The sequence below is a fragment of the Brienomyrus brachyistius genome, chromosome 12 (assembly GCF_023856365.1).
Source record: "Brienomyrus brachyistius isolate T26 chromosome 12, BBRACH_0.4, whole genome shotgun sequence".
Classification (NCBI taxonomy): Eukaryota; Metazoa; Chordata; class Actinopteri; order Osteoglossiformes; family Mormyridae; genus Brienomyrus; species Brienomyrus brachyistius.
This window is the reverse complement of record NC_064544.1, coordinates 8320801-8607645: the sequence shown is the minus strand read 5'-3', so window position 1 is coordinate 8607645 and position 286845 is coordinate 8320801. Positions and strand designations below refer to the sequence as shown.

General features: G+C 43.8%; 12 protein-coding genes and 2 long non-coding RNA genes across 33 annotated transcripts; 6 read left to right on the top strand and 8 right to left on the bottom strand.

The window, feature by feature from the left end:
- Positions 1-47668: 47668 nt before the first annotated feature.
- Positions 47669-89296, bottom strand: LOC125704793 (polycomb group RING finger protein 3). 6 transcript variants are annotated; one of them, XM_048970811.1, is made up of 10 exons: positions 89157-89296; positions 70788-70889; positions 67762-67879; positions 62242-62338; positions 59003-59058; positions 58444-58554; positions 56758-56846; positions 54586-54723; positions 53363-53443; positions 47669-52883 (listed from the first exon to the last, which is right to left on the bottom strand). In XM_048970811.1, exons 2-10 carry the CDS (start codon positions 70800-70802, stop codon positions 52836-52838), a joined length of 753 nt encoding a protein of 250 aa, XP_048826768.1. In that variant the 5' UTR covers positions 70803-70889; positions 89157-89296; the 3' UTR covers positions 47669-52835. The 6 variants fall into 6 exon arrangements, with proteins under 6 accessions (XP_048826768.1, XP_048826771.1, XP_048826773.1 ...); XM_048970814.1 differs by lacking the exon at positions 89157-89296 and adding an exon at positions 85691-88386; XM_048970816.1 differs by lacking the exon at positions 89157-89296 and adding an exon at positions 77389-77465.
- A 4716-nt stretch (positions 89297-94012) lies between these two features.
- On the top strand, positions 94013-107176 carry slc49a3 (solute carrier family 49 member 3). Of its 2 annotated transcripts, none has more exons than XM_048971401.1 (10): positions 94013-94407; positions 98917-99075; positions 101321-101540; positions 101826-101902; positions 102092-102229; positions 102503-102619; positions 103294-103446; positions 103561-103718; positions 103990-104102; positions 104879-107175. In XM_048971401.1, exons 1-10 carry the CDS (start codon positions 94282-94284, stop codon positions 105049-105051), a joined length of 1434 nt encoding a protein of 477 aa, XP_048827358.1. In that variant the 5' UTR covers positions 94013-94281; the 3' UTR covers positions 105052-107175. The 2 variants fall into 2 exon arrangements, with proteins under 2 accessions (XP_048827358.1, XP_048827359.1); XM_048971402.1 differs by having other exon boundaries at positions 94301-94407; positions 98895-99075; positions 104879-107176.
- Positions 107177-112815: 5639 nt separating this feature from the next.
- LOC125704578 (nuclear cap-binding protein subunit 1) lies at positions 112816-123714 on the bottom strand. The gene is made up of 23 exons (XM_048970305.1): positions 123508-123714; positions 123091-123179; positions 122736-122836; positions 122348-122504; positions 121645-121752; positions 121409-121530; positions 120554-120623; positions 119943-120158; positions 119545-119642; positions 119208-119271; positions 118961-119071; positions 118770-118834; positions 118594-118656; positions 117976-118050; positions 117746-117843; positions 117508-117633; positions 116775-116877; positions 116455-116548; positions 116065-116168; positions 115865-115982; positions 115286-115426; positions 114902-115015; positions 112816-114209 (listed from the first exon to the last, which is right to left on the bottom strand). The coding sequence occupies exons 1-23, from the start codon at positions 123539-123541 to the stop codon at positions 114096-114098; spliced, it is 2385 nt and encodes a 794-aa protein (XP_048826262.1). The 5' UTR covers positions 123542-123714; the 3' UTR covers positions 112816-114095.
- Positions 123715-123799: 85 nt separating this feature from the next.
- Positions 123800-128741, top strand: LOC125704579 (thiosulfate sulfurtransferase/rhodanese-like domain-containing protein 2). Its single transcript, XM_048970306.1, is given in 11 exon segments — positions 123800-124306; positions 124541-124724; positions 124811-125100; positions 125220-125328; positions 126187-126309; positions 126519-126624; positions 126778-126893; positions 127165-127323; positions 127416-127554; positions 128365-128518; positions 128520-128741. Coding segments are annotated over 11 exon segments (1485 nt in total). The 5' UTR covers positions 123800-124277; the 3' UTR covers positions 128596-128741.
- A 25-nt stretch (positions 128742-128766) lies between these two features.
- On the top strand, positions 128767-146381 carry sec24b (SEC24 homolog B, COPII coat complex component). 7 transcript variants are annotated; one of them, XM_048970300.1, is made up of 24 exons: positions 129503-129823; positions 131118-131688; positions 131945-132100; positions 133555-133665; positions 135186-135263; positions 137539-137705; positions 138025-138209; positions 138637-138739; positions 138855-138978; positions 139138-139247; positions 139362-139474; positions 139822-139940; positions 140290-140345; positions 140430-140636; positions 140731-140854; positions 141374-141532; positions 141679-141852; positions 142224-142334; positions 143550-143722; positions 144051-144188; positions 144458-144562; positions 144640-144732; positions 145092-145195; positions 145537-146381. In XM_048970300.1, exons 2-24 carry the CDS (start codon positions 131319-131321, stop codon positions 145649-145651), a joined length of 3195 nt encoding a protein of 1064 aa, XP_048826257.1. In that variant the 5' UTR covers positions 129503-129823; positions 131118-131318; the 3' UTR covers positions 145652-146381. The 7 variants fall into 7 exon arrangements, with proteins under 7 accessions (XP_048826259.1, XP_048826257.1, XP_048826254.1 ...); XM_048970297.1 differs by having other exon boundaries at positions 138852-138978; XM_048970298.1 differs by lacking the exon at positions 129503-129823 and adding an exon at positions 129859-129956 and having other exon boundaries at positions 138852-138978.
- Positions 146382-153323: 6942 nt separating this feature from the next.
- Positions 153324-160308, top strand: hopx (HOP homeobox). Of its 2 annotated transcripts, none has more exons than XM_048970839.1 (3): positions 153324-153477; positions 153695-153947; positions 159816-160308. In XM_048970839.1, exons 2-3 carry the CDS (start codon positions 153783-153785, stop codon positions 159891-159893), a joined length of 243 nt encoding a protein of 80 aa, XP_048826796.1. In that variant the 5' UTR covers positions 153324-153477; positions 153695-153782; the 3' UTR covers positions 159894-160308. The 2 variants fall into 2 exon arrangements, with proteins under 2 accessions (XP_048826796.1, XP_048826797.1); XM_048970840.1 differs by having other exon boundaries at positions 153374-153477; positions 153636-153947.
- On the bottom strand, positions 155054-157728 carry LOC125704803 (uncharacterized). Its single transcript, XR_007381251.1, has 2 exons — positions 157231-157728; positions 155054-156087 (listed from the first exon to the last, which is right to left on the bottom strand). It is a non-coding gene; the product is annotated as an uncharacterized LOC125704803 (long non-coding RNA).
- Positions 160309-164024: 3716 nt separating the features above from the next.
- Positions 164025-168983, bottom strand: LOC125704801 (testicular haploid expressed gene protein-like). Of its 3 annotated transcripts, none has more exons than XM_048970835.1 (7): positions 168860-168983; positions 168485-168541; positions 168099-168233; positions 166766-166888; positions 166232-166355; positions 164871-165005; positions 164025-164477 (listed from the first exon to the last, which is right to left on the bottom strand). In XM_048970835.1, exons 1-7 carry the CDS (start codon positions 168898-168900, stop codon positions 164388-164390), a joined length of 705 nt encoding a protein of 234 aa, XP_048826792.1. In that variant the 5' UTR covers positions 168901-168983; the 3' UTR covers positions 164025-164387. The 3 variants fall into 3 exon arrangements, with proteins under 3 accessions (XP_048826792.1, XP_048826793.1, XP_048826794.1); XM_048970836.1 differs by having other exon boundaries at positions 168099-168230; XM_048970837.1 differs by lacking the exon at positions 168485-168541 and having other exon boundaries at positions 168099-168230; positions 168860-168930.
- Positions 168984-170206: 1223 nt separating this feature from the next.
- Positions 170207-175194, bottom strand: arl9 (ADP-ribosylation factor-like 9). Of its 3 annotated transcripts, none has more exons than XM_048970518.1 (5): positions 175050-175194; positions 174376-174552; positions 173216-173387; positions 172599-172774; positions 170207-171247 (listed from the first exon to the last, which is right to left on the bottom strand). In XM_048970518.1, exons 2-5 carry the CDS (start codon positions 174544-174546, stop codon positions 171068-171070), a joined length of 699 nt encoding a protein of 232 aa, XP_048826475.1. In that variant the 5' UTR covers positions 174547-174552; positions 175050-175194; the 3' UTR covers positions 170207-171067. The 3 variants fall into 3 exon arrangements, with proteins under 3 accessions (XP_048826475.1, XP_048826474.1, XP_048826473.1); XM_048970517.1 differs by lacking the exon at positions 175050-175194 and adding an exon at positions 174771-175011; XM_048970516.1 differs by lacking the exon at positions 175050-175194 and having other exon boundaries at positions 174376-175011.
- A 157-nt stretch (positions 175195-175351) lies between these two features.
- On the bottom strand, positions 175352-184448 carry srp72 (signal recognition particle 72). Its single transcript, XM_048970515.1, has 19 exons — positions 184291-184448; positions 183688-183808; positions 183416-183539; positions 182903-183046; positions 182076-182187; positions 181951-181982; positions 181578-181702; positions 181092-181149; positions 180813-180944; positions 179509-179637; positions 178975-179047; positions 178702-178766; positions 178469-178564; positions 178256-178359; positions 178023-178100; positions 177679-177816; positions 177560-177597; positions 177210-177369; positions 175352-176100 (listed from the first exon to the last, which is right to left on the bottom strand). The coding sequence occupies exons 1-19, from the start codon at positions 184388-184390 to the stop codon at positions 175935-175937; spliced, it is 1995 nt and encodes a 664-aa protein (XP_048826472.1). The 5' UTR covers positions 184391-184448; the 3' UTR covers positions 175352-175934.
- A 1005-nt stretch (positions 184449-185453) lies between these two features.
- LOC125704783 (leptin receptor overlapping transcript-like 1) lies at positions 185454-189045 on the bottom strand. The gene is made up of 4 exons (XM_048970795.1): positions 188891-189045; positions 187767-187842; positions 187278-187464; positions 185454-187114 (listed from the first exon to the last, which is right to left on the bottom strand). Exons 1-4 carry the CDS (start codon positions 188904-188906, stop codon positions 186998-187000), a joined length of 396 nt encoding a protein of 131 aa, XP_048826752.1. The 5' UTR covers positions 188907-189045; the 3' UTR covers positions 185454-186997.
- Positions 189046-189226: 181 nt separating this feature from the next.
- On the top strand, positions 189227-193127 carry saraf (store-operated calcium entry-associated regulatory factor). Its single transcript, XM_048970792.1, has 6 exons — positions 189227-189457; positions 189813-189991; positions 190261-190720; positions 191193-191370; positions 191553-191662; positions 191967-193127. The coding sequence occupies exons 1-6, from the start codon at positions 189385-189387 to the stop codon at positions 191990-191992; spliced, it is 1026 nt and encodes a 341-aa protein (XP_048826749.1). The 5' UTR covers positions 189227-189384; the 3' UTR covers positions 191993-193127.
- A 135-nt stretch (positions 193128-193262) lies between these two features.
- Positions 193263-199145, top strand: LOC125704782 (hyaluronan mediated motility receptor). 2 transcript variants are annotated; one of them, XM_048970793.1, is made up of 7 exons: positions 193263-193892; positions 194686-194843; positions 195457-195653; positions 196892-197050; positions 197484-197627; positions 198100-198202; positions 198904-199145. In XM_048970793.1, exons 1-7 carry the CDS (start codon positions 193802-193804, stop codon positions 198940-198942), a joined length of 891 nt encoding a protein of 296 aa, XP_048826750.1. In that variant the 5' UTR covers positions 193263-193801; the 3' UTR covers positions 198943-199145. The 2 variants fall into 2 exon arrangements, with proteins under 2 accessions (XP_048826750.1, XP_048826751.1); XM_048970794.1 differs by lacking the exon at positions 196892-197050.
- Positions 199146-215625: 16480 nt separating this feature from the next.
- Positions 215626-228230, bottom strand: LOC125704758 (uncharacterized). Of its 2 annotated transcripts, XR_007381232.1 has the most exons (4): positions 228103-228230; positions 217471-217582; positions 215976-217389; positions 215626-215669 (listed from the first exon to the last, which is right to left on the bottom strand). It is a non-coding gene; the product is annotated as an uncharacterized LOC125704758 (long non-coding RNA). The 2 variants fall into 2 exon arrangements; XR_007381231.1 differs by lacking the exon at positions 215626-215669 and having other exon boundaries at positions 215760-217389.
- Between the last annotated feature and the right edge of the window lie 58615 nt (positions 228231-286845).

The window sequence follows — 286845 nt, the reverse complement described above, 5'->3', positions numbered from 1 at the left end:
TCCTTTCATTTGAAACATACATATAAGGATTCCAGTATATCTGCTGTGATCGTGTAATACTGGAAAATGCTGCAGAATTTGAAAACATTATTATTATTATTATTATTATTATTATTATTATTATTATTATTATTATGTATCGTTAGTAGCAGTAGAAGTACCAATAGCAGTAGCAGTATTATAAGCACTGTTGAGGAGTAACAAGTTATATGTAATGTAATTAAATTACAAAATAAATGTAACTATATTTCATTACAGTTACAGAAAAAAATATGTAATTAAATTACAGTTACTAAGCAAAATTTTGGTGATTTCAAAGGGGTTACGTCCAAATATATCATTTTTGTTAAAAAAAAACGTAAATGTGGAATGCACGTAGATTTTGTTGCTTTGCACCTTTTCGACGTGAAGAATTACCTTCTTCTGGCATATTTCCAGACCACGGGGGGGTCAGCAAAGCTGTTCGGACTTTACAGTTCTGTTGCCCTGGGTGGGGGCTGCTTGGGCAGTCACACAGATAAGTATTATATATTTTGCATATCCATAGTTAATCATTTTCTTTTAATTCATATTACTTTACCGATATCAATCTTACAGTTTAAATACTCGTTGATATTATTTTGGTTTAATTGTTCTGTGTTATGTATCACCAGTACAGGGGGTGACCTCTGGCCACCTCAGTCTCAGCCGTGCAGAAGATTGGACCATTGGTACGTAGCGGTGCAAGAGTTGGAATTGGGATGAGGAAACCAACCCACTTCTGTTGCAGCATTGGGGCGAAGGGGATTTTGATTTTGATTTTTTTGAAGTTTTTTTTTAAGCCCTTGGTTTACCAATATGGGTCTTTTCAATTATTTTGCGATAGTTGCTTACATTTCTAACAGGGCAAATAGTAATCTGTAACCTATCACATCTGTAATATATTACATAATACATCATCAAATTCCTGCCACAGACATTTCATTACAGTTCCATTGATCTCCGTCCCCAAAAAAAACAGTATTGACTCGTGAGAAAGTCAATTTAAAACAAAAAAAAAAATCAAAGTATTATATCCAAAGGCCCTTGAGTATGAGGATTTAAGTCTTATCAGAGCCAACAGACAGAGAGAGCCTGTGCTGGGAGTGAAGGAACCGTAATGCAGTGCGATTTCAAAAGATGACAACTCCTTGCCACATTTGTTGGAACACAAGTTCAAAGGCGTAAGAGGGAGTAATGTGTGATAAGGATCCCTGTGTAATAGGGGCAGGTGTGTCGGCCATTGCTTAACAATCAATACCAGCCATGTCATCACTACCTCTCAAAATATCATTTCACAGAACGGCCCCTTTTGGGTAGAGCCGTCTGAAAAACCCTCTAAAAACATTTATTCATTCAATTTACCGCAGAACACAGAAGGATGAAAGGAGTTTTATAGGCTGTCAGTTCAGAACATTATATTTTAAATAACATCTTTCAACACATAGAATTCGTTTTGTCTTAGACATCTTAACCCATCAGACATTCAATATATTGTGTTTCACAACATTCAGGGACTGTACTGAGCGAGCAGCTGCGGTAATTGACCACCAAAGTCTATGTCCGTTTGCTATAAATGCATCTCTAATATAGTTTTTTGTGACAATAGTGCTGTACGCAGCACATATTTTTTCATTTTGGAATGTCTAGGGCAGGGGTGGGCAATCGTATCCACAAAGGGCCGGTGTGTATGCAGGTTTTTGGGATCAGCTTTAGGTCACCTGTTCAAACCCAGGTGTGTGGACTCTTCATCCAATCAGTCCTCTAATTAGTGAGCAATATAATTAGGGAGTTGCAGCAAAAACCCGCATACACACCGGCCCTTTCTGGATAACATTGGCAACCCCTGATCAAGAATCATGATAGAGTGACAAGAGACAATGCTGCTACATTTTCTACTATGTTTATAATTTAATTGTTTTTGATAGTTTTGCATGACATGCCAGTGTAAATTCCTTGTATATGCAAGTACTTTGCAATTCTGTTATTAATATTCTGATATTAATATTTAGTAAATGCTATAATGTTAACATGCCTGGGGGGGGGAGTATTTGACAGCCTTTTGGGAATTTTTGGTTCCTCTCCTTTCTTTCTTTCTTTCTTTCTTTCTTTCTTTCTTTCTTTCTTTCTTTCTTTGTGTAGCAGTTAAAATTCCTGTGTCACACTGATTTGATTGCTTTGTCTTGTCTTTTATTGTACTGCTGTCTGTCCAATTGCCCCCCCCCAGGTACCTGTCCTCTTTCCTGCACAAGAATTTCTCCATGTCCCTCTCTGTAAGTTCTATGCTTTCACAGTAATTCCCCCTCAGACGGGGTCACTGGGAATGGTGGGTACCCCCCAGTTGTGTTAATTATGTCCCAAGCGCGGAGCAGGTGTGTCTCCCGCCCACTCACCCATTCTTTACTCATCAACTGTTTGCTGTTGATCCCCCCAGACACGAACATGCCACCAATCCCCCCCCCCCCCCCACTTCCCTCCCCGCCCCCGGCACCTTGCCGACTGGGTGGCCTGCATATACTGTAGGCATTCACCATACATCAGATCTGGGCTGAATGCTGAGGAATGTAAAACTTCTCATACACAATCGCCGGCTTATCAGCTGTACGCTCCAGAGAGGTCACTTCAGAACACTGCTCAGCAAACAGAGTGACAGGCCTCTCTGATGATTAAACTGTCAAACGATGCAGTGCACTTCAGTGCTGGGGGATTGGGGGGGGGGGGGGGGGGCAACAGTTTTTAATAAGTGTGCAAATGTGTCGTGTTGTGCTTCATGAGAGCGCCTTCATTTATAGTCATAGTCAGCCGGCAGAAAGTCATGGGATTTAGGAGCTGTTTCAACCATTTTGTGGAAACGTAATGTACAGTACTGCGGATGTCTAAGCTTGAGAAATGAAAGAGAAAATGTCATTTGGCAAATGCGATGAAATACGGAGGGGATGTCAGAGGAAAAGAGAATGACATCTGTTCTCTCATTTCTTTTCTATCCCTCCATTTTCTGCACCCTCTTGTGCCATACAGGGTCTCAGGGTTGCGGAGCCGATTCCGGAATGACCAGGGAATGACCCAGGACGGGGCACCAACCTGTCACCCCATTTCTTTTTTAAATTATCCATCCATCCATTCTCTGTAACTGCTTGTCCTAATTTTTATTAATTATTCACTCAGGTTCTTCTTTGCGGAGTTATCGTTATGTAGCTTTAGTTGAAGAATTCATAAATTTCAGTGCAAAAAATATACAATTATGGAGAAAATCCAAAGGTTTTCTCTTTCATACTGAATTGTATTTTTGTCTTTCCGAGTTCGGTTTCCATAATACAGCCAGGAGCAAAACATATTCACCTCAAATTTCCAAACACTTCAAAACATTCACTTCAAGCTCAGTGCCAGCTGATGGATGGGCTTCCATGTTTCCCATTGCAATTCCCATTACATTTCCCATTGCAATTCCCATTGCATTTCCCATTACATTTCCCATTGCAATTCCCATTGCAATTCCCATTGCAATTCCCATTACATTTCCCATTGCAATTCCCATTGCAATTCCCATTACATTTCCCATTGCAATTCCCATTGCAATTCCCATTGCCATATCTGTGCAAAGCAGACATTTCATTTCTCAGAAATGCAATAACATATAAAATTCAAAGCCCCACAGACTTTACGTTCTTCTTTCTTCTGATTGTTTTATAGGGTTAGAACGATGTGGTTTTTCTGACAACTCCAAATAAATATTGCATTAGGGCCAGACTTAACAAAAGGAAAAAAACAGGTATAGGGTAGAATTATTTTAATTATATTGTACATAAAGACACAAAGATTTGAGTAATGAATAAAAACATGCAAACCATTACTTCAGGTGCACTCATAGCTATTTAAAAACTATTTTGCAGCAGGAGACTCTTAGCAATACAATCAGTTTGGATGCACCTTGAAAACAGTTGGGCACACAAATTCGAAAGGAGAATCTGAATTATTTTCTTATAGCAAATCGGGAGGGGGTTTGGGTGTTTCTGGTCAATATCAGTTAGCAAAACTCATTTGATAAACAGAAATAAAGGCAGCTTTATACATTTATAAATTCATAATTTAGAGCAGGTGATGGTAAGAAGAAAAACCTGAAACAGGAGCCGCATAAGTCTCATTAAATGTTGTTTTGACAAGAGAAAGTGATGGTGGAAAAGCGTGTCAGCGATGCTGAAGAGCATAAGCGTTTGCTGTGTCCCTCACACCCAGCTTAACTGCGAAGCACCTGTCAGAAGCACACTCTGATGGAAGTCAGCTCTGCGCGATTTCACACTTCGACATAACACGCAGGAAGCGGAGCGATGGGAAGAAAAAGGGTTCCAGCGAAGTCTACGATCAAGCAGGTAGCTTTATATAGTCACCCACCTGCTGGAGGAGGGGGGGCGGTGTAAGGGATTGATACTCAATGTCGTGCACGGGTAATGGAGGACCCATGTTATTTGTAGGGTGGTGGTTAATTAGGGACCGTCTATAAATTCCTGTCTTGAATTTTTATTGTAAACTTTAATCAGACATGTCATGATTATCCTGAAATATGGCTTGAGAACATAGGAGCAGCACAGAAAATATAGAAAGTTGTGCAAGCAACATAAAAAATTATATTGGAACAGTTACTATATTTGGGTTCCTTATACCAACATTTACTTTAGGTTTGAATTGAAACGTGAGCCAGTGCAATAGACCTCCTGTCATTCTTTCAGAACATTTCTGTCGTGGGGGCTGTATGGTGTCGTAGATGCGTTGGGTTTCTAGGCAGGCACTTGCGGTGGGATTTTAAATCCCACCGGAATCCTGTTTCAGGTGGTGCGTAGCTCCAAAGGATACGGCATCTGTGACGGATGTCTTGAAGGTCTTGGGGTCGAACGCTGTAGCTGATGCAGTGACATCATCGCTGGGTCTTTGAAGACGGCCCTTAACCTCAGCGGGGTGACCCTGCGCTCAGACCACAAACCTGCTCTCGCCTGAATGTGTGTGCCTGGGTCTCTCATGGAGACCAGAACGGGATATTCAAAAACTACCCAAATTCCTTACGGGGATGAATGAAATACCTCAGTACTATCCAACGGTGTTACCGACACTCCCTCCCCTCGGCCCCCTCCCCAAACGCAGGGCAAGTGTCAACACAGGAAATTAAAGTGCCTGATTTGTGACATTTACGGAGAATTAGCTAAATACCGCCAGGCTCATGCTCCTCCTCATTTGCATTCCACAGAGGCCCTGGAAGGATCAGTCGGCTCCAAAACAATTTTCAAATCATCACGCAGGCGATACCATATCCTTTAAATCGTGTGTCTGCTGAAAACTGTTTAATTTTCCCTCGACGCTGCAATGCAGAGTATATATCTAATTAGCCCGAAACATGTCAAAAGTGGAGAAAAAGCCAATTAACCCAATTAAACGCTAGTGAGGGTAATCAGTACGGGCAACCATGTACCTATATGCTCAACATTTTGAGTTTAAAATTATCTTGGAGATTTAGCAGAGAAATCAGTTCTGACTGAGAATTTCGGGAAACAGAAATGTGACTGACACATTGGCAAAGTTGACTTAAAAATACCGTGCTTTTCAGTGCTGTTTTCCCAACCATTTGTCATAAACCCTTACCAGTATGAAGTTCTGGGAAGTCTTGTGCCAATCCCAGGACGTCAGGGGTTCTGCTTAAGCAGGATGGCAGTCCATCACAGGTAACTCACTCACTCATAAACAATCATATACTTTGGGAAATGCAGAGCGACTAGTTCACCTAGTCACAAATTTATGGACTGTAGGAGGAAACTGTCGTAACCCCGCACAAATTCAGGAAAAACATGAAATCTCCACCCACACAGAGTGAGGACTCGAACCCCGGAGTCCTTAAGTGACAGTGATGTACAGTGAATAATCTGGAATTCTTGTTCCGACAGCCTCTCTTTGTCTTCAGTTGTGCGCAAAGCCGCAGGGCTCCAAACGGGTGTGCCTACTTACACTCAGCTACATGCCTCCACTATGACACCAGGCAGCAGGTCTGCACACTAACCTTCCTTGCAAAGCAAATTTTAATTCATAAAACTGCGTACGGCCGGCCGGTTCACTGGCTCCAGCTGCAGCACTAGGGAGAGATTTGTAGCGATTAAGTTCAGCATGTCAGGTGGATGTTTGATGCAAGAGTTCTGCCCTGCTCCCTAAAGAGTGTGGCTCTGTGCCAGTGACCCCCCCTCCCACCCCAGGCCCACGATCAGTGAATCAGATGGTCCTCGCCAAACACGACACTTGTGCACTGCCACAGTTTAGGTTCCCCTGCGCGACGCCCCAGAGAACGATGCTGTCACCCACGTCCCGTCGCTGCTTACCAGTGCAGGGTAGTGACGCATATAAAGATGCGATAAACATGATTGACTAACGAAACATCTCACGTGCGAAAGGCCCAGGAAAAAAAAATCTCAGATTGAGATAGTTATACACGTACATCAGTTTCCAATCCGGTGGCAAAGTCAATATGCCTGTTGTCGTGGATTCTGTAACCAAGGCAAGAAAATTTGAAATAAACACCTTTCGTTTATAGGGGAGATTAATACTTCAATAACTGTCATTTTAGGTACCTCACATGTGTGTAACACTGTGACATCGCGATATTATGAGCTCAGTCTATTTAGTGTCAGACAGATATTTCTCAACAGAACTGACATATCATTATCAGGCGTAACTGATACAATGGAATTTTCAAATAATCTGTGTTCCCCCCCCCCCCCCCCCCCCGCCCCCCCACAAAAACAACACAAACAGACCTTGGAATATAAGATCTTGCCTCAGATGGAAACACAGTTTAGTTTCAAAGATGCCTTTGGCTTGGGAAATGAAAGAAAGAATATAGTTATTAAATGATACCACAGCTTACTGATGTGGGAGATTCTGAGCTAATGGCTTGCATTAAATGAGAAGAAGCCTGGACCCACAGATATTGGTCCCAAGTTCAAAGAGGGGAACTAAAGGAGTTATTAAGGTTTATTATAGCTGTGATGATACCTATTCAGCTCAACCCAGCCTGTATCTCCTGCGTTACTGTGGAGACGGAGCTCGGGGAGAAATGCAGGCAGATGGCAAGCTAATTAGGTGTAATGAAATTCCATTATTAAATTGGTCGTCTCTGATTACGCCATCCCCTCCCCCAGTTACGAAATGTGTTTCCTGCGCTCTCAGAAAACCTCCACTCCGTCTCTGTCCTGCAATTGATATTCCGCAAGCAAGCCGCTGCAGCAAAATGCACTGCGCAGGTGTTGCAACACATGCAGCTCGGCGGGCTATAATTAGGAGACCATACGTGCGGAGGTGAAAAGTTCAGGTCGAAAAAGTACAAATCCAGACCAAGGTTTTGTTTCAACCAAGCAGTTGAATACTGTCATTGTGACTCTTCATGCTCAACTGGTTGGCTGAAACAAAACCCTGGTCTGGATTTTTACTTTCTGGACCTGAACTGTCCACTTCTGCATACAGGATGAACAGTGCAACACAAAGGTAAAAAAACTAGCACGAGGGGGGGACGTCTTGAAATATATTAACATTAAGTCCTTATTAAAAGTAAGGCCACCCTTTGACTTCAGAACAGCTTTTTTTTCCATTTTGAATTGTTGTCATGAACTGTGTGCATTGGGACTGTAGGCTGTTCTACCAGAAAAGCTTCCATATCTTTGGGAGAAGAAAGTTGATCATGCTCCAGAACTTTTCATGAAGGTTCTGCGATGTTCACAATTAGCGATGCCATGGTGAATTGGTGTATTCAAATCATTTGTAGGTGTGAATGCATGTGAGTGTGCCCTGTGATGGGTTGGCACCCCACCTCGGGTTATTCCCTGCCTTGCAAATGAGCTTCCAGGGTGGGCTCTGGAGCCCCCACGACACTGCGTAGGATAAGTGGGTGCAGAAGATGGATCTATGGATTGGTGAGATCATGGAAGGCATTTGGCTTCACCCACTTTTTCAGAATACTACTTTTGAATGTGTTCAGCAGTATGTAGGAGTGCATCATGATCTTGAAATATAGAAATAATTTGGCATATTTAGACTATAGAGTGCATCTGATCCTGTATCATGACATCATATTCCTTGTCCAATACACATCCAGTCCAATTTTCAGACCTAACGACTTCCATAAAATGGATGCCCAAACCAACAGAAGGCATCTGTCAGCTTTCTTGAAATTTAAACCCTCCAGATTTTGAATAGGGGGGTGAAAATGGCTCACCGGATGCCATCGTTTTCCCATCGCACAGGTTTATGCTCTTCACACCAGGTCCTTTTCACCTTGGATACAAATGGTTTTAAAAAGGCAGCCCCGCTTCGGGACGCTCGTTAGCTACAGGTTTTCTGGAGACTGGGTCACAGAGGTGCAGTTCTGCGGCCATTTTTCATGGAATATTCCGGTGGAATTTAGTAATTACCAGGGGTGGATAGTTCAGGTCCAGAAAGTAAAAATTCAAACCAACCAGCTGAGTTCTCTGTGACTGTGACTCTTCATACTGAGCTGGTTGGTTGAAACAAAACCTTGGTCTGGATTTTTACTTACTGGACCTGAACAATCTACCTCTGGTAATTACCCAGTTAAGCTTCCTTAAGCTTGAACTTCTGTGAATCACTCTTCCTTTGCTGATGCAAGCTCTTCATATTTAACGTGAGCTGTCGTGATTTATGACACTGCTCACATACAACGTATTAAATAATTTAGCCGTTTTTATTGTTACTGTGTTTCAGGCCCTGGCCAGTTTTGTCTGTTTGGAGCTCTGTTGTCTCATGTTTCCTTTCGTTTGTTTGTTTTTTTTAAACATGTGATCATAAGGCCTCGTTCACAGCTACGTTCAGACTTCTGTAGCTGCCTTCGTATCTGTCATTTACCGAGTTCACCATGTTAAAGTCCTTTTTTCATGCGATTTTCCCCTCAATTTGTCGACCCCCTGCGATTTTCACAGCCAAACAAGCAATAAACACTCAGAAAAACTTTAAAACTATATATTCCCTGACTAACTCCCCCACCCAATCAGCTACTGGATTGGAACCAGCTTATATATTCTTCACCCCTCCCACGAACGTCCCATTTTGATAAACTAAATTAAATGTTTTGGATTAAACATTTGAGTAGTCACTAAATCATTACAGTTATTCATCTAAACCTATGGATCATTTATTCACAGTACATGCATTAAGAGTTCCTGGCATCTTCTAAATTGCCCATAGTCTGCGAGTTTGTGCTTTTATCTGATGCAATTGTTGTGTACAAATCAGCGATAACTGATGCAAGCAGTGATGCAAATCAGAGAAAATCGTTTGTTAAAGTATTCCTCCGGGTTGAGAATGCTCAGAATTTGAAAAACAGCCTGATTTGGGATATTTAGTACTACTGGAGCAGTACAGCCATGGGTAAATGATCAATTTGCGTAAGAAATTTGCAGAAATGAGTAGAATTTTACTGTTCTGTTTGGATGCTAAAGGATACATATATTTGTTATGTTTAAGCTGGAATTGTATGTGTTACATAATGTCTGTGTCAATATTTTGTTTTGAATCTTATTTTTTCTCTATACTTACTGACTATCCAGTTACTGTAAATGTGATTTGGAGCCTATTCTGGGAATTATAGATCATAGGACACAGTACACAATGAATGGATTTTCAATTCACCACAGGTACCAATAAATAAATGTTGAGAAAAATATCTAGGTTTGATCTATGGATATTAAACCAGGTGCCCATGAGCAAACAGTAAAGAAACCTCCCCTCAGATGTCGAGGACGCCCACGCAAACACCGGTATGCCAGCCCCTCTCAGACATGAAGGAAGCCCACACAAGCACAGAGGGGACCTGAAGCCAGGGGATCCCACACAGCCACGGGGAGAATATGGCAGCCCCTGGCAGATTTCAACCTGCCATCCAGAAGCTGAGAACCGACAGCATTCCCGTTGACAACCACAACCGGTCTGAATAAAACACTGAATTTAAATGACTCCCATTGTTTATGGCTGTTACGAAACAGAAACATAGACCAAATGGCCAGACTGTCGATGTGTAGCAGTTGTTGCACTGCCTCAGCGTTGTATGTACAGTGTACGGTTTACACGTATGTTTTCAAGGAAAATGAGACATCTTGACGCGCTGAGGGTGTTTGACTGAACCTTCAAACAGACTTGTTCCCTGATTATCCCTTTCTTGTGCATAATTTGTGTTCAGTTTGTTAGCTTTGCCCTTTATCTTGTATTTTGATTGGGGTTGTGCTTTCTTTGCTGTGTTTAACTGCTTGACAGTCTGTCGCCTGTATCTTTGCCTACAGATGTTCAATTCAGATAAAGTAGTATCAAGCTTTTACTTATGTATCAATTAACCACAAACTGAGTCTTAGTTACGCACTGATCTCATGATCATTCACCATTAATGAATCGCGACACATCTTTCATCTCAAGCCATCACTACATTTCTTACTATATCTTCAAATTCTGTAAACTTTCATGAACTATTTAAAATGCTACTTAAGGAACAGATAAAAAATAACATATGTATAATGCTGATCTTATGTTTGTTCATTATTAATAAATCATATCCCATGCAGTTACTGTATTTGTTATTATATCTGTTACTTCTGTAAATCTTTGTAAACTACTGAAGGAAGAAGTCATGAATAGCACAAGTGAAATACTGATGTCGTGTTTGTTTATTAATAATGAATCATGACACGTCTTTAATCTCAATTAGCTACTACATTTGTTCATAATGTGTACTTCAGTAGTAACCGAGTTACTACTAAGTATTTGTGCCCCTCAAATAAAGTATTTAGGATTCGGTTATCTAGTAATTCAGCTTAGAATTACGCTTTTATTTTTCGACTCGTGCTTCCGCAGCTGCTTCCTCCCTTATCGTTAAGTTACAGGTAACAGCTCATAAAATTCATTTTCTTGGTACATTGTTTCTCATTACAGTTTAATCATATACATGTTACCCTTCAGCAGCCATTCGAAGGAAGCTAATTCAGATTATAATGGACCAATGAGACAAAACAAAATTGAGTAAATAGAATAAAATCAAACAAAACCATAACACAATGACACTAAACTGAACAAAACGCCAAATATAACTGATGACTTTAAATATACTTAAATCGCACACTTTCCATATACAAACAGTCTGTAAATTCAAGCAGAACACACTAAAGGATAGGATTATGTCGATTTGTGTAAGACTGCGGTCTGCGAGGCCCTTGGAGCCTGTGTTCGCCTGCCTGTGGTTTTGGTACGTCAACCAGGCAACAAATGAGCAATTCCAGATAACAATGGCAAACTTATTTTTGTCTACAGTGTCTCTCTAGAGTGCAGGACTTCAAACAAAGTGAACTTCCTTTGTTCCGGAACACTCTGCATATTTGCACACGGGGAAGAAAAAGTTTAAACTTGTTCTCAGGCACACAGATTGTCACAGATCACGCCGTTTAATATTTTAATGCGTGCTCCCCGTGTCAGCTGAGGCAAAAAAAATACTGCGTTTTAAACGGAGATGTTCAGGGCTGCGTGTCATTAGCTGTTTCGTTCGACTGAGCCCGTAATTGACCTTGTTAGTTAGGTCTTCTGAGATTTTCAGATTTCAAAAGAAAAAGATTTGGGGTGATATTTAGAAAAAACAAAATCACATTAGTGTCAGCTTTACTCAGAAGAGTCACTGAACAGATAATATATATAAAAATAAAATGTATATATGAAAAAAGTTTAATGGCATGTTAGAGTGATATACTCATAGCAACAACAAATCTATCTATCTATCTATCTATCTATCTATCTATCTATCTATCTATCTATCTATCTATCTGTCTGTCTGTCTGTCTATCCATCCATCCACCCATCTATCTATCTATCTATCTATCTATCTATCCATCCATCCATCCATCCATCCATCCATCTATCTATCTAATAATTGAATAGTTCCATCGTTAGGTTCTTGCACTTATGCCTAATTGGCTCCTTGACAGCTGTATGCTTGTAATGCACCATCTGCCTCATTTGTACGTCGCTGTGGACGAAAGCGTCTGTTAAATAAATACACGCAGATGAAAATGTAAAGAGGACACAGACCACGGTTTTCACCAACGCAAAATGCAAAAGTGCACATTTGAGTATGTGAGAGCGTGACCCTAGTGTGGACTTCTGAAGACAATGAGGTAAAATGGGAGTATAGTTTAGCAAGCAGTCACTGTCATGCCCACTGAGCATCTATAGTGGTAACAAGATAAAATGACCTCTGGTACTACCGGCGTGATTAACTGGAACCTAATCCAGGGTGGGAGGACCAAAATGAATGGTCTGGGGTGTCCAAAGACTGCCTGACTTGTACCAAACCACTGCCGTCCTGTTCTGTTCTTAAAGAGAAGTAAAGGTGACTCAGTGCAAATGACAAACAGTCAGAGATGAGGGGCACGTTATTAAACCTCCATTTGTCCCTAACAGAGATTGTTTTCTTTCCTTTTCTCCAGTACGTGCAGTTGTTCTAGAATGTTCTCCAGATGTCAGGGTAACCAGCATTTGTAAGGTTTTTCAGCCACCGCCGCGTGTTTTAACAGAGGCCATCCAGAGGTCTAGGTGCCTATAACCGGCTTGGTTTTGTTACATGCCCTAATCCTTGGATAAAATGCTCCGCAGTCTGCAGCAGAGCAGGTCTTGAATCAGCAAGTACCTCTGCGATTTTTCACCATGATACAATATCCCACAGATCTCATCATGCGTTTTGGAAGTCTTTGTCGGGGAGGTTGGCAAATTTCTGAATTAATTCCAAAGTTACTTCATGTTGTGGACAATTCGCTGGTGGGCTCCAGTAATTTAATTCCCTTAGCCACAGGAAGTTCCCCCGGAGATACGACATTTAATCTGATGCCAAAAGAGGAAGAGAAAAAAATCGCCAGCCTACAAACACCTAAGCATGTGTGGTTAAAAAAAGCGAGAGCAGTGTTTTTCCCTGGAGTCCACCGAATATGACTGAATTCAGCTGGTTTTCGGGCAAGTCAGCAGGTCATAAAGTCCCATTAGAATTGCATGGAATACCTGTGCTTATAAAAGTTAACTTTAGCCACGGAAAATCAGTGGCATGCAAGCTAAGGGACATCAATTCACATTCCCTTCTAAGTTAACATGAGCCATTAATCGTAGCATTTGTATTTCCCTCACGCAGGTTAAGACATTCCAACAGCACTTAACCCCACAGGTACCACTGTCCACGTACCCTCACCAATGTGCTGTGGCAGTGTCTGTCAGGAGGACGGCGGAATGTGCCGGAAGGCCGATCCGTCACCCGAAAACAGGACAGGCCCCCCTATCAGAATCGACTTTATCTTACCATTTGGTGGCCTAATGTCATATTAGTTGCTCATTTGGAAGGAAAGGTGCTACCTTTAATCTTATAAAAGTGTATTTGTATACATAGAGCATTTGACAGGCTAAACATTTAGAAGTCTCAGTGTTTTTACTCATTATAGGGTGGGTCTAAATCATTCCCTTTGATTATTATGTAATGGGAGGTTAAAATGAAGGGGTTATGCTACCCTGGGTCTGTGTGATGTGAAAATGATGTGAAATCATTGCATCCAGCCGGCATTAACCAACACAACCCAAACACAATTTGTTAAAGGCAGGTAATTACAGTGCAGGGCGTGGGAGTGAGACCTTTCTTTAAAGCAACCAGGGGGATTAGATGTTTCTCCTTCAATAGCATGTTTCCCAACCCGGTCCTTTAGGGCCCCCAGACTGTCCATGTTTTTGCTCCCTCCCAGTTCCCTACCGGGCATGGAGCTGGGAGGGAGCAAAAATTGTGAGCTGTGGGGGGGAAACATTGCACTAGGCAGCCTGTAAACACACCTTTAAAGCAAGCGCATCCAAGACAGCGTAAGGATGAAGTTGATACCCAGAGTCCGCATTTGACATTCAAAGCAAGTAACACTAACTCTTTGTTTGGCAGAATATTCCCCAGACTTTTCTGGAGTCGGCATCCATGACTCAGACAGGACTTAGCCCTTAAAAGTTTGTTATTATGCAACAGAAAAGTACAAGGACGTGGGAGTGGGGAGTGAGGGCCCAGCATGTCGGTATACAGATCTCTAAAACACAGAGAGTCATGTTCAGTCATCCATCCATGGTCCATAATCCGGGGAGCACAGGCAATCAGGCTGGGGCGACCCCGTAAAGGATTCCAGTACATCACAGGGCACGCACACACACACACACACACACACACACACACACACACACACACACACACAGACACACATGCACACTCTGGGCAATTCAGAGACACGTTTTTGGACCAGGAACAAGCCTGCACAGCCCAGGGAGAGCAAGTTTACAGCAGCGCCAAGTGAGGCAGCCAGACTCGTTGGCGAACATGCTCGTAAGTGACAAGCACTCATAAATAATACCTATTCATCTTATTCGCACAGCCTTTGTGTGGAATGTAAATGTTCTGAATTGTCGTGGGTGGTTTTTATTCGAATTAGGAGCCCCAGTCTTGCACCCTGCTAGCGTCCCCATCATCCCCCTCCCCGTGAGAAGAGAACCTGCCCCCCTGTTTCCTTATAGCTTGCAATCAAGCTAAAGGTGAGGCAGACATGAACAAAAGCTGCTGTTTATTTAATTTAGCCAGGACCGCGCTAAATATGTCTAGAAGTACATGTGTCCTTATGGTGTATTGATCCAAAGGAACATTGGAAATTACTAATCGTCAACATTTTGAAATACAAACATGAATTAAGAATGAACAATCTGCTATATAAAATCTATGCAAAATGAATTAATTTTTAACATAATATTCGTTCAGCCTTTCTATTCGTGATATGAGTGTGTTTCTGCACACACACCTCCTGCTAACTTTTGCGTTTATGTACTTCCTGCACAATGCCGTTTTCACTATGTGTATTTTTTTGCACTTCGTCATCGTTTCGTACTACGCGTTTTTATTTGTGCACTGTAGTACCTCACTGCTATACGCAAAAGAATTCCCCTCTGGCATCAATAAAGAATCATCTTATCTCATCTTCCATCGTTTCTGTTCCGTTTCTCTTAGAAAAAAAACATTGCTTGAGAAAGATGAAACTGCACATGTGTTCCTAGTTCCTTCTGAGATCTTTCACAGTGTGACAGGGTCTTCTTCAGTTCTGACCTCTTCCTCTTTAGAGGGAAATCATGGGCAGGTGACATGGGCCCCCCCTTCCTGTATTTCTGACTTTGTGTCACAGGGGTGAAGGTCTCTGGTGTTGGTGTATGAGCATAAATGCAAATTTTATAATAATTGCGTGTGTGTGTGTGTGGGGGGAGGGGGGGGTTGATTGTGACAGTGTTTACTTTTTGAGGCTTTTTGATAACCAACAATCACGCCAAGTTTATCCCAGGACCCCTCAAAAAACCAGGGCAAGGTACTGACACTAAGGACCTGAGATACATGATTCTGACCAGAGCTTTTGGTTGGTTGAACCTGGCTTTAACAAAACCTTGGTCTGGATTTATATATTTTCTGAACCTGAACTTTCCACCTCTGTGAAAGATATGGTCCTACTGCGTCGGACTGACATCCTGCCGAGGATTGTCCCTAGCCTCGTGACTTCGCTGCCGGGTAAAGGGTCCAGATTCCCCCCTGTACTGGACATGTAATTGGAGGACAGATAGGTGGGTGCATTGACATGTGGTTGTAATTTGTATGTTTTATAATCATTATGACCGCCTTCATATCCATTTTATATTAGTCATGTGTATCAGCATTTTGCCACAGAACGCACACATATAAATCACGCACATTGTCTTTTGTATATTTTAATCACACTGAAATAGAAACAAAAACAGTTTTCTATGCAAATATGGCTTTAGAGAGGGAATCGCAGAACTCTACCTGGAAGCAATCGTCAAGAAAAGTGCTCGGCATGATGGATATGTGTAATTATTCTCCTGAATTGTCAGCCATGGCATAATTTACAATCAGTGCCATTCTGCTGACAGCTTAGTTATGCCTCTACGCGTGTGACACCACAACAGTCTGCCAAAGTAAAATGTGCCTTCAAGTAGAAGGTCAAATGAATAGATTCATGTATCAAGAGAATATCCTGAAACTAAATCTAAAACAGGACCCCCCCGGTCACAAGTACTAACACAAATTCTGCCCTTAGCTCTTTCAGTTAAAAGTTTCGGTAACACTTTACCTGAAGCTCTCGTCTATAATGAGCTATATTCGTATAAAAATTAATGAAGCATTACAGCATCTTCTATTGACAGTCATAGGGCACTATAGTCTTGATAATAATACTTCATAAGCTCCAATGAAGCACGTATCTATAATACACTGCAGATACCTTCATAATGCATTATAATGGTTGATAAAATCTTTAATAAAGCATTATAGCATCTTCCATTAACAGTCATAAGGCATTATAGTGTTGATTATAATACATTATAAGCTCAAAAGAAGCTCATATCTACAATGCACTATAGATACCTTTATAATGCGTTATAATGGTTGGCATAAGCATTAAAGATGCTTTGTACTGCATTATGGAAGTATCTATAGTGCGTTATAGATGAGAGCTTTATAAGTCAACCATAATGCATAATAAACATGGCTATAATGTGTTATGCCTTTTTATAAGTCAAAGTCAAGTGAAAAGCATTTATTGTGATTTCCACCATATGTACAGAACACATGGAGGACTAAAATTACCTTTATAATTACTCTCAGACCCCATGGTGAGTGCACTAACAATAACAAGTAAGACAGACATGCAAGGTACAAAAATATAGATATAAATATTTATAGACATGTTCATAATGCTTCATAGACGCATTATAATGTGAATATAGATTCTTATAAACATGGCATTCGTAGACATTGCTAACAAAGTTTGTCTTTGGCTTAAATTGAGTTGCCTAGCAATGCAAATCCACCACAGAAGACATGCCAGGTTAAACACTAGGGCTCTAAGACACAATAGCACTGCTTTTAATATATGCCAGCTTAGTTCTCAGGCTCAGCTTGTCGGTTATGTCCTTGCAGTGTGACTTTCACCATGTCTGGAGCTCTTCTTAATGTCATGCCATGTATATCCTCCATCCTGGTTAAAAAAAAACACCTCAATGTCCTACTTCTATTCTGGTTCTTTGTAGTGCAGATGCACTGCTGGTATTTCTGCATCCACTGCACAAGGCACAGAAGTTCAGCAAGCGCTGATGCAACCCTGTCTGCGACTGGGGAGTTTTAAAACCTTGGGAGATGTTGCAGTGTATAAATATGAACATCAGGTAGCATACATCATTGTAATTGGTGGCCGGTTTGCTTAATGACTTGCTTATTGTCATCGCTGAAGCAATTTCCCTGGACTGTTTATGGTGCATAATATTAGGCTGTAGGATGGGAATGTGTCCAATGAGAATGCAGTATATCAATTTGAATTTATATAGGAATTAAAGTTTTCATAGGGCATTTGGCTTTAGCAGATCTTACCTTTGTACTCAGCCATGCATGCTTGCTTGTTGAACAGATTGATGCAGTGTGTTGACGCCATCCAGTCCTGTGACTTCTTTTTTATTAAAAATAAATCACTTTTTCTGTAACGTGTTTTTATTAGTAGCGGGACACTTTGACCCACACAGTCAAGCTGTTGAATAATGAAACTGGAGTAACGCCCACAAACCTAAAACACTGCAGGAGCGAGTGCCCCCGATGTAATATGCAGCAGCTCTACAGCGAGCCCAGAGATGTCCTGTCAAAGACAATTTCATGCTGAAGTGTGATTTGTTTCTCAGCTGTTTGTTGGTTTGTCTGGGAGTCCATCAACCCACGCTTTCTCGGGCCTTGGACTATATTTTTTTCCAAACAGATGCTTCACGACAAAGGAAAAAAAAATTCAGAAAGGATTTTTTTTGTGTCCCCTGTGCAGTATAAATATGTCCCCATCAGCAGCAGAGGAATCCACTGTATGATTTACTGGATTCTGGGAGCTTGTCAACCGGCAGACGATGTATGGCTTAGAGCAGTCCACTTCCAAAGTCCTGGTGGACACGACACTGATCTTCTTGGCACAAACACCACTGGGATGCCGGGTAAGAAAATTATAGCCAGCAGTGATGTTGGTCCCCGTGAGGCTGACCAGGATGAGCGGCTAGAAGATGCAGGAAGTTGGTACGCTGGTGAAGTGGTTCAGAACATTGGCTCTCTCAAGAGAAGGATTTGGTTTAAAAAATAGAACATATTTATTGGCTTTCACAAGTCCTAAACAGAGCCCCCCCAAACTGGGCCATCCATTCACAGCACCCACTGGTCTCAAAGCCAATTACAGCATACTCCAGGAAACAGGTAACCAATGGGACTTGGGGCTTGAACCTGCTGACTGAGTGTCTCCCGGAAGAGGTACACAAAACGGCAGACTCAAGCTCAGAGGACGAGCACTCCAAAGACAGGAAGTAAGACCCAGGAAAAAGGAAGTGAGGCTGAAACACAATCAGAGGCACGGCAACAATCGAAAAACAAAGTGTAGGTTGCCAGGCGCAATGAATAATGAGGCTCACAACTCCGGAACAAGACACTGCTTAACCAGGACCAGAACCACTGACCTGGAAAGAAAACGCCGGCACCCAAACTACAAAGCTGGTAGCAGTGTCACTGACCAAAACCCAGGAGCAAGGCACAAGCAGAGCCAAACTTAACCCCACAAGCTAGACTCTGAACCCTACACTCAAAGGGTGATGATAATAACTGAGCAGCAAGCAGGTGCTCTGCTTAAATAGGATTCAGTTACCTCTGGCTTAGAGCAAGATCACACAAACCAGGATCAATTACTGGATTATAAATACAAGACAGGTGTGACAGACTCATGCATGCATGCATATTTACATGCATACAGATTATATCAACACTACTTAATGCTATACATATAAATATGCGCATAATTCTCAGCAACACAAATTATTTACAGCATGCATAAGAAATTATTATTTTTCTTGCAGTCTGCTATAAATAGGCCTAACTAAACATTTACTGGTAGAGCGGGGACTTAAGTCCAATTATGGATTGAAAAGAGCTGGAGTCGAATACAAGAAATTCCATTTGCATTCTGATTCTGTTTTGAACTGTTTGGATCAGACATTTCAAATCCAAAATGCAATCAGAAGCTAAATATGTGACGTGTGCACCAAGCCATTCAGCCCGAAGTAAAATATCAAAGTGGAAAGTAGATTGTGATGAGGAAAGGGACTCAAAAATGAATAAATAAATAAGCTCCAATTGGACTTTGAAGTTTAAGACCTTCAGGCCAATAACTCTATCAGCTAATCAGGGGTCTCTCATCAAAGCTGGCAGGAACCTAATCAGAAGGTCCAGGCCCTGCCTCAGCAATCCATGTGGTAACTCATTGCGCAGCAACCTAAAAGTGATCTGACCCAAGTGTATCAAACAATCGCCTGATTGACCAGCCACGGGATGGCCGAATCTCCGGCAAATCCCTGGGCACCCTCCCTGCCTCTGAGAGTTGCTTGTCCAGTTCAGCAGCTTACATTAGGTCACCAGAAGGCAGCAAGATCCCTCACAATCATATTTTTTCAAGAACTAGAAGGGTGGAACGATTCTTAGGTTCCGACTACTATTCAGGAAGCTTCTTCACCACTAATATCTGCAATAATTCTAGACTAATAGTAAATCCACACTGGGTAAAGCAAACAAGTAAAGTAGAATTTACCAACAGGGGACCAAAAGGTAGGGAAGGTGCAAGAGTCAAGACAAAGGAACAAGAGTAGCATCCAGGCACTATGAAGGCTCTCCCTCGCTCCCTTAGGATTTAGTAATCGATTTGTGGTTAGTGGAGGGGTGTGTCCTATAGCTTTCCCCACCCTGTAGAACTTCCACACCTTGCCCCCATCACGCAGACCCACTACGCTTAACCAGTTGTGCCCCCAGGACTGGTAAATTGGTGGTCGGAGTGGCTGAGGTGACAAGGAATACAATGGAACTGAGCCAGGCCAAACCTGAGAGACCCAACAGCACCGGGGCGGTAGAGAGAGGCGTGAGATGCATATGGTCCTGTGTGCAAACATGTCAGAAGTGGATCTCCATGCCAGCTGGAAGCCCAAGGTAGGGTGCTGATTGCTCTAGATTTTTTTTTATTTTTTTTTTATGAAAATGTCAACTCAGTGAGAGCAAAGTGGCCATGTGCTGTGCTGCGATAATTACAGCCATTTTCATCTGCCTGACAACCAAATCTTAGAAAACAAGATGCAGGCTCAAGAGAATCCGCAGGTAGTTTGGCATCCATCAGTCTGGAAATGTTGTTTAATCGCCGCTTTTTGAGTACTTACATGGCTGAACATTTTACCGGAGGAATTAAAGTAAAGAGCTTGGGAAGGCAAATCCACAGCCCCCCTTGGGGGTTCAGACAACATCCATCAGGTCACAGGGCAGTGACTTTAGTCTCCATTCCACTCATCACTGAATCCATCCATCTTCATCCATCTACTTGTGCTATGCAGGGTCATGGGGTTTGGAACCTAGCCCAGAAGTAATGGATACAAAACAGGGAATAACGCAGGACAAGGCGTCAACCCATTGCTGGGAAGACACACGGACAATCTTTCAACTGGTAATTAACCTTAGGACATTTTTGGATGGGGCAGCATGGTGGTGCAGTGGTTAGCACTGATGTCTCTGGGACCAAGGTTCAGGTCTCCACCAAGGTTCCGTCTATGTGGAATTTGCATGTTCTCCCTGAGTCATTATGGGGTTTCCTTCTGGTACTCCAGTTTCTCCCCGCAGTCCAAAACCATGCTGAGGTTAACTGGAATTCCTAAATCGCCCGTAGGTGTGATGTGTGAGTGTGCCCTGAGATGGGTTGGCACCCAGTCCGGCATTGCACCCACAGGCTACAAACTCCCTAAACCCTTAATAGGACATAAGGTTACAGAGGATGGATGGATGGATGGATGTTTTTGGACTATAGTAGGAAATCAGAGAACCCAGAGGAAACCCCACAATCACATGCAAATTCCACACGCATGGAGCTAGCAGAGACCCAAGCCCTCAGCCCAGAGGTGTGAGGCAACAGATAAATTTAATTTAACAAAACTATTTTATTTAAAGGTATTTCACGTTTCCCCTTCAGCCCAATGTTATTTACAATAATGACATGAAAACTAATTTATTTAACAAAAAGAGCAAACATACCTTCAGCAGATTCCACATTGGTCTCCTAGTTTGTATGGTAATGTCTCAAAGAAGAAATCTGCTATATTTTGATAAATACTTTTTGCTACCAAAGTTCTCCCCAATCGTGAATAAACACTCACTAACCTTTCAAGAAGGTCTTACAGATATCTGACGTATCTTTTTGCATCCCTCTCGCCCCTGGGCCTGAAAAACAAACTAAAAAATAAAAACACAGTGAGAATATGCACAAAAAGTTAGGATCTGAACTTTGGGACTGTCTACGTCATTCCACTTTGATATGCACCACCACACTGCAAGATATTGATCAAACGTTGCAAAAAGATCAATACCAACCTTCCCCTTGCCTTTAAAAAGTCAATTCCCACACATCAAGGATATGTTACCACACTCGTCTCTGCGGGATAATACATGACTGAGAAACAGGAAGAGCAGATAGATATATACTGAAGGGAAAACGTTTTTTTGTCGGTGGTCATCCTGGCACCCTCCGCATTCACAACAAGGTAATGAATCCTTAATACATGTTCTGTCAAAGTCAGATTCACAAGTCTAAGTATCTGTTATTGTCTGCTTCAGATATATGATGGGTGGAATCGTACACTGAGCTGAAATATTGTTTGTAGTGCAAATGAAAAGCAAGTAATAAAGAGGATGCAAATACTAAGCCAAGTGAACACAACATAAATGTGACATTTAGACAGAGATAGAAAGACACAGTTGACCACTTGATTGGTGGGAAAGATGGTGCAAAGTGCTAGAGAAGTTTGACATTGAAGCAGAACGTGCAATAAATAAATAGACTTAGATACAGTGTTGTCCTGGTGTCTTGGAGTCCAGAGTTGTCAGTCCTTTCAACAGACCCAATGTATCTTGTGTTTTGTATTTATTCAGTCTGTAATTGTTAATTGTCTGCTCACATGTCTCTAAGTATACCAAGCTGCAGCAACAAAAATTTCCACCAGTCTTTGTCATGAAGCAGTAAACATTCCCATTCAGATTATTTTGATTCCTTGTGCTGATTGGATATAAGAATTGCTACATATTTATAGGCCCAGAGGTGTGGCCTACTCCGGCCAATCACCTTGCTCTCCTGATGTCTACATCACACGTCTCAGGTCACATGTTGAAGGCACACATGCTCTACATCATCTCCTGCAAGCTGCCAGCACTACGGGGTGGAAGAACATCCTGTCCCACATCTTCAACACTGGCCTTGCCTACAAGCCTCCATCCTGACAGCATTTTCAACAGCACTGGAATGAAGGATGGACCTTCCACCTGAAACAGAATCTGGCTCAAAATTCCTTTGAAACTGTTTTATGATAATAAAATAATGAAATACTACCCTTTCAAAAATAAGATTTCTTCACTCATCAAATTCTAAAACTTTCCCTCATGTAGGAGTTATTATTCATGAGTAAATGATATAAGACTCTTAAATATATAATTTGAATGTCCATTTATTACATCTATTTTACAAAATGATGTGGTTCAGAAAAGAGGGCAATTTAAAAATCTCTCTTCCCCCTTAATCTGCCAAATATTCGACATTCTATTAAGATGTGTCATGGTCTGTTATCATAATCATTAGCCTGCTTGTCTCGCATTACGGCCTCCCAGTTGAGGCTGCTGGGAAATTCGTCCCTCTAGTCCTCCCCTTTATGGAGCGTCGTTGATGGGCTCCCCAAGGGTACCCCCCCCGACACTGTCCTCTCAACGGCTGCCAAGAACAGTCAGTGATGGGCACAAGTTCCGTATCTGCCTCCGTGTAGCGCTGAGCTCAGCGTCAAATCCTTCATAAATCCCACATACGTGTCAGAGGGATAACGAGGGAAAATTCACATGAAACGTACGGAAAAACTACCAGAGCCAGACAAAAAAAGGACAGTGAATGTAAAAAAACTGGCCATTACATATAATGACTAGCAGAGTAACTGACCAAACATGTCTGTATATTATGTCATGTTTGATAGATTAGATTAGATTAGACTAGATTAGATTAGATTAGACTAGATTAGATTAGATCACACTACATTTGATTTGATTTGATTCAATGAACTTCATTGATCCCAGAAGGAAATTCTAGTCCACACAGCAACAATTATAAATAACATGTAGCAATATTTAGGCCCTATAGCTCTGGAAAATATGGAGAGGGAAATAAACACCACTATTGGTATTGTACTTATGATTGTTATTATGCACATGATTGAAATGTGTTTTAAGAAATTGCATTTAAATCACTTTGGCGACCAGATGTTGCAGCAGGCTGTAGAATTCACGTTTCAGGCCTGTAGATCCCGCTTAAAAGCCAGCCGTGGTGATCTGACCACCGCTGGCATCCTGCCCACGTTAATTACAGGTGCTGTTAACTAACGAACAGCTTAAGGCTGCCCTGAGGTATAACTGAGGCTTTCTGACTCGTGGTGAAGTGTGTGAGTCATTCTCTTGCTTTCGCACATTGGAAGCAGAGTCCACTGGCAGCTTACGGTCCATTGACTTTCAGCATTTAGTGATTACCTGTGGGGGGTCATGTCGTTATGTCAGTATAATGAAGGTGACCCATCAGACTTAGACCAACTGCGCAGCCTACAGTTCAGCGCTTCCCTCTTTTCAGGTTCGAATCCTCCCAACATCCTTCTCTTCATCACTCGGCAGGTTGTAGACCTCTCCCTCATCCCTCAGGCAAGAGATCTTCATATTAGCGAAGCAACCTTCAGCTTAGAATGACGCCCGCTTTATGAATGGCAGCAAGATAATAATAGATGTAGACAACAGCAGCTCCGGTGAGGAGAAAGAACTTGGTGAGCTTTTCTCTTTTTTCCCCATCAGAAAGTTTGAGGCGAGCTTGATGAGGCTCTCTTAACGGCTTTCGGTGTAAATAACAGTTCGTGGCAGGTCTGTGTCTGTGGAAGCAAGTCCGCCAACGCGGAGTTTCAAATAACTCGCTGGATTGCAAAGACTCAGCTTTCATCCGGATCCCTAACCTGTTAGCCGCGCGAATGCACCGGTGGGAGTATAGGTTAATTATTGAACGCCTTTGCATACGGGAAGCCAACATATAGATTAATCATCTCATCTGTGTTTAATGTCATGCATTTCTGAAGCCCGCGCTTCCAGACACTGAACAGCAGTTGCTATGGTCTTCAGGAGTAAATCTCAAATAGTCTGACAGTCTACTCTGACGCTACAAAGTTCTCCTGCACACAGACGTCACAAGTTCTTCTGAATAAGGTCAAAGTGTAAAGTCACCCCTAGGTCTTCATGCGCATGGATGATGTGAGCAAGGTAATGAAACAGGAATGTTTTGTCAAACTAGAGAGGTCTACTATGGCTTTTGTTTTTCCTCATAAATGGAAACGATCCAATCAATTATTTCATCAGAGAATAAACCTTAAGAACATTTTGTCGAAAAGAACACATAAGTGAGGTGAACTTGGGGTCCAAGAGTAAAGTCAATCAGTATGCCTGGATTTGGGGCTGAAGAGCCCATCACCAATATAATTACTCTGCTGGTCAGGTGATTTGAACCCACAACCTTTTGGATATAAACACTGACAAATAATCTGTTGGGCTAAGCATTGCCCCATAATGGTGCTAACCAAGTCGTTGGTGTGACACAATGAGACGACAGGAGAAAGGATATGATGTGATAACTAAATAGTTAACAAGCGATGGAACAAAGTGCCGGGGCGATCGTTATCAACACTCTGCGAACCCGTTATTGAATTTTTCTCAGCGACTGCAGTAAACTCCAGGGGTACGTTGATGATTTACCCGCAAGTTTTACACTTCCACCTGCTGATATTAGTTTTCCAAGCTTTCTTCTCTCTGGCTGTTTTATAAACTGTTTCCAGAACAGGAGATAATAAAATAGGAAAATTAATTCGACATGTTAAAGGGCTCATGTAGCCATTTAATCAAATGGCAGATATTAACATTCCGCAATAACTTCCTTCTCTTTTATTATGTATACCGACTCCCTGTTTCACCGTGACATTTTGCAGCCGTAATTATTTATACGGGAAGTTAAGACATCGCACATGTCCTTGTGAGCTGAAGTCAAAACTCATTAAGGCATCAGGGTTCTGCCCCTTCGGAAGCATTCCCTAACGACAAAACAGTTTAACAACTTGAAGCCAGCCCAACATAATTCTTGGCAGGTAACAATTTATCATTATGGGAGATTAGTCACCAAGGAGTCCAAACACACAGCATGCACTTTCCCATACTATACTCAAAAGTACAGAACTCTCTGCAAATCTTCCTGCTAGTTTTAGTGGGCAGGGAATATCCAAGTCTTTGTCTAACTGTCTGCTTTAACCCAAAGGGACCCAACAGAAAGTGGGTTGAAGGTTCTCAGACCAGAGTGACCAGATACTGCATATACCTGTACCCCATAAATTTCTGTCGGCCGATTTCATTCATGGGAATAGAGGCAACATTATAGGACAGAATATACTTTTCTAGCTGAAGGATTCACTGGGTTAGAGAGATGGAAGAAGAGGCAGCTTCTCGTTTCAGTCCAGAAGTTCCACGCCTTTCATTACAAGAGGCAATGTTGAGTGTCCTGCTTGAGGCTCGCTTAACTGATTTAGTTCCTGGGAGAACTGTTACCGGCCCCCTTTGAATGAGGTGCTTAACCTGAATTACACCAACAAAAGGTACAAATGGAGTGGTGTGTGGCTCTGTGGATTAGGGGTCTGAACCGGAAGGTCATTGGTTCAAATAGTAGAGTAATTACTTCACTATTAGGCCCTTGAGTAAGACCAAATACTGCTGAAAAAGTGCTGGAAAAATGACTGACCCAGCAATCTGACCTCAAGCTTTGCTCTCACCTGTATACGTGTCTCAAAGGAGAGCCGGACTGGATACGAGATTGAACAGCTGTACAATGAGAACAAAGGTATTCCATAAACGCACAAATGGGCCAAATGGATAAAAAAGCATCAGCTTTCTCACAAAATGGGAAATGCCAGCATGGAACGTAATACATGAAAATTGTCCACCACCTGCTGTGGCAAATGGTTTTAAAATAAGGCTGCTTTCATTCGCAGTCTTAGCCGATGTCGGACATTTTCATTTCACTTTCGTCCACGAGAACCCAAACTGGTTTCTTGGTTTCTATCCTCACCATCACCCGCATGCTATAAGCAACTCACTTCGCAATTAGTGGGGACATTAATCAGCGTCTGGGAGCCGTTGTTTTCAATGTCGAGAGGGGGGTGTCGGGGGCCACATTATGGAAAGCGTGGAAAGAAATGACCCGCTCTCTCCGACGAAGAAAAGCAAAAAGGCGTGACACTCATTAGCGAAATAATTACTGTAAGAGTAATATATGCAAGAAAAGCTCACCTCCCAGTTAGCCTTATAGTAGTTCCCGCGCTGTGCCCTGACAGCTACAGATGCGGTAAATATCGATCAAATTTATCATATTCCCTTCTTCCTCCCTGAAGAGAGCAGTTCATCTCCAGAAGCATTGTGTTCTTGTCTCACAGAAAGTTAATATTTGATCACAAACTAATTCAAATGAGCATCAGTGCAGAGAGCAAAAAAAGAAAATTAAAAAATCCATGGGACAAACCATTAGCGATTAATCTGTGCGGTAATGGGGAATTAGGTGCGTTCGTATGAAACTTCCCATTTAGAAATGTGTTCTTAACCCTGACCTCGTGATTTCATTCACTGCATGGTAGCTCAGAGAAAATCACCAGAAGAGTATATCAAAGGTAAATTTCCATTTGTTTGGTGGTAATGAGGACCTTGCAAGTCTAGGAGGTCACTTGAGACAGTCATCGATTCTGCTGTAATATAAGCAGGGTGAATGACATGCTGCTATCGTCACACTATCTTATCGCCCCATATAATAATCAACCACCTAACTTCTCTTATGAGGCTTTTAAATCAGAATGAATTCACTAGCATAGATAAACGCATTTCAGTAATAAAGAGGATGATGGCATATTCCAGTCTAAAGATCTGAGATATCTTCAGCCATAGGCTTTTCCTGACACTGATTCTCATTGCATTACCTACGATCTGCTTTGCATCAACAAAATAAATTAAATAACAACTGTTACATTTCTGCCCAGCAAGAGACCATTGTTCTGTTAACCTAGTTCACTGCACAGTGAATCCTAGGAGGTCTTTTATTTTTTGCTTTTTTTCTTAATCCCATTCATTTCGGTTCCTTTGCAATTACCGCGGTCTGTCTGAAGTTTTTGTTTTTCATTTCCATTCACGATGAGGCTAATTCAGGCAGCGTGTCTGCCAAAGCACGACCGGTTCAAGCCGGGTCCCATCTGCACACGGCGCCGATGCGGCTGAGGTTTGCCTAGAGCATGTTTCACCTCTGAAATTTTTTTTCATCTTTTATTGAGGTAATAATCAAGAGGCGGTGACGAGCTCGCATCTGGCTTCGTTCCTGAGATTTTGTTTGCGGTCCCCAGCAGCGGTGAAATCAGGCAACGTCTCCCAAGCGAAGCTCTGTTCTGTGCACGTAAAAACAGCGGAAGGAAAACAAATCAAATTAAAGATAAACCTTTGACAGGAAATCTTAAAAGATGTAAGAACTGGTAAGATTCTTTCTTGAAGAATCTGTGTAGAAGAGTTGCAATGACTCCCCAAACTCCCCAAATGATTCAATTACTTCATATCTTGTTGTTTTAATCCACCTTCCTCAGCTCTGCTGTGTGTCCAGGGTGTCTCCTCAGCACAGATCGATTTGCACTGCAGTGGGTCTGTGTTTTCTCCTATCGCTTTGGTTTGTTTTTCTCAAGTTTGAACCAATCAAGATGTGACTGGGGTACAATTATTGAAACAAACTTTAGTCATAAACACTAAACCTTTATTTTATCCCTGCTCTGTGTAAAACTTTATGTAAAGTGACGCACATTAGTAAACAAAGAATATTTGATGACGTTTTCCATTTACTGCACCTTGATAATGTAGGTTGACCAGATAATCCATGCCAGGCAGGACATAAATTACCATTTCAGTTAAAAAGGAGGGTGTCCCATAAAGCAGGATTTCTTTATTAGCCAGATAACTGAAGCCAAATGTAAGGATTGTCCAATAGGAATGTCAATTGCCTCTCTTCCTATTGGACAGTTTCACATTTGGCTTAAGTTATCGAGCTAACCGGCAAATCCTGCTCTGTGGAATAGCCCCCTGGATTTCACTTCAGCACTGAGTTCTTGCTGTGTGCTGATTGGTCAGTCTCCTATAATCACGCATGTGTCACTAATGTGAGAAACAGCTGGATGAGTCTGTCAGTCAAGGAAACAAACCAGCCAAAGCACAAGAAGAGCTGAACTATTTAGCTGAGCACAGGAGCCTTTCGGTTTGAAAGTAGTTTGTAAAACCCGAAGTAGCTCACAGTGTCCCCTCTGACATGGATTACGAGGTCACCCAAAAAGCGGGGCTAACCACCGAGCCACTATGGCACCTGCATTAAGGTATATTTATATGCTGCTTATAAATGTTCTGTGAATGCATAATGAATGCATTATGAAGCTGCAGCGAATGTAAAGCACTAGCAAATATTTCTAATGGTTTTGTCTCTTTATATGCAGAGCCCTCCATAATATTCGAAGGACTTTGTACTTTTGAATCAAAAAAAGATGTTCTTCAAGTGAAATGTGCCACTCAACATAGAAATCACAAGGTTGCTTTTAAGATGATTACTTAAATACACACCGATATCCCAAGTCAGGCTTCTGTTATGGTTCATAATTACGTAGATGTCCTTTCACCTCACTTGGTAATTCAACTGCCAGTCTTTGAAAAGATTGACCCTTGCTCCTGGCACGATGGACAAATCGGCAATGGTAGTGGAAAGCTCTCCCTGCTTTCCATCCAGGCCGACGAACAGCCACTTGTTTCATAATCCGCAGTCTATCTTTGGCACATTAAGCTAATTGTACGTTTTAAGAGGATTAGCTTGGGCTGACGGTTGCTTCGCCGTATGTTAATATGACATTTTATCAGGCTGATTTGTGGGGAAGTAATCGGCTGTAGGTGAGCTACAGACTGACACCTCTGCTTTGCGAAGTCTTCGCTGAACCGCTCTGTGAAGCTACTTCTTAATGAAACGCACTATAATTACCAGTCATACCTATCATTTCCAAATGTGTAGCCAGCAAAAGGAATGTGTCTCGAACCAAAACTTGAATGTTTTCACTTTTTATATACATCCATCTGTTATACTTACATTTCAACCGCTGTTCATTCATCCAATCCATGGTCAAGGTGAATACGGGGCCGATAGGGCAGTTTAAGAGTCACTGGGTGGGATGCCAGCCTATCACAGGACACACACGCACACACACACACACACACACACACACACACACACACACACACACACACACACACACACGTCAGGTAAACATATCTTTATGGGGACCGCTCATTCATTTCTACGGGATAAATGCTAATGCTATCTATGACAACCTTAATCCCTACCCAGCCCTAACCATAACCATGAGTAACTAAAGAAAATACAAGATTTTTAGTTTTTTCATTGCAGTCACAGATTTCTATTAAATTGAATTTCAGGAAACTGGTCCCCATAAGGGAAAAAAAACGGATATTCATTATGTTGTGGGAACATTGTGTCCCCATAAGGTAAGGCATACCCACTCACTCACACACACACACACACGTTTGTATTCATCTTTATGGGGACCGTCCATCCATTTCTATGGGAAAAACCCTAATCCCAGCTATAACAACCTTACCTCCTAACCAGCCATAAGCTTATTCATAAGTAACCAATCAAAATTCAATACTTTTGGTATTTTTAGTTTTTGATTGCAAAACAGGTGGTCACAAATGGTCCCCACAATGCAATATTTACATAACAGGTTTTTATTATATTGTGGGGGACATTTGGTCTACACACACACACACACACACACGCACACACACACAATCAGGAGTGGGAATCAAATCCCCAATCCCAGAGTTGTGAGGCTTCACTGCTCTTCACAAAGCCACTTAGCCTACCTTTAATTATATGCAACATTATGTCGTTCTACAGACAAATAATGACTTTCATCCATATACACCAGTGAGTGCAGCTAACATCCATCTTGACAGTTAAGTCCTCACAGAGAGAAGCATACAGCATTGTTAAACAAAGGCTATTTTTATCTCCCACAGAAATGGTATTGCATGACAATGCAGTATATAGTTCGCAGTCTTCGCAGTGGCCTTGGAATCCTTTTTTACTTGTATAAATGTCCTACTGGAATATTTATTTTTTAAACTGCTATTCTACACTGCGGTCTTGTTAGCAGGGACACTGTAAAGGGGGAAAAATCAGAACCTGACAGGGGCCCTAAAAAATCTGTAACGTAATTGAATCGGTCTGGGTTGGGGGCCCAATATGATATGCTTTCATAGGACCCAAAATCTGTAGTACCACCTCCCTGCTTGTTAGCCTTTATGAAATACCACCAGTAAGCCCTGCAAAATTTCTGCTGAAGTACAATTTCTTGTCTTTTGTTGTTGGATTGCAAGGTTATATCAATGTCAGATCAGAAATGTAATTGTGGGTTGTTTTTTCTTTTCTGAATAAGTTTAGCATATATATTTATTTATTTATATACTTCAATTTGACAACTTAAAAAAAGCTTTTGGTCCTTCTTTTGTTTGAATTGTCAGATTTCGTAATGGATTGTCACGCTCGTCACGGTTTTTACCCTTTGATTTACGATCCCAATTATTTTGCAACCAGTACCAGGACTGAAGCGCTGAATTAATGCTGGCAACCACCAGCAAATGTATTTCTGCTCAAAACAGGAGGGTCACTAGCAAAAACAGCACTTAAATTGTATCAGCAGGCCGCTGCCAGCGCTGTGGATCCTACATCCAGCTGTTTCTGCTTTTTAATAATAAAAATAATGAAAGATCTAAAATGTACATCAATCCCCTTTCCCAGAAAATAATTTTTTTTTATCAAAGAGAAAGCACTGTAACTTACATTCTATCTTCCTACACTCACAGTTTTAATCTAATTTGCATTAATTGTGCTTTATTTTTGGCCACTGAAAAGACACTACAGGTGAGTAAACGCTAGAGTCACAAGACGGCTCGGTTGAGAGACCGAATCGAGATGGTAAGATGAAAACCCAGGGAGCAGTTTCCCGGAATCGCGCTTCACCTTAATGGTGAAAATGATCGCTTCACGTTGACCATAATGAAGTGTGCACTTTATATCTATTCAGAGCGCGTGAGGGAGTCTGTGGAGGATTTTCATCTTTCATATTAAGCTCAGGAGCAGCTCCCGCTCAGGAAAAACTCCGATGGCGCCAACCTGATGGTTCCATTTTAATGTTATCGATTAAGTGTTACTCCCTGTCAAAAAGGACAGTTGAAGTAAAGCGAGAGGCACGTGACATGAGCCCAAAAGCCGGCTGCGTCCCCGGAGGACAGTTGGGGAGGAACATCACCCCACCCCCCCCTTCCCGCATTCTCTTCTAGTCACAGGTGGTCGGTGCCTCATTTTGGGAGAGGGAACATAACATGCAGAAAGAGTTAATGCCATAATTAGACTCGGCTCAGAGGAGCACAGCTACCCAGAGACACCAGGGACAGAAGGTAATTGGACAAGATGATGCAGCACACAGGATTCCTGTTCAGGTATTAGGAGACGCGGAGGGAAGCCGCATCACACTGGCATTTCACGTACTGTTTGGGTGCAAACACAACGTCAATAAATCTCGGATACGAGATACAGCAAATCTATTCTCAGTATTACTAATCACAGGTAAAAGCATGAGTCAGGTGAATACTATCACAGCTTAAATATGTCCTGCATTTATTAGTAAATAGATATGACATACATATATAATTAAATAACTGGAATGCTTTGCATTAACTGCGCCTTCATAATGCTTTTACATTGCATTCAGAAATGAATGCATGATGAATGTGCTATGAATGCATTATGAATGCATTATGAATGTGCACTTAATGTAAAGTGTTACCAAAATACGTTGCTATACTCTGTGTGTAAGCTAATGTTATAGTGTTCATACCTCACACCGGAAAAAACTGCAGCACACTGGGTCATTAAGTAATGCAGATAAGCCAACACCCCCCACCCCCACGAACAACACAGCTTGACCTGTCTAAATCAGTCACGTTTCCATGGTTATGGTCCAGGGTTCTGGGGACTCAGTGAAGACCATGGGGCTGACAACAAGCCCCTCTCCGGCTGCTGCTTCCCACAGGGGGTTAATTAGCCGTCTCCATGGACATCCTGACCCCCTACATCTTCATCAGACCTCCGCCCGACTCGGACCTGACAGAGCCATTAGCTGGAGTCACCGTCAATTAGGCAATGCCTGGCCAGCGGGCCTGTGACAGGGCATATATGCAGATTGCCATTATTGATTCTTCCTATGGATTTGTTTGACCCTCATTTCCACTCCGATAGCTGAAATATGATGCACTCTACTCTAAAGACTAAAATAAGAACTTTTAGCGTTTGCCTGCATTTTATAATTGTAAATATGTGTAAATAGTGACGCTTTACTTGAGGGGACACAGACAATATAATATTATGCTTTTATTCATGTATTAATTAACCACTTATTAAGTTTTATTACATATTAATCTCATGTTAATTCACCATTAATGAATAGTTACACGTGTTTTATCTCAAGCAGTTTCTATATTTCTTACTATATCTATTGATTCTGTAAAACTTTCTGAACAACTGAAGGAACAAGTAGTGAATGACACAAATGAAATACTGATCTCATGTTTGTTCATCATTAATGAATGATGAAGCATCTTTTGTCTCAAGTAGCTACTATATTTGTTCACGATTTGTTCTGCAATAGCAACTGAGTTACTACTAACTATTTGTGTCCTGTCAAGTGTTCCCGAGTAAATTTGATCTTCAAATTACACCTTTAGTTTTGCATTTTGCTGGGCACAAAGGTTTCCGCGTAAGACGTTTCCATCTTGACCTCAGAAAGTATGACTAAATTAAATAAACCTCCATTGTGAGGTTAATAGCATTGCTGTATGAGTGCTTCTGGCCTACCTTGGGTGTTGCAGCCATGCTGAAGGCACCATTAAAACAACATCGAAATGCTCAACCACTTAGAAACCTTTAACCTCACTTACTAATGACTAATCGCTCCTCTTAAGGGGAGTCATGTTTTATTTATGAAGAAATCCTTGTTTTTTTTTTTTTTTTGCATAGCAATTTCACTTTTAAGCGGCACAAAAATGCCGCAGGGGTCACCTTATATTATAACCTGAACAACTGATTGAGACAAAAGACCCACCCATATAATCGTCATCTTTTCCCATGTGCCTCCAAATCTGAGCAAAAATAATTTTCAATTAAATGCACAAGTAACACTGGAATGTTAAATAGCAAAAAAAAAATAAAAAATACACAGAAGACTACATACAGCAGGCTGGCTGTTTCCTCAATATGCAGCTGAACCAAACCAATTTTATTTTTTATGTAACTTTGCGTTAACTAAAAATGTAGCTGGTGTCTCACGAGTGTTTCCTGGAATTAAAATCAATATTCTACACTTCAGCGCATCCAATTCGGTTTTAAATGTAATTCTCTTAACATGAATATGTATAAAGGAGGATAAACATGAGTCAGTGTCCCAGTTGTATCTGTGGCATTCAATTCTTCCCAAACAGGAAGTGACATCATTAGAAGACTAGGATAGTGATTGGCCGTTCATTCACACAACTTCTTCATTACGTTTCAAAATGTCAGTAAATTGAAAATGTATAAGAATCTTGGCTTTTTTACTACTTTAAAAACCTGATAATTACTTCGTCCTAGTTAACTCAGTGCCCAGGAAAATTATGTGCTCAGCTCTAAGCTGGTAATTTACAATGTAAGGAGGTCAGATCAGAATACATCTGTACTCTGCCCTGAGTCTTTGTGTGGTGTCACTCGGGCCTCTAATTGATAGCAGAAGCATAAATTAAAACACGGGGTAAGATCAAAGGAAATGTATGTTTAAAATTCCCTCTCGCGCGGCCCTGTGCTGCTTCCGTAAGAGCTAAAGCGGTGATTTACGCTGGGGGTTTGTCCTTGATGGGTTTTTAAGGATGGGTCTGGCGAGGACGTGCTGGCATCTTTAAACCCCCGTCTGTGGCGGTTTGTGATCTGCTGCTAGTCCAGCTGGCACCGGAGAATTCAGCCGAGGTTTTGGATCACAAGTGACACCGAGCGGGCCTCCTGTGTCATCCCAGTCCAGGATAAGGGACATGAATGTTTAGCTGTCGCCACCATCTGTGCCATAACCTGCCCCCCCCCCCCACCAGAATTTTTCTCCAGGTTGAGTAGATTTTGGGATTTCAATGAGGGGGATGGGGGATTTGGGGGAGGGTCAGCAAATGGACTTAGGGGGTATTCAGATGTGGCACTCCAGACACTTGCCACAGATGTACCAACAGTGAGGGGGGAGTGGTATAAGTGTCATATACAGGAGTGGGGCCACAGGGGCACTGACAGCTGATTGGATCCTGGAGTGCCTCCTCCCTTGTCACTCACTGGTTCAAAACATATCATTGGCCAAAGATAAAGTTGGCCCCCTGTGTGAATTACAGAATTATGGCCCCTCTTATGCGGTTCACCTTGAAAAATCATAGAATTTATGAATTCAAAATGTCTGTAAATTATGCAAAATTATACACGTGTCATACACAGTCTTCCCCAGTGCAAACATCATAGCAAACACCGCAGATTTGTGTAGGGTGAATTACCAGTGTGCTTTGATTACAATTTTCTGCTGCAAGATTCCTCAGAGGGGCCGATAGTCAGGTTTTCTGCGTTAGCGCAACATTACAAGTTTTCTGATTTTATTTGCTTCAGTTTCAAGGGGAATATCGAGGAATCAAAACGAAGTTTCTTTTTAATAAAAATCAGATCCTGTGTTCTAAATTTAGATGGAAAAACCGGAATGTAAGGATCGCTTTTGTTAGTTTGAAATCATAAGGGCTCTGTTATTGTATTTTTAAATATGTATGGATGCATGCCATCAGACTGAAAATGATATTTCCTCATTGAAACCTCAGAATATGGTCAAATATAAAAGAAGAAAGAGGCTGTCAATAGGCATTAAAATGTTCATGTTTCTGAATTCCTTTACTGCTGGAGAAGGCAAAGGTTTGATCCACCCCCATTGCTGGGGTTCAGAGTCAAATTTGAGTGGGTGGTTGTGGAAGACCTTGACTTTTTCCTCAAATATAATGCATTCTGCGGTATGCGGTAGAAAGCATTTGACTTGATCAAATAACCACAGTGATTTTGTCATGCTTTAATATACATAGCATTAAAGAAGGTACTGAAAATTCCGGAAGAATATCTTTCCTCAGATGCCGATGGATTACAAGCACTAGGCCCTTGGGCACGACCGGGAGCTGGGAGGCAGCAAAAATGTGGACTGTCTGGGGGTCCCTGAGGACTGGGCTGGGACATTGCACTCTACTAAAACACATCATCTCTGTCACCCAGAGTATTGACTGTAAGGCAAGTCCGACTGGTTACCATGGTATTACCAGGGAGCTGAGAGCCAGGCCTGCAATACTGAAATCTTTCTGTGTGGAAAAAAAAAATTCTCATCTACGAAGTGAAATAGATTTGCATATGAAGTTGAATATATATGGCATAGTATGTGTGAGATTTGCTTGGTTTGTTATAGTTATTATGAATCACACTAAGACTATTATGGAAACACTTTACTTGAAGCTATCATCTATAATGCATTATAGATACCTTCATAATGCATTATAATGGTTGGTATAAGAATTAATGAAGCATTACAGCATCTTCTATTGACAGTCATAATGCATTATAGTGTTGATTACAATACTTCATAAGCTCCAATGAAGCTCTCATCTATAATGCACTATAGACACTACATAATCCATTATAATGGTGTGTATCAGAATTAAGAATGCTTTGTACTGTATTGTGAAGGTATCTATAGTGCATTATACATGGGAGCTTCGTAAGGAAGTCATAATGCACAATAAACATGGCTATAACAAATTGTCTTTTTTTATAAATATGTATGGCTATGTTTATAATGCTTTATGAATGCATTATAATGTGTTATGAATGTATTGATAGATTTTTATAGATATGGCATTCATAGAAAGTGTTACCACTAATATACTGCCAAAATGCTTCCTGTGGTACTTGGGTTTCCACCCACAACCCCAAAGACACGCAGTTTTTGGGATGGAGTGACTCCACATTGCCTTCAGGCAGGGGGAGCTCTGCATTATGCTGCCAGGATAGGCTCTGGATGGTCAGGACTCTGGCTGAATAAATGATTACTGAAATGACCTAACAAAATTTGCTGAGATCTCAAACAACCCAATCACGTTATCATTTGCACATGCCAGGGCAGCTGTTTTTGCAAGCTCACTCCAGTGACTCCACACGCAGAGTGCATTATTAACGTAATTCCAGATCAACAGAGCGAACCAGGCAATACCTGGAGCTGTGCTTACTGTGTGTATTGATGTGTGCACGTGTAGGAAGAGGAAAATTGGTGCAGGGAGAGTGTTGGGGTGCAGGGGCGGCTGAAGAGAGAGGAATGAAGTGAGAGAGTGTGAGAGAGAGGGACAGGGAATAGGGCACAGGTGCCAAACGGACTGCTGAATGCATTTTCAATCTTAAAATGTTGCAGTTCATGAAGGAACTTTGAGCCAGAAGCCATCTGTCAGCTCGTACTGCGTGGTCTGAGACTAATGCCGCGGCGACGGAGAGAGTGTGCGCATGCAGGAGAAAGAGAGAGAGAACAAAAAGCGAGGGAGATGGGGAATGATGGTATCACGAATGAGGTTCATTCGCCTATTCAAATCAATAAATAGGTAAATACGAGTACCTCTACAGAACAGACTAGAAGAGGTTGCATCAGATACCCTCTTTAGAAACATTTATCTGGAGAAACTGGCATTTCTCGGATGATGAAAGTCACGTGGCACAGATCCTTGCCTTTATCCTCACCTCCGGTGTTGTTTTCGCGGCTGGCGTAAGCCTAAATTCCTTTAACAAACATCATTTACACATTAAAAGACCAAAATAAAACAGCAGTATAAAACGGGCAAAAAAAAAAAAAACATTCAAATATCACGTAAATACCAAACAAGAAAAAGCAGCGGCTGTAAAAGGGATTTATGAGAAAGAAACAGCATTTATCTACAGGAAAGGATCAGCTGCAGAAAAACAGAACTGACACTCCGTTACACCTTCTGCAAGCGGATGACCAAAGGTTATGCAGCAGCCTGCCAACACAGAGTCACTTTCTTTGTTCATCCTACAATAGTGTATAATCCAAGCCCTAGATTTTTCTCAGCGGATTTCCGACAGCTCTCATGTTTTCAAGCCATGGAGGATACATCCCTCTTTCATCACAGAGACGCTCAAGAGAAATACTACATATATACCAATCAATGGGTATTGCTAGGTGATGCAAGTATTACACAAAGCAGCATCCACATAGTGCCAAATTTCACTAATAAGTATGTCTTTGAATTGCTGGTCAGTAAGATAAAATGAAATAGAAATCTGCATGGACAGCCCAGGTTTAAAAAAAAAAAAACCCATGATAGGTGACAGTCAGGTCCCCAGGATTCATAACTTCAAAGCGATGACTTTCTAGCTGCCCTCTGCATAGGGACCAGCAGATCAAAGCAGAGGGATATCCTGAATGTGCAGGACAGGTTGAACACTTCAAAGCTAACGCTGTGCTCTAAAACAGGCCGGTCAGACTTGCCAAACCTTAGCGGACAGAGATGGTTAAGTCATTAACCAACCATATGAAACAGTTACTAGTCCAACACTGAGACACTGTTCTGCTTCCCAGTTTGGGGCAGTTCACCCACAAAGAAAATATGCTATATATTCAAGTTTATTTTGCCGTTTGCAACAGTACATCGGAATTCTTTTCTTTGCCTACCCCATCATACTCTAGCTTGGGGGGGTCACGTTGCAGAGTCAGCTAACATAAAGCATTCCTAATGCTCAAGGGCTGGGTCTCAAACCAGCGATCTTCTGATCATGAGCACAGAGACCTAGCCCACTGCGCCACTTACAGCCAACAACAAGCCCTTCACAAAGCATTCATTTCAAATTCCATCTTATTTTTTCTTATTTTATCCATAATACTTGGAGGATTTATAAATTCCCAGTGTGCACGCTCCGAAACATAACAGCTTTACCGATGCATAGTACGTACGTAAAATTGGCTCGCACTGGAGATTGGTAGGCATTCAACGTTCAGGTCCTCCTGTCCATCCAGTCGGTTAAGTTGTGCTTTAGGATTGCAGTGTTTGGCTGACAGTGACAAGAAACAAAAACGATATTGTCAGAAACTGTTAATTCTACTTTTTGGAGTTCACAGGATGCAGGAGCTGATGGGAAATGCCGCAGGCGAATTCGCATTGCAGATAAAAGATCGCAATAAGGTTTAATTCCAATCTGAATGCTCTGTTAATTAATGACATAAAAGCGGGAAGCACTTTGTATTTAAATTCGACGAATGGCATGGAATGTGAAGCCCACAACCGCAGTACTGCAGACGCTTTTAAAATCCATACTGGTAATTCACACATTTCACAGAATGATCTCCTTCTGCACCGTGTTCCATCTAATGTTCTTCGCACGTGATACTACATCCTCCTAACAGGACATGTGCATAAGCTTGTGAGTTTACAGATACACTACGTAGCCAGTTTATTACGCAATCATTAATGTAAACAGCCTGCTCCCCCAAAAAGAGTCACATGGCTGCAACTGAATACACTCACAAAATCAAGGTTCAGTTCCTGTACATTAGAAAGGCTAAGATTGAAGTGATTTTGAACATTGCTGATTGCCAGAGATGTTGGTTCCGGAATTGCTGAAAAAGCCACCATCCTGTGATTTTCTCACAACTACGGTGCCTAGGATATGCAGAGAACGGTGAGAAGAAGAAAATACATTCAGCTGGGCCATTTTAATGGCCGAAAACACCTTGTGAATGAGAGAGGTCAGAGGAGATTGGCCAGAATCGTTAATGCTAACAGTAAGGTCATAAGTACAAAAATAACAGTTCAGTACAATAGAGGTGTTTAGAAAGGCTTATCTGAATGCACAATTCATCTACCTTTGAAGTGGTTCAGGAAGCAGAAGGGGACGTCTAGCTGGTACTAGCTATGTGTACCTAATAAAGTGGCCACTCAGTGTAGCTTAGGACATCTCAGTTTTTCATTGTAGATGTTATTTGTTTGGCACAGTTGTAAATGTATTCTGACCATTTTACATTAAAGGGACGTGTATTTCCTTTGTGTGTGAGTGTGTGCATATATGTGCCCTGCAACAGACTGGCATTTCATCCAGGGTGTACTCCGTTATATATTTGTATATAAATGTGCCCCTTTTCAAATGAGCCGGTATCTCCTGGGGGCGTGCTTGCCTCATCCACCCTCTCCTGCACAGAGGTTTCATAAGCACAGGATGAACCAGCAGGGGGCACCACAGTTCCCGAGCTCTTGGATCGCTGTCTGTGTCTGTCACCATGCGTGCTGACGTGCCTGCTACATCTATCACGATCCTCTCACTTTGCACTGGGTTCACCTTGTGTCACTCCTGTTAGGGAAAGCCACCCATCTTCTCTCCATCCTGCAGATTCCCACCAGCTGTTCTGGTACCACCAGCTGGCAGAAGCATCACTGCCTGTATCTTTTTTCGAGCGACAATTATGGAGAGACCACCGTTTGTGGCAAAGCCCTGTGGAGACATCTTGAAGGGTTTAATCTTCACGTGTTAACAAGAACCTCTCTTCCGGTCAAGACCCCAATACCTCGGCATCCCCCTGCTACCTTGGCCTTAGGGGATCATTGTAATCTTTAACTTCCAGGCTAAACCAAATGAAGGCTGGAACATTCTGGAGATCTGTGATTTCTGTGCTATTGAATCATGGGAACCTGAGCAAAGGGGGAGGTGGGGGGGGGGGGGGAGAGGTGATAATGACAGAGAGAATAAAACTCCCCCAATTGCCCTCATCTGTCTAAATTGGGAAGAGGAGTTAGCGTGCAGAACAGCCTGATTGGAGCACACTTGTGTTCCCATCATGTGAGGATGCGTTTAACTTCCCAGTTCAACTGCACAAGCACTAAGCTGATCTCCTGTGTTGGGCTGTTAAAATAAGACCCCCATGCTCTCTATTTGTTTCTCAGTAGGGTTTAAAGTATAAAATAATGCCCTCCATTCAGAGTGATAGCTCTTGATTTTACTGTCCTCTTATATACAATATATTTATTATCATCTTTAAGCACAAAATTCAACTTTGTATATACAGACGACCAGGGAACGGGGATATTAACCACCCATGGGTAAAATTAATGTTTACTTTCCCTCTGCTCTGGCCCCCTGTCTTGCGACAGTAGGAGATGAAATCCCTCACATCATTACATGTGGAATTTCCTGAGAAACAGCTGTGTTAAAATCTTAAATGAGCATGCCCAGTGCCCAAATGAACCGGCAAGACAGAGCTTTGGGTTCAATATTTCTAAGTACGCCGCAAAACACACCCCAGTAGAAAAGTAGCTGTTTGACACGCTATGGGTCAACCAGCAGCAGACGGCAGTGATGGTGACCTCACATTGCATCTCACAGGATGCTGCTGTAGTGTCAAATCAATATGACTATTTACCTGTGCACAAGTGAGGCTTGACTGAATCTCATTAAAATCAGCAAACAAAAAACTGAACAATACACAATCTACTTTTTTTTCCATGTAAAACGTTATTACCTCAAATATATGGCAAAAAGGCTAACTAAAGACAGACAACCTCAGCGTGAAAATGCAAATACTGCTGAATTTCTATGACCAATAGCGTGATAGCCAATCATTATGTGCTATCAAAGGAATAATCCACACTTCTGTGAATTACCTGCCATGAGTATGTAAACACAGTGGTATCGCATACACAGACACTCCTCGAGTTACAATGGTGCGTGTTATATTTCAACTTCACGATGGGTATGATGATTTTATAAATTACATGAGATATTCAACACTTTATTATAAACTAGGTTTCGTGTTAATGATTTTTCCTAACTGTGGGTGAATGTAAGTGTTCTAAGCATGTTTTTCCTTACGATATTTTCACCTTACAATAGGTTTAATCGGGATGTAACCCCATCGTAACCCGGGAAGCGTCTGTACTACTCCAGGACGCTTCACATAACCTGTTGCGTAGCATGACTGTGTGTTCAGAACCCCTGTTATGTGTCCCATGGTCTCAGCTCTAGATGAGAGTCATGGGCAGAGCAGGTGAGATCTTTCTCTCAGAGTTAGTAGCCAGCCACCTCCGTCCTGCCAACCTCATGCCCTGTTTCATTTTACCGCATCACTACTGGAGTAACCATGGGCTTAGTTGGCGTTTTACAGATATAGCGCTTTATTTAGAAAACACTGAGAAGGACCAACAAAACAGATCTGCCTCAGAGAAGGTCTCACATGGGATGTTTTTACACATTATAAACGGAAGAGGAATGGAAACAATGGGACAATAACGATAAGATTAATGGAAGAAACCTCACTCGTGAAAACATTCTGTGTCCTTTGCAGAGCCATTAAACGATTTCAAAAATACTCCAAATAGCTGTACGTTTGTTTTTTTTTTGCCTTGAAATTACAAATGCTAGCAAAATGAACAAAATCCATCTTTTAAAATATTAAATTCCAAATAACAGAAATCACATCCCTTAGCTAAGTCTTTCAAGATACAAGATTCAATTTTTTTTACATGACAGTACAACGAGATCGGGATAGTAAATTATTAAAAACATTTTCGGAAACGCCATCACAAGGACTCCATATGTTGGTACCTAGAGAAAGTCGTAAACATGAAAGAAGACGCACGGTTCCTCTGAGTTTTCTCCCCGTTATGACACATTCCTCCCTCCACTTTGAGTAATTGCAGGACTTACGGGAATCACAGCAATCGACAGGACTCAGAGTGGGGTCACAGCTGAGGCAGGACATCACATCTTCACGCAGCACTAAAAGACAAACTTACACACACTAAGAGTCACCGGTTCACCCGGCATCAACTAAGGGAAGCCAAGGAAACATGGGAAGAGCATGCAAAGTCCAACCAAAGAGGAGAATCTTAATTCTACAGCACATCTGCAGACGTGTGAACTAACAAGGCTATCTGTTGACGTACTGAAAAATGCCACCCACAAACACGCTCCTGAGAAACTGTGTTTTGGCTTTGATCTTTCAGAAACGGTAACTCATGCCACCGGTACGGCTTGGAACAAACACCGGAGATCTTATTACTCTCTTATTACTCTGCTGATCCTCCTACCTGTATTTTTCAACCAGAAAGAAAGACACAGGCTGCACAGATCACAAAGCGATGTCATCGACAAAGAGCTGTTAAGATCAGAAGATGCACCCATGAAAATCCTCATCAAGGCCTTGGGACGAACGCTACTGGGATAACCTGGATGAAGGGATTTCACAGAGGATGAGAACAGGACATAAATGGATGAATCCCATTCCAACTGATGGGAGTTACAACTCAGATCTCAGTGGTTGCACACATGGAAAAAGCCGTTTCTTCTCCATGAAACGCCACCCAGCAGGATAATGGCCGCTAAATCAAAACACCATCAGTGATTACATGAGCCTCACTCCAAGCATAACGATAGTTGACTTGTCCATCCCACAATGATAATTGTATTAATATTCCGGAAAAAACTGTAGGAGGCAGAAGGTTAATGACATTCCGAATGCTTCCCAAGAGGTGATGCACACAGGAAATATGATTATGCTAATGTGAGCCATAGAGGATTAGGCTTCGAATTATAGTTAACGCCTACGAAAAGGCTAAGATTCGTTAACGCTAATGCTATCGTGTGCTTGGCACTCGCACATGGAAGAGTCCTGGGCAAATTCTAGCGTTATACTTCAGCTAGTAAGTACAGTCTGTGAAAGAGCATTAACTGTAGGTTTGAACAGAGACTTCAGCTGCATAAATAATAAATATCTGGTTGCCGGTTCCAGACACAGGCACGCACACAGCCAGCTAACTTCCTGAAGAAGGAATTGGGGATACAGGGTTTGTGAAGCGACTGCTGGCTCACGCTCAGATATTTTTCCTTCCTGTTTATTAAAGATTTTCTACGCAAAACATGAGATTGGGACCTAGAAGAAAGAGAAAAAAGTCTGCATGGTCTCTGTTAGTCTAAAATGAGAAGTACAATAGACATTTATTGCATTGACTCACATTTCTTAGCACTTGGAGCCCTGCTCTGTTACTTCACATGGTCTGTCACTTTGTGGCCGAGTTTCTGCTGTTCTTAAATGCTTCCACTTTGAATGCCACATACAGTTGACTGTGGAATAACTAGCAGGAATGAAATTTCATAAACTGGTTTATCCTGACAGCAATACACTTGGATTCACTGGAGCCCTTCAGAACGACCCATTATTTCACAAATGTTTGTAAACCTGACTGCATGGCTGGGTGCTTGATTTTATATACCTGTGACCAGGGATGTTACTAGAAATTTTGCCCCCTGAAAGCATATTATATTGGGCTCCCCAGCACAGACAAATCCAGATATTTTCCAAATTTTCTAGGTCCCTTGTCACTCAGGGGCCCCGGGAATCGTCCTTTCTCCCGCCTTACAGCGCCCCTCCGGCAATAGGTCTGAATGAAACACCTGAACTCAATGACCAAGAGGTACGTCCCAATATTTCTGTCATTAAAATGTATCTAAGGCAAAGATCTCTTGGAATCAGATTAACAGAAGATTTCAACTGCTTCCCTTGAAGGTTTTTTTACACCGAAAAAAACCCCAAACTATTCTGAAACTTACAAACATATTTAGCATGTCCATTTTTACAAGTGATCAGTGATTAAAAAAAAAAAATGAAAGCAAATCTTTCATTTCGTATAAAATACAAGCCTGTAATGACAGGTGACACCTCTAATTTTATTTTATTTTTTTTGATCGGACTTCAGTTTGAATAAAGGCTTGTTTTGAAGATACCTATACTGAGTGCAGCTCCAACCCTGACAATAAATAATAATCGCCATTCAGGGGGTATCTGCCGGTAGATCGACTGATTCGTGTCCAGGCAACTTCTCCTTTCTTTCCACTTATGGGCGGCCAGTCCAATGGTTGTCCATATCATGGGCGTCGCCGCCATTAAATCTGAGAGGGACGTGTCCCCCTCACATTTCATAATTAGTCGTTTGGACTCCTCCGCATTTGACATAAAATAATAGTTAATATTAATTTTGCTTATCCCGCTTTATGTAATATCCCATGTACTTATTTTTCTTATAATAGATGTATACATCCAAATTTCGCAAATTCGTGTCGTTTTTTTTCGTGCCGCGTTGGGAAAATGGCCTTTACGGAACCATCTTGGACATTATTATCAGTACTATTAATATATAATAATTATTTTAGTGTTATTTTTTACACTGTGTCAGACAACAAGAATTCTTTATTGTGTGCAAAATCATATATGCCGCTCTGATTATTTTAGGTCCCTTGGACAATACTTGGGTAATTTGTTTTAGAGATTTTTTCCATAAACACGACGCAAAGTTATCCAGTGAGCCTGAGGTCCCCCGTCTTGCCATGAGGTGCATTTCATTAATCACCGTATGTTTCCCTGAACAGACTGCAGGTATCTACCGCGATGCAGCTGCGGCCGTCCGCTGCAGGGACCGTCGCTGAATGAAATATGCTGTAATTAGCTGCCGCTCGTCCAGCACATCCACGCATTTTTTTTCCAACCAAAACTCTCCAGACAAACTCTGTTCATTCAGTTCGTTTTCCCGTTTGACGCTTAAAAAAAAATCGGCGAGCTTGGATGAAATCCCAGCCAACGAGGCGTATCGCAGGTGCAAAAATGAAATCAGATCATATCAGATTCAGAGCGGAGTTTCAAGCAGAATCTGTGCATTCTGCTATGTGGCAAAGTTTATATATACATATCAACCGGAGAGGTTTTTGTCAGGGGACGACCATTAGGGTGCATTTTTAAATCAAATGAGGGAGACAGCTGCAGCACCCCTCGCTGCTACATCGCGGATATCTACGTTATTCTCTGCCTGAGTTAAGCAGTTTTGATGCCTTCTGAGTGGGCTGCCGAGATGCCCCGCTCTCTGTCTCTCTGTCATTCCGCGGTTGCATGAAACGTTTCTGCCCCAGGCTGACAACGTGGGCTGCGCCCGCCCACCCGTGCTGCCAGGGACGGGGCAGGAAACCCAACCGTTCGGTCCGCACCTTTGCTCGTGTCACATCCACTTGGAACGCAGCCCTCCCCCATGACAGATGCCTTGGCTGGTTGCTCAGGGGTAAGGGGGGGGGGGGTGGGGGGGAGTTGGCTCTGCCTGCTACCTGAGAGATGCGGTTTCCATGCAAATATCAGAGAGACACATGATAACACCACTGACTTCCGTTTTTTCCCCCCTTTGGATGGGGTGGGTAGTAGTAGGGCAGTACATTATTGAAACCTCTTCCAGGGACATTGGTTCTTCAAACTCCTCAGAGCCTGGGGGGGGGGGGGGGGGCTTTGTGCTGCAGCTCTTTTTCAGTATCCATGCATGTCACTGACACAGTATATCCCATACATGGGGAGATATATACCCACCTCAGGACTTTTCGCTGTTTCCTGTGGTCGGGGGGGGGTGGGCGCACAGATGAAGGCTTGCTCTCCTTGAAACCGGACTGAGGGCACTGAGATTAGCAGCCCCCTGCTGTAACCAAACATATGTCCTCTCCTGCAGCAGTAGCACTTCACAGAACAGTCCGAGGACCCTACCAAAATGGATTTGACCATTGTCTTCCCATCCGCGCTGCCTCGCTTTTTCAAAAGGGCTGAAGGAGGACATTATTGACAGGGGAGATTCAAAGATTTTATTTTTAAAGGTGGGGGGGGGGCATAAGAGGGGTTACAATTCATATAGAGGGGCCAGCCTTATAATTAGCCAATGATGTATTTTGAACCAGTGAGTGACAGAGGAGTGAGGACTCTGGGGGCTAATCAGCTTCCAGCTGGGGCCAATGTTCCTGTGAACCCGCCCCTGTAAACACCCCTGATTGTAAGACACATAGACAACAGGCTGTCGTAAGGGAACTGTGTGTGTGTGTGTGTGTGTGTGTGTGTGTGTGGGGGGGGGGGTGTCTTGGTGAAGGTGTCTAATGAGTACAAACAAGTTTCAGCTGGCTTTCCTGGAGTTAGAAATCTAAACCATCCCACCAAGTAACATAGCATTGGTGCCAATCAGGTGTTTTGCCAACTCGTCAAATTCCTACTAGATAAATAAGTTCAATTCAACTGCGCGTGTGGTTTTCCTTCGCCCATTGGTATTAGATACGGAACCGCTGTTCACCGGTTTTCATGGGAAGCGAATTACGAGGTTGTCAGAGAGTGCGTGAAATTAAAAAAACCACGCTATTAATACTGAAAGCCTCTTAACATGCAAAACACATCTAACATTACTAGAAGCGCTTTACACATTCCATTACTCACTCTTATTTCATTACCATACAGCATCGTTATGATTACGACGATGATGGAGATTCAATTGCAATTTGCTTTTGATGAAAATTGATTTCTAATTTATTCCGTAACTTTGGGAGGTGACGGTAGGAAATTGCAGAGTGGCTTATCTGCACGCATTCATTGGACGGCTTCAGCAAAGAAAGGTGCGATGTTCCCAATCGGACTGCGAGTTCAGTACCGCGTCTGCCTTTCGCAGGTCCAACTGTTACGCAGACAATCTCCAAGAAACACAGGGGGCTGAGGCCATGGCCAGGGGGATTCTGGGATTATTATTTTTTTAATTATTATTATTTTTACATGGGGTGTGTATGCACACAGTAGAAACCTTATCATTAGCTAAAGATATGTTTTAAGTCAGTGAGTGACCTGGGAGGAGGGGACTCAGGGGGCCAATCAGCTTTCAGATTTGGCCAGTGCCCTTGTGGCTCCACCCCTGTAAACACCCCAACTTCCAGGTCAAGTCTCAAGGCAGGCACACTGTTATATTTCAGAAAAGGATGCTACGTGAAAGAATTTAGTACTTGGTGCTGACAAATTTTTACCCAAATTTTTATCAGCTGAAACACAGCCATTATGACGGGGGAAAAAATTACTAAAATGAACTTAAAATATTTCCTTTTTTTATTAAACAAGCATATATATGCACAAAGCTTGCTTATTTGAAAGGGCTAAATCGTGTTTACTTCCCTCCCTGGGTTTCCTAGTGCAGTTCTTGTACTCCATAAAATATGGAATTGAATGGAATCACTGTGCTTTCCTGTGATAGATGAAGAGCCGTAGAAAGTGGGAAAAATAAAGTGACGAATCATATCTGATGAAGATGTGACACTGAGGCACGCTGGACTTCTTCAAAGGCATTTATTACTGAAATACACACTCTTGAAATTTTTCAACGAAATGCTTCCTTGTTTATCAGGGGGAAAAAAAACCGGACAGCCCTAGACTCGACTCAGCCTGGACTCAAAATATCATTTACGAGGGGGGGGGGGGGGGGAATTCTCTTTATCGCATGTGCAATAAATACAAGAACCACTAATGAAAAGGACACTTTCAATAAGTGCCTAAGATGTAACGACAAAACCCCACTCTCACATTGTGGTACAAAAAACCTGCAGAAATACAAGAAAAACAAACCAAAAGAAAAATAAAACATCAACGAATGGAAGTAAGCATCACACATCAGGGTGCTCTGGAATGGCCCGAGATTCCCGGTTTCCCCAGAGCACAGGAGCGGGAAGGCAGTCAGTGAGCCAAGAGAATCCGAGGAGAAAAAAAAAAAAAAAAAAAAACAAACAACCTGGAGTTTTCCAGCTGCGACCTTTGACCCCTCTGAGAACATATATTGCACATTTTATATATCTCCAGACTAAGCATACCGAACCACACCGCCGCATTAACTCTGAAGACCTTCAATCTGAGCGGAGCACATTTTGACTCTCCATCACACACAAGAGAGCAGGTCTGTGAAAAGATAACCTCTACAATGGAACAAACAGAAATAATCAACACAGGCTGATGCCTAAAAGGGAGATGCTGAAGGTTAGAATATATATATATTTAGAAGTTTCTTTGCTTCAGATACTTCACAACTCAGAGCGTTTTTGCCCTGCCAGCAGCGGTTATGGCTCTTAACCAACAGGAAATTAATCCAGAAACTGCTGTCTAGCAACAGACACTCAGGTCAGGAAGGCTATACACTGTGATTTAACTTGGGGTACAGCTGGACAGATAATTGCTTAAAAAAAATCCTCTTTTCATGGATGCTTTGCCTTTAAGGCTCATTTTGGGTCTGCCAGCACGAAGGCTGGGCAGTGTGGTTTTCTTCATCCCAAAGAACTCTCAGCAGCTCCCATTAAGTTTAGTCCATCCAGGACACTTTGGCAGACGGTAAATCAGCACCAGCCACATCACTCATCAGCCAAAAGCGCAACATGCTCCATTCAGCGACGACAGGCTCTCCAGCCACCTTACGCTCAAGCGATGCTTTGTCTGGTGTTACGTTGGCACAGTAACAGAACACCACTCGACTTACCACCAATCAAAGAAGGGGAAGAGTTTCCAAGACAGCCATAAGGCCCACAGATGCCCAGGATTAGACCGTTTAGCACAAACATTTATTCTGGTCAACGACAAGGAGGTAGTGCCCATACCAGGACATCCTCCTTGGCAAACATTATACCAGAAAACCAGTGCCCAAACATGTTGTGAAACACCAAACGAATGGCTGATTACAGAACATCACACCACTGCTTAAACCTTCAGAGTGAAAAGTCATCTACTGACACAAGGCCTGTCGTGAGGACCAGTGTTAGAAGTTACTCAAGGAGGTTTGGCAGCTAGAGATTTCACCCCGGATGTCACAGCTTTGCAAATTACTTCCAGCTAGCAATTTCTCCACTGAGCATTGCAGCCAGTTCAAAGCAATACGTAGACTGTGTCAAATGAGCAGTCAAAATACTATTTTCACTAAGGTTGCCGTCAAGCCGCCTTTCTGGGCGTTTAATTAATAGTGCTTGGTGTAAAGGCAGTGGAACTAGGACGTCGGATGAAGTAGCATATGAACACGAAAGTCCACATTACAGTCGTCTGTAGATCCAGTGAGAAAAATGAACAGGAATGAGCATACGAACAGGAGGCTGTCCTTGTCTCCAGGCAGGTGCTGCACCTGAGTTCACTCTCGCTGCTCTGTTGGACTCTGAAGCGTCTGGCAAAGCTCCCAGGCCTTTCACGCTGAGATAACCCCAGCCTTCTCCAGAGATGCCCTCTACTCTCCCAACGCCTTTCATAACTCCGGCTCCCCTGCTAGCTAATTCGGATGATGAGCATGTGCATTGCCGAGAGAAGATAGTAAGGGTCATCCCACCGGCAGGTGGAGGCCGGGCCAGGGCGCCGGGGGTAGGTGAGCTGATGACAGACCGACCGGAGATGAGGGACTGAGCTTTATCTCTAGCTCTACGCTGGAGACCCGTCAGGTTTTATACGCCATTTCCTGTGACGTTTGGACCAGCGAGCAGCTTCTGCTTCGCACAGTGGCAAAGGATAAAATGGCTTACGAAATCAAAGCATTCGCACAGAAGTGTGATACGAAGGACAACACGGTAATGAGTGCCATCGTGGTGGCACTGTGGAAGCATGAAAAATCCACGAGGAGTCCTCGCTCCCAGTGTACCGAAAAAAAAAAAAAGTGTAATAATAATAAAATTAAATAAACATAAGTTAGCACCAACCTCAGCTTGTGGCAAGGAGGAGAGAACGAAGGTTTAGGAAAAACATCACCCCTCCCAGGTCCCCCTAGCTCATTTCCTCAAAGCTGAGGGCCCCTTTATGGTATTCAGAATACCACATCTACAAGGGTGGGCAGGCCCACAAAACACAACATCATCCAGCAGCCCAGAAGTTCTTTAATACAACAGCGCAAACCTCAGGGTCTGTTAATATTTATATAAATATTAATATAAAATTTAAAAGCCATACTAGTTTTTATTTTATTTTTTTTTACATATTGCAACAAGGCAAAATGGCTGTTTCACACAAAAATTTAAGCCTCTCATAACAGCTATAAATTGTGGTAGCGGGTCAACATTTTTGTTTTTATCAATAAAACTGATGAAAGCAGATAGGAGTAAATGTATGTTTGCACAGGTATGGATATTGAGCTGTTCTCAGGGTAGGGTGACATTAAACAATAGCCACCGACTGTCTGGTTATGAAAATTCACATTCTTTCCAAAGACATTTTAGAAAATGCGTGCCGCTGAAACTACTGGTGGTTTAAGACGGCCATCCAGTTTCTGAGAGCTGTCATTGTCGGCCCCTGCTGAGGTATTCCTGTATCAAGCTACAACTTCGGCAAATATCACTAGATAATTGTTCGCTGACGATACCAACGTGACATACACTTCCAAAAAGTCACGTGCCAGGCGTTCCATCGTAGATCTCGGTACACAATAACGCCTAAGTGGCCTCGGCGACTCACGAATCATTGCACCTCTCAGGTCCACTGTGGTAAAAAACAAAGAGCATTTGGGGCCTAGCCAGGAATTTCCAAAAACGGTTCAAAGGAACAAGCAACACCAGGACTGCTCGCTTCAGCTAGGGCTGCACTATAGGAGACGAGGTCGGCGCGCAAAGGACGGATGAGCTAACGGCCGAATACGCCAGGCAGCTGAAAGGAAACGCCAGAACTACAGTCCGGAAATAAGCAGCTCGTAAGTGGTGCTGCAGGCTGTCAGCAGTCTTTCTTCAAGGTGTTCCGCAAAACACAATAAATTACAAATCAGAGCACTCAAATTTAAATATGCACCTCGATTTTGGAGGAAAAGAAATACCAGTTTTAAAGAATGACTCCGCAAACCTCTGAATTTCATTTTCTTGATAACTTAAATAAAATATATATTTTAATTATACATAGTCCAGCACTGAAGGTTGTGCCTCTGTTTCCCTTCATAAAGGGTGGCCATTTAATGCTGTATGAGAGAGTATACTGACCAATCACAGTACTCTTGATTAGTATACACGATGATCAATTTTATATCAAGTTGCGTTTTTCTAAGAACCTTCCAGAATGATTTGCTGATCTCCCGAAGCAATATAAAATCAGAAAAAAAACTGTGTATAGCATTGCAAAGGTTTTGAGCTACAAAAGAATGAAAATATGGTTTCAATCCCCATCTAGACAATTCAATAATTTAAGAGCTTTCTATATAAGGCCTTGTGATTGTTTGAGAACATAATTTCAGTGTTGACATTCAGACAGCTTCCAACCAATCACGAAGGAGGACTGTCAAGAGTATGGGCCGAGATTTTGGTAGTCGTGGGGAGAGAAAGGGAGTGGACAAGAAACGATGCTGCAAATATCAAGGGTGGTGCAGAACATCTTCTGGGAGAAGAGGACTTCTCCATTATTCTGACAGGCTGCTTGGCATGTCAAAGCATCTTATAAGAGGAGAAAGTTGAAGCACAATGAAACCCAGTATGTGAATACTAAAAACAGACGCTTGCCTTTTCAAGACATGAGGAAACCAGAGGCCAACACATACAAGAGAACACAGGTTAAAAAAAAAAAAAAAAAAAACACGACAATAATAATAATAAAATAATACACGTCAAATAGACAAAGCTAACTTTGAGCTGGGTGTTAATGCTAAGGAACAAAGTTGTTCTGGAAGCTTTCTTAGACAAAAAAAAATAGTTTATCCAAGTCGTGAAACATGAGCTGGTATACATTTCACATTAAATTTCCACAAGAACTAAAAAATAAAAAAAAATAAAAAAAACACCCCTTTCGTTCATGACATTGCCATTTGACAACGCACGCATATTTCCAATAGCACTTCTGGAAAACATACCTAAAACTCTCTGACCTCATTTTTTATGTACAATATTGGAATATAGAACATAAATTACTACTTTTTTCAAATTCATCCTATTCACAAACGGGTCAAAGCAACAACCAAAACAAACAAACAAACAAAAAAATAAAAATAAAAAAAAAAATCCTGGAGACGTTACAAAACTCCGACAGTTTAGAAATTGTTATATTTTTATATATAATTATATATACTTTCTGTGCTCCAAAGACTTGAGAAGTGTAACCTGAAGGGGCTTGTTGAAAGCTTCTCCAGCCCACGTTGTTGGTGTCAGAGCTGACATCCATGCACCGGAAAGGCAGGGAGATGGAAGGGGAGTTTGGGTATAAAAAGCGGTAACCTCCTTGCTATCTTCTCATCCGTTTGTAAACAGAATACCAGTAGTGTCTGAGCGGCTCTTCTCTCTTCTGTACAAAAGTATAAATATCTTTATTCTTCCTCATTGTTCACATAACTAGGAGGTAGAGGACGAAAATGGATGTTTTCATACCCCTCAACACTGAGGACCCCAAACCCTGGCGGGCTACCTGCCGTTGGGCTACGCTGGTGTGCCATTCAGCCTGAGTGTAGCCCCAGGACCGTAATCGTTTCAGTTCATGAAGCTTTCTCCGTCTTGGGGGGCAAAAACAACCGACCTGTCCATCTACAGCAAATCCATTTTAGGTCTGTAATGAAGCAGGAGAGGAGATTTCTGCAAGAGAGGTGAACGCAATAAGCGGGAGGGCAAGCAAGTGGCAAAGGTTTCAGTTAAAAACAGAGCAGATACTTTAACAGATACAAAAATGTAATTTACATGATGAATTAAGAGTCTTGGCCTGTAGATCATACAACTAGGATGGCTACTTTCAGCAGAGGAACACAACCAGTGGTAATTTCCAGTTTACAATCTGGCCTCATTCTCCTGAGCAGCAGCTTTATACGCACTTCACGCAACCCACCTCACCCGCTTCCGGAAATTTCCATATGCAAAGCAGAAGAATAGAACTTACACTAATGAACTCATTTCTCCAAACATATGGGACATTCCACACCATTACCGGCCCTGCATGAATCAACTCTGGAACTGAACTCCATATGGTTCTTTATGGGTTTCACTCACTCACACACACACAATGCATGCCGTTTAAATCCCTTTCAGCCATTCAAATGTTGCCGCCACGCATTCATTACCTTAAATCTCCATCTTGTCACAACTACGAATTTCAACGTGTGGTCCTTGCCCAAGATCTCCTCGTTGCATAAAATGTCCAGCTGATTGAGACAAACAAATTTAGCAAAGATGTGGCAGCTTCACGAATCGGCAAAATCTTTACAATGCAGTGAAATTAAGACTGAAGGCTTCAGACGGTTAACATTTCTGGCATGTTCTTTCCCCATGAAGATTAATTTGCTTCTATTTGTACTTCCTGAGGTCACGATGATGGTCCAACCACAGAAGTGTTGCGGTCTAGGCTCTCTATCAAAACTTCCCCTTAAAATCCTAGACACCCCCTGGTCTGGACCCCTTTTGCTGCTTACAAGTGCTGGCCAGCAATAAGCCCTCCTGTGCAGTTAACCCCTATATCATGTTTCATCACCAATGTGTAATCAATACTTTCAGTCCTCAAAGAATTTTTTTGTATGGCACTTTCACAAGATAGACAGAACGAGCTTGTTTCACAAATGTCAGGGGACAAAAGCTCATGCAAAATGAAGCAGAAGAAAGTCCTTTGAATATCAGACGGAAATACTTTAACAGTGAAAATTTAGACAGCCAACACAGTCAAATGTACAAAAAGAGCAGCCCTGAGAGATTTATTTTTGACTAATCAAGTCATAAATGAGGGGTTCGGTTTTGACCAATCAGGTTGTAAATGAGGGTTTCGATTTTAATCAATCAAGTTGGATGAAGGACCTTCACTTAGGGCTCTTACAAAAGGCAGCAAATGAATAATGGCTGTATCATCTCCCGCTTTTGTATTGTGCCTAAATCAGCTCACTTGTAACGCGCCAGACTAATGAGCGGTGTGCGTCGAGCCGGGGGCCAGCCGCCGAGCGCTCCCGAGGGAGACGCCCACGCTGTTTCTGGTGGGCGGCACAAGAAAAACGAGCAACAACAAAATGGAGATGATTCGCCGTGGCCTGCAGACGCGTGGTGATTTTCCATGCCGCCGCCTTTGACAGAAGCAGGCAGCCGGTCATTTTCCCAGAAATCGCATTGGGGAGATGAAACGTAGCTACCAGCCTAAAAGAGCAGGATCACGATGGGATTGGGGAAGCTCATCAACACCTATGATTGACAGGAGACTAGGGCCAATTGGAAAAGGGAGTCCGAAGACTCGCGCGACATGAGGAGCTGAGTTCTAACTGTAGAATAGCGAAAGCAGTGGCCAGCAAACGCGGCGAGGTGGTACCTCGTTAAAGGAGGTCAGGTTGAGCTTCTTGGCGATGAACTTCTTGAGGTGCAGCACGGTGGCCTGGGCAGAGCAGCGGATCCACTTCCTCTTCAGGCCCCGCAGCTTGCTGCTGTTGCACTCCAGGCAGATGCTGACCTGCAAGGCGGCCGGGCTGGTTAACAAGCACGGGCTCCTCCTTGCCCATTTCCATGGAAACCAGGTCACATGACTGGGTGCCACACCTTCCCGGCCAATCACAGCAAGACGGATATAGGATATACGCCTAAGTAGTGTGACATGGTTAAACACATTCCTACAAAAAAAGAAAAAAACATTCCGCTGGAGCCTCCCAAAATTATGAATAGAATTAGGGAGAGCAAGGGGGTCATTGAGTTCAGATGGTACATTTGCATCCCTTTAGGAATTAACGGCTGGAAGTGGCCACTCTCTGATACACACATGCAGTACGTCTGAGGGATGCAACGGGCCCAGCACCATTTGAATTCAAGCACACTTACAAACAGTGCGAGAAAAGGATCTGTGCAGAGTGAACTGATCTGAAGTTAATGCGGCAAGAAGTATAGGAGGATGATCGGGGCAGGGGGGGGTCAGTCAAGGGCCCCCTCTACTGTAACAGGAACCGATTATCATGGCAGCAACACAAGTCATTCTGTCTTGTGTGATTAGATTTAAAGGCTCAGAGTGATACACTAGGACAGGACACTCACTTGAAAAACGTGATTTTTTTTTCTTTTTATATGGATAGATGGATGGATGGATGGAAGGACAGACGGACACGGACCGTATATTGGGGGCCCCAGCTGAATGCTGATTGGAGTGTCCCTCCCCTGTCACTCACAGATTCGAAACCTAATAATATTTGCCTCTTTGTATGAATAACGGCCCATCGTAGGCCACTCCCATCGCCCTTAAAAAAAAAAAAAATCCTAGAATTGGCCCGATTATACATGAGAGAGAGAGAGAGAGACAAGGCAGACAAGGCAAATTTTCACATACTGTTTCTTCCAGAAAGCTAAAGGGCAAAGACTGACAATGGTGCGCAGGGAGAATAGAGGAGAGGATTTGGTTATATAATGAAGGACGGGCTGATCACGGCACTGCAGCACATCCCAGCCGGCCAGGGTGTCAAAATTACAGAACGGAGTGAAAGAACAGCGCCGTAAACAAATCCACACGCGGCTGCAGAGCACAAAGCGAAAAGCACATAAATAAAGGTCGCGTGCGGAGACGAAAGCGGGCGGCCGCGTGTCCAGGCAGCTGGGGCGTTCTTAATGAAGTACCTTAAGCAACCAGAGAGATCTGGCTGTTTTATTGGCTCCTGAGACATTGGAACCTGCATGGTTTGCTTTAAAATGACTTGGATGTTATGTGGCTTCAAATTACTCAAGTGGAATTACAGCAATAGTATATATATATATATATATATATATATATATATATATAAAGCTCATTACCTCCATTCAAATTGTGTCATCGGGAGAAAGACTCCCTGTATATTTACACTCTGCTTCAGATAGAGTTCATTAGTTATAATTAACCATGCGACTGCTCACTTATGGGCCAAAGACTGTACACCCCGCACCCACTGACTAGGCCCCACCCCCATGCGAAGCACAACATAGGCGGACCCTGACTGGCAGCATAAATAAATAAATTAATTTAATTGAATTAATTATACTCCTTTATCATTAAAGCATCAGCATTAGTGAGTAAGCTACACCTTTCACGTAATATAATCCCACTGCCGCCCGGAATGCTGCGACTGCGAGGATTAAGCCGCGTTTATTTGACAAGTCGACTACTGATACTGTTACACAGGAGAATAACAATTATATGGCAAATGAGAGGCTAAACGGTGGTTTAAGATGCTGCCTGCGTGTGGGATTATGTAAAGCAGACAAAATGTCGGGGTCTCTCGAGGTTTACAGAGTATGACACGTTGCCCTCATTTTCAGGAAAGACGTCACCATCGACGTATTGCCTTTGAAAAGCTTTTAAGAAAATCTTTGTGTAAAGCTACATGGCACATCTGTGCGTAAATAAAAACTTTGTAAATGATATGATGAAACTATTCCCCACCTTTCAGCTCCGGCATTTCAAATTGATATTGCCGTCGCGCTTTTTCCCCACAATCCACGGCCAAAACGCGGCCTCGTCGGCAGCCCCTACCTGTTCGTCGCTCCTGTGGTAGTCGTTTTCCTCCTCCTGCTTGTCCTCGCCGGGTTCCTTGTTTGCCGCGTCCTCAGTCTTCACGTCCCCTGTGCCCGTGGTACACGGATGCAAACGTTAAGCTCGTTGAGGCCCCGAATGAAGATGGGCTCATGTGACCGGAACGTACCAACATATCATAATACTGACACTGCTCCTGTGCGTGCGGTACAAACATCAGCATAACTAACTGCATATTCTAATTGAGGAGCTATGAGAATCTAGGATATTACTAATAAATACAGCTCAGTAATGCTTCTTATTTTAATCAAGGGGGTTAAATGGAGACTGGGTTTAAATACCAGTGCCCTATCCCCTCTACAGCGCCCCCTATAGCACATGAGGTGAAAACGAGAAGCAATGGTTCTGATCTGTCTTTCACCAGGGAGGTATAAGGGCTGCGATGCTCATTTCTGGCCGAGTCCCTCCCCTCACCGGAGCTGTGATTATATCATTAAGAATTACGCCCTCGCTGGCCATTAACGGAGGGGGGGGGGTGGCTGGACTTAAGCAGTATAACTGCCTAATTACCATTCACATAACTGCGAGGGAGAACACAGCACTGTTCTCCAAAGGGGAGTTATGATGATTGTGGTTTTCCTTCTCACTGAACAACAGAAGTAAAGGATTATGGGAATCGAGGCAGGCCACACCGCGACGCGACTCTAAGACGGCTTTGCTTTAACCTCCTGCATCGCGCCTGCCAGGAACCCAATAACTGCCGCACTCCCATCACTCGCCGTGGAAAAATTCCTCAATAAGCCTCCGTTGCGCTATCAATTTGCTATCTGTTGTTTTGCTGGAATCTTTCTTTGCCGCCTGTTCCTGAAATTGTAACGCAGGGACCTTATACTACACTAAACACGAAAATGAATCAAAGCTCCCACTGACTGATGGATTTGCTAATCTAATCTAAAAGACAAATTGCATTTTTTCCCCACTCCTGCGCTCACCCGTTTTAGCGCGACGCACGTTAAATTGGAGCACTTAAGCCATTAAAGCCCTATTTATCAGGATCTTGTTGATTTTTCCCAGCATGCTCTATGAACATCATCTCAGATTGTATCCACCCCGGCACAGAAGCTGCTCATACCATCCTTTCACAATTAAGTCAATTAATAATACTGCTTTGGTAGGTTTCCCTTTGGATTGAAAAAGGTTTGATCTTTGCATCAATGTAGAAATATCCTGAAGATTGCTTGTGCGACTGCCAAGAGAAATCTTACTTTGAAGTACCCCATAGCTGATCTGTAATGCAGAAATACCCGTTTATGTACCTGGATACTGACCGTTAGCCTTTTCGATTTCGGAACTGTGTTAATAAAATTCTCATCTCGGACCTCAGTCTCCAAGGCCGACATGACAGCAGTATAACCCAGCCAGGATTACAAAGAATTCACTCCCAAGCTAAAGCCTATGGGAGCAATAATACCGATTCTGGTACCGGTAGAAACCCCCCTGTTACGGAGACTGAGCAGGGAATGGGGTTTCTCGCGGACTCTCATTTCAGGGTGGCCTTGGTGGGGCGAGACTCCACTGAGAAATCTGCACTTACAATGCCGAGAACTTTTCAGACTTGGTTACGGAAATGGAAACCCAATAGGGGGAAGCCGCCGTGAGAAGGGGACGGGCGGAAGAGGGCCGTACCATTACGCTGGTCGTCGAGGGGTGGCTTCAGGCTGCACAGCTCGCCCTTGGCATCTCCCGGCACCTCCATCCCCAGCTTCTGGTAGAACTCCCTCTGCTTCTTCATCTCCGCTGTGGAAAGACAGACACGCCACATCAGAACACCTTCTCAGGCTTTCTGCTGCTCTGGCTCACCCAGTGTGGACCCCGAGAGTCAGCGTGGGACAGGCCCTCTCAGCAGATGAAACTGGGGGACTTGGTGGCAGCCATTTTGAGCAAATAAAAGCATGTTCCCATGAAACATATATGCTAAACCTGTGGTTTTTTTTAATAACTTTTATTTTGTTAAAAAAAAGCAAGGCCACTAAAAATAGCCCCAAGAGAAATAACTTATACAGAGCACATGGACTTGTGTCAAACTATCATAACAGCAGAATTAGCAAAGCTGATGGTCCATGACGGATCATGACAGATCATTATAAGAAAACCCTACAATCTGCGAAGAGATGGAACCGGTGTAAGGAATGAGATGAACAAACATGCAGCAGATGTCCAAGGTGACATCAACGCACACACTCACCTTCTTGAAGTCCAGGTACCAGTTTGTACACAATATCTTGCATCGTTCGGTCATGGCTGGAAGAGATGGGTAAAAACCTTAAATTAGGACTCCGGATCAGAACACGGTCTGTCTGCGTCCAAAATTATATTCTGCAAGCATGCATCCATCTCTCAACACTGCTCACCCAGAACTGTGTTAAAGACTGGATTATCCCCGGAAGTGGAAATGCTATCTAGGATAGGGAGCCCAGGCACCTCTTCACCTTATCACATGTTTTTTGAACTGTGGGAGGCAACTAGACTTTTCATAGGACACTGACACAGCGGGTAGAGATCATGCCACCTCCACACACACACAGGTTCAGACTGGCCAGCCTGGGGGTGCGAGGCAACAGTGCTACCTAATGAGCCACCGTGCCCCCCAGTCTGTAAACACGGGAGCGCCGAAATAAACGGAAAAACGCACGTATCCAATAACAGCCTTTTCAAAATGTCAAGTAAGAGCACACAGAAGGCAAGCAGGTACAGCAGAGCTCTGAGACTTTTCTCACCGCAATCACATCTTAAATTTGTGTACAGGCTTTCGGTCCTGTTATTGCAGTTTCTGATCCCTGTGCAATCATGACGGGGTGACCTCCGAGGGGGGTGGGAGGAAAGCTCAGGTCAAGCGAATGTTTACCTCTTCAGGCTAGACCTTCACCTCCATACCTCAAACTGGCATCTGCCCCCCTGGGTAGATTCTGCGCCCGCCCCATAGCACATCCGTCATAGGAAAAGGTGACACTGCACGTTGACGGTGTTGGGCGGACGACGCCCAGAGCGACACAGCCCCGTTTGCTGGCGTGTTTTTCTGGCATGCGTGTCGTGTATCTGCACGGGTGAACATGAAGAGGCCTCCCAGCTGGATCATTCACACCCACGTCTGCCATCCTACGGTGGTCCCCGGCTCCTTACTCTTCTCTGACAGCAAAGACAAATGGCGGGTGTTCATCCTCTCCACCCCCCGAGCAGACCAGCCTGCCCGCTGTCTATAGATGGTACCGCTGACCAGGCTCCTAAAAACAGGCCCCCGGGGTGATTTCCGAGTCCAATGTGAGTGGTTATCTGGCAAGTCACGACAGGCCTGCGCTACGCAATCCAGCCCCCCGGCCCATAAGAGCTCAGGGATACTTCACATTAGGGTTCAGTGACCCGCCCCCCCCCCCCCCCAGTAGCGATCAGAGAGCCCCCCATTAGAGTTTACCCCCACCTCCCACCCCCATTGGCTCAGGGACCTTGCTAAAAGTGCCATAAAATGTCAGGGATCCCCATAAAATGATGATCGACACGTTTCACCATTGTCACAACGCACAGGTGAACAGTTTTAAACATCCTCCACCCCAAAAAGCTCTTCAAACGCCGGTTAAAACCAGCTGCTGACCACACAGTGTAATAAACATGGCAGGTAGCAGAGTCGCTACGGCCAATCACTGTCCATCCCAGCTACTAAATACAGCAGAGATTAAACAGACGGGTGCTTACGGCTTGCCAAAGCACACACCACTGAATAACGGCGCAAAAACAAAACGAGTCTAAATAAAAACACGGCGGCAGGCCTCCAGAGCGCCTCGGGGCGGCTGGTGCCCCGGGGGCCTGCCACACAGGAAGAGGCGGCCTTTGTCTCCTGATCACGTCGCCTTTCCTTGATTAAACGAGCCTGGCGGCATCCCAGGACCTCCAGAGGAGGCATCTCTGCGAAGACGAGTCAGCGGTCGCCGTGCGGCAGGGGCACGTACAAAAATAGACCTTTCATTTATTAATTTGTGTGCAACTGTGGTTTAATTATCTCCGACGCCAGAGAAATATGCATACCGGGGGAAGTTGGGGCTCTATAAAACCACCCGCGGCACAACTTTTTGGACGGGCGCATCATCGGCGCCAAAGCCGTTAAAAGGGCACCTGGTGTGTCGTGGCCGGCTGCTGCAAACACCGGCGCATGTAATGCGGCGGAGATTCCAGAAACATGGATGGAGTAAGACCAATGGAGCGGTTTGCCCACAGGTACTGACAACGGGGCAGATCCTCTGACCCGTCTGCTATCGTCCCGCCCGCCGGACGCGCAGATCTGAAAGTTCCACTCCATCTAGGCTCGGCAGGAGAGGCTGCAGTCAGACAGGCGAGGCAGGACGGGGCAATAGGCGACGGAGGAGGAGCCAGCCGACTGACTGCTGGAAAAGACCCTGCGAGGGTCTCTGTGGGACATCCTACCTCGGGACGGGCAGGAATTACGGAAGCGGATTAAAAATAGACCGGCGTAGTGAGAGGGCGTGTGCGCATGCGTGTATGCGCATGTGAACGGAATGCGTCTCAGACGCTATGATACTTTTCATTAAAGCCCCCCCCCACCACCACCACCAGCACGCACAAATGATGCTGTCAGACAGACTACAAGCCGAGCAGGTGGCAAGGGAGCCAAAGGGCGTCATGGGGCAATCCTGCTGGGCTAGAAATGTCAGCACGAGTCCCGAGTCTAGTATGGTGCATCAGCCAGGTCCTGCAGGTGAGCTATTAGGGGGGAGGGAAAAAAACTGCTAAAACTTTTTAAAATGTTTACAGGAAAAGTCTGGATGGGGTCCAGGGCCGGCTGCCGATTGGCCAGCAGAGAACTGGCCAGCCGGTGGGGTGTCGGTGCACAGACGGCGTACTGGGAGGGTGCCGACTCCCATCAAGCTCAGCAAGAGAGTCCACCTGCCTGACAGGAGCCCCCGGTGACCAGGGGAGGGGCGCTGAGGTTAACATTCTTTAAGCTTCTAACAGAAAGAACAGTCACACCGGCAAATGGTGGGGATGCTGTCATGTTAGTGCAGCTGTATAATTTATAAACTTCACTGTCGGGGTGGGTACAAAGGTAACAAAATAATGTCTGTGATAAAGTGACAGTTCTGTGCAGGACTGGGGGAGGCATGGAGGTGTAGACAGGGACATTGCGCCCTCTTTGCTGATCGGGATGACCCAATCGTGTAACAACGACTTCTGGGTGAGGCTCCCTGAACCCGTGTGGGTCTGGGCTGCCGCAACCGCACTGCCGAAAGCCCAGAGGCCCTGGCGGAAGAACTCACCGCCTACACAGGCACTCACAAGCACACACACACACACACACACACACACACACAAACACACAGGGGTTTGCGATGCATTAATGGCGCCCTCTACTGGACATATTCTTAATGACGCCAAGCTGAAATCCCGCATTTGAGTTGCGAGTGCTGTGCCGCTTACCCGATGTACTGAAGAGGGTGGCTCTGATGGATCACAATCCTGCACGTGGGACAGGTGTTATTCTCCTCCAGGTATTTCACCAAGCAGCTCCTGCAGACTGAAGAGCAGAGAGACACTGGCTGAGATCCACATCACGCTCGGAACTCTACAAACCAATGCAGTCCCCCCTCCCCCCAGTGGCACCTCTTAGGCACTATTAGAGCCAACAATGTCATTTTAATAAGTCTGAGCGTGTCAAAGGACATCCCTTCCATTTGATCATGTACCAGGAAATGAGCTAATGAGATTACATTACGACAAAGCGTATAATGAACGTGTAATGGTCTTTGATTGAGTGCTGAGAGAGCGCCAACTGGTGTTCTACAAAGTCACCTTGTAACTGAAGATCCTCACCCATAAGCCATGGGACAGCCGTTCATTTCTGGACCGATGGCGCCATCTACTGTACTGTGAATTACTTAGGAGGGAAATGCGCCTTGGAATCCCACCGATCGTCATGCTGTTAATCACTGTCTTTGAAACAGGAACGGGCTCCACAAGCTGCTGGTGAATGGAGGAGCTCGATTCCAAGTCAGAGTCACAGAGTCACTTTAATTCGGTTGCGGTTTGTGGAGTGAAAGTGGTGATTTCCTAGCACATGAGGCAACCCTTGAACTACTAGCTGAACAGCAGGCAAACTGGACTCCGTGTCCCTAAAGCTTCAGGAAATTAGGAAGTTTCTATTCCTCAATTACCCAAGATTCCTCATCCCCATCCTCGTTCAGTGGCCATTTTATTTATGCGAGCCGGACGACGCCAAACTCGCTTCCTGCATTTTGCCGCAAGCAGAATGATTTGTGTTTCAAAGCCTGTTGGAAAAGACCAGGGTGTTCAGCATTGCCCTGGGGAGTCTAAGTGCTTAGTGGAGAGTCAAAGCCAATTTAAACTTCCTCCACCCCCAACCCCCCCGAAACAAGGTCATATATGGCTGCTGTTTAGACAGTTGCTCCACTCTGCAAGTCAATAACTTTCACACGGAGTCACAAAAAAAAATAAATCATATTTACCACAAGCTTGACATCATTTTGTAATCATTATCTCAAACATTTTGATTTAAAAAATGGTAAGTTTGAGAAGAAAATTTTGCTCTAGAAGCAGGTTTATGTCAGGGAAAGTCTGCTGTAGACAAGAGGTCACATGGACAGAGTGGCGGGGGGGGGGGGGGTCACATGGACAGAGTGGCGGGGGGGGGGTCATTTGGGCAGGGTGGCAGGAGAGTCACACCCCCCACCTCCGTGTCTATGTCACATGGACAGGGTGCCCAAAACCTTTGGCTGGATGCATGTAACCCTCGCAATAAATCCTGTTTGATCCCTGCTTGCTCGTCGCAAACTTCGTTTCCCATGCGCAGCAATCCAAAGGAAGATGCACCGAGTACCAACGCAGGAAACTGCATTAAGGTAAAATATGCAGTGAAATACAGCATTAGATACTGCAGAATGTTAGTATAGGACAGAGAAACAAAGCAAACAGCAGTGTGTGTTCTGTAACCAGGCGAATTTGCTAGCCTGCTAGTGGCTTTCTAGCTAATTTCGACATGCGTGCTCAGGCAGCGGCATCTTGTGCTCCGTTATATACACAAGACTTCATTAGCGATAAATCAGACTAGCTACGTTTGTTCCTAATCATGAAGTCAATTTCTATCAGCTACACGTAGGTGTTTTAAAAACCCCAGAGCCTGTATAAGAGGGAGAACCGACTGCCGAACATGACAACGCTAATTATACACACAGTCCCATTGTTTTTTGAGTGTAAGCAGTTTCTTCTCCGAGTTTGCGTGTATTCAGTACCAATTCGCACATTACGATAATTAAGAAAGAGTTGGTGCGCCTACTTGTGTGGGCACGTGCAAGCATCGGCACCCGTCAGCCATCGCCACAAATTCTGTGGGAAACACCGGATATAAATTACAAACGGTTACGATCTCGTGTCACGGTTCCGAAAGAGGGAACTGTGATATCGTCCCCCGCCCCCCCCAACCTCAACTCACTGCTGCAGGTGCAGCCTGTTTATCTCTCATTACGTTTTTAACGTTACAAAAATCATTTTTCATTTCACAAGTAGTATTATAATACATGTACAATCACAAAATCGTTATTATTATTTAAAGTAAGGCCACGCTGTATATTTTGTAAATATTACACATTACTCGGCTTGCAATGGTACACCTCTTGGTCGTGTACCACTACCATTTATATACTTATTAAAATACTTGTATTTTAATTAAATACATTTTCTTATTTTGTAAGGGATTATTTTATTGCGTTTAATGAGCAAGTATCTTTAATTTGTAACAAGGTACTATGAAGTATTTGTGATGTCAGTATCTCTGATCGTACCATGTCGGTTAAAAGCCCAGTAAATTTCCACTGCAGGCTTTCCCATATTTCATACGAGACGGCATGGGTCCCCCGCAGGTTCGAGTCTAGCGTGCCAAACTGTGGCATGCCCTCACTGGCTCCACCCTGTGCCTGGCATGTGGTCCGTTGCGCACGGCGCGATGCCCAAGGAATCTGCGTCAATCACCTCAGGTTTCCTTTCTCTTTTCCTGTAACACAGGGGATGCCCTGCCATACTCTACAGAATAAAAACTTAAGTTTTCAGTCTTCCAGTCCAAAAGGCTTCCACACCCCCGCGCCTCGCCCCTAACAGCCCGGAGGGCGGTGGGGTCCACCTTGGCCGGCCCCAGGCAATGTCCTTCCTCATGGGCAACCTAAGGCTTCTTCAGTGTAAAGGCTCAGACCTCCAGGGTAAGAAAATCTATCGTGTTACTTTACAGCAACCCTTTAGTGGTCATATTTAACTTGAGGGCGATTTCCCCAACTCCTCTGCTTTAGGACTCTGGAAGGTAGCCGATTTGAATCCCTGGGCTGCCACACTGATGCCACCATTTGGCCCCTGAGCAAAGCCTTAAACCCTCAATTGCTCAAGACCCCCCCCCCCCCCCAAAAGCTTGCTCTCACCTCTCTGTGTGTCTCATGGAGGGCAAGTTTAGGTAGGCAAAAAGAGAAATTCCCCAGGGGGATGAATTCAGTACTCTGATCTATAGAATTTACCCACATTTCTGATTTCGGGAGAGATAACGCAGGATTCTGCACAAACATGGTGACATTTCTGCTTCCTTCACGGTTCGCTTTTAAACCGCAGAACTTGTAGCTACGAAAGACAGCAGGCTTCCAGACAGCATCTGTAGCCCACACCCCCTTTCCCTGCAGTAGCTGCCCCCCGCCCCCCTGCCCGGCCTGGCCCCCGCCCCCGCCTGAGCAGAAACACGCTGACGAAGGCTTCTCGCTGTGACACGGTCCGTGTTTGTTTTCAACAACGGCTCAGATCTACCCCAGTGTCCCAAACAGCGCAGCTGGGCTCTGGAGAGACCCAGAGCCTGACCTAACAGGGAAGGAATCGAACAGCTCTGGAGGAGATGTGACAGGTTTACGGGGGGGGGGGGAGGGGATCATTCGGGGGGCCGTGAGGAGCAGACGACCACCTCAATCACCTCTTAAAGAGGCATGAAAACCCAGGAACCCGGCAGCTGAGGCTTCCCAATGCACCTCACGCATTTTTCTGATTTGACTGAGCCAATTCCCAGAATGCCCCATAGTACTTGGTCATTAACAAGGCCTCCCAGGTAGAATGCACTCCAAAACCCCACCACTGCCACCTCCCCCTCTTCAGACCAACTGAATGGAACTTTACAAGCTTTCAATGGTTTTAGTACTCAGCAGAGAAATTTAATTGGCTGAGGTAAGAGTGGGAGGCGGGGCCTCGAACAGCAGAACCCGCAGCCTGACTGAGTTGAGGATAAAAGTTCCCTTGACAGCTGTGCTGTGCAGTGTGGTGCCCTGCTCCCCCCCCCCCCCCCCCACCCCACTGAACTCTGGTCTTCAGAACTCAAAACGCAGGAAATTTCTGTGCTCCTTTATATTCCAGTAAAATTTGGGATTATTTTCCCCTGCGTTTTCAATTATATTCAAAGAGCATCCACCTTTCCTAATATGGAGTTTATGGAGTGTTCCGGATTTTACCAGAAAAAGGCCACCAGACACCCGGGACATCAGAACCCACCGAAGGGCAGAGTTTGGGCCAAAAATCCATTAAGGCCTCAACACAGTGAACGAGTAATGGCTTTGAAAGGAACCCCCCCCAACCCATCCTCAAATGCAAGCGTCTATGACTCATGGGAACTCCGCATTCACCAGTGATAGAATAAAACGTGAAAGCTACTGCGCCCCAGCTGAACATACTAGCCGGCAAAAAAGCAAAGGTCTCTGAACATGTTAAAAGCGGGATTTCAGTCCATCAGCAGGTCTGCAGACACTGAATTGCGCTGATAATTAATCTCCTCCTGCGCTTGGGTGACCCAGTTTGCTCTGAGCATGTGCCAGCACAAAAACACACACAAAAATCCCCAAAATAAAAGCACGATGTATTTCAGTACTTCTTGACAGCGACAACACGTTAGCATTTAACGGTCTCAGTTACAGACCATCGTCGTTAAATTCTTTCCTCCCCATCCGGAAAAGCGAGTCAATCCTGCATTATTATAAGATCCGAGTCGCTGGAAGTTATTCATGCCGTTATCATTCTTATGACAATCGGTAGTTTGCAGGTATTGGTTCACAGCTGTAACAATCCCAAATGAGGACCTAAGAATTGATTATACTGCGTTTTCAAAATACAACCACCAGGTGGAGGGATGGAGCGGGTGAGCCAAATTCACCTCAACTGAACTGCAATCACCTCAACTGAACTACTTTTTGTCTTGGGGATGGGGGGGGGTGGGATTGGAACCAGACAAGAGATTTAAAGAAAAGCCAAAGTTAAAGAAAGGTAAATAAAAAGTGTTAAATCCTTGATTTCATTGCGGACATGTAAGGTACACTGCAGTGTAATTTGTAAATGCCCTTTTGAATACATTAGATATTTTAGCTCGCTGCTTAAAAAAAAAAAACACCACCACATTAATGCTAAACCCACAGAACTGTTCCATACACATCGATTGGTTCATTAGGGGGACCACATGATCTGTCAGACCAATCACCACACTCGTGTGTCCTGCTCAGGAATTAGAGAAAATCATAATATCATAAAAAAAAACAGGCACAGCCAAAGCCTACAGAGAGAAGCCCTGTTCTAGTTCATAGACCTGAGGCCAAGTGACTGCAAGACCCAGCTCTCTAACTAGTGACTCTGCCCTAAGTTCTGAGCAAGGCTCTTTACATCATGGAATGTGAGGCAAGATCTAGCTCTGAAAGGTGTTTAGAAGGATAAATCTGCAAGTCGGTTGTCACTCCTGCCCTGGTGACTTAAGGTGGACGTTGGCTACTATTCCAACTGAACTCTTAATGCATCAACCACGACAGACAGACATGACCAGACTGAGAAGAGGCCCAAACTGCATATATCGGGAGAGGCTGGTTTTCAATGCATGAATTCTGACAGACCTGCGAACACGACAGTATCATAGTGTCAGATACTCACAGGTGTGTAAGCACTCGGTGACGGTGGTGGCATCAATCAGGTAGCCCTCACAAAGGCGACAGGTGATATGGGCGTTGATATCCCAAAGCTTGATCCTCCTGGTCAGCATCTCAGGGTTCTGGACAAGAGGCATGGGGGGAGGGGAGGTAGATGCCAATTTAGTCCGAGTGCCACTAGGGGGCAGCAGGGAGCACAGTGTTTAGAGGACTGGACAACAAGTTAGAAGGCTGTATATTTGATATCCTAATAAGACAGTAATCCCCTCAATCTGTTTCAGTAACAGTCTCCTTTTTAACCATAGTAATAAAAAAAAATCACATCATATAAAATACACGGGACAATTTTAATTGCGCAAATTAGCCTTTCTAAAAGTACGGTCATCCATCGTTTTACATTGTATCGCGTAATGCCCGACAGCAATAATGTCCCATAAGAGCCTTAATAAAATTTATCTAGAGACGTTTGAAGCAGACATAGTGGATGTTCTTGAACGTGTGTGCAAAGGAGCAAGAACCAAAACAAACCAATTGTGCTGCCACTATAGAGGTTAAGTTAAATATGTGCTACATTGTATCTTGTGTTATACAGTATATTTGATCTCTCCCCTGTAATGATTGAGATACACTGGATATCACTGGATACTTCATTCTAATCCCTAATCTCTAGGCTGGTTTCTCAACTGGCTCTTGAGCTGGACCTTCAACCCCAACTGCTCCCGGGTTTGGCTGACTCTGCTTTCTAAGATTTGCATGGATTTGGTAAAATTTTACGTTACTTTGACAAATAAATTAAATGTATAAAAACATCCTTCTATCAGTGCTTACCTAGTAAACGGGGCCAGGATGGACATACAGACGGACAGAGACGACCAGACAGACAGAGAGAGAGAGAGAGAGAGAGACAGACAGACAGAGAGAGACTGCCGAAGGCAGGAGTGAAATGCGCATCTACAGCCCTGGATAAGAATCGAGGAATTCCATTGCAGCCAAACCCCCCCCTCTGAGTAACGCCTCTTTGTCCATGGCGGGACACAAGGCTCTCGGCCCACGGCAAAGGATTAACGGGGCAGGTGGCAGGCGGCCTCCACGGCCGAAAGCCAGAGACCCTTGTGAGAATGTGCCCGGCCTTCACTGTGCCTGGTCCCGGGTGGCCCTGGACCTGGGTGACGAGTTCACAGAGCATGTAGTGTGACAGGCGAGGAGACACCCCCAAGTAGACAAGGTGGGATTGCGGGGGGGGGAGGGGGGTGCGAGCCAAAAGCTGAATAGAGGTCCAGTAAGTGAATCCAATTCGCTAAAAGCACACAGTACTTCCCCGCTCCCCAGGGATTCAAATAGCTGACTGTTCTCCTAGTGCAGGGACCTGGAGAAACGCATAACTGATTGAAAGATATACTTTACAGACAGAAGTATTGGGACACCTAGTCTTTACACCTACAGAAGCTTTTACGACATTTCATCCTAAATCCATAGGCATTAATACAGACTTTGTTCCCCCTTCGCAGCTATGACAGCTGCCATTCTTCTGGGAAGGCCTGCGACAAGTTTATGGAGCATGTCTGTGGGAATTTCTGCCTATTCATCCAGAGGAGCATTTCTGAGGTCAGGCACTGATGTCGGACATGAAGGCCTGACTCGTAATCTCCATTCTAGTTCATCTCATAGGAGTTCGATGGTGTCGAGGTCAGGGCAGTCAAATTCTTCTGCACCAGATTCACCCAACCGTGTCTTTATGGACCTTGCTTTGTGCCCTGGGACACAGTCATGCTGGAACAGAGAAGGGCCTTCAATCCCCAAACTGTTCCCACAAAGTTGGAAGCATAGAATTGTCCAAATTGTCTTGGCATGCTGAAACACTTAAGAGTTTCCTGCACTGGAACTAAGGTGCCTAGTCCAACCCCATACCATTATCCCTCCTCCACCCAACTTTACAGTTGGCACGATGCAGTGTGGCAGGTAACGTTCTCCTGGCATCTGCCGAACCCAGACTCGTCCTTCAGACTGTTAGACAGAGAAGCATGACTCGTCAGTCACAGAACATGTTTCCAACTGCTCCAGAGTCCAGTGGCAGTGTGCTTTACACCACTCCATCCGACCCTTGGGATTGCGCTTGGTGATGGGAGGCTTGCATGCAGCTCTTCGGCCATGGAAGCCCATTCCATGAAGCTCCCGGCGCACAGTTTTCATGCTGGGGTCAATGTCAGAGGGAGTTTGGAACAGTTATTGAGTCAACAGAGCGTTGGCGTCTTTTACACACTATGCGCCTCAGCACTCGGAGCCCTGCGCTGTTACTTCACATGGCTGTTGTTCCTCAAATGCTCCCACTTTCCAATAATACAACTTTTACAACAGTTAACCGTGGAATATCTAGCAGGGAACTTGCTAGCAACCAACTGACTTATTGCAGGTGGCATCCTATGAGAGTACCAGAGCGGAATTCACTCAGCTCTTCAGAATAACCCATCCTTTCACAAATATTTGGAAACCCGTCTGCATGGCGAGGTGTTTGATTTTATGCACCTGCGGCAATGGGACTGAATGAAACACCTGAACTCAATGATTACCAGGCGTGTCCCAATACTTTTGTCCATTAAGTCCATAAATATTCACGTATGATATCAGCAGTAGCTGAACCTGTTACCAACTGTGTCTTACTCTGGGGGAGCAGTGGGGGGGGGGGCACTTCATTGCGTGAAGTGTGTGACTGCCAAGGGGAAGAGCCTGGCGCCGCTCACATTTTTAGCCACTTACCGTTTGTTCCCTATTTTAGATCCTAGTTTGCTTTTTTAAGCTGGTTGGCTGTTGAAGCTTTAGCGGAAGTAAAGCTGGCCTCACCGCCAACCGCCCGCAGTTTACAGTGCAGCCGTTTCTGCCCACGACAGTTTAACGCGGCGGCTTTGATGGACAGCGTGCTTGGGGGGGAGGGGGGGGTTGAAGAAGGCAAATGTAGGCTTGCCTTGCTGAGATGTGGACCTATTCTACTTAAAGGCAGGCCTTCCTGGACCAGGAGGGAGACCCGGGTCTTACCCCTAAAGCTGCCATGTATCTTCAGCTGACGACGCGAAGACCACCTCTCTTCCGGCGGGTTAGCGGTGTTAGCTGTGCATCGCGGGAGGAGACGTCATGAGGCTGGGGAGAGACAGCGGGTTATTAGTCAATAAGTCAGGAGCTACATGCGTAATCTGTGATCTTACTCCATAAACCGGGTTAAAGATCCAACACACTAGAGGTGAAACTTCCTCACAAGTATGAAATCTGGTCTCCAATGGCCAGTCTGAGGCCTCCAACAGATCGCCAGGCTTAGAGGTAAAACTGGAAGCACAGAAATGGCCCAAGTGCAGAGCACATGGATCTACGCGTCAACTGCTCCCGCAGTCCTCCAAGACTTCTGTGGAATCAGCACCTAAGACGGATCCCCAGGCAGTGATACTGCCTCACACACGCAGCACCCAAACAGGGATACAGGGATCACTGTACATCAGGACTGAACCTCGTTCCATAACCAGCACATTAACAGGGCTCATTCATAAACCGCATTTCAACCATCATCAACCACTGAAGGGCAACGCAACACCTGCATCCGTTTCGCTGAGCTGATGAATAACGTTCACACGCCGAGATGTTTGCTTGATATATACATCTATATATTTTTAAACCCAGTTACTAATCACTTACTGTCGGGCTGCAAAAAACAAATTTGCTACTACGGTTATTTTTTTTTGTGTGGTTCTGTGGCGTGAATTTAAGATATTTCTGATCCGAAAGCCTGCCGTAGAAACCCACAGACACTATAGAGGCTAAACGGTTACCATAACAACAGGGCCCGCGAGTGAGCATGGTGTCGCGGGTGAGGAAGGGTGGAGAACTGTACACCATATGTCAACACCATAACTCAGACCTCCACATAACCCCCCCCCAGACACTCTGCCAACCTGTCGCCATGTAAGTGGTCGGGACAGCGGGGAGCACTGCGGAAGGACGCGGGCTTCGGCTCAGATGGCGGATTGTTCAGATCCCACTGGTTAGCCTGAGCTTAAAAAAGCCCCTTTGGGCTAAGAGTACAAGATAGATCTTAAAGGTAGCTGGGACCTTCGTTTTGAGACACTTCAGCCATTTCCATGGGAAATATCACCATTAGTGCGTCTATCGTGTGACAAACAGAAGCATCCAGTCGTTATAAAGCTTCCGGCTGCTACAGTAGACCAGTCCATCATCCTCAGATTGCCTACTGCAGTGTTTCCACACCTGGTCCTCAGGGCCACACAGATTCAACATTTCTGCTCCCTTCCAGCTCCCTACCAGACAGTCCACATTTTTGCTGGGAGAGAGCAAAAGACCTCAATCCTAGAAAGTCACCTTGGGACTCCCACTCCCCTTACATTATACATTCTTAAAATGCATTCAAGGGCCCCTGTAAAGTGCTGGGCCCCCTGAATCTGCCAGGGTATCCATGCCCCTACTGTGGCCCCTGTAAAGTGCTGGGCCCCCTGAACCTGCCAGGGTATCCATGCCCCTACTTTGGCCCCTGTAAAGTGCTGGGCCCCCTGAATCTGTCAGGGTATCCATGCCCCTACTGTGGCCCCTGTAAAGTGCTGGGCCCCCTGAATCTGCCAAGGTATCCATGCCCCTACTGTGGCCCCTGTAAAGTGCTGGGCCCCCTGAATCTGCCAGGGTATCCATGCCCCTACTGTGGCCCCTGTAAAGTGCTGGGCCCCCTGAATCTGCCAGGGTATCCATGCCCCTACTGTGGCCCCTGTAAAGTGCTGGCCCCCCTGAATCTGCCAGAGTATCCATGCCCTACGACAACTCTCCCTACAGGAAGAATATGAAAACTCCACACAAACACACACAGCAGAGGTGAAACGTCCTTATCCCCTCAGGTGTGAGGCAACAGCGCCACCCATCGAGCCACAGGGCCAGTGCACCACTGAACAACCCTATACAGCAGCAGATTAAACAGTTTTTATTTTAGTTTTTAATTTTGGTCTCGGGGGCGGCATGGTGGTGCAGTGGTTAGCACTGTTGCCTCACACCTCTGAGACCCGGGTTTAAGTCTCCGCCTGGGTCACATGTGTGTGGAGTTTGCATGTTCTCCCCATGTCGTCGTGGGGTTTCCTCCGGGTACTCCGGTTTCCCCCCACAGTCCAAAAACATGTTGAGGTTGATTGGACTTGCTAAATTGCCCATAGGTGTGCATGCGTGAGGGAATGATGTGTGAGTGTGCCCTGCGATGGGCTGGCCCCCCATCCTGGGTTGTTCCCTGCCTCGTGCCCATTGCTTCCGGGATAGGCTCCGGACCCCCCACGACCCAGTAGGATAAGCGGTTTAGAAAATGGATGGATGGAATTTTGGTCTCACTTTATTTCGAGGGGAAAGGTATAGGAGTTAAAGAGGAGATACTATAAATGAGTAAATGTTCTCTCATGGTCAGTCAGCAAACGCCTCAAACATCGAGGAAACATTGTTGGGGCTGCTTTAACATTCTGCAGGTGTGGAGGATAAACCAGAAGTCAACTGGACATCCGCCTGCAGGCCAGAAGAGGAGAGGTACAAGAGCGACCCCGCGGGAAAGAGCACAGACCTGCCGTGCTGACGTGGTGCCCCTTAGTGTTCGCTGCCGAGTCCGTAGTGCACCCCCTGAAATTGTCCTATCGCACTGATTTGCCCCCGCGTTCACTGGGCCTGGCAGCTGACCTTTCCAGAATCAGACCTGCTCCCTCACGGGGCCCGGTCGCCTTTCAGCCCCCGCGGTATCCAGCATGCCCCCCCCCCCATCTCTGCACGAAGGTCACCGATCTATCCAGCTGGCCGTCCTGTAAGGTAGGCCCGCAGCCTGAGAGGAAGTCACGGCATGGAATGCACTCCGCTCCATGTTCCCTTTTTATATCTGCAGCTCGTTCTCCTGCTCTGATTTAATCCCCACTCGGAGGATAAAAGTGCGCGGTCGGTATTATGGAGGTGGGGCCCCAAAAAGTCAGCCTCGTGACTCACCCAACTGCATCTGACGCACACGGATGAGCCCCTGGGGCAGCGCGCCCCCCCCATACCGCCGGCCCAGAGCGGCGTGCTAATTAAGCGGCTTTAATAAACGCCGACGCTGGCTTCCCGCCGAGGGTGGGGCCGTGTATTCCAGGAGGATCAGAGGAACGGCATCAATAAAGCAGGGTGCCACCAAACTCGATCAGCGGCATTGCTGGGGGCAGCCATCACATTCAAGTGTTTTTGGCCTTGAGGCCATCATTGGGGGGGGGGGGGGCAAAGACCACCTGGGACAGGTAATGAAGATTTAGGGTTTTGAACCTTCCTGGTCAGCAAAATATACCAAGCCTAGGGCTTGCTAACCCCTGCAGATGTCTGCGTCCCCCAAACAACACCTGCATGTCACCAGCGAGCCGAAGTCCGATTACTGGCGGCTCGGTTCTGTCGTAGACTCTCCCCTCTCAGCAGAATCACAAACTCGGAACATCCTGTCCCCAAAAAAATGATTGGTGGAAAAACACAATGAGAGCAGCATCTCCTGGGCCATCCTGGACTTCCAAGGTGGTGGGCGGGGGGCAGTTATGGGTTTGCTCCAGCTATCAACCTCCGGGCCCCTACATGGAAATGCAGCCCATCTGTGCTAAGCCTCTTACGGACACGCAGTAGGGTCTGCAGGACACGCAGTAGGGTCTGCAGGACCCGGGCGCCTCGCAGCTGCTTTGTTGCGCAAGTCTGGCAGTTATGAGGCAAGGCGCCGGGCGGACCCGCTCCGCTGGCTTGTGACGCCAGAGAGCTTCCCCTGGAAAAGCCGTCGCTTGATGGAAGCCAGACTCACGCTTCCTCAAATCGCAAAACCCTCATGGCCGGGCTGATCCTGTTTGCTTCTCTTTCTCGAAGCACATATGGCTGTGTTTTTGTGCCGACTTCCCACTCGCTCCCATTTTATTGTCATTGACACCCTTAAACCAGTGTTTCCCAATCCGGTCCTTGGGGATCCACAGTCGGTCCACGTTTTTGCTCCCTCCGGGATCCCTGCCAGACAGTCTGCATTTTTGCTCCCACCCAACTAGGAACGGGGAAGAAGCAAAAACGTGGACTGTCTGTAGGTCCCTGATGACCGAACTGGGAAACACTGCCTTAAACCACTAACAATTCACCACTAATGAAATGCTGCGGGGACACCCTAGATATTATAGTCAAAAATATCCCCATTATTATCGCTACAAGGTGCTTCAGAGCCTGAACACAAGTTCATTAGTGACCGAGATGATTAATCCACCATGTCCTTTTCCTGCCTCTCTTTACAGTTAAAATCGCTTCTCTAATTTCTGCAAGGTAGCACATACGTTTAAAGGGAATATTCCGGAATCTACCCAATAGCAGGATTTAAATGCCTCGCAAATGTCTGTGAAGGGCTCACGCAATACCAACGACCCAGAAACTTTCATAAAACGACCACAGGAGCTCTCTGCTTCAGGACCTGCATCGGCATGCCAGCTACAGACAACTGACAAGCTTGATAACATCTGCAAACTTTGGCTCCAATGTCACGAAAAAGAAAAAAGCAGGGCTGCCAGTTTATTGGCTTTTAAGTACATTAAAAATGCCACCCACCCATTTCCAGGAAAACATTATGAAAGAGGCCTGGAGGAGAACACAAAACATCTACCGTCGCCTTTCGACACATGGGTATGATCGATCAACGTCCCAAGCTCTCGACAGCCACACCCAGGGATAAGACACACTCCAGGGTACACGGCATCACCCTGGAGTGCGGGCGCGGTGAAATCCAGCTGGACTGGTAATCCAAATACGATACGTCAACAGGGTGGGACCTCGAGCCGCAATTCCAAGACGTGCCTCCAAACTACAGCCCTCTTTACCGAAGCATCAGCCTCTGAAATGAGCCGTCGCCGCTCTTCCTTTCCGCCGATTCCCGCCGCGCTGGAGTCGGACCAGTAGCAGTCTTACCCAGAACCGTCGCCACCTCCCCAGCGTCGTCCTGCGGACGGCAGCTAACCCTCACCACGTTCGCCGAGGTTCTCCCTCGCGAGTCTAGGTGTAGTGTGCAAATCCCAACTTCTTTCAGATTCTGTGGCACCAGCATGACTCACCCTCCTATTAGGCAATAACCAAACCGTCTTCTCGCTGCTCTAGACGTGGTCCTATTCAGGATGGGTCACACAGACACAAAACATGATTGGCAGTGCCACTGGCATATATCTGACGCAACTGCGGGGCCTCAGACACAAACTGAGGTTTGAGGGAGTTCTAAGGATGTGCTGACTCACACAACAGGACGCCTGGCAAGGCATGCAGGCCAGCCTCCTCGAAGAACACGCAGAACCTGGCCGTCTGGCACATTCACAACAAAAAAATAAATAAATATATGTATAGATGAATCATCATTTGTTTGAACACAAATTACTCACTGATACGTTGTACCATGTAATACTAATTAACGGAGGACGCGTGACCTTATCCAAGTAGATGCCAGTTGAGTATTTAATGCTGCACTGCAAAGTTAGAAAATAGTTTTTTTTCAGAAAAGCCCCTTTGACGCATCTGGGACTCACAACTGAAAAACGAGTCATGAAATGGTACGATAAAGGGCGACGTTCCAGCACTGAGGCGTCTGGCTGCTCATTCGCTACGGGACTCGCTCACGTGCGGCTGTAAGCTATACAGCTCGGCTAGCAGATGATTTCCCCACATCAGGCTGGAGGGGACAACATACTCCTACAGGTTATTTGAAAAAATTTTTTAATAAAAACACACAGTCCATCACCCACAGAGGACTAACATGACTAAATCCATTTTCAGCAAAATCATGTACAAAACAGTAGCTTTAAATTTTTTTTTTAATTAACAATTAAAGGCAGGAAGGTTTTGACACCGCTGAGCCTTGCGGTGGACTTCCCCCCCCCCCCCCCCATCACGAGGTATGACATTTCCACTCCTGTATTACACCAATTACTGGCAGCATGAACTCGACAGCTGAGTTTCTCACCATTACCTTCAGGCCGCCGAAGAATGATGGCCTGGCGATGCCGGTATCAACAAGCAGTCAAGACGACCACGTCGATCCACCAGATACTCATGGGGGCTTTCATGCACAATGAAACTTCCAAAATAAATGTTTCAGATCCAGCCCAGGGACTTGCAGCGTCAAACACAGACACACGCAGACAACACAAGTACAGTACCTGCCCGGAACAGGGCTGTTTACGCAGTCACGATCTTAACTTCCTGCTAAATTACGAAAAAACAGCCACGAAATATTTAATGTCTTTTATGTGAGTTTCAGCAAAACCAGGGGACTCCCCCCCCCCCCCCCCCCCCACCCAACAGATTATCACCTCCCGCCACCGTACAGTGTACATCACGTGATGATTTGCTAAGCGCGAATGTAACGCAAATTACCAGGTAGCTAAAGGGAAACCATCAATTCTCAATCAAGAGAGGAAACTACCCCCCCGGGGGAGAGGAGTTCACCATATGAGGTGGCGCCATTAACTGGACCCGTTCACCGGTGTAGCCCTGCAAGCCCAAGAGGGCAATAATGTGACTTAGCTGCAGTCAACATGACCATGACTGTCCCCGGGATGACACGATGCACGCTCACACCGCTGTCCACTGCACACGTCACCTGGAGCTTTGGGCCATCTGCGTTTGAGGAAGCAGGTCCAGAAGGCTTAGCGGGAGGTGCTGCCTCTGACAGATATCGTTTCCAAAGATCCCCCCCCCCCAAACAACTCTCATTTTAAAAGATAACGATTCCTACCCCCCTACCTCTTTTTAAAACAAAACAATAAAAGAAAGCATACCAGCGAAAAATCTTTCTTTGAGGGGCTACTGTAACAGTGTGGCTGTGTCAAAAAAAAAAATCACACCATTACAGAGGGGGGGGGGAAGCCTGAGGGGGAAAAGCTGCATTTATTCACCGTGCTGATGTTGCTCGAGACAGCCGAGCCCTAGCAGTGCAGCGGCAGACGGACCGGTACCCTCTGCCAGGGCGAAGCGTCGGCGGACACCCGCTGCCCGAGGCTCCCGTCTCGACAAGACGACGGCTTCCTGACAAAGCGCGGCGGTAACGAGAGATACGCTGTCGGGCTGTCGCTGGGCTTTCCGATCGGAAATGGCTCCGATTTCAATGCGAGGTTCGGTTCTAATGCCTGAGCGGAATCCATTCAAGGGTTGAAGCAAAAAAAAAAAAAAAAAGGGGAGAGAAGAATGTAGATCGCGAATTAAATCCGCCGATTGGTGAGTCTGCAGGCGAGGTATACTTATAACAAGAAAAAGCATATATATATGGTTATATACATGCTTTATATATTTGTATAAAAACACTTGGATAATGACTCCCCCTGCATCAATAAGGGGGAGAGGGGGCAACACAGGACAGCAGACTGACAGGAAAACCTTCTGATTATCCAGAGAAGCAACCAAGACCCAGGAATGACACTAGAACCACTGAGGAATAAAATCTCCATCCGCTGGAATCTGCCCTCGGATCAGACTGTGGCAGGGAGAGGCGGTCAGTGACAGGCCGTGTCACGAAATAAGGCACCATGGCTGATGGATCTACATGAATGCAATTTAGGGACGGGTTTTAATGTTCGGCGACGTGCCGTACAAGGACCTAACAAAACCGAGTGACGGCCGACAGCCACTGTAGGTCACCACACAAAGTAAAGAGGGTTAAGGGTTAACAGCTGAAACACCCGCAGATCTGTCTCGCCTCAGAAGCCTTGGTTAACCTTTCCAGGAAAGCCAGAGGATGATGCAAGTGCATGGAAAGCCTCTCCTCAGCAGACCCTCTGAACCCAGCAGACCCCTTGAACAACATACTCCATAAAAGGCCCAACAATGGACATTATAGAGCTACTAACCAACCGGCAACAGCAACATCATGACAGTGCGCATATAGCCTCACAGTGCCTACAGAGATAAAGAGGCTCTGGACGGTCCGGAAGACAAAATTAGTAGGTTTACACTTGTTCTTCGACAGCGTGTCACTACATGAATGGGCACTGAACCCAACATCAGGGGAGGGTCTCAGCAAAAACAGCTGGAACCTTTTCTGATAAGCATGTTCAGGGGGAGCAGCTTTGGGCTGGAAACTTTTTTTTAGACATCTGTTTGGCAACCCCCACACAACTGACAGGAAGGGTTCGATACTACAGAGCTGCGCCCACTGACGTGCTTCGGGCTTCGGGCCAGTGAAGTGAGTACAGCACCAGCAACAGTTTGGACAGGCCAAGCCACTTGAGAAAGTAGAGTGACAGAGTGTCACATGACATGACCAGGCCACCAGACCTTAAACACAGCAGAGATGGTTTGGGAGGAGTTTAACCAGAGAGTGAAGCAAAAGCGGCCAATGAGAGCTCAGCATGTATGTTGGACCTCCTTCAGGACAACGGGAAAAGCATCCCAGGAGGCCACCTCAAGAAGCTGGTGTAGAGGAGACAGTGGGGTCAGCCGGGACCCGGAGTAATTGGGGTTAAGGGCCTTGCTCAAGAGCCCAGGGATCACTCTGCCAACCTAGGGATTTGAACCAGCAACCTTCTGAGTCTCAACCCACAGAGCTGCCCCCCTGCACCCAAAACAAATTCTATATTTTTTGGTTTGACACTTTTTTCGTCAGAGCATAATTCATAAACATTACAGTTTTTTTTTTTATATATATATATATATATATATATATATATATATATATATATATAATTATTCTAAAGAAAGGTGTGTCCAAACTTCTGATTGGTACTGTACATCCCAGGAAATATAAAAGCCACATCGTCCTTATTATTCCATTGGGCTGCAGGCCACCATCACATCCAGGGAAGAATTCAGCACTAAGCAACCGGCCCAGTTACAAGGAGCAGAAAGATTCCGAGCAAGCGAGCCGCGCACAGCGACCGGCAAACATCATATGATCCCCGTCAGCAGCCATACAAGCATCTGCTGGATGCAAAAACCGAATTGCTCTGGCGGCCACAGCTACCAAAAACGGCAAAACCTCAGCTTTTCACACCTTACGAGCCAAAGAATTGCCGGTTACCGTTTGCTGCTTTGTGTCTTTTGGGTAATTACAGAAGAGACCTCACTGGGAGATCCACTACACTCATCATTCAGAACGGTGTGGAAAAGCAAGCATGGATCAGCTTAACCACAAACCAGCGGGTGCAGTGTGGGCCAGTAATGTCAAAGAACTCATTAGAAGCCATAAAAATACGCGGCAAAAAATCATAGGCTAGCCCAATTATTTCTGAAGAGAACAGACAGCGAAATTCAGTTTCATTTGCAAAGCAACATCAAAACAAATCTCTGGTTTCATGGACTCCCCAAACAAAAATGAAGAGGGTTTCACTGTACAAACAGCAGAAATGAAGACATCAAAGAGGCATGGAAGTGGGATGGACAGACAGGTGCCAAAAGCACCATGAAATGGCATCAACATGCCTCGTAAAGATCAGAAAGATGTGGGCGACAATTCAAACGCGCATCTTAAAAACACGCCGATCGCCCACTTAAGAGAACTGACACACAGAGCTGACCGACCACAAGCGTGCGCATGTCAGCCGACAGACGGACTCCTCGGATTTCCCAGTTTGTTCTACCTTGAACATAAAAAACATTTTCCAAACCTTTCCCAGTATTTATTTTAATATTATCTTTTATACAGAACATGCATTTTTAAGCTAAAGACGCAAGTGTTCAGCCGACAGAGGTTTTAAATTTTCCACAGAATGCCTCGTCTCCGGTTTGTGGTCAGTATCGAATGGATTCGAACCACGCAGTTTTCATACAAGCGGGATACAGCTGAGGAGAAGCGTGTGAGGTTATATTAATGAACGATGACGTAAGGCCGTTCTACGAAACATAACGGGGAAAAAAAAAATAAAAAAAATAAACTGGGCCAGTGTGAGACTCCAACACAAATCAGTGATCCAGTCAAATGATGCTGTCAAAAGAATAAATCAGTCAAAGCACATAACATTAAAAAAACAATAATAAAATGAGCATCCATTCATCTGAAAGCTTTCGGGGAAAGTTTATCGCTTTGAAGAACAAAGAAAACCATTTCAGCCCAAAACACACTATTTATTTTGAAGAGTCCGCGAATCTTTGTGCTTATTTACACTTTGAATAGCCCAAGTTAAGTTCACAATTAGCGAAGGTTAGCGCTGCTTCGCAGTCCAAGTTCAACCCCGCTCACAAAGAGAGGCTTATGCTGCCGGACAAGACCGGCTTTGTGGCGCGTTACAAAGCGAGAGGCTGCACAGGCCTTCTGGTACCGGCCTGGTCCCCAGACCTCCGCACTGGTGGTGGCATCAGCGGAGGCTCTGGCACCCTACCCCAGAAAAGAGCCTGCCAGGCCCGGAGGGAGAAGAGTGGGGAGGCTGGCTCCGGCCCCCACTTGCTTGATGGGTTGGCCTGGGTCAGAGAACGGTCAACGAGAACAACAACCTCCTCTCCTTTGCGCAAAGAGCCCCCTTGTGGTTGGAGGGGGTGGCTACACCGGCCAAACAGCCCTCTTTGACTGCGGGGTATCAAACCCACAAATAATAGCTCCTTCCAAAAATCACAGACCGAAAGCAGCCTGTACTTACACCTTTATTTTCAGTTTGCCAAGGCCAAATCCTGGTGCAGCTCCACGAAGCACTTTGCTCCTGCTCCAGAAGGAGGACAACTCGGTCCCTCTATTTAATTTGGCGATGCGGTAAACCATCTTGGTATAGACCATTTTAGCCGCGTACAAATAGGGCGCGAATGCAACGCAAGGACACGCGCTGCCCTGCTGAACACGGAGCTCCTCGAGAAACCACAAGAGCCACAAGCCGAACAGAATTAAACCAGTCTGGAACCTTCTGACTCAACGTTAAATTAAAAAACGCAGCCCGCTGTGGCACCAGCCCACCACCAGGGCCAAAGAGCAAGACTTAGTTACAGCAGCTTAGCAGGCAAGTGAGAGAGCAGAGGGGTGCCACTAATGCTTGGACACTTCTCACTGCGGGTGGCCTACTGGGCCCCCATGCTCACCAAGCAGCGGCACACATTACAGATTAGGGTCAGGGCGCATCTCAGAGGGCTGCGACTGGCGCCCATCATGGGCTCGACTCCCTTAACCAAATGAGCAATCTTCTGACCCTTAACCCCAACTGTTCCATTAGTGCAAGATGCTGGATGACCTCGAGTTTTCTTCACTTGTCAAACAAAAGCATCTAAATGTAATGTTGCCTCCTCCCTCCAACTGACTCGTTCGAGGACTTCAGACAAAAAAAAAATAATAATAATACATCAAGAGTTGTGCAAACCAGACCCAAAATAACCCCTGGAGTCCAGCCTCAACATCATTCTCTACGACTATTCCTAACCCAACAGCTGGAATCATCACACAACATCTCACTGATAGCAGAGAACAGGTCTGAGGGGAGGGAGAGAGGGGGGGTCAAGAGCTTCAGCCCGACTATATTATCTTGCTTAATATTCTACTGACATACCGAGGTGTGTGAAAGAGTTGGAGAAACCATTCATCTGGAGAAAAAAAAAATAGAGAGAGATCTGCAAAATTTCTTTCGAAGCATACAACTGTCCCATCCCGCTTACAAACCGTAACACGGGTTTCGAGGAGAGAACACTGTGGAGGGCCATCGACCATTAGCAGCCGTGAGTATCCACAAGGCGATTTAACGTTTTTATCAAGGCCATGTGAGAAGCTTGCAAGGCTCCACACCCTGTAACCGGCTAACTTTTTTTTTTTTCCCCCTGGCAAATAAAAATGCATCCAGGCTTCCGAGTCCGTTTAATGACCTTGGGACTGGGAGAGAAGGTTAAGCGAGTTCATCTGAGGGGAATAATCCCAGTATAATCCCGCATATATCCCAGTTGGCCAGAGGGAAATACTGGGATTCTCTATCCCACAGGATCTAGGGAAGTACAAGCAAGTAGGGGAGGAATCAGATAATTGAGACGGTGATCACTAGAGTCATTGGTCTGTCATGCATTACCCCTCCCAACCCCCCCCCCCCCCCCCCCCCCCCATCCCCCCACCCCCAACACACAGACACAGGAAACAAACTCTCTGGCGTGAGTGTTCTGTCAAAGAAGAAAAAAAAACCTAGATTTTGCAGCATAAAAAGGACTAGATCAGAACTCCGAGCTATTAGTTAAGTTCTCCCCAAACGAGCCTGATGGGCCTCCTCTCCTTCGTAAATGTCTTGTGCTCGTATGTACAACAATGAGCCGATCTAGATGGTGAGCGATCGTTAGGGCCGACCGGTGGAAGGAAGCGGCAAGTGTGCAGAACTTCAAAACACACGCGGCGAACTCTGCCAACTCTAATTATTCCGGCAGAAATGCATTAATCACGAGAGGACCAACCGCCAAAAGGCCGCGTTGCTGCTCTAGCTAAACGCAATACTTTCAACTAGACAACGTACACAGACGAAGCGCGAGCATAACTTTTGCATCAGAAATGATTGCCATTTATTATAATAATAGCTAGTGCCTAATAAAAGTCACCATTTCCAGGAATTTTCATTTAGGCAGGACAAAACTGTATTTAATCACCCTAACCTTTAAAGAGATAAATAAATTAACCCCGCACAAGACAAGCCGGTATAGAAATTAGACAGCTGAATGGATAAAATAAAACCGGCTTTTTAAATTTCCCCATGACGTACCTGGATTACCGGAGTACTGGGCTAAACAGATCACCTTTCTGTACCTCTCTCTCACATCAGATCCCACCGGTAGAAAAAGATTCCTCCTGTTTGCAGCATGGTTAGGTCATTTACCCCCAAAAGCACAGTTAACCTAAGGTCACTGCAAAGCTAGCGCTAAGCTAGCGAATGTAGCGGCATTCCCGGCCAGTAAGGACGCATTCCATGCAGTTACACGCATTACACAAGTACACCCCAGCCAACTGTGACCTCTGCAAAAGGTCATCCAGCGAACGGGGGCTTCGAGGCCCCCGGCAGGTGATTTCCTGTCGTGTGAAAACACCCCCCCACCCACCCGTGCCGCTAAGTAGCTTTCAGAAAGCAGGCCTGTCTCATTCTGCAGCCTGCCGCGTGTCCTGTTTGGTGCGGGGGCGCTCGCTGCACGCCCCCGCTCGCGGGTTCCCTCACAGGAGCGGGGGTAGACAGGACAGCCCGGGGGGGGGCTCGCCGGGAACATGGTTAAAAGAGAGTGGAGAATCAAAGAGCGTGTGGGGAGACCAGACGGGGGAGTTCTCTTGAGCAATTCTGCTCAAAATAAGTAAAAGGCAAACAGTATAAAGTTCTAACTGCATATAACACGATCTTTCCAATAAAGCATCGCAGTGAACTACAGCAAAGAGAAAACAGCGGCTGCCAGCCATTTTCCTGACCTCTGCCACCGAGCGAAACCCAGGGCATAAAAGGAAAAACGACAAGCACACGAACCACCCATTTATGTCACGCTCCCTGACTGAGACTTAAACCCCCCCAACAAAACTGTACATTTTCCCATATAATATAAAAACCCATAAAGTTTTATCATTCCAACCATTAGAGCCATATCTGTCTAAAAAGCTCAAATAAAAATAAAATAAAAATAAAAACATTTTGAGATCTACCATTTTGCAATTTGTCGCAACAGATTTTTAGCAGAAATTAACATGACCATTTAAGTAATACATGCATCACTTATACATAAAAACGAAAGGCAGATATGTGTCACTCCACACAGTGTGTGTTTCACCTGAACGTGGGAAGGCCGCTGAACGCATACGACAGGCTCCGACTAATCCGGGGTTAAACTAGGAGCGAGACGCCTGCTGAACACGCAGGTAGGACCTGAAGACCGAATTCCCTGCTGGTCGCTACATTTCTTGGCACGAAGTGGCTAGTGGCACCGGGTGGGTGAACCGTGAGTGTCCACGGCACCTCAGCCTCGCGGCATCTCAAACAGGACATTAATGAACGGAACTTAAAAAAGAGAGAGAGACAGGCCGTCCAATTACAACAGACAATGATGTCGGGGGAGGGCAGGCAGCAATGAGACCACCTCTTAGCTTCCAGGCTGTCTCTCCTCCAAGTCCCTCACAGGTGGGACATAATTAGGGGGTAATTAACCCATCTGGCACAAGCAAACACAAGGCAGCTTTAAGTATATCTGGCTATATGGCACTCAAGCAAATTTCTGACCTTTTTTTTTTTTATAGAAGGATACTTGGCAGGAGCCATTTAGGTTAGCAGCTCTGTCCAAAGGTACATCAGCAGTGTCCCTCTTGGGACTTAAATCCTGACAACCTTTGTCCACATCCTTAAGCACCAATGAGTGGCAGAGGTGCCCTTAGAAGCAACTCCAACTCACCATGCGTGTCATTGTGTGTGAAAGCTTTTGGCGGGGTAGGGAATACACTGCCCCCCCACCCCACCCCCCTGCTGAGGGATCTAGGAAGCCATGGGGTGTGTAGACGAGCCAAATCTGATATGGAATCAGGAACTCCCAACAGAGAGGGCCGAAACTCAGACGTTGGTGTCAGGGGGGGCGGCAATGAGTCAATTTGCATTTCTTTGAGGAATTAAATGCAAGTTTTCAACAAAAAAAACCAGGCCAGGCTAACTGATCATGAGTCACCCAAATATACTACAGTTCCAGGGGTGCCGACGAAGGAGCGGGGAGGGAAATAATCGGTTCAGAAATTAAACGCCGATCACACCTCAGCATTACTCACCGAAGAAACCGCAGGACACATCCAGCGCTAGACTAAACACGGCACAAAATGCAGCTTCACACCCTAAACACGACCCAGGGGACAGGATGCCGGAGCACCTGTATCTCACAGACTCCAACTGCTGGTTCACACCGGTCTCAGAGAGAAGTACCATTTAAAAAAAAAAAAGTTATCAGGTGGAAAAAAAAAACCAGAGTAGGTGTGAATCAAAAAAACACGGACTCCCAGGTTACGTGATACTTACAGATGGATTCCCCGGTACTTCGCAAGAGAGACTACAGAAAAGAGTTTTCAGACATTCAACACAGCATCCACTTCGGTCTTTGACAAAGGCAGCCAAAGCCTCAAAGAAGTGACAAAAAAAATTATAAAAAGCATGCAAATGGCTAGGAACGCTGACAGTGTAGTCCACGGCTAGAGAATTATACAGGTGAGTGGCGACAAAGGCCCCTGTTTATTACCGCTGGATGTCACTACCAAGTAGCAGGCGCCGAGAATGCTGACTGCTCGCAGAGTCGGGGCGAGTGTACCATGCGGAGCCAAACTGGAATTTCCTGGCCCTACTGGTCGAGGTGGAGACAGTTTACGATGAAAAAAATAGCGGCCCGAGCCATTTCTTTAACATCGGTTTTAAAACCGACGACTCCAGAGAAGCATCTCACAGGCGATGCAGAAAATGGAGGGAAATCCGCGTCACATGTCGATACACACACTTGACGCTTCAGCTCTGGGGCAGATAAAACAGGAAACAAAATCTCAAAAAGAGGCTTAAAAGGGGTCGTAAAATAAAAACAAAACCCACACAATGAAAATTAAGAGGGGGAAAAAAAAAGCAAGAAAGAGTCTTTGAAAGCTATGCATACATTCCATACTGAAGCACTTCGAAACAGGCCCGTAATATTCGACCGAAGCAACACATTCATCACAACCACTACATCAAGTTTTTATAGATTTCTAAAATAAATTTCTGCGAGCTAATGACAATGTCAGGAGTTCCTATGAGGGGAATACCAACGAGATAATCCCCAGCGTCGGTTGAAAACAAGCAGCCTCACCTCAAGGCAAACAAAACCAGACACCGAATTTAAACCAGTTTTCCCTGGTTCGCTTCTATATCCAGTTTAAATCTTGACCAGCAGGTAGCCCCACATTTCAGGCGAGTGCTGCTTGGATTTTTAGAGCCAGCGCACACACAACATCACGCGTGACACCGCCACAAACATAACGGTCACGGTGCATTGACATTACAAGTTATTAGAAGTCATTCGAGGGATATTTTCAGGCAACTAATTCACAGGTAACATCCGAGTACGTTATTGAAGGGTGTAGGCAAAAATATTAATCTTATATATACCACATTTTCTCTGGCAAACAAGATGCCCTGACAAAACGTCAGTGACAATCACGATAAATGCGAGGGCGACTTCCTCTCATTTGCTAGTTTTTCAGACAGCAAAGACTAGACCACCAAAACCACGGTGAGTGGGAGTCATGTCACAGACCAAGGGCCACCAGGACTGAAAAGGGAACTACTAGTGCCACAGTGATAAGAAGCCCAATTTTCTCCACTTCTCCTCTCCAACTGGGCACCCAAAAGCCACCCAAAGCTATATTCTTAATGTTCCCGAACATGCAACAATAAACCACCGGGTGCGTGTGTGTTTTGAAACGGAATCGGCGGTGCGCATCCCAAAAATCACGCCTTGTGAAATGTCAGAATCCCACTGTGACACTATTTTCAGAATCATTATTCATATTTATGTCACAGGCTATAAATAAAGATGGAGTTTGACCACACGAACAAACTGTAGCATACATTGGGGCTGACTAAATCAACTGGTGATTCACAGTTTAGTTTTGTGTGTGTGTGTGTGTGTGTGTGTGTGTGTGTTTAACAGAACACTGTCAGCAATATCACCCATGTGAATATGAATGGATCTGAGAGGCAGTATGATATTGGGAGGAACAACCTACATATTTAAATGCAAAAGTCTATTTTGTTTTTTTTTTTGGGTGGGGGGTGAAGCCAAACTAAATACTAGGGTTATTCCCCAGTTTCCTATGCTCCTGTAAATGTGTCAACAAAACATGTTACATAATGTACATATACAATAACATTCAAAGAGACCCCAGCAATTATTCATTTTAAATTCCTCCATCTTCTCTGGTTTTCTAATGCTCTGTTTCCCTGTCTCTGAAACGTGAGCAAGGAACTTTGAAAAAACAGGACTGCACAATAGCACGTCTCTTCAGTGTGTCGTCTCATTCAGATCTGCAGACTGTTTTCTGGTTGAGTAAAATTCCAAGCAAGTCCTGAACATGCAATGCGTTTCAAATGAACGACCAAACATTATAAGGGAAAACCTATGCAGGAGGTGGTAACGACGTTTGATAACTGCAAAAACGGAAACAGAACCATATACACCTTTAATCGATCGTGCGTTTTAGCTACTTACTAAGCATTCGTTTGAAGTTTTGATCGGTTTAATTGGATCTTACCCTTATACGACAATTGCAAACAGAGTGGTTCTTTAAAAACTGATTGAATACAGCTTCCCCAAATGTAACTGCATCCCAGCTTAAATGTAGCAACATACAGGTGTTAATATAAATATGCGGTTACAGGTGAAAAGTAACTATTGAGGGCAGCAAGTGTGTGGCGACTGAAATGTACGAATCCACGACGCATTAATTCAGAAAAGCTGCTTTATGTGGATTCATTTCCCACCTCCTTGTGTGATGGGTAGGATTTGATCGGAGGACTAAATACCCCCCATCAGTATCACGGATTTAACAATGTATCAGGAATTTAACAATGCATCAGGGACAATTATCTGCCATAAACAAGCCGCAAAAAAGTCCATACCATACATGTTGGGAAAAATAACATTTATGCCGGTTTCATTTTCAGAGTAAAACAGAATTCCCGGCTTCCTTGGGGCATTTAAATGTATGCCTGTCATCATCTTTTCGCCTGAATCCGAACAATTTATCCGTAGACCCCCACGTTTCCATCGTGCATTTTCATCACGTTTCAACCCAGTCGTTACACCACATTTCACGGCTACTGTTCGCTGTTAAGATGTAACTAAAGTGCGGATAACTGGCGAGCGGCGATCACTTGTAGAATCGATCTCCGTAAGTAATGGGGGCACAGCTTTGTGAGGCTGTCACGGATGGGCACGAAATCGGCTTTGCCTGGGCTTCAACTTTCTTTTGTCCTTATTAAATCGTGTGGCCTCGGCTGTAACTCCCGGACTTTGGGAGGCCGAAGGGGTTAACAGTAGGCTACGGATCGCAGGGACACTCCGGACCGATGAAAACGTGTGTGTTCCCCAGGTAGAAACAGCATGGATGCACGTCCGAAATAACACATTTAAGCGTGCACGACTACATTCCCATACTGCAGCAGAGGGCACCGCGAGTCCTTTCACCCACAACCCACCCCCCCCCCTTTCAAACTGCACTTTTCCGTGAAAAGATGACCTCCGGTGTGTAACTGCAGGCCCAGGGTCGCCATACACACACACACATACACACAGACACATACAACAACACGCACAGCATGCATACACCAGCAAGCGGAAAAAAGAAACATACAATAAGGAAAACCCATACGTAATGCAATTCCTACAAGCCGCTCAAAAAGAAGCCTTCGTCAAAAAAAAAACCCGATCAACTCGATTCATTTTAAACTTACGGCAACTGACCTGTTCGAGAGCACAACAGTCCGCTAGATATTGGGTTGAATCCGAGTTAAATGTACTTTCAGTAAAACAAAGAGGCGAAAATGTCCGGGCAATCCCGAAACAGACCGAGCAGCCACTCCGAGCGAACGGCTGCGCATGCGCATGACAAGCAGCGCGGAGGTGGGGGCGCAATTGGAGAGGAGGAGACAAGCAAGCGGCGCTGTGTCTTACAGATCCCAGCACGTTTCCAATACTGCTGATCAGGACCCCAAATCAACCGGAATACTATATTACACTTAATAGCGAAATTAAGTCTCACAGACATTTACAACCTGCATACTTTTCTACACGTGATTAATGTGTTTCTCTGCGCCATATTAATATGATAGGACTTTGAGAAGTGGACGCAAAAATATGGAATATTTTGTCGTACAATTAAATGTCACATGAATTGCTAGACCGGAAACTTCACGTTTTGATCTTTATAGTTATGTCTCTTTACAATTCTTCGTGGCTTGTATTTTAGTTTGATGAAGATTAATCAATGCAAACAATCGTCAAATGTCAAAAATCTCATTATGAGAAATAACCCTAATCCTAACCTAGATGACTAATGAGCTGAATTTAACGTCAGAGTTTTTCACAGCAGCCCCATACAAGCGTTCTAATGTATAACATAAATGTATGATTATAGGAGGATGTGAACATATTGCATATTTCTGTGTAGATATCAGGGTTAGTTTGGGATTAAAGATTGGAATTCCATTTTTTTTTTGGGGGGGGGGGGGTTGTCGGGTGGTAATCATTGGCTCACCAAGAAGATGCCCAGTGTGCCAGATGGCCAAGTCCAGTCCTGGTATATATCATATGCTGTTTTAAATGTTATTTTTAATTAACTGCTTGAGGTTATCCAATATGCAAACTAAGTGTTACTTTTTGTTAAACAGCAACTTAGTAATAAATAAAGTGTTGCATTTGAAATTTCACCTTGTGTTACATATACTTTGTTGAGTAATTTCATTGCGGGGGCAAGGTGTCACAAATTTGTTATGTGTTATTAATCAATAAGAAGTCACAAGTGACTATAGAAAGCATATCGAATTATACACGAAACCCTCCCATTTCTTTTAATATGCAAATAATTATTCAATAGTACCACATTGTGGACTGATATTGAAAAAATTGGGAAAAAATTTTAATCGGTGACAACATTCCCCAAATTAGAGACTGTGTGGATTTCAGTCAGAGCATTTCACCTTTTGTGAGATGGTCAGACATAATGTGTTTGGAGCCCACTGGGTTTTTAAAAAATATAAATAAAGTAATGTGCAATTTATCTTTGCATTTTTGGTCATTGGTAGCAAGTGGTGTACTGATTAAAGAGCATGACTTTGTCATGGAAATGCTGCTGATTTGTGTGTCGTGAGGGGCCACTGTGAGGGGCCACTGTGAGGGGCCACTGTGCCGCAGGTAGCTCATTTGAAGCTGTTTTAGCAAACATCCAGCTGTATTTATGGTGAATGTTTCTGCTGGGTAATGTGGTCTTTACCTAAACCTGCACAACTCGTTATTTTCACAATAATCCAGGTCAAGTACCGCCCTCAGGGGTCACATACCAGCTGTTAAACTTACAAACTTCAGATTAGCCCACAGTATATTTCACTGCCACACTCCCTCCAGCACTCAGTGCTGACTGTAACTCTTCTTACCTTTGATGAGATGCCTTCTAGATTGCATTATAACACTGATAACATAACCTGCATGTTTATTTGGACAGGTGAAATTCCGGCATGTTCAGGGCAGCTCAAACTCCGACTCCCCTTCTTACAGGTATTGCCATTTACTGAGATATGTAAGTTTCATAAAAAATGCATGGTGTGTGAGTGTGCCCTGTGCTGGCTTGGCGCCCCATCCTGGGTTGTTCCCTGCCTGGCAACCATTGCCTGTGGGATGGGCTCCGGACCCCCGCGACCCTAAATTGGACAAGTGGTTTCAGAAAAATGGATGGATGGATGCCGGCATTAAATTTAAGGGGGATGTGTCCCCCTCACATTTCATAATTATTCATTTGGACCCCCCATGTTTAACATAAAATATTAGTTTTATTGCCAGTGTGTTCCCCCCACATTCAAACATGTTTCTGATGCCCCTGGATGGATGGATGGATGGATGGATGGATGGATGGATGGATGGATGGATGGATGGATGGATGGAAACAGGGACGCATTACGGACCGGGCCAGCGGGGCCGCTGCCAGGGGTCCTTGGAGTGCAGGGGGGCCCGTGGGGCCCCTAGCCCAAAACAATTTGCAAAGCTTATCAACAATGTATTTTCATTTGTCTATTTTAGAGGGCCTGCATTCTTTGATCCTCTGCCTACAAGGACCCCTGACCCTATAGGGAGGGTGTTTGGCTGTCAAGGGCCCTTGAATTGTGGTGGTTGTGGTGGTGGTGCTGGTGGTGGTGGGGGGGGGGGGGGCTCGCGAACGTTTTGCCCAGGGGCCCACACAACCCATACTCCGTCCCTGGATGGATGGATGGATGGATGGATGGATATAACACCTGACTGCATGTCTTTACCAAGTGATGCAGTGTACTTTCCAAACTATTTGTGCCTACAGCTTGTCTGTATGGTGTTTGCGCTACACCATAAGTCACCAAACACTGCATATCATTTGAAATGTCATTTAAATGAATCCAATTTAACTTCTTGCCTTCATTAATGGATATGTGTTGTCTTGGTGCCCCTGTCAGAAAATCCCAGAAGTGCTTCAACTTTCAACTAAAAGTGCCAAGTAAGTGATAATTAGCGCAGAGCTTAACTGTGTTTATTTATAAGTCTAAAGGATTTATGAAAGGAGCCTGTTCCAAAAGGGTCCCATATTTCCGAGATGAATTAAATTGATTCCAATCATTGAATAAAACAATTGCGACATTTTCCTGAATGGATTTAATCACAGTGGAAGTGCAGTGAGATGCTTTGCCAAACATATGTGGGGAAGCAAATCCACAAATATTTCATTTGCAGGGAACTAGGGAAAAAAGACAACATTTATAAAGTAAACAACGGAGGATGAATTGGTTAATTATTTAATACAATATTGCAGCAGTACATGCGAACAAATAATCATGGTCTTACGTGTACAATCAAAGGTTTCTGCTCCGTTTTCATTGTGCCCACTGGAAAGGATGACAATGGAAATGTACTGTTTTGTAATCCATCCATCCATTTTCCAAACCGCTTATCCAGTGGGTCGCGGGGGGTCCGGAGCCTATCCCGGAAGCAAGTTCTGTACTCCGTTTTCAGAAAATAAGACTTTCGCGATTACTTACGAATGTACTGTAGTCCCATCGCGTTATTATTCTCAATCCAGATTCTTGCTTCACACGCCCATACACGGATCGCTACATGCACGCTGCCGTGCACGGACCCGGACCGCAAGGTGCGCGCCTCACCTTACAATCTGGGCTAAACTGAATTTCTTTGACATCAGGAAGAAATCGGTTCTTTCCCCGTTATTATCAACCGCACATGCTGCCAAATATAAGATCTCCTTCAAATTCGAACGTGAGATTTTACTAGCGCACAGCAGATCAATACTGCAGCAGGTATCCAAGTGAACGGGGTCTAGCAACGTCCATGCTTCTCCAGCTGCCCTGAGGCTGAAGGAACACAGCAGGCCACGTCTGCAGTCCATGGTACAGTCTCAGAGTCACTTCAGCCAGAAGCCTGCTTCATTAATGGTCACTGTGCAGTCACAATATGGATCCACATGCAATGACTTTTTTATCCATATATACATTTTTATACTGTTTCATACAGGAAATGATTTACATGAAATATTTCAACAAGTAATTCTGTAAGTACATCTATGAGGCCTTTTCCAGAATTCGCAGGATTCGAGACTACTAGTAGGTCTACCAGTTCTGGCTTCAGACCACTGCAGGTGATTCAAAACGTGGCAGCGCACTGGGACTCGCATGACGTTCACGTCCTTGGTTCTGGCTTACAGGCTCATTAGTGGACAGGGACCCATCTCCATCAAAAAGCTCCTCAAACCTGTGTCTCGTCATCGGTAAGAAAATCAATGGCCCCCGGAGCCCCCTCCACTGCGACAGAAGTGTCACTCCACATGGTTCTTCTACGATTACAAAGGATATGAGTCCACTTCCTGAACAATTACACCACGTTCTTGTAATATAATTTTGCATTCTGGCCAATGGTGAACACAGCACAATTATATTAAGAATATTAGATTCTTTGTGAAAGATATAGCACAGACGTGTTGGGGGGGGCAGGGCGGTAAGAGGCGTGGCCACGCCATTCAGTCTGTCACATGACTCTTGCTCGTGTGAGTCACCCGGTTCACTGCCTGTCAAAGACTGTCCTGTTCTGACAAATGGTTAAGTCTTATGAGTGGTCAGTCAACAGCAATTAAAAAATTAAAAAAAAAAAAACTATTTACCATTAATAAGAACTGTGCAAATTACGGAAATCCTACATTTTTCTCCAACAATCACATGCATTTATGATAAATGTCTGTTAAAAGTTTGAACAACATAATACAGTATTATACTTTAAAATAACAAACGCCACGCTGCTCTTTGCTCAATAATAATAAAGAATAATAATAATAATAATAATAATAAAAACGGCGAGGATCGAATTACTTCAGTTATGAACTATCCCTTGAATTATTCAAAGGCTTTGCATTGTAAGAAATAGGCCTAGTATGTTAAACGAAGGTGGAACAGCTGAACTTTAAATGAACAGCAAACTCGAAGTGGTAGAACGGTGAAGACGCTTTTCATGTAACACGACCGGCTCTATGACTGCAATCGCAATAAACTCCATGTTAGCCTAAACAAGGGAGGGGTTTATGCATTGTGCTGACGGGTGCGGCGTCCTGGCGCTCTGGGAGCGTCTGTCAGTAGCTGTCATTTTCTTCCATCCATTCTTTAAAAAAATGCCGGTATGGAGTAGCATGTGGTCGCAACCCTGAGCAATTTTATATAATGGATTGACGCTGAAAATGTTTCTTGTAGAGAAAGCAATGCTCATCGTTTGAATAGGAACGGTTTATCTTCCCATTTCTCGATGTGGTTTCTGAATTTTCATTCTGAGATAATCACGGAAGTGTCTGAGAATGGAAGACGATGCAGATTCCGACTTGGATGAAGTTGCTCAGCAGAATGGAGTGGGATTCAAAGTGTACAGGAGAAGATGGTTCATCTTGTTCGTGCTATGTCTGTTAAACTGCTCCAATGCATCGGTAAGTATTTTTCAGAAAGCCCAGTTCACTCCCTTAGGTATACCAAACCCAAATGGGGTTTTAAGTGTTATTTATATGGTGATCACGTGATTCTCTTACGCAAACTTCGCCAAGAGGTGTAATATTTGTTAAAGAAATTACAAACTGGTACTAATACAGCGGTAGTGGTATATTAAGTGTTCAGTGTTAACTAATATTTTAAGAAAAAAAATATATATAAAAGTTGAGACAATTATTACTTAATATATAATACTATTAAGATGCAATAATGATGCATATACAAATGCGTAATTCAGGTATTATGAACTGTCCTCGCCTCACCGTGGAGTCCTTGAAATATTGCCATTGCAACGGGATTACTTTCGTGCATACAAACAAATTTCGAGAGATTGACTTATTTCATTGTATTTTCCCTCTGGGGCTGTGTTAAGCTCATCTGCATTACAATAAGTGTGAGCGCGTGCGGCGCCCTTCGCTCATTAATCACTGGGAGAGGGCGAGCCACAGGTGTCTCGCGGGAGGTCCGCATCGCGCGTGCATTTGCTATCACTTACACATTAGAATTCCTCTATAACATATGCGCATCATCAACGGTAGTCTACATTACAGCTGTTAGCATTGTTTGTGTCAGAAATATGGGACTTGGAACATGAAGCTTTCGAAGAGAGTGCATTGCTGCTTCTGGAGCAGTTGGTTGTGATATAAAGAGTGATTTCTGAAGTTTTTGATGTACAGAGTGTAATTTCTGCTGTGCAGGTGCAGCACCCTTCTGTTACATCTGGTATGGTAGCATCAGGAAGACTGTTTAGTTTGCGGAGTCCAACAGCAACAAGTCGGGATTTTAGTCGTTCAGATCTGCATCTTGGTTTAGTGTTTTTCCTAAACATGTCACCATAACTTTACCTCCAGACTCCATCCAGTGCCTGCCAGGATGCCTTGGGATCAGCATGCATATACCTCCCCCCCCCCCACCCCACCCCACAGACTTGCTAAGTGGATTATCCTCTTTACACATTATAGGTCACACTCTGTCATTTCAAGGAACTGTGGGCAATCTGAGAAGCGGTACATGCGGCTCCAATAAGACGCCCCGCTTTTGTCATGAGGGGCCGAGCAGCCCGATTCGCTCTGAATAATACAGAGCTGAATAATCTCGCAGGTCTTATGGCATGATTGTCGGAGTTTGTCCAGTTTCTTAGGGCACCGGCCCTGTGGGGGAAGTATCCGGAAAGGCCCCGGGCCCCGGGTTGCGGAGTTTACGCTCCCCACCTACTTTCAGTTCCAGTTTCCCTCCCTATGAAAACCCAAACCCGATTCCTCAGTCTGTCAGTCTCCAGCAAACAATCTTAAGCACCCGATGGATCCTGAATGTCTGAGGATCCCCCCCCCCTCCACCCCCGTTTTTAAACGTAAGCGAAAGAATTTCACTGAGCGAGAGAAATCAAGGAGACAGGAGTTCAGAATGTGACTTTTCCGTGCATTTAACAGTTCTGCGGCATTGTCCGGCCTGAGCTGGGATTCTGTGTGATTCCTACAGCAAGCCGTGGATGAAATGGGCATCCCTCCCATTTGAATCTCCTGCATAAGATTGATTAACTTAAGCACAGAATATTTCAATTCACTGATTAGTTAGATGGTTCCCTTTGTCTAACAAAATGGTAGAATCTGTGATAATGGATGATGACGTTAAAACAATAAACCCAAAAATGCATAAATACTGAATTTACAGGGCAGGGAATGAAAAGGTGTGATGAATGGAGATGAGGTGGAAATGAGGTCGTCAGTGGTGTGATTCAGGAAACCACAGCACAGCACTGATATAATCGACCACATTTCTTGATTAAGTCAATGTTTCAGTATATATACATTTGTATAGAGCACTATATGCACCATGAGCTGTACCATCTAATCATATATAAATCATGTGTTATAGGGCTGCCCCAGTGTATTCTGGGTGACGGGTAGCATTAAAAATGTAGACTGTTCAGAGCTCAAATGAGGTTACTGAGAATGTGAATGAAAACCTATTACTGTCTGCAGACGGTTTGGTGGAAAGAACTGTGTACAGTGTTGATGGAGACAAACCGATAGCTGTTACCTGTTTGTCTGCCTTAAGCGTTAAAAATAATGGGGACTCTGGATGCTATCCTGTCAGTACAAGGCGGGGATAGACCTTGTATGGGATGCCAGTCCATTGCCGGCCACATAAACGCACCCAACATGTACACAACCATGCAGTGCAGGAAGCTCAGATACGCTAGTTGGCCAACTGCATGCCTTTGGACTACAAGAGGATTCCGACACATTTGGAAGAATTCTGCATGACACACAGAGAACATGCAAAGTCCATGTGTACAAAGTGGGATGTGAACTCTTGGACGTATGAGGCAACATTACTACCCGCTGGACCACCACACCAGGGATTAATTTCATATTGGAAAGTCACAAGGAAAACTGGCAACGATATTCTAGACGGTTGTTAAAAAGCGAAAGCTAAAAATGTACAGTGTTTAAGTCCTTATCTTACACCAACAATCAGCTGTGTGCTGTTTAGCCAATTGATTGACGCACTAATTAAAAAGGACTAGTGCAGTTTGTTAGCGAGTTTGTGTATAAATCAATAATTATGAAGCTTGAAGTCAGGTGCTAATGAACTGCGATTGTATTATATAAGGTTAGTCATGTTTGGTCACGAGATTTAATACGCTGTGTCAGCTGTAAAGTGACACAGCGTATTCCTTCTGCTTGCGCATGTTGGCTCGACAAGCCAAGTGGGGGGAGGGTGAACATAACCGAGGATGATCCCTGGGAGGAATTCTTTCGTATACAGCAGGAACGTAAAGTGGAACCGGTGCAAACACGCAGTGCACAGACAGTGCACATGAGGATATGGTGCAGGGAATGGAAGTAAATAACAGCTGCATTATATGCAGTTAGAACAGATGGTGCAGCACTGTCGCGGCGCAAGAGATGAAATGTTGCCCTGAAGTGTGGTGGCTGCCATGTTGGGAGGAGGCGATGTGGTGCCCCGTTGGGAGGAGGCGATGTGGTGCCCCGTTGGGAGGAGGCGATGTGGTGCCCCGTTGGGAGGAGGCGATGTGGTGCCCCTTTGGCAGCAGGCAGAAAAGTTCCCCAGCAGTCCTTCGCTCACCATGGTGCTGGAGAAGAGGCTGATACGCCGTCCTTTAAATCCAGCGTGGTGGTGACTGATTGACTGATTAAACGCACAGCTTTGGTTTGCTGTGGTGAGGCGCCGTAGGAGTCTGACAGCTGACTCGGGGGGGGGGGGGGGGGGGGCTGCGGGAAGTGTCTGTCAGTCATCAGATCAGATGACGTTTGATCACACGAAGCGAACTTTTCCATCGCCCTTACTGCGACTCTGTCACATGTGACTGAATAGCAAGGAGCCGTGAGGTAACTTTTCACATTCATTTGGATTTTGAAATCATTTTCCAGCTACCATGGATACTTCTACTGTGGGGTTTTGTGTATGTAATTTCACTGCCCTTTGACTGTTATTTCAACATGTTCTTCAATATCAGTTCTATTATGCAGTAATATGATAACTGATTGTATGAGTCATTCGTCAGATGGCTAGTAGTTTAATTGACTTGTGTTTACGTTATTAATTCTGTCACCCTTCTGCATTTTGTTCACAGATTGTTCACTAACATATGTGGACTAATGGTGTTCAGTTTCTGAAACTGAGACTGAAACTGCAATACAAACATTTACGATCTCGTGTCAGAGTTCCGGAAGACCTCAACTCACCACCGCTCAGTTATGTTACTAATGTTACAAAACTCATGATGGAGTGATCACGCCTGCAGTAGATGATAGGCCAGTGAAGCTGAGATTGCAGAGAACCTGGGCTCATTCAGGTCAGCGGTGCCGGAACATTTTGATTATCAGTTGCAGTGTAGGAATCACAATCGTGTCATAGACAAAACGTGCACAATTTGTTACAAGTATTTCACAAAACTAAGTCAGTGTGCAGGCAAGCCTTCAAATATGTAAACGCACTGCTCTACTGAAATCAATGCCAGGGTGATGTCACTGATGGAATCATGGCTGGAAAACCGAACTCTGCATTTGGGGAATTGTTACTACACCTCCGATGTGGACATTTAATATAGATAAACTTGATTCATTTGCACGGGGAAATTTAAGTAGTGGAACAGTTAGTAAGACCAATCCTCTTAGAATCAGTGTGAATTGTTTTTCAAAGAGTTGGCAGTGCGGTGAAGTGCCTTAACGTGTCGATTTGGGGGGGGGGGGGCTCTGTGGCTCAGTGGGTTAGGACCGCCATGCCTGTAATCTGATGGTTGCTGGTTCAAATCCCAGGGACAGTAGAGTGATGTAACCGTTGGCCCCCTGAACAGGGCCCATTACCCCAGTTGTTCCAGGAACTGTCTGACCCTGTATGTTGATTTGGATATAAGTGTCTGCTACTTAAATAAAATGTAAATTCTTCCTGTCTTCCTCAGTCGTCTCTGTCCGTTTCCACAGCTATGGCTGACCTTTGCCCCAGTAGCAGATCAGACGGCCCGGTACCTGGGGGTCTCCCTGGACCAAGTCAACTGGCTGTCGCTTGTCTACATGGTGGTGGCCGTTCCCCTTGGCTTCATCACCACGTGGGTGCTTGACACGTGGGGGCTGCGGGTCTCGGTAGGTGGGAGCTGAAAACAGCACAGAGAGTTGGGTAAAATAATGGGTAAAATGCACTGGTGTCATCACACTGGAATATTCCATTGAATACAGTGATGTAAAAGAAAACAAATAATGATTAAAATATTGTCGAGTTGAGGCTTTATTGTCACACTAGCCATATTCAGCACACTGCATACCGTGACGTCAAATAGCCTTCCCCATGTGTATAACATGCATGGATTGAGAGGATAAGTGTGGGGGGGCATGTATGTAACACTGACACATGATGTACACCCTTGTGTAAATTAATTGTCACAAGATATCACACAGTCATGCATGTGGCAGCCAGGGATCTGCTGGTAGAAAGTACGCTGAGTGCAAGGGTGGAGGAGGCACTGTGCCCACAGACTGGCAGGCCTGTTTGGGTGGGGTTAGAGCTCAGTGGATGGACATAGAAGGCACTGTGCCCACAGACTGGCAGGCCTGCTCAGGGGGGGTTATAGCTGGGAGGTATGACTGAGTGGATGGATATAGGAGGCACTGTGCTCACAGACTGGCAGGCCTGTTTGGGTGGGGTTAGAGCTGAGTGGATGGACAGAGGAGACACTGTGCCCACAGACTGGCAGGCCTGCTCAGGGGGGGTTATAGCTGGGAGGTATGACTGAGTGGATGGATATAGGAGGCACTGTGCTCGCAGACTGGCAGGCCTGTTTGGGTGGGGTTAGAGCTGAGTGGATGGACAGAGGAGACACTGTGCCCACAGACTGGCAGGCCTGCTCAGGGGGGGTTATAGCTGGGAGGTATGACTGAGTGGATGGATATAGGAGGCACTGTGCTCGCAGACTGGCAGGCCTGTTTGGGTGGGGTTAGAGCTGAGTGGATGGACAGAGGAGACACTGTGCCCACAGACTGGCAGGCCTGCTCGGGTGGGGTTATAGCTCAGTGGATGGACAGAGGAGACACTGTGCCCACAGACTGGCAGGCCTGCTTGGGTGGGGTTATAGCTCAGTGGATGGACAGAGGAGACACTGTGCCCACAGACTGGCAGGCCTGCTTGGGTGGGGTTATAGCTCAGTGGATGGACAGAGGAGACACTGTGCCCACAGACTGGCAGGCCTGCTCGGGTGGGGTTATAGCTCAGTGGATGGACAGAGGAGACACTGTGCCCACAGACTGGCAGGCCTGCTTGGGTGGGGTTAGAGCCGGGGGATATGACTGTGCTTCAGCCATCCATGTATGTTTCGAGTGAATTCTCTGTGGTTCTGGTGCCCCGCCCTGTCATTGTGGGGTTTCCTCTGGGCTCACTGGTTTTCCCTCACATGGCGAGTAAAAGTGGGAAGGTGGTAAAATCCCTCATAAAGATTCAGTTCATAGTTCAGATTCGCCAGATACATTATTTTTAAGGCGAATTTAGTGTAAAGTGCAAACATACTGATCCTGACTTGATTTTTGAAGCTAGAAGGTGCAGACAAGAAGACAAGGGGGGGGGGGGGGGGTCGTGCCACATGCTAGTCAAGAAATTAGCCTGATAACAGTATTCATAGAAAACATGGCATAAAACAAACAGCAGTTTTCATCTTACCTGTTCTGTTGTGAACAAGGAGTCAACGATTCTAAGAACCACATTATTATTTTTGTATTGATGTTAAAGGTCTTGAGTTTTTGAGGAGAATTAATTTCAGCAAAGGATTTTTTTATATTAAACGCAGGGGAGTGCAGTACGAGAACATGGGGAAGAAAAAATCATACGACCTATGAATCTTAGCAATAAACAGTGTGTTTACAGCTTGGTGTATGTTATACAGTAAATGTAAATGAATGTAATGCATGTTTCTCCAAGCTGTCTCCCGTCTACATAAGGAGATCCAGCGAGCATCTTTCCGTACGGACCACTTAGTACAGCCGGCGAGCTGACATTGCGTGGCTTCTGAATTTCTGCGTGGAGGGCAGGGACAACCTCCATGGCCTGCTGGTTCTCACCCCATCACATGGCTTAATTGTTTATTTAAAGTTGTCTAAAGAGCGGCAGGCCTTCATCGGTGCTCCTTGGTTTAGTTTGAGTCCCGTTGAAAGGTAGATCTAAAAATTATACGCATTGGAGCCTTTAATATCCTTCTGTGCTGACTCAAACAGCCCAGTTGGTACTGGAAGCACTACCGGAAACTGCGTTATTATTAGTATTCTTGTTGGTGACTCCTTCAGCTTAATTGAATCCTATGTCCATATCCCCCCCCCCCAAACCTTCCTCTGTCTTGTGACTCAGCTGATCCTGGGCTCCTGGCTGAACATGGTGGGCAGTCTTCTCCGCTACCTCAGTACCCTGAAGTGCCTGCCGGCCGTGCTGTGGGGCTTCCCCCTGCTGATGTGCGGCCAGACCCTGTGCGCCGCGGCCCAGCCGCTGGTCATCTTCTCTCCCACCAAGCTGGCTGCGCTCTGGTTCCCCGAGCACCAGAGGGCCACCGCCAACATGATAGCCTCCATGTGTGCGTAAATGAATCTCGTCCTCCTACATCACCATTCGTCTGCCACTCTACCCTCACAGGAGCCATTCGAAGATGTTTGAATAATTCTGCTAAGAAAACAATACGTTTAAATGAGGTGGGGCTCATTTTTTTAAGAGGTCGTCTGATTTGAGTGGTTTTGTACCTGTTTTGTCTGTTGTCTAATCCAATGCCCCCTTTTTTCGAATGAAGATAATCTGACATTTATATTAAGGTTACTGGCTGACAGACCCCCAATTGTGCTTACATACCCTTTCCGACTTTCAGCAAACCCCCTGGGTCTTCTGTTTGCCAATATATTCTCCCCCATGATTGCTGGGAGTGCTGGCAACCTTCCCTTACTGGTAAGCCTTCGAGAGAAAGACATTTCACTTTGAGCTCTTGATGGCTTTGTACTCTGCATGGCAGATTTGACTATGTTTTAATGACCCGCTTTCAGATGCCTTTCAACGTTTAGCAAAATCTGGATTAATCTACAGTGAAATGGAAAGAAACCATTCATGCTAAGTTTCTGCGTCTGTTTTCCCCTACAGCTGGGAATTTATGTTATACCAGCATCTATCGTCTGTTTCCTAGCAACACTGGGTATCCGCGGGGGTGTACCCCCATCGCCTCCATCAGCCAGTGCCGAGACTTCCAGTTCAGAGCCTTTCTTGCAGGGAATTAAACAGGTGAGGGGTCTGCAGTACCTTCACCACATGTCTAGTGGCACCGTTGTACCAATAGAGGTGTTTCCGTACAAAAGCTATAGCTCTGTCTAATTTGTGAAGCAACTGGCCAGTATTCTCACACTCAGTTGCGTTACCAAATATTGAAACAGATCTTTCAAGCACTATGACATCATTTTTTTAAGCAAGGCCATGGGTCCAGGAACGCCCATCTGTCTAACGATTCACATGCACAGATTTCCTGCATCACCGCTGGCTTCTCTCCCTGCTCCCTAGTTACTTAGGAACAAGCAGTACATGATTCTTCTGCTATTTTTCGGGACTGGGATCGGCGTCTTCACTTGCTTCTCATCCCTGTTGGAGCAGATCCTCTGTGTCAGAGGATATACGAACGTAAGCATCCCCAAACCCTCGCATTGCCTTGGCGAGAGGCACACGTGACTTGAAGGAAACGTACTAGAAATACGTTCGGCTCTGTGCTCTTTGATATACAGGCAGCTCTTGACTTGCGTTAAACCGACTTAAGTAAATCTGAACTTGCGCAAAAACATCGGAGATTCGTTACAAAAGCACAGAAAGGCAATATATGCCTGTAAGCAATTTAACTATTGAATGTGTTCCTTTCTACGTATTAGTATGTTTTTGCTGTAAAGTGCCTTCAGTGATATAGGAAGGTAATTCCGACTTACGTAAAATTTGACTTGCGTAAAGGTTTGTGGAACGGATTACTTATGTCAGTGGAAATCTGCCTGTAGAAGTATCCGGTTCCAGCTTGAACTTCCGGATACTTGTAGAGAAAAGCACACATGCAAAAAAAAGATCTACAGCCTTTATCTGTTAGCATCAACATGTATATTAAACAATAAGTATAATACCTATAAAACTCATTAGAGAAGTAGCTTCAGAAGAGCAAAATGAGCATAGCTACATGAAAGGGAAACGTACAGTTTGTTTACCGCTGATAACATGCTTATGGAGGCCGACGGCGTTCTTAGCTCTGCATGTCCATGCTGAGATGCTGGGAAGGTCAGTGACCTGTACCGTGGCCTCTCTGTCTCCCGGGGCAGGACTTTTCCGGGCTTTGCGGGGCTCTCTTCATCGTGTTTGGCATCGTGGGGGCAGCCTTTCTCGGGCTTTTCGTCGATCGGACGAAGAAGTTCATGGAAGCCGCCAAGATCAACATGAGCCTGTCGGCGCTGGCCTGCGCCGCCTTGGCGGTGGTGAGCTGGGGCTCCGGACACTCGGGATAAGGGGGGGTGACAGGGATAAGGGGGGGTGACACTGGCACCAGGTATTCACCTCCTTGATGCCGCTCGTTTTGACTGTCCTGCTAGGTGTCTCAGATGCGGAACCAGAAAGCCATGGTGGCAGCCACCTGCTCGCTCTTTGGGTTTTTTGGATTCTCTGTGTTACCGGTCGTGATGGAACTGTCGGTGGAATGTTCCTATCCTGTTGGAGAGGCGTCCTCCGCTGGCCTGATCTTCATATCTGGGTAAGTAACTGTGGGAATATTCAAGCGCTAAACAAGTGAAATATTTCCCCATGGAACTGATCAAGGCAAAAGGAGTCTTGGAGATGGGAAGGACGTGTTCCACCTAACAAGCCCGGTAGCTTGTCTACCTTCTTCCATCTGGGTTGTCACAGTTTACTGAAGTGTTTACTTTCAATGTGTCGAATTCTTTTTGCGGTATTGAAGCAGGCCTGCTCCATGACAGCGTTGTTTTTGCTTTGCTATTCCTTCTGTTTCCCTTCTATGCCATCAGACAGGTCCAGTCAATTTTATACATCGTGGTGCTTCAGGCGTTGACCCAGAAGTTGGCCGATTCTCCATTTTCTGTGTGTGCTCTGGGGGAGGATGCTGCTTTGAGTTGGAGAGGTGAGGGGAAATAAAGCAGACTGGATTTTCTTTTTCACTTTCATAATGCTTCTTGTTTAGACTCCCTACCAAAGCTATAAGCAGAAGTGGAGAGATCAGGCCCAGAAAGTACAAGTCAAGGTTTTGTTTCAACCAACTGGTTGAGTATAAAGAGTCACAGTCACAGAGAACTCATCTTGGTCTGGTTTTGTACTTACTGGACCTGAACTTTCCACCTCTGCCTAGAAGTAATATTCCCATTAGAAAATGGCATAACCAAGAATCATGACAGACAAGAAGTTTTGGGAAAAATGCTCCATGCCTGTAATTTTTAGATTTGGGTCATGTGGTAAATTGTGTACAAATATTTGTTGCGTGGCTACCGGTAGTGTTTTGTTTTCAGTGCATTTTCCCAAATCACCAGAGTAAACTCGTGCTTCCCGTGTCCAAGAACCAGACCAGCTCAATAGTTGCTAAAAATATCTCTGCACATCTGCCAGGAAGATGTTGCTTCTTGCTATCAGCAGTTTCTCACAGCAAGAACAGCAGCATTACATGCCAAGCTGTTTAATCAGTATTTTCACTTCTCCAGCCCGTTCCCGAGAAATACTTTCAGGCATGTGCCCGTAGCGCCAGCAGTAAATGAATACCAAACGCATCCGGATGGGAATAGGATCCTCTGAAATGGCGTGAAACAAGTTTTATTGCGTAATGGGCCGATACTGAGCCGTCTCGCTCCTCTCCTTGTGTCATCTCGGCCTCCATCTTCAGATGTTGTGTGTTTTGTCCTTCCTCAGTGCCGGTGCTGGTGATGGCTGGGTTGTGCTGCATGGCCTCTTGCTTCTTCGTCATCTTATTCCACACGAACTACAGGAGGCTCCAAGCCGAGAAGACGGCCGCTGAGAAAGCTGGAGAGGAGGAGGACACTCCGGGGAACGCACAAGGTGCCATGGTGGAAAATGAGGACTGATTGAGGGGAATCCCCTCCCCCCCAAGAAAAGCATGCTTTAATGTTACTGAGCTTTAATCTGTGGTAGACAATGGTGCCATTAGACTGCAATAACGCTGCTTGGTTTAATCTGGATGTGTTGCGTATTGATACACTTACTTCAGGAACATTGAGTGAAACGTTGACAGTTCATAGCAACTTTTATTGCTGACCTCAGAGTTCCTGGGCTACATTCTAAGATGGATGGATGGATGGATGGACAGATGGACGGGTGGATGGATGGACGGGTGGATGGATGGATGGATGGATGGATGGATGGACGGACGGACGGACGGACGGACGGACGGACGGGTGGATGGATGGATGGATGGATGGACGGACAGATCAATGGATGGGTTCAAACACAAGAAGAAGCCGTTGAGGATGTTTTGAATGACTGATGTATATTTCAAAAGCTGAGATAGAAATTTGATACTTGTTAAACAATGAGCACAACCAGTCTTCTCATGCTTGAAGCAAACAAGCTGTACCGAAGTCTTCCAGAGAGGAAGAAGTTTGTAATTGGAAACGATGATGGAGCGCTGTGTTTTCCTTTGAATTCTTACCGAACCCCGGATTATGCGTTTTGGCTAAAAGGGAAGGTGTACATTGAGTGTCCAGAATGTTTGCCGATCAGCATTCATTGATGCACATGTAGGGCCGAGAGTATTTGGTATGTTATCTGGGATTTATGCACTTTATGCAAATTGTGATACTGGGACATTTGTGTCAGTTTTTAACTTTATTAATTATTTAATTATGTGACAAACTGTAAAGCATTAGGTACTTAGCATATGGATAGTTTGGTGTTATACTGGAATGCTCAGGTTTTCTATATGATCTGCATATTAATCGGTATGCGGAGTCCATGCTTCAGGTTTGGAGCGGGTATCTTAAGGTACAGTTTGAGCAAATATAGACAAACCCATGTGTTTGATTTTGTAACAAGCAGTTCTAGCACCAGCGCAAATGCACCCTTGGTGCTGATCACTGTAGGTACTAAAATGAAGCTGATTTTCAAAGAAACAAGTGGACATTTCAATGTAACAAGTTTGTTATTACTGCTAATCACCGTTTAACCAAAATTACATTCTTCAAATGGGTATCAGAGATGAATGGTGCTCAGATTTGCAAAATGGTTTTTACATTCCATGTATTAAAATTGTATGCCTAAAGTGGCACTTTTAGTAATCTGTAATTGCTCTGAAACCGCTGCTGGTTCTTCAGCAAGCAGCCACCAACTAATTTTAAAGTTATGGCAAATGTATTATATTTTTCCACATCATTTCATCTGACGTACTATGCTTCCAAATCTGTAGTAGCCTTTTGGGAAACTGAAGTATATGTTTGTTACCATGATAACCATGTAAGAATGACCTTACTTATAAAAAAAAAATAAACTTTATATAAGTAAATGTTATTAACAGCGAGATAAACTGTGATGTTTTAATTTATAATCAATCTCCGATCAGTCCATAATTGCATACTTATTTCCAGGATAATGCCATATAGGTTTATCAGGCTCGATATCTTGAATAAGGTCCTTGCTGGGGAACCACTGGACGGAGCTTTAGAATATACATATATATATAATCTCGAAGCTGTTTTCTTTTAGCTCAGCAGAAGTGAAACTTACATATGCTGTCATCGCATAGCTAGAAACAGGTTTCTGGATGACAGTTAAGAGAGATGTGCAGGGAATGTGGAGTTAAAGCCAGTTTCTCCATGATAACAGTAAAGAGAGATGTGCAGGGAATGCAGAATTAAAACCAGTCTCTTCATGATGACGGTAAAGAGAGAAGTGCAGGGGATGTGGAGTTAAAGCCAGTCTCTTCATGATAACTGCAAAGAGAGATGTGCGGGGGATGTGGAGTTAAAACCACCACTCTTTTTGGAATTCATATAGATACTGAGGGCCTGTCTAAATGCCACTAACAGTGTCCAGTTAATATACCAGAGTAGCGCATTCCAGCTATGTCTGCTCTTAGCGTCAGTGAAACGCAGGAGTACCTACTGAAATTCTGAAGCACAAAACTGTTCTTAGGGTGGAGCAGGCGAAGGCGCTGATTCCAGCCACAGAAGGAGAATCATCTAGATGCTCCACAGCAAGTAGAGAGCTGGTGAGGGGCCAGCGGGTGATATGGATATACCCTGCCCCCCCACCCTCGCATATTCTCAAGTATCACATGGTTGTAAAGCCAGATATTCCGGAAACAACTTCATTACTTATTTAATTGCTTAATGTATGTCTCAAATCCCCAACGGCCCAGGCCTGTAATTGTTTGGTCAAAAAACAGGCATACTGCCTGGGCATAAACATGTCAATTTAAGTAACGATGCCAAAGGAAAAGTGCCGCTGTGAGTGTTGCAGCGAGGAACAGTCACGCTGCAACGTTATCTATTCACTGTGCTCCATTTCTTCATGTCAAAATTTAACCACCAGTGCTAACAAAAGAATGTGATTGCTTTGGGGTCCTTTTATCCTTTTGCTCGTACGGTCAGTGGGCGACTCTTTTTTTTCCCCCAGAACATCCTGCAGTCACTCTTTCAAAGTGCTCTGAATTCATTTTCAGAAAAGCGCTTCCAATGTCATCGGCAGCATGAACGTTTTTAATATATCGCAGACCTCTAATACGCTCCGAGCTCCACAAATGACTTGTATAAATGGAAACGACAAACAACATCGAGCGCTACTGAGCTGTAAGGAGTCCGCACGGCAAAGACTGATGCTATGTAATACATTGAATATTTGCTTCACAGAAACGACATCAGCGCTAATTTTAAACTGCCGGCGTCCGTGTGCGGAACGCTGTTATATTAACGCGACAAAATCCATTGGGTTGTGCCATCAGTAGCTCCCAAAATATTTATGTGCTCCTTTGGTTATGCAAATAGTTGTTTTATTTCGTATGATAAGTGAGGCCGTTTGTGAGCAATGGCTTGATGAGTAATTGCATGAAGTTTAAGTCCGGTGTTAGCCTGAGATCACTTTATACAAGGTTAATCATTTTGGTCATGAGATTTAATGCGCTGTGTCAGCTGTAAAGTGCCCCAGATACCTTCTGCTTGCTCACGTTTGATTCACTTGTCACATGGGGGAGGGTGCTGGAGAAAGGCTGATATGCCACCCTTTAAATGCAGTGCGGCGACTGATTAAATGCGCCTTAAATGGGCTGCTCTGGTGGGGCAGCGTCCGACAGCTGATGCGAGGGACCTGGGCGGCCCGTCGCTGGGAACACGGCTCTTTCACCTTTACTGGGCCAAGTTCTTGTGGAAGGAATGTATTTATTTATTTATTTAAGTTTGTAATATTATCTACATATTCGATCATTATCTGTTCTCATTAATACATATTTTTTTATTGGCTATCAGCAGGGGTGCCGTGGGGCGGGAGGATAAATTTGAAAAATAACTGGATTGGTCTGGACTGGGGGGCCCAGAATCGTTAGCAAAACCCCTGACTATGAGTTTATACTCACCAGTGGTCGCCAACGCGTCAGTGAGTACCTCGCAAATACCTTTCAGATATCAGATTGAATCTGTTAATTACGGTTTAAAATTTTTTTTTCGTCTATACACGTGTATTTTGGGGCACTACAAGGACCCCCACCCTGTACACAACATTTATTGTAACTCGCCCCCCACCCCCACCCGGTTGATGTATAATCTTGTTTGAAACACGTAGCTCCCCATTTCACTAGCTCTCACTGTAAATAAGGCTGGATAGCCCTGATCTATATCATATCATTATCCCGTGACTTTATTAGAATTACTATTAATCATCAGTCATTAATAATGAACTTTATTAATATTAGTAAAATGATTCTTTGAAAAAATATTCGTAATATGCTTCCTTATCGTCTCATTAACACCATCACGGACTGTTGGAAAAAGGTACCGTTCGGCTCAACTAATTTATTACTGGGCCTGATTCAGGTGCTCTGTGTGTACACTGTGCTGAGTCAGGTGTATGTGGCTCCCCCTTCTGGCAGAGCACTGTGTGTACACTGTGCTGAGTCAGGTGTGTGTGGCTCCCCCTGCTGGCGGACAGCCTGACCCTGAGCCCCGTACTGCTGTTGCTGAGCCCTGAAGCATGAGTGATGCAGAGAAGGGTTTTGGGAGGGCAGGGCCATGTCATTTCTTTGGACTGTCAGTCCTAAAACCTCTTTTATCCTCCGGTCATGGAGATAATGTTAAATAAATAAAAAATGAAGAATGAAATGAAAATGACGAGAGAATGTTTCACCGCAGTTAGGAATTTACGGTCTACCAGCATCTGTCATGGGTCTCCTAGCAGTGTGTGAGTGTGTGTGTGTGTGTGTGTGTGTTTGTGGGGGGGTGTACCCCCATCATCTCTATCAGCCAGTGTGGAGATTTCCAATTCAGAGCCTTTCTTGCAGGGGCCTCTACCTTCACCACACGTCTATTGGACTTGCGGTACCAACAGAGGTGTTTCCGGTGTTTCAGTGCAAAAGCTATAGCTCTGTCTAATTTGTGAAGCGACTGGCTGCTATTTTCACACGCAGCTCTGCCAACAAATATGAAAACAATCCTTTGAAGCACGATGACATCACCCTTTTCCGCCAGGCCGCAGGTGCAGCCGCGCGCCCACCGTCTAACGATTCACACACGCACTGCTTTCCTACAGACCTCTCTCTCATGTAGACCACTGGCTTCTGCCCCTGCATCCTTGGCTGCTAGTTTTTAGCATTGATATCTTGAGCTATTTAGAAGATGCTTTTGCCCTCCAAAGAGACATACAAGTGAGGTAGATAAAACATCACAAGCTTACAGTTACCCAGGAGTCAACTTAGGTGCCGGTTACTAGACTGAGCTTCTAAAGAATGATTAGTGAGAAGTAAAAGTTGGCATTAGAAAAGGAGCAATGCAGTGCACCACAGTCCATTGTAAGGACCTAAGAGAAGTGCAATTAAAATCAAAGACACCATGGGGAATAGGTTTGCACTAGACGGGCGCAAAATACGAATACATCCAGTGTTGCCAAGAGACCAGAAACAGGGGACAGGCAATGAAGACGGAGCAGGTCAGCTGCGGAATGAGCAAGTTAAGGTGTTTCCAAAAAAGATGAGTATTGGGGAAGTTCTGCAAGGCCGAGTGGGACTGTGCTGACTGGATATGGATGGGTGCCTGCTTCCTCCACTGAGGAACACGAGGTGGCATTGGGATGCGGACTGAAGACGGAATGACGCAATGTAGGTGTTTTTTTACTGACACTTCTTTGATCCCTGTGGGGAAATTCCCTTTTCGCCTTTTCGCTCTGCATGACACACGTAGGTGAGAGCGAGCTGGGGGTTAAGGGCCTTGCTGAAGGACCTGCAAACACGCGACCACTCTCCCGAAGCCAGGCTTGAACCAGTGACCTACCGATCACCGACACAAAGTGCAGGTAGGTAATGCCTGGGGATGATCCTGGATCATCCATACGTCCATCTATTTTCCATAACCACTTTTCCTATTTAGGGCTGTGGGGGAGGGGGGTCTATCCCAGTGGCTATGGGTGCAAGGCAGGGAACAACCCAGGAGTGGGGCGCCAATCTATCCTAGATCAAAAATTCCTAAATATTATAAAACGTTATCAGAAGGGCCAATATGACTCTTTTGCCCCCTCACAGCAAAAGTAAGTTTCTCATCATTGTTTCTGTCACAGAGAACTCGGCGCGCTGTCCTGGGTCACGCGCTGGCCAAACAGAGGCTCTTTGAGGCCGCTGGCCAGCACGTGTTTATGGAGAGCACTCAGCGGAGTCCAGTCGTGCAGCGACTGCGTCGGCACCGCTGCCATATTCAGTGTTTACTTTCCTCTCAATGCATCCGTGATACGGGACCGGGGTTGTTGCTGTGTGGACTATCTGCCTGCTCTTTTGTGCATTCTGTGTATTGTCAGTTGTCACGACACTAGCAGTAAAGCTCCGAACCTTCTTAACGAGCAACACTGACCTCATATTCGTACCTGGGTTTGACGCTGTCCGAGTGACTCTTCGTTAATTCATACGAAAGCAGTTCAACTGAAAACGAATACAGAATGCTGAGGAACACGACCGGCTAAAGCAGACCATTATGTTGATGATGTCACTGGTCCCTAAATAGGACAAAACAGGCCAATCAGAGGTATACAAATCCACAGAAATGCAACTGATTGGTCCTTTTGGTTGTACTATTTAGGCCTTAAGGTCCACAGGAAAAAGGAAGGAAAAAAATGTTTGTTGTAATACTGCTGTCTAGCGAAGGATATTGGGCCTTGTATTAAATCACACTTAATATAGTAACAATACGCATTAGCCTAGCATCAGCATGTTGAGCACTCCGCTTAGATCTCATCTAGTTTTGCGGTTTAATTCGCCGTCCAGCATTTGAACGACTTTCCTAGCTGCCTTTAGAGAGAGATTTCAGCCAAGCTGCTAGCTGGCATGCGTACACAGTGTGGGCACAGTCACATAATTGCTCCGAACAGCGAAATGGGAAATTACTTGTGGAGAAGAGCAGTGATGACGGAAGGAAGCAGTACATTATCTATCAGCAAGCGCTAACAAATCGAGGCCACTGATTGGCCAAAGAACAGCTATCCAGCAACACACCTGGTCCCCCAAGCTGAAACAGCTACGCAACAGACATCAAGCTCTAATCAAGCGTAATCTGCTCACAAAAGTCAGCGAGGGGGGGGGGGGGGGGGTGAGAACGCTTCAGCTGTATACTGAATCAGTTAGCTGTGCCAGATTTACAGCGATTGATTTGGAAGCATCGGATTAATTTGATGGTGCCCCTAATTTATCGCTACTAATTAGTGAAAGGGTCAAAGGTCAACCCTAGTTATGTTTGGCCAATTCCTCATTAGTGCACACATACTAAATCTACTTGCTGTGTAACCCTGGCAACAAATAAGGTCTAGAACAAATTCTGATTGACAAGCAAAGGTGTCACGTAGGAAAGCAGGAATTGGGGTTTGGGAAATGGTCGTTCTCGATGTCGCAAGTCTATCACAGAAAGATGGAGAGTAGGGCTAGGAGGAAGAAGGTTGGTGTCTGTGCGATGTTGCACAAAAGTTACCAGTGACAGCTGGTGTGAGCTTGGGCAGCCATGCGACAATGCCGCGATGGTAACTGCAGTCATCAAAGGGTAAAATCCAGTGCGATGCATAGTGGAGGATGGGGGGCATAGAAATGCAATTACTACTAGAAGACATGAGCCTGCTTGTGTGTATACATTGGGGAATGTCATTAGGATAAAGTGTTTATTTTACTGTTCTACCTTAATGTCAAACCACTGCAGGATTAGAACCACAACACTAAATCATCTTCATAATGACACGTTTCTTACAGTGCTTAGTCTGCCATGCATAGTCTTAAACACTAAGCTTCTCTGCACTGCAGTACATAAAGAAAACCTGCACTGAATACATCTGAAAAACACTCCTTAAAGGATGAAAAAGTGCAGCTTTCTGAATGTTTCACCTAGAACGTTCATTATCTCTAGATGAAAAAGTTTCTGTGTTCCAAAAGCATCCACTTGTACCCTAAATATCTGCATTGCACATGACCGACCACACAAGTAAAAGCTTGACAGTATATCTATGCTGTCATTCAGCTTTGCAAACCAAAGGCACTTAAAAATTCCTCTTAGCAGTTTTCCTTTTAATATACGAATTGGAGAACGTGCTGCAGTTAAACTGTACAGAAATGTGGAAACGTCTCTCTAGTGTCCCCTGGCATTAAAACCACACTCTAAGTTACATTTTATTTTTAAAATAGCTGTGATTTATTAAAATACAAGAGAAACACCCAAGAAAGTGTTTGAGCTTAAAATTTCACTATGCAATGTCTTAACATGGGAATACGGTACGGCAATGAAAATGCACGAATACTCAATGCCTTGGCCTAGATTAACAGACAACGTGTCAAGCTGTCTATCGTTAGGCTTAGGAAAAAAAAATAAAATAAAATTAAAAAAAAAAATCAAACCCAGCCTTGGCAACAAAGGCCCAGAACACATTCTACCCTGACAAATCCACCCTGCCTCAAACAAAAATAAAGTTTATAGCAACAAAAATTTTAAGGCTAATTCATAAACCACTTATTCAATCTAGTTACCAAGGGGCTCAAAACACCCAGAAAGGAAGGAGGGCTGTGTTCAGGATGTCACTGTCGGTCAGGGGCATTCAAACATACAAAAAACAAAGTATAATTTAGGTTCCCAGTACTGCAAGGGAAAAGTGGAGAAATGCAGGGCAAGATGGCATGACCACACAACAGATGCAGCATCAACCGAACACGAAAGAGAACCGCATGAGGCCAGCACATTCACCATATCGGTACCTGGGATTTTATTCAGCCAATCCTGGTGCTCGGACACTTCTGCTACTTGGGTGATAAAACAAAACGTGCTTATGCAGTTAAAAGACACCGTTTCTACATGACAGGGAGTGGAACTGTGCGGCAGTGTGAGCTTCAAGTCGGGCTCCAAAACAAGGACGAGAGGCAGAAGCATTATTAAAAATAACAAAAGAGAGGTTCCAGTGTTATTTCCCCGGAGTCATAAACGGGATCCATGTTTTAAGGGCTTTGCAAGAGAACGTGCGGCGCCGCAGCCAAACTAACCACGCAGGCAGAAACGCTTTAGATCGAAATAAAACGAGAACCTGGAGCATCCTGTCCAATTCGAGAAAAATCAACATCGTCTGCACATTTTTCTTTTTTTTTTAAATTAAACACACCCCGCATAGAAAAGTTCAATGTTTTATAAAATGATGGGAGATGCTTGGATCTGGTTTGGGGGGGGGGGGGGGGGACAAAAGAGATGGAATACAGTTATTGGCAAAGATTCTGCATCAAAATATGCCAATTTAACCACTTCTAATTAAGACGCATGGCACATAAAAATTAAAACTAATCATAATGTCCAGAGCAGCCATCTTGATGCAAGAAGCTCCATTTTTGTTGTGGTCTGGGCCTCGATCCCACTGGTCTCCCACCCGGCGGAGAGTAGGCTGGGCTGCCCTGCTCACTGACGGTCCATCACGCCTGCAAGCCGCAGAACTGACGGTACACCGCCAAGATGTGGTGGTCCAGCTCAGCCGTGAAGAGCAGGTCCTCCAGGGTGCCCATGTACTGCTGGATAGTCCCATGATGCTGTGAGGTGGTACAAAAACACCAGTCAGGCACATCCTGTCTCAATTTTTAAATGACATGCTCACAGGCGCCCCCTGGAGGGGAGAAGGAAGCACAGCATTCTCATGTAACACTAAATGCATGCAATAGGGCAGGGATGGCCAGTCTCGTCCAGAAAGGGCCAGTGTGTAGGCGGGTTTTTGCTGCAACTCCCCAATTTGGTCACTACTTAGAGGACTGATTGGCTGAAGAATCCTCACACCTGGGTTTGAACAGCTGACCTAAAGGTTATCCCGTAAACCTGCGTACACACCGGCCCTTTGTGAATAAAATTTGCCGCCCCTGCAACAGGCTGATTCGCCGTAGAGTCTAATGTGGAGACTAGGTTTATGAACACAAAAAACAACACACTTCTAATGCTAAATAACTGCATGAGTGAAATAACATCTAGTTTCTGCCAACGAACCACCGGCAATGTAAAATTCTGACAGGCTGAACCTTCATAAGATATATGGCAACCTTACACAGAAAGCAGAAGCACTCGGACATCTTATAAAGGAGTCTAAGCGGAACTATACACCGATCCTGGAACGCAGCCATCCCACTGACAAATGGGGGAGGCTATTTTTATCTCCCGTATATCCCAGGGGTATCCAGCCGATCCCGGCTGGGCACTTTGCCAGCTGGTCGGCGGCACGGCGGAGGAGGAGTACCATAAGGAAGATTTGCTGGAGCCTCTCAATGCAGTTCTTGTACCAGGACGTGTTGAAGTCTGTGCCGGCGGTCTCGCAGTGAGCCAGGTGCTCGGTCAGCATCATGATGAATCGCTGCAGACAGACGGGGCAGGATGACTTCGGACGACATTTAAATGCTAGTCCAGTGACGTCCAACAAGCCGCAATCGGCATGAAAATCGCGTCTGCACACTGCCCTCACGCCAGCTACGGTTCTGCCCTTTTTGCCGATCGTTTTCCTGTGACCGTGACAGGACGTTCCGCAGTTCTCTATCCCGTTTCAGCCTCGTTTGGAAGAACCTGACCTCAAACCCCCCCCCCCCCCCCCCCCCATGTAGCAGACTGGAGGTGAAGCTCCTCTGACCTGGAAAACTACGAGGAAGAGGTTCTTCTGCTCGCTCTGGGCCGACTCCACCTTCTCCTGCAGCCGGTCTATCTGCTCCTCCAGCTGTCCGTCCTCCTCGTCGCTGTTCTTCTCCATGTCCTCCTCATCCCCGCTGTCCTTCTGTAAGGCAGAAGGAGGCACGCACACACACCTTTATAACATAACTCTGGTGGTTAATACCTCCAGCAGGGACTACAGCTATGCTTGTTCTAGCAAACAGGGAAAACAAGCTTCAGTCGTTAATTTTGTGTTACAGCATCTAAAAAAAAAAAATTCACATGAATTAATACAGGTATAAAAATGACTGAATAGCACCATCACCCCACACTTTGGGGACCCTGTGTTTGTGCTGCTGGGGAGGAGGGGGTTGCTCTGGGTAAACTGGCATCATCTCTAAACTGCCCAGTTTGTACTCTGAGACAGACTGGCATTCCATCCAGGGTCTACTCTTACATTTTGCCCTTCGCTGGAAGTAACTGGTAGATGTCACCCACAGCTTCCAGCAACACACACACTGCTAGAGTTTTCCAGTATGGCTAAAACGCTGATCCTCTTTACCTTCCTGTGCTGCTGCTTCTCCAGCTTCTCCTTGGCTTCCTCCAGCTCCCTCTGGATCTTCTGAACATGCTTGTTCATCTTACGGATGGTGGAATGAAGAATCTCCCAGACGTAAAACCTGTGATGGGGAACACAAGTCAGCCTCAAACCACCGATAATGCATCACTAATGCAAGCAGGGCATTAGGAGTCCAGGCTCACCTGGTGAAGTCATGGGTCATGTCTTGAGAGAAGATCCAGTTGGCGACAGCCGCACAGTCCACGATCTGGGTCCGGATCATCTTGTCCACAAGCACGGAAATCATCTGTTTAATAAGAGCGTGTGTTACATCCACAAAACTTAAGACACCAACTCCGTACAGTGACTCCACTGAAAAACGTTATGCAACTATTGAAAAATAAAACAAGCAAATAAATTTTAAAAATAGGTTTAGAATTTTGTTGAGGACAAAAGGAAAATCTGATAAGGATGAGGGAGTTGTCGATTTCTGCCTAGTGACAGGAGGTGCTGCCAACACACAGCGTTAATCTCTGGATTACGCCCCATAATCCCGAGTTTGGCCACGATCCCACACCAAAGCAGCATCTGACCTGGGGGTGGTTCCTCCACACTTCATACACCACGCGGAGAACGTGCAGCTTCCCCTCGTCGCTGTCTGACAGGGACTTAAGCACTTCGTGAAACCTGGAGGGGCAGTGATGCTCTTACTGACGGCCAGTCACATGATCATATAGGATGGCACCTTCTTGTCATTTCTGAGGGCCAATTAAATGCACTTAAAACAAAGACGATGGCTTTGACACGGGGCTGAGTGCCCATGCACATCTCAGGCCTGCATTGAAGCCAGAGCAGGTGAAAGACATGCATGCACGGACACATGCGACGGACACGCAGCAAAGGGTTCGCTTACTTAGCCAGGGCGCTGAAAGAGTGGCTAAACGACTTCGCAGCCAGGTTGAGTAAGGTCTGCAGGAACACTTCTATCCTCAGGGGGTTGAACCCATCGCCCTCGTCTGTGAGAGCAAGGCATAAATCAGTGTGGTGAGGGTTTAACATTCTCCAAAACCAAATACAAAAAGTCCTGAACACCAGTCTATACTCAGTTTGAGTGACAGGGATAACGTGCAAGTCGTAGGAATCCAACGTACTAAGTCCATTTCCTTAAACTAGACCTCATGGGAGTTTCACTTATGCAAAAATGTTCTGAGGGAAAAAAATTATTGGTTCTCTCTCTGAACCAATCACATTGTAGATAAGGTGGGTTCAAGCAACTAGAGGAGGCAGGACCAACCAGATGTCTTGGTCCCACCTCCAATAGTTGCTTGGACCTACCTCAACTATAATCTAGTTTCCTTTTTCTTCTGCCATAAGAATATTATTGTGCAAATAATACTCCCACAAGCTAACCTACAGTTCTGCTCATGTCTAGGATTTTGTTCATATCCTAGTAACTTCCAACACTGGAACTCATCCAATACATAGTTGCAATGAGCTGGTATCTTATCCCAGGTAGCACAGGACACAAGGCAGGGGACACCCAAGACTGGAGTATGTTCTATCTTCTGTCACTGTAGCATACAGTTTTAGGTAGACGTGGTTCTACCCCCACCAAGCACAACAAGAAGAGCAAACAGTGGACCAACCGTCGTCGTCTTCCTGGTTAGGGTTGGGCACGTCCTTCAGAACTGCCAGAATCTCCTCGTTGGAGGCCCGGTTCTTGATGGCGTTGGAGACAGTGATAGACACAGGGTAGCCAGGCAGCTGTGCGTCTGTGGGAAACAGCAGAAGTTCAGCACCAAGAATACTAAAGAACTGTGACATTCTTCCTATCAATCAACGCAAAATCTGAGAAGTTAAGATCATATTTTGCTAAACACTTACTTTCTTCACCATATTTAAAAGTGAAAATAGGATTGGCTGGGATCAATGGAGAAAAATTGGCCGGGACGATGTCCACTATGCGTTGGTGATAGGAAAGCCTATGAAGAAAGTCGCATATTCAATGTGAACAAAACTCTACATAATAAGTACATGAAGCAGGAACCAAATAACTATGGCTGGAAGTACAAATCAGTCCCATGCAAAGTGGAGGTCATGAATCAGCTGCGTACCGCATGCATTTTTCCAGAACTTCCTGGACAAATTTCGGCTTTGGTTTCTCATGGTCCACCGCCAAACAGTCAACCCTAAAGCAGAGAGAAAATCTGACTGCCTCACTTGTCAAAATGAACACGGCCAACATTATGAAATATTTCCATAGCATGAAAAAGGTAAACAATATTAACTCAACAAAAAAAAACTCACGCATCGCACAGGGTGTGAGGTTGTTATCTGCGACAATCGATTAATATATCAGCGCAAATTCATGTGCATTTTCACCAATATGACAAGAAATTACCGTGCAGTTTAACCTCTATACCGCAAATGAAGTACGAATTAGCATATAAAGGTTGAAATGCACGGTAATTTCTTGTCATATCGGCGCAAATGCACATAAAATACACATGCATTCCCGCCGTTGCAACAATCGATTGTGGCACGTATTGCTTTTAAAGGCGGATGCGTACTTGCGTACCAGTTATGTCCGTCCCTGGTTATATACCAGAGGTAAGCAACCCTGATCCTGGAGAGTCAGTATCCAAGCCAGAATCTAAAGACTATTTAAAATAACTACTGAACAGAAGCACTAACAAGCTTGTTAGAAGTAGTATAGCAGTTTCAGCTATTACCAGTCATCCCAGCTCCATCTGAACTGAAAGTTGCTCAAGTGATGTGAGAACCAGCTCACAAATCTGAAGGGAAGAAACCCAAGGTTAAGAGCACTGGGACCAGTAACGTTTTTTGGTAAATACACCAACACAACCCATCAGTTCATTAAGGGTTTATAAACTGGCCGACACGTTACCGGTCAATGCAGGTAGTGTTCATAGTGTCCAGTCGCATGTACATCATCTCTGTGGCTTGAGCCAGCTAGTTGTCTTTGGTTAAGTTGAACCTTTCATGGACAGATACTGAACATTCATAGCAAAAAGAAAAACGGCAAAAGCTTGAGAGAACTGGCTCAAGGTTCGAACGGCTTTGCCGGGGGGAGGATACGACTTGGGGCAGAGAGCCCGGCTGCAGCTTGCACAGCTCGATGAGCAGAGCGGTGTACATGACGTCGATGTGGGGCGGAGACGGCAGCTGGAAGAGCTCACCGAAGATCACCTGCCCGGGGACGAGAGTGGCGGCTGTCAGCCTCATACATACCAAACCTAGGCAACCTGCTCATCGATCCTGCCATTTTTACAGACCGTTACCAGGCGGGAAGCCAACGTTTATGATGTCTGCTGGACTTGCATACCTCTACGATGTGATAATTGAGGGGAATCTTGCTCTTTCCTGGATAGCTGAGAAGCTGGGCAGCACTGTATTCAGGAGAGTAAAATAACACAAGTGAGGCATTTCCACCTTGATCTCCATTTAACATCGCATACTTTATTGTAGACCTTTGTACACCTGATGCACAGTATAGGAAATCAGTATTTCTGCAATCGGCCACTGGCAGCATTCAGTCTTTAGGTCAATGTGACCACATTAGGGACACGCTTCCACAGTATAGGAATCTCTGAAGCAGTAGCATGCCTCAGAATATGCTACGAGTCGCTTTATCTAGGCCTACTGGACACCGGGATGCTCACCACGTCTTCCTCTCCTTCCAGTGGGACTTGATGATGCAGTGGAGGTTCTCCTCAATCACAAACCTCTCTCCAGAGTGGCTACCAGGCATCACAGGGCCCTGAAAACAGGCCACAGGTCAGTTGCAGAGTCACAGGTTTTAGGCAAGGACATCTCCTACTTTATTACAAAGGTGTACAGTCTATGGTTGATAAGATACCAGGCCAGGCTGCTTTAAGTAGTGAATGCTAAGGATGCACCAAGCTCCATGCCAGACAGTCCACATTTCTGCTCCCTTTCAGTTCCCTACCGGGAGCAAAAACTTGGGACTGTCTGTGGGTCCCCGTGAACTGGATTGGGAAACACTGGCAAAGACACATCACCGCCACATCTTCTGCACTGCTTAACCCAGGGGACTGACCTCAGGGGCATCGGTGTAGTCGAACATACGAAAGATGACACGAGGCATGGGATAGACGGCGCTCTCCGAATGTGGCGGGGGGGTAAAGGGGGGCAGGTTGTGCTGCAGCGCCTCACACAGGACGCTGTCGAAGGCGATGTACGGCCGCAGGATGTGGCGTTCCTGCCAGCGGTCCTTCTTCAATTTCTGGATCTGAGCCCATAGGCAGTCCAGGTACTGCCATGACAACAAGGGTGACCAATCAACACACACACACATACAAATAAAACCAATCACCGGAAGAGCTTATTCTGCAAAAACCAGAGGGTATAAATATCACGATTCAAAGGCCACATTATTTCAAGAATTACTACCCAGAGACCAAGCACAAAGCAGCAGATTTTATGAGGATAGTCTGATGCTCTAGGCTAGTTACTTCAGCGTCCCAGGAGTCAGTGTTATATTTAAATACACACAGAGTGGAAATTCTCAGCAGGTTCTAATGTAAAATACCTCAATGAAAACAAGGGGTTAATTCCCCATTTCAGAATTTTTAAGTATGTGTCCTACTGGCGAAGAAACCGATGCAATATTACTACCCCATAAGGAGCCGACGAGAACATCTGCATTACCTCCTCTTGTGGGTGAGGCTTCTCTGCTGTCCACACCTGCAGCATAGGAACATGGGTCTTCTGCCGTCTCCTGAAATGGCAGCATAAGGATCTTACAGGACAAAGACAGGAACAGAGGAGCTCAAGGGCTCATGGGAGTTTTACACAAAAATGTTCTGAGGGCAGAAGGAAAAAAAAATTACTGAGAGACAACCAATCAGATTATAGATTAGGTGGGTTCATTAGGAAGTGTGACCAACCAGTGAGATGTCTTGGACCCACCTCCTCTACAATCTAACTGGTTCCCTCTCTGAACCAATCATTTTTTCCTTCTGCCCTCAGAACATTTTAGTGCAAGTGAAACTCCCATGAGCAGCTCAAAGGTACGAAGAAACCAACCAGGTGGCAAACAAGTGAATGTGAGGGTCCATGATGAGGTAATGATGTGTGGCTCAGCGTGTTAGGACACTGTTCCTGGGTTTGGAAGCAGGCATGTGCAAACCGAGTGTGGGGGTTGCCCGAGCACCTGGCCCTTTTGCCCGAATGAATCGAAGTACCCTCCTTTGACGCTGCACACCCCCTTTTTGAATAACTATTGATTACACAAAATCTCGCCCACTGCAAAAAGTTACCAAGGAGGACCACCCCCCAGTCAGCAAAAATCACCAGTCGGCCATCCTGTTTGAGCACCCGCCCCTTGAAAAGCCTGTGCATGTCACTGTCGGCAGAGCAATTTCACCATTGGGCCTCTAAGCAAAGCCCTTAACCCCCAACTGCTCCAGAGACTGTGTGACCCTGCCGTCTTAAAAAAAAAAAAAAAAAGTCACTTCAGACAAAAGTATCTGCTAAAAAAAAAATGACGTAAATAGCACGTACTTCAGGTAGCCATCGATCTGGCTAAGCAGGCGATCCATCTCCACGTCCTTTTTCTCGTAGAGCTCCTTGCCCACCCAGGGCAGGGAGGAGAGGACGGCGTACACATACCAGTCCGAGCGTACCTGCGAAGGACAGTCACACGCTGAAACGCCGCCCTGCCTCACAGACAGCCATGCCCATGCATACAAACGGCTGGCGGTTTTTGTGAGGACGCAGGGGTGCAGCGCAGCGATCACCTGTGCAATGTCATCCTCTTGTATTACGCACACAAAGTTCTCGAACATGGCCACCATCGAGGGGGCGGCGATCACGTGACAGTTCACCAAGTCACCCAGAAAACGGACCTGAAAGACAAGGCCGGGGGGAAATTGTGCCTCAGTCATTCAGAACCATCCTATAAAATGGGGTTACTTTGTGCATTACCAATTATATTCATTTAATAAGCTTAATTCTCTGACCTGATTGTGTAGACTAGACTAATGGAATAACACCAAAAACTTTATAAGGCAACCTATTAACTCAAACTTCTGGGATGGCACAGAGGTTCAGTGGGTAGCACCATTTCTTCACACTTCTGTGTGAATGCGTGTGCGAGTCTTGTGAGGGATTTGCATTCTGTACCCGGTGTAGTGTTACTTTATGCCCTGTGCTACCTGAGCCTGGAGCCATTGCCTGCAGAAACATCAAAATGAATGCCTACGACGAAATGATTCGGCGTACTTCCACAGTGCTGTGTGACTGGCTTAAAAATGGACTACTGTAATTCAGTGTTGCTTCCTAAAGCATTCAGAGTGTTTCTAACCCACAGGGGGAAATCTCTAAATTTAGAACATAGGCACGTCACAATATGGCGCCAACATTAAATATTGATTGCATCCAGTTGACCTGGCGCACCAGCGAAATGTTTAAGCGTCTTTACTAAACCATCGCGGCACATACCAGATGAACGGCCTCACTGAACAGGTTCGACTTCAGGGTCTCTTTCAGCTGCCGTATCATGGCCTCCACGAACTCGCCGCCGAAGTTGTAGTTCCTCGCATTCAGCAGGCCCACGAGTGTGGTGTAAATTGTTAGTTTCTCAGGCAGCATCCTTGCCCTGTCAACATCAGCGGATAAGATGTGTGAAATGCAATGCAATTACAGTAACACAGAAACAATACTAGTATTAGTTATTCTGATGCAAGTAATCAAGAGTTGTCTCATTGCCCTTAGTGCTATAGTAAAACAGAGTTGTAAAAAAGAAAGTTATTCATGAAGCAAAAGAATTTCAATGTTCCTCCAAACAGATGCGACTTGAAACTTGAACTTGAAACGTGAGATAACTTACACAGCACATAAGATGCGCAGTATTTTGTTTTTGTAATTTGGGAGGTCAGCCTCCAGTACACCTGCAAGGCCTTCCAAATTGCTCTCAAGGGAGGATGTACTCTGCAGATCAAAATGTACATACATCAAAAACCAAGTTTAAAATATAATTTTCACGTATATTATTTCACGTATAGATATTTTAATCAGATGGGGAGCACGTGAACATTGTGCAGCGCGGCACAAGAAAATACACATTTAAGTATAACTTTGTTTACCGGTTGGTGGGGGCCTAAAAAACGCATACATCGTCCATTATGAATTAGTTCTTTTTGCACAAATAATATAACAATCTTGGGGCAGATACATAAAATTACCTTTTCTCCGACTCTACATATTAATGATTCGAGGCGATCTTCAATTTCAATGGGCTCAGATGTCCTTCTCCTTTTATGAGATTGGCCCCCTAATTAAAAAAATAAAACAATAATAAGACAAAAATAAGACTGTCAAATGGCAAAGAAAGTAAAAGTTTTATTACATATCTAGATTATCTAACTGCCCCATCAACTCCAGTATCAATGCACTACCGTTATAAAAAGTTATAAGCCGTTAGCTTTTCCAGGATAACATGCTATTCGGTGTGCAGCAAGTTATTAAAATTGCTAAGAGGCAGAGAGGACACGTAAACACGACCTTGATAGTTTTAATTCAAAAAAACAGCAAAATAAAAGTGCAAAAATGCCCCCTACTCAAATGGGCAAGGATGCAGGAACACCGGGTACCATACTCACCGTCGTTATCGTCGCTATGCCGCCTCCGGGACATTATTTTAAAAACGGACTGGATGCAACCGTGCTAAAGAAACAGGAATCGTTCGAGTGTTTATATCGCGGGTTAACGCGCTTAAATAAACAATCCCGCAACGCTGCACCACGCGATATGAAAGACGCGGGGAAGGAATAAACAAAACACCACAATATGGCGGTAGAATTTAAGGTAATGACTTCCGGGTCACGGGGCGGAAGACTAGTGCTTCCGGTAGCGCGTAGCACCCTCATGATAAACACGCTCCTACAGGTCTGTTATACCGAGCGTCCCATCTGGGAAATTATTTATTTAACTTATGCACGTTACAAGCATGCACATTTAACGTATAAACTGCTTTTGTAATGATCTGGTTTGTCATGGGAAAGTTGTCGATGTAAAATGCTTCATTATGCTGCGTGCTAGAAGTGTAAGCGACATCTGTTGTCGTTTACCTTATAAGATCATTTATCCATTGGGGAGCTTAAGATTTCGCTGTAACCTTTGAATCCGAACATTTCCTTTGTCAGTTTCTTATAAAGTGTAGATTGGGAAGATAATGGAATTTATTCGAGTATTATCATAAACAGGGGTGGAACTTAGGATTTTTTGCTACTAACCGACTGGGTTCGTTCAGAAAAAAGGTTGTCTGACATTTTGTACTAGACAGGCTAGTGTTCCGTCTTCTTTACTCCCCTTTGGTCTAAATTATGTGCCTGAGTGGAGTGGGCTTAATTTCCATCTCCGACCCTAACACATGACACTGGTCCATTCACTTGTTTTCCGGTACGTTTATGGGGTACCTGTACTTTTTAGCTTGTTACCAGTTTAACCAATGATGTTACAGTTTGCGCTAGTCAACAACAAATGGTGTTATCGCGGAAGCAACTTTTTTGACTCGCATGAACTAGAGCTTCCATGTATGAAGTTGGTTTTGCAGACTTTGCTTTCATTGTCAACCATATTTGTGCGTATTTGCTTTCCTTAGCCTGCTTTTCTTTAACTTAACTTTTATTCCAGACGTCGGGTATCAGACTGCTTATACCCCATAAATATATCTGGTGATCACATGGACGAGCAGGAAAGTCTCAGTATGGAGTTGCTTGAGATGGATGTTGAGAACCTTGTCCACTGCCCCCCTAAGCATGGCAGGCCTCCTTTGTTGGCTGCATTACGAAAGCATCACACACATGTGAAGAAGAAGGTAAGTTGTGTGGATATGAAAACAAACATGCTCGCTCAAAACAGGTCAGAAACTCCAGGTGTTCAGTGCTGCCTGTTTTCTGCTAGGCCTTTGCCACATTTGTAGCCTCTAAGAAGGTTTCCGTCTACAGTGGAGTGGGTCTTGGCCAGTGGCAGTGCTGCAGGCACACCTTCAAGGAGCCAGCTTCCATTCACAGACACGTCGCCGGCACTCACAGCGCTGAAATACTTCAGCATACCAGAGGTATCTTAGAACAGATGCTAAATAGGGATGAAAGTGAAAGTCTTGAACAAAGACCACCGAGCGAAGAGGAACCTCAGGACGTGTCATTTTGGATCCCACAAAACAGCCACTTTAATGAGGATCAGCTGGTCAAGTATGGGCTTTTCATTTGTGCCGTGAAGCCGATGTATTTAATGCATGCATTAATTCGTTACCTGACAGAATATTCATACACAATAATACATGCTTTGTGTTGCCGGTTCTGGTCCCCAGCGGTCTGGGCGAAGTTCTTTTGTATTACTGCTACTGCCCTTTGGAGAACCCCCACCTCATTTGTCTGTGGCAAAAAGTGCTGTGTGAAAAATTACACCTAACTGGCAAGGTGAGCAAAAAGTTTTTAAGGGGCCTTATCAATTGTTGATAATGAACAATCAAAGGTTCTAATAGTAGCAGGGGTTGGAGAAATAAAATGTGATGTGTTATTGCTTATTTTTCTTTGTGAGTGAGAACATCATCATACCCAGAAGGCACTAATGGAACTTTCCCACTGGCCTACAGGAACCGAGCTGTACCCAAGTCGTAAAGATGGACTAGCTATGTCGTAGTTCCAGCTTGCATGACGTTGCATTACGAATCCATTCCGTAAAATTTTCAAGTTACAAGTTATCGGGAATGCATTAATACATTAGGTACGACTTTACAATGAGGTTCCTTTCTGCCACTTGCAAACGGTAGTTACGCATTCATAAAAAAGAAAACTGCAAGAATAACTTGTTTAAAATTGTCTATTAATAATTTACAAAGTGTTACAACTTAATTAATAACCAGATTATAAACTATTCATAAATCCTTTATATGGGTAGCCTCATTGTAAAATGGCACCATACAGGACGATGTGCGATAATACTAATAATAAATAATATATAGAATATGACTTTTTTTCCAGTCAGATAATCCATGCATATTGATGCAGAACGCCAGTAACTCCCTGCATTTTGATTAGTCAGATGGTGGTTTTGCAGCCAGCTTCTTTGTTCAGGCTTTCAGCCCTAATAGCAAGCAGAGCCATGTCGGTGCAGATACAGCTCAAATGAATTATAATGGAAAACCGCCAGTTCGTGGTACGGCTCGGATAATTTACAATGGAAAAGTGTCAGTTCCCGGTACTGCTCGGTTCTTGGTGTCAGTGGAAAAGCGCCAGAAGTCAGGTTTTTAAGCCTGCTGCTGTGTTTAACTGCAGATTCGCGTGGCGAAAGAGGGTATAAACGGAACCGTGGGAGGAACCAAAGTGGCCACAAGGTTATATGTCGAAGCGATGCTTTCTCATCCGATCTTCAAAATGATGGTGCAGGAGGATTTCAAGGTAAAGACGCTTTAACCTGGAAAACGTTCACATACCATCTTGCAGCACAATTAATCGTGGTTGAGGTTGCCTGCAGATTTATAACAGGATGTTTACCATTCATACTAACCAGCATGAGAATCTTCTATTAACTAAACGGATATTTTTGGAGCAGTCAGTATTTGCAAAGTTTCTATGAACAAACGACAAAACGATACTCTTCCCAACAGAGAAGTGAAGGAGGTGCAGAGTGCTTCTCTAACCTGAGGGTAGGGGTTTACGAAGAGATCGTTCCGATGGGGGTGGATCCTGAAGTTCTCTCATACAGATTGGCTGGTAAGTTGATTAGCCGTATGCATTTTGTCAAGAATGCGCAAATGAATCCAGATTTACAGCCTGAAGCAGGGTCGTCGATGGCTGATGCAGCAGGATTGCTGTCCATTGCTTTGTTGATATCGCTAAACACAATGCTTTTAATTCATTTCTCAGGCGTCCATTTGGAGCCTGAAGAATTTCACAAAGAAGTTGAAAAGCTTTTGTCAAAAGGAGATTCATGCACAGATACCGTCCTCCTGGACTGCAGAAACTTCTATGAAAGTAAAATAGTGAGTATTAAACAAATCTTAACTTCTCTTGAGTCTTATCATTCACTGCAAAGCCTGTGTCTTAATGGAATACTTTATTATGGCTCATTTAAGCCAAGTCTAAGTTGTCACGCAAAGTAATCTGGCCAATTTTTTTTTTTTATTATTTCCAACCAATTAAACGGTAAACGTATTGTTTAATTTATTCAGCACATCTCACTGGGAATAGCAGAACCATCACTATTTGAGATAACAGAAGTAAAATAATGGAATGTCAATCTTTCACTTCCAGGGACAGTTTAGTAAATGTCTTGCTCCTGACATCCGTAAGTTCAGCTACTTCCCAGACTACGTGGATAAGAACCTGGAGCTCTTTCGGGACAAGAAAGTGCTCATGTACTGCACCGGCGGCATTCGCTGCGAGCGGGGGTCTGCGTACCTACGCTCAAAGGTCAGATTGCTTTCTGTTTCGTTTCGGCATTCTGCATTTGCATGATTAGTATTAATTAGCTGAGGAAAAAGCTGTATTGTGTGTCTTTCCAGGCTGTCTGTAAGGAAGTGTATCAGCTAAAAGGAGGCATTCATAAATATCTGGAGCGATTTCCTGATGGCTTCTATCGGGGAAAACTTTTTGTGTTTGACGAGCGATATGCAATCGCCTATAATGATGACATCATCTCAGGTATATACATCTATTTCTTTTTATTTGCCATGCATTCAGCATTGCTTTGCAGGTATTTATTCTGCTTCAGACAGACTTGTTTCTGGTTGGATTCCGGTTGAAATTAAATTGAGAGATTTGTACTGTATACGTTAGTATAACATTGTTTGGAAAGGTTTATTATTTTTTTTATGAATAACTACCAATAAGTTAGCTTAACTAAGTGCAGAAGTAAACATTTCAGGTCCAGGAAATAAGAATACAGACCAAGGTTTTGTTTCAACCAACCAGTTGAATATTCTGTGACTCTTTATACTCAACTGGTTGGTTGAAACAAAATCTTGGTCTGGATTTTTACTTTCTGTACCTGGAATGTCCATCACTGACTTTGTTCTCCCCGTGTTACAAGAGTTCTTCAGACTTGTAAACTGGTGGTTATAGAAAAATAACAGATTGTGTCAATACTTAATTATTCGTGCTCAGTTAGATAAGTCGTATCTCAGCAGGTAAGAGATCTCTGCCTGTGTCTGAAAGGCCATGGGTTCGAATCTCATGGCCAGCAGAGTAGTCTGATCACCTTTGGACCCATGATCAAGCCCCTTAACCCTAATAGCACCAGAACTCTGGCAAACCCTACTCTGTGATCGCTCTGGATAAAATTATCATCTAAGTAAAGAAAATGTTTGTAATGTAACCTAAACATAATGCAATTGTTAAAACACATAATGAATATCGTTGAGCTTATTTTAAAAGTCACCAGCTGTACAGTAAGTGCTCTTAGTAAACGGACATTTCGTTAGCCCTTACACACACTTCCGCCCCCTCTTGCAGAATGCCGGTACTGCGGCACCCCATGGGACAGCTACGAGCTGTGCTCCACGCATTTCTGCTGCCAGCTGGTCCTCTCCTGCACCTCCTGCCGACAGCAGGGCCGCACCTCCTGCTGCCTAACCTGCCAGGCCAAGGGCGAGGTGTCCGACTGCAGCGGCCCCCCCCGCCGAGCTGAAGGAGGAGTGCGAGTGCACGGCCCTGAGGGTGCGAATTCCCCAGGACATGGTCTGACAGGAGTGCAGACGCTGCCACCACACAACTCAAGAGCTCCTGGGAAGATCGTGTTGACATATGACAAGAGTTTAACCATTACAGCTAAGGAAAAGAAGGCCTTTCTAGAAATTTCTGTCAACAACAGTGAACTCATTTTATTCTTGGCACCTGGCTGTTGTTTGAACCATTTTTAAGGGCCAATGATTTTTTTATGGATTCTTGAAGCCCAATGGGTTCAGACTGAAGTCCAGACCTCTTTGTCCTCTCTGCAGTTGTATATGGTGAAGAAAACTTCATGTTGCTTGATGTTCCTTTCGGAACTGAGGAAAAGGGTATTTAGAGTCATTTAGACTGACTTATTTAACCAATGAAACGTTTATTTTAATCTTATTTTATGGTACACTGATTTGAGATTGTGAATTGTGTATCAGTATTGTATTAATAATTGAAAACTTGGTTGTTTGGATAACAAGTTTTATCTTTTACCAGTGTCACAAAAGCATCTTCTCTGAGAATGGATTGTAATGTAATACTTTTAAAAAATAAAGATCCTCTGTTGTGATACGCACCTGTGGATTTAACACCTGTATTACAGTTCATATGTAATTCTGCAATAATTTACTCCAATAATTGTTTAATTTATCCTTTTAAAACATTGTTTGTACATGTACATTATATTTTCAGTCCCAGAGATCACAATTAATATGTCAGCAGAGCAAATACTTATCTTCTGGGACGGCTGGTGCAACGCGTGGAATATACCATTTCATATAATAAGTAAAAGAGAGAGTTTCCATGAATGCGGAGCATAAAAAAAGTGTGACTAAAAATCTCTTTACGCAACCATAAAGATGCATGAACGAATGTGATGAAGGCATTAGTCGAGGTTGGGCTGAGGTCATAATGGTGAATAAATGCGGTTCCCCGCAAGCGGCTCCCATCATCACTGTGTGCGTGCAGGTGGCGCCGCGGCGCCGCTCGCATCCAGCATCCAGCCGCAGAGCATCAGCTAATCCTACGTACTGGGACGGAGGGCGTCCGTCGAGCGCTCCTAACGGCGCTCTTTGCTATTAATAAGAAACACAGTGACCGAATAATTAATGGTGATTCGCCGGTTCACCGCATGAATTTATTTTTTATTAACAAGAAGAGCTGAAAGGAGAGATGTCGGCGAATTTGAACCCCTCCGCCGGGTACAACTTGAACGCGACGCAGAACGGAGGCGCAGCTCCTCCCTGCCAGAACGGTAGGACAGGCCGAGGCCTTTAAAGGCCTAGTTAGCATATCTTAGCCTAGCCTAGCTTGGTCTGGCCAACCTGGTTACCGCTGAGTCAGAGAAGGAGGGGGCGGTCGTTTCGGTCTAGTTTCTGGCCGTTGCGGTGAGTCATGTGGATAACTATCGGCCCGCCGGTGCCAGCGGAGGCTGCGGCGGAAAGTACTGGGTTGCCCATCGGTTAGGTTTAAATTCGTTAATGGTCGGGGCTGGCGAAGTGGTAAACCTGTTAGCCGCAGCCTGGGAGCGGCCTCGGTTTACACGGTAACCTGCTGGCTAGCTGGCTTAGAAAGCCACTAATTTGCAGTCGGCTGGACAGGTGTCACCAAAAAAAAAACTAATTTCCCTTCAGATAGTTAGCTTCTAGGTAGCACTAGGTCTTATGTCTGACCACAGAGACCAGCGACTTCATTAAGGCGCACGTTATAACAGGGGTCTCGACACCAGCCCCTAAATATATTTATCTAGCAGAGGTCAAAATGCAGTATATTATAGTATAGTATAGTAGGTGTGTGTGGGGGGTTTTTGTCAGTTTTGGTAGACATTTAAAATAAGTCCCGAGTATCTTTTATTTGTCCACCTCGTTCCTCTGTGCCTTTTAATTGTTAGCCAGGTAGCAAGTGTCTTCGATTCCCTGCCAGCAGCATCATGGCTGGATTAACGACACTGCCGAACGAATCGGTGCTTTATTTTTTATTTTTATACGTGCACTTAACTGCCATTATTTAAAAGCTAAATGATGCACTTAATTCAACAGTCTTTGCCTTTGCTTCGACCGAGATTTCTTAAAGTCACAGGAGCCAAAAACGTTGTTTACTTGGGCGCATTTTTTCTATCACCTTTTCTGTGGATATATAGGTGTGCATGGGCTTTTGGTCATCAGGAGGAAGCACAAAAATGACAGGAATGAGCAAAAAGACCTGTTCACTGTCACACTTTAAAATCATTGACATGTTTTTGTGCTGCTTGTGGTCATAAATGCAGTGCTGCTTGGGTTGCAGTGGGGATAGTGTGTGGGCCAAGTTGAGGAAATGAGATTCAGATATTTGTACTGCAGTTTGGTGTTTCTAATTGAACCCTGATTATCTGGGTGCTGCATGCTTTGTTTATGATTTTTCTGGTGTCCTTATTAGGATGAGTGTATGTATGCGGTGTGCATCTCTTTATTGCTGTGAAATTTTGAACCTGTTTTCAAATGCTTTCCCTATGCAGTCTAATCCCATGTGTGTTCCTGCTTATAAGTGAAAGTTTCTTGGTCTCTCTCCAGGCCCTGGGCAGACATACCCATCCATGTACCATGCTGCCGGGTACTACGGCTCCCATCCGCAGAGCTACCCTCCTGTAATGGGCCAGGGCCCCGCCCCCTCTGGCAAAGCCCCCGTCATGAACAGCCAATACCACCCCAGCTACTACCACAACAGCCACCCCCAGCCAGTTCAGCCCACTGTCACGTCCGGTCCCCCCGTGTATGATGCAGCCCAAACGCAGGCTTCTCGGTCTTACAGTGCCACTGGCGCCCCCCCCCTCCAGCGCTCACCATGCCCCCCAGCACCCACCACCATTTAAGCAGCTGACTAGCTACCCGGCCCCCTACTACGCACCTTATCCCGCCTCTCAGGGACTTGCAGCCACGGCTGCTTTGTCTGCTCCACTATACCCCTCGGCACCAGGGGCCAACCAGTATAGCACACCGCGTTCCTCGCAGGCCCCCCAGGCCCAGCTGTACCAGGGGCCCCTGGGAATTGGAGCCCCTCCCGCGGCTGTTTCAGCAGCTCCCTGCACCTATGCCACGCCCTCGAGCGGCCCCCAAGTGGCTGTCAACGGCCAGGTTAGCGCAGGTAAGCCCGTCTGGTGCCACAGTACCGTTTCAAAGCACGTCGTCGATGAGCATCTCAGCAGTTGTGGCTTAATCTTTGCACAGACATCTGCATGGCGTCCTCCCCAGAGACGTGGCTCTCCGCCATCTCCCACCTTTCTAGGGATGGTCATTAAAGACATAAGCCTTTACATTGTAATCCATGAAAGGAAGGAGATCTTTTTTCCTGCAAGAACAGCCTGAATGGGTCAAATAATAATTATTCCTTTTCTCCCCAGTTTCGCCTCCTGTTCTTCAGCACTATGACCAAACTCAGCCAGTTGTGACCCAGTCCTACAAAGCTCTCGAGCCCAACACTGGAGACTGCGCTGGGGAGAGACCACCGTCAGGAACCCCTTCAAATTCCGTGCATTCCTCCCCGGGCCATCATCCTGGTAAGACCCTGTCCCAATGAAACGTGCTTTACTCCTCAGATACTCTCTCACAACCTCTTGGTGTAGAAATAGGTCAGTATCCTTTGGTTTTAAGGAAGAAAATCCTGGTCAGTGTAGCTCCAGTGGGCTCATTTGAACTGGTAATTTTTCCAAAGTTATTGATTACTGGCAAGAACAATCAAAAATCCTTCACAGAAAAACTGTTGTGTAGTTTTCGTATTTTGCTTCTGTGTTTGGGGAAAATCCCAAACCATGCTTGGAAGGACAGGAATACAAGTACTTAATCAGTGTCCATATGATTAATTCATACTCAGATTGAAGGGTAAGATAATGTCTTGGTCAGCGAGTTCTGAAAAATTTGCATCTTGAAAAATAATTAGCATTGTCCTCAGCACTGGGTAACAAGTCCATGTCTTTAATCCCTGTGATGCCAGCCTTGCTATTTGCTGTTCTGTCCATTTGAAAAGCCAAAAGCTATTGTCCTGTTACCTGAAACTTCTTAAAGTTGGACGTGCATGATATCAAACGCAGTCAGCAGTTTCACTTCTGCCAGAATGCCTTCAAATCAGAATTTTCTTCTTGCTATGATGCAAGCCATAAGGATCAGGGGAGGTGAAAGATAAAAGGCAATATGAAAATCAAAAAACGGCGTCTTGATTTTTTTAAACGTATTTGCATTGGTTTTAATCTTCTCTACCTGCTTGGTCAGGGAAAGCGTTCTCCCTGTCTTTCCTTGATAAGTCAGCCTGTGATTTTATTCGTCTTTGTATTACTTTTTGTCAAAGTACCACTTTTGTCTTGTAATGTTCACAGGCCTTTTGATTATATTAAAAGAACTTATTTTTGCACTTTCACAGGTTTATGTTAAGTAGTTTGCTTAGTACTGTTAGCTACAACAAACATGATTGTACAGTCGTCAGACAATTCATAATATATGAGAACTGTTCCTCCCTTAACATCTCTTAAAGAATGTCCAACACTTAGCAGGGCTGTCAAAGAGAAACATGACACTGTTACAGCCTCCTGCTTCTCCTGCTTTGGAGTCTCCTGGCTTCCCAGTGGCTTCTCCTTTTGATAGGAGAGAACATCTCATGGCTAATTTAGCTTTTCTTATACAGGCTGGACATACTGACTTCTGAAATCCACAGTCAAGCCAACTCCATTTAAGCTGTGGTCGAATATGAAAGCAATTCAAATGTATGTCTTGCGTATCACGTACCTCTCGATCCCATCCTATTTTCTTGGATTGACATCTTGACCAAGACAAAGGCTGCTTTTTTCCCCCACCTGTTGGTTTGAACACATGGAGCATAAAGCGGCACAGATGAGACAGTATACAAGTCCTGGCCACGTCATGTTTGCCAGCGATTTGCCGATGGCTGTGCGGACCTTCTGACCTCTGACCCCTGACCCCATCAGCAGCTGACAGTTGTTTGTGCTTCTTCACCCCACAGGCCCGCAATACGGATATGTTGCTAATAGCGGAGTTAGGTCGTCCACAGCCGCCCCCTCGTCATCGAGCTCCGATGATGAGGACGATGAGGAGGAGGATGATGAGGAAGCAGGTCTGCTATAGCTTTTACTTGCCCACCCTGTCACGACCCCCCCCTCCCCCCGCCTTGCATTGACCATCGCTCTCACCCAGACCCGTCTCATAGCATCGCTTCCCTCCACCTTCCAGAACCCATCCTATGTGACCTCCTCTCCCCTCTACCCCCCCTCAGTCCTTGGTCTCCACACTGTCTGCCTTCACTCAGCTTGCCCCATCTTCAGTCTTTGGAGAGGAGGAAACAGAGATGTTCAAACGAGATGCTGCGACGTAGCACGTTTGTCCCTGCGGAAGGCTTAAGGCAATGGGGATGTCCTGACATCTGGATTATAAGCAACATTCACCATTTCCTCCGAAAAAACTAACAAAGAATCTCTTTCCTAACAGCTCTATGAGCCTATGAGAGCCAACAAACTATTCTGTATCTAACTGTTTTTTTGCATTCTTATTTAATAATTGGGGGTGAGTTACGCATCTGTGAAGGTCTCACAAAAATTAAACTCGGTCTGGTTTGTTGCCAGAACTTGCATAGCCGTGTGATCAGTCACTAGTTTTCAGGTTACTGTGCTTCACTTTTCTGTATTTCTGCTCTTCATGCTCAGCTAGTCCTTTTTGAGTGTTTCTTGTTTTCATTGGCGGTGCCCGACTCCGCCTCTTCTGCAGCCTCTGGTCCCACCATCTTCCCCTGTCCGAGCATTCAGTCTGAGCGGGCCACCTTTGACTCATACTTCCCTTTTGGGTGTCCATGCCCCGTGTCAAGTGATGGCTTATCCCTGCTGCCTCGTCTCTGCCCACCCCCTGTTGACACAGTTAACAAGTTTTTAAATATAGCCGTCTTGGGCTCCCCTGCCGCAGTGGCAAAGAGCAGAAGCTGCAGTGTGGCTCCGTGGGGGGGTTGAGCCACAGGCCCGTTACGGTCTCCTGCGAGCCAGGCGGGTAATTGGGTCCCCGCGCTGCACGGTACTGCAGACGATCTCATTCTTGTCTTTACTAAAGCTTTCTGGAAACATGAATGCTGTTTTCTGCAGGCCGGAAGCCTATAATCTCATCTCCTCTGAAATAGCCCTTTCGTTGGGAGGGGACACAGCCCCCCAGCTTGGCTGCTGTGTATGTGTATTTGTATGTGGGCGTGACCCATACCATCACAGGTCCACGCGCTCTCCTGCTGACCTAATCCAGCGACGCACGTCATCAGAGCTGGCGTGTTAATTTTGTAGCTTTCAGCGGTCTCCCATGCTCCCACCGGTTCTGTTGCTCTTGTAGGATGACAGATTTCATCTGGGATAATGGAGATCGCCGGGGAATCTGCATGTGCTATCTCGGTATTGGCTCTTATCTTCCACTGCCACACTGGGATTAAGTGACCCAGATTAAAACCCCCTCCCCCACTGCAAGCCCTGGCGATTGGGGAAGACCTTTTTTTTTTTTTGGTTTTCTGATGCTCTGCTGCTGGAAGCAGGCTTCTGTTCCCGTCCGGAGACCTGATGTCCCCTCCTTTACTAGCAAGCTTTGTCCTCCTCTCCCCCATCCTCCCAGGGGCTGACAGCTCCACCACAGGCAGCAGCTCCCCCGTCCCCAACAACTACGAGTCCCTGGAGGATGGAAGCTACCCAGGTAAACCCCGGCTTGGTCATGTGACCTGTGGAAGGACCCATTCAGTTTGGGTAGCTCTGCTGTAAAATGCTCAGTGTATTTCAGTAATGGTAGGATTGGAAGGTTTTATGTGGCTTACTTTAGGGCAGTTGTGTGTGTGTGTGTGTGTGTGTGTGTGTGTGAATATAAGGCTGCTATAGTAAGGGGTGTAGGAACCAGCGGGTTATGTATTCTCAATATTTAATTTGGCTTCATTCATCCACCCCCAACAAATAGATCTTTGCATTTAGTTTATTCTGGTAAAAAAATTTATTTGATCTAATACTCTCTTGTCACAAATACATTTAACGTTCAGCAGTCCTAAAATAATGCATAAGTTTTCGAGATGGATCATGGGTGTATGTATGTCGTTGTATGAACAATTCCTGAGTGCCGGTATTTTCAGCACCGCTGAAATTGTTGCACAAAAACAGATTTTAGTCTTAAATGCATTTTAAGAAAATGAGCGCAGAAATTAGAGAGACTAAGAGAGAGCATGAATTAGCCTGGGTAGAATGCATGATTGAGGCTAGCCTGTATAAATGTAGTAATAGCCATATCAGCTCTGTTTTGTTGTTTCAGTAAAATGAAAAATGCAACAAAGTAACATTTAAAAATGCTGTACCGATGCTTTGACTTGTACAGCTAGTTGTGTATTTACATGTGTCAGGTCTGTGCAGTAATATGTGCTAGCTTAATGCATGAAACGTCAGCACTAGCTGTCTGATAATCTGCTAAAGGAACGAACAACTGGAAGAGCAGAAGACTGCAGATCAGCTGAATGAGCCGACAGACAGACAGGCTGCCAGGAGAGAGAATGGATCAGTGGAACCGGCAGGCAGACTAGAAGAGAGAGAGGCTATAGATGAGCTGGAACAGCACATAGGGAGACGGGAAAAGTTCATCTGATCCAGTTGATAGGCAGGAAGAGAGACTGCAGAACATCATGTGAAAAGGTGTGCATGAGAAGTGTTTTATATGCAGGAACAAGATCAGGAAAAGACTAATTGAGGCCACAATGTTTTTGTGTTTTAGTGCCTTGCCTGCTGTAGGAGTAATGATAAGGAGACAGGGATAAAGACTCCCAAAGATGTAGATCCTGTTTACACACAGCTTTATTAGCTCCGTCTGCAGTTTACTTTTGCTAAAAGTAGCAAAGTCCTCAGATTTCAAGAAAGGTGGATTAAATCATTATGGTCCAGCTATATGGCGAGATTTGTGTTTTTTAATTGTGTGAAAGCATGTAAAGTTCCCCATTCACTTGAAAAGTTGATCCTGCATTTATTTCTGGACTCAAACTGTAACAAAAAAAACGCTATTGACAGATTTGCATTTCAGGAAAGAAGCGCAGTGCAACGCACTGCCATTTAGTGACATGTTATTGCAAAGTCGAAGCCACAGCAGTGTTTCCCAATCCGGTCCTCAGGGACCCACAGACAGTCCACAGTTTTGTTCCCTCACAACTCCCTGCTGAGAGGGAGCAAAAACATGGACTGTCTGGCAGGGAGCAAAAATGTGACCTGTCTGCGGATTCCCGAGGACCAGGAGCCTGTCCAACGAAGCGGGATTACTGGCTTATCGGGGTAACTTGTCAGTTTTAAGGTAGTCTGGGCTAAATGTAAGTGAACGAATATGAAGTCCATTTCAACTGTGGCACCTTAAATCCGATAAGTTACCCCGATAAGCCAGTAACCCTACTTCCTAGTACAGGCCACAGATTGGGAAACTACTTCAGTGACTGAAATAGCTGAGGACTTCCGGAAGAACCCAGGCCTCCATTTGGTCAAGTAGAAACCTTATTAAGGTTAATTATGGTAGTTCATTTTCCTTCCTCAGAGGCAAAAAAGTTTTAACTCCCACTGGAAATGGCTCTTGATTTGTTATGATGTATACAAGTTTTTGGATTCATTATCAGATATATATCAGATACGTTTTGTTGTTGTTGATTCCAAACATAATGTTGTTGCATATTGTCCATTGTAACAATTTCGCCCAGTGATCTCAAATCATCTTAACTGCATATATGAATGTGTCTTTAATAAGACTGGAGTTATGTCTCTTCCAGTATCAAGGTCTCTCCTACACCCTTTACTCTAGTCATGTGCTGTATTATGAGTAAAATCCATTATCAGTCTTCTTCCAAGTTTGTGGGTTTTTGCCAGTAAAATTAAAGTAGGTTAAAGTTTTGCATCTCCGGTCACTTGCCATCGCTGTGTCATCGGCTCCCTCAAATCACCGTCTCCTCCATGAAATTTAGACTCCTCCTCGCTTCCCCCACCACCGCCTTCGTCCAAAGTGGCTCCACCTTTCGGCTACAGTTACCCCAACCTCCACCCGGCCTACCAGCAGAAAGCACCCAGCAGAACAGACACCACCCCCTCTTACGGTGGATGCAACCCACCTGGATATCAGCCATTTTCGCAGGTAGGTTTTGCACGGAAATCCCTTGAAGTCAACGAGGATCTGTAAGCTTTTAGCGGCTCTCGTAACAGAATGTCATCAGAACCTGAAACTCTGAGGCACAGATGGAGTTACTCCATCTGTCTGTCCTGCAGCCACTTAACTGGTACAGATTTGTGGAATAGAGGGAGAAGTTCTCCAGCTGAAATATCAGATCTCTTTCCGTACATTTAAAAAGCAATAACTGAATTTTTAGAAATGAATGTGGGTGAAAAATGTGCATGTGTATGAGTGGGTGAGAGAGAGATGGCAGCTAATTGTACCCCGCCTCCCTTGTTTGCAGCCCTTCCCCAGCATGTCCCAGTTGTCCACCACCCTGGGGGGGCTCAGTGGCGTCCCTGAGCTGCAGGTGGAAGGGCTGAGGCCGGTGAACCTGCTGCAGGAGAGGAACATCCTGCCCCCAAGCCCCCTGCCTAACCCCGAGCCGAACCTGAGCGCCGACCTGAGGAAGGTCAACTGCAGCCCGGAGTGAGTGTCTGTGGGCTTGTATTTCCCACGTTGTGGGGGCCGTGTGGTGTTTTTTTTTTTTTTTATAACTTGTGGGGACATTTTTCAGGTCAACAAAAACCAGAATTTTAGAAAATAAGTGAATGTAATTGAAAACTAAAAAGTGCAAAAAAATTTGTTTTTTTTTTAATATGGTTACTTATAGTTAAGTTTAGGGCTGAGTAAGGGTTAGGGATTTCGTACTTACTGTAGGATTTGGGTTACGCCCATAGAAGAATGGAGTATCCCAACAATGATTGGAATATATGAAGTGTGTGTGTGTGTGTGTGTGTGTGTGTGTGTGTGTGTGTGTGTGTGTGTGTGTCAGGTTTGGCTATAGCTGTTAGCATATGACTCGGGGCTGTACTGCATAATTCACATCAGTGTCCCCCCTCCTCCACGGTCACAGCACGTTCCGATGCACCCTGACCAACATCCCCCAGACCCAGGCCCTATTGAACAAAGCCAAGCTTCCCCTGGGCCTGCTGCTGCACCCTTTCAGAGACCTAACGGTAAGGTGATGCCCCCCCCCCCCCCCTTTCCACGTCGATACTGTGCTGTGCCGCACGGCCATCCTGATGCACCATCTGTCTCCACTTCTCCGCCAACCCCTCCCCCCCGTAGCAGCTGCCGGTCATAACGTCCAACACCATCGTCCGGTGTCGGTCCTGCCGAACCTACATCAACCCGTTCGTGACGTTTCTGGACCAGAGGCGCTGGAAATGTAACCTCTGCTACAGAGTCAATGACGGTATGTGATTCTGACTCTGAGACTGCAGGAGAAGGTTCTGCTTTGGTCCATTTGCTGGCAGAGGAGACTCAAGAGATAATGAACCATTGACTCTTACTGTAAAATTACCGTTTGGCTGCACTGGTTATGTTAATATTTGTTGCGTGCGTTTCCTTTTAGTCCCTGATGAGTTTATGTACAACCCGGTGACCCGTTCCTACGGAGAACCCCACAAGAGGCCGGAGGTGCAGAATTCCACGGTGGAGTTTATCGCCTCCTCGGATTACATGGTGAGGCTTTCAGCACAGCTAGCAAGGCGGTGAAGTTCACCACGTGGTGCTTTTTGCTACTTGTACCTGACCTGATCACATTTCCAGCACTTATACCAACCTGTCTGTCTGTAGCTCCGCCCCCCTCAGCCTGCCGTCTACCTGTTTGTGCTGGACGTTTCCCACAGTGCAGTGGAGACTGGCTACCTGACCATCTTCTGCCAGTCTTTGCTAGACAACCTGGATAAGTGAGTATTCAAACAAGAGGCAGCAGTTCTGCTCTAATATACTAAATCGGAGCTAAAAGCTACCAAAGACAAACGTTTTGTTTATATGAAATGCTGAAGAATTTCTGATGCCCTTTGCCTGAGCCCCAAATGCTGTTGTGATAGCTCTGTCTTCTTGAAATGTTATACTTTTGAAGAATAATATGTTTCCATGAGTTTTAACAAATTTGCCCTTTTGGATGAATAGTTCGGACAAACCTTCAGTTTTATGTGGACCTATATATGATTGCATGGGGTGTCCTGTGTCAGGAATTTGCATTCAGAAGCCTTGTCCACATTGACCCCCCACTCCTGGTTTCCCCTTCCAGGTTGCCGGGTGACACGCGCACCCGGGTGGGCTTTGTCACCTTCGACAGCACCATCCACTTCTACAACCTGCAGGAGGGTCTGTCCCAGCCACAGATGCTGGTCGTCTCTGACATTGAAGGTGGAACCTCGCTGTTCTGCTGCTGTTAACTTTGCGATCGGGCTCACCTGTCCCCCCTTTATTTCTGTTAGATTTCCAGCTAATTGACAAAAAAATAGCAAAATGGTGATTGCAGGGTTAGTTTTTAAACAGGCAACAAATTTTCTGCGTTTAAAGGCACAGTTAGTGCAGTATTTTAAACTGGTTCGATATTGCGGCGAATAATTTCCTAGCGGATGCCTTATTTGCCATACAATGCTGTTATTTTAATGCATTAGCACCTACACTAGGGCTCCTGGATGGGATTGGACCCAGCATCCTTCAGGGTGTGAATCCATTACCTTCACTGGTTCATTCCATCTTTTTCTAGATATCTTCCTCCCCACCCCCGACAGCCTGCTGGTCAACCTGAAGGAAAGCAGAGAGGTAAGAGGTACCGCTGGTGAGTGATGGGTGTGGGTCTGTGGAGACCTCGCCCGTCGCTTTCTGATCAGGCGTCCCTGTTTGCAGCTGGTAAAAGATCTCCTGAGCTCCCTGCCTGGAATGTTCACCCACACCAGGGAGACCCACAGCTCCCTGGGCCCCGCCCTGCAGGCCGCTTTCAAGCTCATGTCCCCCACGGGCGGCCGCGTCTCCGTTTTCCAGACCCAGCTGCCCACCCTGGGGGCTGGCCTTCTGCAGTCCAGGGAAGACCCCAACCTGAGGTCCAGCACCAAGGTACATCCCCCCCCCCCCCCTTTCAGCTCCATCACTTGGGAAGACGGAATCTTTCTTTCTGCATTCCATGACGTCAACTTTCTCGTCATTGCAGGGGGTTCAACACCTAGGCCCTGCAACGGACTTCTACAAGAAACTGGCGCTGGACTGTTCCGGCCAGCAGATAGCTGTGGACCTGTTCCTGCTCACCTCCCAGTACTCAGATTTGGCCTCGTTAGGTAAGGAACGACCAGAAATTGCTGCTGCTTCTGCAATATACCTTTTAGGAGTTGAACCGCTGCAGCACATGACCACGCTCTCCAACTGAGAAATGGACCATGATTTCTACTCCATTTAAGTAGCTAGTTAATGAAGATACTGGTGGGCAGAATTGGGTAATTCAGGTCCAGAGAGTAAATGTCCAGACGGGGATTTTGTTTCAACCAGCCTGCTGAATATTCTGTGACTGTGACTTCATGCTCAACTGATTGGTTGAAACAAAATCCCGGCTTGGACTTTGACTCTCTGGAGCAGAATTACCCAACTCTGCTGGTGGGAGAATTTAGTTTAAAGCACAAGGGTAGCTTGCTTACATTTTGTGCCGGTGAATCATATTGGTGTCTGTTGTGCTAATGGTGTTTGCACCGGTTGTGTAACACGACCGGGTTGGTGTGCGTGGTAGTTCTTAGGTAAGCAGACCCACAGAAAGAGATGAATGTGTCAGTGAAATTCCCTGAGGTCGACCCATTCCTTTCCAGCATGTGTGGCCAAATATTCAGCTGGAAGTATCTATTACTACCCGTCGTTCCACCACGTCCACAACCTGCCGCAGCTGGAGAAGTTCCAGAAGGACCTGCAGAGATACCTGACCAGGAAGATCGGCTTTGAGGCAGTCATGAGGATACGCTGTACTAAAGGTCGCTCAGGCTCACTTCTGTATGTTTAAGCATAGCACTGCTAAATTCATGATGCACCAGGACCAATGTGATTTTGAAGGTGCTTTTCCATGTGTGTGCCTCCACGCCCTCCGTCACCCTGACATTAAACCTCGCTTCTTCACCAGGCTTGTCCATCCACACATTCCATGGGAATTTCTTCGTCCGTTCCACGGACCTGCTGTCTCTGGCCAACGTCAACCCCGACTCCGGCTTTGCTGTGCAGATGTCCATCGACGAGAGCCTGGCCGACACGTCGCTGGCCTGCTTCCAGGCCGCGCTCCTCTATACCTCCAGCAAAGGTCAGGCTCCGCCTGAGAAATGGTGCCGTTTTTGGGGGCAGGGCTGACCCCTCCCACTGATGACTTCTCACCGTTTAGCCTTGTGTTCTCTATTGGTTCTCTGTCATGTTCCAGGCACGGCCCCCTGCCAGAATGTCTTCATTCCAGCCCTACCATTAATCAGGCTTATGTGGTCCTTAATAGGCTAATAATGAATGTGGCAGGTTGCAAGCACTGTTGATTGGGGGGGGGAGCACCAGGGACGGAACTGAGAACTATTGTGCCGAGCCAATGAAATGCAATTACCTTCTAACCAGGTGCAATAAAATATATACAAATGCAGTAGGTTATATGTAAATGATGACAAAACATGCACCTGTCTGTCTCCGCAGGGAAGCGCAGGATCCGCGTGCACACGCTCTGTCTGCCCGTCGTGAGCCAGCTGAGCGACGTGTTCGCGGGCGCTGATATTCAGGCCGTCACGTGCCTTCTAGCTAACATGGGTGAGTGTGCCGCTCTCCCAGGCTTCGCTGTCTCATGCACGGCATCCCTCCTCGGTGCCCTATATACGACCCTTCTCGAGATGACTAAATGCGTTTGTAACTAGGGGTGGGCAGTACACCGGTGTCATAGTCATTACCGGTGCGATTGTGTACCGCGATATGATTTTTCACTATACCGTTAACACCACGATAAGTCAACAGCCTACTTATAAAAAAATAAAGCATTTTATTTTCATCAAAGCTTCAGCTGTCATCCGAATACGTGTCCTTAAACTGCTTATATAGACTGTATATCTGCATTGTGTGAATTTTCTGAATTTTTCTAGCCTAAAATTAGCTACATCAAAAGCTTTTGGTTTAGTTTGCAAACCATACGGAGTATTTACAAGGCGATATAACTGTTACATAGATGTAAATGTGTGCGCAAACTTGAAAATCTAACGCCAGCCAGCAGACCACAGATGCCAAACCCTGCGTTTTTACTCTAAATGGACTGTAAAATGTGCTGTTTTCGGCTGAAGCGGTTTGTCATAAAGAGAGTTTGCCATTAGCGAGTCAGGAGTCCGTTTGTTTGATCTCAATAGTGCAGTGGGATACACTGGTAAACAGAATTTTTGTTACTCGTGATGTGTGAATTCGGATGACGTCATCCCCCACCCCAAAATCTGACGATTTTACACTTTTACCTTTTTACTGTCTAACGCACATAATTGAAAACTTCACCATATAAAGAGGTGCAGCTAGGCTCATTCTCACCAGTCTGATTTGTGATTTTTTTTTTTCTCCAGTCCACATTGACTGATAAGCGCGTATCTTCCCGAAGTTGGACCACCCATACACAACAGTAATAGCAATTAAAGTACTTAATATATTATAAAAAAAATATTCACAAAAAGGGAGAAGACATGGTACTCTGCCCAAAACGTGGAAAAAATTTTATAATATGCAATATAATATAAAAAAGTAATATAAAAAGTAATATTTTACTATCACTGTACAAAAGGTGAATACAAAAGTGAGTACAAAATGTAAACACTAGCCTGCTACCTAGTTTAAAAAAATGCATACTGGAGTCAATTATTTGCTGAAGTAGCCCAGTTTACTATAGCAAATATTAAGTTCCACCCATGCTTGCAGCTCAAAGCATTGATTTAGCGTAAATATGTGTCACGGCTCAATATGGGTGTGTGTTCAACATGGCCTCTCTCTATACAGCCATCGACCGATCGGTGTCCTCCAGCCTATCGGATGCCAGGGACGCCCTGGTCAACGCTGTTGTGGACTCCCTGTCTGCGTACCGCGGCACCTCGAACCTGCAGCCCGCAGGATTGGTGGCCCCTAGCGCCTTGCGGCTCTTCCCCTTATACGTATTGGCGCTGCTCAAACAGGTGAGACTTTAGGGAGCCACCTAGTGGACATAGGTGGCGCTGTTAAATTGGTTGACCGCGAACTGGGTGTAGTACTGAAGGGTGGATTTGTTTGGAATGACGAGTGCAGTTGGAATTTTTTTTTTCTTTTTTTTTTATTTCTCTATCCATGAATCACCACATTCAGCCCTATTTTCCCCACTCAGCTCAGTGGACATCAGTTTATCAAACTGCACAGTGCAGAGAGGGGTAGCAAGGAAGAATGTGTTCTGCAAGCAAGGTAACATTTTTGGCTTTAAATAACTGCTGCGCTGTCCCCCCCCCCTCCCCGCCTGCCCCCCACCCTCAGAAAGCCTTGCGTACGGGCACCAGCACCCGCCTGGACGACCGCGTCTTCGCCATGTGTGAGTTCAAGAGCCAGCCGCTACAGCACGTAATGCGCTTAGTGCATCCCAACCTGTACCGTGTGGACGACCTGTCTGACCAGGTGGGTGCCCCCCAGTGGCCGGTGGGGTGCAGCGCAGCACACTGACATTCTGCTCTGATTGCGATTCAGCTGGCAGTGCGCTTTTTCCTTCTAAAAAGACTCGGACTAGGATGCTTGTTTTACAATATTAGTTTGTATAAGATATTCTGCTGACGTTTTAATAGATCTGCTCTGTACCCCGAGGCTGTTCTTCACCTTTAATTAAATTAAATAAATTACATAATCTCTTTTTTTGTGTTTATATCTGCATTCCTCTCCCCATCCTGCAGGGGGCGCTCCACCTAAATGACCGTATGGTCCCCCAGCCGCAGCTCCTCCAGCTCACAGCCGAGAAGCTGACCAGGGAGGGTGCCTTCCTGATGGACTGTGGCAACGTGAGTGTGGGCCGACCCCCGCTCGGGGCCCCTGTGTGTGGCAGTGTCTCCGCTTACTCCTCTCTTCTCCCTCCCAGCTGCTGTACCTGTGGGTGGGAAAGTCCTGCAGCGAGTCATTCATAAGAGACGTCCTTGGCTGCCCGAACCACTCATCCATCCCACAGAATATGGTGCGACTGGGACCTTAGTGCTCGTATATACTTATAACTAATAGTTCCATTATGACCTTTCAAGACATTTTATTTCAGCTTGAAATTTTAATGCATGATTATTATATGTATATTTTTTTGTCTTTACTACAGTTATAGTGGAGCTTGTAAGTTGTGAATTATCGTAGGTTTATCTGCGTGTTCAGTTTATAATGTTGGAAGTGGTCTCTAATGTTATCTTTGTGTAACACTGGGTTTGTCCAGAGCTACAGTGTCCTTGAGTCAAACTAAATGGAGGTATAAGTGGGTAAAATGAATTTGTGTCTGTTAAATAGCTAAATGATAAGCATAATGTATTTAAATTATCCTGCGTGCCCCAGTCTCAGATCCCGGAGCAGGACAATCCTCCTTCAGCGAGGATGAGAACGTTCCTCAGCTGGCTGCAGGAGTTGCGCTCCTTTTGGCCGGTTCTTCATGTAGTGAAGTAAGTCGGGTGGGCGGGGGTGAATGTTCTGTGCTCCCTGAGTACGGATGCATGACGGTCATCCAGGTGCAGCTCCCAGTCCCTGCCGCTTTGATGTCCTCACTCCCCAAGAGATCTTCTCTAACCTCCTGCCAGAAGATGTGATAATAGGTTTTCGTGTTACGAATGGCATAGACGCCCTCATATAAACAGTACCCAGCATGTTTAAGCTGGTTATATTCTTTATAGAAAAACACAGCATTTAGTAGTGTTAGTCTAAACAGAATTTGATAGCCTGCATGCTGTTAGTGTGTTTTGAATTGGACTGATGATGTAAATCGGTCGTGGTCTTGCCCTGTCAGGGATGACGCTTCCGCCAAGACCAGCTTCTTCCAACACTTGGTGGAGGACCGGACGGAGTCGGCGTTCTCCTACTACGAGTTTCTCCTCCACATCCAGCAGCAGATGTCCAAGTAGGAGGCCCTGGGCACAACAGAGCCCTTGACGCCAAGCTAGTAGCATCTTCACGGCACCTGTAGCGTGACTCATCTTTAGCGGGAAACCTCCACTTGACTTTCCTAGGGTAGAACTACAGAAGTGAGGGCACCCCGCCCTTCCCTTCCAGTCCACCAATCGGTGATGGTGAGCGTGTGGGCGGGAGGATGAGACGACGATGGTCGGGATTGGCCGCGGGTCTTGCACCGTTCTGTAGCGGCCCTGAGTGCGCGTCAAGGAGCTTGTTTACCGGTTTCCTGTCCGTGCTGCTGACCAGTTCCCTCTTGCTGGACCTGTGGACCTGAGCTGGAGCGAGAGGAGCGAAGAAACAGAGCATCGCGTCGCGTCATGCCGAGAAGAGCCCCCCCGCATGATGTCACGCTTCACCGCGTTTGTGACCTGTGTCCCCTCCCATCTTTTTTTTTTTTTATTTAATTTTTTTTTGTATTTCTTGGATATACATCATTGAACAAACACCTGGCATCTCTATACTAACCTAGAGACCCCACCCACCCCAGCAGATGCCGCTCAAGAGTAGTGGTGCCCCCTTCCTGCCCGGCGAAACCCCACCCCGCCTGCTCGGGCAAAACCAGTTCATGTAACAACCCTCTTTTTCGGGCAGTATGGGCAGTTTTTCCCCACTTTGTAATTCTCTTTTGTGTAAGATTATTTATGATCTGCTTATTAAATAAAACAAAGGTATTTTGCTTGATCCTGTTTATTCCATAAGCCTTGATGCTGAACAATGGTTGTGGGGGGGGCTAACCTCAAGCTCTAGTGATGCTTGTGTACAATGCAAGGTAAAAAAATATTTAATAATAATTGGTACTTTGATTCCTGTTGGCAAATCACACCTGTTGTAGCGGTAAGGGCCTAATTCAAGGGCCCACCGATGTGACATGGCCAGGCTTGAACTGCGGGCCCTCTAATCGCAACTACGGAGCCGCGCGTTGCTGTTACTTAAAGGGGGCACTAGATGGCTCCCTCTGAAGCAAGAGTAGCATAGAGCATCAGTATTAGAATAATGAAAGTTTTATTGTGACACGGGTGGTTGGGCGTGTTCAGACTCCTGTGCTGCAGTTTCTCTGTCAACAGATGTTCAGCCTTTAGCAGACAGGCCGTGCCTTCGATCCGATAGATGTCTAGAAGCATCGCGGGTTCGGAAATATAACATAAACACGTGCATTTACTAGACTGCTTCGTAGCACTCACACTCAAATCCGGGCTCGTATCGTGTATTCCGTTTGACGTGACACACATTTGTTCCATTTCCATTTCTCCTTGTACTTCATCCCCAGAAGCGACACACCCTGACCGCGAAATACCTTGTGACTGAAGCGAAAAGTAGCTTAGATGTAGGTCTCTGATCCTCCCATTGTTTGTTTGAAGATAAAGAATTTGAAGACTGTGAGGAAACATGCACCTTAGATAATTAATCACTCATCCTCCCCTTGTTTGTCCACCTTATTTAAAGGTCACTTTTTACGGACCACCGCTGCCGTGAAGCTGAATACAAGTGCGAACTGCTCCCTTGGGAGAGGGTGCATGGGGGGGCGGAATACATCGACCAGTGGGTGTAAAATGCTGTGTTTACAAATATATACGTGACTTAGCTTGTACTTCGACCCGCAATGGATTGATTGATACAGAATGTTATAGATGTATGATTGAAATTTGTAAAATATTTTAAGGTAAAACAAGAGCTCTTAAGCGTTTCTTTTATCAAGATTTTTTTTTTTTCTGTCGCTTTCATGCAATTTCCTCATCAGAAACGCTATTCTCACCACTCTCGATGAAGTTCCCGAAACAGTAGCACAGTCTCCCACACGAATTAGCATTTCTCATCTGACTTTGACAATTCATCAGAACAGTTCGTGCGTTCGTCACTGAGAGCTGCAGGTCTCTCGCTTACTTTGATACTGTCGCACAATGCATTAGTGCCATCAAATTATTTTAAACTTCCTTCAGGCATGTAATAAGAGGAAGGCCAATCACACACTGTCAGTGGTAACAATAAAATTGGTCTTCAGTTGAAAATAAATGGAATTACATGTTCTCAGATAAGAATCAGTTGAAACAAAGAGAAACACATGTTCACAGGTGCATATGTATCGTGGCACTAAATTGCATTCACACAAGCATATATAAATGCTCAGGTTCCACACAGTATAGTGCTGAAAATGGAGCAGGAAGTTGTGAGAGGGCGTGATGTTCAAATGGCAGGGGGGGGAGGAGCGTGCAGAGGACAAGGACAAAGAAGGGCTCAAAAAAGACAACTGAGTAGAAGAGAATCACCGCCTCATTCTGGTGGGAGAGGCGCACTTCTGTCACATGAGCAGCAGATGGCAGTTGTGGGTATGGTGAGGGAAAACAACGTCGTTAGGCTAAAAGAAAAGTAACATAATACCGCGAGGGATAATGGCATTTTTGAAAACATCACCAATGGGAGTCTCTCCACCATTGACAGAGTGCTAGAAAAGCATGCTGCTTCGAAAAAAACAGCTGTACAAGGTTCCGTTTGAGAGGAACAGAGTGAAAGAACTTAGACACCAGTATGTACGGGCAAGGATATTCATATTTGTCCTTGACAAGATTTCATGATCAACATGATCACTCATACTCTCTGTTTTGCTCTTTCTTACAGTATTTACAGTATATATGAACGTTATATATGTTTGTTTCTATTTTACAGAGGATACTTGAGTTGGAGGCCAGTGAGATCCAGCACATTTTGGTGTAAGTAGATGAAGCAGGATTTAACCTAAACAAAGTAAGGCGACGTGGCAGGAATATAATAGGTCAGAGGGCCACAGTCGATGTCCCAGGCCAACGTGGGGGCAATATCACAATCTGTGCTGCTATTGCTGATCATGGAGTCATCCACAATGCAGCCACCACTGGGCCCTGCAACACCGACTGGCTTCTTCAGTTTTTGGATGGGCTATTATTCCAGAAAATGCAAGGGGGGTTTATGAGGGCCAACATGCCATGTGTTGTGATTCGGTACAATGTACTTTTTCACTATTCAAACCACGTGAAGGAATGGTTTGAATCTCACAAACAAATGATGATGCTGTTCCTGCCGCCTTATTCACCATTCCTCAGTCCTGCTGAGGAATTCTCCTCTGCTTGGAGGTGGAAGGTGTACGACTGCAGGGCCCATGATTAAATGTCATCACACCTGAGGCTATTCGGGCCTGGGTGCAGCATGCCAAACGATTTTCCCCGCTTTGTCTCAGAAGAGAAAATATCAGGCGTGATGTCGACACAATGATGTGGCGTAACAGGGAAGAGAGACTGGATGCCCCTTGAGGAATTTCACGGCACATCTGTGCTCCCCCTACTCTAAACCAGGGGATATGTAAGACAGTAATTTGATGCAGGTTTATCCATCTATACATATCTCTGTAAATGTACTACGTACTGTAACATAATGTACTACAGTAAATGTACAATGTTCAATTCCATACTTTTGTGTATATTTTCTGTTACTTGGTTCTATGCTTTCTCAGTTACAGTAATTATCTGTACATTTACAAATGTTTCACATTACATTTTATTCTGTTTTTTTCCCTCTACATTAGAATTGAGTAATTTTTTAATAAAAAATTAAAACATTTGCTGACAAAGTCTTGATGCACTGGTGAAAGTGCTTTATTAATTTGTCATAGTGATGAAGTGATTGACTGATGATGTATGCTCTGCTCTGACACACATGCACAAAATTTTGATTGTTTTAGCTTAATTCCGCACAGGTGATTTGGTGTTGGGGGAAATGCATGGACTGTTTTGAGAACTTCATTAAGAGTGGTGAGAATGGTGTTTCTGATGAGGAAATTGCATGAAAGCGACTGAGAAAAACGGTAATTTTGATGCTGTTTTCCCTATGAAATTGTTTAGAATAAAAATTTAGAATAAAAATTATATTTTGCCTCGGATATAATTATCTTGTGTCGGGGGGAAATAAGGCAACTCTTGAAGCAGAGTGTGTCTAAGATGTTTACTCTGCTTAAAAATTATGGACCCTTCCTCAAGTATTGATGCTTTTGAGAGGCGGGCTGCACTTTGGGTTCTGTCTGCACCGGAAACGATTTCAGCCGCAGCCTTGGCCCGGTGGAACACATCTCGGGTTACTGAGGACTGAGTCGGCTTCTCTCTAGGAAAACGGTTCCTCTACAGCTCAAATACTGATGCCTCTGTGTTTATCCATCCACTTGTAAGTCACATGCATTCACGTTACGCTACACTACACTGATAACGGCTTACATTCGTAGAATGACGTTATCGGGTGGCAAATCTACAATGCGGAGTAAACTTTTAAAAATGTATGAATATGTGCCAGCTTTCTTTATGAAAACTCACTGAAAGGAGTTTATGTAATTATATAATGTTGGTTAAAATCAACTGCATTCAAGACTGACCGCGTAAAAAATCATTGGCTCATCACAGGTAAGCAACACATCTGTAAATAATGGCTTCATGCATGTGTGTATTGTTGACATGTGGCATGCTATTAATGTCATCAGCTCTTAATAGTCGATTGATGATGTGTTCCACACGAAGTTCAATATATTGTTAGGAGGTTATTAACATGACATTGAGTACAGCGTCATTTTTGCCACAATCGTTAAGCGAATGCCAGGAGTGAAAACGCGTTTGTTTTGCTCTTCGTGCATTACAGTGACAGCCAAACGAATTCGAGGCGAAATCGCTCACAGATGTTTCTCCTCCGCGCACTTTGGAAAGCAGGAACACGCACGGCGAGTCAATAGGGCGTTACGCCGCGTGGCCCCTGGCCCCCGTGAACGCCAAGCGCTTGGCTGCCCCGTCAGAGGAGCGTGTAGGGGGATTTCATGAGGCTTGCCATGGCACACAAACGCTCTACTGTGTGCTCTCCACCTCAACCTCTAGTCCCCCTCGCCGCCCCCCCCCCCCACTCTCTCCACGAATAGCATTCAGTATTTTCACTGACATGATGTCATGTCCTCTCCTGTCCTGCCCTGTGACTACATTTTCCCGTCTTCGAATCCCAGATCTTCCCCCATCCCTGCAACAATTTCCGAAAAGCATTACGTATAATGAGAGCCCACTGCTGTCTTATGCATTCTCTGTGGAAGTGTTTCACCCCATAGAGCCAGCCTGGGTCACTCTCTTCTGCCAAGTCTCTGAATCAGTTACCCTGCCAAGCTTTCTGGTCTCATGATCTCCCCATATATTAATTTTTTTTTTTTTTAAAAGTTTCCTTCTTTTCAGACAATAAAACAGCGTGCTGGATATTGGCCCAGAGACAGTGTACGTTAACGTTAATTAATTAATGCTGCGAGGTGGGTGGGGCTTCTGCTTATTGGCAGCCAGCTCCCTGGCACCCTCCTCACATCTGCTGTCTGTTAAAGGGCTCACTCTCGTTTTGAACAACATGGCCTGTTTACTCAGCACCGAACAAAGGTTGGGGGGGTTTGGGGGGGCGAGGTCAATGCAGTCTTTATTATTGCAGCACCTATTCTTACAGAACATCCTGCTTTTGAAGATGTTCATTCAGGATCCTGAGGGGAAGAGCGACAAAACGCCTGTTTATTCAGCTTTGTGGTGTCTTGACTGGGGCGGGGAGACCCTCACAGAAGGAGAAAATGGCTTCATTTCGACGAGCATCTTTTACGCTCTGAAACTGAACCGTATGCAGGTTGTCTTCAGCGGGGATTCTGCGGTTAAGCTGCCAGCAACCTTTAACATTGAGGAGCCTTATATCTATTACAGGAAGATGCCGATTCAGAGGGAAAACGTAGTTATTTCAGGGTCAATAAATGCAAGTGCACTTGGTAAAAATGGAGTTTGATTCTGAATGTTCTGAAAGTTTCTTTGAGTTTTAATGCCAAAACAATATACCGTCTGAGTCAAAAGTGGCCTGAATGTAAACATCACTAAACAGCAGTCGTTTTGTCCACTTTAACTCTCCCCCGTCGTAAGGAAACCATGCAGTAATTAGACTTTTCCTGTTTGACGTGCTTATTATGCTTTAGTGCTATTCGGTCTGTTAACCGCGATTGTGATTCCGAATGATTGTGCCTGTGCTTGGATCACACACCTTTGCCTATGATAAAAATGCAGAAATCCGTGGTTGAAAAATCTTTGTGGACACTCTTTTGGAAAAGGCACTATATTATGTAAACTGAGTTGAATTAGAGTCACATGATGGGTCAGACCTCCTAGGTCGGGGGTTTTGAATCGTGCCTTTTCTCTGCGTGTGGAGTTTTCATGTTTTCCCATTGCTGTTTATTCCAGAAACTGCCCTTATGTGCGTGTGTATACCCTGGACTGGCATCCTGTCAGAGATGCACCCCAACCTGGTGTCTTGTGTTATGCAGAATAGGCTCCAGATCAGGATTAAGATTTATAGATTTATACACTACCCCCCCCCCCCTCCAGCCATCAGCTTCTGTCAGCCCCTAAGTTCTAACCCCATGAATACAGCCCCCCTCCCTGCCCAGTTCCTCAGGCACTCACTGCTGTGCCCACTGGAAGCAGCTTTCTGTCACAATGTAAATTGAGCTTCTAACACTCATTGTCTACTTTGCTCTCTTGAGGGTAGAGCCCTCCCGACCGGAGTGGGCGGGGCTCGCTCCCGATCGCTTCGCCGCGGCACCCAGCCGACGCCGCTGCCCACGGAGCCTCGTTTCTTCTCCAGGGGCCGCGCGAGTTTCATTCCCCCCGCCAGATGTTTTCGCTTCCTGCGGCCAGGACTTATATAACATCCATGTGATCGGCTGCCTCCCAAAAATATCCCAACTCGCCCATTACTACATACATCAGATAGCAGATGTGGTGAAAGCGAAATAGGAAATCATTAGGGGTTATTATCTACTGCCCCCACGTGGTTGTGGAGATTCAAAACATGTATGCTTTAACGTGGCTAGTTATTTATATTGTTCCGCTGTCCTCAAATTATGCTCTAACAATTCAATAACATGCATCTCTGTGGAACCCAAAACACTGAATCGTTCTCAGATGCATACACAAAGTCATTGTAATTTTAAATTTATTTTAACTTTAGATGTATTGTATATGTGATATATAAAAATAGCATGTTACTTTTGGAGGCAGACAGACTTGCTGTGATGTTGTTGAATAAATGTTGAGTTTGCCAGATTCCAGTTGCTGCTGTAGCAGGGTAGTGCTGCGCATTTGGACCCAGATTTGCTGCGTGCAGCACTGCACCACCAGTGTCCGCGCGACTACCTCAGTATCGCAATAACACTGAAATATTCCGTATTCATAAACATTATGCACCAAGTTTTTTAACGGGTCCCATAAAATTAGTTAGTGACAATATCTTATTATTTGCTTATCGATAAGCATTCGCAACCATTAAAACAAACATGTAAAACGTCTAATACATCATATAATATAACTTTGTATGGTTCCCCACCCTTGGAAGCAAGGCCGTAACTTTGGGATGAACCTTGCGGGGGTTGAGCTCTCCACCCGTTTAGGGAGGGAGGGGGGTTCAAGGGCATGCATTGGGCAGTTTTTAACTGTTAATATTTAAAGATTATGTATTTTACGCCCATCCTTGTAAGTTTAATTATTCTTCCACACTTTTTTTGTTGCGTTTGTGGTTTTCATCTTGCAGCGCTACGATGAAACCACGTAGGCTACTGTACATACGTGTGCTCGTCCAACAGGTGCAGCGAGACGCTATAAACAGCATGCATTGCTGCTGACGTCACTTGGTAAACATTGCAATATTCAAAGCTCCTGTAACTCAACTGCTGCTTCTCCGAAAGGCGCAAATGCGAACGGATTACCTTCAGGTGCGGTACACAATTCTCACTTTATCCAGTCATTTATCCTGTGTGCAATTGCCTGTGCCTTCGGAAATGTTTAATTTTAATGCAGTTAAGGTTAAACGAAGTTGACATTTGAAAGGGGAGGTCCTGTTAAAGTTGCTTGTGCTTTTCTCTCTCCGCAGTTGGTCAGCGGGTCTCCATAAACCGCATTTGCTTATTCTGCTCTTACCTTATTTCCTAGCGGCCGCCAAACACGGGCGTCGTCTGTGCAAGATAGTCGACTACTGAGGAAGAATAATAAACGGAGTTCGTCTTAATCTGGGGGGGAAATGGCTTCGCATAGGAGTAACGGGGACGGCATGGAAAGCATGCAGCTGGCGGAGGATCAGATCAAAGCGCTGGAGGAGAATTTCATGAAAGTCAGCAAGCATCCGGACGAGACGACGCTCATGCTGATCGCGGCGGAGTGCGGACTGTCCGAGCGGGACGCGGCAGTGAGTCTCACGCCGTCTTAATGAAACCTGCACGACTTGAATGTGTTTTTCCAGCATGGAAGGCGCACACATGCGACATGTATTTATTTATATTCATGCCACAGCGCTATAATCAGATTTTTTTATTATTATTACAATTTGAAAAACACAGTGGGGCTAATTCGTTAATTATTAATTCGTTGACGTGTCCGATGCGATGGGTATACACACACACACAAAAGTTTTATTTGCCAGTTAAACGACCGAGTCCTAAATTGACCTTTTATTATTGCATAATTATGAGCAGAATTGTGATGGTGTTTAGTTAACTGATAAAGAGAAAATGGAAATATCTTAAACTTTGGTGGTTGTAAGCGCACTTCGGCAGTAACATACATCTAGGTACAGTACAAATCGTTATAGCTTGATGTTGTTTTTTTATATTGCTGGATGTGCACCGAAGATTTTCAAACACCCTGCTGATTTCCACGGTTTGAAGTTATTGTTTTGGGGGGTGTGGCAGTTGTAGCTATTGTCTCCTAGATTGGGGCTTTGTTTTCTTTGGATATATTAACTAATCAGATTTAGTCTTGAAAATATGACCAGCCGTCCAAACGTGATTTCCCCTGGGTACTGGTCCTGCTGATGGACCAGTGTTTGAGATCCATATTTAGAAACGTTTGCTGGACTGTTAGATTTCTGAGTTTGTTGTGGAAATAATGGCACGTACTACACCTACTTTAGAACTACACTGTAAACCCGGATAAGTTCAATCCACTTAAATCGTTTGAGGAAACCGATTCCCTTCAAATGATTTGAGTAATCAACCCAAAACCAAAAATCAACTGATTTAGTAGAGTAAACTTAAAAGTAAAATTGTCACAATGTACTATATTGAGTCATCACTACCTAAACTGTTTAAGTATTCAATATTTTAAAAATAATTTGTTTAAGTACAGTTAACTTAATACTAATAGAAAAAACTCAATTGTTTAAGTGGTGCTAATATTACAAAACTCATTTTTTTGCATATTGTTTAATTAAAAGCGTCTTTTAATTAAATGTATTATTATTACTAAAACTTAATATGTCAAGGCAAACACACTCAAAACCAAAGAACACTAAAGTGTTTTTTTTTTTTACTTTATTTATAACAAAACAAGACTTTTGTTTTCCTTTGAACAGTATTACAATTTTTACACATGGCGCTTCTAAGAAAACATTTCTTTCAGAAACATTATTTCAATATTTCAGTTATTCCAAGACACTTTTTGACAAGAACTTATTTGTGGTCTCTGAGGTAGTTTTTTTTTCACAGTAAGTGAAACAAGTGCACAATTGAACTTCATATAAAACATTTTCTTTAAAACAATCCTTTTAAACAGATAAAACTGTGTATCACAAGTAAAGAACTTTGGTGTGACACTCTGGGTAACAAGTTGTAACAGTAAAACTTATTTCCACAAATATTTTAACTTGGAAAAATAAAAACTATGGAATAAGGAATGGCCCCAGCGAGACAATGAAATTAAAGGAATAGGTCACTGATTTTACATAAGATATGTTCTTACCTTAGCTTTGACGAGTTGATGTGTACCAGTTTTGTCTTTGTGCGTGCCCTCAGTCATGCAAATGGAGCAAAGCCTCAAAGTGACACTCTTCCAAGTTTAGTTTAACTAAATTTAATGTGTGGATTTTCTAAGCCGATAAGAAGGGGTACTATATTACAAGGTGTAATAACACTGTAGGAGCACTTCTTCATCCCCCCAGTAACTCAGTCTATGCTTCAGAGTGCACTAGGGTTACTGGTATGCATCAACTCTTCAAAGCTAAGGTAAGAACATATCTCAGTATCTCACATTGAAAGCTCATTTTTTAGCCTTTGGAGTTTTGGAGGAGGATCGTTTCGTCCCAGATTCAGCATAATCTGCTGGATAAACAGGAAGGTATTCTTCATGCACTTTGGGTACTCCAAGTGGAGTGCATAAGTCAGTCCGAACAGGAGACACATTGCCAAAGGAAGACTGCAGATGGAATCCATAACCACATTGCCCTCTAGAAGGATCCCCAGTTGGGAGGGGTTCAGTTCTTGCTCTGGACTTCCGTTTTCACCATTGAAGATGATTCCTATTGGGATTTCAAGGTCACCATCAGCAGCATTCTACAGAGGGGGGAAAAACAGTGAGTTAACCTGTTGGTGGAGAGTAACACAAGTATAAAAGGTCAAAGTATTGTATTTCTATAAATGCTGTTTATTATTTAAGTACAAGTTAATTGTAAAAAAAAAAAAAAAAAAAAAAAAAAAAAAAAAACGGAAAATCTGGGGAATCTGTAAGGCTTATTGTCATTATACAACTGTATAATGAAGTTTGTCCTCTGCATTTTACATTTGAAATAAAGATGATGAGCTTCATCTAACACCGTCCATTGGTTCACTCTTCTACTCTGGTCCACTTGTAAAGGTACCCACAGACAAATAAACAAAAACCAAGGCACTCTGTCTGTTATGAAAAAGTTACAAGCCTTTATTTTATCATGGCCTTCAATTAAAAAAATTACCCAATGCATTTCAGCCAAGGTGGCTTTTATCAGAGTGCAGAAACAAAATGTTTTGTTATCTGTGGGTACCTTTACAATTTTACATTTACCAAATGGACCATCCTGTGTAATATTTTCTCACATTTAACTGCATGTTATGCACGGTGCTTCATAACACTGTTGAGGGACACACACACAGCTCTCTCTCTCTCTCTCTGCGTGTCTCTGTCTCTCTCGCTCTCTTTCTAATAACTTCATTATTAACTGCATTAGTCTGCTATCAACGGCTCAAGCCTCCATCGCCAGCTTTAAAATGACGTTTTGGAACTCGCAAAAGAGTCGTTGGATGAGATGCGGAAGAAATAATCCTACTCACAATAGCGATTTAAGTAGAAAAACCGGACGAATCCCTTGAAATATATCATCTGATCGATGTCTTGATGTGTGGCAACCGTAGTATAAGCGGAATAATTGACTCCGGGCCGTTGATTATTAGAAAAATAATGCACACCCGAGGTGTAACGGCCACGACGCGAATCACCACCTCGGGTGTGCATTATTTTTCTAATAATCAACGGCCCGTCGTCAATTATTCCTTACATAATAAATACTTTTCACTACTTTGCGGATTTCACTTATTGCGGGTTGTTTTTGGGACGTAACGCGGTAAACGAGGGTTCACTGTAGATTGAATTAGCGTGCACATTTGCGTAATGTAACATGCAACTATTTTTGCTTAACGTTGAAATACAAAGATTTAACTCACCAGTTTGCGTGAAGGTTTGAGGAAAAGTACTCCCTATCGACTGAAGACTGAAACAAACATGTCCAAGCCCTGGCAAAACCACCAAAAACGACTTGTCTTCATTTCTTCTGACAAACAAGTCCAGAAGTCTCTTCGGTTCCAGCGGGAAAAATATGGGAGGGGCAACAAAAACTTAAAAATAGTGAAAGTACTTTCAACTAAACATAATCAGTAAACATCAAATTTACTTTTATTATTTGATTGTTGAGTTTAAAACTTATTCTCTTATAAAAATTGAACTTAAACTATTTATTAGAATAAACTTAAAATAGAAAGAACCATGTTAAATGTATTCATTTTAGTGCATCACATGCAAAACAATATAGGTTAAGTGCAAAAAGCTTCAACCAATGAGTTCTGTCTGACACAGTAATATGATTTTAGTTTTACAGAGAAAATTAATTACCATCAGTGATTATAGCTAAACCATTTGAATGCAAATAACTTTTGGGATTACAGTGTAGTCTCCCACGACTAACCGGTTCCACCTGCCCTTGTCAACCAGACAAACAAAAGTAAAAATGGTTATGTCAGCTATGTGTACACAGCGAGGCCAGGGCAGCTGATGTAGCGCCAAGCCCCCCCGTGGAAACACCACCTGGCCCTGCCCTCCTCCCCCCCCCCCCCCCGATCATTGTCCTCGTGTTCCGGTTTTTCTGCGGTTGATGCCTGGTTATAAAATTATAGAATATAACTTGACAGGTCATACCGCGTGGCTGCCCCCGTGACAACATGCATGATCCCCCATGTGCCTCCGGTAAATACGAATGCTATTTGGGTCTGAAGTAATAATAATAATAATAATAATTATTATTATTCTTTACATATGTAGGGTACATTTCTGTGCGCTGGGAACAGGTGAAACAAACAAGCACATTATGTTGACGGAATCAACGCGGGTGGTTGGGTGGTCGAGTCGCTTCAGTTGGTGAAAAGTTAACTACAAAAAAAAATAACCATGCTTGTGGAAGCCAGACAGTCTAAATAAGAAATTACAGTGTGTTTACATATTTGTGCAATGTAACTGCAAAGTATTGCATAACTAACGTAAAGATTTTCAGAGTTGTCTTTTGCTGCTTAATGCTGGCAAATTAGTGCAAGTAATGTTTGGAGGACATTAAGGTCAAATGCATCTGCCCCCCCCCCCAACTGAAGAACCGACCCCATTCTGGCCGCCCCAGTTGAAATGGTCTAGAACCCCCACTGCCCCCCAATTAAGACATTCACAATAGGCTGCCATTTCCACCCCCCTGCCCCTCCCCGGACGCGAAATACTGCCCCAAAAGCCACGTTTAGGCCTATGTTGAAAACTGCGGGAGTCCAATAACACTCTCGGTCCCCTGCGTTTCGCTCAGCGACTAGCCTCCTGAGATCACATCCAGTAACTCTCACTGCCATCAAAACCGCTGCCGAATGACTGACTGCCGTCCTGCCGTCAGTGATCAGCCCCGACCTGGGGAGTCTCCGTTTTCCGCCCTTTTTTTATTTCCAGCGTCTGCACAGGCGGCCAACATACGTGGATTCTTGTCATTTCTAAAAATGTTCCGCTGTCAAATGATGACGAACCCGTGGTAGCTCAGTTGTTAAATCGTATGCTTCCTTTAAATGATTGAATAGTAAAAGAATTCATTTTTTGTGATTAATTTAGTGAGTATGGGATAAGACAAATGATTATAATGCGGGCGGATTTGTTTTGAGGGTTTCTTTTGCTTTGTGTCTGTTTGCTGGTTTCGTTACTACTGGGATACCACTACTACTCTATAATTGCGTTCACACTCTTTCGTTTATGCCTTTACGCTGGCGATGACGTCATTGTACACGCCAAAATTTGGAATGAAGTAATTTAATACTCACAAACAATCGCAGTTAGTCATTAAAAGCATACTTATTGTGTGAGTTTATGCATTTATTCATCTGCCGAACCATGTGTAAACACTATGATAGTTGGAAGAAATATTTATCTCCAGTTACAGATAATAGTCTCAAATAACAATATATCCATCCATCCACCCATTTTCCAAACCGCTTATCCTATTGGGTCGCGGGGGGTCTGGAACCTATCCCAGAAGCAATGGGCACGAGGCAGGGAACAACCCAGGATGGGGGGCCAGCCCATCACAGGGCACACTCACACACCATTCACTCACACATGCACACCTATGGGCAATTTAGCAACTCCAATTAGCCTCAGCATGTTTTTGGACTGTGGGGGGAAACCCACAGTTTTATTATATAAATAACAATATATTTATAAGCAAATTTATTCTTTGAAATATGCATTTGGCTTTGTGACTCACATCGTCATACAGTTTATAACTAGTTGTCGCAAAATTAGACAGTGATTTGTTTATCCTGTGGCGTTACACATGGCTTCCCACTAATAAGCACCATTTACACATCTGCATATTCATCTTGTTGTTTCATTATGATGACACTGTATTCTTACATGCAGCCAATTAACTGAATTGTTTTTTTTTGTGTTTGGCTGGATCATGGTCGTCCATCCATCCGTCGCTAACCTATCTCCCCCCCCCACTACCTTCTAGAAGTGGTTCCGGCTTCGCAATGCGCAGTGGAGACAGTCTGAGGGTCTCCCCGCCGAGCAGGGCTCCGTCAAGGACTGAGGCAGAAGAGGGTCATCGCCCAAAGTGCCCCCCCTTCCATCCCACCTCCCTCCCAAACTTCCCTCCGCATGTCTGAGCTGTACTTTGCTGAATGTGACCTGTATGCAAGTCTTATTTTTATAGATATAACCAGCATATTTCCATAGGTAAATATACATCCCTAATTATATGTATGTAAATGTAATTTATTGTATGTCATTCAAGGCCCTCGGCATGTAGTGTTTGCAGTTACAAGCATGGAGCTTAGTTGAGAGATGATCTGATGGGATCAGAGTACATTCTGATCCAAGGCTACTGCACTTCTCCTGATTATGAAGATCCCTGACTGGAATTGTCTGCTGAAGGGTTACAGGTTCCCAATCCAAGCCTTAAGGACGGGGGATGTAGAAAAATAAATAAATACATATACAAGAGATGCCACTGTTAGCGTGTTTGTCTGAAAGTGCTACGGGCTGTTACAAATCCTGAGAGATATAGGGCAGGAGGTTGAGATCTGGGCTGGGGGAGTGCGGCAGAGAGGGAGAGGCCACGCCACAATCGGCGATAACGATCAATCCACGATAACGATCTACATTTATTTTCGCTTAGCAGACGCTTTAATACAAAGTGATGTACAAGTAGCGCGTTGCAAATATGCACGCTGTCAAGGAGTCGACTAGGCGTAAGTGCAGCTATTCTGAGCATCCAACATACGCCCAGCTACGAGGGTAAGCAGTATTGGAAGAGCTACACAAAGTAACCAGTGATTGACAGCACCTGGTGCCATAGATCAGATGGACAGCTGTATAAATACTTCCTGATGTGACAGCATGCCTGTGGCAGAATTGCATTGAGGGTAATGGTCTTGGCTCAGGAGTTGTCATGTGGTTGTCAGGTACGTAACTTTGCACAATAACGTGATTAATACGTTATCGTGCATGTGATAAATGTGAGTCAACATCAGCTTTAGCACGAGGAAGAAAGTCAGCAGACAGTCGGTAAAATGCAAATGCTTCCTGTCCCCAGCCTGTGAGAAGAAATCGAAGCAGGAATGTTTGGAGTGGTCACACGTCTGCTGCTGGGGCCTAATTGCCATTTGGTGATGATAAGGTTTGTCGTTCATTAAAACCAAGGCTGTTTCTGGTACTTTTACCAAAGCTGTATGAAGGTTACTGATATGAACGAAGACAGGAGGTTGCATTTATGTTTGGCTCGGTTTAGCCGTGGGCTGTCTGTAACGAGGCGTATGCACCGGCGGAAGAGTTTCTAAAAGCAGGGGTAAGGGTTTGAACAGGCCCTGGCATTGTACTTCGCACGCTCATGCAGAATTAATCACTAAGAAAGCTGTAAGAAGTATGGAATGGAGAGCATCAGGGTGGCCTAGACCAGCCACCCACTCCACCAGGCTTGCGATAATCCGCCGTGTTTCACCATTGAGATACTACAGCCTTTGGGACGACGTGCTGTTATGGAATCTGCTTGTTGACCGGAGTTTCCTGGTCTACAAATGATCTGAATCACTGAGTCGGTGCCCTTGTAGCCAGACTTCTTCTCCTCCTACCCTTATACAAGTCACAACCTTACATAGTATATTTCCTTCCTTTAGTTGCCATGCCTTCCTAATACTGTGTTTAAATACAACCATATTTATGACTGCAGTTCAAAAGGTGGTGTTATGTCATGGAAAACGCTGACGTCTTCTGGCACAATGCAGATGGTCTTATCACAATGGGTCACTTTTGGGTGGAAGTATTTCCAAGTGATGTCACAAAGCAAGTCCGGACAACGAGATGTCATTTGCGGCCAGACTTTGCATGCGGATTTGAATACGCCAGGAAGTTAGAACAAATTTGCCAGCCAGACTGGAACAATGGAACAGGACACGCACTGCTCAGTGTTTAGACTTGAAGGCTATAAAATAGGGACAGAGTTCACATTTTATGCCTTTACGTAATACAAAGGGGTGACTATGGAAAATGTATAGCACTATAGAAAATGCATAGCCTTGCACAAGAAAGATATTTACGAAAGGAAATATCCACACATAAAGAATGAAAAGTGAGAATTGCCATTGAAAGATATTTTAAAGCCCCTTACTGGCCAACCATGTCCTAGTTTTGGCATCCAATAAGCCACATGTTAAAAGATCACATGACAAACCTTACTGTCAATGGTAAAAGCCCCTGTCATGTGACAATAGTCTGCATTTTGAACCCTCCGTTACATGATTCATATTCTTAAATCCACTTTACCTTGTTTTCATCTCCATATATCCTCCGAATTTAGAAAATTGGCCAAAGGTTGCTTGAAATTAAAAACAGAAAACAGGAAATAATTGCTGTGGACTAGCATCAAAGCCACTGATCCTTAAAAAAATCACAGATCCTAAAGCTTTCATTTAAGAGAACAGAACCCTAATTCTCAGTTTACATTTCTCGAATGGTTCAAGACTCATTCTAAAGGTAAATGCTGTGTTTTACTGAGATTTTGCGAGTCATGGTGCGTGTCTAATAGCAGATAATCCTGTAGAGAATCAGCAGTGTTTGACAGGATTCACAGGTAATTTTACGCTTGTCTCTGATTCACAATTCACATTCAGCTACATGTGTATATTTATTCTCCATCCTGCCTGTACACGTACATAAAGGCTATTAAAGAGACATGGGCAGTAGGGAGAGACAGAGAAACAGTATTTTTCTATCTGCAGACGTGATTGAGTAACTATGGTTTCAGTGCTACCAAAGATCACAAGCAGCTAAACACGCATAAGCGTGACATACTGGGCAAAGGTCCAATGGTTTGAAAAGTGACTTCAGGATCATCATGATGCATAATGTACAAGATACAAGATAATGCAGTTTAATTATAATGTATCCAATATTTTCACCTCAAACTAAAATGACAATAAAAAAGGACTGTTTTGACAGTCGAAATATTTATTTTTTATAGCACCAGGCACATGGCAATTGAATGCCACTATTCCATCCATCCATCCATCCATCTGTTAATCCTGGTCAAGGGGGGGTGGTGGTGATGGAGCTTACTATTATTATACTCTCTTCATATTTTAAACTGACAGGCATCCCATAATACTTTTGATGGGGGCAGTCCTCCACAGCCGCTCCCTGCGAGACGCCACAAACAGCAGGTTAAGCATATTAAACCCATCCTTCCTTTTGAAATCCACATTTGAAGACGGGAGCCTGGGGCGAATAATCAAAAGCAGGTGACTCTAATTGAGCTTCAGAAACGTGTTTCCAGTCGTCACTGCCTCACTGTTCGCTTTTACTAAGTCGGACGAAAGCTTTTAATTCTCGCCCTTAAGGCTCCTGTCACAGTCTCCTGATTTTACTATTTTCATTTCAGTTGGGTTATAAGTAAAACATATTTCATTGAAAAACTGCTAAATAAAATCCATCGACCGACCGCTTATGCAGTGTGGGGTTGCGTGGTAAATAAAATACATTACATGAAAAACATGTTTTTCTTTTTACAGCTTTTAACTGAAGTAAACATTTACCCCAGAGCTTAACACTCAGACGGCTGTGATGATCAACTCTATATATCAACTCTATATATCAACTCTATAATCAGAAACGAAAGAACACAAAATAACAGAAAAGCAGATATAACAGAGATACTGGCTGGTTAAGTGACATTTCCACAAACATGCACCAACAACACACACACACACACACGTTTTTAATTATGTCTTTCTGGGTTCTCTCCATTCATCTCTATGGACATAAGCCTAATCTCAGCAATGACAACCTTTGCCCCTTCCCAGCCCTAACTTTAACCATAAGTAACTAAATGAAATGCAAGACTTTTAGCATTTTTAGTTTTTTGATAAATGTAGTCTCCTTGTGGGGATTGAAAACATATCCCCACAAGGTTAAAATAACAGGTTTTTATCAAAATGTGCTGTCATTTGGTCCCCACAGTATAATAGACACATAACTCATACACACAGACACTCTTGACCCCCTAACCAACAGAAATGAGGTTCTGTCCAAGTGTTCCGAAGTGTGGCTAGGTGAGACACCTCATTCCCACTGCCACAGCAGAGGAGGTGCGACGTGCTTTAAGGGCCTTGTTTTTAACCATTCCCTTTAACACAATTGAGCATGAAAAAAAATATGGATGAAAAACGAAAATGAATGAAAAGTTTTATTCTCACAGAAAAGATGACAAGTCTTATATATTTTTTTTTGAGAAACCCATTATTCTAGATCAGGGTTCCCCTATTCCAGTCCTGGAGAGACAGTCTGCAACACAGCTTGCAGATTTCCGTGCTTAAACACACCTTATTCAGCTCACCAGCCAATTGGCAGGTTTAGGAAGTGTGCTTGAGCGGGGAAATCTGCAAACCATGTCATAGACTGGCCCTCCAGGACTGGATCGGAGAACCCTGTTCTAGATTGAGTGTGGGTTTTTGGCTGCTCTCCAGACTTCTCTATATTCTGGCGTTACAACAAGCCTTTATTTTCCACGCAGAAAATCCCAAAGTGGATCTCACATCGGCATGTAGTCTCTTCCGACTTTTGGCGCAGCAAGGCTTTTGATCCGGGGTGTTGCCTTGGCCCGTTTGGCACTTTCTGAAACCTATGGAAGACGTGCGACTTCTCAGGCATGGTCCAAAAGGCACCAGTGAAGTCAAACCCATTCACACCGCAAGACCGTGGGTCAGACTCTTTATAAAACCTTCATTTGGTGTTTCAGCTGGGACTGCTAATTTCTCAGTAGTAAAATGGCGTGTTGTTTATAAGAACAGTAAGAATGAGTTGAATGGAAATGCTGAATGCTGACTTTCCCATAATCCCTGCCCCATAACTGTCTAATATTGCCTGTGACAACATGCAAATCTGATAACACGCAAATCTGACAACACAGTACTTAAAAAGATAATATCGAGCGACTTTAGCCTAGAGCTGTGCGACAGCTGGGCACCAGCCCGGGAAAACGAAAAGGCCATGACTTGATTGGATGACCCCTTACTGGTCTGATGTTCTCCTCCGGTCGTCCCAATTCAAAGAACATGTGGGTCCTCCTCATCTTGGGTAGCGCTAACTGCTCCAGCCTCGGGCTGGTCTGCGCTCTTCCCGCAGTGCATGAGATGTAGGTCTCCGCCGACTATGAGACGGAGGCAACAGGAGGGAAACGTGGGCGGGATCAGCGAGAAAAACCCACGGAAATCCCTGAAGTCACATGATGAGCTCGATGTCACATTATCTCAGAGCGTCAGGAGCTTCTACACCTGTCGGCGCATCTGATAACTGTGTCACTTTGCTTTTAAAGCTAGTTCAGTATTATTTTTACCTACTAGTGTCACGCTTTTCCATGGTTTCTGTTTAATATTGCTTGGCTAAAACGTACTTTAAGGGGCATACTGATGAATCTATGTACATATTCATACTGAGTTTAAATAGCTTTTTTCTCCATTGTAAACTGTTGTTTTTCCGATCATACTGTCAACACCTGACACAAACATTGCTGTTCCGTTTCAAAGCATGTAAAATACCAGGCTAAGTGGCTGAAAGATGGATGTATGTATGAAGGGATGAAAATAACATATAAATGATGGTTAAATGCTCCATAACAATTATATGAGATGGCTTAGGGGCTTTATTATGGGAACACAATACTATTGTGTATTTTGCAGTTTTGTTCCAATCAACAATCACTGTAAAATTATCCAACAGTGGTGAAACTAACCTTAATTAGTTGTGCATAATAACCATGGGATTCTGTATCCTATAATACACCAATAGGAGCTCTCTCACCTGTATCCCATAATACACCAATAGGAGCTCTCTCACCTGTATCCCATAATACATCAATAGGAGCTCTCTCACCTGTATCCCATAATACACCAATAGGAGCTCTCTCACCTGTATTCCATAATACACCAATAGTATCTCTCTCACCTGTATCCCATTTTGCACCAATGGTATCGCTCTCTCCTGTATCCCATTTTGCACCAATAGGAGCTCTTTCACCTTTATCCCATATTGCACCAATAGTATCTCTTTCACCTGTATCCCATATTGCACCAATAGTATCGCTCTCACCTATATCCCATATTGCACCAATAGTATCGCTCTCTCCTGTATCCCATTTTGCACCAATAGGAGCTCTTTCACCTTTATCCCATATTGCACCAATAGTATCTCTTTCACCTATATCCCATATTGCACCTATAGTATCGCTCTCACCTGTATCCCATTTTGCACCAATAGTATCTCTCTCACCTGTATCCCATTTTGCACCAATAGTATCTCTCTCACCTGTATCCCATATTGCACCAATGGTATTGCTCTCTCCTGTATCCCATGTTGCACCAATAGGAGCTCTCTCACCTCTCTGTCACCCTTGAAGTCCAGGTGTATTGCTTTGGGCTTAGCCAGCTGCAAAAGGCGCAGTGAGAGCTCAGCAGTTCCAGTGCCCTGAAATCTGGCCTGGTCCCGCTGGCACTGTGATGCCCTGGGGGGTGAATACTGTCAAGGGAGATCTGGTCCGGAAATGGATTTGGACAAAGGGCCCGCCCTATTACAGCACGATTTTCAAAATTCTTCCCCTCAGGACCTAAGACGTTAAAGAAACCAGTCAGCTTTACACAAGACCTTTCTGTTTCCCCATTGTCTACTTGTGTCCTGACACAAAATATGTCAGAAAAAGGTTTAAAAGGAAACATTTGGCACATTCCTTGTGTCCCCCAGGAGCTCAGTGTTGGACAATGGAGCCTATTGTCTTGGCAGAAACTCCTTATTTCCACAGCTTACCCCAAAAATAGAAACGGAAGCAGATCTAAAACCAACAGCTCAACAGAGACGTTACCGGTCATCTTGGGGGAAACGGAGGCTGCTGTGGTCTCGTGTGCTCGGAGTCCCTACCCGTCTTCCTGGAAGTCCTGGGTTCTGGTTCTTGGGGCCGACAGCCGGGCAAGGTGCTCGTACCGGGCCACCCTGCTCGGGTAATTTAAGTCTTTCCTGGGGGAGAAGTTCTGCTTTCCTTGCCTGCACAAAAACAGGGATGGGGGGCTTCGGATTTCTGTATAGAACCAGGAAGCTACAGAGTTTCAGTAGAAATTAAGAAAACTGAAGCCATACTGAATAATTCTGAATAATTCAGCAAAACTGCAGAGGTTCAGGTCAGTTTCACAGACACCCTATATATAAACACTAAATTTGATATGGGGATATAAGATATAAAGGCAGTATCTTTGCCACTCAAGTGACCACAACATTATTACAGAATCTTGGGTCTGAAAAACTGTAGTTAACCTTATAATTAAGCTTTGACAAAGATTTCTTTTTAAAAATACTTTATTTAAGGAATGGTTGATGCAGTAAGATTCAGATACTAGCTCTATTCTTTCCCCAGACATTCAGGCATCATTGACTTAAGCCACAATTCGCTTCTTCAGTATATTGTTTCAATTTTATGGTTTGGTCATGAGCAGCTGAACAGTGAAGAATGTCTAAATGTGAACAGGGGTCTTAGTGGTCTAACCAATAGGCATTTCGGTAAAGGATGCCTAGACGTCAGTGGGAAACAAACAATCTGCAAAATGAGAATAGTCACAATGCACAAAACAATCACACAATCGCAGTCGTTATTCCTTCACTTATGCAGTTCCTGACTCTTTGCTTTTCCGTCTCCCTGTGGTTCCCTGCAAACTCGATTACCCAGGCTTCCTCATAGGCATCACATTTAATTTCCACGTTATTACTTTTTTGCGTTATTACGTTATGCCCCATCAGCTTCCAGGCCTCGGCGCATTCTGCAGAAGAACGGAGCCGGATGGTAGTATCTGGCCATGAGCTGTGCCAATAAAATCCCTCCAGGTCCCCCTGACTAAATTTCAGTCAACGTAAGTTACCCAAAACAATGGCAGAAACATGTCTCCCATGTCCAAATATCACCCATGTGATAGCATCGCTACAACACAGACAGCGGTGTGTGTCCACTATTAAATAACTGGCAGTCAGTTAATTGGAGACAGGGAGACGGTTGTAATGTGGATTAAAAAAACACTACATCTGATATGGGGATATACAGGGACACAAATAGTAAAATATAGGACATGATATGCGTGGTCTTGCTAAAGCATCCATTGGATGCCTTTCACCAGTATATTCCTCTTCTCTGAACTGTCATCTGAACAGGCAAAATGTTCCCATAAAATCAGCTTCGTTAAAATGAACTGAAAGTAGAAGCAGTTACCTCCACTGCTCTTCAAATGCAGAAAGGTCTTTTTTTGGTGTAGCCAGATAGCAGATTCTCTCTGTGGGCACTGCAGTCAGAGCCCAGTGGGACAGTGGTCTTATTGGTTCCTGATCACCCCACCTTAGATACCTGCTAAAACAGCAGAGATGAAAGACTGCTGTACTTCTCAACATCCGAGCAATGAACGGCAACCACTGCTCTATATCAATGTTTCCCAATCCGGTCCTCGAGGACGCACAGCCGGTCCACGTTTTTGCTCCCTCCGAGCTCCGTCGGGCAGTCCACATTTTTGCTCCCTCCCAGTGGCCAAGGACCGAGTTGGGAAACACTGCTTTATATAGAAGATGGTGTTGAATAAGGATAGGAATTGACCGCAGACACACCAGGGAGCTGTAACAGGGAGTGTTTTGTAATCCTTTGGCTGGGAGAGCTGAAGGATCCTGTAGAGAGACACATCCCAGTCATTACGCACTTACAGCTTACCACCATTGTCAGTGGAGCGCTCAGGCTTGCAACAGCGGTCATCGAATTCCGACTTAAAACTCTCATATTAGAGCTAAACTTCACAATAAGTCAGAGATAAACACAGTGCTGCAGGGAAAACAAATAAAAATGTATTCCTATATCTGGAACATTAGCAGCTAAAGGCTAATTGTTAAAAAATTCTAACCTGGCAGATGGGAAATATCTGAACACAAAGGAGATGGAAATAAGCTGTAATACATTGTAACACAAAATCAATCGCAGTCCAAACATACCTGTCTTTATAGATGTCATTATACTTCCTGCACAATGGCATTTTAACTAGAGATTCAACTACGGCATTCACTGCTATGGTCAACAGTTGCGTTGCTATGTCACTGAGGTACCTAGCAACCAATCACATGACAGGCCTCTTTCAGACACCTTCTGCAAGGGGAAGAATCCCAATGAACCACAAGCATATGCTTAAAAACATGTAAAATCACAATGACACCTTTACTTAAGCCAGAGTCTCAGACGAACGCTTGAGCTGACAGAAAGGTATCCTGGAATTTATATATATATATATATATATATATATATATATATATATATATATATATATAAACATTTGAATTACAAAATGGTGTGTGTTTTAGTCAACAAGGGAGGGAATAAGTCAGGATTGCCGCCTAGACGGTGAGTGGATTTTCTGCATGCCGGTAAGTGTTTGTGAACAGTACGCCCAAAATACGCTGCAGCCTTTACCGGCATCTCTCACATTAATCGGGCAGCAACATCTCTGAAATGCGATACCAGAGGTCATGGAAAAGCTCCATTATTTATACCGAGTTGTACTGGTAAAGCATTTAAAAATGCAGCTGTATTAGTGCTGATGCTGACATTTCGAAAGTCAACAACAACATCAAACATTGGACCCCACATGCATTATTTTAAAATATTACCTTTAACTCTAACATTGCTTATTTGTTCATGTCACAATTAGCATTATATTTAAAAGCCACAGTGGGGGTGAAGCCCATCCCAAACAGCTTAGGGCAAAAGGATGAGGTGCCAGTTTATTACAGTGTAAATACACACACATTAAGAGACACACGTTTGCCTAAATGAAGAGAGCCTAGAAAATTCCCAGCAAACACAGGGTGGGACGTCTCCACACACAGGTCAAGGCAAGGTTGAAACCCCAAACCTGGAGGTTTAGGCAACAAAGCTATAAATGAAAGAAAATTTTACATCAAATTGTAACTACATTTTGAACTTGGTATCCATCCACCCACCCATCCATTTTCCCTGGGGTCTAGAGTCTATCCTGGAAAAAAATGACATGTAAATATGGTTAATACAGCATAATAAGGTATTCCCCTTTACAATAGCGAAAAAACTGTCCTAAGATGTTAATAAAAAATGCATTATTGTGAGGTGAAAATGACCCATAAAGACCCATAAAACAATGTTCCTCAACCCGGTCCAGGGAGCAAAAATGTGGACTGTCTGCGGGTCTTCGAGGACCGGATTGGGAAACACTACCCTAAAACCCCAGTCACGTTTTTAGGCACTAATTTAGACATTCTTTTCTGTGTGCAATGGACACATGCAAAAAAAAGTGAGGGGAAAAAAATAACTATTTTCTGAATGTGTTTATTCGGAGCTCAGAAGATATTTACATACTTTGGTTTTAGGTGCCGACATGTTGATTTTCCAATTCCAGATTCGAATAGCAAAATAAAATACAAACAGCAGAAATATTACTAACAGCAGCTCACTCTTCTTTGGGTTGTTATTTAAACCAACACAGAATTATGTAGCACACATTCTTCAAATTTAGGACGTTTCAGATTGCACCAATGGTAATTAAATTCATTGTAAAAAACCATGAGATAAAAATTATGCTCCTTTTTACAATGCGGTAATCAAACAGATTTCTGTGAAAAAAAGAGCCCTTTTTGCACCTGTCATTTACAAAACGATACGGTGGGACTGGAATGGCATCCAAGCATTCAGAAGCCAAATTTCTATTGCTTATAAAACATGGAAAATAAATATCGGATCAATGCAACATGTAATTGTTTAATAGCAGTGGCATCAAACAAAGAGATTTACAGCTTTGTTAAAAAAACGACTGCAGCTAAGATCAAGACCGGGGAGTTACGATTGAGAACCTTCCCCCGTTACGACCCCAGAGAGCCACTTTTCCGGTTGCCCATCCATACACTCGTGCTGAAACTCACATTTATTTCTTTAGTAAATGACCAAGATAAAACAGGAGCAAAAGTGTATTTGGCTTTATGACAGGCAAACTGACATCAAACGCGTTCAAAGGCTTTCGTTTTACTACAGAATTCACTACATTCATGCCAAAAAACATAAATCACCCCACCTGAAACCACGGAACCAAAACTATGAAATCTAACAATGCTCTTTCACTGACGCCACGCAAACGGAACTGCAGCAGTGTGCCCCGCTGTCTACTGGCAACTCTGCCTTTATCTGTGGTCATAAACCATCTGAAAGATGAAGTCCCGGGCGTCCTGGATGCTGGAGGGCATCTCCGGGTCACCCTTCTTCACGTGAGTGCCGATGAGGAAGAGCTTCCTCTCGTCGCCCACGTCCACCAGGCCCAGGGCCTCGTGCAGCTCTGTGATGCTGCAGGCTCCCTGCATGTCCTGCAAAGCACAGGATACCAGTGAAAGCCTCACGAAGAACCGACCACAGCTGCGCATTCCACACACTTTCTGATTGAAACAAACCACATCATCATCATCATCATCATCGACTGGAATAATGCTGAAGCAATTCATTTTAAGGTGCGTATTCAGGACAGCAGTGACACTAAACGTGACATCAAAGTTGCGTTTGACCTGATGTACCACGCAGACCTGTGCGTATATCATCACATGACACGAAACAGAAAAACATTCTGCCTAGGCGGTTTTATATTGTACTAATTCATCTTTTTCAATATCAGTCACCCAATGGATGGACATATTCCGTTAGAATCGTCCATAAGGGAGTCATAACTGCCTGTCAAACACTACAAGCTGTGACTACAAGTCAGCACAGGAGGGATCGCTCATCACAGACATCCTTACCCATGGCCACTGAAGCGTCACTCCTCACCCCATAATCCCTGCCCTGCTGAGCGGAAGTGCCGCTCGTCAGGTAACCTTTACATTCAGCAAGCTGGCTGACTCTCCAGAGCCTCCTCAGAGCCCGGTAACCACTAAGCCATCTGCTGCTCCTCCTCAGGCATGTTATGGGCTCTACATTACAATCTATTAGGCTATTAATTACATGGAGGGCACGAATGTCCTCCTAAACACCAATGTTCTGTATCTCTTCATGAATCCTCATTGTTTTTTTGTTCTGGAAGGGATTCCTCTCCACCACTGTTCGGTCTGTTCGACACAAACAAACAATATTTTTCTTTCTTTCTTTTTCTTTCAACAATGCATTGCAACTCACCCTTGTCAAATGCCCTGTGGTGACTGAAATTTCTATATCGCTCGGTAGTTTGCATTGTATTGTACTGTCATTGCATTGTCTTGTATTGTCATCGCATTGTCTTGTATTGTCATCGCATTGTCTTGTCCTTTACTACACTGCTTTGTCCCGTATTTGCACAGTTTTGTCCTATAGTTCACCCAAGCACCTGCCCCCCCATAACTGAGGCACAAGAATTTCTCAGTTTTCCTTGGAAAATATAACAATAAAGCTTGACCTTAAAACTGCAGGTGGAGTATTTCAGGTTAAACACACCACTGACACTGACCCTAAATTTTTTTATTCAAATGAGTGATTTTTGCTCAAAACAAGACATTTACTTTCGTGTTGGTGTGCGCATTCATCTAAACCCAGGACATTCCACATGGTACAGCTGTCGGAATCACTAAAGACCGCAAAGGGAGCTATGCATTTTATATTACGTCAATGTCATCCATGGAATAATGATGTCCTCGTCCACAAAGGGCAGGTTCTTGCTATTTGCAGGGGAGCCCAACCTCGCCTGCCTCTCACCTGCTTGTTGGCCAGTACCACCAGGGGGAGAAGAGGCTCCCCGGCCACCAGCTCCAGCAGGCTCCTCCTGGCCAGGGGGAAGCGGGGAGTGTCGGTGGAATCCACCACGAACACCAGCACCAGGGCCTTACACAGGTACTTCCTCCAGTATCTCCTGAGGGTCTCAGTCCCACCAACTGCACAACAGGGAAGAGAGAAGGGATCGTCTGAAAACAAGGAAGGTCAGTAGGGCCCGGAAAACCTGGACACATTATTACGATTCATTCACACACCAACAAACATATTGATGGATCAGCTGGAAAAGAAAATAAATGCAGAGTAAAACTACTCAGACGGTAGACTGAACTGCATGTGTATCATAGGTCATAAGATTGTAACAAACAAGAAGGTTTAGTTGCTTTATTATTATAAATAAGGCACAAAAAATATGTAATTGTATCTCACAGCTAGTAATTATAATGAGCGATATTTAAATGGTCAAATCAGCTGCTGAAGAGCATTCTGTTACTATAGCAACACGCCAGGCCACATCCCAGACACGAGAAAGCCATGCCTGTTTAATTCGGCATTCTCCCTCAGTCCGGCAGCCGCTTTGTGGTTCGGCGTCGCGCACTTACTTTCCAGGAACTCGATCTGCAGGTCCTCCTTGTTGATGGAGATGGCGTTGATGCCCTGGGTGGGAGACACGTCCTGCTCCAGGCTGCCAGTGGCCAAGCAGTGCATCACACTGGTCTTGCCGGCCCCATCTAGGCCCAACACCAGCACCTGCCTGCTACCAGCCGTCTTCACCTTTGACAAAAAAAGATAATAGAGATCTACAAGTGTGACATGCAGTGATGCGAAAGTAAATGTACTGCAAAACAGTAAATACTGCAAAACAGTAAATATACTGCAAAAGTGACCCTCAAGTAACTGGCTACAGTATCAGAAACAAATATTGAAACTTTAATTTATGTGTGATGTCAGCCTTTTCATGAAAAAAATTGCTTTTAAAACATTCAAATTCCCGACTTATGGCCTACACAACGAAACATGTGCTGTAATACAAACCATGAATTTTGGATTTTCATGGATTCAGTAAATAACGATTAGGCGATTACTCACAGTAAAGGTTTTGTTTCTGTAAAAGTGCTTTGCAGGAGATAGGCCTATATGTGCTTTTACTGTATCGAAATTCGCTATGGATGGATTGTTTTACACAAACAAATCGGTAACACTTTACTTAGGGGAGCAGAAAGACATAGTAATAACTCAGTATAGCAGAGATAAAAGGTGCATCATGATTAATTAACGATGAGCAAACATGAGATCAGCATTTCAGTCCTGTTATTCATTACTTGTTCCTGCAGTAGTTTACAGAGATTCGCAGAATTACCAGATATAGTAACAAATATAGCAAAACATGCATCACAATTCATTAATGATGAGTTAACATGTGAGCAGTATGTAACTAAGACATGGTTTGTAGTTAATACATAAGTAATAGTATAATACTTTATTATCTGTGCCCCGTCAAGTAAAGTGTCACCAACAAGGCCAAAAACTTTGTCTATTTCCTAATGACAATGTTTCTTCAGAAGCAACCTGCTGACCCCACTATGTAAATTAAATCAAGCAAGACGGCGGGCAAAACACCTAACTATTCAGGGTTCCCTGTGTTACAGTAAGATAGTATTTGGGGAAGGGACTTGTTTTCCCGGTATGCCGGCGGTAGGCGTGCCCCGGCCCTGCCCTCCATCGCCCATCATATAAACCCATTTAAAAAGCGGACTTTTACCTCCTCAGACCCGGACACAGGCTGCGCCGCTCTGCCCGCTATTGCGGCCGCTTCCTCCCGTTCGAGCTCCTGCTTTTTCCGATCAGTCACGTAGCTCCAAGCCAGGAAAGTAGCTCCTCCGGCGATGGCGACTGCGGCCCCGAGGAGCCCCGCTTCCCTCAGCCCCGGCATCCCTGCCTAACAAAAAAAATATCCAAGTAAACACGAATAAAAACTTAAAGGGACTTAGGATCGGCTCTGGGGCATGATTTCGGGTTTAAACTGTGGGTCGACGCAGGACCTAAACCCGGCAAAATGTGCCCGGACGCGGGAGTCTAGCGGGAAAAAAACAAACTAAGAGGATCAGATTTCTAAAGAGTAAAAAAAAATAGTGCAATAAGTGCAGCGTGTAGCACCTTAAAATAACCCAACGCAGGAAAGTCGCTGCAAATCGGTATTAATTGGCTAATCCCCACAGGTGCCGGACCGACCCAGTCTGCCGGGCTGCCTGCGGAGCCTCCCCGCCCCCATCACGACCTACTCTGCGTCGCACAAAGATTACAAAAGCCCTTGGCACCCTGTGACAGGCATATGCTCCCCGAAGGAGCCTCATTTCCCTGCGAAGTACTGCATCTTACACCCATTAGAAATGAGATTGCGTTTGATGCAGCTGGAAATAACATGAATGTAAAAACCTTTCTACAAATTCCTGTCCATGCTTAGATATGCACGAAGTGCGGCAGTACATTCACGTTTTTTTTTCTTTTAAAGAAATACGGCATTAGGACTCGCTTCTCCCAGAAACCACGCGAAGTTAGCAAAGTTTAAAAACACGTTTAGTGGATAGCGTACGCAGGTGGAACAGCGCCATCTGTTGACAGTCAGGGATTTAAATCCTATTAATCGGGGTTACCTTCGTGCAAGATGGACACCAGAACATGCAAGCATTACAGAACACAGAAACACCTTTTCAGGAATTAATCAGACAAACAGTCTCTTGACGTGTCAACCAACTCATTTTATTAAGTTTGCTGAAAAAGTTTCACGCAGCACTACTCCTCTACCTTTTCATTTAATGTTCTCCAGACAAACTGCATACAATCCACACTTTTCCGGCCCTAACAGAATAAGGTCTTCGCATTCCTAAAATTATAACGTAGGACCTTGATGCCGAAATCAAAAATAAAAATCTAATTTTATCGACATTTTCTCATTTAAAAAAAAAAAAAAAAAAAAGGTGAACAAAATTGTAATTCATGAGAATGAACAAGCATGCGCTTGAGAAAAATGACACGTAGACCATTCAGATGAAATTGCAAGATGAAGGTTTGCAGTTTGGTACATACAGTATGATGATCCCGTGGCAATGTGTTTATTTGACAAAAATACTCAGATCTTGCAATTATAGCTTTGGATCTCTGTCTAATAATATAAATTTGCTCCTGAAACAGCAACCAACACCCGTAAGGATGCGACAATTACTCTGAGATGTTCGCTGTGGGGAAGGACCTAAAAATCATGAAGACTTCGACTGACAAGACTTCCATTGTTGTGATGGGGGGGGGGGTGTTTCTTGAATGTTACCACCCTCCTTTGCCCCCCTTTTTCTTCTTCTGCGGGGCCTTTTTCCGAGTGGCCCCTGACGCTGCTGGCTTCTGTTGACGTGGTGGTACCGCCGTGCTGGAGGGGGCTGCAGTACCTGGCCGGGGTGATGTGGGCGGGCTGCTGGCCATCTTACTGGCATCCCTGTTGTCAAACAGAAACAGGTACAACTTAGACATCCGTATCAACCGATAGCTCTGTACCGATAGGTCACCAGGTCCTGCATTGTTTCCACACATAAGTAGGCATCACACCGCAGGAACTTTTTTTTAGGAACCAGAACCAGGAACTTTTGTCGCATTCACACCACAGGACCTCAACTCAATTGTAGTTCCTTGAAGGCAGTTCCGGAACCCTTTACAAGTACTTACTGTAAACTAGACACTTTCCATTCAAACACGCACTACTAGGGAGGCGTTTACAGCAACAGCTTGCTGATTGGTTGACCACAAGCACTTGGAAGTTATGTGGAAGTGCGGAAGAGAGAGATAATTAACGGAGTAAAAATTTAGCAAATGGATTTCGTACTTCGGTTACATTTAATGAATACATTTTTTGTTTACGTCTCCATATTTCTGCATCCAATAATTCAATCGATAACCAGTATATTTTTGACTAATATCGCAGGTGTCAGCAGTGAGACTTGTCAGCACTTATTAGTGGAACAACTTTACACCGTTTTTGAATCTCTGAAACCTAAAGATCAATCTGCCGGCCAGATTTAGTAACGAAATATAAACGGCGTTATTCGTATGAATAAAGAAAAGGCTGCATCCCGCTTTGATCGTTTGTTCATCCTCCATAGTTTTGGGGTGACGGTGTAGTTTCGAATTGTGTGCGAAGTTACCTACGAGCTTTTTGCGTCTCCAATGCTCGTTTAGCATAAAAGTCCTTTCAAGTCAGAGAGAGGCCATGACTTTCGAAGCAAGATACTTACCTGCAGCAAAACACCCAGCTGTATGAATCAATTCACTTCGATGAGAGAGTATTTTCATAGAAGCTACTGGCTACCAGTGATGTCACCACTGGGCCCTTATGAAAGACCCTCGAGCCCAATTGCAGAGACTAGTGGTTCCTGCTCGCTGATGACTTGCATAAATAAATAAATAAAATACAGTGGGTATTTTAGCTGATGTATTTGCTGGCAAAGATCAATTTGGAAATGATTATAAATAATTCAGAACGCACAGATTCCCATTCACAGGTCCAGGTTATGAACCACCCCCATATGAGTCCCTCCGGAGTGCACTCACAGCTCAGCCGTGGCCCCAGACGTCGTGCCCTGCGTGCCCTTGCCCACTTGCTCCTTCTTCTTTCCCTTCTTCCTGCCACGGTAGTAGGAGCGCTCCCGCATGGGAAGCCACCTTTCTGGGTCTGGGGTCACTTTGGGGTCGTAATTCTTTGGGAGCTTGCCTGGAGGTCAAAGATGGAAACATTTACATTTGCAGTGGAAGGTTACCAGATCAAGAACAACTGTACTGAAAACCGCAGCACAGATCAACAACTGTACTGAAAACCGCAGCACAGACCAAGAACTATACTAAAATCTGCAGTATAGTCCAAGAACATCTACACTAACATTAATGAAACTCAGATGACTTACCTTTCTTCTTCTTCCTCTTTTTCTTAACCCCTTCTTGCCTGTGTAAACACGTGATATTTCAGCACAAGTACAGGTTACCGGAACGGCTCCCAGATAAACGGGATGGAGGCACTCCTTACCCCTCCTCCTTGGCTACATTTTCACCCGTCACTTTGGCCGGCTTCTTTCTGACGTACGTGGCCCCGTGCGAGTTCTCCAGCTCGTCCACGTCGACTTTGAACGACATGGTGTCGGGGGATGGAAGGTGCTTGCTCAGACTGAGAGAAAGGGGTTAAGGGATTCTCGATCGTAATTGCTGGGAAGATATCATGTGACAATGTCAGGTGTCATCCTTCAGCAGAGTTCCTTTTCTGCACCCAGAGCAGTCAATGTTACAAAGCAGTACAAACATGCTCCATACAGTTTGTGCCATACATGATGTCATTGAGAAGGGAAACGCAATAGAAGACACAGCAAAGGATGCGATTTTGCCTTTTCTTGATCAACCAAAGAATAGGCAGAGATAAGCTGAGCCAAGTTGTGGATGTCTTTTTTGTTCTGTCTGTAGAGAAAGAAAAAAATAAGTTTAAATTTAAGTTGAAGTTGCTCCACAGTAGCCCAATGAACAACAATTAGCCATAAAACGTATTACCTCCCCCCCCCCCCCCCAATCCCACGGAATAAGGTACGATGTCCTCCTGACAAACAGGCACTTACTTCCACAGCTGCTCCAGGTCGCTAATGGCTTCTTTCTTCCTTCCGTACTTCAGCTTGAAATTAGCAGCTTCGCGGACTAGAGACAAGTGAGCAGATGAGCCTGGCTGGGGTGCAGGAGGGTTAGGATTAGGGTTAAACTTTAGCCATTAAATCAGCGTCGCATTCGCACTACTGAGAGAACCCTCACGACAATTAGCGTCTCTCCCAGCACACCTGTTCTCTCTGGTAGTGCTGAATAGCTTGGCTTAAGACGTCAATAGCACTGTCGATGTCTTCTTCATGGCTGTACATCGTAACCAAAGCCGAGATCTACAACAAATGAAATACCGAACTAAGAACACTATCAATTGTATGATTGGCAGAATCAACAATGGACGTCAATAAAAAAATGAAAATAAATAGTAATAGATAAGTAAATATACACACATCAATAAATTAATACTTACCATTCCTGGCTTGTATCTAAAGTCTTCTATTGACCTCAGAATGTCACACGCCTTCGTAACATGACCTAAACAAACAGATGGTTTATTCTTAACTGCTTTTAACAGATTCGTATACCAATAGTTTACTCTGAGTCACCTAAGTGAAGTTTAAGGCTAATGTTAGTACTCAAGTTCTATATTTGATTTCCACGGCTCTCGTGACACCAGTGGTCATCCCACCATAAGGGTCACATCTTACACGAAGAGCATGAAAAAGCAGAGCATCACGGGTACCTTGAGTCAGGTACAGCTGTGCCATGGTCAGTTTGATTCCAGACGCACTCTTGGGGTGCTTCTCTGAGAATTGCTGAAACGAATGTTAAAAAAAAATGTCAGTAAAAGTAATTGACAGAATTGCCTAAATATACCACCTAGGTTTCAATAAACCTCTATCCAGATGGAATGACAGTTACCCAGAGGTCACCCTGACACGAAGAGAGAGTGAGGCTAGGCGCACTCTGAACAGGACAGCAATCCATCGCAGGGCACGCAAGCAAACAATCACTCCCACAGTCTGCCACCGGGGGCATTGCAGAGTCATTAATTCATCTGAGCTGTGTTTTAAAGTCTGCAGAATTCCCATCACAGCTGGGGCTGGACAATACTGCCAGCCTGATCCAAGGCTATATTTTAATTGCCTACACAGTGCACTAATACCAGTGTAAGAGAAGATAAAATATACCCAGATAAAATAACTGGTAATTGGAGGGCATCAGTGATGTTGGGACCCCAAGCGCGTTCCCTAGAGGAAGCTGTAAACTTCGGTACCTGGAGCAGCTCCATGGCCTTGGAGTGCTGCTTCTCTCTACACAGCTGGGCCACTTGGATCAGCACCGGCCGCGGGTGGCCCGGGTTCTGTGACTGGAGGCTGGAAGCCAGCTTTCGACACTGGTCAGCCTGTGGGGGAAACAGGAAACAGAAAGCGGACAGGATGAGGGACTTGTGATGCTTTTCCACTGGCATACAGGAACCGAGCCGTAACCGAGCCTTACTCTAAGGAGAGACTAGTTACAGCGCGGTTCCAGCTCGCTCTGGTTTTCCACTGGCATGCAGGAACCGAGCCGTACCCGAGCCTTACTCTAAAGAGAGACTAGTTAGAGCACGGTTCCAGCTCGCTTCGGTTTTCCACTGCAGAAGGGTCGGCTCGGTAAAGGCGTTGCTGGGTTTGGAAAGCGACAGCGACGTAAAATGAAGAGACGCTCATTTGTTGTTCACAGGGTGTATATCATAGTATATTACCATGTGCAAATCTCCGCTAGCATGACTGAGAGAATCGCCATCATATGCTAGCATCAAACACTAATGGAATTAGCATTAGCAGTAAATTTGCATTAAGAAACCATTCTAATTAGTTATTCTATAGTACTCTAATTGGTCAGATAAATGGCTGCTTAGTAAGTAAGGCCATATCAGCACAGGTACAGCTTAGTTCTCAGACAGTGGAAAAGCCCCATTGGAGAGGCTGGGGAGAAAAGCTTGGCTGAATCTCAATATGCTTAACCGTACTCGTGTTCTTTTGTACGTGTTTTACGTCATTTTCCAGAACACAAGTACATGAGGATGGTAAAAATCCCCGGACGCCGGTCTTGCTCCGTCTCAAATATCAAGGATACATCGGTAGCATCCTCGCCAAATGAGACCAATCCCATGATTCACTGCGCCCCAAGTTCATTCTTGGATGGCAAGTTAGCAAGACGGCTCTTGCCAAGACCACAAGTATGATCTTTGCGTTCTTGCTATTGAGATTCACCACCCCGCCCACGTTTGTGCCCAGATGGGAGACAGTTACTCACAGCAGTATGATCAGTATTATAATATGTTTCAAGATGACCAATCAAGATAATACAGAGCTGTTAAATTATGGCTTACGTTCGCTTACATTACAATTACTTAACAGAAGCTTTTCTCCAAAGCGACATGCAAGTGAGAATCTGAAAGCATGCTCAGAACGTCACTGAAGAAAACAAGGCCTTGCTCGAGGGACCAACAGTGAAATCACTCTGCCTTCCACTGGATTTGAATCAGCGACCTTCTGGTCACAGAACTGACTCCAGTGCGTGGGCAAGGAGTACCTGGTTAGTGTACATGGCCAGTAAGGCTTTGTTAAACTCGATTGCTTGTAGCTGCGTCTTGGCCAGTTTGTGCTCCACACCCTCTGCGTTGGTCAGCTTCACCTTCTTCTTGGAATCAAACACGTTCTGGTCCTGGAACCATCAAAAGGGTGATCATCTCAAGGTTAAGCAGAGCCCAGGTTCAGCGCTGCGGGTGCAAATCAGATCCACGAACAGCACAGGTGCCTGACACCCATCACGCAGCATGGGGAACCTGGTGCACCACGTGTTTCTGCTCACCTTATTTATTGTGATGATGTTATTGGCCGTCACTGCCAGTAATCCCACGTCTGACGGCCTGTCAGCAAAAACAAAGACAGATGCTGCGGAGTGCGATCGGTTTCCAGTGCGTGTCCTACTGCGCGCAGTTCAGTAAACTAACCAGCAAATTGACGCAGTCTTTAAGCATTTAAAACAAACTCTCCTGGGCTTTGGACCCTAGAGCCAAACCCAGGAATCCAAGGGCACAAGACTGAATTAAACAATAATTATACAGATACAAGTACCGTTAGTAACATACAGTAATTAACATGACGAACATAGAGCGTTAAGCAAGAAGTGTCAAGCAAAAGCACTAACTTTAAACTTTAAAGGTCCAGGCAAATTATGTATTTCACGGTTCAGCGCATTAATTCTGGGGTGGATTCGCCAATTGACGTCGGAAGGTCCCCCCCCACCCCCACCAAGTCTGTCCACTCTGTCCTTGTGCCACAAATGGAGACGCACTTTAGCTTGATGACTTGATTGTAGAGCTGCAGGGCATCCTCAGTGCGTCCCTCCAGCTGCATGATGTAAGCCATCTGCGAGTGGATGACGGCCAGCTCCAAGTCAATGTCCTCCTCTGTCACGTCCTAAGCGATGACCAGAGACAGAATAAAAATGCATTCATATCGGCTGGCCCCATAAAAGAGCGGTTAATGTTTCTACAATTGCAGACATCCTTTCTGAAGACAGTGCTTGATTCAGAATTAAAATATAGAAATTTGCTTCTTAATTTGATAATTATACAAATTGGTAATTTAATATGAAGGATGTGTTGGTGTTGCTTTGCCACATGAATCACAGGAGTTTGCTAAATGAGAGAAAGAGCAGGACTTACAGAATCCTCTGACAAAGAAACCCGACAAAGCTCTGAAACAAGTAACAACAACCGGGTCAGCACGATGAAGCAGCATAGCAAGAACATATTAGATAAGAGCAGAATTGTCCTCAGGGGACCCTTACCTTCTGCTTTTCTCAGTTTTTTCATGGCTTCTGGGAGACGGCCTTGGCCAATCAGAGTGCAGGCAGAGTTGTAGCACAGCTCATAAGTGATCTCCGACAGCCCAAGGTCCTCCTGAAAGAGCAGCAGCTCCCCTCAATGATCTCTTTTTTCTTTCAATAGACACGTCATATCTAACATCTTAACATGTCACATTCATAGTGATTCTCAGATAAACGGGAATAAATAAAATGCAACTTGAAGTCATATTTGCATTTATGTAAAATATGTTATAAAGGCCTCTCTTGTTTCCAAAAATAGTACAAATGTGCATTGACTATTTTATACAGTGCTGTGCTAAAAGAGCTCTTCGATTCTTGAACAAGCTAAATAGTGCCATTTTATGTGACTTTTCTCCTTCCAAAAAAGATCAATGGACTTGTCTCATTAGTGGCAGCAGTGGGTATAAGGGCTGCTGTCTTCTGCTGCCGTGTTGGAGCACAGCAGCAAAGAATAACTGTGCAAGACACAGCACAACACAGCACAACACAGCACAGGCAAAGCTGCCTGTGTACAGCAAAAGCAACCCCAGGTGCTAACGGGTTTAGCACGCTGGTGATAAAACACAAACGCTAAGAGCAACTGAATGGCTACACCATTAGCAAAAGAGGTAGCAGTTGTGACTAGGGCTGCAAAATTCTGGGAATTTTCCCGTTCATTTCCATATATTCCCCATTAATTCCCATGGAAAGTTTCCAACTTGGAATACTTCCAAAACTCCCCAGTTTAACTTCCCACGGAATGGAAAGTTTCTGCCCCTTTGTAACCCAAGTTGTGACAGAGAACCCACCGGAACCGCCTTCTCCCAGGTACTCAGGGCGGCTGCCACAGCGGACAAGTTGGTCTTGCGCTCTTCCTCATACTCGTCCTGGGAGTTACGGATGAGATCCCGGTACACCGCCTGGCACTCGGAGTAGCGCTCCAACCTATATAACTGAAGAGAAGAGGAACACTCCAGGTCAGGTGACCAGCCATAATGCACTCACACACATCAGCGTTGTAGGACTAACCGCCAATCAGTCCGCTTCAGACAGTCCCTAAGACGTACAGGCAGTTATGTCCTTAAAGAACATCCATCTGCTAGAGACCATCTACCCCTGATGTGATTACTACGTTATTTCCATAATTTTACCTCATAGACCGCTGCAGACATAATCCTGTCAGAACTTGACTGACGTCTTAAATATTTTGGTCCTTTGAGCACTGACACCGCCCACATATCTAACGACACCGAAGATAGACTTCAGTGGGGTCTTTGGATTCGATCATGAAGAGAGTAGTAAGAGAGTAGCAGCACGCTTACCACTTGGCCATAAAGTTCCTTCAGTTTGTCCGTCTTCTGGGTGGCGCTTTCGATTGTCTTTAAAGCGTTTTCGACACGATTCAGTCGGTACTCGCAGTATGCCTTCTCAAAAGCGATGACATCACTGGGGAGACAGGGCTTTCACGTCAATGCAACGCAAATTCAAGGAACCTGAGAGTAACACCTATGCATGGCCTGGGAAAGCATGTTCTGTAAAGATTCAACCTTATAAGCTTTAATGCATGTAGGCAGGCTCAACTTAGCCAGCTTACCTGCTAAGGACCTTTGTGTGAGTGTTGATGACATTAAGTGCCTCTTTAAAGCTGCCGTTCTGTATAAGGCAAACTATTTTACAATGTAGAGCAGTGACATCGTCTTTACATTCCTGAAGGACTGGAAGGGAAAGGCGTATTAATTCAATGCAATAAAAAAAATCAACGCTCATTTCATTGCAGAAATTCAGTATTTTAACTTGTTTAGGTAAGGCGACAAACAGTACATTTAAAACAAATAACTATCAGCCCACCCTTAAACTTTTACATCGACGTACAATGGAAATCATGAACTGTTAATGCAACGGAATAGGACACGTAATCATTCAGGAGCAACAGACCCTCCGTCTAGTTATCATAACCTAAAACAAACCGACATAAGACCCACTACGTTAAATCATTGGGAAAAGTAGCGGCGAACCCATAAATAGTGCTAGATGTATTGTTAAACGTTTTCAAAATGGGGTCGACATATAAAAACTAACCGCAGGATATTAGCATTTAAGCTACCCATTTTAGGAGACATAACACATTCTTAACCCCGTCCCACTGTTTAGCTAATCGCGAAGCGGCGTGATTAAGATCATTGTAAAAAAGGATTACTTTTATTGACAGATTTGAGAGCCCGCGTGTAATCGCCATTCTGTCCGTAACGGTTCACTTCAGTCCACAGCGCAGGCACTGACACCCCACCGCTCGCCATTTTCTCCGCACATGAGCTCTTGGGAGACCGCTAATGTACTTCCGGGTTAAACTCGGGGAATTCTGGGATTACTTGTGGTCCATTCGTAATTTTCCTTGAATGCTTGCCGTTTGTTTTGTGCTGTCTGAGACGGGCTCCAGCGCCCCTTGCGACCAATACGAATAATATTGTGGTAGTTGAGGTTTGAATCCCACCCTTGCACTGTTTGTGGAATTTGCATGTGCTCTGCATTGTGTGCAGTTATGGGCATTTCAGGTACATAAACTAAAAATCCAGACCAAGATTTTGTTTCTACCAACCAGCTGAGCATAAATAGTCACAGAGTACTGTCCTGATAGGTAGAAAGAAAATCCCGGTCTGGATTTGCAGTTTCCAGACCTGAAGTGCCACTGATCATGCATATTTACCGAGGGTGCTGCAGTTTCATTCCCACTGTAGAAAAACACACAACTTAAAAACTGGTGACCTGATTGGTTCTAATGCCTAGCTGTCTGTGCCCTGGCTTCCCTTCCCGTGGCCCATGCATCCTGGGACGGACATCTGTCTCTCCGTGACCATGTATGAAAGGTGCATATATAAAAATACTCTGTCCAATACAAGGCCAAGGTGTTTGGCCTGGAGTTTTCCCTAAGAGCACAAAGCAGGAGGCATCCTGGATACTCAATATACACACACTCTAAACACAATAAACTCTGCATATATTCACTAAATTATACTACAGACATATCTGCAGATTTCAGAATAACACCATTCCTATTACGATTTTCAAGACTATAGTTTTATAGTATATTTAAAATTCAAAATAAAAATGAGAATTATTATGCATTACAAAATTATCAGTATATGTAAAAAGAGGCAAAATTACAAGGAAAAACTGTTGTTCTGGGTATTTACATTTTGTATATCTGTCTATAATCTCTAGTCACATTTATAATCTGTATCCATATTTATTTGTTATTAAGCAGTGTAAACGTTAAAGTCCTTATTCTGTAACATAACATGTCTGTTTCATTTATGATGAAGTATAGCTAATTTATTATAGTTGAAATACAAAACAAATCAATTTTGTTTACAGTGGTAAAATTCGTTTGATTTTTATTTGTTACAATACAAGTCCAAAGTCTTTTTGAATCTTAAGCAAAATATTTATGAGACATACTTATAGTAAAAGCATAATGGTCTTCAGGAATGACAAAACAAAATGAAACAAAATAAAACTAACATGAGGCAAACTATCATCTGGTAGGATTTAATACAAATAATCTATGGACAGACAAATACAACAACACAGAAAAGTTAAATAAAAATGGTTGCAAGATTCATGTCAGTGCTTTTAAATACATTCTAAGCATTTCAAAGGATAACTTTCTAACACGTCCTAATGTCAGAACTCACAGAACAACCACCAGAACTTGAAAACATTGAAAGAATTTTACAAGATGCAAATCAAGTATTATCTATTAATGTTCAGGGGCCTGTTTTACAAAGCAGGATTCCTTTCTTAGCCAGATAACTTTTCGGATTTAAGGTAGCCTGGGCTAGTTGTTCTTGAACAAAAGTAAAGTCCGTTTAGCCCAGACTACCTTAAATCTAACAAGTTATCTAGCTAGGCAAGAAATTCTGCTTCAGGAAACATGGCACAAGCCAGAAGAGGGCATGACTCAAAAACGTTTCCAGTCTTGGATTTCAACAGGCTTAGCAGTCTTGAACCAGTGGTACATACCCAAACTTGCCAGAAATAAGAATAAAAAAAAGACAATTAAGCTCAAGTGCTGTGCAATTTTGTGTTATACACCACCTGGCGTCACTGCTTTTCTGAAAAATGGATTTAATGTGGGTGTAACTAAAAAAAAAAAAAAACGATTAAACAAGACTTTCACTGAACACCGGAATGCATTTGATCAGTATTAACTGCATACAAAAGTGACCTCTACACTTCATTTTCTTTCCAAGTACACACATCATAAATCACACTGAATATTTTTAAATATTAATTGACCAATATCTCCATCTTCAACAAATCTGCAGTTTACAGAATAACATGCATGGATAAAACATTATCATTAGACCTTCCACATCTATTGCATAATACTGCAGATCCCCAGGACAATAAACATATGGAAAAAGAAACAGCACTATAAATAAAATCTATATTTAACCTTTCTGCTGCTTTAATTGAAGCATTAGAGCACCTTCCTCACAGAAAAGGGAGGGCCGTTTACGCAAAATACCACATATCTGGGTTACTGTCATTACCTGCCTTCGAATATAAAGCTCTTCAACTTAGTAATAAGTTAATAGATATCAAGTGTTCTGCCATCCTGAGGCAGTAGCCAGACAAACATTTGCGACTTGTGAACCTGAATTTCTCTTTATGTTCATCACGTGTAAAACACAGAACTTTAAATATCCCCAAAAAAAAAAAAAACACAGCTGGCAAAAATAAGAATCTTTTTTGGGGATTCTGAGTAACATTTAAGCAGATGCAGGTTATTGCACTGATTTTCTGTGCATTACGGATGGCTGGTTACTTTAATAACAAAAATAATAATCTTTACAAAAAGTACATATTCCAAACTTGCGAGGTTTTTGCGCCACATGTAACTTTTACCACTGCTGCCAGCTGAACTCGTCATTGGAGCCAAAGACCAGGAAGAAGCCCAGAATCGTTACGTAGATGATGGTGTTTCCTGTTAACACCAGCGCACATGCCCCCCACTCAATCTGAAACGAGGCACAGAAAACGTTCAAATGTGCTCCCCCATGGCAAAAATCACAATCACAATTATTTTGGTCAATACTGAGATGACCATTATTCAACACGATTACCCCATGGGAACACACATGATTTTAAAGAATTTCGGAGAATAAAAGAATACTGATTTACCACTGTAGCTCTTGCAAAAATAATTGGCAGGCCGAAGGCAGAAACCACTATTCCTGTGGTGAGGAAAATGGCCAGCTCTTTGCAAGCGCTGCTGGCTGCATCCATCTCGTCCACGACCCTCCGTGAGATGCAGTATGGGATAGGAGACAGGATGTAGAAAAAGAGGACAAACAAGGGCCAGTACTTACTGCGGGAGAGAGAGAAAGAGAGACGCAGTCAAGTTAGGAAAAGACTACGCTACCCATCATTCATCAGCAACATACACGAACAAAGAACAAGTAATTCCTGGATAATTTTTCTAAAATATTATGCGTGACTTATTCATTGTTAGATTTCCAATTGCAAAGCAACATCTATACTATGTTCTTATGGTGGGACAAATGCATAGTCTCTATGTAGGCCATGAGATAAAACTAAAGCAGAACTTCTAGAGATCATCATCATCATAATAAAGCTACCAAATACAAAGTTAAAATATTTAACACTTACTTATACTCTGGAAGGGCACATCCCAACATGAGAAACATCAGTCCAACGGCTCCTCCAAAGGACAGGCTGATGAGAGCTACCAGGAAACAGGGAATGGGAAGCATATGTGGAGAGTGGAGAGTCCAGTTCAGTGCAAAAAATCATCACAAATAACATTTTAAAGAGGCGTTAATATGATTTAATATAAACGTATTGAAATTAGTCATTTTTAAATAATTCATTGAAATACATACATAAAATTCTGATATATAGATTTATAAAGGTAGCTGAAGTTTAAGCGCTTCAATCATTTATACTGGTACTTGACTGGCGGAGCTAATGACCGTATACGGTACAAACAGAAATATGCTACATAATATCCTCAACAAAAACTGAAAAGTCAGTGGAACGTGTAATAGCAAAGAACGACAGTATAGTGAAGCTATAGTGAGCTCACACCTCCAGGGAATGACACAGTTTACACTGTTTCCCAGATGTTCACTCGCATTGTGCTAAAGCAGGGAGCCTAACTCGTACTAAGTGAGCAATCACATGTGACGGATGACTTGATTCATCATGCATGACTGAGAGACGTAGCAGTAGAAATACACAGACAACTAGTAAAGACCAAAGCGACAACCCTCCAAGATTCAGACAAGTGTTCCTGTAAATTAATACATACAATATAAACATATCATTAATGGCATTCTATACGCTCGATTACATTACTGTCAGCTACCCAGGTTACAGTTCGCGATCAAATTAATAACCTATTAATGCCGTTTCTCGTGCTGCTGGGATCACGGCACCATGGTTGATTTGTACCCTTTGTGTTCAGTTAACCAGCTTTCACGGCCGGCACTGGAGTACATTTACATCTATATGGCATGGCTTCGTAATTGCGAATAATAGGTAAGTCTTCAGTTGTTTCAGCTCACTGCATTGCGCACATAATAAAATACAAATAAACAAAACAAACCAACGCCGGTGCCTGCCCCTGTCCCGTTTTTGACCAGCAGATACGACAGAGCTACCTAATATCAAATCTGTTATAAACATCATCCTCACAAGAAAACAACACCACTGTGGCCTTAAAAACATTTGTTTCTTAGACTTATCAGTAAGTCAGTACGCATAACTCTTACCTTTAATCCCGGCCATTTCTGCAGAGCGTCAGTCGTATTAACCCTCGACGCGCCCACAGATTCTTCATAAAGACAACAGTGTGCTTTCGATTTACGGCCTGTTTAGTGCGCAGGCGCACGCGAGAGTACTTTGGATACTTTGTTACAGCTTTGCGGTTTTGTTACAACTTTGCGGTTTTGCAACTTTATCTTTGCTCTTTTTGCAAAGTAAAGGTTCGCACGTGCATGGCTCAAACCTTGGATGGAAAGAAGCAAAAAAATAAACAAATCGTTCGTGAAGATAGCGATACATTGTGTGCAGGAAGTATACGTTAAAGAGACGGAACGCCTTGTTCGTGGGGAGGGCAACCGGAAGAGTGACGTGGAATATGGTGAAAGCAGAAGCAACACAAGTGGACTTTATTGCATGATCAAAACATTTTTTCCACGTTACTGGTTGTTAGGTAGCACACTGATCAGTACGTTTGGTAGCTGTTATTGTATCGAAGATAGTCATGGCGGCTCTTGTATTTGCAGTGTTCCTGCAGTTTCTCTTCTTTCGGCAAATAGACAGCTGGAATGACGGAGGTTCGTGCGTTTTCATTTTATTTTACATGTCAGATCGACAAGACAGATCTACACAGGAGTCGTACTGTTGTTTAGGCCCCTTCGGTGTGATCTTTACAAGTTTGGCATTATTTGTAAGCGAAAATATCCCGATTGCGGCTTTTTTTAAGATACGGTAATGACTTATCCATCAGTTTCACTTGTATACCAAAACATTTAAAACATAGGTGTGATGTTCAGCCATTAATATTATTACTGTTGCTGTTATGACTGCTGTCATTGTTGTTCGTCGTAATAGCGCACTCGGGTCTGGATTGTAGTACCGAAATGATGCGCGTCCTTGCATCACCTTACCTCCCGCCTCTCCTTATTCCAGGCAGCGTTCTCCTCCGGGACGTGCAGGCGCTCACTCTGTACAGTGGCCGCTACACCACTGCCCGCCGCACAAGCCCCGTCCTTCAGCTGCAGTGCGTTGGCGGCTCGGCCGGCTGCGGCGCCTTCATTCCGGAGGTGGTTCAATGCCAGAACAAAGGCTGGGATGGCGTCGACGTTCAGGTGCGTGTGGCCCTTAGCTGCTAGGCTGCCTGGTTCAACCCTATTTCCAAAGTGCTGCTTAAGTTTACACTCTTGGTTTGTGGTCAGAACGAGGACGCTTACTTATGCAGTTAAGCGTGTATATACAGTATTAAGTGCATACTTGAGCAGGGTTAATTAGATGCTAGATGTAGAAGATATTGACTGGGCAAGTATAAGATGTTATGGATAAGTTGTGCATTGCTGTTATTTTTTTTTAATCTATTTACTTTTTGTGCATTTCCTTCCAGTGGGAGTGCAGGACTGACATGGACAATGCATACCGCTTTGGAAAGATAGAGGTGAGCTGTGAGGGGTTCAACCACCCCGATGATCCCTACATCCTGAAGGGCTCCTGCGGGTTGGAGTACACCCTGGAGCTGACGGGGCATGGCCGGCAGGGGGGCCACGGCTCCCGGGGCTCTGGGGCCTTTGGTAGCTTTGGCGGCTTCGCCTCCAACTTCTTCAGGGACGCCTACGACGGCCAACGGCAGCAGCAGGGAGGAGGCAGCTTTCCTCAGAGCTCCTCCGGGGGCGACGTGGGTGGTCTGGTCGTGGTGGGCCTATTTCTCCTCCTGGCTTACGGCGTGTACAAGATGTTCCTGTGTGGTCCCACGCACAACCAGGACCGCTTCCCTGATGATGCTGGATACCCGAGAGGAGCCTCCCACATGGGCCCCCCCCCTGCCGGATTTAAACCTGACTACTCAGGTACATGGTCATGTGACATACCCGTATTACCTCATCTTCCTTTGCCGAAGACCAGTTCCAATACTCAGAACAGAAAGTACAGAGGGCCGGTTAAAAGTCCTCGGATGTCGTTCTTGCCCCGTCCCAAATGTCAAGGATGCATCGATTGCATCCTCGCTGAAACAACACCAATCCCATGATTCTTTGCATCCCACGTTCGTTCTTGGGAGGCAAGTTAGCAAGACCGGTCTTGCCAAAGCCACAAGTACGATCTTTGTGTTCTTAGTATGGAGAAACACCTGTATTCCCCAAGGTCAGCGCTAAGAATTGGTCTGATCATATGGGACTTCAAATTTAAAGTCAGCATTTGCATAATGTGTTAGTTTCAAAGCAGACGAAGTCAGTGCCAGAACATTCCGGAAGTCGTTTTTTGCTTGCATGCAACAGAGTCTAAATGATCAAGTCGCTTAATTTAAAGTGTGTGCCTCTCTAGGTTCCTCTTCACAGTGTGGCGGTCCTGCTGGCTCTCCGGGATCTGGGAATCAGTACGGCTTTAGGGAGGAATTCACCAGACCTGGAAGTACCGGACACGGCTCCAATTCTGGTACCGGGTTTTGGTCTGGACTGGGAGCCGGAGGAATTCTGGGCTACCTTTTCGGGAATCAGAACCGGTAAATATGTCTTCGATGTCTTAGTCTAACATTCCATCCGTGTGGATATTGATGAATTCTAACAAGGTTAATATGCAGGTGCTTTGACTTGCTCATTTTATGCAAGATGAGTTGTGTTCTGTAGCAGAGCTCTGCAGTATAAGCAATGGAGTATTTTATATATATATATTTTTGTGTTGCAGGCACCAGCCAGGCATGCATACTGGGAACTCGTGGAACTCGGGGAACTCGGGAAACTCCTGGAACTCTCCCAAAGTGCAGCCAGGGAGTACTGGAACCCGCACAGCGTCAGGTACTCAAACTGGACTTATTCTGGGCTGCGGTGCATCTGATGCTACCGGACTTATCAGATGTCTGTGCTTTAGCTAATCAGATTGCTTCTGTGACCATAAGAGATGCATGTATCTTCACCCCTTAAATTAAGGCTGAACCCCGTTTCAGTGACTTTCTCTACATAGGTTCTTGTATGTAAAATGTGCATGTTCTTGTTTTATGTAACATATAATAATGATTATTTCTGAATAATTGTATGGTTACATGGACTTTGTTTTGTTGGAAGAATTCCATAACACTGATTGGCGAAGCTTCTCTCTTAGGCTTTGGAAACACCAAAAGAAGATAGATGGATGGATGGTGATCCAGCGAGGGGATCCCCATGGCAACCAGGCCTGCTTCACTTTGATCTTCCCCATTTGTCCATTGTAGTACAGATAGCGATCTGTTCGATATCACCTGGGAAATTAATGTGGCATAGGTTTGTGTTTTCAGAAAAAAAGCACTGGACAGTAGTTGTGTAAGGTAGACCGATTAGCTTATCTTTAGTTTGTGTGTCTTTGTAATGCCTGTTTGAGGATAGCCGAGTCTGCAGTAATTGCTGTAGTTAAACAGGTTTCCTTTTGTGTTGAAAGTCTGTGTCTGTGATCTTGAACTTCATACTGTTAAGCTGATTATGCATTTTGTTGTGAGCTGCGTGGGATAACAAACTATGAAATCTTTTTCATCCATATGTGCTGCCCATTTAAATTCAATAATTCAGAATGTTTTTGGAATGTTTGTACAGTTGTATATTTTATAATTAACTGGAGTGGATGTTTGGTTGCATTCATCTCTACAGCTGGTTTTATTTTTTCTTTGAAATGAAATAATTTCTTTAAAATAAATTAAATTTGTATTTATCTTTTCCTGAACTCTCTTTGTGTAAAAGATGACTTTAAGACAGGGGTAGGGAACCTGATCCATGGAGAGCCGGTGCAGGTTTTTGGGATGACCTCTCAGTCAGCCAATAATAAAGCAGCGATTCTCAACTCCAGTCCTTGGAATCCACTGTTATTGGCTGATTGAGAGGCCATCCCAAAAACCCGCACCGGCTCTCCATGGATCAGGTTCCCTACCCCTGCTTTAAGGCCTAGTCATGTTTGAATGTTATTTGTTATGTATATATTTGGCCCAGCAAATGCTAACCTGATACTGTTTCATGAAAAAGCTTCCAGACTGTCTATGACACGGTACTTTGTAAATGGTTGGAAGATGGATGGATGGATCCTTTAGTAAATTACACAGATGTGTAGGTTGGTCTTTTAGGCCTGGAACCCATCAAGGAAGCACAGGGTGTCAGGCTGGGGACCATCATGTGCACACAAGGGGCAGATTAGTGACACCACTTGAACGTTATTGTCATTCGAGTAGATTTTTAGTCTGTACGGTTCAAGCAATACTGTCACACCTTTTGTGCTGAAAGATAAGTTTCAATAAACTTACAGTTTAGCTACACCCAACAAGTTGTGAGCTGTGAGATTGTTAGAGGGAATGGTTAGAACCACAAGCTACCCAGCCGTGATATACGTGCTGCCTCTGTGCACCTCGTACTACCTGTGGTGTGTGTGTGTGTGTGTGTGTGTGTGTGTGTGTGTGTGTGTGTGTGTGTGTGTGTGTGTGTGTATATACAACAATCAGATGATATTTTTCAACCATTTAATATTATTTGCATCATTGCATGTTTTATTTTTAAAAAGACTAAAGTTGGACTTGGATGAAGCTCTACCAACCAGATCCCTATGCATTCATACATTTACTTTTACATCTATGTCATTCTGAGTAGAGTGATAAATGACAAGTTTTATATATGATGATAATTGTACACATTAAAATGATATAAAATGTGCTTATTGCAGGTATAATTATTAAAAATGCTACATAGAATATTTCTATCTTGGTTTATATGTACATGCATAGCTATGCATTCTAATGACTTTTTAATGAGATTGTATAAAATTGTAATGCAGAAGAATTTGGGTTTTATATCTTCAGGGAAGCCAGAGGGTGAGGCTGTACTCAGTAGGTGTGGCCTGTAATATTATTTCTCAGGAGGCAGTAATTTGACAGCATTCCTTCGTGACAAGGAAGCTGTAGACAGACACACGCTGCTGTGGCGATGAGGAGGTTCCTGACGATACAGAGAGATGAAGATTATGCCCAGATCCAGTTTCTCACAGCCAAATGTAACCAGCTTGTACGGGAAAAGGGTGAGTCCCTTTTCGGGGGGGTCAGTCATTCTTCAGGAGGGTGAAAATGAAGTCTGACAAAACCCCCAGCGGCCGAGAAATGTAGCATTTCCAGCACAATGTCAGAGTTAAAAAGTGTGAAATCTGTGTTTGCTAGAAGGCTTAGCTAATGTCCCGATTACAGGACAAAAGCCCTTTCCTGAAAAGTTCATTGTTTTGAGCTCTTGGGTGAAGTAGCATTTTACAAATAGGATTTAAATATTGCATGATGAGAATAATATCTTATTGTACTTGACTTTGATGAATACCGTAGTGATTGCGGTATGTGAGGATCCATTGTCTTTCAGCATTGGTTACAGACACGTTAAAAACAGTGTGTTACATAGAGTTTATTGCCGTGCTCTTATTGGCTCTTCGCATTTAAGGGCCATGGTGCCTGAAATTGTTCTCCGTTTGTGATCATTTCTTTTTTGAAAGACAAGTACCTGAATTCTTTTCCCACTCAGTTTCCAAAACTATGCTATTTAGCTGAACTGCTCTCATTGACTGTGTGACCCCCCTGTTATTTAACTATCGTTGTTTTCACTGTCCTTCCCTATGGCTTCTTTGACTGGCTTCTGGTTCATTTATAAGGGATTGCTGACTATGCGGACATACAGAGATTCAGCGCTGCTCAGACTGACTTTAAAACCCCGTGCTGACGAGCAAGAACACATCCTGGCCGGCATTCAAGCGTTTATTCAACTTTGACGGACAGAGTCGCCACCCTGGTTCCTTAACCGCTATTCCCTGCTGTGGTCCTGCTTGGGGGCAGCCCTGCTGGAGAGGGAGGTCCTGCTGGCCGTGGAGAGGGACCGAGCGTTGAGGACGGAGCTGGCGGCAGTGTCCCTGCGTCTCTGCCAGCAGGAGCAGGCCAACGTGCAGCTGTGTGTGAAGCACGAGGGGCTCCTGGCCCAGACCCGCCAACAGGAGGTAGACCGACCTCCCTGTCATCCACAGTCACCTTGGGCTTAGGTCTCTCTTCCTCATGGGGAGCATTTCCTTACAATTTCTGTTCCCCTGCCTTCTGGAATCTGGTCTTTCGCTAGAAGACTCCCCCCCCCCCCCCCCCCCCCCACCGCAGCGTTTCATTTTCTTGACCATCTTCATGTACGGACCTGCCACCCATTTACATACAGCTGCACTGGAACGCCTTTCACTATCTTGGATGTTTCTCTGCTTTGTTAAAAATATAAATGCAGCTTTCCTCCGTAAAATGGTAAATGGAATATTTTGAGAACATTTTAATGAAAATTATTCTAAATATACTACTTACTAAAGGAGCACAAAGATGGTTTAATGTATAATGTTGTTCATGTAACATGCATGTGGTTGCAGGAAATAAATGTGAAATAATGAGTCATGAGACAAAATACTTAACACTTCTTAATGCTGGTTTTTCCTTAATTCTAAGTGAACTTTGAACATTTGAGGTTTTTTTTTTCCCCCCCGATACTTCGATCCAAAGTAACTTATAATAGTGGGTAAGATTACAGTTTACATACTGTACACACCCTGGGATTCAAACCCATACATGTGCTCTCAGAAGCACCTGCTGACCAGCAGGCCAGAGGAGAGCCCCAGGGACACAGGGCTGCTGGGCCAGCAGCTGGAGCAGGTCTGCGCAGAGCTGGAGCAGCTGCAGAGCTCTGACGCGCAGCTGGAGAGCCTGGTGGAGGAGATACAGAGGGAGAGCCTGCAGCGGACTGCGCAGGTGGAGGAGCTGCAGGCCGAGCTGCGCAGGTACATTTGATTTAATATTTAAGCATTATTATTATTACTGGCTGCGTTCCTTAGTGCATTTTCCCAAAATGACCCATTTATATAACTGCATATTGCATGAAATAAATTCAGGGTTTATTGTCAGCCTTGATCTCTGACATGCCAATAAACATTCAAAACTATGCACACTCACTGCAACTTACCACACAGTCACTTTATACCATGATTAAGAATCTCGAAATTTCTGCTTATCTGAGTGCAACAGCTGGGCTCTTCCTGAGACTTGATCCTGCAGCATTTAGATTATGAGTCCTTAGGCGCTACCTGATTCTAATATTTCATATCTAGGCAGCATGAATGACCTCCCGCCACCCACCCCCCCAAGCAATGTGACCGCACTCTTCCCCCTTTCCAAAAGCGTTCTCTTCAAACTTACAAAGGTTTTGAAATCACCTGGCTTCCCTGCAGCGCAAGCTGCTTGTGAGCAGAAAAGTTAACTTTCGCACATTTATAGGAAAGTGCTGTGTCAGGCAGCACCAGCGAGGGTGGGGGAGGTGTGATCCATAGCTGATGGTGAGAGGGAAGGAAGGGAAAGGGGAGACGAGGTGCGATTGAACGCTGCGTCAAATGATGTCATCAAAGCAGAACATATAGCAGGGATTCATCAGTTTCACTCAACGATTGAGGGAATAAGTCATATAATTTATTTACCAAATACTCTCACATTTCAGTGAATAACAATTACAGGAATCTAAGGAGAATGGGATAGTGGGTAATTTTATCCAGGGAAATAAAATATGAAATTTGTTGCCTGACCTCAGCTAATGCAGGAAGTAATTAGTAATCACATCTCACAAAGAAAGCGATGACTCGGCATTTTTACAAAACTTGGTATTTTACAAAACAAAAGCTGTAGGCCAGTGCCACGACTTGAGCGACGCAAGACTCGAGGGCAGGCGTGACAACACAAAAGAGGATTATTGAAGCAAATGAACACAGTTTGGAAGCAAACAGGATCACGAGGGATCCAAAATGAGAGGACTGGGGACAGGGAAGTGCACAGGAAACAGGTTCGACATTAAAGACCAGATCGGGGTTGATAATAGAAACAGGTACTTAAATAGAAAGAATAATAAGGGGTAACAAGCAACAGGCGTGGATCATCAGGGAGGAGATAGGTGGGGTCAGGGGTGCTGGACGCGGCAGCCAGCTTACAGCTTCTGCATTTATGAGAAGATGGTTATGTTACTGGATTATAGCAAAAGCCAAGAATTGGAGGAGCTGAGGTGCTACCACCAGGGGGCAGTACAGGAACTGCACTGGGAGAACGAGGGCAGCCTGCGGAAGCTGCAGGAGACCGCCGAGCAGTTTGAGTGGCTGTGTGAGCAGCAACGCAACTGGATGTGTTGTGTAAAAAGGTTTGCACCTCCCCCTCCCCCGAATCACCCACCGACCTGTCCGCAATAATCTCCTGCTCAAGCGGCTCAATACCATTGAAAGTATGCACAAGAAATCATGTGGTTTCAATCCCCAGGAACTCAGGAACGGTGACACCTGAGACTAGCAGAAACCCTTCCACCACACGCTCAAACTCTCGCCTAGTATCAGCTTTGGACCGAAAAAACACCACAAAAAGAAACCGCGTTTCATGTACAGTACTACTCTGCCCAGTCAGAAGTTAAATTTAATAGCCAGCTGCCCTTTCCTTTGCAATTACTGTGGTATCTAGCATCAAATATTTCTCACTTTTATTTATCTGAGACTGTACTGTCTGCTCCATAACTGCTAACTTATAGACTCCGTCCTCTGGAAGCCTTTTAGTTAACAGAATCCCAACGGTGCCTTTCAAAGGTTTAAGGATTGCATGTCGGAGGAGAGGGAGGCTTTGCTGCAGCAGATGGGCCAGATGGAGGCGGAGCTACGGGTGCTGAGAAAGGCCACAAAGACCAAAGGCTTGGAGGAGGATGGCAGCGAGCCACGTGCAATCAGCAGCAGGTCTCCGTACTGCGCTGTTCTTTTGTCAGACTCAGCGCACCGTTGCACACCAACACCGTTCTATCATCGCAGGTTCCCTACGTGACTCTTCAACATCGTTTCTATCTCAATCATAAAAAAAAAAAAAATGACTCAAAACATACGATAGTTGTTAGTGATTTTTGTTTTCGTTTACGTGCTGTTTATTTAGCGGATGATTTTGCTCGGAATAATATGTGAGTGAGTATCAGAGAGCAGGGCTAGCCTGAATCCCTGGAAGAGCTGAGGTTAGAGGCCTTGCTCAAGGGCCCAACTGTGACGTCACTCTGCCAACCACAGGGTTTGTATCAGCAACCTTCGGATCATGAACAGGGAGTCCTACACCCCAGAGCCAAACACCACCCTCCTGAGGAATTTTTCCCTTAGGAAGCTCCAATAACAACACTCTCTACACCCTCCCCCCCCCCCCCCCCCACACACACACACCCTGCAGATTGAACACCTGGGACGCTGATGTGATGACTGACCTTCAAGCCGAGGTGGATAATTGGAGACATCTGTACGAGGACCTCTATGGCAAACTCACATCTCACTCGGTGAGTCGGGATGCCTGTCTGAACTCAACTCAACATACACGCAGTAGAACCTGGGGTTCGATTCCCCAAATGCTCCCGTTACATAGTTAGAAGCGTTCAGTTGCTTGGATCCAACGACATAAGTTGCTAACATTGTTAACAGCTACACTTTTGGGACACTGGCCCCTGAGAAGGTCCAGCAGCTGATAAATTAACCTTCTCCCAGCGCTGAGCAACACAGTGTGCGTCTCCAACAGCCGGAAAAAGGAATAGTTTCCCTCTGCTCCGTGACTTAACCGACAGCATGCCTGTAAAATTACAAGAGTCAGCAGCTAATTGTTTTGGTATATTGCATCTTAAGGTTTTGCTGCTCAAGAATGCTTTCTGACACAATTACAAGGAGGTCCGTGAAACGGGGACCCTTATAAAGCTATAAATAATTCTTAAACACAAAAGAACAAAAAAATCAACTCTAGTGCTGAAGGGATGAAGAGTCACCTTTAAAAGAAGTTATATTACAATGCATTCTCTTTCATCGGAGTGACCAGCCAAAGCCTGCATTCAATCATTGACTGGATAAAAATGATTTAACATTCAACTTTCTTGTGCCTGGAAAGAAACTGTTTTACTTTTTTTTTTATCACATTGTAAGCTGCCTAGATGGCTTATGTTCATTGGCTATGGTCTGACATTCCTGTTGTTTGTTAATTTTATATCCGCAGGATGTGTGGACAGTTGATGGGTCCCAACAACCCCCCTGAGAACCCACGAGACTGGAATCTGGGCTTTTATAACCCCTAAAAGGGGTGTCGTTCTTAATTCTAAGCTTATGCCTGGGGTTGGCTGCTCTGGGAATTAAAACAGAACTCATGTCACAGATAATTGTTGTCTCGTATGAAATGTGTCCTTGCTTGATATGTCCTTGTGTAAAGACGGGTAAACTTACCACAAAGCATAATAAAACGAGTCCACGTCTTTCTCCATGATGAACAGTTTCTCTTGTGCGCTTTTATCGCCGCAAAACTACCCGCCGTTTTGTTAACTTGGCAGTTTTTGAACTCGCTCTGAAAATCGATTTTCGACAGCAAACTGATTTGCATGTGGTGTTTGGGAAACACACTTGTCATGTATTTTTGGGGGCTAAGGCATCGATCGAGGACCTAATAAGACTGTAATAAGTTGATGCCGATAAGGCTTATTTGTTTAACCTTAGAAGCGGACGGGCAAAGCACCAAATATTTATTTTATGTACGTGTAAATATTGTGGCTTTGTGAACGGTGTTTCCAACTGTGCTCAATTCTGTCTGTTGACTCACCTGCAATCATGGGTCTTGCGGTTAAGCGGGTTCGCGGGTAGAGAAAGAGAGAGCATTGACTGCATGAAGGGCTAACTGCATATTTTGAAAAGTGAGACCGCAGGGACCTTGCTAAATCGCTCCCTGTCTCTGACGACCAAAGCCCACAGGCCTACAGAGTGTTAAACCGACAACTTGGCCTTTCACATGAAAGGCATACAAGGACATATCATGGCAGGAAAAACATGTTTCTGTCACAAGCTGTTGCTGTTTTTCTATGGCAATACCCCGAAAACGAAGTTGAAAGGTGGAAGGTATTTTAACATTTGACGTTTTGTTGGCATTGCTTACATACCGGTTGGGTTTCTCCTGCCTTGAGCCCCTTTTATGCTGTGCTGTGCTATGGTACGTACATGCGAAGGGACTCAAACAAGGCTCCTCAACCGTGTGTTTACAGCGGTTTGTAAATGTTTATCCGCGTTGCATGTAAACACATAGAGGGGACTAGGTGTCGTTACTCCGAGATTACATCTGGTGGTCATCCTCTGCCGATCTCATGTCCCACACATATTTTTGCTGCCTAGCGCGAGAATTCATGATAGAAAGTGAGGGAGGGGGGGTGTTTTTTTTTGGTTTGCTGGGTTCACTGTGAGGTCACCTGAAGCACGAAGGCGGAGCGAGAGCCTGACACGACAGAGACTGTTGGCAGCATCTAGGTCTCCCCCTGCTGACTCTTTGGGTTAGTGTCAATGGGGCCTCTGTAGGGGGTGGGAAGACCGGAGGAGGTTGCCATGGCGAGGCATCGACCTACCATTGACCCCACCTTCCTCATGAACCTTGGCAGCACTGCCCCACAACCCATGAGGTGTTCCCCAGGGTCAACTTGTGCCTGACTACTACAGGCACTCATTGTCTCATGCCCCCGGAGGCCAGATGGGAAACAACAACCATCACTGTATCAGCTCTGTCCCGGGGGACCAGGACCAGGTACATGTTACAGGAGGTTTTTAACAGCATATTTTTGGTACAAAAGTCTGCTAAATGAAAACAGTAGTATTTTTAATTATATATATATTTTTTTACAACGGGTAACAAGTCCAGATGAATATTATGAACATGGAGAAGTTTATCATCCGAGACAATGACCAGCAGCAGACAGAGCTTTCTCAGTGCCCGATGTGCTCCTCAGCTTCCAGGTGATTGGATGAAAGATGGATGGATGGACCTCTCTCTAGCACAGATCTACACAGACAGACCATGGGGGCACATGATTATTAAACTGATATCTAACTAGCTGGTTGGTCTCTTTGTCTGAACAGGCTCAGAAACAGATGGGATCATGAAAGTTTACCAGAACATTCTAGAGTTACATGAATATTTGAAATGCCTTTAAGCAGTAAACAATTAATCTGAGACAATACTTGAGCAGACACCTGCTCCTTTGTAGCTGCAGATGGTCAGACAATTGTAGACAAGCTGTATTTTCAACTTTACGGATTCACAGTTTTAATATTTATTATCTTGCATTTCCATATAAATGTTGTTTTTTTGTACATGTATGTGTATATATGTTTATAACAATATTTTATTTGCCCAATCACGAAGCATACATGGAAATACTGTTTACTATTAAATAAATTCATCTAAAATACCACTAGGGGTCACTCTTACACAGGCAGTTTGGGTCAGAAAATGACTCTTTCAAATGGACAATTTTCCCAGTATTTTTCTGTGCTTTGGTGGTTTTTCTTGTGAAAATGTCCATACAATTAACTCCTTCCTGCTGTGTATCACAAGTGCCCATTGTGACACTACATTAAGTCTATTTAAAGGATAGAGCTCACATTTCACATTTAAGTGTAGCCACCGATTCTCCATTTATTTTTACCATAGGAGACTATGATAAAAGCTGGTATAGTAGGACATCTCATTCTGAAGCTAGTTTACAGTAGGTGATGAGGATGAGAAATCTGTCTTTGCCTAAAGCACAACCGGCTTCGCTGGCCCCTCGAACATGAGGATTTAAAGACTGGGATGATGTGTTATAGCTTGGTAATGGTAAAAACCCACAATCTGGAACCTGGACCCAAATAATGTCCTTGCAACATATTCCGTTAATATTGCAGCAAGGGTTGCAGTAATGCTTGTGGAATTTTATTTCACCGCATCCTCCACATTCGGTAGTCATCCCCCCCCCCCAGCAGAGAGAGGCTGACAGGCTTTACCCATCAAGGACTACATTCCTCCCCCTAAAATAAAACCCAGTGTTCTGCTTCACTCAGCAACGAGCCACATAAAAAAAATACTCGGTACGTGGGGTTTTTCTGAACACAAAGTCATGTTCAAATAGAGCCGGGCCTACCATCCTGGAATCCCGGACTTCTCTGGGCCCTCTGTCCCTCCCCAGGAAACATGTTTCCGCATAAAACAATTAGAGGTACGGAGGAGCGTGTGGAAGAGCGGATCGGACTCGCGGCACGAGAAATGTGCGTGTAATTACGGACGTCCGCAGCCTCATGTCTGTACGTTAATCTTTGCCAGGCGGACAGTGACACGGGATTGAACCATCCGAGTTCCCGCCGTCCGCAGAGACTCGGCGAGGCCGTAAGTCAGAGCAGCTGCTTGGAATGGAAAAGATGCACCAATCGAGTGGGACCTGTAACCAGGAGCGGTGAGAAAGAAAAAAACACTAACCGACGCAGATGTTGCACAAGTCCTCCCATCTTCAGTGCGGCTGCCTCTTTTCTGCGATTCACTACTGAGATGATGTTCTGGAATGTTCCGGACCCCCCCCGCCCTCCCCGGCGAGACATGATGGCGGACGCTCCTGCCGGCGTGCGCGGACGACTCAGCGGGGGGTCGTGTGCAAACGCGGCCTGAGGTTGTGATGAATAACTCACAGGTCTACGGAAATAAACGTGGTGTAGCATGAACCTTGGGCCGGGGGGCTGCTGTCTCCTGCAGACATTCCTCGGCACGCAGATGCCCGTGTGGACCCGCGACCTCGTAAACAACTCGTAGGCCCAGAGCTAGATCTGCAACGCAAACCTAGTTATCGCAGAACTTCCACATTTGAGGTAAATTGCTTCATGCTGTATAACAATAGACTCAGTCAGCCAAAGCCAAAGCGTAGCCCCTCAGATCTGTACAGCGCTCGAAAACAACAAACTTTATATAAACCATAGAAGCTAATACATGCTCTGAGACTGATTCCACCCCAAACCATACTCACTTTGTAAGCAACCAGGGTTTTCAAACTGCATGGGTTTATAGCACAGAATGGCCAACAAAAGGACATCTTCTTTCTAGGCCAGGAATGATACGGACAGTTCATGATTAAAAGAATAAAGCAGAAAGTCAACAAAAGGCTGACTTTCACAAATAAAGAAATATGAAAAATGTGCTTTTTTGGATGGTTTCAGAGGTCACGCATTGTTCCACGTCTCCTGGGTTGTCGCGCTAATTCAGCGCATTATGTTTTGCCATTATTGTTTACTGATTTATAGTATTGGCGGGTCGCTTGAACTGAAGCGTAACCATGCTAAATAAATGAATGAAATGTTGTACTGAAATTGTAGTTTCCCTTTGGATAGAGTTGTCTGGTGGTCAGATAAATAACAAAGAATCCCATAAATGGGGATGGACCACCTATTGTGTGAAATACACTGCACTGAAAAACACATGACAGATGCATCGAGGACCTCAGTCCACAGGTTTTTTTAGAGTTTTTTTAGAGTTCTACTTTTTAGAGATAAACTATTGTCCTGTTACCAAGAAACACAAATAACACTCCAGGATGCCATTTTTTTATTAAAAAACAATGGAAATAATCATGGGTAGGTTGAGTAAGAGATGTTACCCAGTGAGACCCGACTGCGGACTAGACACGGACTTGGCTTTGATGTTATACATCGGTTAGATATTAAGGCCAGAGGACTCATAACAGTAACCTACTTGTATATTGTGGGGGGTACATATGTCAGGACATGTACCCTCCCTTTACGGACCCTGGATCGAGCCTGAGTCACCAGCTTTGATGAAATTTTAATATTTCATTATTCCATTAATACTATACAGTCTGCATACAGTCTGCGTTTCAATCATTGATCCAGCCATTTTTTTATACCTGCTTGTCCAATGCAGGGTCGCAAGGGTCGTAGGAGGCAGGGAGTAACCTGTGGGGGTGCCAACATTCATCATCCATCCATCCATCCATCCATCCATCCATTTTCTGCAACTGCTTATCCTATTCAGGGTTGTGGGGGGTCCGGAGCCTATCCAAGAGGTTTGGGTGCAAGGCGGGGGCATAACCAAGGATGGGGTGTCAACCCATCACAGTGTATTTAAAAACATTTTATCAGATGCTTTTATACAAAGCGACATAGAATTACGAAAGACGGGTCAGCTCCGGAGCAATTAGTGTTAAGGCCTTTGCTCAAGGGCCCAACGCTGACATCACTCTGTCGAACTTAGGATTTGAACCTGGGACCTCAAAGGCACAACATCCTGACCCACTGGTCCATCCATCATCTCCTAGCTATTTATCCAATGTAGGGCCTTTGGGGAGTCCATACTGGGAAATCCAAAGCAGGGGAGTGCCTTGGGTAGGACGCCAGTCCATCGCAGGGCACACATACTGGCTAGGAGCCATTTTACCACACATCAGTTCAATTAACCGCGTTTTCCTGGTGGAAACCAGTAGTATGTGGAGGAAACCCGAAGCGCACATGCAGAACATGCAAACCCCACACACACAGCGGGGGTAGGATTCAAACCCCCCAACCCCGGGTGACGGGGCTACCCAGCAAGCCACTGAACCACCCTGTATGTCTAACATGTGGGCAATAAAAAAAAAAAAAAAAAAAAAAACATGTCAGAAACAAGGCTTCAAAAATCATGGGTGGGCGCTGTAGGTCACTGCCATGTTTATCCCCATGACAACCAAAAGGAGAAACCAATGGGAAGAGGGCGTACACCGGATGCTGAGTATGAAGATCCCGCCCCATCCTGGGTTTGAGTTTATTAACAAGTCACACAAAAGGTGCAGGCAATTGTGGACGTAACAGCATAGCAGAGCATGCTGGGAATTCGCAGCCAGATGTCCGCTTCCAAAGATTGTGCTGCCTGTGTTTTCTGTGGACAAACTGCAGGGGGAGGTGGGGGAATAAGGCAAGCGAGCGATTTCTCATTAGCCCTGACGGAGAAACCATGTGAGAATGGAAAGAAGTCTGTGCGCATTGTTTGATCGTACGCTGCTATGTGCAGCTTCAGGGCGAAGCTTCTGTAACATGTGACGCCACGCTCAGATGTGGCACTAGTGGCTGGCGATGACCCCCCCCCCCCATAGTGGTTACTCTGAGCAGACCGTGGTTTCACTTGGAGACTCCACTGGTCTGAACAGTGTCTGGTCAGACAGATCCTTATGTGCAAAAACCCCCAAAAAAAACAGTCCAGCTGGCTGGCTTCTTAATTGGACCAAGACAGGCCACAGTGAAAACAGCAGGCACACAGCTAAGAGCACTTCACTGTTTGGGTAGCAGTTACAGGGACCGAGAGGGAGAGAGAGGGAGGGGGGGGGGAGATAGAGAGGGGGGGGAGAGAGAGGGGGAGAGAGAGGGGGAGAGATGGAGAGAGAGAGAGAGGGAGAGATAGAGGGGGGAGAGAGAGGGAGAGAGATGATCAGAGAGCGAGAGAGGGGAGAGAAAGAGGGAGAGAGAGAGAGGGAGAGAGAGCAGATGATGCCAAAATAATGACGGCACACTATCCCTGTGCAACCTGGGCTTCCCTGACGAAAACCTGGGCTGTACCTAATATTCCTAAGCTCCTTATGGCAGGGGAGTCTAATTTCAAACCAACAGCTGCTGTTTTTATACTAGGGAAACATTTTTTCTCGTTTCAAAAGCAATAAACAATACGGCTCAATGCTAAGCAGAGCAGCCAGGGGTATGGAAGCAATTATCAGGAAAGAGGGAACACAGTGCATGTCTATGCGGCAGGTTCGGTTTGCCATTTCACTGGTAGGATGTAAATATATAAACCTTAATGATAATACGACGTGGTCAGAGACAGACGGATGACGGGGTCAGGGCCGTTAAGACAAGCAAACCCTTGTTTCCTGCAGGTACTGGATTGAGGAGGGGGTGTCTGGGAGGGATATATGCTGATGAGAAGTACTGGACCAGCCATGTGTCGTAGTCGCTCAGGTTGTGTTTTATTTGTTCGGTTCCATGTAAAAGCTGCGGTGTGAAAGAATTCGGTGTGACAGTTTCTGATCACTCAACCAACCAAGGGATCTAGCTCAGACGGTACTGGGTAGGGGAGCACCCTGGATGGGATGCCCGTCCATCGCATAATCTTTGAAGAAGGCACACACACATGTATAAACACACACACACACACACACACACACACACACACACACACAGTTTTGTATTCATGTGTTTGTGGGGACTCTCCATTCATTTCTATGAGGAAAACCCTAATCCCACCATGACCACCTTAACCCCCACCCAGCCCTGACCTTAACCATAAGTAACCAAAGTCTTCTGTCGTTTTTAGTTTTTCGCAGTCACAGATGTTTATAAATTGGGTTCCGAAGACCGAAGAAATGGTCCCCACAATGTCAAAATAACAGGTTTTCCTTATGTGTGACAATGTAATATATACATGACACCCCCTCTCCACCCCCCGCCCCCCACACACACACACGCACACACACAGGGCTGGTCCAAGGCGTAAGTGAACTAAGTGGCTGCTCAGGGCCCAGAGCCTACCAGGTGCTTGCCCATTTCATCAGCCTGTCACCATGGGAAGGAAGATGACAAATGACATCTAGGTCAATCGAGTTTTGCAAAAAGGATTTGCCAGGCGCTAATCTCACATATGGTCTAAACTGGACGTCTTTAACCTGCAAGAGGAAACTCGGCTACTCAGCGAAAGTTAAATAAAACGCAGAGAAAATGACAGGCAAGCTTCCTGCACAGAGCTAAGGCAGGATTCGAACCCCAAACTCTGACGAGATGAAACAGCAGCGCAACTCACTGACCCACCAATAAACCGACGGAAGGCAAAGCACTTCAAATCAGAGACAGAAGAGACCAGCCGCACAACTGCAAGAATTCAGAATCTTGAGTATTTACCAAAGCACTGAAGCCACCCCTGTGGATTTCAGCAGAAGAGTGGGCTCATTCAAACAACTGCGGCCCAAGCCTTTCGCTGAGCCCACAAGCTCTTAGGTTTCAGACGCTGAGTGTTAGAGAAGGATTATCCTTCGTCCTCCTAAGTGCAGCTTTGCTGTGCAGTTGAATTCATGCCCTGTGGTATTATTCATATCAACACCTTGGCGTTAGGCGCATTTCGCACATATGCCTTTGTCAAACACTAATCCAATCAGCTCCAATTCCAATCAGCACACAAGTAACTCACGACCAAAGAAGCAGATGGTTCTGGTAGAATGGCAATAACAAGTGCGGGAGGTTTACCATGAAGCACCTCTTCTTGTTTTTTATTGGACAGACTAGGGTTCTGAATAAAATGCTGCTATCAGCGTCTACATTCTTTCTCATCCAAGCACGCCCGACTCGATTATTTTTAACTGGCTGTTGGCAATGCGGGGCAGGCTAAAATCATCATGTTATTTTTCTGTGGAGGAAATTAGTGGTCCACCATTTTGTACAACTCCTCTACAGCATTTATTTTGTTTAACTGGACCTTGTGGTTACACACCGAGGTTTAGTAATGCCCACATTTGTAAGAGAACTTCCTTCGACAAATACACGGCAAGAGTGCCCCCCCCCCTGCTTCCTGTAGCTGGGGCTAAGCTAAATGAAACAGAGACCGGCAATTCTCAAATGGCACTGAGAACAAACGCCTGTGTGGTCCCCTAACACTGGCCCCCGGTTTTATTGCCGGCGTCTGTCCCGGGAGGTGGCGGGGCCACAGATACCCGTCGTAATCGAGTGGCGCGAGACGGGGGCTGACGCGACAACGTAAACCATGTAATATGTAGGTCCACTGAAAATGAATCCGGCCTTTTTCAAAAACACCGAGAGCAGGACGAAGCAACATGCAAGTGGGAGACATTTTTAGCCCTGCGAATAATCTGAGTGAGCCGGCGGGGGAAATTGATTTCACTAAAACAAATATTTGGGCATTTAAAAAGGAGCCAAGACCTTCTTGGGAGACGTTCACTGGTGATGAGGTAAAACCATAGAACCAATATGTCTGAAGGGATTACTGGGAAATGTGGGCCTGGTATTAGGATCTTGGCCTAGAGGTAGGTGAGAGTAATGTCAGTAATGTCCTTCTCACAAACAGTATCTCTGTTACAGGGCATCTTAGATTAAATGAAGTGGCACTTATCTGATCTTTGGAACGTAAACACGACCACTGGGGGAAAAGTGGCCTGTTGAGAAAGCTTCACATTTAGCAAGAAAATCCCATTTAAGTAAAGACTTAATCGCAGGGGGATGATACACGGGGCCATTTGTTGAGCAATGTTGTTGGGCAATATAATTCAGGCACTTTCCATTGATGCCGGGAAACAAATTTTTGTTTGAAAACCTTTGACGGGCAGTGGGCAAGAGGAAGTGGGTCCAAGACATCTCATTGGTTTGTCCCGCCTCCTATAGTTGCTTGGACTCACCTTCTCTGCAATCTGATTGGTTGTCTCTCTGAACCAATCATGTTTTGATCTGCCCTCAGAACATTTTTGTGTAAATAAAACTCCCATGAGTACTAAGCCGCTCCTCATTGACTCATGGGAAGCCTGGAGGTTCATTAGAGTGGAGCGTCTTGTCCCATCCGCCCTGTGCCCGGATTCAGGCCGAGTGAATCTGCAGTGAATTTGTTTTCTCTAAACACGAGGAGGCCGAGCAATGACTTTTTGCACGAATTTATACAAATACCCATGTTTACGCAAACCACAGATGCTGACATGCCTAAAACAATGACAGTCCTCCTGATTGCCTCATTACCCAAATCAAGATGAGATTCAAAGAGGAACTGGTGCGGTGGGTTATTCTAAACTGCCCTAAATTCAATACTACTTTTATTGTCAACTGTTTATACAGACATCCTACTAGAGGTGCAACATCTTAAAAAAATCTGATCACTCATGCCCCAAGCTTCAACATTCCACCCAGCTGATCTGTTATTGCGATGCTCCTCCAACGACATTCACCTTTGACCCCTACGAGGAGCAAAAGAGTTACAAATTGCCACATTCTCGCCCCAAAATGAGTAATTCAAAGCTGATGTCTTTTTAACCTGCCTGCCCTCTAGTCTTCCAAGGTTAATGCTTCTTGTATAATTTATTGTTTTGTGTTTGTCATATTTATTGCTCCGTCTGTTCAAAGGTCATGAGGGGTCGCCTGGGGAGACCGCATGAAATGATCTGAAATGTAAATATGGTGATTTATGTAGCTTAACTACCCTAAACCTAATTACAGACCTTTTAATTTCTTATATTGTAATCATTACGGTGTCTTCTTTCCACACTTAGGCAAGGCATTGTCTTGGGAGGACTGAGATGATGACTGGCGCATTAGGAGAAACCACCCAGCCCATTCTTCCCACCCAGAGTGGGACTGCGTTAATGAGACGGTAAAAGGTAATGCAAGACGTTTTATTCACATGAACTGGCTTACACACGAGGGACACAGTTATTTCGAGGTTTTTCGGTAGAACTCAAAACCGATTTTACAGATGCTTGTATACATTCACCGTTGACCGCTATAAGTTCGAGAGAAGCCGTCTCTTGAATGTTTATAACTTGTCCTTGTGTGACTGGACCCTTCAGAATGAATTTTTGGAAGCCATGCCATTTTGGCACGAGGTTTGTTTCAAATCCTCACGTTAAGAGCGTCCCGATCCCAGTTAGGTTAAATGACGCTGTAAAAGCTACAGTCTTGGTTTAGATCAGGTAGTGGCCGTGACCCATTTCGGTCAAAAGCAATAAACAGGAGGGCTTGGAAGCAGCCTATGTTCCCATTAATGAATAATTATGTTTATGATATGATTCTGTTTCCATTGCTGACTATTCACAACAGAATACAATGGTTTGTGCCATAAGAAAGACCTGCACATGCACTTCCAAGGCTAAGTAAAAACATGCCCTGTTGTTTCTTTTGGTATATCAGCGTTTCCCAAGAATCCTAAGTGAGCAGCGCAGTGAGAGGGGTGAAGTAAGGATTTCTGCGCGTTTTTGAAAGGAGAGCAATAGTTGCTCCGAGATGGCATAAGGGGCCACGTGACATGAGCGTGGGAGGAAGGGATGGAGATCGTATGCGGGATACCGGAGCGGAGATGGGTTTGTCGGGATGGCGGAGAGGAGGGAAAAACAGAGTGGCTGTCAGGGTTGGGCTCAAAGGAAACGCGTGAGGAACAAAAAATGATGCAAGGTCTGGGAAAGGTACAGCTTTGCTGATCAGGGACTGGGCGGGGGGTACCTGGGGTGGGGGGTACAGCAAAACACAAACCTATGTGATGAGGTGGGACAAAATGTGACCTGAATTCCTAAAACGTAACAAAAAAGAGAAGTGGACATATCTTCCTTTTGCAGCATTTCTAAGTCTTAATGGACTAGAGACACATTATTAATTCCTGGGGGGAAATTCTCTTTACCCTATTTTGATCTCCATGAGCGCAAGCTTGGGGTTGCGGTAAAGTCTCGCCCACTTCACAGCACCTGGGGGGATTAAGGGCTCTGCTCAAGGGCGAATGGGCACATGGCTGTTCAGCGGATGGAAGACTTGAACCAGCCACCTTTTAACCACCAGTGCACAGGCTTAACCCACCGAGCCACACACTCTCCCCTATGCCTTTAGTGAAGAAAGATAAAAAGCGATGGAAAAGTCTGGTAGGAGGTAAAGATGTCAGCGTTCCTAAGAAATATTAGGGAAAAATGACTGCTTTCGTTTGGACTTAAGTCTGAAATGTGATTCACTGCTTGGTTGGTGGTAGCCTCACGTCAGCGAGGTAACCTAGGTAACGGACGGCGGCAACTGACTGATGTCCAAACGGTGTTAAGCTTACGGCCCGCTGGTGCAGGGAAGTGCAGAGAATCGGACAGGAAGTGGACTTTGTTTGCATCGGTAGTGCAGTGTGTCAGTTTTTGGATGCGCTAAAGATAGCAAAGGCGTCACTGGTCATGTAAGGACTCAAGGATCCATAACCTGGTGTCTGTTGATGCTAGAAAAATCCCCCCCCCCCCGTGGGGCATGACCCTAGTGTTGAAGATTCTCAGCTCTGCTGTCCATGAACTGTTTAAGTCAGACTTTCTACGCAGCCAATGAGCACCTTGGAAGCTTCAATCCTCCCATCTGTGGGCTTCAGACAGACATGAGGCGCGAGTCCAGACACAGTGTGCAGGGCTCTGAAACATCCTTCTGACCTCCAGAGGAAGCTGGCCCCCACCTCCGAAGCCTTGGCGTGGAGCCCACCGCTGCTGGAACGTCTCCCCCGTTGCGTCGGACTGTGGTGTAGCTGAAAGTGATTCATTCCTCCTGGTGCCCAGAACCGGGGTTGGACTGTGGTTTCTCAATTGTTCCCACATGGCCGGCAAGCGCAGTCCAGGAGGACGGCTAAGAGTTTGGGGCAAATTGCATCCAGCCCCCTTGCTGGGGGAAGGGGGGGGGGGGTTCTCCATGAAAATGCTATAACAATTATTGTGCTGTTCAGAGCTACATACTGAAATCCTTCAATGAACCTGCTGGGGGGGCTGTTGTCAGATTCACCCCTAAATGAAGTTTGAGACACTTGTCGGAGCGCAGATTCTTCCTCAAATTTATCATATGCTGCCACATGAAGTGCAAAGACCACATGAAACCTTATTTATTTTCTCGCCCTTTGGATGTTCTGAAAAAAACAAAAAAAAAAACGCAGCTATGCCGTAGACCTGATGATGACTGAATGTACGGAATGCATGAAAAATTATGGTACGCACTGAGAGAAACCGTGAGCAAAATGCCAAGGAGCTGATCGATCATTGCCAGAGATGACATAGAATTGTCCCCTGTTTTGTGGACTTGGGACAGGATCAACAGAGGCAGTCAATTAGTGTCTGTGGGGGGGGGGGGGCAGGAGGGTGGTCACAGGGAAAGCTAACCACGGGTAATAGACTGTGAGACTTGCTTTGATCTGCACAGCAATTGGAGCCCTGTGACACGAGGATGAGATGGGAGGGGCTTTAATACCTCCATGAGGTCTAACAAGCTGGGGGAGATGAATATACAGCAACCATTTTGGCTTCTGTCATGGAAAATATGCAGGTACAAAAAACTTGCAATGTGTCGGGCTGGGGAAGTGCAGGGAGGTCTGGGTCTTTGGGGCAGAGAGGCAAACAAAAGACTTTAAAACAATGATAATAACAACGGCGACAAGAACAACAACAACAATAATAATAATTATACATTTTATTTGTAACGCTCATTTCTCATATCCGATGTGCTACACAATAAAATAAATACAAATAAAACAAAATGAGACAGCAGTGGACAGCAAAACGAAACAGAAAGTACTGAGGGAATAAAAAAGAGGGTAGAAGCAAAAGGAATAAGAAAACAAAGTAAATGAGAGTAACATACAGACAGACAGACAGACAGACAGACAGACAGACAGACAGACAGACAGACAGACAGACAGACAGACAGACAGATAGACAGATAGACAGATAGACAGATAGATAGATAGATAGATAGATAGATAGATAGATAGATAGATAGATAAAACTTAAAAAACATACATATCAGGACTTATATAGTGTGAAGAAGTGACTTCCAATTAGCAAGGGGCTTGTTACATTGCTTTTCTGGTTGCATACACTACATACATGTGCATGTCCCGTTTTACTGCAGTGCAGTTGCAGCTTTATGGCATCACTGCCAGATGACCCAGTGAGAAAAGCCCCCAGAGGGTTGCCAGGAGACCCTCTACAGGGGGTCGGTGCAGATGCAGGTTCTGTGTGACTCAAGACCATCTGGAGAGAGTGGTGAGTCACAAAGTCTTGAGCAGAGAGCAGAGGCTCCCAAAATGCCCCAGCACCAATATACCAGTGGAGAAGAGGTAGAGGCCAGCTGAAGGCCAGTCTCCGGTCATCACCCCCTGCATGCCTCCATCACTGCAGCTTTACTGGAGCTCCTCTGGAGCTGTGCAGACATACGAGGGTCACAGGCCCCCGGTAAGAGAGCTTTTCCCTGCACATAGGCAATGATGGCAGCCAGGAGCGCGTGTTGGATGAATCCCAGAGGTAACCGTGTTCAGCAAAGCACAATGCCCCCCCCCCCCGTAATGAACTGGACCTCTGATCTGTTGCAGATGTGACTGCCACATCGACCTCTCCCAGTGTCTTCAGCATGCAGAGAAACAAATACTCTCACTGACACGAAAGGAAACCCCCCCCCCCAATTTCCTCTGCATGTCTGAGCCCATTTGCCAGCAGAGGAGAGCGGGACTTACGCCATGGTCGCATAGCAGGTGCACGCTAATTACGCTCTAATTACACAACTTGCACACGGCTTCCTCATCACGCCCATGATGGAGACCAGTGGCCGGACAGAATCTGCGTCTCATAAAGACAGGACCGGTTTGGATGTTTACTGCCGGTATGCATGCAGTGTGTTCTCACTGCATGTAATGGCATAGTTTGGGAGTAATTTTCACAGGCCCTGGAGAAACATTAATTTGGACATCACATCTGTCTGGCCTGGAGCCCGGTGAGATGGACGATATGAGCACACAGAAGTTCCCCACTGTAAAAACCGGAGTCGACGGCAATTAGATGCTTTCTTGTTTATTTGCTAGCTGCGGAGCACCTGGCGTGTACCAAAGACACCAATCAAGACAGCCCTACAGTTACGATTCTCCTGGACGCCAGGGAGGAATGAGAGACGATTTTCCGTAATTAGCGACATTTCCTTTGGGACTGGGGAGATGTTCTGGGGGGCTACTAGGCTGGTGGGAGCGGCATTGCCCGACCGCAAACCAACGGTCCTGTTCAGGCACTGGCTGTCACCAGCCCCGAGATGCAAACTCCGACCACATCTTCTGACGGTCAACAACTGCAGACTGCAATTACACCCAAGGAGAAGGCATGCAGCTCTGGAAGAGCTCGTCAGAAACATGTTAATGTCGAGGCTCAGTCCCGGTGATGAATTACACGTTCCAGGCTGGAGTACTGGCACGGGCTATGTTTGGCTTGGAATGGTTCTGTAAGCATCTTTTTAAGGTTCACATTTCTCTTCTTGGTCCTCATCAGTTCCTGCCTCAGAGTGTAATTACCGCTCTTTGTTTTGTGTTGCTACATGTCGGAATGATTTTTAAATGGACAAATTCAGAACACTGATCATCGAAAACACATTAATTAATAAATGTTAATCCATGCTCAAAAACAAGTTAATAAATCGGGTCATGCTGATAAGTATGAAAACTATACTATGAAATACTAACGATATTATGAAAACCGAATACTGATATTCAGTAGATTACTATGTGTGCCATTTAATGTGTGATGATGTGAAATGTTTGTGTGCAGTTCAGACAGTTTTAAACGAATGGTTATTGAAATATATATTAACTAAGATTTTTTTTAATGAAAAGTGATTTTTTTTACTACTTCTGCTATAGCAGAAGTTATGTTATAACCACATTAATGCAATACAACAAAGACAAATATTCCTGAAATATTTTTATGACTATGAATATTTTATTATTCATTCAACACATATTTGTGATTTATGATTTCTTTATGAATGCAATCAAACCTTCTGGGTACACGTTCTCGTTGTCCAAGTATTTCGATTTTGACAAAAGCCAAGCCGAACGTGATATTCAGTATGACGTAATTCTGCATTTTGATTCGCTGTTTGTTTATGGTTGAAATCAAAAGCCAAAATATAAAGGGGCGATATAAAGATAGAGGGTAAAAGCTAATTTTACCCTGGTTCCTCTCTGCTTTAACAGCCGTGGACTCATTCTGACTGGCCATAAAGGAATTATTTCATTGCCGTGTATCTCAAATCTCATTGGCTAGAGTTTTGGCAAATGGGTTTTGGAAGTAGCTATGGCTGACCATGTCATACATGCAGAATCCAACATGACTCACGTTAAGGGACCTTTAATACCTTAGCTTTCCCCCGTGCCTCGTTTTATATCGGTGTGTTAGTCCTTCATCGGTCTCAAATTCTACTATTCTTATAAAAAAAAAGATGACAGCTAATTGGGCTAGATTTACATAGGTTTTCAGCACCACAGAAGCAAAATATTTCAACCGGCGCCTTGCTTGGTTTCCAAGACTGTGTGGTCTTCCTCGGGCTGACTCTGTTCCCGCCACTTGGCACCGTGCATCCATCTCACAAATCAGCAAATCCGAAACGTTAAGATGGCTTCTCCTTTGGCAGCCATTTTTGCTTCCCGTGGAGGTTGACCGGAGGAAAACGCCTTTCCCCAACCTGGTCTCTCACGGTCGTACGTAGTAAATCAACTCGCTGAATGTTTTTACAGAAAATAGGGAAGGCGTGGGTTACAGTCGTGGCTTCAAACTGGAAATGGAATTGGAGCAATGAAATAATATTTCTGTAACATCAGACTCATCGCAACAGGCTAATTAAGATGATGCATATTTGGGAAATTTTGCCAGTTTTTGTTTAGCCAGATTTATGCTGCTTGTTGATTTTGCCGTTACATATTTGTGTTTGAGAAGTTTTTTTGTTTAGGGGAAGAAAATATGGGTCTTAACTAATCCAGCTGGTTCAGTAAATGCAAAATAAGCTATCTCTAAACAAGAAGCATTTGTCAGCATTTACCAGATGCAGGTTGTTGTCTGTTTAAAGTAACGTGTGATTCTAATTAACAGTGAATCTTTGACTGCCACCATGACAGACTCTTGGCTCAGTGACTAAATGCACATTGGCAATTAACATTTCTCTTCATTACTAAATCCTTGCTGTTTTGTTTGAGAGCGGCTGGAAATCTCTCATTTCGATTAATCCAAACTATTGGGTTAATCGTGAGGGATCTGTTCCTGGAAGAAGGATGCTGTGTAAGAGCTGGGTGTCTCTCCTTTATTAAATTTGGCTTGGGCAAAGGGTAATTTTTGTGTAAAAAAAGGTTATGAACACGGGAGATTTAGAGACTTACTCAGCTCGTACTTACTACCATGTTCCATAATGAGGTTCATGTGACCTGGTTTGATGGATCTACAAAAATATAGAGGGAAACATAAGGAGAGAGAACAATTCCGACCTGTAAGTATTCACATGCTTTTATTCGCGAGAGGAATTTAGAACCAATCATTCAAACAAACATCATGCCTTTGAACTGTTGGATGAAACACATATAAACACAGAGACAACATACAAGTCGAGCTGTTAGTCTGTAGCTCTATTTGTCTCTCTAGAGACACCTGTGGAAACATCACATAAAGACCTTGACTCGTGAATTGAATACAAAATAGTTATTTTGTTTCACCAACCATCACGGCATCATTTGTATGGTCAACTTACATTAATCGCCTCTCTGCGATGGCATGTGGTAACACTGTGAGAAAGATCAAACAAGACGCCTTCAGATGATTTTTCCCCACTCTTTTACGGAGTTCACAGCTGTCGCCGTAATATTCAAACCACTAGCTAATTCTCAGCGGCCATAAAAATGTAACTGCGGACTGTTAATATAGAAGGGGGCCTTTGTGACAGCACTTGAAAGGCGTGCGGATGTCTCGCTGGTGTGAAATAAACGTCAAACGGGGATTGCTCTTCCCATTACGTTTAAGATGGCCTTCGGAATTCTTTACCCCACTTACAAGTCACCAAAAGGTCATTTCTGTGCTCCTCAGAGGTGATTAATGTGCTCCTTCCAGAATACACTTTTAGAGTGCAGAAGGCATGTATGCTTGTAATTCCTCGAATCGCTACTAATAAAAAACTTGACAGCGGCAAGTTTTCAGCCGTGTGGTTTCTAGGTTATGGAATAGCCCGCTGTCCAGTGTAAGGGAGGCGGCGTCGGCCTCAGTATTTAAGACCGAAGGCTTATTATTTTCCTTTTGTTGCTTTAATCTTAAGCTTAAACCTTAATCTATTCATTACTGAATAATGGCGTGGTGTGTTACTCAGTGGATTTTGCCTCTCTGTCTGTGATCAGTAGGTTGCCAGTTTGGCCGCTGACCTCTTCGTTTAGCTCTTGAGCAAGACCCTGTCCATCTCACCTAAACCTTGCTCTCACCTTCATACAGTATATGTGTCTGCCTCAAAGGAGGGCAAGACGGGGTATATGAACAGAACATTACAATCTGTCTGCACTTGTGCAAATGGCAAATGAAACGTCACTGCATGTAAACAGATGTTGCAGCATTTGTCCAACCTCAAAATCAGTACAGACCTCCTACATCTCTTTCCTGTCCTTAATCCTGACAAACGCTGTGCCTCCCCAGACCTGCACAGTCTTTCAACTTGACTCACAGTGAATATTGACGCACAGGGGGGACCTGTTGATTATCACTGGCTGTTCAAACCCAGGGCTGACCTGAACACCACTGCAGCACCCCTAACACTGGTCCCAGAAACACTTAAACACCTGTGTAATGTCATCATACCTGAGGAGTTTAGCAGCTACTGTCTACTGGCTTTTTTCACCACTTTTTAATACTGTATATTTGCACAACATGACTAAACTACTGTAATTAACATCTGTGATGCTGTTTTTTTTATCAATTCTTGCTAAGAACTTTGGGGCAGACATGTCGGGAGCGGCATGACGTAAACGTAAATAGAATTTAAATTGTGTTACACGTTCAGTCACAGATGACTCGCTGCTGTAGGTTTTCTGGATCGTTTATGTTGTTAATGGGATTAATTGGCTCTGCTGGTTCGAGGTATCGGGAATGAAGATATGCATCTCGGCTTGGGTTAATCTCCCTCCCTGGAATTTGAAACAAAGCAGGAGAATCTATTTATTGTCAGAGTGATGTGTCATTTAGACTGCCAGTGGGCTAATACTCACACTTGTGAAGTTCGCCAGGTGTCCCAGAGCTCAGCTCTGAGCCGAGCGCCTCGATTCAGCGGTTGGACTTCGCCAAGAATGTGGAACCTCTAAGTCACTGGTTGGCTGCCCTCTGGTGCAACAAAACATAGCAACCCATAACTCTGGAGGTATGTAAGGATACTGCCTAACTATTAAATCAATGACGGCATCATTTTTAATGCTGGTAGCCTGTAGATCTAATGCATCATTCCGAAAATTTTCCAAATATGGCAATCATAATTACAAGTATTATACATCGCTGTTATTGTAACATTATTGTACAGTGTGTTTAACTAAACGAATAAAAACACTAACATCAGGATGAAATGCGCTGTAATATGACATTCTATTGCCTGATTATAAAAGAGTAACTTTTTAATATATCGATATGGTATTTATTATACAAACTGTTAGAAAACCTAGTACCAATTTGTATCTTTGCTCATCACTGGGGCTGCACCCTCAAGGTTTGCCAAATATACCCCAGCTGTAGGGTAATGTACCTTTTAGCCTGATCTAAGGTACAGAAATGGACTCTGAGTAACATCCCCAAGGTACAAACGACATTAATGTATCAGCGATGGTACAAAAACATTTCTCATTTCTCTACCTTAAAAGGTACAGTTACCTACACCTAAGGGTACAACTGGCAGACCCTTGAGGTTACAGCCCCAGTGACAAGCAAAGGTACAAGTTGGTACTCTTTCTTTCTGACAGTGAACATGTATACATGTGCAAATGTTTGCCTGTATTTATTGATATTTCAGGCAAAAGTTTAGTTTTTTTTATCATTTTTACCATCTTTTTATCCCATCTTGCAGTTGTCTGACGCTTATTAGTAATTTATTGGTAATGTATTTCATTTATGCCAATCAAACCAGGCTACATCTGCCTATGGGAATCCACAGAAAAGCCCCAAGGTTGTAAATGTTTACATTGTATAGAACGCAGAACGGTTATTAAAAGCTATGACAGTTATGCTCATTTTGTGCGTTAGCGTGTTTATTTTGAGTTAAGATCGAAAATGCAGAATCGTGTCTGAAGTAGTTATCTACATGTGCAAATGATATTGCCAGATGTATAAGGTATGTGATCACATGACACTACAGACCGCATACAGTAACAACAAACGCCTGTTCTCCTGCTTCTGTCGAAAGACTCCTCCTGCCGGGCCAGGCAGCGGGGAGGTGTATCGGGGAGGCCCACAGCGCCTCGTCTCCGCCAAGGCCACGTCGAGTCTGCTCGTGCAATCACGGAAGGATGTAAAAAATAATGACATGGGGAAATGGGGAAGACTTATGAAGCAGGAATGACCAGTCTCTCCTGCAAGCCAGTTACGTTTCTACTGAGATTTATAACCATTGGACAGTTCCTGACCAAAAGCCGTCTGTCATGGCTGGAGGTGGGGGGGGAGCAGCCAGCGGTGTCCCCATCACCTCATCTACACAATGTGCCTAAAGATCTTCATGTTTGTATAGCCTCATCGCACTAAGGGATTCAGGGGTGACAATAAAACAGGTTTTATTTTTTAAACAAATGTGACAAACAGTTCATTCTGGTTTCATGGTATATAAACCATTTCGTAGGGCCACACATGTATGTCCCAAACATGTACGGACCGTGTGATTTAGGACTTTTTATTTACCTTAACTTCGAGTCCAAGTGCAGTACAGTTTTTATCTGTGGCTTGAATCATTTTCTCCACATTTTCATATCTCCGCTGTCTGCAGAAGTTCTTTACATTGTAAAAATATGGTTCTTTGTGTTGGGTCCCGTGTGAGGTATGGACAAAATATTACTGGGAAAAGACCACTAAGCTTGTTTTGCTTGTGAGGTCCTCATGCTTTAACTACAGGTTCAGGGAACCTTAGAACGTGCTCGCGACAGCCAACCTTGGGTGAACATGGGATGTACCAATGTTACTTGTCTAACAGCCATCTGATTGGCTCCAGATTTCCTATTTGGCCAGCCTCCCTCTGTGGAAACTTCCGGCTCCTCGGGGGAACCATCCGTGGGATCCCAGCTTTTTATTCCATTCATAAATCTTATAAATCTCTTTTTTTTTTTGGTATCAATCGTGTGTAATCTCTTTCATGCCCTAGATCGTGAGTGCCTTACATTAGCCGGGCCAGTGCAATTCTAAGCCAATGACGGTAAAGTGATAGCTATTTACCGGCCAGCTGTATAAGTGCTAGCAATTTTGTCCTTTTGTTCCGGTGTGGAGTACGATTTTGTACCGGAAAATGGCCCATTTTATTTGTCCTTCCCAGGACGTAAATGAAACCGATACCCCGGATTTTGAGAAGGCCTGGAAAGGATTACTTATGGGCAAATTGTCTAAATTTGCTTTGGGGAGTTGATTAATCCCATATGTCAACAACAATACTACAAAAAAAAATATACTTTTGGAAATACTCAGTTTTTTTTTATCACTAGGAAGACGGTTAAGTGTGAAAGCTTTGTTTTCATGACAATGCACATTACAGTTGACTCTTTGCTCATTCTTAAGAGAGGTAAGTATTTAAAGAAACTGTTGGGTTCAACTGCTATTAACCTCAATTTGACATTATTCATGAGCATACATATATAAATATATATAAAAATTACAAAGGCTATAAATTACGTAGAATAATGAATAATGCTTTAACAACATGTTACCTTTGAGTTTCTTTTTTCATTAACCTTCCATATTATTCATTGCTTATTGGATATATTTGCACAGCGGTATTATTCCAGCATTACGTAATCCTCGAATGTGGAGGTTTCTGGTTCCAAGTTAACTGTTAATTGTACAATTTCCATCAAGTGCCACTTTCAGAGTGAAGTGTTCTATGGTCATCTATTGGGTTCTGTGGAAATTTAATATAAAACTTTATAAGTTATAAGTTCATAGTTTTTTTTAAAAAGAATAATATCTTTTTAAGTTAACAATATGAATGTGCTCTAGATGTAAATTTGAAGAGTATGATGAAAGGTTTTCTGGCTCTGCGGAGCCTCCTGATGTTCATTGTTGGTTTACTTTTCCCGTTCCGCCCGGTCTGATTTTATGCGATGTAGCTTCTGTTTGTTCCTGCTGAATTTTCCAAGGCCTCACACGGCATGCGGCAAATGACACGTTCCTTTTTTGTTTGGCAATCATTGTTATGATCACTTAATATGACGTCTCCGTCAGCAAGTTCAGCGCACCCCGTAAAAACGATTTGGGCCAGCTTCCATGCCTGGCTTTTATCAGGCTGCCACTTTAGTGCAGCCTCCTCGCGCTGTCCTTGTTAAGTGCCGCTAACCGAAGCATTTTAGCTTTTAGCATTAGCATTTTAGCGCTTTAGCTTTTGGATTGCTGGTTTTAAATACTGTATTGCGGGTTTTCCACATAGCTAATTCGCGGAAAGTTCGAAATTCTGGGTTTTTTTGTCACGGTGTTTTCAACAGTCTGATCTCACGACTCTGGATATGCAACTGTGCCCTTGAGAGGTAAAGTGGGCTATCCCACAAAAACAAAGTTTTGAGAAAATGAGCTCCAAAGTTGAAATTTTTTCCAAAAAATCAGTGTGCCTATACCCTACAATTGATATATATCGTAGGCAGTGTCACGCCCGGCTCGTCCGATCCTCGTCTGTGTGCCACGCCCCCTGATTATCCTCCTGTGTGCCACGCCCCCGATTATCCTCCTGTGTGCCACGCCCCCTGATTATCCACGTGTGCTTCCCCGATCTTGCCCAGCTGTGTCTGATTATTTTCGCCCAGTCTTGTCTATTTGAGTCCACGTCTTGCCCTGGTTTTTTGTCCGTCATTGATGTTAGTCGATGTCAGTGCTAGTCTATTGTTCCAACCTGTTCTGTGCCAGCCCCTTTAATAAATCCCACGTTTTCCCCGACTTTCGCCTCCTTGCCTGCTTCCTGCCCACTTGCCTGCCCGTCGCTTAACTGCGACCCTGACAGGCAGCACAGACCTCGGTATATTTAAAAGATAGATAGACCCTCAATAATTAATATTGGACACTAACCTCATTTTTTACTGACATGTGGGACAGCCCACTTTACCTCTCAAGGGCACAACGGTTGTCAGAAATCTTGTACTGGTAGAGATACAATGGAAAAACATCCAATGTGGATGTTTGCAGGAAAAATGAGCGACGCTTTGCTTTTCCACATCCTCCATAGCCTGGTGTGGACCAGTGCTAAATGCGTGCATCCAGGCCATATCTCTACAATGAGCAGGACTGCCTACATGAATGCATAGATAAGCTAAATCACACAACCAAGGGAGATGGAGGTGCAGGTTTGTTTATCCTGCCGTGTATTTCGAATTTAATGGCCTTTCCTTTAGATGATGACCTTTGGGAAGTCCTACCAAGGAGGACAGAGTTCTCACACATACCAGTTCTTGGTGAAACCTGCCGTAAAGAGAGAGACCTCTCACAGCACCAGCGCTGAGTCTGCGGCTTAAGTTCTGGCGCTCGTGGGTGTAGAAACCAGCAGAGGTGCTTAAGTTCTGGCGCTCGCGGGTGTAGAAACCAGCAGAGGTGCTTAAGTTCTGGCGCTCGCGGGTGTAGAAACCAGCAGAGGTGCTTAAGTTCTGGCGCTCGCGGGTGTAGAAACCAGCAAAGGTGCTTAAGTTCTGGTGCTCGCGGGTGTAGAAACCAGCAGAGGTGCTTAAGTTCTGGCGCTCGCGGGTGTAGAAACCAGCAGAGGTGCTTAAGTTCTGGTGCTCGCGGGTGTAGAAACCAGCAGAGGTGCTTAAGTTCTGGCGCTCGCGGGTGTAGAAACCAGCAGAGGTGCTTAAGTTCTGGCGCTCGCGGGTGTAGAAACCAGCAGAGGTGCTTAAGTTCTGGCGCTCGCGGGTGTAGAAACCAGCAGAGGTGCTTAAGTTCTGGCGCTCGCGGGTGTAGAAACCAGCAGAGGTGCTTAAGTTCTGGCGCTCGCGGGTGTAGAAACCAGCAAAGGTGCTTAAGTTCTGGTGCTCGCGGGTGTAGAAACCAGCAGAGGTGCTTAAGTTCTGGCGCTCGCGGGTGTAGAAACCAGCAGAGGTGCTTAAGTTCTGGTGCTCGCGGGTGTAGAAACCAGCAGAGGTGCTTAAGTTCTGGCGCTCGCGGGTGTAGAAACCAGCAGAGGTGCTTAAGTTCTGGCGCTCGCGGGTGTAGAAACCAGCAGAGGTGCTAAAGTTCACATAAAGCTTGTTCGGGGAGAACTCAGCTAATAGCTTAAGTTAAATTCTTATCTTGCTCTGATTTAAAAGGAACCAAAGATTTTAGCTTGCACTACACTACAACCATTTGATTGAACAGCATCCAGACCTGTTAGAATCTTATATACCTGGATCATGTCCCCCCCTTAGTCTCCTTTGCTTGAAGCTCAACAGATTCAGCTCAGCTAACCTCTCCTTATAAGACATTCCTCTAAGACCAGGAATCATTCTCTTAGCCCTACGTTGAACCTTTTCCAAAGCAACAATGTCCATTTTAAGGTATGGTGACCAAACCTGCACGCAATATTCTAGGTGGGGTCTTACCAAGGAATTGTATAAACTTAGCATCACCTCCCTTGACTTAAACTCCACACACCTAGAGATGTAACCCAACATCCTACTGCCCTTTGCAATTGCTTCCCCACACTGGCGAGAGTGGGACATGGAAAGTCTCACATTTTCAGATACCTTTATTTCAGTGGAACCCATAAAATAACTGTACAAAATTAGCCTTTTTTGTAAAGGGTCGGCGCCCCATCCTGGGTTGTTCCCAGCCTTGTGCCCAATAACCTCCAGGATAGGCTCCGGACCCCCCCCCCCCCCCCCGCAATACTGAAATAAGTCATGGATAGTCACAACAATTTATATTTAAACATGTAATAAAATATATATCTAAAAGTAGCGATCTCAGTATGGAATAGTGAAGAGAAGCGTTTCCCAAGCAGGTCCTCGGGAGCCCTAGACAGTCCACGTTTTTGCTCCCTCTTAGGTTCCTGCCAGACAGTCCACGTTTTTGCTCCCTCTCAGGTTCCTGCCAGACAGTCCACGTTTTTGCTCCCTCACAGCTCCAGGGGTTGGGAGACACTGGCATAGAGGAACAATAACCACAGGAAGAGCAGCGGCACGACCAGGTCGATTGCTTAGTTGGAGCGAATTGTAGACCAAAACGAAAAAGTAAGCTCCTGTTAGGACTCAGTGAAGCGGATTGAAAGACAACGAGGAACCTGTCGCCCTGCTCAGCCAGGAAAAGTTATACAAAACACGTGGGTGACCACAGATCCTGCAGCAACTGCCAAGCAGGATGTGCACAGGCCCTCATCTTGCCCCTGTGCTGATGGAATGCAGATCTTAATTCTCGGCTGACTATAGGGGAGATGTTTACGATATTGTTTTCTTTCCCAGATTTCTTAGCAGAGGAAGGACCTCTCTTTGGCCTGCACCAGGATACCCCCAAAGCTGACTAGTACAATATTAATAGCTGTGCGGTGGGTTGTTATTTACCCCAGCGATAAATTAAAAACAGACAACAAACTGAAAGCAAGTGGAACAAGATGGTGGCCCTGAGGACTCCTGGGCTCCGTAGCTCTGCTGGTGTTTGCGGCCTTCTTGTCTTCTTCTTGCCACCAGCCTTGGCTGCTTCTTCTTCAGCTCCCGAGACCACCCAGGCCTCCGGATCTCAGCCTCTTGCTCTCATATGGCTGTGAGAGAAGCTCGGCTTTATCAGAGATGTTTCGGTGCACGTTATGAGCAGATTAGCACAGCATCAAACAAAAGCACAATACCGTGTTTACAGCCAAGACGCACACTTTGCAGGCTCTTACGGTTGTGTTTTTTCCACAGGCTAACAATAGAATTGGTAACTTTTTTCAGTTCGTTCGCCTTGTTTGTCGCTGACGTCGACCCGGCGGAGTTTTTTTAAAGCAAAAAAAAAAAAAAAAACAAACGAATGTGGAGAGGAAATTGTGGCAATTAAGTGCTCTCAGTGTCTCTCCCGTGAATCGTGATTAATATCTTAAAGATCTTAACTCGCCTGTTGACAGAGGGCTAACACGCGATGCAGCCGGAGTCCGCACACATGCAACAAAGGGGTGCAACTGTTTCCCATTTATAGAAGGACAATTTTATGGTAACTGCTGCCCAGAAATGTGAAGAAAAATGTCAACGTAAACATGAGAGCTTGGTTTCACCACATAGTTCCTCAACCACACCTTGGAGAATGTACGAACCGACGGTCCTCCCTACATTAGTAATATTAGCTTCGCAAATAGATGAGCTCTATTTAGTCTGCATGGCGACTGTTTCTCTACTGCTTATGTCTGTTGCTTGTGCGTCCGTGATCTTCGTCACAAAAGAAGTGTGCCGTTTACTTTTGTGGTGCCAAGGACTACACGGGAGGCCTGGCTACACTAACATTTCCAGAAGGTTCCATCGATCTCTCTGCAAAACAACTCACCCTTGCTTGCAGGCTCCCATGAACAGCCTGGAGGAAAAATCAGATCATTGATACCTTGGTTTGGTTTTTGAACAGTTTATTCCACGCGGTCGCAGAATACAATGAAAGCTGTAACACCCAAATCTGTAACATTAGATAATTATGAGTCTGTGCTCAGTAGATTGCTGCATCAGCTTCAAGGCTGAAATTACTCATGTCACAAATGCTGCATTTATGTCTTTTTCCGTTTTCCACTTATAATTTAATTTCCTGGTAGCAGATGTCTAAAATGCAGGACATTGACCACCTCAGGCGACTTTTGCTTATGCATAGCTTTGTGTGCACACATAGCAACACAAACACAAACGCCAGTGTTTTCTTGTGGTCTTGTATACGATTTCATGCGATACACCCTGCTTTTTTGGCCTGGCACACAGTCCGCCCAAGTGTCACATTTAATATCTCCGCGAGGCAGAGATGGTCAGCATCGCTGCTGTCAGAATGTTCCAAGGTCACGCGGGCCGATGGCTCTGCGTCGACTCGAACCCGGACGGCTCCACAGAGGCCAGAGAGACTTTCTCAACCGCAGGAAAACAACTTAATGGTATGGTGGACACTCTAAAATGAGCATCCGTCAAAAGTGTTTTGTAAATAACGTCAGGTTCTGAGGTAAATGTTGGTTTAAAAAGTCTCAAAAGTTTGTTCCAGAGCGATGTCATGGAGCCTTAGAAACAACGTTTATGTATTTGAAAATAAAAGGCAGACTTTCGCATGCTGGACATTCAGGCTTGGACAATCTGGCCTGCGATGCACGTTTCTCCTTCACTTTCATTTATTTTCTTGAGATACTTAGAAGCTATAGATGTAAAGGGACTTTCCCGTTTGTTCAGCTCAGTGTTTTCACTGAAGCTTTTCAGGTTTAGTGCCTTGCTCAAGAGTACTGTCACAAGGATTAGAACTCAAAGTATCAACCCTCAGGTCAGCGGCAAAAGTTCTTGGCCACTGTGCTATAAATGAAGATTGATAATGCCCCCTTAAACCACAGATACCCCCCCCCCCCTTTAAATTTTCGATTTATTTCTCTGGGTGGAATGGGTGAACTTCTGCCCTCTGGTTTTATGTCCCAATTTTAGTGTGTAATATCACAAATTTGAAGGAAAGCCTTTTGTTTTTGTTGTTATAGCTGCTTACTGGAGTCTTCATTTTTGCTGAAGGGATATACAGACTTTGCACTGCTCTTCCACAAAATCCCAGCGTGATATTTCCATTGCAGAGCGTAACTGTTCTTCCCATTCACTCTCTGTTTTCTTTTCATATGTGCCTTTGACCCACTATTTATCCCAAAGTGGGTGAAGCGATTGTAGGACTTTGCGTGTGCCCTGCCCAATATAAACTGGGACAGTCAGTCGGGTTATATAATCGGCAGTTTGCTACGCCAAGATTTATTTTGTAATTCGTCTTTCATTTTGAAAGCCCACCGTGCAATTTCCCAAGGCACTTATATTGGCAGCTTATTCCTCATATTGACTGTTTGATCTGAATTTTTAGACATGTATATGCAGTTGGGCTAACTGCATGCCACCTAGGAATATCATGCAATTTTTGCATAATTCTGAGTTATGAGTCACTGAAATTGACATGCATCCATCCAATGGTGTAGCTTTGGATTGAACAATGGTTAGGTTGAGGTCTCCACCAATTTAGCAGGGAGGACATGATTATTGGGGGGGGGGATGTATTGGTCAGTTTTGATTATTTTTGGGGTATAATCGTCACATAATTTACGCCTATGCATCCACTCATACATCCATTTATATTTACTTAAACACTATTGCAGTGTTGGGTCAGGGTAGTCCTGGAGCTTTTCCCAGAAAACATAGGACATGATAGATAGGAAACCAGGCTTTTACAGCACACATGTAAGCACAACTACAAGACAATTTATGAACACCAATATGCACAAACCACATCTTTGGATATTCAAAGCAAAATCAAAGTGAATATAAAAATGTAGAGGAAGTACACTAACACAATAAGACAATATAAACTTCTAATTAATTAATTTAATTTAAATGAAATCTCTGGCACTGGAAGGTTATACATTTACAAACCTTACATTTAATCAGAGGGCACCAGACCATGAGGGGGTGCACTGGAGTAGTTGCAGTAATACTGAACGATCGCCTTGTGCGCCATCTTGGTGCATTATAACGGAGGCAAATATAAGCAAGTAGGACATTATTGTCACCCGTCATATTCAGTGCAATGCACACGGCGACGCGGAATAACGTTTTATAAAAGTAAAATATATAAAACAAATTAAAAGCAAACGACATAAAGGGAAAACGGACATTACTGAAAGTGACCCATACTCAATGAAAGCAATATAGTTGTGAGCCCGCCACTGTCCGTCATGAGGTTGTCGAAATTGTCTGGTTTTTCAAACGTGGGTAACACTGAAGCAAATGAAATGGACTAAAAGACTGGAGAATCAATTTATATTTGGCTGGGTACAAGAACTGCAGAATAGAGGCGTAAAAGAAATATTTCCGTGCATTCGCGGGTAAGTACAAATACAAATCTCAATATAAATATACTTTATGTATATTATATATTGTTTATAGTTACCTTATTTGTGTCATATTATGGCAATGATAAGCAATTACGTTGCTCTGTGTTGTAATGTTAACGTTACAGTGCTGTGCCTGTTATTACAAGGCTGGTATGACTTAAGTGAATGTGGTTTAAAGGTAAATTACTGCTCGATTTGTTTTTTATTTAGCCGTTTTTATTTATTTATTTTTTAGGGATTCAGCTGTTTTTTTTTCCTGTTATGTTTCTCTCGATTCCTGTGATGTAGCCAGACTTCTCATTGCTGTGTCTCAACTTCATTATTGTTGCTTCCGTCATATATAGTGGCTAGTTTAACGTGAAAGGATTAGAATGACCTATAAGAAATGCCTAAATTTTATGTCGTCAGCTTACCTCTTACATCGCAGTAATGTGTAACAAAAGCCATAAAATTGAGATTAAGATTGTGTTCGCATTAGCTTAAATCGGACGCCGCAACCATAAACAGAATGAGGATCGTGGAAGGCAACATTGCTAGCCTGCTAACAACAACTAAGCTGATCACCAGCTGATGTAGCTCAGTAATGTTGTCCATGGAAACGAGCACACACGAGAAACAAGAGTAATTTTAACGTTATTCTTACCATTTACAGAGAGATCGCTGCACACTGTTTAGTCTGTTCGCCCCAAAACTGAAAAATATATGTTTTAGAGCAGGGGTGTGAAACTCCAGTCCTGGGGGGCTGGAGCCCTGTGTAGCTTAGTTCTTTCCCTGTTCCACCATAAATGATTCAACTCAAGAGCTGTGTGGTAATTAGCACAAGGAGTTAAATCAGGTGTGTTAAATGAGGGAAAACCCAAAAATGTGCAGGGCACCGGCCCCCCAGGACTGGAGTCTGACAACCCTGTTTTTTTCACATACCTCACCAATGGTTAGCATAATTAGTCTAGCATGCTGTAGTACATATAAACAAGCCAATCGATACAAACAGGTTATTGTTAATAGAACATAGAAGAACATTTTCATATCCCTGTAGACGTTGTGTTTTATACTTGGCCAGCACTGTAGAGCTTCAACAGAGAAATAGACATATAATTGGAGAAACATTCTGTCTTCTGAAGAAGAAGTTCCAGAAACAATCACAGTGGTTGATAAAGATGGACATATGCAGGCTAAATTATGGAAACAGGTGGCCTGCAACTGAGGTAATGTCTTGCTTTGTCCCAGCATGATTCTCGGTATCCTTCCAATAGCCGTTTAGGAATGGACTTTTATCAAGCTCAGGGAGATTTCTTCGGGTGGATGTAATATGCAGGGTTTCTCTTCCCGTTCACAGTTAAAGTAACTTGTGAGTCTGTCGTCGGTCATACTTGTCTCCCTTTATACAAGCTACCGTGATTTACACGAGGCTTCAGAGGAGGGTGTGCTGGAACCATGTGTAATGAGCGATCGGCTGCAGCGCACGTTGCTTTCAGACGTGATTCCCAGGGAGAATACCCAGAAGTCTTTGCGCTCGATGAAATCTTCCATTTTCGCCGTCGCCACATGAAGCGTCATAGCTCATCTTGCGCCCCTGCAATACTTCGGAAAATCTCTTTTTAATGAAAACTTTGTGCCCCGCCCCTTGTAACCCGCCACCCGAGCCCCTCACATGCTCTGCATCCTTCATAATGACTCATACGCTCTAACTATTATCACAGGAGGTGTAGGTTAGGGAAGATTTACACACTACCTGGTAAAATCTTGCAGGTAATGCAGGATGAACAGATGGACCAAAGACCACCCATGCAAGGCCCTCATTCTATCCAGCTGAGGAATGGTGTTGATCAAGCATTATCACTTATCCAGCAATAATTCCCTATTTCTCTGTGCAGCGTTTCGCCTTGGTGCAGCAGAATACAGTGCATTGCAATTTACTACCATTCCCATGAAGATACAAACTCCGATTCTCATTTCAGGCAGATCAGGCCATTAAAAAAATTGCATTGAAGTCAACCTTTCAGATCTGAGATAAGTCTGCAAACAGTTTTGTGATCCTGGGAGTTTAGGACTGCTGGTGTCATCTTATTTAAAGTCAGAAAAAAGGAAAGTTCCCCATGCAACTGTTCAGCAACATTTTTGCAGGTATTCCTGCCATAAATGTCCTCCTCATTTCATAGTGGAGTTACAGGTTTTGTATATCCATAGCATTTCATTGTATCTTAAGATTGGCACAATGTTTTCTATAATAAATAAAAAGCTGGTTATCAGACATTAAAGATATTCGAAGTAATATCACCAACTTGAATTTTACCACATCCCTTGACTAGGCATTAATAATTGCATAGCTGTGAATTGGTTGAATTTATTAAAGAAATGGTCTGGTTTTATTTATTTACAGATGCACCTCGATGTCTTTGAGACAACAGCGTATTTATTTATAAGTTATTTTAAATATATGGGATTTTAGAAGCAAGGCCTTAACTAAACCGACAGAAAAATGATACGATTGTGTTAAAACTGTAACTTCACACCTAAATGAAAAAGTGTCTAAAGTTTTTTTCTCCGTGTCTGCAAGTGTTTTCATAAAAAAAGGCTTCATGGTTTGAAAACGTTTTAAAATAACTACAGGAGGTGTGCGTAAGGTGATTTGGACTGTAACCCACGCAGACAATCTCTTACTGTCGTGTGTGTGTGTGTGTGTGTGTGTGTGTGTGTGTGTGTGTGTGTGGGGGGGGGGGGGGGGGGGGGGTTGCATGCTTCCACACTCAGTGAGCTTTCAGACAAAGATATTTATCTCCCTAGAACACATGCTTTCTGGAGCATGGAAACTAAAAATTATAATCAAAGTTTTAAAACCTGAAAGATCAACTGTTACCTCTCTGGGAGATGCAGGCATAACATCCTGTCAGCCTCGGCACAAACGACTTCATGTCTGCGTGTTTATATAGCAGTAATCATCCCTGACGTATGTTTATGTATCATAATTTCTTAGGAATTACATTATAATTGGGGGTGGCGAGGGTCTTGGGGGATTTCCCACGAGGCCCAGGGTCTATTGTGTGTGTTTTGTTTTGAAAAGTGGAAGTCTGAATGACCACACTGTTCCATACTTGTAGGGTCCTGGGCATTGAGCGATCAACTTAACACTCTCTGACAGCTCTCGGTGACCAATCAGATGTGCACATTTAGTGGTGGGGGGGTTCCCCCCAGCCAGTAGCAGGGAAGGCAAGTTCAGCATGCCTTTGCCAGCCCCCTCCAAGGTGTGAGAGGGCAAGTGTGTGGAGAAAGACTGCCTGGTGTTGCGTTTCCTCAGGTGAACCAATTGCTAATGTAAAGTTAAATAAAATTTTGTCCCAGTCACGGTGGGTATTCATCGAGATGCATGAACGAAATTAGCGGTTTGCTAACTGATATATTGTAGTAAAGGGTGAGCAAGTCTCGCTTTGTGTTTAAAAGTTATTGTCCCCAATGGCAGATCTTGGCAAGGGCAAGACGGGGGAAATTCTCCATGGTGGCATCTTCTGAGAGGATACGCCCCAGTCATCAACTTGTACTTTGGCCACCCCCCCCTTATACAGTTTTGCATGTGTCAGAGACAAATTAACGTTGGGAGATTTCAGTCCATCCATCCACCCATCCATCCACCGATCCATCCATCCATCCATCCATCCATCCATCCATCCATCTATCCATCTTCTATATTATATTTCTATAGATTTTATTTACTATGCAGGGTCATGAGATATTGCGTTATATATGTAAATGTGCCTTGTGCTTGTCATGTCAATGTGTAATGAGAATTTATTGTAAATTGATTTACTTTTTTGTAAATTTACTGTACATTTATTTTTTTCACATGTAGCTCAGTTTGGCGTGCCCGGTGATGAATGACTGCTCGGGCTCTCTCACCTCACACCCCCTGGGTGAAAAGCCAGTGCTGTCCTTCAGTTTCACAATCGCTTCCAGCTGGCTCCCTTGACAGAGAAATATTTGAAAGGCCTCCTATCGGCCACTCGATAAAAGCACTTGAGTTGATTAAGAGCCTTTCATTGCCAGACTTTAAAAAGATTATCAGGGTGCCAGATTCCTGCCACGCTTTCAGCTGGTTTCCCAGTTCTAAACTTCCGGCTTTACGTTCTGTGAGATAAGCATCACGCATACGTTTGTGTTTTCCCTCTATATGGGCATTACAGCAGGTCTAAAAATGGAAAGCCCCAGTAATATATAGCTAATACCTAGTTGTGTTGCATTCCTCCGTCACTTTGTAAAGTTAGGTCCTCATTCAGCTCAGACTAAAAACCCAAGTGCATTAAAACAATGGCAGGCAATGTGAACCACTGAGAAGCGGACTTCTCTGGAAAAACATTTCTTTTTGTTTTCTTCTCTGGTTCCTTGTCATCAGCGTCCGCGTTTGACTCGTTATGGTTCACTGCTCCATCTACAGGGCAAGCTTGAAAGACAGAAAAACACTATTGTGTGAAAAATACTTTTTTGCCCATCTTCACTCACCAATCCATTTTCCATAGCTTCATGTCCAGTGAGGGGGTAGCGACATTTATTGCCGTATGTCGGCGTTTATTTTACGGCTATTTATTTATGAGAACAAATACTGAATCGAGACTTCCAACACATTTGTCTTCATCAGAATGTAATGGAAAAAAAAGGTTAAAACCATTTACAAGATACAGTAGTTTTAGGAGAAAAATAAATGCAATAAATGATGTACCATGGTTTAATAGCTGAGTTACAGTGCACGCGAGAGTAGCCGTATGTACTTTGGATGTATGCTTTTCTTTCGTGTCTGAAATTTATGGGACTTCTTGGTATTATCTTTGAAGAGTTGGAAATCCTGTGACTGTATTTGAGTTTTATAGGGTGAAAGGTATGTGTATAACCAAAGGCGTGATGGTTAAAGCCCCTATTGGGGGGGAAAAAACTTTGCTGCATCAAGACTTTGACTCTCAAGTTGAGGCACGTACTTGTACTGCATTTGTAGTGACTCGGGCGAACACCACCAGCTGCTGCCTGTCGTTTACCCAGTCTGTGCTGGGAAAACCGGGTAAAAGACAGAGCAGACTGTGAAGAGAAAGTCAAGATAAACAGAAATACAAGTTTGCACTGGGTCTGGGCGCTGAGAACGACTTGAGCAGACCTGGAACTGAAACTCAGACCCTGTTCCATCTCCATCTCCATATCCCGCTCCCCTCTAGGTCTGGGCCTTTACTGCACATCTCATAGAGCAGTATTTCTCACACCAGGCCTCTGGGACGCCCAGATTCTCCACATTTTTGCTTCCTCCCAACTCCCAGGGAAGTGAGAGAGAGAGCAAAAACGTGGACCGTCTGGGGGACCCCCGAGGACTGGACTGAGAAACGCTGTCAGAATGAACACTTAAGCACTCGCTCACTGGTTTCCCCTCTGCATTTCATTAATGGACAGTGAGCAAGGAATTGTGGTCAAAGTTCTTTCTTTTTTTTTCTGGTAAAACCAAGGAAGTCTGTCAGTGATCTTCATTCATCCTAATTCCACACCTGCTGCACACACCCTGATGCTGCAGTTCACAGGAATCATTCGGGGCAGCCTCCAGCACGGAGCACGTTCGGTTTTCATCCGTCCCCCAGTTTCCAGATCACATTTCTTTGTTTTTCTCACATCTTGTGGTGAGGCCAGTGGCTTGTTTGCACAGATGATTTGATGATTACGTGCCGTTGCTCGGTGAATGAAGACTCCGCAGTACATTTTTGAAGACAGTCTTTTAAAATTAAGTTCTGTCTTTTTTTTCCTCCTTTCAGCTTATAGTGTTTGTTCAAGTGTTGGAAGTGAACAGCAACTGCAAACACGCTTTTTTTTTTTTGACACACGTGTCTGTGTTGTTGAATAAGACACTGGATTTATGGCCTGGTAAATAGTAGCTTCAGCTAGTGTTGTACCACTAGGAGGGGGATAGGAGGCCAAGTTTATAACCGTTAAGCTACCTGCTGTAATGTTAGTCAGCATCAATGTTAAAGCTACAGGAAATAGAAGTTTCCCAGCTTTGTGTGCTTTCATGGACATGCTTGTGCTTACTCTGGTGCAAGTCTTCGGCCAGGTGTCCCTAGGAGAGTCGTGCCGATTGGCTGTCTTTGGGGTGACAGAGAACCCCCCCCCCCCCACCACCACCCCAGTACATTTGGTTAAAAGAAGAAGGAGATGGAGTGGTGCTATTTTATGACTGACACAGGAGTTCTGCATTTTGTATGTTATTCGTAGGCATCGATTTATTATTGCCTAGTACTTTTCGTCTGCACCTTCTACTTTACGCATCATTCAGGGCAGTAGGAGGTGAGGAGACCGGTCTCACTGCATTCTTCTTAAGGAAAAGACCTGAACTCCTCTAGTAAAAATCCAGGGTCAACATTGAACGTTGCTCTGGATTGAAACCCCATAGCTCATCTAGGGTAATGACATATTCTAAGCATTAATTTCAGAGTGGGTAATAAGATTACAGCAGTGGTTCTGTATTGAGTTGTGGTTTAAATGGGGTGTGGCTCTGGATTTGGTGAAGTACAAAAGAATAGATTATGATGTGCCTCATATATTTATACCGACCAAAAAAACTAGGCTTAAGATTCTGTGAAGCCGTGACTTTGTGTTTTGGTACTTAGATGCTCCCTGTCTGTTCTTGTCCTTCACTGGTCTTTTTACAATGTCAGATGGAAAAATCACATTTTTCCGAGAAAGTCGGGACATAGATTTGTCTGTTGAAAGACTTAGTCAAACACAATGCATTTTGTTCCTGAATGTAGGATATATTTTTCTGATGTCATTAGCTCATGTTGCTGTTTTCTCTTCAGTGTCTTCATGAATATTAAACATTTGTTAGCACACGCGTTGTGAAGTAGAACAAGCTCTTATCCAATTTTGGACGTCAGTATTGCATTTTGAGGGATGTTCCATTACTCTTGATTTTTTTTTTCACTGAGCCTGGCTTCTGGAGGCTGACTTATTCAGTTATGTCACTGTAGCTACCCAGTGCAGGTTAGATGTGATGCAGGTGGTCATTAGTGCTGGGAGGTATGCCAGTTTCTACCAAAAACCATTTTTTATTATTGTTATGATATGCTTTTTACAAAACATACTGTCATATACCGTGAAACCGATATAACTGAAAAATATCGTGATATAAATTTTTGGTAGTACCGCCCAGCTCTAGTGGTCATAAACAAAATGCTTCAAAACTGCTAAGTTTGGAGTCCTGCCCATGGTTCACCTCCATCTTCGTTCATCGTACCTCAACCTTGGATGAGTTTTTAATGCACTTTATGTTGTTTTTCAATGGGAGCTTTCAAAAAACTCTGTCTCATTTTACTGACGTTTTAATGGACGTGACAGATTTGCTTCTTGGTTTCCTGAATGATTTTCCTAATCCAATAACAAGTTCATTGGATGTGCCCCCCCCCCCCAGCTCTTCTAATATCCCCTTTGTGAGTTTCTTTACTACTGGTGCACTTTGGTGCTCCATTTTGCAAAATTACAAACCCTCAGACCCCAAGCTATGAGGAAAGCAAGCAATGAAAAAAAGCTGCTCCAACAAAGAGAGGCCAGTATTTCACTTAGGAATTGACTTATTTTAATCTCTGAGGTATTCATTAAAATATTTTGGGTGGTTTACCGTAATAGAAGCTTGTTTTTCTACTGCACAGGTGGAAAAACTTTTTCTTTAGGTAATCTTTTACTTGTTCCAAGAACTGGCCAAGCATGGAACATGCTGGGCTATAGCTCCCTTTAAAAAATGATGCTGAATGGTGCTGGATCGTTTACTAATGAATGTTCTAAATATGGCTTCATGACCTCTGATGTGGTCAACTCCATTATTCGCTAAATAATAAACAAATGGCTTTTACTTGAGACATGTGAGCTTAACTACATAGCTTACTTTTCAAGTTAAATAATAAGCCAATGCAATAAACATTTGGCCCAATATTGTAATCAGACAGAAATGACATTTTAGTGGGTTCAGTTGACCAAATGAAGCCCCACTTGCGGTATCTAACTATAGTACTTGGATGCTACCCACGGAGGATGACTCAAAACCGAATTCACTTGATCTCGATAAACAAACTGACAATGTCACCACACTCCCTGTGGGAATGAACTGGCAACCTGGGAAGCAGAATCGCATGACATGGGGATTTTAGAATGAACCAGAAGCTTAATATGGGGATTGCCTTCTCAAAGAGTTCTGAGTAAACAGACATAAAAATGGCAGTTTTGGTGGGAAATGGAAGGAATAAACACCGAAGGCGCCAGCAACCTACGTAAGACTGACTTAAGTAAATCCGGACTTAAGCAAAACATATCTGAGATACATAGAGTATAAGGAAACGCTAATGAAAAAAGGCAGCATAGTCTAGTAAGTAAATTCATACTTTATCTTTTAATTTATTTAATGTATCTGCTTTAGTATGTGCTACTAGTGTATTTTTGGCATACGCGTTTTTTCTATAAGGTGTTTTGCATGCTACAGGAAAGTATATCTGACTTGCATAAAATTTGTCGCGTAAATGTTTGGGAACATGACTACTTATCAGTTATTTATCATACTACTTTATTTATCATTTGCTTATCATTTATTTCATGCCATTTCACAGTAGCATATGTGCCTGTAATGAGGTCTGGATCACTGACAGTACAAAGCAGGACATTCATGTATGGCGACAGGTGGGACGAATGAAATCATCCATATTTCGAAGAGTTTTCCTGGTCTGGGTCGTGGTGGGGGGAGGGGGGCACGCACAGTGCTTGGATACACTAATGATGGGATCCAAAGCCTACTATAGTTGCTATAAATTTAGTGTAAATTTAGATTAGAGAACAAAGTATCAAGCTTGAAGATAATTAATGAAATCCATTTCTTATTTTTCTTAAATGTATTTATTTTTTGGATTCACATAGATTTTCATTAGCTGCCGAATCGGAAAAAAATGTCACGATATCTGCAAAATCCGTGCGATTCTGCATTTATAAGTAAATACCATTGTCATGGTTCGATTCCGCGATTCTGTCTCCACAGAAATCATAGGGCCTTTTCGACATCGTCGACGATGTCCATTTTAAGTAACGTGTTTGTTCAAGTATTAGATTGACTCCTGCTTAATCCGAGGGTTTTCATCAGTGCATATAAAACTGGTTCTTGGCCAGAACCACTGGTGTCAAAAACCTGCGCACATGTGTGTGTGTGTAAATCTCGGTGACCTGTCATTTACCAGTGTGAGGGCCGCGTCACCATTCCTCTGGGTCATCTGTGTCCTCCAATTCTATCCATAAGACACCGTGAAGAATGCATTCAGCTGTTTATATTACCTTCCAGAACCCCTTTTTGTGTTATTTTTATAATTCAGTTTATGCCGGCCACATAGAGGGGATATTAAATCTGTTTGCACAGGCCCAGTGGTCTTATCCAGGGTGGCATTTCAGTACTGAATTACTTTTGAGAGACCACAACTCATCACAGCCGTCTTCATAACTTTCGGATGTCTATTATGGAAATCTGGCTGTCCATTAAATCAGTCTCTTGCCTGATAGTGCTGCTTTGCCTTTGCTTGAAGGAGAATGCAATGAAATAATTCAAGTTTAACAATCTTTTTTCAAAATATCATTCAACTAAAGGGATGTTTTGCATGAAAGAAAATTCTGCACAGCAGGCTTAAATTAATATGTAGGAGTATCCTGTCTAATTTATGGGGAAGAGTTCTGAATATGACTGACTTAAGAGGCTTCTAGAAGAATGTAATTGATATATACAATAACTGGCTGCGCTCAACCGCGTTTGGTCTTCTGAAACTGTAAACAGATACCGGATTTTAAAGATTTGTGGTAATTGTGGCTCCAAATAATAATATTATTTAATTATCGAATAAATATACTGTGAAATAGCGTAAAAAAAAACAAAGAAAAAATGTTTTTGCACCTCCTTTTGTTTCTCAGTACATAAAAATATTTGGTACTACTTTACAATACGGCCCCCTTTTGCCACTTGTAAATGGCAGTAACACTTTATACTCGTGTTATAACTTGTTTAAACGTGTTACAACCTAATTAATAACCAGATTATAAACCATTCATAAACTCTTTATATGGGTAGACTTACTATAAAGTAGCACCAAATATTTTTTATTGAAATAATTTTGTAAAGTTGGGGTGAAGCCGGGTCAAACTGAGGGTGACAGTAACTTTTCCTGAAGGCAGTTCGCATGGCAGCTGGGAGGGTGGTGGTCTGTCAGGACGGGGGGCAGCCGAGGTTGGGGTTTAAACCGGCTTTCCTTCTGCCTGTAAAATTCAGGATTTTCCCTAAATCCTCATGGTGCAGGACCGGGCAGAGCAGCCAAACTCTGAAGGAGGAGGATGTGGTGCATCACAACGCTGACCACAGCTCAGTTTACGGGCCTTCTGGCTGTTTTACAGGCACCTCTGTGATTTGAAATGTATGAAATTCACCTATCAGCAACTCATGTTAGGATATCAAGGGATAATGCGGGGAGAGTTGGGTACAGGGAGCAGATGACAGCATTTTTAACATAGTACAGTACATAGTATATATATATATATATATATATATATATATATATATATATATATATATATATTGTCAGGTTTCGCGGGTGTGGACGGGCAGGCTGGCAGGAATGAGGCAGGGAATGACGAAGCAGGCAGGCGGAATACGGGTTTATTAGCGGGAAGACGGCGACGAGCAGAACAGGATATCACGAACATCATCTAACATTAACTTACCTTGGGTAACATCAATGACGGACAAAAGGCAGGGCGAGACGTGGACTGAAATGGACAAGACACGGTGAAACAATAGGGTACAGCTGGGCATGATTAGGGAAGCACACGTGGATGATCAGGGGGTGCGTGGCACACACGAGGATCGGACGAGCCGGGCGTGACATATATATATATACAGTATATAAAAGCAGCATTGTAATTTTATGATTACTTAATGATACATTTCTTGCATAGGTCTTTTATTTACATTGTATTGTGTCTAACCTTTGTAAAGATTCATTGCCAGATCCATATTCCTACTGCTGGAAGTGAATGAGTGTAGAGGCACAACATAGTGGGTAACTTGAGTGATTTAAATTCTTTCAATGCTGTTTTAAATTAGATCATTTTCTGTTACAATGTTAAGTTTAGTGATTTAAGGAGATGGTTACAAGTAACTCTTTGTCACTTGAAAGAAGGGCTGCGGTCCCAGTCATTCTGATCTGCTCATCGTGTTTTCACTTCGGAAGGCTTCTTATTGGAACCAAGTCATCAGGTATAAATTACTCGTAGAAGCTGTTTTACAGCAATACCCTGATTCTATCTGTGACTTCAGAAGTCAAAAGTAAGACCCATAACACTGAAATCATATGCTACTGTAAAATGGCATGAAATAAATATTTTAAGCTGTCCACCACAACAATTGATACTCCTGCTTCACAGCTTTGATGTTTGCGTTTGAAATTAAGGAGCCGCATTAGCAAGTCATCTGGCCTGGCAACATGAAAGCCATTCGAGCTGTGTTTAAAGTAAGTGCCAAGCGTGCGGAAAGTGTTCCTGGAAAAATGTGGATATGCCAGTTCGGGGAAGAGGATCCCCGGATCACAGGCCTGCGAGAGGATTTCCCACGTCCCACGGGTCTCGTCGTGCGCGCAGACGTGGCATCTGCATGGAAATCACATGTCATTGGCCACACCGCTAACAGGACGGGATGCCAGTAATAAGTTATGGGTTAAGATGGAAGTAGCAGCAAGCAGGGTTTTTTTGCGTGCGTGTTTACATGAGCGGGCATTGATTGAAGGCAAATGATGATACAGGATATGTGTGCTGTGTATTTTGTCCCAAGGATACCAGTGAGTCATGCGCTTTTGAAGTGACACAACGATGACTGAAAGGAAAGACACGGCTTAGGTGGTTCCAGAAACACCATTCAGATGTGGGCTGGGGGAGAGGGGAGTGTCCATCTTTGGTCGAGTCTCCAGAAAATCCCTACTATTACATTTACTCTCATGGGAATTTTACAAATGTTTTCTCAGGGCAGAACAAAAAAAAAAGATTGGTTCAAAAAGATAACCAATCAGATTGTAGAGGAGGTGGGCCCAAGTGACTAGGGAAGGCAGGGTCAGGACATTTGATTGGTTGGTCTGTCTCTTCTAGTCGCTTGCACCTACCTCCTCACCAATCTGATTGGTTATCTCTCTGAACCAATCACCTCTCGTTATGCCCTCAGAACATTTTTGTGTAAGTAAAACTTCCACAAGCTACATTTAACCAGAAAGTGGGTATGGAAAATAGATGGATGGATGGGTCTCAGCTTGGCTTTTTTTTTGTTCTGGAGGCAATGAAGGGTTGGCGACGCTGAGAGCCCATTCTGCAAAGCACACAGGCTGGTGATTCTCAGACCGACTGTGGCCCCTTGGTCTGAGGACAGTCACTCAGCATGTGGGTTCTCTAAAACAGCAAACTAAGCCTGGTCACTTTCCCACTCTAATATATAAATATGCTCTGTTCTTGTGGGCATTTCTGTTGTGGTCTCCCCCCCATATGTCAAATACATCCCAGCACTAGAACTGAACACATTCACCATGTAGCCAAAAGCCGCATATGGTTTTCGACACTTTCTACTATTTGGCATCCCAAATGCGCAGGTGGAAATACGGCTTAGTGTGTGTCCAGGTGACTGAAATTCTCAGTGTTTGTAATTCTTATTAGGCAGAATTTATGACGTTCCATTAAAATAGGATCCCCCCCTGAAGAAAGCAGTAAACTACTCGGTGAATGTAGCAGTAGGATCTGTCTAACTCATGTATTGAATAAACATGTGGTAATGAGAAGAAGAACTAGCACTAATTATGGGAGACAATCAGGAGTGAGTACTTAAGTAAACACAGACCTGTGTATTAATTAGCATCAGAATTGAGGGCATAGAAAACAGAAAGATAACAAGAAACAAAGTAAAAAAAAGATGACAAAAGGCTCTGCTGTCTTTTTGAAATCCCACTATTGTTTGGGATTAAAGCCGCGTGAAAGCAGATTAAAACTATAAGGTGGCTCATTTGTAACCGCAGGTCAGTGCTTCATTTTCAGATCTGTGAGGTCGCCCTCCAGCCCCCTCTTTTCCTCAATGCCCCCCTTGGTGAATGTCGGGAAATGCTTTCCCACGGGGGAAGGTGCTGATCGGGGTGACGGGTGACCCTCCAGCTAACAAGAGAGCTGACTGTGCCCTCTTCTCGACTTCTGATCAGTATGAAATGCGTAAAGGCCACTATGAAAAACTTGTTGGGGGACAGGGGTTATTGTTGTTATTATTATTGCAATTGGCCTTTCTACATTGTGGAGGTTGTGGGGGGAGGGCAAATGCCCGTGAACTGGAAACTGGAAAAAACCTGAACATTTTTTGGTCCACATGAGTGGAGCGAAGTGAAAAGATACGAGAAACGCGAGATGCAAAGATCACTGTGAAGTCACTGAGAAATCCAGTATAGCACGTCCGGCGTCCTCCAAGCCCAGCACTGTACGCATTTTATATGCACTTAGGAGTCACTGAACTTTTTGTATGTCCGTCTGCTGGCCTTTGCGTGTCGTCTGTGGCTGTCAACTTACAGAAAATGTCCATTTATACTCTATTACCCACAACGTGCTACAGTATATCGCAGCTATGATGGGGAAAGTCGCAATGCAGAAGCGTCGACTGTGGTATTATTATTATCATTATTATTATTATTATTATTATGCACTGGTAAGCAACATAAAAGCCTAAAATAAACATGTAAAAAACATACCTTATTAGAGGTCAGCAGCATAAGCTGAGAGGTGGTGTGTGTGTGTGTGTGTGTGTGTTCATTCTTTCCATTTCATTTCCCCGCACTGTGGTTTGTCCTCATTTGTGTGATACCCTCTCTGAGATTAATGGGTGAAATTCCCCACTGTGTCACAGGAACAACACGGATTCGATCGGATATAGGTCACCGGCACAGAACTCAGGAGACTCGTTATAGTTCAAGAAATTATTAATGTTAACGACCGTCTGTATTATCGGTATTTTTTTTTTTATTACATGAAAGTAAAGCACTGATCCGTTGCCCATTCTGTTATCTTTTGATCCACCCAAGAGCCTTTATTAAATATCAAAAGAAAGAACAACAGAAGTATGTAAAACCCTTATTTACATATACTCACTAATGTAGTCCCTCTTTCTTATTGCGGGACTCAGGCCAGTTACCCTACTGCATACGCGCATTTTCCGACGGTGGCTATTTTTATATTTACGCTCTCAGGTCACGCCGTCCTGCTGAGCTGCGCTGATGGATTAGCGGAGCATCTGTTCGTCTTGCCGTTGTCACTACCCAGAGGTGCTCCTTCCGGTCGGGGGTGCCAAGGCTCTGTCGAGCTTGTCATCAGCCTGTCATGGGAGCTAAGCTGCATTCATTAGCCAGTAGGGGGCAGCGTGTGGCCCAGCTGGCAGGGACTCTGTGCTCGTGATCTGAAAGTTCTCGAGTTCAATATTGGGGCTGGCAGACTGATGCTGTCGTTGGGCCCTTAAACCCCCCCCATTACTGTGCTCGGACCCCAAGCTTCACTGTTGTCTGTGTGCAGTATTGTCGGACGGAATCTGATGGGGGGGGATTGCTGTTTGTATTACGACATCGCAATGGGCACACATGCAATTGTTACATCGTGAAAGGATGCGATGCAAGAAGGTTTTTTCGCAAGATTTCATCATAAATATACATAAAATAAGACAAACACTGCTTAGGGTGCAGTCTCACCACATACCATAACTTCATCCATCCATCCATTTTCCACACCGCTTATCCTACTGGGTCACGGGGGGTCCGGGGCCTATCCCGGAAGCAATGGGCACGAGGCAGGGAACATACCATAACTTACCTAAAAAAATTATTATTATAGTAATTTTGATTGATATGAGACTACAATCTCCCATAAGTATGTGTTTTGTCCTTGAGCTCTGAATGCGCAGCGAATTGGCCTCAGTAACACGTGAATTCATAATAAAATATAAGGAATATGCTTTTACTGTAATTCCTACTATTTGTTTCATCTGTATCATGACAGAAACATTTTAAATAGCTAAAGGAGATCAGTGATCACAAAACCCAAAACTATTCTGCCCTAAATAGATGTGTTCTTCTTTCTTGTTTTTTTGGTGGGGGGGATCTGCCCCCCTATCTCCGATGCCCCTGTCTGTACATGTGTGTGTCGTCAAGGCGAGAAAGACAGGATATGTACAAAAAAGCATTCCAAGCTACCTGGACAAATGTTAAATAAAGCATCATTTCATTTCAGTGTTCCTCTCCATCAATAAGCCCCGCCCAGTAAGCCCAAGTCCTGTGTGAGTCTGATTCACAGTGTGAGGCCAGAGTTGGGTGCCAGGCTCGGTGGGGGGTGCTGCCTCCCTGGGTACCACTTGACATATTTTCACACCGCGCTGCGGGGGAGGTGGCTTTCCGTAGGGGCACAGGTGTGGAAAGGGCCGTGGGGAGTCGGCCCTCCTGCCCAATCTGCCCCTCACACGCTCACATACAGAGGCTGCCTGTCTAAATACCTACCAACTTGCTTGCTCGCGTTCAGCAGGCTCCGCGCGAGCAAGCGAAAAAGCCACTTCAGAGTATAACCAGGCTCTGTGTCAAGCGCCATTCAGCCCAGTTAAAATAATCACTTCATAAAACAAGGTGCCACTCTGCGCCAGCCCGGTGCTGAAAAATTTGTAGCCTTCAAGAATGGGAACTTGATGAGATATATCACTTTTCCACATATTTTTCCCTCGCAAGGAAAGGTACACATACTGCTTGCTTTAATTATGTCGCCACATTCGCAGTGTAATTGAAAGCTTGATAATAAATACATGAGGCATTTTAATGACAAAGAATCTGGGCAAATGCTGTGTGACTGAAAGCAAGGGTTTCAAATGTGTTATTACAAAAACATTATGTGTTCAGTATTATATAGCACAAAGCTCAGTTCAGTCATTATATGTCCACCCGTTGCATGGAATTTTGTGTAAGGAAACACTGGAAAATATAGTATTTCTCAGGGCCAGAATATTAGATATATAGATTATATGATTTAAATTACGTTCTAAATTGTGACAAGCAGCTCCGTAGCTTGGTGGTCCCACAAATGGCAGTTATTTATAAATAATCATACATACAACAAGATGCAGCTGAAAATTACACCAGCATTTAATTCAGTATCTCAACATCCATCCATCCATCCATCCATCCATCCATCCATCCATTTTGTGTAACCGCTGATCCTATTCAGAGTAGCTGGGGGTCCAGAGGCTGGGGGCGCAAGGCAGCAGTGTCGTAACAGTGTATAAGTTTGCCCAGTGGCCTTGGCGTACCTGTGTCTTGCAGAACTATGTGTGGGAAGCATGTTACAGAAGCGCAGCATGATAAATAAGGTACCATTTATCGGTTTCCTTTGCCATGACCCCTTGCAATCAGGTGACCCCAGCAAACAACAGTTGAAAGGAAAACTTACTGTGTTGCCCGGCCACTGAAATACTTATTGTTTGTAATTCTTTTTAAAAACTCCATTAATAACAGACCCTTTTAAATCAAACGGGGGAGACATTGAATAGTGGTTGCCACGGAAGCCTCAGTGTACTCTGTGCATTGTAGGACCACGGGAGTGTGTTACAGAGGCATGATGTCACAGTACGCGCTGGGTGCTGAATCTCAGTTTTCTTCCCTGTAAGTCACTCATGACCCCTTTTTTACACTCATACGATCTCTCCCGTCGTTACCATTGATTAAAAACAGACAAGATTCATTCTTTCCATATCAGGGCATTATCCGCATAATCGCAAAGATTAACTTTTCCGTAAAACGCGCACAGTTTGAAAGCATGCAGATGGATAATTATTTTATAATGGGGGGGCCAGGAAAGGGTAGAATGCGAAAATGTAGCTATTCGTTTTCAGAAATCACCCCGATAAACAATGGGAACTTTTTTCTGTTCAGGTTGTGTTGCCCTGGATACGGCGCATAACAAGCGCTATCGAGTAAGCAGGAATTGACAGTCATCAAAAATGAATTACGCGCCACTCCGCTCATGGTCTTTCATAACGCTGATTTATATAGATATTGTTTAACTTCCACTATTGTGCTCATGAACCAAGGTCCCCGATTTATAGACGATTAAGAACATTCAAGCTTGTATAAATCAAAAGCAATGGTACCGATGCATGTATATTTATAATGGAAGTTAAAGTATCTGAGATCTTCTGGGCCCTGTGTCATATGGCTCCAATATTCAGGCTATATACAGTACATACTATATATCACAACAATGGCCATGCTATTTGGAGCACAGACAGGATATTCTGGTGAAATGTTGTCTATATGCCTGGCAGAAATTAACATGAAACCTGAAAAATGAACTTGAAAAATGAATCATATAACACGTGGGTTAATAATACATCTCTCTTCATTCCTGCCTCATATAGATGGAGTTTTTTATGGGTTTCTTTCAGGTAGTTGTGTTTTTCTTTAATGGACTGGTATCTCAGTCACCTGAAGCTTGCACTGAACAAGTATTTATGGGATTTTCTTTTATCAACAAACCAAAAAAAAAAACATCACCAGATATAAGATATGGAATTTGATATTAAATAATGACAGCATAACATTGCACTTCCTAACCCTGTGTCTTATAATCTGCCACATCTCAGCAAGGACTCATGAATTCAGCGCTCAGCTGGATTGGAAAGCCAACATGCAGAGTGCTGAAAGGACCTAAGCTGGAAAATATTGGTGGAACATTTAATATGTTATGGGTCATATAAAGTTTGGAAAATCAAATCTGAAACAAAAATATGCTGAAGATACAGATGCAGTGAAAGGTTTCGAAAGTGTTACTTCATACAAGATCCTACAAGCTGTGTCAGCTGACTTCTGATAGATTTGTTGAGATGTACAGTATCAGTCAAATGTCTGCACCTACCTACCCATACAAAGGTATGGTTTATTTCTACCATTATCTGCATTTTACAATAAAAGACATCAAAACAGTAAAATAATATAAAAAATAATAATTTGTTGGGGTGGGGGGCATCTCTGTGGATTGGCACTCAGAAGGTTGTTGATTCAAATCCCTGGGTCAGCAGCGTGATCCAGCCATTGGGCCCTTGAGCAAGGCCCTTAACCCCATCTGCTCCAGGGGCTGACTAACCCTGCTTTTTCCTCTTTTTCATGAGGTGGCCTCTTGGGACGCTTTTCCAGCTGTCCTGTAGGAGGTCCCACATATATACTTGAGCATTCATTGGTTTTTCTTCACAGTCTGGTCAAACTCCTCCAAAACTATCTCAAATGGCTTTACAGTAGGTCAGGTTGCCTGATGATGTGATGCAACATTATCGCTCTCCTTTGTAGGCGGCTTGGCATGTCTAAACTTTTTACTGGTTTTGTATGACTGAAATATGTAAATGCATTTATTTTAACTGACTGTGTGTTGTGGCAGAGCAATTCATAAGAACCTTACTGTAGGAAGGCACATTTGGGTTCCCCCAAGGGCTGAGGCAAGGAACCTTCAAACTTGCAAGTCTATAGGTGCTTTCACATTGCAGGAACTTTATTCAGAAATCCAAATCTTTTTCCAGAATTGGGAAACCAGTTCCAGAACCCTTTTCCTAGTACCTACTCCTGGTACTTTAGGTACTTTTCTTTTGAACACAAACCACTGGGAAGTTTCTTACAACGATAACTTGCTGATTGGTTAACTACAAGCATCGCTGCTATCTTGGAAATAACACAGAAGTGGGGAGAAAAGAGATACAATTAGCGGAGCAAAAATTTAACAGATGGATTTTTTTCTTACTTCAGTTACATTTAATGAATCATTTCTTTTGCTTGCGTCTCCATATTTCTGCATTAAAAAATTCGATTGATAACCGATATACTTCTGTGTAATATCGCCAGTGCCAGCGGCGAAATTTGGCACCGATTATTAGCGGGATAATTTACACCGTTTTTAATCCCGTGAAACGGAAAGATAGATCTGCCAGCCAGATTTAATAACGAAATATGGCTCGTATGAATATGAATAAAAGGTTGCGTTCCCATTTTCATCGCAGTCACACCCCGCCCCCAATAATTAACAAACAGCATACTTGTTCATCCTGCATAGTTTTGGGGTTGTGGTGTAATTTCGGATTATGCGTAAAGTTTAACCTACAAACTTTTTGCGTCTCCCATGATTATTTGGCATAGAGATCCCAGTTCTGTTGTGTGGTGTGAAAGCGACACATGAAAGTTGCGAAAAGCTTCAAAAGTCCCCAGTCGAGACCAGATTCTAGAACTTCGTTGTAAAAGCACCTTATGTCTTTAGCCACTATATTACCTGCTGCGCTGGTATGATTTGCCGGTAGATAGCTGCAAATTACACCCAGCACGATCTGTTTCACCTGCTTCTCCCTTCAGCTAAATGACTCTTCCGAGAAAATACGTTGAGCTCTGCTAGCTGGCGGTTTGGCCTGGTTTGTGTTTCATGGTGCCCACCTTTTACTTACCTCGACATTCGCGTGAGGAGCTCTTACGAACACAGAGCTCAGTGCCGACTTGGTCAGTGTAATAAGGCAGCGTGATTGCTTTTCAGTGGAGTGTGTGCCGGCAATTAAAATGGGACTATAAGCAGACCTTTATTCGGAACCGACGTTAAGCAGGCAATGTGTTAGTTGTGTCAGTGCCAAACTGCCATTTGCTGTAATAGGGCTGGGAGTTGGTGTGTTGGTGGTCTCATTTTCCCAAGCCTTTGGATTACACTTATCTGGATTAGAAAAGCACCATATAAGATGCACAGCCTTACATGGAAAAGTCCTCTCCTACAGCACTGATGAATGCTATGTCTCATAAAAACAAGAAAGAGACACAACTTTCGTTTGTATTGTTGTATTATCTTACAAAATCATTCGATCACTGGTAATCCATTGATACTTTGAATATTTTAGCACTGATTTGGGTTAAATCATAAACTTTCTGGTAAATGGGTTCGAGCGGCCTAATGGCTCAATGGGTAGTGCTGTTCCCAGGGTTGGGGGTTTGAATATCTCTCCTGCATGTATGTTGAGTTCGTATGTTCTGACTGTGTTGCGTGTGGGTGTATTTCTGTGGTCAGTTATATGGTGGATGTACTAGAGCAATGTTTCCTGAGCTGGGAGGAAGCAAGAAGGTGGACTGTCTGGGGGTGCCCAAGGACCAGGTTGGTAAACACTGATCTAAAGGCATGTGTTTGGGTGAACTGGTGTCTATACATTGTGCATGCATGCCATTCAGGGTGATACTCTCTCTTGTGTACTATACTGCCTGGGATTGTCTGAAGTCCTCTCATGGTGCCACAATGGGACCTATTTAAAAGACGGATGGATAAAGAAATATTCTGATAATTCAAACAATCATAGTAAATTTGTCCGTGTCTTTGATTATATAATTATACAGCGACGCTTTACATGGGAGCCGCCGTGCTTGAAGCCATTAATGTCGTGGTAACCGGGCTGCCAGTATTTGTGAAACGTCATGAACAGGCGAGGCACATGTAAGTGCTAGTGAAGGATACACTTGAGAAAATGAGGGATAGAAAATATACACGTCCACACAGGTGTGGCTTTTCAGTTACTTACTGTAAGCAATTAACATCCCAGCATGCACTGGGTCACGTAATGAAATGCGCCACAGTCACTTTGAAAGAAGAGTTATTTTGGGCCCATTCAGCAGGAGAGCCAATAGCCAAGACCATGGACAGTTATACGGCGATTCATGATTTGGGGAAAAATAAACAATCAATTCTGAGATAGTTAAATGAATAGTCTAATGTAAAAGTAGGAAGTTTCACACAGTCTTTCAAGAACTCTATGGGCATTGCAGGGCATAAACCCCTTACTAACGTGATAATAATAATAATAATAATAATAATAATATCTACTTTTATTAATCCCCGTGGAGAAATTTTCTTTGTGCCTTCCCCAACTTGCTCTTTGTGGGTAAGAGTAAGCTGGCCCGAGAAGGGCAGCCACCTGTCGCGGTGCCCTGGGAGCTGGGGGTTAAGGGCCTTGCTGAAGACCCCGCAGACGTGCCGAAGCTGGGTTCGAACTGCAGACCTTCTGTTCACAGGTCCACAGCCAATTGCAATCCAGTTGCAAGTAAAATGACTCAAAGAACATAGGCTGTGGTTTGCCGATTTCTGTAAAAAAAATAATTAAAATGAGTTGCCCTTTACCTTGTTCTCAGCAACCTGGCTAAATGTTCGAGTGCTTGTTTCTTGGGGTAAAAATGGAGCCCCAGAGAGTTTTTATGACATAGAGCACAAGCAGTGTGACAACCGTGAAAATTGTCTGAACCATATGCCAGTCTTCTCAGCCAACCTGAAATACTTTATGAAAGATTCTGGAATTGTCCCTGTTGATAGCTATTTTTGTAGACCAGTCGTGCTACATCCTGGCAATGTCGTTTGGGGACTTGTGCCCTGCTGCACTGAAGCTGGTGATGTGACAATGGTCTGTCAAGCCATCCATGCCGGAGTCATGTTGGGCTACCTCGAAAGCTAGTTTTGCACTAAGAGGGATTGTCCCTGTGTCCCCCATCCTACAACAGGGCCAGCCCACAAAACCCAGAGTATTATTCAATAGCATTAAATAAGCTATGTGTTTGTGTCTGGTCCGTTATGTACTTTACCCAGATTTAACCTCACATCTTTAAGGATGTATTAATGAGCCATAAAGACTAAGTCTCAGTGGATATTAAGGTCGGCCAAATGACAAACCGTGTAATTATGAGGCAGAGAAAGGTGCTCACAAACCAAGACATTTACATTGGCATCGACCTAATAAGGCAATCACAGCCTATTACTGAACGCTGCTGTTTTCAAGAGTCACTGTAATTCTTCTATTTTAAGCCCTTCTGTTTGTGCCTTAGCCTATTGCTATGTATGTCAATCAAGGGTACGTGTGCTGTTAACGCAGGGATCAATGTTACGAAAGGAAGGTCAAGACTTAGCATTTCAATTTATTCTTTAAAAAAAAAAAAACCATAAGCTAAGTGGTGCACTTGAATTAATTCCATCGTGATTATGAGATAAGAGTAATCGCAAACAACTTGTGTGTGTCACGTCCAGTCTCACCCTGCTTGTCTGATGGGGCGCGGCTTCTAACCAGCTGCACCTGAAGCTCATTAGTCTTACCTCTTGTTCCTGCCCTCTTATTAACCAGCCACAGCTGCCTTGTATTTACTCCTTTGTTAGTCATGTATATCAGCGTCTCTTAGTCCTGTGCTCCGTGTTCGGTCATTGTTCTCTGTCTGTATGTGCTACCCTGCCTGTTTCCTGCTTAAACCCCCCCTGCAGGCGGTGTTCTTACAGCCTGCGTTTGGGTCGTCCTCCTCCCACTACTACGTGACAGTTTATAAATGTATAATGCCGGATACCGTTTGTGCTGTCCACATATTGCAATGCTGTTCACTGATACTGGGTCTTACTTAAACTTCTTTATCTCCTGAGCTGTATTTTGGGGTGTTACCATAGCTTGCTGTACGGTACGCCATTGAGAGAAGTAGAAGGTTTTGGAACATGTTCTGGAAAACTGAAGAACAAGTGACATGGGCACATTAGAGGTTAACTGTCCCCCAAAAAAAACATCTGTATGTTTTTTTTCCCAGAGCTTTCCGAAGAATTCGCAAGCAACGAATCTTCAGCTACCAAGCCGAGTGGATGGTGCCAAATCCCACATTGATACGTATCTCTTCGTAATCCTCTGTATTTTTTTCCCACGCCATCCCGTATGGTAGCTCACAGTTTCAGCAGTGGCAAAGGAAATTTCCACAGTCGGCACGAAAAAGTAAAAGAACCGGAGTAGCTGGATCCAAGTGCTTCAGCATGTCAAACACGTTCATTGGCTGCTTCTCGGACTCCCTGTAACTATTACAATCGCAAACAAACATTGGTTTGTGGAATTTGTAGTCTATTAATCTCTGTAAGAGGTTAGAATATGAGCGGAGAATGGAATGAATGGAGACATAATAATCATCATATAAATGATTTTCTTGAGAATATTAACAATAATAATATTCACAATGGACTCTTCTTTTTACTCTTGGAAACTGGTAATCTTTAATCAGATTTTTGGAGATTTTTTTCAGTTTTTTGAGATGTTATGCCGAATGCAGTTAATTTGTATTTCTATCTGTATTGACACACAATGTTGATATATAGGGTAAGCACTGTAGTATATTGTGTTACACACACAGTTATGCTCTTCATACATCCTTCCAATCCACTGTCTGTACAGTATATATTCACATGTATCATTCACATGTATCAACAAAACTCCCGAAAAATCAGTAAATGTAAAAATCAGTAAAAGACTCACAGTGAATGATTGGCAGTGTTGTGCTTGTCACCTTTCTGTTGTCTCTAAATAAAATGGATATATGAGCAGACATCAGAGCCATTTATTGAATACTGTTGATGTCTGACTCATTCTGCTCGTGTGAATGATCTCAGATGTTTTGAGTTTGCTGTTTATTTTGAAATGTTTGTTTACGGTGGTTACAGAGGACTGTCACCACAGCTAGCCCCTCTCAATCCAGCAGTCCACAGATGAAGCTGGTTAAGACTTTTCAAACTGAGAGGAAGGTGCGAGAGACAGCGAGCAAATCTGGCCAGATTCTCAATAGAAAGGGGGTTATGTGTGACTATGAGTATATGGTTTCCTACTGTGATTTATTTGTATTGTGATGAAACTTAAGATTAAAAAACCTGCAATAAGATTTGTTTCCTAATATTATTCGTGACACACGATTTCCAATTTCTTTAAACTCAGTTTAGTGACAATAGGGTCAATTTCTCTTATATGATTTGGCAGATAGGCAAACATGCTGAAATTATAATTGTTTTTAAAGGGAAATAGTGGTTTGTGTAAGAACTCATTTATAGAGAACCGTGTCGTATGGTCCTGGGGTGTTTAAGGCCTCTGTAGTATGAGTTTTTTTGAGTGGCTTTTTAGTCAAAGGCGGCCATCAATGAATATGAAGTAGAAAAGTTAATTACGGTGGGTTTCCCTGTAAATTGTGGAGTTGTAGCTGCACCGGGTGGTGATGCTGTTTTATTTGTGTCGCTGCACCACAGCCTTATTCAGTTTCCCTTGTTGAATCAATGCATATGCATTTTGTCTTCTAGAGTGACGGTAGCATCTATTTCACGTTAACGTGGGGGGATGGGGGGGGGCGGGGGCGGGGCTAGGTGGCTATATTTGTTCCTATTCGGTACGGCCACCCAGTGTTTCCACGGGTTAGGTTACTGGTTTTAATGACTGGGTCCGTTGTTAACAGTCCATTTCAGAAGCTGCCTCATTACCTCAGGGAAAACAATGGACTTTGAAAGACACGTGTACAACTTTGCCAGTAATTGCAGTCTTTAATTTTATTTAACTCCTTCTATAAATATTTTATACTCCTAAGAACATTCTGAAAACTAACTCGCACAAACAGGATTCATGTTAAAACATATTGTTTTGCACATTACGCAAATTTTTATTACATTAAACATTTAGTCATGACAGACATAATTATTCAATACACCATCCTATATAAGAAACAAAGTTTCACTCCAGTCCCGAATAGTAGCTCTGTTACATCGCCAAGCACTTCCTGATTAATGGAACAATTCGCTCCAGATGTTTTGGCTGAGTGAAAACAATGATGACACCTACAGCATTGTTACAGTTGCGCATAATCCCATAATATTGCAGAGTTTCATAAATAATCCCCCTGAAGACAACTGTTAGTTTTTACCGTGGTATACTTTTCAATATACTTCATTTTACTAAATTTACTTGTTCATTCTAAGCTGGATGCAGACAAATCAACTGATCCATGCTTTTCTGATGCATTACGCTTTAAATTGATGATGGTGTTAGTGTGTGTGTATGTATATTTTATCTAGTATTTGTTTACCATGAAATAGAATACTGCTGTTTCTGTATGTGTCTCGGGGGGGGGGGGGGGGGGCAAATGGGCACCCACTTAGTTTAAAGCCTGATTTATAGTTGCATGTAGAAGCTACACTCTCATTAGCCATGTAGCCTATGTAGTAGTCTGATGCCTATAGTTAGATTTCTGGGGAGGTGTGTGTCGGGCTACAGTGTAGGGCACGTGGTGATGCCGTACCCACAGTGTACCCACAGTGTATCAACATGGTAGATTCTCTGCAGAAGTGTAAATCATCCTGAGGTACCTCTCAATGTCCCTCCCCTCTGTCACATGCGGATTTTCTGTGAGGTTATAGAAATAGCCGTTGCCCTCAGAGCTGTGCTAAACCCCACCGGCCGTAAGCCCCGAATCCGCCGTGCTCCCTGCTCGGGCCCAGAGCTGAACAATGGCTTATTTTCCTGCTCCAGCCTCCATTACAGAGCTGCGGCTTGGCAGCGGCCTATGCCTTAGATTTCAACCACATGTACCCCGTCCGAATCAAAAGATCTCCGTGCTGGCAGCGGCCTGCATAGCTACACGAAAAAGCCATGTTTGCGATTCGACCGAAGGCGGAAACCGTGCCAGCGGCCCGGGCCGCCAACCCCCAGGAACAGTGACAGCTGGGAAGGGGGGAAACTCGTCTAATGTAACATAGGTACAAGCAGGCTCTTGACCCATAATTCAATTTGGCTGTTTACTTTCATAGCACATTCCTGGAGACAGTGGCGTTTCAAACAGGTTTAACACATGGGGAGAATCATTTTCTACGTGGTCCAAAGCTGCGCAGGGACCTCCTATGAAAGAAAGGGACCAGTAGAAACCATTGTTTCTACATGTTTTGGCCGTTCTTGGTGCGGGATGTGGCACCTGATACACCTGTGCGTCCCAAGTGCCTTGTCAGACATTGTCGTGATCAGAGACGTTCCAGTGGTGTTTCCCTAAACACGTGTCCACCTCCAGACATGCATGAACGTATTGCTACATTTTAATAGCTCGGCCCGAAAACTTTAAAGACACTTCTCACCCTGCAGGGCCTACCGAAGTAGTTTTATTGAGTATTTGAGTGCCGCGCGGTGGTGTTAATTTCTCTCAGGCTACAAGAATTTCTCACTCCTTGTCCCACCGAGAGCCCTGGCACTACAGACGTGACTTCATGGCAGAAGCATTGCAGGTGAAGACTGATGCAATTAGTAAAAATAACTGTTTTCCAAAAATCTGCGCCGGACCAGAAAGAACCCTGCTATCTTGCTAACGTATGCGGCTGATACCTCTGAAGTACAGCAGATGCCGGCCTCATATTTTGCTGACACAAATATAGCTTTTGAAATATGAAATGCTATCAAAAGCATTCCTTACAGTTCTCTGTGAATTAGTGTAGATTTCAAAGGAGGTGCAAGCTCTTGCAATATAATTCCATCTGTGTAACTTCTGCAATTTTTGAGGTCATTGTTTTTATAGTTAATGGATGATCGGTGCCATTTAGGTTGATATTGGACATAAGGACCGGTGACCATGGGGTTTGCTGTCTTGAATAGCAGCGTGAATAGAGCAGATTCATATTCGGCGGCACATTTCTCACCTCACTTACCCAAAAAACTTTCCAGATGGCTAATAGAATTTAATTTCGGGTACAACCGGCTGCCCCTATGTACTTTTCTGGACAAAACGAACTGAACGTACTTGCTTTTCTGTACATAACTGTGAACCCTCAAGCTGTTTTCTGTTTTCATAACTATAATAAAGGGGAGAATCTCGTTTTCTGCTGAGCATATTCAGTAAAACAAGAGGCAAACTAAATATATTCAGCTATTGAACCGATTGTTTGACTCTTTGAATTGATTTTAAATTCAGGACTAGCACGTATGGTAACGAGGTGATGTTGCTCCATTCGTGGCTCTATAGCCTCTGTGGAGTGACATATCTGCCATCATTTCAGCATTTCAAAACAACTGAATTTTCAAAATGCTTAGAACGGAGTGTGGACATGGGCAATCTGAACCAAATTGCACGTTATGCGGCCTACAGTAGACACAAAATTGATTTATGATCTGTGCGTCTAACAAATCATTGTTCATCCTTTCTGGGAAAAGGGCCATTGGTGATTTTTGACTGCTGCATATTGACTAAGATTTTGCACTGTGTACGTCCCCTGGCTCATTATACTGTGCATTACAGGTTCATCCCACTAAAGACGTCAAATAAATCATAATTATAACCTGATGCCAAGAAGAGGCTACGCTCTTTCCGTGGGAGATTTCATTTTGGTGTGTCTTGAATAGCTTAAGTCTGAATGATAACTCAAACTAGATAGCAATGCAACCATGCACCTTTAATGCCTATGTGTCTGGTCTTTTTCTGATGTACTGTACATGCATTGCATGCTACAACAAGGCTCTGTCAGGTACTTTGCCTTCAGTATTTTTCTGCGTCCATTGTACTTGATTTTGTTGGGTTCAAATAAAAGCTCGGTGCCAGTGTGAAATCCCGTTGACCTCAGCATATATAAATCTCATATCCACATTTTTTGTAATTCAAAGGAGGCTGGAGGAGAACAAAATAAAGGAGTGCATTATTTTTTATGTTCTCCTGTCCCGTGCATGATGTCCCATCGCGTTTTCTTTTTTTTAACGGCAAAGTTTTTCTAGTGCTGTGCTGAGGAGTAGAATGCATGTGAAGCCTGGCTGATGCTTACTGGCTGAAATCTTGCCACAGTTTTTTGTTCACATGATCTGTGGGAGGTGTGGTCAGGGGCAGATAGATTTTATTAGCCTCGTTAACGTCTGGTCCACAAGATGCAGAGCACCTCAACAAAGACATAATCACACTTCACAAATGTTCTGGTGTCTTTGAGTTTTCTTTGCTCGGACTTGGAAAATATTTTCTTGAGTCCGTCTGATGTGCTGACTATGATTTCCCAGTTCCGTTTTGACGACGTCATCATGCTAAGGTCCCTTTGGTTACAGCTCTTACCAGTGAGAGCACACTGCAGTGATTAGTGTCGTATGATCACATGACCCACAGAAGTGTTAACGGCTTGTCATCAGGCTCCGTTCTGTGGGATCCCATAAATGTCAAAGTGAAACTGTTAATGTTTGCCTTTCATGGCTCCGGCTGCAACAGAAAACTTGTCTGTGGCCTTCCATTTCCTTCCTCTGCATCTTCCTCTTTCTGCAGTTAGAATCCCAAAGGCGTGATATCCATCCATCCATCCATCCATCCATCCATCCGTTTATCCGAATCACAGCCAAAAGTCTTCTCCAAGTAACACAGGGTGCAAGACTAGAGTACACACTGTACAGTATTCCAGTCCTAATACCATTCTGATAATGTCGTTAAAATACATCATCCATTGGTAGCAAGGAATAATGTCAATTCGCCATCTTATGTTTCACATCCTTGTTAGTAAACTGTAAAATTTTTTTTATCACAATTAAATTACTACATGGACTAGCTGCCATTCTGAATGATTCAAATTACCACAATCCTTCAATATGAGATTTTACACAGAAAACAATGTAAAGTGAATATCTTCATCATGTCTTTTGGTGATGTGAAGGCTTGTCACTCTTTTCCCGTTTAGATGAATTACTTTAGTGAAAAACCGGACATCCTGGAACCGCCCCGAAGCAGGCATTTGTTGGCAAGATTAAACAAAGAACTTTGCTGTATTTAGGGTGTGGACACATTGTCTGCATAAAACCCGACAAATGTTCTAAAAGACATTGTCTTCAAACAAAGCTGATCTGACTGGTATTTCGGAAAACTTTATTTGCAGGGTGAATGTCCCCAGATATTTTCTCCATACAATAAGCACTTTCCATCGCTGTATAATAATAAATCAAAATGTCAGCACGAGTCAAAGCCAAACAGCTGCTATTTCGATAACAATGTTTTTTTTTTTTTTCCATTTCGACAAGTAAACTTTTCCATGTTAAGAGATTAAGAAATAAATCTGGGTTTGAAAAAAACAGAATTTTGCTTTATTTGTATTATTTTAAAATTATATTCAAAAAAGTAAAAAAAAAAAAAAATGTACGTTCCTTTCACTGATGTAGTACAGGTTGCCTGTACTTGTTCCAGTTGGAACCAGAAGAACGTAATTAAAACCTTGCCACTCTGTGTTCTGTTTCATTGGGCAATTAAATTATTCTGTGCTGAAAGAGATTCAGTTTCAGTGCTGAGAGTATGTGATGCAGAACGATCCATAGGTGCATGACCACCCACTATGCATGTGACGATATTACTATTTTGTGCTAAACCTCCGGCTGTAATTGAAAATGATACAAATTTTGACAGAGTTTATTTAGTGCCCACTAGAGCTGATGGGTTTAACAGTTTGCCAATCAGAACAAAAATGTCCTTCTCAAAATCACATCTGTTACAGGGGGCTTTTTTTGTAACACTCAGTTCAAGTAAAACGTGACGTTGTGATATTTTTTCATATTAGACCTTTAGGGCAGATTTATATTGAGGAACTAAGGCGTATTATTCGGTATTCAGATTGATTTTCAAAAATAACAGACAATAATCTTGGGTTTGACTGAAGTAAAAATTTGTAGAGGAAAGGATTATATAACCCATCTATTCAGTTTCATGGAAGACTTATCATTATTATGATTTTACTGCCGATTTTTTTACTAGGTAAAATTGGCCTGCATCACACAATTATTTCTTTATTATATTTTAGGGTAAAAACGTTAAACTCCCCATTTCAGCAGTCGATTGTGTCGATCTTGAATATTCCTACTGTTCTACCTGCCGCAAGGCGGTGTGTGGAGGATCAGTGGATAGTCCGCTGAGATTTTATATGGCTTTTCTGCTATTGTGAAACGTTTAATATAATTTAAGGACTGTAACACTGGCCTTTGTTAAAATGTTTGGCAGAATTCCAAAGTCATGGTTGAAGGGAAGGCTGTACAAACATCGTTCATGTCCATCTTTAATGTCCGTTGTTTCTGCAGAGTATTCTTTGAATATTTTGGTATGGAAAAAAAATTGACATCGCAGTTGACCAAAAAAAAAAAATCTATTTAACATTAACATAAATGTTTTGGTTGCGTTCTTGTCTCCAGGAATGAAGGAGAGATTTTGCTTGGCAGCAAGCTCCATCCATGAAGAGCTACACAATCCCATCTGAAAGTGTCAATATTGCCAGTTGAACATGGCTGAATGACTAGTTGTGGGGTGTGTTGATGAAAACAATCGGTGATGGACAGAAAGTTAAATAATATTTGCTTGTCCTGAAAGAATTCACCCGCAGATTTTATATTTGTATTTCAGAATCCATGCTACCCACAAGGAATACCATTTGAGTTCCTCTTATGAGGCTAACCTCTGTCCTAATACACAACACTCATAAATACATATTTGCTTTTAGTCTGTTTTGTCTAAGAAGGCCCACATGTGTAACATATTTGTTGACCTCATATTTAATAGTTTTCAGCATATTAATAATCTTTGAACTGAACATTATTGTAAGGTAGGCCGAGTTAATTTGTCTAATTTGTGAATATTGTATTACGACATAATGCAGTGCAATACATGCCCGAGTGGGCAATAAATGAAACATTTTGCTGATAAATTAAACATCAACCCTTTGCGTAATGTGGCATTTTCTATAAACTGATAATATATAAAGATATGCTCATTGGCAAAATCAACAGTGTGTCTAGGAAGAGAGAAAAGGTCAATGTCCGTCCATGGAGGATTAGAATGTGCTGTTGAACTAGGCGGTTTCTTGGTTTAATTCAACTTGAGCTGACGTCATTATTGACGTAATCGAACATATTTGATGCTGTGAATGTGGCTGAGAGCCACCTGATGTGCATTCCATGCCATGTAGGTTTCTGTCACCTGCTCAAGCCAGACCACCACACCTCCCCAACCAGGAAACTGAACGAATCACCCCATCCCTGTGGATGTCATGCCTTTTAAAAGTTTCATGGTCCTTGAGAAAAATTCAGTGGTTCCATATGTCACGAATATAAATCCCGACACCTCTGCCAGGAGGCGGATGACGGAGACGGATCGTAGCGCTTCCATTTGTTTGCATTTGTTTTGGAAAAGGACCTTTGGATGTTTCGAGATCTATTTATTTTGACTAATTAGACTTTTGCTAATCCTAGCATAAAGTGAATACCACATGCACATGTGCTCGTTGTGAAAACTTATGGTTTCTCTGCAGAGGATCATTCTCTGTGGTGTTTAAATCAAAACAGTTCTCAAAGAGAACATTGTCATTACCTCTCCAAAGAAATATAACAATTAAAATTTAGTGCACTCATTATTTATGCATTCACAGCCCATGGAAAATGTAATCATCCACAGAAAGACATGCAGAACAGGTCCACTGTACATCCCTTCCTTTGATTTTTACATGATATTTAACAGAAGAAAAGTTTAGTGTGTTCAGTGACTAAAGTCTGTTAAATGTCTCAAATGGCTGACAATTGCTGTCAATCATATTTGGAGACCTAATATGTCATAATAATAACTGAAGACACATCGTATGACATTCAGTTATTATGCAAAGAAGAACACGGTTTATTCATTTTTCTTCCATTGGAAAGGCAGCGAGAGGTGATCAGTAAGTACAGTCTGGTCTAGTCTCAACAAATCATTGTAAAAATGGATGTTTAATAAAATACATGAGGGATTTCACACTCCCATAGTGTAATAAACACAGTGTTTGAAATATTTTATTGTTTCTCCCTCAACAATAGAAAAGATTTTATGTCACTGATGCTGCATTTACTAACTTACCAATGTCCATTACACCTGGAGACAAGCGCAGAAAACTGAGCATTTTGGGAACGGCAGTCATCTCAACTCAAGACACGCTGCAAGTGATAGTCCTTGCAGTGGTGTCGAGAACAAAAAGGTGTATCTAACTGCTGGCAAAAAGGGGGAAAGCAAATTGAAATGAATTAAACCAAGATATACATGAAATATATGAATTATACTGAGACTTGCACTTATATTGCACAACAAAATACCTCTTACCTATCACTTATGTATAGATTATGTACAGCTGAACATTTAATATACTTTTTATCTTATTACTATTTTTCCTTTTTGTTCTATATTTTGTTATCATGCACAGCTGCTCGGAGTGACCAGGGTTACGATCCACTACATGTTGTATGTGCGCAACTGCGTACGTGACGGATAAACCTCTCGAATCTTGACACGTGAATATGGAGTGAAAGAAGCGTGAGTGAGTGATCCTGCAAGCAATAAGTTCAAGATCTGTGACAAAAGCCAAACTCCCTGAGCCTGACTGATCTGTGGTCAGTTATGCACCTGCAGTGCATGCAAGCAGCATGCAAACTCAGCCACTCTCTTGCATTACAGATGTTAAGTCTCATATGCATTATGTTTTGTACTTATTACGGAAATTTATAGTAAACGCCGTTGTGCTGAAGTCTGTGGACAAATCAGCAGAAAGACTACAATAAACAGTATATGAAGTAAATACGGTAAAATACAACTACAAATGCCACTACAAAGGTAAGTCAAATTAGGTTAAAAAAGAACTATGAAAGAGGTCAGGAGACCATATGCAAGTGATATGTAAGTTTTCAAAACAATACGAGGTCTAATTTATGCTTCTGCGTGAAACCTACGCAGAGCTTACACCATAGCCTTTGTAAGGGGCCTGTGCTGTTACAGGCATGTATACCTGTGCGTGGTCTGCATCAGCGCGATGTGCAGTTACATTTCTGGGGATGAATGTGTCAGGTAATGGTGTAGGGCAGGGGTAGGGAACCTGATCCATGGAGAGTCGGTGCGGGTTTTTGGGATGACCTCTCAGTCAGCCAATAATAAAGCAGCGATTTTCAACTCCAGTCCTTGGAATCCACTGTTATTGGCTGATTGAGAGGCCATCCCAAAAACCCGCACCGGCTCTCCATGGATCAGGTTCCCTAACCCTGGTGTAGGGTATGCGGGTACACCATACTTACGTCGTACTGACGCCGTAGATTTTATGCAAAAAGTATAAATCAGCTGTAACAGAGCTCCAATGGGTGGGAACATGAGGCACGATAAACAAGAAAATGATTAAATGTAGGGGAAACATCTCAGTAATCATTACAGTTTACACCAAACATGGCTATACGGCACTGGATAGCATATTGGATTGAATAATCGCTTATCAGAATAGTATGGCCTCAAAGATGACGATCAAACTCAATCAGTCTGAACAAAAACTGTGCTTCACAGAACTGGTATTTATGGCAGGAATACAAAACACGGATCCAAAGCAATTAAAAGAGTAATGTGGTCTGAGTCATCTTTCACCCCTTTTCTGACATCCGGATGGGTTTGGGATGGGTAGGAAGATGAAGGATGGCTTCAGTCTACAAGGAGGGAGATGTGTAATCCATTTAGTGGCACCCATTTAGTGGGAGTCTTTAGGTCCGACGATCGTTCCGCTTTGTAGCACAATGGTGTAGCTTATGGTGTAACACAACTGCATCCTGATGCTTGCATTTCCTGAGAGGATAATGCCCCAATGAACACCGCTGAGCTAATTCAAGAGAGGTTGCATGCGTATCAAGATGAAGTCAAAGGTTTACCATTCATTTATAGCGCTTCCCAGCTAACAAATTTAATCTAAATTGACAAATCTGACTAGACTGGTCTGTGATTCAAATGTTTGCGCAGTCAGCTGGTGCGTAATGTCGTTTGTCATCTTGGTTTTGCGATTGCCCCAAAGAATCTTCCTGTTTTTTTCATACGTCTCCAAAAATGTGCGAGACCTTTTCGCCCCAAATCGACACATTTGACATTGCTGCTGAACACTCAAGCAAGTAAGCTAACTTTGCTGGAAAACGCTGTGCCACAGCCAGTGGCTCAAAACTACCAGACGTCTGTGTTCAGGCTGTTTCAAGCCCAGTTGATAAGATCGCTTGCGCCAAACTCGGGGAATCTGTCATCGAGTGGTGCAAAGAGCTCTGGTTCATTAAACTGGTGTGAAAGGTGAGTAAACAAGATGGAATTCTTTATTTAAACAGCTATTCGTATTTACTGGCATCGTTAGATCACCGAATATGCGGTTCTGGTCACGTTTCCGAGAAAATCTCGAGCAAACAGCACCTGCGGAAATCACTCATCAGCAGTTTTTTTTTCCCTCAAGACTTTTACTCAGTTTTCAATACGTGCTCAACATCAGTGATGTTGGTAAAAATGACCAGCTTCCTATGAAATGAAGATCTTTTACGAGTCAAGTGGATCAGCGGTGTTTTTAAGGCTCAGTGATATGATTAACTAACTTGTACTATGGGGTGAAATCAGAAATCAGCCTTGTCACACCTGCCTCATATTATTGTACTTGTTACAAACACGTTTGTCCAACTTGTAAACACATTTGATGTATGTTAAATGGTGTGTTCGCTGGTGCACTCTTTTGGTGTAAGCAGTAAAAATTATAAAACCACTCCCATAACTTAAGGAATACTGGTATAGGATTTCTTTTTATCTGCTCTATAGTGCACTATAAAACTAACTGAAAAAGGTATATATTACAAAAATACTTTTGAGGCTATATTCTACAGTATTACATAATTCTAGTTGTGTATTGCATAATGAGTAAGTAAACAGATATTTGCATGCCTCAAATAAATAACAGATGGCCTCTACAGGAAGGAAGGAGACACCTATTAGTCAAATTTTCTTACGCAGTTTTAGTTATGAGAATGACACTGAGTATTCTCTTTACATGAGTATTGTATAAGTGGATTTGTATAGCTGTTGTTGGCTTGGATGTGGGGAATCAGGCTAACTCAGAAAAGAAAGACTAGATCAGAAATGAAAGACTTATGAAGATGGAAATTCTTATGGTGCTAAGGAGCCACAATCAGAGACTATGTTGTATAGCACCAATGCTAAGGAAAGATTTATAGATACTATGTAAACTTTAAAAAGGTGGAAAAAATTTAAGCCGTTCAGCCAGCAACTATGAGAGATTTATTTCATTTCTTTGGTTGGGAAATGCATAAGCAAATATTGTGACATCCCTAAATGTAATATGCAGCACATGTTGGAAATGTAATCCTTTGCAGAATATTTAAATATTGTTTGAAAACTGGGGACCTGAGCATTTGACTGTGAAGAATAAAGGCGGGGGAATAAAGTACATTTTTGTTAAGGTTTGGTAAATATTTGACAGATGTCTGTAACAATGTTTTGATTCTCGGACAGGTTGCTTTCATCACGCATTAGGTCTGTAACAGCATGTCCTCAACAAACTTGGTGCACATGACGCTGCCTGAACACTTTAATGATCCCATCTAAACCAACCTCGACCTTCTGATTACTGGGCACTGGAGACGAACGAGTCGTACTCAAGAGAACGTGGAAAACGTGACAAAAATATCTATGTTGTTTGTTTATTTTGTTTTACAATGGAGCTTTGATTTGTTATTAATTTATCATCCATCCATCCATCCATCCATCCATCCATCCATTTTCTGCAACCGCTTGTCCTGTTCAAGGTTGGGTGGGGGGGGGGCAGAGCCTATACCTGCTCCCTATTCTGGTATTACTCTTATAATTAGTATTTTATTATGCTGTAGTAATATATTATTTAATTAATTTTTACCCAAACAGGAGTTTCCTGCCTCCATTTTATGAAACTTAAAAAGCTGTTTGGCTCCGTAATACTAAACTAATGATATAATCTTCTTTTTGTACTTAACTACTCTTTTATTAGCTGTGGTTCATTGAATGCAGGAGATTGATTACGATTCGGAACTAGTGGCTGCAGTTCATGAGATCAGTTTTATGGATGTGATGTAAAACTTTAACTTCAATTTGCTAGCAGTTAATCACACAGTTTAGGCATCATGAAATGAATGGCCATCTGGTTTTAAAAAAAACTCGCTACTTGCATCCATATTGTGTTCAATCTGTTACAACTAAGATTAAAGGACAGTTGTGTTATAATATACTTTACTGGAAGTGAGTGATAATTAAAATACTTCTACGATGCGCCATTTATTTGTTGCCTTTAATGTTTTTGGTGCGACATTAGACTGGTACAGTAAGTGAAAACATAACAGAGCCAAGGGTGACGGCCTGGCCTTTAGCTACAAGGATGCAGGATATGTGTCTAATCCAATCTCCAGTGCACAATGACGTCTGGTGAAAGCAACTCCCACAATATCAAACTCATCAGACCACATGACACCCTGACAGGTGGGCATTAATGACTCCTCTACTACTGGCATTGAGAATGACAATTCAGCAGGAGATTCGATTGTAACAATGCACAGTGATGACAAAGCAAAGGGCGTGGGTCGTAATCCTAGGGAACGCACATAAATTGTAAGCTTTTCCTCTACTGTAAGTCAATTTAGATAAAAGTGTCATATTAACAAACTAAATGTAATGTGACAACTCAGGCTGAAAAGTTTTAGCACAAAAATTGTCTATTTGAAACATGCTCACAGAGAGACACATACTCACAAATGGTGTCCTTGTGACACAAAGCTCTTCTGAGATGACTGAAGGGATTAGAGACCAGTAGAGAACAGAAAAATATGGCAGCAACGAACAGATGCCAGCAGTACAGTTGTCCCCTCTGAGAAGTTACCAGTGAACACATGTCATAAATCTGCTCTCCCCTACCTGCACTGCGAGGACAAAACAAAGAATTCTTTGGGTTCTGGCTGAGCCTGATTTTAATTATTTGTAGTCCTGTAACCATATATACCCAGGTTGTAAAGTGGAAGTTTAATAAAACATAACATAAATATGGAGAAATGAAAAAAGCCTGCAATTCAATTCCTGGCCAGACACTCAGAGTGGGGGGTGGGGGGGTGGGGGGCAGCCGCTCTCCACATAACCGCAGGAGCAGCCTGTCTATTGTACACAGAATGGGTGGGGGCGATGTCCGTCTTCCCGAATTGTGAGGACAGGGGGAAACACCAAATCGTTCGCCATTTACACTGGATTTCCTAAAAACTGCTGTACCGCTCCTTAGTGGATGTTCTTACGTAATGTGGTCCTGCTTATCACATAGTTGGGTAAGATTGTCTGCAATCTTACCCAGGATGAAAAGTTTTGTAACTAGCAAGACAAATATAAAAACAATTAATTTTTTGGAAGGCATGCTATAAAAAGTATATTACCTAACATGAACAATAAATAATGTAGGGGACGTTGGCTTTTTTTGTATTTGACTTGCTCAACTACTTCATGTTTTATGGTAGCTATCTCACCTGATTATGGGATATATTGTCACCTGCTCATCAGCATGGTGGGATGTAGGGGGTGAGTAGGGATGATATATTTTTAGTTGGCTACAATTAGGAAAGTAGTATTATGGTATCATTTTGATACTTTAAAACATTTCATTTTCAGATGTAAATAACGTGACGCAACGATGATACCAATATTACTGTCTGCGAATAAATGGATTAACAAATTAATTAATTTCATCTTAGTTGTTTTGGATGCGCGCCATACAGCAATGCTTCCTTACTCAGCTTCTTTGTGACTTTTTGGTGTTTTGAAGTCGTTATAAAGAATTTGGGGGAACAAAATCGCACAGCCAACAGTCTCCATTATATAAAATGGACACCCTTTCATTAATTCACCAGGAGGCATACAACACAAAGGACTGAACATCCCGAATGTATTACCTCTTAATATCACTCTCAATATAAGAAAAAAAAATCAATTGCATCATTTAAATGCTTGTTAATACATTATTAAATTCTTGCTTCCTGTACCTTTGTTCCGCTGTGTTTTGGAAATTAATATATAAATAATGGCATGAATAACAATAAAAACAAATTAAAGCGTACAGTGCCCTTCCATACATGTTTTCTTCAGTCTTGACCTAGCATGCTTTTCACGCAATAAAAGCTGTCATTATAATGCATGTGAATATGTAAGCAGATTCTTTTGACCATTTATGAGATGCTGAAACACGTCCGTTGCCAGAAAACATTATAGAGTATCAGCTTTGTTATAAAGAGAACCCTGTGACTGCTGCAAATGCAGAATTATTCTCAGTTTGCTTTTTGTTTCCCACATCTAGTTTTACGTACAAAAAGGGCATAGATTTATAAATACAAGACTACACTCTAACCTCATAAACACACGTGATGTAAGTGTTAACGTTTGCTATGCACATAACTGGTAAACTACCATTTCCAGGAACCTAGGGTCTAATAAAATATTAATTTCATTTAAGCAATACTGCCAGAAAATACATAGTATTATATTATCACTCACAAACATAGTCAGCATAATATTCAGGATACTCAGCAGAGGTGACTGGTAGCCTTAGACTTGCCACACCTTTTGCTTGCTGGACTTCTTGATTATTATATACAGTTGAATCTAACCCACCTTGGAGAGGAATAGAGATGCATGTGGTGAACCAGGAGATTCCTAGTTTACTGACTGCATGTGTACCAGATGGATCATTTCGGAGCTTTTAACATAAAGGTTTTCTTTGCCTGTGATTCTTATTTGTCTTTTGGTCAAATCTTTTCCTGATAGCTACTGTACCGCCAAGTCTGGTTACAGTACATTCTTTCATTAGGCTACCAAGGACAGTTAAAAACATAAGATCATTTGCCTTTGCCGCTGCCGTCTTAGAAGGTTACATAAATACTGTGCAGACATGGAGGCACTACAGATGAGGTTTCTGAGAAATGAGGTTTATTTAGGGAAATGGGTAAAACAGGCGGAAGGTGCTGCATAAAGGTGTCCAGGGACTGGGTTAAGGTGCCGCACAGTTTTGACCTGGGATTAGGGTTAGGGTTACCGTAAGGCAGGGGTGGATAATCTTACCCAGAAATGGCTGCTGTGTATGCAGGTTTTCGCTGCGAATCCCTAATACGATTACTAATTAGAGGACTGATTGGCTGAAGAGTCCTCACACCTGGCTGTGACCCCTAAACCCTGCACACACACCGGCCCTTTGCGGATAAGATTGGCCACCCCTGCCATAAGGGGTAGAGCTAAAGTTAGGGTTAGGCTTAAGGTTAGAGCTAAGTTTAAGGTTGCTGTAAGGATAGGAGATTTTAGGAGGATAGGACGTTTAGGCTTAGCGGACACCTAACACTATAGCTAGCTTACTGCCAGTCCACCCTTAATACCTTGACTCACACTAGCATTTTCGTAGCCTAGCTATCAGATTATTCTGGCATATGATCAGACTCTACTTGGGCTCCAAGCTTACAGGCCCTGCTAGCATTTTGAGTCCCAGCTATGTAATTAAGCCGGCTTCCGTACCCTAAATTCTGTAATATTTTTATTCCATTTTATTGTTTAGTGCTTTGTGACGCCTGTCTGCGAAAAGCACTTTATAAATAAACTTTACTGACTTACTAAGTACTCCTGTATAGAACTCGGAAAGTTAAATGGTGCTGCCGTGTTCTGAGTTCCGAGACTCCCTTTCCCAGTCCCCCTGCACGGGAAGCTTTAAACTTGAAGCTGCTTTGGCACCACTTTGGGTTCACTGTGAGACTCCGTACAGGAGCAGCCTGCTCTGCAGCTCGGTTGGTACTGGCAGGTAACCACTGTGAGCCTCCGTACAGGAGCAGCCTGCTCTGCAGCTCGGTTGGTACTGGCAGGTAACCACTGTGAGACTCCGTACAGGAGCAGCCTGCTCTGCAGCTCGGTTGGTACTGGCAGGTAACCACTGTGAGACTCCGTACAGGAGCAGCCTGCTCTGCAGCTCGGTTGGTACTGGCAGGTAACCACTGTGAGACTCCGTACAGGAGCAGCCTGCTCTGCAGCTCGGTTGGTACTGGCAGGTAACCACTGTGAGCCTACATATTTAATATTTCTGTGTTTAATTAAATGTATCTGTAATAGTGGACAGATTTTAAACATTTTTTTAATGTGACAGGAAAACGTGGATGGGGTATTATTTACATGAAATTTCTGTTCTTGTTAGCTTTGAGATGTTCTGGTTGGACATAGAACAAGACATATGTCTGCAGACTATTCATCCTCTTAAATACTCTTCCTCAGTAATGTTTCTATAAATAAGATTACTTACATGCATAGAAATATGGCAGATTGATTTAGATAAAGATATTTTTTTTTGGGATCCGCTGGGGAGGATCGATGGATGTTTCCCCTTTTACTCAGATGTCTTGAATCCTGGTTCTCACCTGTGTTTTTGTCCATATCTAGTCCAGCCAACGTTGCCTGCATTCAAATAAAAAAGATATTTTTTTCTTTGGTATACATGCCATCGTATGTCGAGCACCTTAAAAGTCACATATATCATTAGAATGGTGAAAAAAAAGCGAAGCTGTTTATTTGATACGCAACAAACCACAGAAATTGGAAAGATTAGGGACATTTAAATATTGCCTTGCATGATTGATGTCTTTTCTCGCTTTCAGTTGAAGTGTTATCGTGTAAAGAGCCAAACGTAACATACTTAAATTGTGATGTAGCGGTTACTGCAGACAAAGAACAACAACTTTGGCTCCATACCCTCCACATGACTGTTGATTTAAGCATGGCACCATCCGGAGATGTTATCCAAAATATTTAAAAGGATAATGAGCCAGAGAAACACAAATCCTTTCATGTTTGTTGTGCACCCCCACCAAAAAACACAAGTACCAAGGGTACTTCTACAAACAAGAAAGACAATTTATTCACAGTCTTCACTGATATGCTGCATGACATTTTCTTCACCGTTTCGATTTATTTATTTTTAATAGCATTATATTACTTACATGCTAACGTGTTTCCATTTTAAAAACCTCTAATAATTCATTCTGAATGTGCTTATTAATCTGGAAATACATTTTAAGTACTGTATTCATTTTGTTTGTTTGTTGGCGAATCTTGTGATGAAAAAGCATTTGACCTGTATTATCTTACACATTGATACATTTTACCGGACCAGTATTCATAAAATGTACTATGTTCCTTAAAAATATTTACTGTCAGAATCACCCAGGTTGAACTATCCATCCATCCATCCATCCATCCATCCATCCATCCATCCATCCATCCATCCATCCATCCATCAACACATCCATTAATACATCCATCCATTTTTTGAAACCACTTGTCCTTTTTAGGTTGATTGAACTATATCTTAAATATGTTAACTATCATCACGAGATGAAGTATAATTTATGCCAAATGTATAAGGATTGAAGACACTAAAATAAATTGCAAGGCATGTAATTTATCCGATCATAGCACTGCTTCCCAGTCCAGTCCGCAGACCCACAAACAGTCTAGGAGCCGGGAACTGGGAGGGAGCTCTGAGGGTGCTATCCCAGTGGCTGGACTGGGATACACTGGATCACGCCATTTATAAATTGGGTTGGGGGTAACCAATACATTCCTCCAACGACCAAAGGCACGCAGTTAGGCTAACTGGTGTCTCTAAATTTCCCATAAAATATGACTGTGAGTGTATGTGCCCTTCAGTGGCCTGACATCCCATCCAGGCTGTACCGCCATTCTTTGGCTTTTACTACCTGGAATAGGCTTCAGGGCCTCCTGCAAGCCTGATTCGGATCACTGGCTGGAAAATGGATAGATGGAAGGATTGATAGATAGATCATTCTGGGAAGGGTGAATGTAACACTATTGCTATAACAGCAGGAGAAAGAAAATATATGCAACTTGGAGAAACAGGGCTTTGTCCATGCTGTATGCAACAGAGGTGGAGAGCTGTTGAACTCACACGGGGGATATAGTCAGGCAGTGGAAGGGGAATTTCACTGATCTCCCGAATCCCACTGACACGGCTTCCTTGGAAGAAGTAGCGTTAGAAGACTCAGAGGAGGACTTGCTCATCACTAGGATTGAGGTCACTGAAGTAGTCAAAACTGATCAGTGGTGAGGCTCCAGGGGTGGATGAGATTTGTCCTAAGTTCCCGAAGACACTTGATGTTGTTGGGCTGTTGTGGTGATGCGTCTCTTCAGTATGGTGTGGAGGTCGGTGACAGTGCCTTTGGATTGGCAGGCTGGGGTGGTGGTCCCAATCTTTAAGAAATGGGAGCATCTCTGCCAGGGGATTGGAGAGGAGAGTCCATTCGTTGCTCAAACTGGATCCAGGAGGAGCAGTTTGGATTCTGTCATGGTCGTGGAACACTGGACCCGCTCTTTACTCTCACAAGGATACTGGAGGGTTCATGGGAGTTTGCCCAACCAGTCTACATGTGTGACTTGGAAAAGGCATTCGAACGTGTTCTTGGGGGGGGGTCTGTGGGGGGCGTTTCAGGAGTATGAGGTATGGGGAGGGGGGGTCCAATAATAAGGGCCATTAGGTCCTTATGTAATGGACTGGCAGCTTGGTTTGTATTGCTGGCAATAAGGCAAAGTCATTCCCGCTGGGTGTAGAACTCTGCCAGTGCTGCTCCTTGTCACTGATTCGCTTCATAACTGTTATGGACAGAACTTCTGGGCACAGGCAAAGGGTGGAGGTGGGTTGGGTTAGTGGCTTCAGGATTGTGCCCCCGGAGGAGCTGGATGAGGTGGCTGGGGAGAGGAACGTTTGGACATCTCTGCTCAGACTGCTGTGCGCAAAACCTGGACCTGGATGAGTGAATACAGGTATGGATGGATGGATGGATGGTTGGTTGGATGGATAGATGGATGGATGGTTGGTTGGATGGATAGATGGATGGCCGGACATTTTGTCCCCTAAAATAATTCCATCTCTTCTACAAATGGCTATTGAATAAAATGCAAATCTTTTTCTTCAGCAACTATTAGTTCTTGGCACTTAAGGTCATTTTGACAAGTACATAAAGCTATGAATTACGGTTGACATGAATCCAGTACTATGCAGGTATGCAGAACACAAAGGCCCAGCTTGTTTGAATAACGACAGGTTGATCAAAAATATATGCATATACATTTCCACAAACATAACCACTAATAAATAGTAAAGCATCCATATATAAATATGCAGCAAAATGGAGAAAAGGTACTCTGAAATCAAGCAAAATTTTTTGATTACTTTGGCATTCATCGGCTAATAATTGCAGGGCGCTGCCCTTAAATACAGACGTTGTTAATACTGTAAAGTTTTAAATTCCAAATAATTTGTCATTGTCACTTTTAATGGTCATAAAACCATAAAAAGTCATTTACAGTTGGGTTTTTCAGACTTTAAATTAGCATGTCTGTGTGAAAATTGTGTTTTTACTGTTCCTATGGCCATGGTGCCATGAAACTGGAGACCGGAATGTAAAAAGGAGACTTAAACAGTCACATTATGTAACCATTTAATGCAGCACTGAGGAGCACGGAGCACACTGAACTCTTTCTTAGTCAGCCTTAGACAGGATAACATATGTAGAGCAATGCTGCCCTTAATGTACACATGTGCCTTTGGTATTCGCAGCACAGTTCTGAAAGGCCGTTTTAATTACACATTTAACTACCAAGAAATATTGCTTTCATTCTTCAATCCTGAACCGAGTATAACTTGAACAATGTTTTTGACACCTCTGATCAGCTTTGGAGTTTCTCAGGTAAAATGTGTAAATGTTCCTCTTTTGACGTATCGGACGTCTCTGATAGTAACGCTCGCTTGTGACATCACAATGCAGGACGCTGACTGATTTTAATGCCGTCATTCAGGATTTTCACAGCGCTGCATTGAGCTGATTTTTTTTTTAATCATTTAACTAAAATTGAATGAATAATTGTGAGAAACCAGTGCAGCACTCAAGTAGGTTTCATTCAAGTCTCAGGTTTATGTTGAGCAAGGCATGAAGTATGTTGTTCCACGCTTATAAAGCATCCATCCATCCATTTTCCAAACCGCTTATCCTACTGGGTCGTGGGGGATCCGGAGCCTATCCCGGCAGCAATTGGCACATGGCAGGGAACAACCCAGGATGGGGGGGGCAGCCCATCGCAGGGCACACTCACACACCATTCACTCACACACCATTCACTCTCACATGCACTCCTATGGGCAATTTAGCAACTCTAATTAGCCTCAGCGTGTTTTTGGACTGTGGCGACATGGGGAGAACATGCAAACTCCACACACATGTGACACAGGTGGAGACTCGAACCCGGGGTCCCAGAGGTGTGAGGCAGCAGTGCTAACCACTGCACCACCATGCCGCCCCTGCTTATAAAGCACCAGTGACCTATATGAAAAGCTTTTAGCCTGACAATGATTACAGATGCGTGCTACTAGCCAATAAAAGTCTGTGCTTCTCTGTCTGTGCTTCCCTGTCTGTGCTTCTCTGTCTGTGCTTCTCTGTCTGTGCTTCCCTGTCTGTGCTTCTCTGTCTGTGCTTCCCTGTCTGTGCTTCCCTGTCTGTGCCTCCCGGTTGCCCCTTCGTGTACGTGCATCTTTATTCACTTCATGATTAATTCATATTAATTCATAATTCCTTGTATGGGTTCGCTCACATACTTGGCCAATAAACACGATTCTGATTCTGATTATAACTTAACTTAAATTTAAATTTCTGAAATTTCCCCTGTCTGAGAATCTGTCCCTTGGGAGAGAGTACAGGCCTGTCTCCGCCCAAACAGTCTGGAAGATGGAGGATGAAAGACTGTCTCTTTTTCCTACTTTTCAGCCCAGTTTAGCCTGGATCACTTCTGCATTTATTTATACACCAGTGTAAAGCAGGGAAGAGATTTGCAATTCTAATCTCCAGGTTATTATTTTCTTAAAACAAGGCATGTGTTGTTATAAGCTCCCTGGTGGATATACGTCATCCCCCCCCCCCCCCCACTCCTTGACACTTCATGGCCAGGGTAAGCTACAGGTGATCCGTCACATGTGGGAAGCGCACTCACTTTTTTGGGGATGGATTTAATTGGGCCTTGTGCAGGAAAGTTTCTGCAGTGGGATTGTGGGATTTTCTGGGCATTTGCATACGACGAACATCTGTTGATTGGGAGCCCTTGTCAAAGTTACTAACAACCACCAGCTTAAACTAGGAAAATGTGTTCCCTTTGTTTGTGAGCACAAGCGGTATGCAGGAATACTGCCCATTTTTGGCATAGTGTTTCTTCTGTAGTCCGTTTACGGGGAAGCCTGTTCATTTCAAGGATATGAGGGTTCTGCAGCTAACAAAGGTGTTTTTTGAGGATTTGCTTTTAAGGAGCAGATGTGAGTAGAGATGAAATGTTTGTTTAAAACTTCACTTGTGTGGCATAACAGGTAAATAGAACACTTTATTGAGGGATAAGCTGGGCTGTTTTTTTTTTTTTTTAACACTTACACGCTCCTACAATAATTATGTTACCTTGCGAAGTCACGTGACATGTGCCTTTGGGGTCAATTTGTCCCCAGATATGAACAAAACAAACACCCCCTAACCGCAAAAAACAGCTACTGCTGTGGACAGATCACTCACTACCTCACTTACTATACTCACTCACTCTCTCTCTCTCTCTCTCTCTCTCTCTCTCTCTCTCTCTCTCTCTCCGCTTCTCTGTCTTTCCAAGGTCCCAGTGTGTCCCCAAAAGCACTAACACTGTACCAGCCCACTGGCGGCAGGAGACCTTTCATCGACTCGCAATATCAAATGTGTGACCAGTGACGATACATCACTGTGGCCTTTCATTCTGAAATCGCGCACACCTGTTACCTGTGTGCCTTCACAGACCAGACGGGAAGCAATTATTCCACAAATATGACTCATTTTAACATTGAATGAGAAATGAGATTGGGAAATGGTCCCGCTACAGCAATATTATGAAAGACGATTAAAGTACTTAGTAAGCGATTCAGAAGCACAAGAACATGCTGCAGATGCTGAAAATGTGCCACTCGGCTTTGTACTTTTCAACCTTTGGCTCGTCACTCACATTTACCCTTGGATGTGTTCTGGAAGAACTGCTGATGGTAATCTTTTAGAAAAACACTAGTAGGTGGAGCAAGAGTGAACGACTTGAGACCCCCAGTTATTTAATACTACTGCTTCTACATCTAATACAAACAAAGAAACCTCCCTCTCATAGTCTAAACAAGGGCACACAGTAAGATAATCGCGCAGAACAATTTGAGCTTGGAACAATCCCACTATTACAATCAGCCTCCCCAGTCATAACAAGTCGACTCTCTTCCGAGAGGTAGGCAGTGCCCGTCCGCTGCAGCGGTATTAACGCCGTGCCAGGATTTACGGTAAAGCGTGCCTCGGAATTGGCCGAGTAGAATCTCTCCTTGAGAATGTAACAGGCGCTTTTGAAATACGGCCCGCCTTGAGTGGATAGTGAGAGTTCCTTTGCTCAGTCTTTAGCTGTTGATTGGGTTACGTTTCCTCTCCGCTCGTACTTTCAAAGAGAGATAAAGTTGTACACGCCAGCCCACTTAGCGTGAAGTCGCTGAGAGAACTGATTGCCTTTGACTGCCTTATTTGCACCACATTCATTAATTAGAGGCCTGTTTGGTCACTCGGAGCAAGCGCTAACACATTTGCATCTCAGATTGTGTCGTTAGGCTCACAGCACATATTCGAGAGATAAGACGATTCATAGGTCCTTAATTTCAAGCTATGTGATGGAATTTTTATTTTAGTGACATTCTTTTCATTTACTTTTTGTTTTTCTTTAGCTGTTGGTTTCCAACTTAAACATTTGGCTGCCTTATCTTTAAACCATGTAACTGTGAATTGCATTTGGAAAAAGATAACCATATCTATTACGCTTATCTTACTATTATGTTATTACGTATTTTTCTCAGTATTACTGTATATTGGCAGATGCAATTATGGTGGTAGTGTTTTTTGATTAGATTATACAGGACTTAAGTTTGCTATTGTGCTTGTTTGTCTCTTGCTGTCCTGTTGCGAGGAATGTTTTGTTATATCATGCACTACGCTCCCAACAAGTAAGCTGTGGCGTTATGCGACAGTGGCTAACTTTGTGGCATTTTTCAAAATGGTAGAATCTCAGCGAATCAAAGTGGAGGTTGCTTGAAGGTCATTCTGTCCTTGTTCGACGGATCACGTTTAGAATGTCAATGGCTTCGGCGGCTAGCTCCGATCAATTTAAAGCCAGTTCCACATGACTTTTCAGTTTCTGAGCTGCCTATTCAGTCATTCTCCTCTGCAGTCATGTCTAAAGAAAGCCTAACCTCAGCGCAAATAGCGAGGGGGGGGGGGGTCCTGCCTTCCTAGAAACCAAAGAGTCCCCACAACTGGACCTACTCCAAAAGAGAAGTGACTCGGCGGAATGATGTGGCTGAACGAGACTAAGTGCCATTTCCTTCGCTAAACAGGGTGGGTCTTTGCATCCTGATATTGTGGCTTAATCTTCTGCGAACAGTGACACAGAATTTTGACTAGTGCACAAAAAAATTCCATCACCCAAATTGACTATGGATGACCTGAATATATTCCTAAAGTAATGCCAAAAGTCGGGATACCCCAAAGCTGTGTGACAGTACTTGTGAGGCATGGAGGCAGGACCGAAGCACAGGTATTATAATAAAAAAAATACCGGCTAATCAACTTTAAAGCTAAGCATATATTAACTTCATCTCTCTTTTAACTCATATCTGAGGCATTACCCTCCTAGCTCATTTTTATCCTGTCTGTCTCATTATTTGAGAACCAGCTGAGAGTTATTACTATTTTCTCCTTATGTCAACAGCAAAATTAAGGCCTATTCCAGTGTTCTGCTAGTTACCGGCTTACTGCTGTTTAAAAAAGGCTTTCTGACTCTCATTAACCTGACTTTTGTTCTAATGAAACATTTGTTATTTTTCAATCTGTACTAAATTAGGCTACTAAGAATAGCTAAAAATATCTAATTTAAGCTCTTCTGGTTTTGAGCATGTAATCTAGATATACAGTTTTACACATGATGGTGCCTTTTAAAGTCTGTTGTTAATTTGTCTCCATGGCTCTGAGTCGTAAATATTAGAGGAAATGCTCAAATTGCCAAAATTAAGCGACGTTAGTGATGTACAGTACTGCAGACAGTTGGCACACTACAGGTCTCGAATGTATAGAAGTAAAATTACATTGAATTGTCAAGCTGTCGATCATTTTCTCTGTTTGGAGTTACATTTAACATTGTCCTGCAGCGACGTGTTGGTCTGATTTGAATCCCCGCCTATAGCGAAACACTCCAGGTTAATCGTGGGTAAAGGGAGCCGTTTCTTTCAGGCTTAGCCGAGGCCTGACCCGTGCGGCTGTTCAGCTAAACACCGTCTCGTCTGGTCCATGTGTAGTGGAGAAACCTCTTGGAATACCACGAGAGGATTTCAGGTCGGCTAGCCCCCCTTTCTAGAGCTGATGGTCCCATGTGTGCAGTTATTGGAGCAATTAGTCTCGTGTATAACAATAAACGCAGGCAGTGGTTCATGGCCTGTTAAAGGGGGAAAAGGGATTAATATTTATTGTATTTCCATGGATTCTCATGGCTAAATTATGGACCCCCTCCTTTTTTCTTCACACCCTTTTCTTTCTATTCCTGGAGCGTTTGGTTTACTTTTGATTCAGAATGTCACCCCCACGCAATTCTTCCCCGTGACCCCCGGGCTGTAAATTCTTCACAAGCTTCAGGTAGTAACCCTGGTCAGTGGCCCGGCGAGACCCACCAAGCTCACTTCGGTTGTGAGGGAGCGTAAGGAAAGCTGCTGTGCGGCTCGATCAGGAGCAATTCCGCCGTTTGGTCCCGGCCAGACGAGTAAGAATGAAGGAGTGCATTGACCTCCCATACTACGTGGATTTTAATATAAGCGATAATAATACGATACAGAACCTCATAGCCTGGATGCTCCTGAAATATAGAGTTTGGATAAAAAACATCATAAAAGTCTTAAGTCTGCGCTGACGCTACGGTAACTCTCACCCGCTCTCACTGCTGGCGCCCTGGAGCCAAAGCTCAGTAGCCACTTATCAGTGGGGCTCCGTAAGTCCAAGGTCTGATTTCACATCGGCCCCACGTTCGGCCTAAAGCTGCCAGATCTCCAGGACCGTTGCTATGAAATCCAACAGTCTTTCTCTCATTCTCCAGCTTGCTAACCTGTGAAAGACTCATTTCTTAAGACTTTAAATCAGTAAGCAGCAAATGCCTCTGGCTGGGAGGGCAGAGAGAAAATTTATGTAGGGCATAACTGATTTAAAGGTCTTTAAAAATGTTTAACAGGTCTGCTCATTCTATGGTAAGTGTATGAGTCTGCAGGCGTGCCCACACAGCCCTCCTCGCTCTTCCTGCAGTGTGTTATGGCCCATTTGCTTGTACTTTGGGTGCGCAGTTGTGATAGACGTGGGTGAGGTGCTGTTATAATGAATGATTTAGGGTCAAGTTATTTACGCCCCTACGCTGTTCGCGATGGCTTACATTCATACATTTATGCCCTTTTAAGTTATGTGTTCGAAAAAATGGAAACCAAAAATACCACACAACAATAACAATGGTCGGTGAAATTTATAGCATTTTAACCAACAACCTGGAAAGGACAGGTTGACGAAATATTAAATATATGGTACAGACAGCATTTTTCAAATGAAATATCCTGGTTCTAAACCGGTCTCAGAGCTGACAGGTTGACAGGTTTAAGTTAATTTATTTTTTATTTTAAACAAACTGCTATTGTTTAATTTACATTCCTCAAAAAAAACACTGACACGGGCAAGGACAGAATGAAAAAGGAATTTGAAACGGAATTTGAGAATCATACCTTCATGTATTGCATTTCCTAACATGTTTATGTGTTACAAGTTTAAAGCGACTATCACTTTCTGACACAGGTATTGTAGATATCACAGCATGGAGTATACGGTAGTTTACAATTGATATAGCCAGTCCCACTTGAATATAATATTAATATAAAATTAATATGTGTCATCTCTGAGAATTTTAACATCGGTTAAAGATAAAAGTCCTTTTATACGGCATCATCCACCCTGTGCCCATTTATCACGGGTCCAAGATTTTATCGTAGCATTAATGAAAGATAGATGTGCCACCTCAGAAACACTAGATGGCAGCAGTGTTTGACGGAGGACATGCCTTCCTGGTCCATTCCTTCCTGGTCCATTCCTTTCACATGACACAGAGAATGCTTTTGCAGCCGGTCAACAGACAAAAGAAATTCCAGAATTGATTTGCGTTTTCTCCCACACATTCTGCTTTGCAAAACTTATCAAACCACGCCAGCTGTCATTGAACGGCTTTAATGCTGAGCTCGCAGTCAGACAGGGGCTGAGAACCCAAGGTTTACTGGCAGGGCATTAAGTTACTTCCTGCCGGGGACAAAGGAGGGCTCCAGGAAGCCAACTAGAAAGAAAAGATAGCGGGATGTGGCAGGAACAGCGTTTTGCCTGTCTTTCTTACACATTTAACTGATCTTTCGAGTAGAAACACCCAAGATGGATAAGGTAGAACATCATGCCTGGTTTTCATCACCCAGAGCCTGCTGAATGTGATTAAGCTGCTGGGGGGGGGCAGGGAACTGGGATTCCACAACTTTCTCTCTCCACATTGAATCAATAGCCATGGCCCCTCCGTCCGCAGTGTCAGGGTGGCAAGGAACCATAAATTCTCAGGGATTTAGAATTCTTGCAGACAAAAGGGGAAAAACACAAGCAATTAAAAACTCTAAAAAAGACAGCAATAGACACATATTTAACCCAAAAAATGTACAAATTTCCGGCAAGTAATTGGTTATACTTGTTTGTCTACCTCGAGCCTCCTTCCCAGAGCTGTATGTATAATACCAACTTATCCTGCTTCACAATTCTTGAATTAGACATATTTGTGTGCATCTGTGTTCAATTATTAAATTACAGCCCCCCTCCCCAGCCAGCTGGTTGGTTGAGCTGGTCATGACCTGTATCTGTAATTGGCTTGACAAAACTGATGTACTTAAGGCAGTATGTACTCTCGGTATATTCACAAAGGCGTGTTGAGTAATAAGAAAAGTTGAAAACAATGAGCATTCAAAACTATATAAAAAAATCAGCTTCTATTTTTGCCACGTGGAATAATGAGTCAAAATTGTGCAGGATTAAGCTAATCTATATCAATTAGGTACGTCGTCTTTGATATAATCGGTGGTTGTGGCATAAGTACGCGAAACACTGGCTGTTTTGAATTCTGTGTCCTATGACATTCCTTTGCTTATTTAGTCTTCCTTTGCTTATTTCACAATTTTACCAAATCCTTCAGATTCTTGACTTAGAAGAATCACACCCTGGATTGAACAGGAGCACTTATCCAAAGCTAAAAAATTTTTGTGGCTTATCTATTTATGCATTTAAGTGTTTTAATTTTTTGTACCTTCCACAAGGGTATAACAGAGTACTTCCACAAAAGGGTATAACAGAGTACTTCCACATAAGGGTATAACAGAGTACTTCCACATAAGGGTATAACAGAGTACTTCCACATAAGGGTATAACAGAGTACTTCCACAAAAGGGTATAACAGAGTACTTCTGCACCACTGAACCAGAAGTCTTTCAGCCAGAAGTCTGAGGTCTGCATTATCTGCTTTCCTCGCCATTCATTGCCAAGTTTCTTTGCTGACATAATTCATTTATTTGCAGGTTCGTCTATTATATTATATGTATTATACTATACAATACAATACTATACAAGTTAATAAATCATGTTACTTTCCCAGCCTCTCAGATAGACAGAAATAGTCAGAAATATGACTTCACAAGAATTACATAGCATACTATACTTTTATAAACCAGTTATTGTACTTTGATTTATGTAATTCCACTAAAACACATCTAAACTAGTTTTCAAAAGAATTATCATTAATCTTAAAAGACATAAATGTATCAAATGTAAGAGAATCATTGACAGTCATTTTTCTTTTTCGGCCAGTGACAGACAGGCAGAATCACAATGACATTAAGTCTCTAGAGTTCCTTTGTTTTGATAGACAGGTCAACTAAGGAGCATTTTTTCAGGCTCCCAAATGGCTTACAGAATTTGCGAGGGCCTGGTTGACTTTTGACCTGGGTTTATAGGTCATCACCCATGAGGTGATTTTAAAAATGGATTAGTTGTTGAAAGTGTTACTCATCCATCAAAATATTATCTTTAGACTGCTGCTCAAACGGCATCAGCAGTGCATGTTCTTTCCATGTGCAAATCCAAAACAATCGGATTCAAAATTATGCTTTTCAAAACGTTCACTTTCAAAAATACACTTCAGTGACTGAATGGCTAGCAAAGAGCGACTATGTCCTCCCTGGCAACATGCTAACATTATTCTAAACAGCTGGTTTCATTTACCCTAAGTACAAAAATACATGTTTGTTTTTCCTTATTTATTTTTTAGTGTATGTGTTTTGTAAACCTCATGTAAATGGGATTGATTTTGTCAGCGCTAACTGCCAGGCTGATCATGGCGAAGTGTCTACAATTTGTATAATTAAGGTGTCTAGCTTAATGTCTGTTCTTTCTTCCATCCATCCATCCATCCATCCATCCATCTATCCATCCATCCATCATGCACCCACTTATCCTGGGTGACAGTTAACTATATGTACTCCTGTATTGTGTTTTTGTACTGTTGTACAAACTGTTTTGTACAGTTTTTAGGACAAAATGTTTTTGAAACCCGGCAAAAAAGATTATTTGTGGTGATTGTGCCCATGATATATAATGCATATTATCTCTTGTTCTTTGGACATATTTGTCCATAGACTTGTTAGGGAGTAGTATGTCGTATAGACATATCCAGAACACACAGGTTTTGGTCATTTGGTATCAGATTTCCTAGCAAGATTTAAAACCGAGGACACATTACACACCATAAAATGGTAATTGGAAAAATAAGGCAGTGAGGCCCACGGTGGGTGGGATTACCTTCTACCCTTGATCCCATGGTGGTTTAACCTCCATCCCATTGGCTTAAACAGGGCAGTAAAGGTGCTGTGAATGTTCAAAGGTGACCTCTGAGCCTACGTTGATGGATCAGTATGCATGAGCGGCTCTCACTCTCCACATTCTATTCAGTAGCTCTCTTAAACTGGGAACGCTTTACTTGAAGAGGCATAAACGATATACTATTATGCTATTACTTATGCATTAATTAACCGTGAACTAAGTCTTGGTTACGTACTGATCTCATGTTAAATCATCATTAATTAACTTCGATGCATGTTTTATCTCAGACAAGTACTATATTTGTTACTAAATCTGTTAATTCTGAAAACATTTGTGAACTGCTGAAGGAACTATTGAAGGAACAATTAATGAATAACACATACATGCAATACTGATCTCATGTTTGTCCGTCATTAATGAATCGTGATGCATCTTTCATCTCACGTACCAACTACGTTTGTTCAGAATTTGTTCTTCAGTAGTACCTGAGTTATTATGAAGTGTTTTACCCCCTCAAGTCAAGTGTTACCGTTGAGCTTTTCTGAAATCTGGGATTTTTATTTACTGCACAGATATGTCTCTCCTCTGATTACTAGTTGACTGAAATGGCTTGAATCCTCGAAACTGCAGGGTAACTTGTGTATACAGCAGGTAAACCGGGTAACATAGGAAGTTAAGGTTTGGGAAGTTCCGTAAGCAGTCAGGCTTAGCAACAACCCCAAACAAGCTGTTTAATTTATTGGTATGCTGTTAAAAAAGTGCACAGAGATGGAAAGTTGCAGCAATTTGGGTTTGTACAGAAAGTCTTCTGTTAAAAAGACAATATATTTTCATGACATTTTGAAAAACAAAAAATCCCTTCTAAGGTGCATGCAAAGCATGTCCATGCAGATACATCATAACCTCAGAAAACTGGAAGGATGGTTTGTAGGGGTGTAACGGTATACTCAGCCCACGAGACAAGACATGATATCGGAAACATATCTTTTAACACCTGCCCTATTCTTGAAGTTTACAGCATCACAAATAACCCATTTAGTGATTTCACTGTACCATCCTCAGTCCATCAGTTGGTTCCACTCCCGTAGTCTTTATTTTCTTTATTGAGAGTAGGAGATACCGTCAGTCCCAGCAACATCCACGACCATACAATAGCGTTAGGTCCAAAGTAACCCCTTAAACCAGCTTATGGAAGAGCAAACATTTAGTGGATGCCAGATGTCCTACTGAAGGTAATAATTATTTTTTTTAAAAAAGGTAATTAGCGTTCCTTAGGGTAATGCGACCCAACTTTATAATAACTATTTAGTATATCACTGAAAACAGCTGCAAATCACCAAAATGTCCTTTTTTGTAACTATTTTCAGTTGCCCATTTTCTCTCTTTTTTTCTGTAAGAGGCAAATTGAAAACTGATGCTTTACAGCCACTGAGCTGAGGTCCCCAAGATGAGAAGACTCAAGCAAAAATTTCAGTCTTGATTAGCTTTCACTTCTGTAAATGTTTTCAGAGTGCATTGTGGGAGGAAAGGGCCAGGTGAGTCACCTCCCATGATGAAAAGGGCTGATAGTGTACAGTACCACCAACTATTTACTTTTTTTTTATTTTACAAAGTAAATATCACTGAAAATATGGCCTCCTCTCAACCTTTTGTAATAACACTTTTAAAATTTTAACAAATTTTAGGAACTCTGCAGTGGCCTTTCATCTGGTTAATCTGTGCACATCATATATATATATCATCTTAATCTTAATTAAGATTAATCTTAATCTCATCTTAATTATCTGCATTTTTGAATCCTGGTTTAACTGTTCTACTGGTAGAATACTACAATGAGCAGCGGGTTGTCTCCTGGCTCAAAATTTATAAGACAGCAGTACACAAGAATAAGGTGAAGCAGGAGACACTGGGAATGACCAGAAAATAGCCAGGTAGAGGGCTGAAGCGACTACCTAATGGCAGAGATGACTGTCAACTTATCCGGCTGTGCCTCATAAATTGGACAATGACCTTAAGTGAACTTCAAAAAGAACGGGGAGACATTAGGTGGTGTGAAGTGCATGGCTAGGACACTTCGTGTCAGGCTCCTGGAAGCAGGACTGATGTCCAGTAAAGCAAGGAAGAAGCCCTTCACTAATGAGAATCAGAGAAGATCCAGGCTGCAGTTTACAAAAAAAATGTGTTTTGCACAGAAGAATATCCATAAATTGAGAAATGAGTGAAAATGAAAATCGTCTTCTAAACATGTGTACTATCAAAATGCAGTTTTGATCCGCCCACAGTTTCAGTATGGGGTTACACTCCATTTTATTTATGTTATGGGCGAATGTCCAGAGTAATGGCGAGAGCAGTGAGTTTGAATGTTAAAAAGGCACCAGGCTCACTCTGCTGGGGATGGGAATTCTCTCTTCCTGGGGAACCTTAATCTGCATGAGAATCACACTTAACCTGTTCTCCCTTCAGATTCATACCAAGAACATCCACGGTTCATGTTCAACACTGTAACCTAAATAAACGAACATTATCAGTACCAGACTCTTGAGGCATTCTGAATGTAATAGCATAGATTGGTGGCAGAGAGGTCATGGACGTCGTCCTTATTTGCAAATTGGGATTGTGCCTGACGGAGCAGGAGGAGCTTTTAGCAACTAACAATCAACATAGAAACCAGAGTAATAATGCTTAAACGTGGTGTTTGTATAGATAGCTTCAACCTTACATAGTATAACAAACTGTAGGATACATCTACTTTTCCCCACATCAGGTTAGAGGTGTCATATTTGCATCAAAGACATCTTGGATTTTTATGTGAGTGTTACATTCAGTGCATGAAGTGGGGAAAAACAAGTACCGGTACTCCCCTTGTTATTCAAGTCCAGGTGCTGGTACTCCCCTTGTTATTCAAGTCCCGGTGCCGGTACTCCCCTTGTTATTCAAGTCCAGGTGCCGGTACTCCACTAGGTATTCAAGTCCCGGTGCCGGTACTCCTCTAGTTATTCAAGCCTATGTGCCAGTACTCCTCTTGTTATTCAGTACAAGGTGCCAGTACTCCACTAGTTATTCAAATCCCGGTGCTGGTACTCCCCTTGTTATTCAAGTCCCGGTGCTGGTACTCCCCTTGTTATTCAAGTCCAGGTGCTGGTACTCCACTAGGTATTCAAGTCCCGGTGCCGGTACTCCTCTAGTTATTCAAGCCTATGTGCCGGTACTCCTCTTGTTATTCAGTACAAGGTGCCGGTACTCCCCTTGTTATTCAGTATCAGGTGCCGGTACTCCCCTTCTTATTCAAGTCCAGGTGCCGGTACTCCCCTTGTTATTCAGTACCAGGTGCCGATACTCCACTAGCTATTCAAGCCTAAGTGCCGGTATTCCCCTTATTACTCAATATCTGGTGCTGGTACTCCCGTGGTTATTCAGTACCAGGTGCCGGTACTCCTCCAGTTATTCAAGTCTAAGTGCCGTTATTCCCCTTGTTACTCAATATCTGGTGCCGGTACTCCCGTGGATATTCAGTAGCAGGTGCCGGTACTCCCCTTGTTATTCAGTACCAGGTGCCGACACTCCTCATTTTATTCAGCACCAGGTTTCGGCACTCTCCTTTGTATTAAGTACCTGGTTCTGGTACTCCTCCTGTTATTCTCTTCCAGGTGCCGGTACTCCCGTTATTCAGTACCAGCAGATATTGAGAGATGCCAATATTCTGAAGAGAAAAGTAAAGAGGTGCTCGTACTGCATACCAGTGAGTACTGGCACACTTCAAGCAGTAGTTAAATTCTATATTTTAAACACAACAGACATGTTGTCTTTTAAACCTGGTTAATAACCCTGCCTTACTTCGGATATCAAGAACGAGAGAGGAAAATGGCTTGATACCATCTCATATGAACCAATGAAAAATGAGTAAATAAAAAGGCATCACTGATGGGGGGAAAAGAGCATTATACCATGCAAAACCAATTTTCTGCCAGCCAAGCATGCTACAGTTTCTAATAAACCAAAGCCCCATGAAACAGATGTTGTTAATCGTTGTAGCGAAGTTAGCCTTGCTCTTGAAGGTAAAGTCAAAAACGCGGGTTAGTTAGTATGGGAGAAGATGGGCGATGCTCTCTTAACCCTTAACGTGTTTTTTGCTGGGAATGATCCTCCTTGTTTACACTGCTGGCAATATGCCGCACTTAGCACCAGAGCCCAACTTGTGAATAATTCCTTGTCTTGTGCTCTTATGTCGTGTGTATTTTCTGATCCTGTTTTTATTTTACTTCTCCCGTTACACCAAAATGTCTCTTCATAGGATTAATAACGTCCATCCTATCTGCCGTCCGACTGGAAGTCACCATATCAGGATGTCGCTAAGATCCACATACAGGAAATATTTTGAAAAGTAAGAAGAATGCAGCTCCCTTATGTTTCACGGTTGTTTTTCACACAGTACCATTCATATTCCAAACCTACACTTCTAAGACTCTTAGAATCAGTTCGGAATCGACATAAAGTTCTGTTATCAGGTCTCAACAACTGCCGCCCTAAGTGAATTCCTTGAATTTTAGTTCTGTTCTTCCCATGTACTGTATGGCTGCAACTGGCTAAATCTGATCATTTAACAGCTCTTCCCTGTCCAATGCATATGGAACAGTCGAATACTGGGGCCAAAACTTTGGGGTCAATGGGTGTAGCTTTCCAGGCAGCAGTGAAGACGGAGAATAACAGAGCAGGATATTTATGGGGAAGGGTTCCAAGAAAAGGTTGTGATTGATTTTAGGCCTGCAAGATGCAATGTTCCTCCTGTGTGGCCAGTATATCTGTGATTTGAGGTGCGTGGACGATAACAGCTGTGCAAACAATTTTCCAGAAGCCTGTATTTTAACTGGGCAAGCCGAATCGCATATCATGCAATTTGAATGCATTTCTTTTTTTTTGCAATTTTTATGAATCTCAATGAAGGAATAAGAACATAAATTACAACGAGGCTGATTTAGTCCAGGTATATTTAATAATATTTTTCACATACGTTTCACTGATTGATTGGCTCCTTCTAATTTATTACTCTATTCTAGTTTAATGTTTTAGGAAAAGCCACAATTTGTATGTATCTCGTTTTTGTAATTTGCCTGGTATATATCTTATAAAGTGTGCATTTGTATCAGAGAAGGAGGCGGGGCAAATTTGGCATTCAGTCTTAATGACATAATGGTGAATATTAAAAAGCTAGGCATGATACATGGCGTATTTGATAGCTGTAGGTGAGCCAAAGTCAGGGGAAATGATCAGTATTCATGGCGATTTAAAATAACTATGAATAGTCCCATTGACTTTGACCAAAATAAATAATATGGAACACAACAAAGGAAGTCCTAGCTCTTGTCTTAGACAGAGCTCTCAAATTCCAGTAGTGTGTGTGTAATTTCTATACCTCATATATAGAAAGCCTTGGTAACTTATGCTGAAAGTATAGTAACATATATCACCCTTGTCTCGAAAGTGTATTGGGCCCAGGATGTCCGAATCCATGGCCATAGCTGTAATTTGTGTCTCTCCAAGTGTGGATAACTTTCTCCATATCAGCCCATTTGCTGGACATAGTCACTTTCAGCGTGGGTCAGAAAGCAGTTATGGCCCTAAAAGAAAAATGTGCGGGTCTGAAATCAATCTAAAGATTCTATGTCAAGGGCTTTTTTTAGACGTAACAATATAAAAACCATAGTTTGCGCTCCACCAAAAGTCTTTGCCCACTTGGTCATAAAATGTAAATTTATAAGACGATTTGCTTCCAAATGTTGTCCCTCATAGTACTTACAAAGAAATCCGAGATCCCTGCCCTGGATTAGTCTAATCTAATTATGCTATGAGACACTCTTGTCAAAATTCACATCAAACCACTTCCATGATTGATTACCTTAGAGGCAGTTGTAATCCTGTTTTACAAAGGCACTTTTACAGGCTGCTGCCACAACACTTCTGAACTAAATGAATTTTTAGGCTGAACAGGTGGCCATGACAGGTGGTTGTAAATACTGAGCTGTGGGCGCAGCACTTTTTCCTTGAAGCAGAAAAGAACTTCTGGCTCAGAACACAACTACAGCCACAAAACCACATTGTTCTATTAATCCATCTCTCAGTTGGGCATTCAGTGCACAGTATACAATTATTTCATTCTCAGCTACTCAAAACAATACGGTTGGCAATAGATTCAAGAAAGATATCTCTAATTTTTAAGACTACTGTAAACCTTCTCCATCTCCTTCTTAGTCCTGAACCTAATAGATCTGGTTAATTATCTTAACTAATTATTCTAAGAGGCTTAAGCATTTACCCAATTATATAGGTGGTTACTTTACTGACGCAATTACGATTCAGTACCTAGATCAGTGATTCTACAGCACACATTCTTCTGGAACCGACCCAGCAAACAAAGAATGTTTTACATTCTTGCAATGTTTAGAGAATGTTCATTCCAGGTTATTTTGCATCAGAACGTCTCTATAATGTTTAGAGAACCTAAGTGGAATATTGTCATAGGATTTTACAATGTTTTTTTTTTTTTTTGTATTGCAATTGTTAGCGGAATGCTAATACAACCAAACAGGAACATTGTCCAAAGGTTCCCAC

What these genes read in the sequence shown, in the direction of transcription:
- LOC125704793 (XM_048970811.1), bottom strand. An exon ending in GGTACCTGGACTTCAAGAAG is followed by an intron (nt 58,555 to 59,002) that starts GTGAGTGTGTGC and finishes GTCTTTCCACAG; the next exon opens with CGGAGATGAAGAAGCAGAGG. An exon ending in CCTCGACGACCAGCGTAATG is followed by an intron (nt 56,847 to 58,443) that starts GTACGGCCCTCT and finishes CCACGGGCACAG; the next exon opens with GGGACGTGAAGACTGAGGAC.
- slc49a3 (XM_048971401.1), top strand. Translation starts at nt 94,282, where the DNA reads ATGGAAGACGATGCAGATTCCGACTTGGATGAAGTTGCTCAGCAGAAT. An exon ending in GTGTCAGAGGATATACGAAC is followed by an intron (nt 102,620 to 103,293) that starts GTAAGCATCCCC and finishes CTCCCGGGGCAG; the next exon opens with GACTTTTCCGGGCTTTGCGG. An exon ending in CCTGCGCCGCCTTGGCGGTG is followed by an intron (nt 103,447 to 103,560) that starts GTGAGCTGGGGC and finishes CTGTCCTGCTAG; the next exon opens with GTGTCTCAGATGCGGAACCA.
- LOC125704578 (XM_048970305.1), bottom strand. Translation starts at nt 123,541, where the DNA reads ATGTCCCGGAGGCGGCATAGCGACGATAACGACG. An exon ending in GCATAGCGACGATAACGACG is followed by an intron (nt 123,180 to 123,507) that starts GTGAGTATGGTA and finishes TTTTTTAATTAG; the next exon opens with GGGGCCAATCTCATAAAAGG. An exon ending in TCAATTATCACATCGTAGAG is followed by an intron (nt 119,072 to 119,207) that starts GTATGCAAGTCC and finishes GTCCCCGGGCAG; the next exon opens with GTGATCTTCGGTGAGCTCTT.
- sec24b (XM_048970297.1), top strand. Translation starts at nt 131,319, where the DNA reads ATGATGCAGCCCAAACGCAGGCTTCTCGGTCTTACAGTGCCACTGGCG. An exon ending in CTCCCCGGGCCATCATCCTG is followed by an intron (nt 132,101 to 133,554) that starts GTAAGACCCTGT and finishes TTCACCCCACAG; the next exon opens with GCCCGCAATACGGATATGTT. An exon ending in TGGACGACCTGTCTGACCAG is followed by an intron (nt 144,189 to 144,457) that starts GTGGGTGCCCCC and finishes CCCATCCTGCAG; the next exon opens with GGGGCGCTCCACCTAAATGA.
- hopx (XM_048970839.1), top strand. Translation starts at nt 153,783, where the DNA reads ATGGCTTCGCATAGGAGTAACGGGGACGGCATGGAAAGCATGCAGCTG. An exon ending in TGTCCGAGCGGGACGCGGCA is followed by an intron (nt 153,948 to 159,815) that starts GTGAGTCTCACG and finishes ACTACCTTCTAG; the next exon opens with AAGTGGTTCCGGCTTCGCAA.
- LOC125704801 (XM_048970835.1), bottom strand. Translation starts at nt 168,900, where the DNA reads ATGCCATTGTGCAGGAAGTATAATGACATCTATAAAGACAG. An exon ending in CAGGACTTCCAGGAAGACGG is followed by an intron (nt 166,356 to 166,765) that starts GTAGGGACTCCG and finishes TTCACCCCCCAG; the next exon opens with GGCATCACAGTGCCAGCGGG. An exon ending in CGGAGGAGAACATCAGACCA is followed by an intron (nt 164,478 to 164,870) that starts GTAAGGGGTCAT and finishes CGTCTTCCATAG; the next exon opens with GTTTCAGAAAGTGCCAAACG.
- arl9 (XM_048970518.1), bottom strand. Translation starts at nt 174,546, where the DNA reads ATGCCGGGGCTGAGGGAAGCGGGGCTCCTCGGGGCCGCAGTCGCCATC. An exon ending in GCAGATCGAGTTCCTGGAAA is followed by an intron (nt 172,775 to 173,215) that starts GTAAGTGCGCGA and finishes CCTGTTGTGCAG; the next exon opens with TTGGTGGGACTGAGACCCTC. An exon ending in TGGTACTGGCCAACAAGCAG is followed by an intron (nt 171,248 to 172,598) that starts GTGAGAGGCAGG and finishes TGTGCTTTGCAG; the next exon opens with GACATGCAGGGAGCCTGCAG.
- srp72 (XM_048970515.1), bottom strand. Translation starts at nt 184,390, where the DNA reads ATGGCGAGCGGTGGGGTGTCAGTGCCTGCGCTGTGGACTGAAGTGAAC. An exon ending in CCTGGGAGAAGGCGGTTCCG is followed by an intron (nt 182,188 to 182,902) that starts GTGGGTTCTCTG and finishes CTGCTCTTTCAG; the next exon opens with GAGGACCTTGGGCTGTCGGA. An exon ending in GACCTGGAGCAGCTGTGGAA is followed by an intron (nt 178,101 to 178,255) that starts GTAAGTGCCTGT and finishes CTTTCTCTACAG; the next exon opens with ACAGAACAAAAAAGACATCC.
- LOC125704783 (XM_048970795.1), bottom strand. An exon ending in TGTGCCCTTCCAGAGTATAA is followed by an intron (nt 187,465 to 187,766) that starts GTAAGTGTTAAA and finishes TCTCTCCCGCAG; the next exon opens with TAAGTACTGGCCCTTGTTTG. An exon ending in TTTTTGCAAGAGCTACAGTG is followed by an intron (nt 187,115 to 187,277) that starts GTAAATCAGTAT and finishes GCCTCGTTTCAG; the next exon opens with ATTGAGTGGGGGGCATGTGC.
- saraf (XM_048970792.1), top strand. Translation starts at nt 189,385, where the DNA reads ATGGCGGCTCTTGTATTTGCAGTGTTCCTGCAGTTTCTCTTCTTTCGG. An exon ending in AGACAGCTGGAATGACGGAG is followed by an intron (nt 189,458 to 189,812) that starts GTTCGTGCGTTT and finishes TCCTTATTCCAG; the next exon opens with GCAGCGTTCTCCTCCGGGAC. An exon ending in ATTTAAACCTGACTACTCAG is followed by an intron (nt 190,721 to 191,192) that starts GTACATGGTCAT and finishes GTGCCTCTCTAG; the next exon opens with GTTCCTCTTCACAGTGTGGC.
- LOC125704782 (XM_048970793.1), top strand. Translation starts at nt 193,802, where the DNA reads ATGAGGAGGTTCCTGACGATACAGAGAGATGAAGATTATGCCCAGATC. An exon ending in CCAGCTTGTACGGGAAAAGG is followed by an intron (nt 193,893 to 194,685) that starts GTGAGTCCCTTT and finishes GCTTGGGGGCAG; the next exon opens with CCCTGCTGGAGAGGGAGGTC. An exon ending in CCACGTGCAATCAGCAGCAG is followed by an intron (nt 197,628 to 198,099) that starts GTCTCCGTACTG and finishes CACACCCTGCAG; the next exon opens with ATTGAACACCTGGGACGCTG.